At 52.5% G+C, this 262,842-nt stretch overlaps 3 protein-coding genes, 1 long non-coding RNA gene and 1 pseudogene across 14 annotated transcripts; 2 read left to right on the forward strand and 3 right to left on the reverse strand.

The window, feature by feature from the left end:
* The first annotated feature begins 20,060 nt into the window (after positions 1 to 20,060).
* On the forward strand, positions 20,061 to 134,162 carry Ccdc88c (coiled-coil domain containing 88C). 5 transcript variants are annotated; one of them, XM_046440644.1, is made up of 30 exons: positions 20,061 to 20,216; positions 20,911 to 21,011; positions 29,006 to 29,114; positions 67,723 to 67,792; positions 78,747 to 78,805; positions 79,562 to 79,645; positions 81,664 to 81,804; positions 82,234 to 82,418; positions 83,077 to 83,158; positions 83,316 to 83,474; positions 91,948 to 92,094; positions 92,553 to 92,697; positions 96,370 to 96,554; positions 97,764 to 97,901; positions 98,561 to 99,580; positions 101,403 to 101,530; positions 103,001 to 103,142; positions 103,879 to 104,064; positions 105,050 to 105,211; positions 106,124 to 106,401; positions 108,927 to 109,070; positions 110,167 to 110,353; positions 113,215 to 113,360; positions 115,653 to 115,742; positions 116,995 to 117,239; positions 122,431 to 122,619; positions 124,340 to 124,408; positions 127,267 to 127,335; positions 128,362 to 128,651; positions 131,916 to 134,162. In XM_046440644.1, exons 1-30 carry the CDS (start codon positions 20,157 to 20,159, stop codon positions 132,903 to 132,905), a joined length of 6,000 nt encoding a protein of 1,999 aa, XP_046296600.1. In that variant the 5' UTR covers positions 20,061 to 20,156; the 3' UTR covers positions 132,906 to 134,162. The 5 variants fall into 5 exon arrangements, with proteins under 5 accessions (XP_046296600.1, XP_058433667.1, XP_058433668.1 ...); XM_058577684.1 differs by lacking the exons at positions 20,061 to 20,216; positions 20,911 to 21,011 and adding an exon at positions 28,172 to 28,284; XM_058577685.1 differs by lacking the exons at positions 20,061 to 20,216; positions 20,911 to 21,011; positions 67,723 to 67,792 and adding an exon at positions 28,172 to 28,284.
* Positions 32,383 to 33,079, reverse strand: LOC124090209 (large ribosomal subunit protein uL1-like; annotated as a pseudogene).
* An 8,489-nt stretch (positions 134,163 to 142,651) lies between the features above and the next one.
* Positions 142,652 to 163,905, forward strand: Gpr68 (G protein-coupled receptor 68). 7 transcript variants are annotated; one of them, XM_046440653.2, is made up of 3 exons: positions 151,725 to 152,106; positions 160,096 to 161,227; positions 163,433 to 163,905. In XM_046440653.2, exons 2-3 carry the CDS (start codon positions 160,195 to 160,197, stop codon positions 163,465 to 163,467), a joined length of 1,068 nt encoding a protein of 355 aa, XP_046296609.1. In that variant the 5' UTR covers positions 151,725 to 152,106; positions 160,096 to 160,194; the 3' UTR covers positions 163,468 to 163,905. The 7 variants fall into 7 exon arrangements, with proteins under 7 accessions (XP_058433751.1, XP_046296604.1, XP_046296605.1 ...); XM_058577768.1 differs by lacking the exon at positions 151,725 to 152,106 and adding an exon at positions 142,652 to 142,718 and having other exon boundaries at positions 160,096 to 163,905; XM_046440648.2 differs by lacking the exon at positions 151,725 to 152,106 and adding an exon at positions 143,542 to 143,754 and having other exon boundaries at positions 160,096 to 163,905.
* Positions 163,906 to 167,245: 3,340 nt separating this feature from the next.
* On the reverse strand, positions 167,246 to 215,563 carry Dglucy (D-glutamate cyclase). The gene is given in 12 exon segments (XM_058577849.1): positions 167,246 to 168,828; positions 170,970 to 171,052; positions 182,531 to 182,828; positions 186,768 to 186,856; positions 191,451 to 191,465; positions 191,468 to 191,653; positions 194,047 to 194,169; positions 195,253 to 195,403; positions 198,428 to 198,626; positions 201,532 to 201,685; positions 204,846 to 204,978; positions 215,540 to 215,563. Coding segments are annotated over 12 exon segments (1,686 nt in total). The 3' UTR covers positions 167,246 to 168,597.
* A 33,914-nt stretch (positions 215,564 to 249,477) lies between these two features.
* Positions 249,478 to 252,727, reverse strand: LOC131424018 (uncharacterized). The gene is made up of 2 exons (XR_009226389.1): positions 252,387 to 252,727; positions 249,478 to 250,604 (listed from the first exon to the last, which is right to left on the reverse strand). It is a non-coding gene; the product is annotated as an uncharacterized LOC131424018 (long non-coding RNA).
* Positions 252,728 to 262,842: the final 10,115 nt, after the last annotated feature.

The raw sequence follows: 262,842 nt of genomic DNA on the forward strand, positions 1-262,842 counted from the left end.
AAAAGCAATACTATTTTGTGACTAAATATTTTATATTAAAATTTACATCAGCAACTGTCTTGAGATTTCAGGGAAATAGAGTGGAATTTAAAACTTAAAACAGTTTTGTTAAACCTAGAGACATGAAATTAGTATTCCAAAGAGATTCTGAAATTTCATATCTTGGGGAAATGACGGTACATTAAATCAAAATTGAGGATGGATGATTTAAAAATAACATATTTGACTTTTGAATAATAAAAAGAAAAGAAGAGTAAGATAAATTGTATTAGTTGTATGTTTCTTTTTTCTTTTTCCTTTATTTATTTATTTATTTATTTATTTATTTATTTATTTATTTTAATAACTACTCCCTTTGGAATACCAGCTTAAGTTGTTGTAAGTGGTGGTTCCTAAATAAATATCTGAGGACCATCAGATAGAGAGAGTACCTTGCTAAAGCAGTATTGGGCAGGGGCTAGGCACATGGCTTAGTATGGAGTACTTGCCCAGCATTCATGAGGCCTTGGATTGCATCCCCAGCATCCTCTGAGGAAGCTCTGTTCTGAACAAGGAGATGGTGAGAGCCTAGCAGACTGCTTCAAACTGCAGGGCATGTTACATGTGATAGCAAATTTTCAAGGAAATTGAAATAAAAATCTCAATTCTACCTGCCCTTCTTTATTTAAAATGAAGAGCATAGAAGATATCATTTGCTTTAACTTGGTATCTATCTTAACAAAACACTGTCTGCTTCTAGTTTAACTTCTCTTTTGCTTATTCCTCGGTAAATAACAAACATTGAAAGCATAATTAACTGTAAGAGAAGTTTATTTCTCTTAACGTATAAAGCTACTTTCAAGTCACAAAGTTGGCTCTTTTTTTTTTGTATTATGTTTTAGTTGTAGTTGGACACAATACCTTTTAATTTTATGTTGTACTGAGGATTGAACCCAGCGCCCCACACATGCTAAGCAAGCACTGAGCCACAATCCCATCCCTACAAAGTTTGGCTCTTAACAACTGAAGGTCACCGACTTGTGAAGAAACAATTAAGTGAATTATGTTTTCCACTGTTACCTAGAAAGTTCCATATTGAGTAGCTGATTAATTTAAACTGACTCTTAAAACACTTGCTTTAGTATTCTGAGGATTCTTGAAGAGTGAAGTGTCACTTGCCTTCATAAATTGTGGTCTAGTGATCAAGAAATAGATGCTAACTCTTGGCCTCCACAGTTAAGAGATGCCTTTTCACTGGTGGACTGTTATATTTCCCTTGTCATTAGCAATTACAGCTATTTAAACAAAAATGACACAAATGTTGCTATAATAATTAGAGAAATGAGGTCTGAAATAGCTTGTCATCTCATGAAAGAGTACCCTTAGCAAGAAATTGCTAGGAACACTAACTTGGCATTGACATGGTTCCATCTGACTCATAAGTCCTACCCCGTTTGGGGGAGGTAGGGGCAGGTCATGCTCTACCTCCAAGCTGCACCTCCAGTCCAAGTGTTCATATTCTTTGTCAGGCACGGTGGTGCTCACCTTTAATCTGCCAAGGCAGGAATCACAATTTCCAGCCCAATCTCAGCAATTTCGTGAGACCCTGTCTCAAAATAAATGATAAGAACAGAACGGGGGCGAAGGGAGGTGTGCAGCTCATGGCTAGAGTGCTTAACCTAGCATATGCTAGGCTTGGGTTCAATCTGTAGCACCACAAGAAAAAGTCCACATTTAATCGTAAATAGCATTTTGGTGATGGACATGAACATAGTTATGTTTTTTCCATACTCAGTTATACCCAGATCATGCATGTAATTTTTCTTTAGAATTCTAAATTTGCAATTCAGTCTTAGTAAATTAAAGAGGCAAGAAACAAGAAAGAACATTCTTGCCACTATTTTTATCTTAACTGATTTAAGCTGTAGTCTTTGTAGAGGTTGCAAGATCAGAACAGCAACAAATTTAAGCTGGAAGGATTAAGTAGAAAACTTAAGGTCATCAACAGATTTATAGGATTTCCTCCCCACCCGCACAGTGCTGGGGGTAGAACCCAGGGCCTCACACAAGCATTCTACCACTAAGCCACATCCCCAACCCATAGAAGCTTTAGAATTTTTTTTTTTTTTTTAATGGTGCTAAGAATTGAACCCAGTGCCTCACACATGCTAGGCAAGCGCTCTGCCATTAAGCCACAGCCCCGGCCCCCTACCCCATAGAGGTTTTAAAAGCATTGGCAAAAATCCCTTCTCAGAAGAAGTTAGGATCTCAGAATTTTAACATACAGGTTATGTTAACTTTTTTTTCTTAATATTTATTTTTTAGTTGTAGTTCCCTCGCACGTGTCAGGTGAGCACTCTACCGCTGAGCTATACAACCTTAGCTCCTGGGTTATGTTAACTTTTATTGTTGTAATAGTATGTATTTCAAGCAAGAGGATTATAGAATTTTTCATGGGATGAATTATTGTCACCCACAGAGACACGATAAGAGGGGTAGTCATCACTGTGTTTTAATTCTGATAATCACTTTGGTTTTTCTCATTGGCCTTAATACCTCCTCTAGGGTCTTTGATCTGGTTAAATATGAAAGAAAACTGTAGGAAGCCTCTTCAGATACTAAATGTCTTAATGACTAGATCAGATGTCTCCTTTCTTAAAATAGCTCTGCTAGAAACAGCTTTCCATGACCTTTTCCATCTCCCAGATAAATTCTAACATGGACTTAAAGGAAATAGTGGTTACTTAGGCGGGATGCTAGATGGGTTTATGTTCACTTATTAATTTCCTTCTACATCCAAAACCCCACACCACCATTTCAAAGAAACTGCTGTAGTGTAGGTCACAGCCTACCTGCAAATCCAGTGTCCCCTGTTTCACATTACTGTCACTTAGGCAGCATGGATCCCAACCACTGTCTTGGGACCTTCTTCTGGGTTCTGTAATAGTATTGTGCTTTAACATTCTGCTCTGCCTTCTGATAACTCTTCTTACTCCTTAAATGGTGGGACTCCTTAGGCACTCCTTCCCAGGCTATAACCATGTCACATTTCTTCTGTGTCCCTGACAATCATGCTGTGATCTAAAGGACTCTTTGTTTTTGTTTTTGCTTTTTTTCCCCCCTCTTTCAGGAGCATCCTACTACTGGGCTAGTTCCCTGCCCCTTTTTATTTATTTATTTATTTTTTTAAATTCTGAAACGGTCTCACTAAATTGCCCTGGCTGGCCTTGAATTTGTCCTTCTGCCTCGGCCTCCTTTATACCTGAGACTATAGTTGTGCACCACTACACCCAGCAAGTTTGATTCATTCTTGACCATAAAAATCCCCTCTGTCGTGGATATAAAGGGAGGACTCAAGATCTCTGTCCTTTGTGATTTTGGTAATTTTATGTAACTAAGATACCCTCTGGTTGGTTTTACTAACTCATGTCTTGAATAATTTCAACAATACCTGAAGTCACATTTCTTTAAGCTTTCCCTGGTCTGTTCATCCCTGGTCCCAGCACTTCTAACTCTTTGACTGTCCTAGGTATGAGCTACAGATTTCACAGATCCACTCATCTATTAGTGTGATGTTTATTAAATCTTGGGCTCTTAAACTTTTACATGTTGGTAGATTTGCAGCAATAGGAATCCCTGAAGGGCAGGTCCAGTTTTACACAGACCTTGTACAGCTATGAGCAACACCACTCCATAGATGTGATTAGGTCCATAGAGCAGCAGGTGGTTGGCTTCATGGATTCCCTGTGTAGGTGCAGTGGGCACTTTGTCATAGTAATGATAACAGGGAAAAGTTTATTTCTGAAAAAAGATCACATTTTAGAGAAAGCCAAAAAAAGGAAGAAAAAAAAAGAAGTGTGGTCACTGAAAAAATGAACAAAACGGACAGACCTTGACAGATCAGCAACGCCTTTATTTTTTGGTACTGGGGATTAAATTTAGTGGTGGGATTAAACTTAGTGGTACTAACTCAGGGTACTCTGAGTACCCTGTGGCACTGAGCCACATCCCCAGCCCTATTTTGTATTTTATAAGGGTCTCACCAAGTTGCTTAGCACCTCACAGTTGCTGAGGCTGGCTTTGAACTTGCAATTCTCCTGTCTCAGCCTCCCAAGCCGCTGGGATTACAGGCCTGGGCCACCACACCTAGCATCAGCAACACCTTTTATCAAGCAGTGGAATTGAGCAGTCAGGCCTCTGAGGGACACATCTTCAGGGGAAAACAGTGGCAGGCCACCATGAGGGTCTGGGTTTTATAGAGCCTTAGCAGAGCCAGGTCATGGTAGTTTTGGTGGTGGGCTCATTTATGGTCTCAAACTCTTGACAGAAGTGATGCCCCTGCCCCAGCCTGTTAGAAATACTCAGGTGTAGCAAGAAATCAAACAAGTGCTCAGAAGTGGGTCTACAAGGCAAACTTCACTCCTGCTAGAAGGGCATGCTCTTGAACCTGGCTAGCAAGCACACTCGGGCAGGCAGTCGGCCTGCTTTTGTCCAACAGCAGCTGCTCCAGGTCGCAGTCTACGTGCTTAGCTAATTTCAAAATAGGGGTGGCAAAGAGAAGGGCTACAGTTAAAATAGCTACAATTGACTCTTACTTCCCAATTAAGGCTAAATACTCAAAATGGACCCATGAGCTTTACATTTCTCCCAGCCTCCCAGGCAGGTAGCTGGGACTGCAGATGTGTGTCACTGTGCCCATCTTCTACAGATTGATACTACTTGAAGTCCTAAAGAACTACTTTAGAGGAAGGTTGATGAGATAACAAAACTAGGGCTGGGGATGTGGCTCAAGCGGTAGCGCGCTCGCCTGGCATGCGTGCGGCCTGGGTTCGATCCTCAGCACCACATACAAACAAAGATGTTGTGTCCACCGAAAACTAAAAAATAAATATTAAAAATTTTTTTAAAAAAAGAGATAACTAAACTAATCCCATGAGATGTGGTCTCACTGAGGGATCCCAAAGCCAGGAGCCCAGGGAACTTGGCCTTTGGAATTCTTGGGGTGGCTTTCAAAGAGGGTAGAGAATGTAAGGAATTGTTATTAGTGAAAACTTCTCACCCCTGTTCAAGTCCTTTAAGGGCCCACTCTAGAAGACGGGAATGGGGCCGAGCAGGAAAATAACAATAAGCTAAAGCCTGAATGAGTGCTCAGGAGATCACAGTGTGCTCCATGCTGTACTCTGATTGATCGCTTGAGTCTAAGAACAAATTTCCTAATAAGAATGTTGCAAAGTTACAGACAGAGCACAATCACGGAGCCAGAGAGGGCTGGGTTTGAATTCTGACTCTACTGCCAAGAACTTAGGTGTTGGGGATATGCTCAGTAGTAGAGGTCCCGAGTTCAATCCCCAGCACAAGAAAAAGGAAAAAGAAGACTTAAGAACAAGTTCCTTAGCCAGGCACAATGGCGGTGCACATCTGTAATCCCAGCAGCTGGGGAAGCTGAGATAAGAGGATTGGGAGTTCCAAGCCAGCCTCAGCCACTACGAGGCACTAAGCAGCTCAGTGAGACCCTGTCTCTAAATAAAATACAAAATAGGGGCTCAGTGGTCGAGTGCCCCTGAGTTCAATCTTTGGTACCCCCCACCCAAGAAAAGAGAAAAGAATAAGTTCCTTGAGTCTTGGTTTCCTCATCCCTAATGGGACTGATACCTACAAAACAATTGTGAGGGCTTTAGTACAGACAGAATATAAAACCTGCTCCCCACAAGTCGCAGGTACCCGAGTAGAGGATATATTTAAATTAGTATACAGGTTCAATCTCCAGCACTGCAAAGGAAAATGTATATATTTATTCTTTTTTGCAGTGTTGGGGATCAAACCCAGGGCCTCATGTATGTGTACTTTTTTCTATTTTTTTTGCAGTGCTAGAAACCAAAACCAGGGCCTCATGAATGCTAAGCAAGAATTCTACCACTGAGCCACACCCCAACCATGTCTAAACATTTTTGTGGTGCTGAGGATTTGAACCCAGGGCCTTGTGTATGCTAAAGATGTGCTTGAGCGTTGATTCTCTATCCCTAGCCCTAAATTAATATATGAACACAGTTCAAACCTGGAAGGAGATGGCCATGGTAACTGACTTTCTGTTTAAGATCTGAAATTGGGAGTCCTTCATAGTTCATGCAGGGGACTCAGCGAATTGGCTAAAATACATCCAGAAATGACAGAGTGGAAAACATGGCAAGTCCTGCCCCCAAAAGCAATGATAAAACTGGGCACAACTGCCAAAACCAACCATTTCGGAATTCTAGAATAATCAAGAAGGCATTATAAGAAATTGAGAAGGGTTTATTCAACAATCTCAGGTTGGGACACTGGGAGTCTGGGAGCTCGACCTGGTGCTACTGCCGTCCCCTCTGGCCACCACCCTCTTCACTACCCTCAACCAGATAGGTTGTTCTACCAAGAACAAAATAATGAAAGAAAAGGCCTCCAGATCATACACCTGGCGTGGCAGCACTTATAATCCCAGCAACTCAGGAGGGAGGATATGCGTTCAAGGCCAGCCTCGGCAACACAGCAAAAAAAATAAATAAATAAGGAAGAAGTACAGCTCTTTGCAGATGACACGATCTTGCATACAAGCAGTCCTAACAAATACCTACAGAACTAGTCACCTTGCTGAGCAAAGTTGCAGGTGCAAAATCAACATATGAAATTTGATTATATTTCTATATATTTGCAATAAATGACCCAAAAATGAAATTAAGAGAACAAGTCCTTTTATAATAGGTTTTTCAGGTGTTTTTGTTATTTTGGAACAGGGGTGGGGGTGAGTTTGAACTCAGGGGTGCTTTTCCACTGTCCTACATCCCCAGTCCTTTTAATTTTAAAAGAGAGTCTCATTAAATTGCTGAGGCTGACCTCAAATTTGTGGTCCTCCGCCTCAGCCTCCTGAGTTGCTGGGATGACAGATGTGTCCCACTGTACCCAGTTCCATTTCCAATAGCATGAAGAAGAATACAATACAGTACTTAGGAAGCTCTTTCTGCCATCTTGGATCCTGTGGAGGAGGCCTACTAGGGACAGAGCTTCTAAAAGTCAGGCTTGTCTGGGACACTGTGGCTATGTGTGCTGTCTGTGGAGTTCATAGTTCTTAAAACTGAAGGTGTTTGGGCTGGGGATAGGGCTCAGTTGGTAGAGTTGCTTGCCTCTCATGCACAAGGGTTAGGGTTCCATCCCTAGCACCACAAAAAAATTGAAGGTGTTTATGCCTAAAATTAAATTGAAATTTGTTTGGGCAAAAAAAAAAATGTGTTTATGTGTACAAAGCAAAGAATAACAGAGTGACTCCTGGTGAAAAACCAAACAGAACCAGAGTAATCTGGGCAGAGGTGACTCGTGCCCGTGGAAACAATGGCATGTTGTGCCAATTTCTGAAACAGCCTTCCTGCTAAGGCCACTGGACACAGACTGTGCAATGCTGTACTCTTTGAGGATTTAAACTAAAGCAAAGTAAATAAAAATAGGGGAAAATACTTAGGAACAGATTTAACAAAAGAAGGACAATGTTTATATCCTGAAAACTATATAATTTCTTTCATTTTTGAAAGAAATTGAAAAAAATTTAAATAAGTGGACTATATCCAATGCTTACGGATTGAAGATTTGGTGTTTTTAAAGTGGAAATGCTCCCCCATTAACCACAGGCTCGATGAAAATCCCAGTCAGAATCCCAGCTGGCTTCTATGGAGGTGTTGAAAAGCTGCTTCTAAAATTTATAACGGGTTGAAGATGTGGCTCTGTGGTTGAGTTTGATCCCCAGCAGCAAAAAACAAACAGGCAAACCAACAAAAAGCACTAAATAAAACAAGAAACATGGACTGGGAGTAGAGTTCAGGGTCGAGTACGTGCTTGGCATGTGCAAGACCCTGGGTTCAATCCCCAGAACCAAACACCAGAGTAGGAGGATTCGTATTTTCAAATTTCAAAAGTTAGGCCTGGGGGCTAGGGTTGTGGCTCAGCGGTAGAGCGTTCGCCTAGCATGTGCGAGGCCCTGGGTTCAATCTTCAGCACCACACATAAATAAAGGTATTCTGTGCAACTACAACTAAAAAATAAATAATAAATATTAAAAAAAAAAAAGTTAGGGCTGGAGATGTAGCTCAGGGGTGGATCCCTTGCCCACTGTGCCCGAGGCCCTGGGTTCCAACCCCAGCACATGAAAACAGAAACAAAAACTTAGTAGGAAGCAATGTGGACAGTGAATCCCGGCATGTACAGATCAGCTGGAAGAGAACTGAATTTTCAAAAATAAAATCTTGAGTCCATAGTCAGCCGATTTTCAACAAAGATACTGTTATGTGCTGAATTGTAATAGCTCTCAAAATTCAGACATTGAGGCCCTAACCCCCGCCCTTCAGAATGTGACTGCATTTGGAGATAGGGTCTTTCAAGACGTAACTAAATGAATTCCTTCTTTTTCTTGGTACTGGGGATTCAGCCCAGGGACATTTTACTAGTGAACTACATCCCCAGCCCTGTTTTTTGAGACAGGGTCCCCCTAAGTTGCTTAGGGCTTTGCTAAATTGCTGAAGCTGGCTTCAAACTTGTGATCTTCCTGCCTCAGCCTCCCAAGTCATTGGGGGGTTATAGGTGAGTGCCACCAATTAAAATGAATCCTACAGTGGCATTCTAATCCAGCATGATGTGTTCTTATAAGAAGAGGAAATGAATACACAGGCACAGAAGGAAGATCATGTGAAGATTCAGGGAGAAAACACTATCTAAAGCCTGGAGAGGGGCTGGGGCGGGGCTCAGTGGCAGAGCACTTGCCTAGCATGTGTGAGGCCCTGGGTTCCATCCCCAGCACCACTTAAAAAATTAAATAAACAAAATAAAGGTATTGTGTCCATATACAACTAAAATATTTTTAAAATAAATAAATAAATAAATAAATAAATCCTGGAGAGACGTCTCAGAAGAAACCAAGCCCAAGGACACCTTGATCTTGAACTATGAGCCTTCAGAATTGTGAAAATTAAATTTTTTTTTCCTCCTGTTGAAGCTACCCAATGGTGAAATTTAGTTATTGTAGGTCTAGCAAACTCACACAGATTTTAGGACAAAGTCTGTTTCTAGAAGAACAAAATCTTAATTTTGAGGGATTTCTCGAATTGATTCTCTAATGCAATTAGGTTTAAAGGCACGAATGACTTTTAATGATTTACTTTAAGTGATTTATTTAAATTATTTTAATGATTTCCCAGTAGCAGAGACAGCATGGACAATCCGTGGCGCAATGCAAAGTGAAGATACCCAAACATCACCATTGGCTTCTCTGAATCAGATACTTCTAAGAGGCAAGGTTCTGTGGGATCATGTCTGATGTTTGGACATTTTCACCAAACCAGAAATATGAGATTGACTGGCTGCACCTAGTTTCACTGAACAAAGTGGGGAAAGAAGGTTGAGCTCAGGCATTTCAATTTCCAGACAAGTGCTACGTCAATGAACAGAAAGTTGCTAGTTTTGTCCTGAGAGACCCCAATCTCCTGTAGCTGCAAAGCTGAGATCACTAACACCCAAATCTAGAGCGTCATCCTGTGGGTGACTGAATTAAAATGCAAGTGGAGTGCTCAACCCTCCAGCACATCAACCCAAGAAGGGTACTGCTGTTGGAACCATGTCTACCTACCCCAAATGCGCATGTTGGTGGCAACCCTCAATGTGACTACTGTATTTGGAGATAGAACTTTTGGGAGGTAATTAAGGTTAAACGAGGTCATAATCCAGTAAGTCTGGTGTTCTTACAAGAAGAGGAAGAGCCCCTGGCACTCTTGCATGTCCTTGTATATGCAAAAGGGAGGCTATGGGAGGACAGGGCAGAAGGTAGCCATCTGCAAGCAAGGAAGAGAGCCCCCACCAGAAACCAAATTTGATGCTAAGTTGATCTTAAACTTCTAAACCCCAGAACTGTGAGAAATAAATTTCTACTGTTGGGCACCCCATCTGTGGCATTCTGTGTCCGAGGAGGTGAACCCTGCTTTGGGTAGTTCCATGCCAGACACTTTGATTCTCTTCAGGACCCGGGTACATCATCTACCTTTGCTCTAACCCCATAACTAGACTCAAGTCCCAGCAGACCCCTAAAGGTGAGGTACAAAGGGTGGCCCATTAGAAGGTGGGCTGCACTCCAAAAGAACATCACCATCCCCTATGCACAAGGGATGCCCTCTGAGACCACCAGGGATGCCTGGACCATGGACAGTGCTGTGTTCTGTTAGTTAATGCTTTTCCATCTTAACTAAGCACTGGGCACACAGTGGTGTAACTGTTGCAGTTGGAGATGTGACACCAAAACCAGCGTGAATTGTTCTTCTTCAATGTCACGGACAGAAACAACCTCAGCCTACTTACGATTTTCTTACTGAGAACTTTTACCTTTCCTTTTAAAGCAAGCACTTTATGGCTTCTCTTTGGCACATCTGAGTTGCCAGCATACCAACTCTTGCAGTTTGAAGTCATTATTAAGTTTAGAAAAGGGTCACTAGGAGGGCTGGGGTTGTGGCTCAGTGGTAGAGTGCTTGCCTAGCACATGTGAGGCCCTGGGTTCAATTCTCAGCACCACATAAAAATAAGTAAATAAAATAAAGGTACTGTGTCCAACTACAACTAAAAAATAAATATTAAAAAAAGGTCACTAGGACACAAGCATCACAGTACCACAACACTAGATCTGATAACTGAGGTGCCTACTAAGTGCCTTCTGGGTGGGTAGTGTATACAGTGTGGATACACTAGACAAGGGACAACTCATGTCCTGATGGGAGCAGATGGTGCAGGAATTTACTGTACTACTCAGAACATTAGGAAATTTGAACTTTTGAAATTTTTATTTCTGAAATCTTCCATATTTTCAGAGCAAGGGTGACTGAAACCACAGAAGTGAAATAATAGGGGTACTCTGTGTGTGTGTGTGTGTGTGTGTGTGTTTTCTGTTCCTTTGGACAACCTTAATATGGTTGCCAAGGTCATTCCACAAATAATAACCTTGGGGCTGGAGTTGTAGCTCAGCGGTAGAGTGCTTGCCTTGTACGTGTGAGGCACTGTGTTTGATTCCAAGCACCACATATAAATAAGCAAATAAAATAAACATCCACCAACAACTAAAAAATACACACACACACACACAAAGAAATAAAAATCTTTTCCACAAATGGAGCTAAAATAATAGTCAATGTAAAAGAATGAAGTTGTGACTTTGCCTCACATAAAGTAACTCAAGATGGATGAAAGACCTTAGTGAAGCACAAAACCATGAAATTATTACAAGAAAGAATAGAGGCAATTGTTTATGACCTTGGAGTTGGCAATGGGTTCCTAGACCTGACGCATAATCAAAAACATGAGGGCAGGGATGTAACTCCATGGTAGAGCGCCTGCCTAGTGTGCGCAAGGCCCTGGGTTTGATCCCCAGCACCACAAAGGAAGGAAATTAAATCCAAACTAAATCAAGCAGAAAGAATAAGATAGAGAGTAGAAATCAATGACATTAAGGAAAGAAAAATAATAGCAATATTTTTCTTTGGAAAAAAATCAATAAAGTCAATGAACATCTGGCTACACTAACCTCAGGGAAAAAGGAGAGGAAAACACAATTAAGTAGAGCAAACGTGAAAGAGGAAAGGAACACTGGCAGCCACCACGGACCTTACAGGTACAATATGGGCACAGTGGGAACAGGTCTATGACAGTGCAGTTGACAATTAAGATCAAATGGAGCCAGGCACGGTGGCTCACGCCTGTAATCCCAGTGGCTTGTGAGGCTGAGGCAGGAGGATCCCAAGTTCAAAGTCAGCCTCAGCAATGGCGAGGCGCTAAGCAATTCAGTGAGACTTTGTCTCTAAATAAAGTACAAAATAGGGCTGGGGTGTGGCTCAGTGGTGGGGTGCCCCTGAGTTCAATCCAAAAAAAAAAAAAAAAAGATCAAATGGAGACAATCTTTAAAGGGTGCCAACTACCAAAGCTTCATCAGTAAGAAATAGGTAACCTGATTACTTCGTATCTGTTTGTATCAGAGAAACTGAACTTGTAAACAGGACCTGGAGGCCTGCAGCTGCAATAACAGCTACTCAGAAGGCTGAGACAGGAAGATTTTGAGTTCAAGACCAGCCTGGGAAATTTAGTCAGACCCTTTTCCAAAATAAAATATAAAAAGAACTGGGGCCACAGCCCAGTGCTGCAATAAATAAATAAATAAATAATTTGAAAAATTAATCATGCTTTGGTATGAATCCTTTTTCTCAGAGTTTAATTGTAGTAAAAAACCATCCAAGGCCAGGGTTTTGGCTCAGTGGTAAAGTGCTTGCCTAGCATGCATGAGGCACTAGGTTCAATCCACAGCACCACATAAAAATAAACAAATAAAATAAAAGTATTGTGTCCATCTACGACTAAATAAAATAAAATAAAATAATAAATCCAGCACTGGGCGTGGTGGCACACATCTGTAAACTCAGCTCTGGAGGCTGAGGCAAGAGGATGGCAAGTTTGAGGTCAGCTTCAGCAATTTAGCAAGGCCCTAAGCAATTTAGCTAATCCGTGTCTCAAAATAAAAAATAAAAACAGTAGGAGATGTGGCTCAGGGGTTAAGTGCCCAAAGGTTCAACCCCTGGTACAAATAAAATAAAATCAGCAACTAAAACTTTAGTTCCAGACATCTTTACTGGCAAATCAAACAAATCAAATTCTACCAAATATTTAAGGAAAAATAATGACAACTGTATCGAAGTCTTCTAGGATACCAAGAGGAAGAACTATACAATGCCCTGGGTTCGAGCCCAGCACCAGGGGGAGAAAAATAGGGATCAGTTCCCTATTTATTTTATGAAGTCATTGTTACTTGACCCTCCCCAAAAGACATTACAAAAAGAGAAAACTATAGACCAACACCCCTCATGAATATACATGTGAAAATTCTCAGTGAATCTCAACAAATTACTAGCAAATTGAATTTAATAATACATAAACATAATAAATCCTGATGGCAACCAAGGTTTATCCCAGGAATGCAAGGCTGGCTCAACATCCGAAAGTCAATTAATGTCATTCACCACATTGATAAATGTGAATATAATAATATGTAAATTTTTGTACAAACACAAACACCAAAAGCAAACTGGGGAGACAAATGATTCACTGGGTAGAAAATATGGCAACATACAGCATGAATGGGCAAACTCCCTAATCTCTATGAAGAACCTTTAAAAAGGTTCAGGTTGTCCAAAAATCCTACAGAAAAATGGACAAAAGGCTTTGGAACACTCAGTTCACCAACAGAGGTACTGAAAGCTGGCTTATGACCACGGGTTGGAATTGGCTCAACGTTAGAGACAGCAAATTAAAACTGCAGGCGGCTCCACTTCTCACTGGTGGGGTCCCAAAGTCGTGGAAGCCCGAGGGTGCCCTCTGCTGGTGAAGTGGCACTGCCCTCTATTGCTCATGCTTCACTCAGGTCTTCAGGCTTGAGCATAAAAGGTGTTTTCAGAACCCCAGAGTTAGGAACCCTGTTCAGAGCCTGCACCAGGCCCTAAAATGCTTGGTCCTGTTCTGTACTGGCTGTGAGCAGAGCTGAGGTAGCTGAGGGCAGGGACTTGGAGTCAATTCCCTGTGGAGTTTTTAAGATCCTTTAAACTTGCAAACCTTTGTGGAACATGTGCCCTGCTGTGGTGTTCCTCAAGAGTCTCTCCTACTGCTGTCACATGTGGAATCATGGCACAGGGGTGGAGTCCTGAAAGGAGCCACCCTCTTTGGTTCTTCTTGCTTCTTCCTGCCATTTACTGCCTCACGCTGTGCCACCTGGGTGGCCCTGCCACTGCAGACCTTATTTCTCTTGCATTCCCTGTGGGTGTCTGATGCCAGGCACCATGACATGTTCATGTTCTGATGTGTCCTCTAGGCCTGTGCCCTCACAGCACGTTTTACCAAATCACGGCTCATGCTGGAGGCTGGCTGGTAAAGAAAGGGCGAAGGGGAGCCATGCTTTCCAGAGCGTTCTTAAAGTGCCCAGGAATCATCTAGAGATCCTGTTAACATGCAGATTCTGATTCATATAGGGCTTGGGGAGCTCCCTCTTGCCAGTGGTCCACAGGCCAAGCAGAGGCTATTAGAGAAATACCAGTGGTGGCATGGTAGAGCACACCTGTAATCCCAGCCGCTTGGGAGGCTGAGGCAGGAGGATCACAGAGTTCAAAGCCAGCCTCAGCAACTTACTGAAGCCCTAAGCAACTCAGTGAGACCCTATCTCTAAATAAAATGTAAAAAAAGGGTTGGGGATGTGGCTCAGCGGCTAAGGCCTCTGGGTTCAATCTCTAGCACAGAAGAGATAGAGATAGAGAGAGATGGGTGGGCTCCCCAGGGTTGGTGACAACTCATTCTTCCTCCCCCATCCCCACCCTCTGTCAGAGCACTGCCTAGCCTTTCTCACCACCCACAGCTCTAGGTGGGCTCTACTCATCTCTCCCAGGGATCACTGCTGAAGTCTCACGATTTATCTCCACACCTTTCCCCCCTTTAATCCATTTCTCAAGGTTGTACAGAGAAGATTCTCCTGAAATGCAAACCCGCTTAAGTCTTCACCCAGTCTCAGGACTTTCGTTGACTCCCCTTTTCCTTAGGATAAAGCTGAACTCTTGCCTGAGCCCAGCAGGCTCCTGCAAGAGGGTCCAGGCTGCCCCACCAGGATCACCTCCCTCGGCTCCTCATCACGTGGGGTTCCCTCCACACATCTCTGCCCATGGGTGCCCTCTGTCGGGAGTACTGTGCTCAGCTCTCTGCAAGGCGTATTCTTACTCATCCTTATATGCCCTGGGCACATATCACGTCCTCAGCAAAGTCGCTTGGGAGTCCCTGAAAGAAGCAGAGTCAAACACACCCTCCTTTATCCTATTTCTGACCTTATACAAGCCTCCCAAGATGCTTCATAGCTGGACATGGTGGCATGTACCCAAAGTCCCAGCTACTCCGGAGGCTGAGGTGCAAGGTTACTTGGGCCCAGAAATTTGAGGCCAACTTGGAAAATGTTGGGAAAAGTATAAACGGCAGCCATACCCCAGAGAAAAAAACCCCAACATGGGGCCTAAGGACTTCTTCTTCCTACCTTCTTCTTTTCTGCAGTGGCGCGAAAAGTTCCCGCCCGTGTGAACTCTCCCGCCGGCGCCAATTTCAAATCTCGCTGGTGGCGGGGAACCTTAGCCCCAATGAGAACTAATTCCTGGGCTCCGACGCTGATATCTGAAAGAACTTGCCAATAAACGGGTTGCCTGCCATTTATCTAAGCCCTACCATCTCCCCCTTAGTTCTATATAAGCACACTGCTTTTTGCAATAAAATTGGAATTCTCCCGGCGAAGTGTCTTTGCGTGGGGAATTCTTTCAGGAAACATAGTAAGACCCTGTCTCAAAAAATCCCAGCAACGTAATAATGATCATTTAGAAGCACGACGTCTGTGTTGTACCTCCCAGGGCTCTCACAGTCAGGGCCACCTAGCCTTCACTATGTTCCAGAGAACACAGTTCTGAGCCAACACATGGCTTCACAGCATGGCCCCTGTCTCAGAATGTGTAGTCAGCAAGAGAGAGCCTGGACCCGCTTGGAATTCTCGGCTCAACCTAGTCCCAAATTGGCTGAGAAAATTTAGATAGATCACATGAATCAACCTGTCTTCTCTGTTGAAATGCTGTGATAAACAAGGATCTCATTTACATGAGGATGCTTTGAAAAAATATCAAGTGCTTCAGTAATTTTAATGATTTAGTAATTTTAGCAATCATTTAGGTTATGCCAGGCACTTTACCTAGAGGGTTCCTAGTCCTCACCACAGCCCTGGGAGATTGACAGTAATAGCCAAATTGTGCAGACAGGAAACCAGGGCTGCAATTGCAGCCAAGAAATTTATTTTGAGTTACATTGCCAACAGGGCAGAGCCAGGACTGAGACCCAAAGATCTGCTGGCCCCAAACAGATACGTTTTCTATTCAGATTTTGTGTAAGCCTTTCTCATGCAAAATTATATTATATTGTCTCATCTAATAATGCAGCTTTATAATAAATCATTGCATTTTTTTTTCACTACCGGGGATTGTATCCAGGGCTTTATACATATAAGATGAGCTCTCCACCACTGAGTGGTACCCCCAGCCCCCCATTTTAATCATTTTTATTAATATGTAGGTAGCTATTTAAAATGCTGAAGATTTAACTTTGTTTTTATTTCTTACTCTTTTTTGAGAGTTTGTGTCAACTTTTCGTTGGGGGTGACCAATGAAATGACCAATACCTGAAAGAACAACTTATAGGAGGGTAAGTTTATTTCAGGCTCAAAGTTTCAGAGATTCAGTCCATGGTCGACTGATTCCATTATTCCGGATCTGAGATGAGGGAGAATATCATTGTGGAAGAGGAGGGCAGAGGGAAGCTGCTCAGCCCATGGCAGCCAAGAAGGGGGGTGGGGGGGGAGAGAGAGAGAGAGAGAGACCCCAAACACATGAACCATGAACTTTGCAGGGGACACCTCATACCCAAACCATAACAAGATTTGTGTTGTGTCTGTGTGCGCATATGCAGTGCCAGGGCTAGAAGCCAGGGCCTCTTGTACAGTTTCATGTCTTGTTCAATGTGCTTATCACAATGTTTGGCACTTACCCAGTAATAAAGCATCCATTTGTAGTATAGACTAACTCTAAAATAGGAATAATGATGGTACCTATCACCTAGGGTTGTTGTGATTATTAAATGAGTAAAATATTTCGAATGCTGACTAAAAGAATAAGTACTCAGTAAGTATTCACTGTAAATTACTGTTAGTCTTTAGGTTGAACCATTTGAAATGGTAATTTTTATAGGCCAAAGTTTGACAAAACCAGCAATTTCATATGGCTCAACCTGTATCTTTCAGAGGAAGTGACAGGCAGAAGAAAATGGTTAGAAGTATGTTTACTTGAGCATAATGTTTTTCAATATTGCATATTTCCATATTTCCATATTTTAATGTATTATTTCCTATTCTTTAAAGGAATTGACTGGAACATAGATATTCTTTTATGCATTTACATCTCCAAAGTCTTCAAATCTTTAATTTTGTTCCTGAATTTCACATTAATAACTTTTTTCAATATTTTAAGAATATTCTAAAATGTCAAACCTGTAACAGAATATAAAACCATCATAGAGTATAATATTTGTTATAGGTTTGTTTCATTATTTTACACTGATTTATGCAGAAATGTTTTTCTTTTCTTTTCTTTCTTTTTTTTTTTTTTTTTTGTGGTGCCGGGGATTGAACCCAGGGCCTGTACTTGCAAGGCAAGTGCTCTACTATGCAGCTATATCCCCAGGAATGTATTCTTAAAAAGTCTAATTTAAATCTCAAAGTGAAATGACGAAGTTAAATGAATCCAACTGAGAACTGGCCATTTAAAGAATAAGGACATTTGTGACTAACCTAAAATATCTACTCAACTGCAACAACTACAAGTATTACTTCTTCTTCTTCTTCTTTATTTTTTTTATTTTTTGGCATGGGGTGGGGGGTTGAACCCAGGGGCGCTTTATCACTGATCCACATCCTCACCCCTTTTTATTTTTTATTTTGAGACAGGGTCTTGTTAAATTGCTGAGGCTGGTCTCAAATATGTGATCCTTCTGCCTCAGGCTCCTGAGCTGCTGGGATAACAGGCATGTGCCTCGGTGCCCAGCATTTACACCCCTTTTTATGCATCACCTTGAACTTCAAATTTACCCTATGAAGCAAAGGAATAATATTCTTATTCTGATTTCACAGATTAAAAAGCTTATAAGAAATAACGGGCCCAGGTCACCCTGTCCTTTGAAGTCTTTCAACATGTAACCTGGGCACATCCAGTTCACCTTCTAGCCACCTCACAGAGAACAAGGGAGTGGATTAAATCCTTTTGATCTGGGTGAAGCAGCCCCGCCAGGGAATGGTGCTGGACACATCTATGGTCATGAACCAACACAGCTAACTGACCCGGAAGAGAAATTCCTGAGGTGCCTGTGGCCCAGAGACTGCCAATGTCCCCAGGGAAAAATTCCCACACCATGATGGGAAATGTCTTCAACTTGTTGAGGGCCACAGCTGAGTCAGGATGACCATGGCATGGGAGTGGTTGAGAGGTGGCACCATCGAGCCATTGAGATGATGATGGTTATGTTAAGCTGTGTATTCAACTGCATATTTGACCTTTACTGTCCGGCAATAGGGCGGCTCTTGCTGCCTCGGGGCAGCTACTTTGGAGTTCCCCTGGAGTTCTCGAGGACCCCGGCGGAGGTTGAGAGTGTTCTAGGGGAGTGTGCGTGGAGTGCTGGTGGAGTTCGGGCAATAGGGCAATAAAGCTTCCTGTTTGAAGATACAAGTGCTTTGTGGCGGCTGGTGATTTGTGCCCAGCCAGACTGTGGCAGGAACTGTCACAAACCATTTGTCCAATGCATTTCTTAGTGCAAAAGAGTATGCTTATTAGATAAATAACCTAAAAAAATGGTTGAGGTTAGGATGAAAAAACACTGGCCAATTGGCACCGCTTACTGCTAAGAAGATGGATGTTGGATGCACGTCACACGTGTTTTCTAACCGAATTTCTTTATGGACAATCAAGGAACTCTTCTAATGAATTTCTGATGCACGCCGTCACCCCCTGCCCCAACCACCTAGTCCTCAAACTTTGGTGCCTCCGCAGTCTCGGTGTGTTCTGGTACCGGGCCTTCCACACCTTAGACACTGGGAACTTGGCCACCATCTCACACACTCACAGCCAGAACTGGGCCGTAATGCCACAGGTCACCAGCAGATGTCGCAGCCTCAACACTTGACGGGGCCAACTTTCAAAAATGACTAATAAGCCAATCGGCAGCGATTGAGTGCCTTCTGTATACTTGCTGAGCATTATGATAGGCGCTTCAAGTCAACCTCTTGCCAGTTGACTCCGGCGAGAAACGGTTTACAGTCAGGATTCAATTCGTATATTGTGCTTGAACAAGGACCGGGTAGTGGTGTGAAAATTATTACAGGTTGTGATCAAGTGGCAAAGACTAGCCTGGAACTAAGGCCCTGGAGCCTTGATCTTCGCTCCGCTTGTCTCGCACCGCTTTTGTCTCAGCATGGGGATCCCGCCCTGGGGCTTTCCTTCCATCCAACTAGGGAGCCTTGCCCCCTTTTCTGTACCCTGTCAACTGCTACGCACCTAGGGCTGGTATCTGGCTGCCCTCCACTGAGTGGCAAGGTGGTGGTGGTTTGGAGGGTGAAGGGTGGGTAGAGTCACTGCCGGGGTGTGGCCAGGTTTGTGTGACCACATCCCCGGGTTCCTACAGGAACTTCCAGAAGGCAGGTGGCCCGGAAGGTGGCACAGGTGGGGCTCAAGAGGCAGTCCTTTTACAGTCTAAACTCCACATAAAGTTTCCTCCTTGGGCCTCTGGGCCTGAGCCCCGCCCCACCTGCCCCTGGGCCAACCCCAGCACCCCGTGGTCGCCGGCACTTTTCTGGCGCCTGGTACAGCCGTGAGGGGCGCGGATTCGGCTCCCCAGCCACGAGCCTGGGCGGGGCCTCTAGGCAGCATCTGGGGGTTGCACCTGCCGGGACCCTGCGCCGCGTGCGTGCCGCGGCCCGCGGCGGCTTCGCAGGGCAGGCGTCCAGCTCCCAGCGCGCACCGGTGCCCACGCGCCCCAAGCCAGCACGTGGCGTCCGGGGCCAGCCGCAGGCGCACGCGCGCAGGGAGGCGCCACGTGCTGTGGCCCCACGCGCGGGACGGCTGCGCTCGGCGGGGACCACGTGCGGGGAGCCGGGCCCGGGGCTCCCAAATCCGCGCGCGTGCGGGCCGCCGGCGCCCAGCGCAGCCTCCCCGCGCCGGGCTCGGGAGCAGGCACCGCGAGGCGGCGCGCCGGCCGCCCAGGGCTGCCGAGGGGCGGGGCCGCCCGCATTGTTCCTCCCCGAGCGGCGGGCCCTCCCCTTCCCCCAGCCCCGGGCGGGGCGCGGGGCCGCCGGAGCCGCGGAACGTGGGCTCGCGCGCCCCGCCTTTGTCTCCCGGGCGCGAGCCGCCGCAGCCCCGCGCCCGCCGCTCGCTGCCGCAGCCCCGCGCCCGCCGCTCGCTGCCGGAGCCGCTTTGTGCCGCGGCGCGGGGGACGCGGACGCGGGGCGCGGAGCCGGGGGGCGCAGCCTCAGCATGGACGTGACCGTCTCGGAGCTCATGGAGCTCTTCCTACAGAGCCCGCTGGTGACCTGGGTGAGTGCGCCGCCTCCCCGCCCCTTTGTTGGTACCCTGGCTCCTCTCCTGCCGGGCCGGGGTGCCCACCCGGACGCAAGGGACATAGCAGGTGGCCGCCGGCCGGGGTGGGGTTGGGCGTCCTGCAGTTCGGGGGCGCTGGGCTGCGCGCTCGCGGCTGGGCCAGGGGCGGAGCGGGTACACCTGTTCCTGCTGGGCGCTGGGCTGGCGGCCCCGGGGCAGACGGGGTCCTAGTGGTCCTTCCCGAAACGGACCCTGCTTGCTCTCCGCAAAATACCCTGGTGGGTTTCTGAACCCCTAGACCAGCCGGTGGGTGGCGGTGACGGGTGGGGAATGGGGGACGCCAAGTGGGAACGTGAACAGGCTGGGGTGGGCGCACTGCTTTCCAGTGGATCTGAGACGTGAGAAATTTATTGAAAAGTCCCCCCTTATCCTCCGCGCTCTCGGACGCTGGAGAAAAGTGCCCAGGAAGTTTTCCTCCTCCTGCCTCGCGCCGTTGCCCGGAGTGGCGAGGGGACAGAGGCCCTGGGAGAAGAGTAGGTAGGCTCGGTGCCTGCTGAAGTGTGCAGGGGCGTGGGTGATCCCCTTCTGTCCACACCAACCCAGCCGCCTTTGCCCGAGGAGCGTTCGGTGTTTTGTGCCCTTGAGTGACTTCCTGCCTTTCTCTTTTCTCTGCTCTTCCACCTCACGGCAGGTGAAAACTTTTGGCTCGTTTGGAAGCAGCAACCAGGACAACTTGAGTCTGTATATGGATTTAGTGGACGGCATCCTTTTGAACCAAATCATGTTGCAAATGTAAGTTGCCTTCTTCAGAGAAGAGGGGAAGGATGATGCTGCAGAAGTTTAAGATTGTAAATGTGGAATGCAAGGTGGCTAGGGAGGGGCTGCCTGTTGGAGGGACACCCATATCACAGTGTTACAGGGTGCTTTTATAGCTTTCTTGGTTGTGTAAAGACTTCCATCCAGGACTGTGCTCTGGCTGCTTGTTGGATGAAGGAAATTTGGAGTGGACTATCATTCAGGAGGTGTAGATAGTGCGATTGACTTCAAACTCAAGGACTTAACTGTGGCTTGAGCAATGAAATGAAAAAGCCCCTTTTCTTTTGGGGGGCACTGAACTGTAACGGAGAGTGTCTTGTTACAGGAAGTGTCAGGGGTGGGCTGAGAGCATCCTAGTGTGACTATTAAGTTTCACTTTAGGTTAGGACTCTGCCTGAATTCCCTTGGGTTTCCTTTTTCAGTTGATTCCAGAGCAAGTGCAGTTGATTAAGTCCCTTTGCATGAAATGGATTTAGAGTTAGGAGCTGCACAGGGAGTTGGATCCAGGGAACTGTTTGTTTGGAAGCATGCGACTTAAGCAAGGTCTTGGTAGAAGTTGACTTGCTAGTGTATATGTCTGACCACATCCTTTCCTGTTGCTGAGTTCTTCAGAGCCTGTCTGCATTTGATTGACAGCCTGTCACAATGTAGGTGTTGGCTCCTACAGCTGCATTCTGTTTTTAACTCAGAAGCTGCAAGGAACATATTGGAACTGAGAGTCAGTGTGATTCACAGTCACTTGAAGCAGAATGAAACACCCTGATGTTCTCTGTGGGTCAGCTCCTTACTCTTACCTCCTTACCTATGAACGAGTGCGTTGTCATACTTGAGCATAAATCCAGTAGCTACTGGGAATCAGCTTCATTTGTGGCCAGCGAAGGAGAATGGACAGTTTGCTTTGGCATATCCAGAAAGATATAAATAAAAGATAGGTAATAGATTCTACCTAAAAAGGTCTGTTCAAAACATTTTCCTGTTACATTGTTTCTTTTGTTTTCTTGTCATTTGGTGTCATGCTGTGGGAGAAACCCTGCCATCTTAAAATATTTTTAAGGTGCTTCTAATCTCACTGGTCTTCAGTATTTGATTAGCTTCTAAAAAGACACATCTGTTGTCAGTGTTGGCTGAGCTTCTCAGAGAACCTTGATGAAATGAGTTTTCCTGGGACAGCAGTCCTCCCCACATTCTGCTGGACTCCCCAGATTGCTGGGTTTCATTGGTGTCATGACCAAACTTCAACCTGTCCCTACCCAAGTGAGCCTGAGACTGTTTAATTTAAAAAAACCAGCAGTGTCGCCTCCTTTTCATTCAGCTTTCCACCCTGGCAGCCCGGGAGAACAAAAGCCCCCGGACTGTTTCTCTTTTCTTCCCTGACCTTTGGAATTCCTGAAGCGTTTACCACTTGCTTGTAAATCAGGAAAGCCTGTTGGGCCATTCCTTTGAGAAATGCCAGCTCATCACTTGTTCGCATTTGGCCTGCGGCTAAATGGGGCTGAAGGGCTGCTCCCCTCCCCTGGCAGTTTTCAATGATATTTTTTCCTCTGCGATAAGCCAAGGTGATCATTCTGGAAGTGGGAACCTGGTGTGCTTGTAGCTCTCCTGGGTCCCTCCAGCTGGATCAGGCGTGAGGAAGGGGATGAGAGGCTTTCCAGAAGGAGGACAGCGGAGAGAGTGGGTGGGCACAGGACCCCAGCAGCACAAGGTGTCCTACTGGGGGAACAGGGGTCAGAGTCTGTCTGGAAGTGTTTGCCAATTGGGACCTTTGGGGTGGGGGGTGTTTGAAGTGATCTTTAGAATACATTTTACTTTCCTAAATGCCTCAAACTGCGACTTAAAACAGCCGTAGGGCCTGGTGGCGCTCACCTGTAATCCCAGCTCTGGAGGCTGAAGCAGGAGAATTGTAAGTTTGAGGCCAGCCCCAGCAACTTAACAAGGCTCTATCTCGGTATAAAAAATAAGGCTGGGGATGTGGCTCAATGGTTAAGTGTCTCTGGGTTCGATCTGGTTACCAAGGGGGGAAAAAAAAAACACCATTTCACTCTGTAAAAGTTACTGTGGTTTATTAAGAAATAGGGGCTGGGGCTCAGGCTCGGGCTCAGTGGTAGAGCATCTGCCTAGCATGGGCAAGGCCCTGGGTTCAATCCCCAGGACCATAGAAGTTAAATAAGTAGAACTCATGCCCCACTATTGGACAGCCTAGGTGACCAGCCTGGGTTTGAACCCTAGGTCTCTTTCCTGCTAGCAGTGTGACATGGGACATGCCACTTGGTGCCTCCATTTCCCATCTGTAACTTGGGAAGTACAGTTCTTCCATGGAGCGCTGGTTGTTGGCTCTTGTGAGACGCTGTGCCAGCTCTGGGCCCAGGGCTCCTGCTCCGTTACAGTCCAGAAAAGATCAGAGGCTCCCCATTAGAGTTTGTGTTTCAGTCTGCCTTTCCCCCACATTCTCAGTCCCTAAAGGGCCGGAGGATTCTCGGCCTCAGCTCTCTCCCGATGAGGTCTGAAGTGAAGTTGGACCTGGGCAGAAAGCCTGGCCCCACATCCGATTCTGTACTTCAGCAGGGCCTCAGTTTTCCCTCTGCCAACTGGAGGAATGTCAGGCTAAGGCACAGGTAAGCCTTATCTCCTGTGCTGGGAGCCCAAGACCGTGAGCTGGTCCGCTCTGATAAATGCTCCCCAAGTTGGTGGGCCCCAGGAAATGGCAGAGCAGTTTTGCTGGCTGGGTTGCACAGGGGGTGGCAGATAAGAGGCTGTTACCTAACACTCCGGAGCCATCTGGAGGCTGGTTAGAGGTGGGGTCACGTGACCGCACCTGGCCATTGTCTCTGGCAACCCTAGAAGGCTGTGGTAGTAGTCTCTTGGCCCTGTCCTCCTGGTGACATCAGTGTCACCTAGAAGCAGGAAAGCCCTATGGGCTCAGCTTTCAGGGGAGGCCCAGGTACAGGAAAGTTCCTGAATGAGAGTGTGACATTCAGTGGCCTGGCAGGGGATGCCCTGGAGAGCCTGTGACTAGGTCCTAAGTAAGCACCTTCTGTGGGCAAGGATGGATTCACTTTGGATATGGTTTGGATTCTTTTGTAGGAAATTGCTTTAGAGCCTTGACCTTAGCGTCCGGCAGATGAATTCTTATCGTTATCCTGCCATTACTGGTTTTGTTAGGTTGGACAAATTACTCTAACCTTCTGAGTCTCAGTTTCCTGATCAGTGATAAAGGGGTGGTAGATCATAGGTTAGGGAGGAGTAAATAAGATGATGCATTCATAAATGTCCGACGGCAGATGTCAGTCACTGTGGTCCTCAGGAGGCCGGGAGCTTGGTTTGTGTGCATGTGCTCATGTATGCCCCTGTGCAGCTGTGCCATGAGGGGAGGTGCCAATGGTTTGGATGTCTAGTGCAGTGGGAAACTGGGGGCTCAGGCCGGGAGCTTGTGCCCCCACGTGGATGGCAGTAAATTCAATTCTTTGTTCAGGTTCCTTTCTGACTCTTGGTGCTAGCTGCAAAATTCAGGGTAATACATTAATTATTCGGAGGTTGGACGCATCCTTAGGCCAATGAGGAGTTTCTTCAGCTTCTAAAAAGCATTTAAAGGCTAATTTCCACCCCCAGTGCCTCCCAGAGGGGTTCATATTCCCATTTTGCAGATGCAGAAGCTGAGGATAAAAGGGCAAATACCTGTTGAGTGAATGAGTTTGTGGTGTGCAAAAATGGTGGAGCAAAAAGGTTTTTTCTTGGGAATGAATGTAAGCAATCCTCCCACCCCTTTTATTTTCCATGGTGCTGGGGATGGAGCCCAGGGCCTCCTCAAGTGCTCTACCACTGAGCTACATCCCGGCCCAGTAATTTCCTTTTTTGGTTGTAGCACATAAATAACAATCTTCAAGAGGGCTTTGAGTCCTTAAAAATTACATAAAAAGTTTATGTCCACTGTAGGAGAATAGGAGCATACAGAGGAACAGAGTAAAAATCATCTATAATTTTGTGATGTAGCAGTAGCAGTGTTAATATTCTGGTTCCTCCCAGATGTTGTGTAAAGTGTGTATTGATTTTTATATGCATATGGGCACATGCTACATCATCTTTTTTTTTTAAACCTGTGATATACTGCAGACATCTCTCTATTGGAAATCCATAGTTTCGTCTTCTTTTTTTTTTAAACAATTTTTTTAAAAAATTGGTTCTACTTAGTTATACATGACAGCAGATGCATTTCAATTCGTTGTACACAGATAGAGCACAACATTTCAATTCTCTGGTTATACACAATGTAGAGTCACACCATTTGTGCAGTCATACTTGTACCTAGGGTAATGATGTCCCCTCATTCCACCATCTTTCCTGCCCCATGACCCTTCCCCTCCCCACCCTCCCCTTTGCCCAATCCAAACTTTAACAGTTCGATTTTTTATACCTTTGTTTTGTTTATATGTGGTGTTGAGTATTGAACCCAGGGCCTCACACATACTAGGCAAGCACTCTACCACTGAGCCACAACCCCAGCCCCCACAATTTTTATTTATTTATTTAATTTGTTACACATGACGGCAGAATGTATTTCAATTCATAATACACATATAGAGCACAAATTTTCATGTCTCTGGTTGTTCACAAAGTAGAGTCACATCATTTGTGTCTTCATTTATGTACTTAGGGTAATGATGTCCATGTCATTCCACTGTCTCCTCCATCCCCCTCCCTCCCCTTTGCCCTATCTAAAGTTCCTCCATTCCTCCCCTGCTCCTCAACCCCATCCCCAGTATGGATCAGCATCCACATATCAGAGAAAATATTCGGCCTTTGTTTTTTGGGATTGGCTTACTTCACTTTGCAGAATATTCTCCAGCTCCATCCATTTACCTATAAATGCCATGATTTTATTCTCTTTTAATGCTGAGTAATCTTCCATTGTGTGTATATACCACAATTTCTTTATCCATTCATCTATTGAAGGGCATCTGGATTGGTTCCACAATTTAGCTATTGTGACTTGTGCTGCTGTAAACATTGATGTGGCTGCGTCACTATACTATGCTGTTTTTAAGTATTTTGGGTATAAATTGAGGAGTGGGATAGTTGGGTCAAATGGTGGTTCCATTCCAAGTTTTCCAAGGAATCTCCATACTGCTTTCCATATTGGTTGCACCAATCTGCAGTCCCACCAGCAGTGTGAGTGTGCCTTTTTCCCCACATCCACGCCAACACTTACTGTTTTTTGGTACTCAATCACTGAGCCCCATCCCCAGCCCTGTTTTGTATTTTATTTAGAGACAGGGTCTCACTGAGTTGCTTAGTGCCTTGCTGTTGCTGAGGCTGGCTTTGAACTCCCTGAGCCGCTGGGATTACAGGCCTGCACCACTGCACCTGACTCCCCACAGTTTTTTGACTCAGCTTAAATTTGGGAAGTCTCTTGAATGTTTCCAGAACTTAAACACTGGCTTTCCCTAAGGAGGGGACAAGGTTGCTGTAATCCTAAATTCTAACCCTCTTTTAGAGTTGACTTCCTTTTTTCTAGTTAGAAATTTTTATGCAGTTGAGGGCCTGGGGGCCCCACACCTTGAACTTGGAACTCCCCAACATTGGGCCAGCTGCCCCACGGATGTGTCTCTTTCCTGTCCTCTGAGGTCCTATTGCAGCACTAGGGTTTTTATGTCCTGGGGCCGTGGTGTAAAAGATCTCTGCTTAGTTAGTGGCAGCTTTTGGGGGCGTGGTGTGGTAGCTATGACCTGATTTTCCTGGCATAGAAGCCCAGTCCAGACTGGCCACCAGCCGTGGCTTCATGGAATGATGTCCTTCAGGGCTGGAAGGATCCTGTGGCCATTTTGCAGATGAGCACACTGAGGCCCAGAGAATTGTGGCCGGCCTTGGAGCCTGGACTGCAATCTGTCCGTGCCTCTGGCTCCCACTTTGTGCAGCCCAGAGAGGTGGGAGTTGTGGGGGTGCTGGGTGGGTGGAACCCGGCTTCCTTCACCAGGGTGGAGCCTTTGGTCTTCATTTGTTTCCTAATAACCTCTCTTCACCCGAAAGCTTTAGTTAAATGAGGGAGTACTAATGATCACAGTAATTAGTCTAATTAGTCATACAGCAAATGTCAAGGTTTCCTTGGAATGTTGTCTCAATTAGTTCTTTCTTCCCAGAATTGGGGAGAACGAAAGCAGGGACGGTCTGAGGCAGCCATGATGTGATGTGAGGGACACCTGGGTCCCTGGCCCTGGATGCTCACAGTGCCTTTGCCCGCATGGAGGATTTGTGCAGTGAATGCCGAGCTTTGGGCCCTGGCACTCTGGGGTGGCCCTGTCTGCCTTACACGGATCTGGTACTGCAGTAGCGGTACGGCAGTAAAAGCCCTGCTTGCTCTCTGAGCGCTGCTCTGTTAAGCAGCGTGTTGTCGCTATGGAATCGCTTCTCATCTCTTAAGGTAGCTACAGTCAAGGGAGGAGAATTGCACCTGGAAGAAAAATTATTTTGAAATGCTAGAACACTCTGTAGCTGAAATGCCTTTGTGGTTAAATTCTGAATGCCACCTCTTTTCCTAAATTAATTTCAATGGAACTATAAACCTTTATTTTCTCTGTAATGAATGGCTCTAGGAGAAACGTGGAACATGTAAATGACTTGGCCAGACTCCATCACTGTGCAGGACAATGACAATTAGAAAGAGGTCTTCTGGTTGCCCCAGTGTGGTCGTTTTAGCAGATATAGGATGACTGAATAAGTCCATGGCTGGTTACGGCACGTGAAGGGTTTGCACGCTCTGGACACTGCCGAGACGCACCATGTATGTGTCAAATATTTACTTAAAGGTTGAACTTTATACAGCTTGTGTTACAAAAAAGCATTGTACTTCCAATGACATTTGACATGGTTTTGATGTGTAGGGTTTTTCCCTTCTATTCCTCAATTTTCCATTAATTGCTGGCTTTAAAGGAGCCAGTTGGCTTGAGACTCTCTTCCTCGACTCCCCACACCAGCCCCCGGGAGGCCCTGCGCTTTTATCATTGCGTGTGGGTGACAGATGAAACCCCACAGGCGGGCTTCGAGTTAGATGTCAGTCCTTGGAGGTGACTTGGGACAGGGACTGGAGGGGAAGCCTTTGTCAGGAAAAGCAGGGCAGCTGAGGAAGGTGGGCGCTGAATCTGGCCCCTAGACCGAGCCATTGGCCGACACAGAGGCCCTGCATGTAGATGGGAGAGATTCCAGATCACGGGGTGTAGCCTTCCAGCTCCGTCCTGGCCAGACCTCCCCGCTGCCTGAGGTTGGAAAACAAACGACTCTTGGGGGGGTCCCCACAGGGGTGACCTGCCTCCTAGCGTTTCTCATGGGTGCATTGTACATTGTGCAGTGCCATAGACTGGGTATATCAGCTTCTAGACATAATCATGTTTCTTATATTTTTTTATATTTCACTTACTTTGCTTAGTTTTTATTTTATTTATTTTTGGCACTGGAGATTGAACCCCAGGGCACTTTACCACTGAGCTGCATGCCCAGCCCTCTTTATATTTTATTTTGAGGGGCAGGGTCTTGCTGAGTTGCTGAGGGTCTCCCTAAGTTGGTGAGGCTGGCCTTGAACTTAGGATCTTCCTGCTGCGGCCTCTCATGTTGACGGGATTCCAGGCCACTGGGTGTGCCACTGGGCCCAGCGTAGGTTATTGATCTTTTATACAGTGTGACAGTGGGTCTGCATTGACGTGTGACTGTCCTTATGGTGCCAATAACAGTAGGGATGGAAGCAGCCTGATGAGGGCCGCGGCGGCCCAATGCCTGGGTGGGCAGTGGGAAGGGGAGGCTCTCCCAGAGTCCTGGCTTGGCCCTGGCAGTTAGGATTTGACTTGAACTGCACTGTCACAACCTCATAGTCAACAGGGCCTAATGAGGCTCAGGGGACTAGAGGTCTGAAGGGTGGTCGAGACTGGGGAAGGAAGTGTGACCCGGGCCAGGAGGTGCGATTTCCACTGTCCTGTTTCTTCCCACAGAGACCCCCGGCCAACCAATCAGCGCATCAACAGGCACGTCAACAACGACGTGAACCTTCGCATCCAGAACCTGACCATCCTGGTGAGAAGCATCAAGACCTACTACCAGGTAGGGCGGGCCTCCTCCTGGAGCTCCCCCTGTGGGCGTTGTGGAGGGCGAGCTGCTGCCCGGCTTGACTCGGCGCAGTGGGTGGGTTCGCGCCCCTTACTGTGAAGGCCCAGGGAACCTCGGTCTTCAGCTTGGGAACTTGCTGGGAGGGGATTTTTGTCCGTGCGCCTGGCTCTGTGACTCTTAGAGGAGCCATAGAAGGGTGGACGGGGAGAAGGGACCACGTTTGGGCTGTGCAGGGGCCAGGAAGGGGGCCGGTGTATCTCCAGGTGGCCAGCTGGGGCGCCAGGCTTCGGAGGAGAAGGCGTTTCCCGAGGCCCCAGGGTCTGATCAGCGTGCTTGAGGGGTGAGGCAGGCTGACGGAGGGTCTGCCCCAGCCTTCGGAGGGCCAGCCGAGAACCTGTGACCAAGTACGTGATCTCTGCATGACTGGCAGCGATGGGAAGTGGACTGCAGCCGTGGACCTTGGGAGGCTGGTCCTCGAGCCTTTTCTTAGCGATGAAACTCTCTTCCCTGTGTGATTTTTCTTGAGGCCCCAGGTGAAGGGGTATTCACTCTGGTTGTCTTGGGGGTTGGGGGACCAAGTGCTTTCTGCTCAGTCACAGTGGCCTCTTCTCCTCCTAGGACCCCAGGGGAATGGTATGAGAACCTCAGCTCAAGAACAAGCCTCTGACAGATTCATGCCAGGTTTCAGCATGTCCAGGGCCAGCCCTGCTCTGAGACCTGTTCCTAGCACTCAGCTCCTTGAGCATCACCTTGGGAGCTTCAAACCAGTGTGTCCTTTAGTTACAGAGGACTGAGGAGGAGACTGGCGCTCAGGGGGGAGGCCCCAGAGTTCATTCTGGGAACCAAAGTGGGTTTGTTTCCTTTTCCGTGGGAGCCATCTTCTGGCTAGACATGCGGTAGGCAGGGGCATCGCAGCTAAGGCCTCCCTGTGCCCGCTGGGCAAAGGCGGTTGTGTTGCCTGTAACTTGGCATCTGGGGCAAGAGCTCTGGGGGCTGCACTGGCGTCCAGCAGGTGCTCGGGGCGTGGCCCTGTGTGCAGGTGCTGTGTGTGGGGAGCAGTCCCTCCTGGTGCTGTGCCAGGTGCCTGAGAGCAGATGGTGCTGAGGTTCAGGAGAGGAGACCCCAGTCCAGCCTGGGGGTGGAGGGAGGTCGGGAGTGCTTCTTGGAGGAGGGGACACCTGAGATAGACTTTGTGGGCGACTGAGTTTCTGGGTTCAGAGGGTCATGGGAAGGAGAGAGCAGGGCAGGGTGTGTGGGTAGGAGCCAGGAGGTGCAGGAGCATCCTGTTCTGATGCTGTCAGCATTTTCTGGCTACTTGGATGAAGGCGGTTTATCAAATTTCAGATGAGCTGGCCTCGGTGGCCCATGCCTATAATCCCAGCAACTTGGGAGGCAGGAGGATTGAGAATTCAAACCCAGCCTCAGCAACTCAGCAAGACCCTGCCTCTCAAAAATGTGAGAAAGGGCTGGGGATTTTGCTTGGTGGTTAAGCGCCCCTGGGTTCAATCCCTGGTACCAAAAAAAAAAAAAACATTTTTTTTTTTTCAGATGACTCAAAGCTGGGCAGGATGTGGACATGAGAGAGACGTGAAGTCAGGGTACAGAAGGGGCTGCAGGGCTGGCCAGAGCCAGCGGCACACTCTAGTAGGTGCTCTCTGGCCCAGGTGTGCCTGGTAGGGGGAAGCGACTCCTCCAGCAGCTGTGCAGTGCTCAGGCAGAGGTGGGGTTTCCGCAGCCCTTCAAGAACCGTGTGGAGTGCCCAGCTCTTGTGCAGCCCTCAGGCCATACCGGTGCTGTGCAGGCCTCATGCTGTTGGTGGCCAGCTGCTCTGAGGTCCAGGTCTGGGCTGGACCCAGGGCAGATAGTGTCTGTTTGAGAGGCAGTTTGCTGCTCTTGGTGCTGTGTAGAGCCACAGAAGACGTGAAATGATCACATGAAGGAAGCAAAGGCCAGTCCAGACTTGGGCCCAGAAGGACTGGGAAGTGAGAGAGAGGACCCTGCACCCCAGTTCTCCTCCCTCTGCCCTGGTGGCTATTTGAGGGTAGGGCTGGTGTGTGTGTTGGCAAAGGGGAGCCCAAATGGTCACTGCCTCCCAGCCTGCTCGCTTGGAGAAACCCAACCCAGCAAGACGCGCGTGTTCAGGGCCCTGTGTGTTCAGAGTGGACAGTGTTCTGCTGTGTATCTTTTCTTTCCGATTTATGGCAAAATAAAGTTCAGTTCTCATGGTGGAAGTTGCACGTCCTCTTTATGAATAGCTTAGAAAATAAGTAGCCAGAAATCCAAACCACCCCCGAGCCCACCCCTGTTCCTGGGAGACAATCACTGTGACCGTTTTTTAGTGCTTCCTCTCAGTTCTCGAGTGAATGGTTTTTGTTTTATGTCATTGTGGCCCTGCCATATATACAGTTGCATATCCTGCCATTCCCCTGTCCCCCTGACCTGGCTGACTGCGCAGGGGAATACCACAGACACTTCCCAGAGAACCGCTTAGCCTCCCCAGTGGAAGGTGGAATGCCTGGGATGGGTGGGGTGGGGGAGAGGTTGCCCCAGTGGGTAGGACTCACCTTTGGGAGCTTTTTGGCAGACACATTCTGCCACCTGCCCTGGGTCTTGTCCTGCAGGAGACTGTTCTACTCCCTGCTCTTACTTCCTTTTCTGCAGCCCAGTAGAGGAGGGGCCATTGGAAAGATTGGGTCTCTCCTGAAGAACATGGGCTTCTTTTGCAAGAAAGCTGAACTTGACCTCTGACAGTCTGCTGAAACAAAGGGCTCTTGCCGTTTTTCTGGGGTGTAGGGCAGTGTGGCTGGGACCCTGAGGACCACCAATAGGCCCAGTCTCACTCCTCCTCCTGACCTGCTGCCCTGGGCTCTGCTGGGGTCAGGGCTCTGGAATTTGCATTTTTGAATGCTCCCTAGCTGCTAGACAGGTCAGCTGCTCAGTGGGCTAGAGCGGTGGTTCCAGCTAGCCGGGGGCCTTGTTAGAAGTGCAGGTCTTTAGGCCTCACACCTGCCGTGGAGGTCAGGAGTCTGTTTTTATCAAGCCCCAGGTGATAAGCACCCCCACACCTGGTCAGAGCATTTCTAATGAGTCTCAGTCACTTCTAGCCCAACCTCCTGTGGCAGAGGGAGCTCAGTTCTCCAGGGGACTCTTCTCCGTCACCTACACATCTCCTGGTTCCTGGATGGGAAGGCCCGGTCCCACCAGCCATCTGAGGAGGGAAGGGAGAGGAAGGGGACCAGAGGGAGCTTTCTTTTTTTTTTTTTTTAAGGGATGGTAGCACTAGGATTTATTAAGATGTGCCTTAATACAGGCGCTGGGGCTTGCCCATGGTGCTCTTGATGGACAAAGCCCAGACACTCTGCCAATTCTTCTTGAGCAATGACACCAGGAAGCTGACAGCCAGGTGGATGTTGTACACAAGCTCATCATCTGTCATCTTCACATGGCCAACAGCAACAGCCAGACATAGCACCTTCTTCATCTGAAACTTGATTGTGGATTTCACCTCATCAACTTTGGCCACCATGTTTTCATTGTGTGTCAGCAGGGAAGGGAATTTACCAGCCTTATTTAGGCCTGGACCCAGGATTCGTGGAATCTGCTTTATCAAAGACTCTGAGGCCAAAAAGGCATCATACTTCTTGGCCAGCTTCTTGGCCAACTTCTTATTCTTGTTGAGCTTCTTCAGTGCCTCCATGTCCATGTGGGGGATATCCACAGCCTTGGCCTCGTCACAGTGCTGCTGGTCCCCCAGGACGCACACAGAGAACTTAGGGCGGGAGTGGACTTAAGCCTGCCGGTGCCCGAGAAGCACTGTCCTCCTGGGGATCATAGTTCTTCAAGCTGATCTGCAGCTCCACCATTTCCAGAAACTTGCGATGGTTCCCGGGCAGGACTTCCCGCACCTCCTCGTACAGGGTGTCGCCAGAGACTTTGCTGCTCATGGTTGCTCGCGCCGCAGTAACAGAAAGAGCGAGAGGGAGCTTTCTGAAGCTGGCCAGGCGGGTGTGTGTGGGGGGGGGGAGGTAGCAGCTCCAGGACAAGCATCAGGCAGGACTGGGGATGAGAGTCCTTGAGCCAGGGCAGGCTGGCTGGACACCTGGCTGCCCCGCCCGGCTTGCTCTCTCCATGCTCAGCTGTGCGTTTTCATCTGACCTTTTTCTAAGTTTAGGTTGTTCCCCTCAGAACCTCGAATAATTACCTTAACGTGGCTTCACTTGAGAGCAGAGCCAGTCAGGAACCCACCCCTCGCCCGGTGTCCCCCCACCATGCCCGGTTCTGGGCACCACCCTCTGACTCCTCCTCCTGTCGTTGCGTCCAGTTCACGTGTTATGCTGTTGCTGTCTGTGCCTGTGTTTGCACACGTTTACGCGCGCACATGGATCGTGCTTTGCTTTGGGTGATTTTGTTTTCCTGTAGAGCTGGGAGGGAACCCAGGGCCGAATCCAGGGCCACACCCCGAGCCACACTCCAGCCCTGCTTTATGTGACTTTAGACAAACTTCCATAAATGGTAGTGGGCTGCCTTGATGCCCCCCACCAGCCGTGGTTTTGACGTTGGCTGGCCTTCCTTGCCAGTCCAGTCGGTACGCACGGGCGACTGCCACAGATGAGGCTTGTCTTGGGAAATGTGTGCGCTCAGTTTGAAGACCTTTGTCAAGAGGAAGAATGGAAGGAAGTGTGCCTTGACATTGTTGGTGGGAACGCTGTTGCGGGAGGGTTTTAGGCGTGTGCTCCCTGGCTGCTGTGAGCCGGGGACTGGCAGGGGGACCTAGTCCAGGAGCCCTGCTGCCGCCCGGGCAGAACCAGCTTCAGGAATAATGCAGAGTGATGAGTTGGCAGAGGGGAAGTGGCCTTCTCCTCTCTGGTGGCAAAGGTTACTGAGGAGGACCTCGCCTTGATTTTGTGGCTTGTGTCACCGTTCTGAGGAAATTAAAGATGGTGTTTCTGATGGTGTTTCTGATGATACAAATGTTTTCTTACTGAAGCTTAGGACATGTGAAGGAAATTAAATCCGCTCTCTGGCTGCGAGGGGTACCCTGGTTAGCTTTCATCCTCCCGCCTTTTCCTCCTGGGGGGCACGTGTTCCCGAGGGTGGTCTCAGCACTCAGCGTCTCCAGCCCCCTTTTACCTCCCTGCTGTTAAGTGTCCTTCTATAACATGAATTTCAGTGTCTGTGTGGTATTTTTCATGTGGCTGTTCCATTCTCATCTGTACGAGTTGATTCTGTTTCCAAGTTACAGACAGTGCCACCGCGAACATGGCCGGGCACACCAGGGCACACAGTGTCCCCGCCAGTGCTTTTGTTTCCGGGGTGAACCCCTGGCTGGGAGCTCCCGGGTCAGAGGGCGTGCGGGCTTGGAGGCCCTCTGCCCCTCCTTGCCCCTGCGCCTTTCTGTTTGCCTTTTCTCTTTCTGGGCGGGTTGCCGCTGGCCCCTGCAGGGTTGAGGGGCGTTTGTTAAGATGAGTGTTCTCTGTTGTTCTTGTCCTGCCCCAGCCCCAGGACCTGAGGTATTTCTTGATTTGTTTCTTTTTGTGAATCTGGGGCAGCCTGCACGCTAGGCAAGTGCTCTGCCCTTGAGCTACACCCCAGTTGGATTTTTGCCAACTTGGGTGAACCTCCTTTGAGGGAGGGAGCCCTGGACACTGTTCTGGGATCTCTGTAGCAGGGCTGCTGGAGGGTGGAGACACAGGTGGTCAGGACCTGGCTGTGCTGGGCGGTCCAGCCCCAGGCCTGGGTTCTGTCCCTGTGGGCAGTGGCCCCTTGTCTGCCCATGGACACAACAGACAGGCTCTTCTGTGGCTTCCGTGTAGTCTGTTTAAAGTTTTTAGAGAGCCATGGGGAAGTGACCTGGGAGGCCAGGTCTGCAGGCCCCATTCCCTCACTGGTGTGTGCAGAGTGATAAAATGCAGGGTGCGGAAGCTCTGGGGGGTGTGACTGGCTGCACCTCCTGGTTCTTTTCTTCCTGTCTCTCCTGGTTCCGAAGGCTGCCCTCCAGGTCTGGGGTGCTCCGTCCTGTGAGGTTGGAGACAGGCCAGGCAAACTGACAGCTGTGACTCGTGTGTGGCATCCCATCTCGGAAAGGGCCAAGGATCCTGGAGAGCTTTCTCTTGAGGGTGATGCTGACCTGCACCTTGAGGGGGCCAGACTGGAGGGGGTGTCCCTTGGAGTGGAGTGGCATCGGAAAGCTTTAGGGATGTGAAGCAGCCTGGAGGTTGGGGGTCTGTGGGGGGCTGGAGGATGAGACCACCAGAGGCAAGGCGCTGACTGCCAGCTAGTGCATCTCGACTGCTGGATCCCAGAGTCCTTGAGAATTTTGTTAACTCATTCATTCATTCATTCGGTTCTGGGGGCCGAACCTAGGACCTCTGACATGCTGCCAAGTACTCCCCCATTGAGCTACACCCCCAGCCCAGAAGAAGTTTTAAAAGGCAATGATGTGGAGAAGGGGCCGGCCTTGGGAGGGCCTGGGGATTTGGGGCCTCATGGGACCTGGGTAGAGGCAGGAGCCGAAGAGACAAGTCCCTTTTCCACCCTTGACAAAAGGTGTCCTCTTCCTGCTCTGCCTTGTCAGACCCTAGTCTTGGTTTTTTTTTTGGGGGGGGGGATACTAGGGATGAAACTCAGGGGCACTTTTACCATTGCACTATATCCCCAACCTTTTAAAATTAATTAATTCTTTTATTTTTGAGACAGGGTCTTGCTTAATTGCTGAGGTTGGTCTTGAAGTTGCCATCCTCCTGCCTCAGCCTCCCAAGTCAAGTCACTGGCATGTGCCACAGGCCTGGCATCCCCGGCATCCTAGCACCTATTTTATGAGCTCAGTGGTCCAGCTGATGGCCAGGGGTGGAGCAAACAGGGGCCAAGGACCCGTGGTGGTTTGCATCATTCCCAGACCTCCTGGGAGGCAGGATTTGTTTCTGCAAGATGTGACACTGCCAGTTGCAGCCTTGCCTGCCCTCACTTCTTCCTACATCCTTAGGAGGAAGCTGCTGGCCCCATTTTACAGCTTAGGAAACAGACTCGCAGTGTAAGATGGCCCAGAAAGCTGCACGTCAGCTGGGTCGTTGGCTGCTTGGAGAAACTTCTTTCTACAACGCCAAGTCTCTAGAATGGGTGCAGGGAGATGGTTTACCCTGGGTGGGACCCACTGTCCTGGGAGAGTTGGGGACCCTCACCACAGTGGGGAGGGCTGGATCTTAAGCCAGAAGCCACATGTGTGGGGCTGGGTGTGGGTGGGCCCTCTGCTCAGGTTCCCCCTCTGCTGAAGTTCTCAACAGCCTGTAGCCCCAGAGGAAGGGCCTGGGTTGCTACAGGCACCGCTGACACCAGCACTTCCGGGGTTGGAGTTGGGAGGAGGGAGCAGGAGGGAGCTGCAGCCTCGGCCTTCACCCCCAGCAGCAGGAAGCTGAGAATCAGGGCTAATTGCAGCAGGTGGGGAGGGGTGAAAGGTGGGTCTGATGCAATTAGCAGAGTTGGCACTCTGCCAGAGCCACAGAGGCTTAAAGGCGAGGATCTGGAGAGAGTGTGTGTGAATGTGTGTATGAGGGCGCGGGCATGCCTGTGTGTGCACACGTGCGAGATCAGACATCTGCCTGGCTCCTCTTCTGCCCTGTGAGCTGCCCTTGCCCTCACGCGTGGGAAAGAGCCCTTGGCAAGGGTATCCTGCCTTTTGCTTCCAGGTGTTGGGGTCCAGTGGGCCCCTGTGGCAGCTGCTCACTCCAGGGCTCTGCACAGACCTAGCTCTTGGCCAAGGATGCAGCCTCCAGCGTGGCCCAAAGCCCTGCCTGTCCCCTTACGTTACAGCTCTGGGCTTCTCCCCAGGCTTCTCTGCTTCCTCTGAAGAGCACTTCCTTCCAGAACCGCTTCTGGTACATGTTCTTTCCCCCATGAAGTGCTGGCTTCCCACTGTATGCTCAGGCTTTCTCTGAATTCGCAACCGTTCTTGGACCCCATCATGGGAGGTGCCCAGGGGGAGCCCAGAGCCGATGGGGATGTGGAACAGTGGTCACCCCTACCATAGGGCGTGAGGTCTGAGCGTGCGCTGCCCGCAGAATTATGGCTAAACCCATGAGCATCTGCCCTCCAAAGCCAAGAGTGGATCGAGCTGCTGATGTGTGGTGCTCCTTGTCCAGCTCACGGTGAGGACGGTGGCCAAGTGTTCAGGGGCGTGAGGGTGAAGACACTGGGCTGAGTGACAGAAATAACTTACTCGAGAGTGGATGATGGGGCCCTAAAAACCAGAGGAAGTGGTCAGAAGTGTCAGTTCGTTTTGTGACAAAAAGGAGGGAAATGGGATTTCTCAAGGTTTTTAAAACGAAAAAGAAAGATTCTCTCCTGTGCCTTGAGTCCGGGTGTTCGGTGCCAAGAGCGTCACGTTTGATGTTCTAACTGGCTCGTCGGCGGGCGTCTCAGGAGGACTTGCCCAGGCAAGCTGGGCAGCTCGTGAAGCCGGCTGCGTGGCGCGTGTCCAGGGCCAATAACAGTTTTTGTTATTCAACTGTTCTTTTTGGAAAGGTGGAGATTTTTTGCCCCTTTGCCATGGCATTCAGGGGTTGGTCCTTCCCAAGATTATTTCAGATTTATTTTTCTAGGAGTGAAGACGGGAAGTTGTCTTAATTCGGTGGGTTTAACCAGGATGTGGAGAGGTTGAGCTGGCCATACCCTGAACCCCAGTCTGAGTTTGTTGGGGAGTCTTGGGGGGCCTAGAGGTTTCAGATAGGTGAAGAGAGAGGCTTCCAGGTGTACACTGCAGAGGGTCTTTTTTTTGGGGGGGGGGTACCAGGGATTGAACTCAGGGGCACTCAACCAGTGAGCCACGTCCCTAGCCGTGTTTTGTAGTTAGAGGCAGGGTCTCACTGAGTTGCTTAGCACTTTGCTTTTTGCTAAGGCTGGATTTGAACTCGTGATCCTCCTGCCTTAGGTTCCTGAGCCGCTGGGATTAGAGGTGTGCATGTGGCTGCTGGGGGTCTTTCAGTGTGCCCTTGGGTTTCATTCAGCAGGTTAAGGGGTGAGGCTGGTGGTGTAAGTGTTGGGTGCTTTCTGAAGGCAGCTGGGGTGCCTGCAGCTCCTGTGTTCCCTGAGCTGCGTGGCCTAGGCTGCAGGGTGGAGGCAGGTTTGCTTCTCAGGGGAGGGTTAGGGTTAGCCACCACCTGGAGACATGCATGGGCTGGCCCTGTGGGGTGGCCTCTCTGGCTACTGGAAGGACAGGCAGATGAAGTCAGAGGATGAAGGAAGATGGGAGGTGGGCGGGCAGCAGTGAGGGAGAGCTCTGCTGGGCACCACTGTGGGTCATTTCACTCACTCATGCCTTCAGAGACGCGTGTGTCACCGTTGCTGGCAGCGTGACTTAGGTACATCGTTGGCTTCGCCCGTATGTGAGTAATAATTACCTGTGGCTTGTGAGGCTCAAGTGAAGTCACAAGAGTTTCTGGAGGCAGTGAACCACAACAGCCATGACTCATCCTAGGCGACCCAGTCCTGGGCTCTGGTTGGCCTGTACCCTGCAGGTGGAGGACAGGAGGTGGGAGGCAGGAGATGCACATCCCAATAAATAGGCCAGGTGAGAAGAGCCGCTGTAAGCCACACTGTCTGCAGAGACCGAGGTTGAGCCTTGGGTTCCTCTGAGCTCATCCTGGAGTTCATGGCCTTGGCCAGTCCCTTGTCTCAGAGTCCAGCACCCCCAGGGAGGATGCTCAAGGTTAAATAAGGCTGCGTGTCCTAGTGTGCTACAGGGAGCTGCCTGTGAGGCTGCTGTGGTACCTGCAGCTCTGGCAGGGGGTGGTGATCAGGCGGGCTTCCGATGGCGATGGCGGGTGATCAAAGGGTCCTTCCAGGGATAACGCACTGCACTGGGATTCACTCGGATTAGCCGACTGGGTGCGCATGTGCCGTGTCTTGCCTGCGTGGTCTGCTCTCTTAAGCTTGCTGCGTGCTGAGCAGCTTACGCATTTTATCTTGTGGAAGAAAGCGTGCAGTTTTGTCTCCCACCAGCAACAAAACTTCCAAAAAAACAGGCACCGCATCTATTTTTATTTGTGTCTCCCTCCAGTGGCATGGAGACGTGCCTGCCTTCAGTGTGTGTTAAAGGCTTGATAATTAGCAATGTAAGCTGCCGTCCAGTAGAGTAAATAATTCAGAGTTACGTCGCTCCATTCAGGGAACTCGGAGCTGCCGTGGTCTGCGCAGAGATCCTGGCTCTGGGCTGCAGTGACCCTGCACAGGGCCCTGACTGGAATATTGGAAGACGGGCCTGTCTTCTTCACACGGTCCCTGGCCCAGGGTGGATGCAGGCTCTGTAGGGGTGACAAACCAGGCAGAGGTGCAGGGGGGGCCCTGGAGCCTTTGAATCCCACCCCTGGGGCCTGCTGCTTTCACACCGACCTGCCGGCTTTTCATGTGCTGTTTGCTTTGTTGATGGGAATGCCATCTGTCAGGTACAGGCAGAGGAGGCTCAGTTCCTGGGGGGAGGGAATTAAATTGATTGTTTTCAACTTTGTCTAGCCAGCTTGGCTCCCCTGAGCTTTCTAAGGTCTAGGCTTAATGACCTTAGAATTAAAAAAAAACAAAAAGTGCCTCCTTCCCACCTCGTAATAGGACAGGCGCATCTGTTCCTGCAGCTGGTCAGGTGAGTGGGTGCCCTGTGCGTGAGGACCGTGGCCGAGCCATCTTGGGCACTCTGGAGCAACTTGGGTGCTTCTGGTGCTCAGTTTTGTTTTTTTTTCTGGGTGAGAGTCTGTGGCATTCGAGTTTTATAGGTGAGTTTACAGGATTGAATTTTTCTGGTGCAAGTGCCCCACATTGCCGATGTGGTGTCCCAAGCTTGAGATCCCTGAGGGTGGAAGAGAACTGATGACAGACAGGCCATCCTCACCTTCCCAGGGGGTCACAGGGAAGCCTGAGCCACCTGGATGGCCCCCTGCTTTCTTGTTAAGCCTCCTCTCTTCCTTGGGGAAGTGAAATTCTCGCCCAGGCCACCTCTACCTCTTCTGCCCTCTGGGCCTGCACCCCAGGGGGCCTCAAGAAGTGCCTTCCCACCCAGGAGGTGGCCAGCACTGGGCCAGCCAGCCCCTGCCTGCACAGCCCTGCAGGCTCCTCATTTCCTCTGCAGCAGCGAGTAGGAATCCCGCAGGACACTGGTGGGCAGGCACCCGCTCCCAGCTGTTGGCTCCTTTGTCCTGTGGGGTAGTAGCTGGACTCAGTTCCCTTGATTTTGACAGATCAGGGAGAGAGGTGCTCAGCAGGACTTGGCCGTGAGTGTGGGTGGAGCTGGGTTTTTGGCTGGACTCTGCCCACGCTCCTGCCTGTGCCGGCCTCCTGCCTGGCCCCTTCCTTGGCCCACTCTGGAGCCCACACAGGCACTCTGCACCCAAGCTGTGGCTTCTGTAATCACCTCTGTCCCTCCTCCCCGCCCACTTGCTTTCTCTGTCCCACGGGCAGGAACTCTGGTGCAAGCTGAAGGACCTCCCCCTCCTTGTTGGCGTTTTAGGGTTCCTGAAAGTGGCCCAGCTGGCCCAGAAGTCCCCAGCCAGGGCCATGTGCAGAGGCTGAGACGGTGGACTCTCTAGTGGTCCTGCCTTGTACAGGGTCTTTATCAACCCCAAGGCTTGAAAGGGGGGTGATTTCTAAAGGCACAGCCGTGGTGACAGGCCTTTTGATCGTTTTTTTTAAGTTGTTGATGGACCTTTATTATTACTTTCTTGTGTATTTGTATGTGGTGCTGAGGAGGAACCTGGGGCCTCAGACGTGCTATGCTACAACCCAGTCCCCTTTTGATCTTGTCAGAACTCAGACGGCATTCTTGGTCAGAAAGTACCTGGAAATGTGACCAGTGGAGCCCCTCCCCCCTCTCTCTCTGTTCCTTCCCTGCACTACCTGTCCCCAGAGGTGAAAGGTAGGACCTGGGAGCTTCATGCCCACCACCGACCCTCGCCTCTGGATTTACAGGGTTGGAATTAGATAGGTACCTGGTAGAAAGGGGTGGTGGGTGCACAGACCTGTCAGTGCCAGGTCTGTTTGAATTCTCCCAGGTGCATCAGGAAGGGCAAGCTCAAGCCCCCAGACATGGCCAGGTGGCCGGAAAAGGGTCAACTTTTGGGAGCAGCTTTCTTGGTGGCCCTGGTAGGTGGCTGCCACCCTGAGGGGTCCCAGAAGGTGAGAAGCAGCCAGAAGTCAGGAGGCCAAGTCACGATTTGGTGTTGAAATCCAAGTATATGTTCAGATTTGGTTGGAAGAGTTTAGAGCATGCAAAGGGCGTCCGGTCTTTAAACCCCAGAGCACAGCCAAAATTTAGAAATAAGAAAAAAGAATTTAGTATGCTTAGAAAAATTTAACTTTTGTACTTTAGGAAGCTGCCTGATTTTAGAAATCATTTCATTTTAAGAAGCAAAGAATCCAGAGAGTTATTGTTTGAAGGGTGCAGAGTTTCAGTTATATGACACGAAAAGATTTCTGGAGACAGGGTGGGGATGGCTGCCCCCATTAGTGTGCTGGTGCAGAATGCCACTGCGCTGGCGCTTAGCAGAGGTTCAGGAGGGGAGTTTTGTGTAGTGTCTTGACGACCGTAAGCTTCAGTGGGCTGCTGCTGGAGGTCTTTTTGTACCTTCCTCATTTGATCTCACCTTCAGAAGATGGCGTTTTTTTTCCCCATCTCAAAGCTGAGTGGGAAGCTCAGAGAACTGTGGTCCCCAGAACCTGGTCACAAAGCCCAGGATCTAAAACAGTGAGTGGCTGAGCCTGAGGATTGACCTTGCCTGTTCCTTTTGGGGGCCCTGTTCCCTCTCTCTGCTTCTCATTGTGCAAGGGACCAGGCAGAGGAAGTAGGGTGTTTCCCCTGCCTGGTTCTCTGGACTTTGGAAATTGGGCTTTTCCTTTGCAGTGCTGGGGATTGAACCCAGGGGTGCTTTACCCAGCCCCATTTTATTTGTATTTTGAGACAGGGTCTCGATAAGATGCTTAGGGCCTCCCTAAGTTGCTGAGGCTGGCTTTGAAGTGCGATCCCTTTGCCTCAGCCTCCCAAGTTTGCTGGGGTCACAAGAGTGCATCCATCACCATGCTCAGCCAAGACTTGTGACAGAGTGCACAGTACCTGGCATGTGACTTTGGTGCCACCATCAGGAGGATGTGAGCTTCATGTGGGCTTTGCCTTCTGGGGTCCAGCAGCGCTGATGTGAAACAGCTGGGTAGGAAGCCCAGGGACTACCCTAGCCTTCTCAGGGTCTTAGTCTGTCCTGTGATGCTACCACGGAGTACCACAGACTGGGTTACTTATTAGCAGTAGAAGTGTTTGGCTCATGGTTCTGGAGGCTAGCAAGTCCAAGATCAGGGCACATCTGGTGAGCGCCTTCTTTTGGCATAACCTGGCAGAAGGCATCACTGGTGAGGGCAGAGGGGAAGGGGCCTGAATGCCTCCATTTGTCAGGCACCCACCTCCAGATGGTTGGGCCACTCCCGTGATGATGCATTCATCCAGACAGGATGGCGGAGCCCCCGTGGCCTCCTCTGCTCCTGCAGCCCCACCTCTCAACATGGTCACCTCGGCATTGTGCTTCCAGCACGTGAGCTCTGGGGGGCCCGGTCAAGCCTGCACACTCTGCGTTCCAGCCGGAGGCGTCTGCAGGGAGGCTCTAATGAGTGCGGAGGCCCGAGCGGGAGCTTATGTTTTCTCCATTTATCAGGGAGCATGTGGCACGCTGTAGGTGTCACACCAAGGGAGACGGTCCCCGCCCTCTCAGGTTGATAACGAGATGGAGATGCCAGAAGCATACATTAACAGGATACAAGGTTTTTGTGGAGCATCTGGCTGTATGCCAGAGGCTGTGTTCAAATATTTTTTGAAGTGAAACGGGCATCTAATAGGAACGTCTATGGTGCTGCCCACGCAGGACGGGAAGTCCTGCCCAGCCTGGCCCCGCTTAGGGGGCTGGGTACTCGTGCTGGTGGAGCAGAGTCAGCCAGCATTTCTTTCCTTTTCCTTTTTTATTTTTTAAAAGAAAAGCCTTTTCATGTGGAGGCGGCATGGGGATTTTTCCACATTGTAAGCCCCAGAAGCCAGCGTGTTCCTGTTGATGACGGATGGGCCTGGGATGCAGGGGCTTTTATAGAAGTTCATGCTTAAATCAAACCAGGATTAACCTGTCGAAAGCAGAAGCTTCCCTTTCTGCTTGAAGCCTCTTGGGTCTGGGTCAATGACCTCTGCCTTGAACTTGGAATCATATCCAGAGGAGTCCTTGGTGACTTCCCCTGGGGAGCCCTTGCGGGCTAGGAGGAGAGCAGAGGTGGTGACCCTTCGTTTCCCTTTTAGAGACTGGACTGGGTGAGAAGACGGAGGGGCCAGGCTTTCCTTCTCACCTCCCCTTCCTGGCTTGTAGAGGCCTCAGTTCACATGGCTGTGAGGTGCTGAGGCCCTAGGGACCCCGTCAGGGGTGGAGGTGGAGGACAGGCGTGCACCCTGTGCACCTCGGCTATGCTTGGGCTGAGTGCTGGTCTGACAGCCAGACCGTGTGTCCTGTCTTGCTTGGGCTGAGCAGAGCCAGGAACCTGCTTGATTTTTCTGCCTTCTGTGTTTATCACCTCAGAGTTCAGCGTGTGACTAAACCGTGCATGAAAAGAGAGGACAGATGTCCACTGACCGTCCTGCCACTTCAGCACATTCAAGTGTTTCATAGTTCATTGTCCTTCTGAGCCAGTGGCCCTTGCCTTGGAAGGGAATCTGTGGCTTTCGTGGGACAGCTGAGGGCTATTAATACCCGGGGAAGTCCTTTTGCCTGGTCCCACGGGGAGGAGGAGGAGCCGACAGCCGTCTCCCGGGTGTGCTTCTGAGTCACGGCCTGCTTTAGAACAGATCGCCGTACATTGCGTGTTCAGGCACTGAGGCCCTTTTTAAGTCATTTTCCGTATTCCACATGGGACTCTCTGCTTGCCATGTGCATTTCTTGTTTACACATTAGTTTGGGGGTTTGCTGGCTGCAGCCAAGTTAAGCCCTGAGCAGCAGAAATGGTCATCCCTGATCTTCCAGTTGCTGAAGCTCATGTTGCCTAGGATCAGTGGGGTGCCAGCCGGGATCAAGAGCCTCTGTGGCAGACACCTTAGTCTGGTACCTGGCTGGCCTCAGGGTGCTTGAGGCCCAGAGGTCAGGGTCAGCTGTAAGTTCTTTGGAGAGCTGGGCTAGCGCAGCCCAGAACTTCAAGGCCTGTCCCCTCACTTTACACAGGTGGTGGTGGGGTTGGCTGCAGCCACCCAGTAGTTAATGGCAGTGCTGTGGTTGGGGTGCAGCCCAGTGGGACAGTGCCTGCGTGGCATCGATGCCAGCACCGTGGAGCAAATAAGACAAAACGAAAAATGTGCATCGCGGAGCTGGACCCAGCTCCCATATGACAGAGATGGCGGAAGTCTGGTCCTGTGTTGGTTAGGGATCGCTTGACACCTGATTCTCTTCCTCTCGCGACACCCCTGGGGTTGGTGCATGTCCCAGTGTGTTTTCAAGACTCCAGTGTTAGTCCTGGGGCACTTAGGAGGTGAGTCCTGATGGTATGTGGCTCTGCTGTTTTGATGGCTCAAGTGTTAAAAGCTCCAAGGACTCGAGTTGCCCAGCGACCCCCAAAGCGAGGACTGCTCGGCTGGTCCTGGCGGTGCAGGGTGTCAGTGTTGTTCCTGAGCGTCTCTGTAAGTGACCGTGAATGCAGCCAGGGCTGAGAACCCTGGTCCTGTCCAGCCTACCCCTCACACAGCACCCGGAGAGCAGAACCAGGGGCCCGAGTGGCCTTCCTCTACCCATCATTGCTTCCAAGGCAGCTGGTGACAGTGTCAGACCTGAGGTCACGACTCCTGTCCCTCAGGTGGCTTCCTTCCCTGCTTGCCTCATCTTCTGAGGCCACGGAGCCCTACGGACAGACACTGGGGTGGCCACTGCATGCTACCTGCCAGGTCCTATGCCAGCGGGCAGGGAGTTCAGGCTTTTCAGTTTGCACCAGGCCGGAGATTGGGGGAGATGGAGCACGCAGGGGCTGCAGCTGTCAGCATCTTCCTGGGCGCAGCTTTGAGGGCACAGGGTTCCTAGTGGAGGCTGCGTGGCCCAGGCTGGTCTTCGGAAGAAGACGCTGTGGGTGTGGTCATCGCCTGAGCAGTTGGCCAGACTTGTGAGGCCTGGGCCCCTGCTTCCTCTGCCTGCTCAGCTCGGCACTGCATCCAGGGGAGTGTGGAGGTCTGGGAGCTGGGGTGCTCAGGCCTGGCCTTGGTCACCTTGGCAACCAGCTCCTGGCTTGTACGGGGCCCCGTGTGATGTGGTCCTTGAGCTTCTCTCAGGTGAGTTCTCCTCTGAGGTTGATCGCCATGTGGCATAAACACCTTCTGTTCAAAGCTTCAAGCACCCAGACAAAGGGTGGGTGCCGGGCTCTGTGATGAGGCCTCTGCAGAGCCCCATGTGCCGCCCGTCACTCCTCTCCTCCGGCTCCTCAGAAGGTCCTCCCTGCCTCAAGCACTGCCCCGTGTCTGGCCACCCTGCAGCAGCTCTGAGAGGTCCTGGGCGTGGGAACTGGGCCGAGGGGTCCAGAAACAACTTGCCCAAGGGAGCTCCGCCTCCAGCTCCAGCAGTCCCACCGCACCGTCCTCGAGGAGAGCCTGGCGTGGCCGGCTTTGTGTGAACGCGGTTCAGACCCGTGACTCATCTTTCTCCAGCTGTGGTCCTTGCATTAGAGGCTTTGCCTTGCATGTGTCCTGTGGGCTGGTTACTCCACATCTTTGGGTCACAGTCCCCATTTTTAAAATGGTAATCACAACAAACTGGGCTCGGGATAAATAAGTGGTGTATTTAAAATTCTTACCAGGTGCCCGGCCCTCGGGGGGTGCCAGCAGTCTCCCGGGCAGCACTGGATCCAGAGGGTGGCCAGCCTGGCCCGTTATCATGGCCTCTGGCCTCCGCCTCCGACAGAGCTGCTGTAGTTGGCTCAGGCCCCTGAGATGGGTCCAGACTGGCTCACACCCGTGACAGCAGAGTCCTGGGGTCGTCGGGGACTGGGCGAGTCCCCCTCCCATTTGACCAGTCACCTCCCGATCTTGTGGGCCTCATGGAGGACCTGCCATGGCGGCTGCAGGGCTGGAGCACATACGGATGGAGCCCTAGGTGACAGTGTCAGTCAGCCACCAGAGCAGGGTCACAAATCAAGGCGACGGAGCAGCCGTGAGCCCCTGAGGGTGCATGGCATGAGTGCCTGCTGCGTGCGTGCAGGTTGGCAGCCCCCTTCAGCCTCTGGGTTCTGCGGGGCCTGCTGCCTCTTTTTTTTGGGGGGGCAATGAGTACTGGGGTGGACCGGGGCCTCTCACGTGCTAGGCGAGTGCTCTACCACGGAGCTGCACCCCCCGCACTTTTTGAGACAGGGACTTGCTAAGTTGCCCAGACTGGCCTCAGACTTGTGATCCTCCTACCTCAGCCTCCTGCGTAGCTCTGCATTTGCTTATTTTCTTCTCTCTCTCTCTCTCTCTCTCTCAGAGCATTTTAGTTAAACATAGTTGCTGGGTTCATTTTGACGAAGTCATGCACATGTGGAATTTGATTTCGACCCTGGCTCCCTGCCCCCCTTTCCCCCTCTTTCCTTTTCTTGACAGATCTTCTTGCTTATTTATTTATTTATTTTTGATTGGTACTTTTTACATGTACATAAAAATGTCATTCTCTGTGCAGTATTTATATATGCATGTCATGTGATTTTGTTAAATTCATTTTATATTTCCATCCCCCTTCTCCCTCTTGAGCATTTACTTTTTTAATTGTAGGCTCATCATAGGGGAGAGAGGGTGTGCACAGTCATCAGACCGTCTATAAAAAGTATGAGGCGGATGGCTCATGAATTAGTATCCCCATTTTATAGATGAGCAGGTGGGGCCCTGGGATATTCATTGCTTCTGGCTACACGCTAATGGGTGTCAGACTTGAAATCAAGCTCAGGCCTTTGTGGTCCCTGTTCAGTGTTTCCTCTGCACTGTGTGGCCTCTAAATCAAAAACTGCACATGGACACTTCTAGAATGTGAAGATGTGCCCCACTCAGAGCAAACAGAGCCCTCTTGGGACTACTCAGGAGGGGCCCCAGCTTCTGGCTTCACAGCTTGGTCCTGCCATGTCCACCTATGACCTCATCTCTAGGCTAGGTCTTGGAGACCTGGGGGCTGGCAATTCCCACACACTGGCACTGTGCTAGTTCCTGCCCGTTGGCTCCCCTTTCTATCTGAGGCTGCTGGAGGTTCCCACCTTTGTGAAACTCTGAAGGTGGCATAGACCGTGGGCCGACACTGTGGGGTGGGGTGGAGCACAGCCGCAGGGCGTACTGTGGGATGGGAGGACTGCGGACGTGGGATCCGGAAAGGCATGGGGGGTGCCTCTGGGTGGATTACTTTTTCCACCTGGGCTTTTGATGCTCTGGGGCCCTGCAGGCCTGCGAATCTGAACCTCACATCAAAACTAGCCCAGGGAGCCAGGCTCCTGGGAGACCTCCCCGGCCTTGGGAGGGGAGGGCTGGTGGTCTGAGGGCTCACGCTGCCTCTGTGGGGAGCAGCTGCCGTGAAAGAAAGCAAGAAAGGGAGGAGCTTGTCCTCTGGAGCGGATGGGAATTGTGCTCTGATGCTGGGTGACTGGAGACTTGAGAGCCACCCCGGCCTGTGCTGGGATTTGAGGAGCAGGGCTTAGGACACCATAAGATGCAGCTGCATGTCCGTCCCTGGGCTTCTTGGGTGACCAGGGGTGCGCCAGGGGTTCTGGGCCCGCCCTGCGGCCTGGGTGTGACCAGACAGGGAAGTGAGACTCCAGACCCAGAGTCTAGCATGTGGCTTGTTAGCACCACCCTGCCCAGTGCAGTTCCCCAGGGAGTAGCTGCCAGGGCAGGAGGCCTTGGCAGGGGTAGGCGGGCCACCCCTTACTCCCTGTGCCCGTGCAAAGCCACAGCACGGTCGAGTCTCAGTCTCAGCTCTTGGGGTATCTGGTTGGCCCTTGAGCCTTGGGTTTTGGTAGATGGCTCTCCCACTTTAGTCTTGCTGGATGCACTAGTCCTCTTGGAACCCAGGTGTGGTGCCCTCAGTGCCTTCCCAGGATGCACCTCTGTGCCGTTGTGCCCAGGTGGTGCGCTCACACTGTCTGCAGGGTGTGGTGTGCCTTCATGCCCAGGTGTGGTGCTCCGCAGGCTCTCCCCTCCCGCGGCTGCAGGTCTGGACCCCGCATCAACCGTTCCTAGAGAAGTTTGCACATAGATAAACTCGTTTCTGTCTCACTGTGGGAAAAATGGCCCTCATGTCTTTCAGCTGTTGCAATGTCCTCTCCATGGGAGGGCCGGCTCTAGGTCCCCATCTCTGTCCCCAGCAGAGCTGACAATAAAATGGTTTATAATCTGCAGGAGCACTGCGTCTTTTCCCAGCTTCATTTCCCCAAGAACAGAGCCGTTCCCAGGGGTGTCTGATTTCCCGCTGGCCATTCAGCAAGCCCCACGCCATTCTTAAGAGGGGAGGAACTGGTTCTGCAAGGTAAACCGATAGCTGATAGCTGCGTGGAGTCCTCAGTCGGTACAGAACGGGCAGCTTAATAAGTTACCTTCCAGGAGGCGGGATGCCTGGTGCCCCCGCCCACCCCCAGCGCCCAAGCAGAGTGAGGGAGGAGCCTCCCCTCCCCTGGCCTTGCAGCGGAGGCTTGATCAAAGTGGGGCAGTTGGGCAGGAACAAAGCCAGCCTGCCTGGCAGTTTTCAGCCCCCTGAATTCTGGCAGGACCCCCTCCTGTTCCTGGAGTGTGGCCAGCCTTGGAGACAGCTGCTCCCTGTGCTCGGGCTGGGCAGAGCCACAGGGGAGCAGCTTCACCCGCGAGGGGCAGCTTCCCTGGCTCCATCTGCAGATGGGGAGGTGGCCCTGGGCTGGAAGGTGCTGAGAAGTGGGTGCTGGACCCCAGGCCTTGGAGCCCGGAGTCCTTCAGGAGCAATCTTATCTGGCTCCCAGAGGAGGCTGCCAGACAGGGCAGAGCAGCTCTGGCCTTGAGGGCAGCTGCTGGAGGGCAGAGTCCTGATTTCAGGGCTGAGGTCCTGAAAGGGTAGGATAGTGACCGACAAGCTCTAGGGCTGTGGTGGCCTTGGTGACTGGGACAGAGGTTGCAGCCCAGGGCTTGACAGGTGTCTGGGGCCTTGCTGCTGGTAGTTAGAGAGGCACTCTGAGATCATGCTGTGTGCCTGAGAGGAGGTAAGGAACGGGGTTTAAAACTGGCACACAAGGGCTGGGGCGTGGCTCGGTGGCAGAGCACTTGCCTGGCACTCGCAAGGCCTGTGGTCCCATTCCCAGCACTACGTAGAACACATACCGCTTGACCTGGCCCCACATGCCTGTCATCTCAGTGGCTCAGGAGGCTGAGGCAGGAGGATCACAATTTGAAAGCCAGCCTCAGCAACTTAGTGAGGTCCTAAGAAACTTAGCAAGACCCTGTCTCAAAATAAAAAGGGCTGGGGATGTGGCTCAGTGGTTAAGTGTTCCTGGGTTCAATAGCTGGTACTAAAAGTAAATAAATAAGAAGACAATAAATCAACTTAAGAGAAAACATACTAAACACACAAAAAACTGATGCGTGGACTATGTATGGAGAGTGTGATTCCTGCCCCCGCCCCCAAATACTGGGGATTGAACCATCAAGCTATACCCCAGCCCTAGCCCTTTTTATTTTTTTATTTTGAGGTGGGGGAGTCTCACAGGCCCTGCCAGGTCTTGAATTTGCCCTCCTCCTGCTTCAGCCTCCCGAGTGGCTGGGATTTCAGGTGTGCACCACCACACCTGGCCTGGGGGCCGTGATGGAGTTTGTGCCTACTGTCTAGGAAGGCTGTGATCTCCTTGAGCTTGCTAAAGGAGGCCAGATGGTCCCGGGGTCACGAGCAGCTCTCCACGTGTCAGGTGTGAGTTTACCCCGACCCTCTCACTGGGTGCTCTGTCCTTGCCCACCATGGACCTGGCCCGGCCCTGGCCCCAAGGAGGGACTCAGAGGCACACCAACATCCTCCTCACTCTTGAGGCGCCTGGAAGACAGAGAAACAGGCTGGGCTGGAGCGGGGACAGCCCTGGGGGGCCTTCATTTGAAGAACCCAGCAGAGTCTGCTGCTCCCTGACAAAGGTGGCCAGCTAGAGCCCCGGTCATCTGGGCAGGCTCTTGGGTCGTTCCCACCTTTTTTTGGTCGTCGTCATTCTGGGGGTTGAACTCGGGGGTGCTTAACCACTGAGCCACATCCCCAGTCCCTTTTTTAAAAAAAAATCTTTATTTAATTTATTTATTTTTGTATGTGGTGCTGAGGAATGAACCCAGTGCCTCATGCATACCAGGCAAGTGCTCGACCACTGAGCTATAGCCCCAGCCCCCCAGTCCCTTTTTTATGTTTTATTTTGAGACAGGGTCTCACTAAGTCCTTAGGGCCTCCCTGAGTTGCTGAGTTTGGTCTCATACTTGCAGTCCTCCTGCCTCAGCCTCCCGGGTTGCTGGGGTTACAGGCGTGTGCCCTCGTGCCCAGCTGTGCTCCTACTTTCTGCATGCTCTTCTGCTGCATGCTGTGCTGTGGGGTGCACCATATTTACAGGGTCCTTAGAGCCCACTATCCAGGGAGTGGCAGGTAGGTTTAATCCTGGGTGTGACTGGGTTCTGAGGCTTTGAGCTTGTTCCGTGGGGAAGAGGGCTTGATCCCTTAGTGAGGGATCAAGGAGGCGGGATGCCCTGGTGCCCCCGCCCACCCCCAGCGCCCAAGCAGAGTGAGGGAGGAGACAGGGGAAGGGGCATTAGAGTTCTGTGCACAGCATGTTACCTCCCGTTTTACAGATGAAAAACTGAGGTCTGGAGAAATCGCGCCTCATCTCTGTTTAATGGTAGGTCTGGAACTAGAACCTGAGGCTGCTGAATCTCAACCCAGTGATCTTTCTGCTGCCCTGGCATTGAGAAACCCATTCTAGCAAGAAAGCAGACCAAGTGCCCAACAGGGCAAAATTTCAGACTGACCCTGGAGAAACAGGCTGCTGAGAAACTGCACCACAGGGGGAGTGAGGGAGGAGGCCAGAGGGGCTCAGACTGCAGAGAGCAGGTCTTGCAGGAGAGTCCTGTTCAGGTAGAGGACAGCTCTGACGTCCTCTCCAGGTATTCCTGCAGCCAGTCTGGCCACCTGGGGAGAAGGTGTAAAAAGCCACAGGCTCACCTCCCTGAGGTGCAAGGCTTTGAAGCATTTTCCTTCACTAGTGCAAGAACGTCCAACCTCGTGGGCCCTGTCCACTCCTCCCACTTCTGGGCTGGCCTCCAGACACACGCAGAGACCTTCATTTTATGAAGCATGCGAGGGGGGGGGGGGACTGAAAGCATGTAATTTCGGTCACATAAGAAAATGCCAATGTTCTCGGGAGATTGATTCTGGTGGAGGAGTGCATGGCACCGTGTTCCAGTTTGCTTTGAAATTCTTTATTTTACAGCAAAGGGAAAAATCCTGAACTCAAAAGATCCTTCCAGTTTGCTGGCTGCTTGGTCAGACCTGCTGTGGCTCTGCTCTGGTTGTTGGTGACATGGAGTTTGTGCCCCTCAGTTTTTTTTTGTTGTTGTTTTGTTTTGTTTTTGTACCAGAGATTGAACCTCAGGGTGCTCAACTACTGAGCCACGTTCCCAGCCCTTTGTATTTTTTATTTTGAGATGGGGTCTCTCTAGGTTACTTAGGACCTCACTAAGTTGCTGAAGCTGGCCTCAAAGTTACGATCTTCCTACTTCAGCCTCCTGAGTTGCTGGGATTAGGGGCGTGCACCACTGCACCTGACTTTGTGCCTGCCTTTGGAACATGTGAGATGGGTCTGGTGGGCCATAGTCCCCCTTCACATCAGGCCAGGGGTCAAGGGGCTGTACCTTTAACTCTGCCCACTCAGGTGCTTCTTTGGAGCTACAGGGTGGGTGCAGGTGGGACTTGGCCCAGGCCTGAGAGGCAGCTCTCCAGGTTGAGCTGAGAGTGTGGATCCCAGGACTCACTGCTTCCCACCCCGGCTCATAGTTCTGCTCTCGGGCAAGGGAGTCCGTTTGGTGCTTGCACAAGTTGCTTAACTTTTTCCACTAGCAATATTCCTGCACCCTCCCGTGGGATTGGTGGCCACATGGTCAGCCCTCCAGCCTCAGTCCTCCTGGCTTGGTGGTTGGTGGGTGTGATCACAGAAGGGAGAAGACAGATCTGTGTCTGGAGACCCTGGAGCAGGCACATCACAGCCTTCAGGAGACACACTTTCACCTCCGGAATACTGTGGATCCCTCCTGGGCTCCGAGGCTGGCCTCCACACACGCAGGCCTTCATTCTAGGAAGCACATAGGGCAGACAGCTCTGAAGCTCGTAATTGGAGTTGTCAAAGAAAACTCCAGTGTTCTTTGGAGGTGGAATGACACAGCACTATAGCGTGCTTTAATGTTGTTATAGCCCAGGGCAGCTCTTGCTCATTGTTGAATTGGAGAGGTGGACACTGGGGCTAATCGTGTGGTTTTCTCTCCCTGGATTTGCATTGGCTGTTTTTCACAGGGAGAGTGTGAAGCGTGTGGAGTTCTCTGAAACCTCTTAGGCACGCGTGTAAATTTTCCAGCCACTTCCCCCCGGGGCGAGCGCCACGGCTGGGTCTGCCGTCCTGGGTCTTGCCCGCCTCCCTTGGGCAAAGACCGCTGGGCTCTAGGTAACTGGAGTTTCCTGAAAAGTCACTGCCCATCTCCCCACCCGAGATGGCTGGAATCCCATCGTTAAAAGCTCACAGAGGTTATTTTTACCCTTGTGGAAATAGTAATGTGTTTTGTTTTTATTGGATAAACATTTACTGAGCATCTCTGTATGAAGACCAAACAAACACGAGAAAAGGAGTGCAGTGAGTGTGGCCCTGACTGTCCCAGCATCCCTCACTGGGGGCTGGGTGCCAGGACCCCAGGGAAGGGTCCCCGTAGGCTCCCCTGATACAGCATAGGGATGCTTTCTCACAGGGAAGTCCCACCAGCAGTCACACGTCCTGTGGGTGAAGCTGCCCCAGCCCTCAGCCACAGCTGAAGCATTCTGATCCTGTTCTCAGGGGAGACCCCTCTCCCAGTGACTAGGCTTTGGAGGGCTGGAAGGCCAGGTTTTCCACTTGGCCTCCGCAGATCCACTGGGTGGGGACTGAGTGGGGTGCTCTGTGGGAGGCCCACTGGTGAGGCTGGCAAAGGCCTGCTTCAGGAGGCCGTGCTGTCAGCTGCTGGGGAGCTGCTGGGGCCATCAGAACAGGTGCTCCTCTGGAGTCTGATCCCCGGGAGCCTCTTTTCTGTGTGCTTGGGCAGCCTCCTGCCCGTGAGGCTTGCTTTGAGGAGGCGGTGACTGAGGCACCAGCGGTGGGGTGGGAAACACTGGCCATGTGAGACTGGTCTGGTCTCGCACACCCGGGCCCAATCCCCAGCTGCCCTGGGGTCACTGCTGGTCCTACGGGCTGGTCTGTGGGCACTTGCTTTCCGCCCCTTGACCCTGAACTCAACCCATGGAGGTGTCCACCTTGACGTAACCCTCTGACTGATTGTGACCTCCTCCGGGCAGAGTTGCTGCCTCTGGCACGAGCTGCTGGGACTCTGGGAGGCGTGGGTGGCAGGAGCGCTGGGTCGTGACGGGCTCCTGCACACATGGTGAGGCGGTCATGGTGGGCCTGTTTGCCACCTCAGAAGGGGACATTAACACGGGGGTGGGAAGGACCAAATCCCTGGGGTCTCCAGTGTGTGCAGGTGATCCCAGCTGTTTCTGGTGGGAGTGCCAGTCGGTGTGGTCACTGTGGAAAAGTAGTTCAAGACCTGAAGTTCAGCCTCCCCTACCCTGCACCCGGCATGGTGCACTCCTGGTGTGTGCCCAAGAGAGACTTGCTGGGCGTTGGGAGACACGCACAAGTGTCCACTGTCCTCCTGTGCACAATAACAAAAGCCTGGACAGGGCCCGATGCCCGTCGGCGGGGGACAGATGAACACGCTGAGACGTGATCGCACAATGGGACATTATCCAGCTGTCCGAACAGATTAACTGCAGCCGCACGCAGTGCATGCAGGGTGGGCTCGAGGTGGAGCAGGGGGCCGGACGGTACGGGAAGCCCCAGGTGGACAGCGGCTGAGTGAGGGCGCACGCCGCACGGGAGTAGGGACTGCGCCCTTGCAGTTGGGGTCAGCATGTCTTGGGTGGGAGGAGGCGTGGGGTGGTTTTACATTCCAAAAAGTGGCTGAAAGAAGGTGGGCCCTGTGTGCACCAGACGAGTGTCACGAGCCCAGTACCGATGTGCCCAGTAGTTACCCGTTCTGTACGAGTCAAGCCCAGCAGGCCAGTGCCCACGTTAGTCTGGCTGCTGGGGTGGGGCGGGGTCTGTTTCCACAGCTGCTCTCCCCTGCTCTGCACCGTCACCGCCTGTGCCCCTGCTCCAGTCTCCCTGCTCCACCTGCCTGCTAGTGTTGTGACCTGTGGCCATGCGAGGTCTAAGTGTGGTGTGCTTCACCCGGGAAGCCTCCCTAGAGGAGGTGGTACCTCCCTCTCCCCCTCCTCCTCCCCCCCTCCTCCTTCCCCCTCCTCCTCCCCCCCTCTCCTCCTCACACTGCTGTACAGGGGTCAAGGCTCCAGCCTCCACAGAAGGCCACCCAGTACCCGGGTCTGGGGGACTCTCTCAGCAGCTTTGGTTTGACTTCTCATAAACTCAGATCTGGTGGAAGTTGCTGGTGTTCAGCTCTTTGTTGCTCACAGCTGGACACGATGCTCGGTGGAGGTGCTCGGTGGAGGTGCTTGGAGACCCCCGCAGTGGTTCTTAGTGCTGCTGGGTCTGTGAGGACCTTACCGAGAACCCTGGGGACTTCAAAAAGTCAACAGAGGCTGGGCCTGTTGGTGCACACCTGTAACCCCAGGGACTTGGAAGGCTGAGGCAAGAGAATTGCAAGTTCCAGGCCAGGCTCAGCGATTTAGGAAGACACAATCTCAAAATAAAAAAGGGCAGGGATGTCGCTCAGTGGCCAAGTGCCCCTGGGTTCAGTCCTCAGAACCAAAAAACAAAGTCATCAACTCCGAGTTGTGGTTTCCAGACTCTTTGGGACCTTCTGTGTTTAGCAGGAGACCTGGACTCCCAGGTTGTTCCACTCACCCTTGGTTACCCCGCATGTCACTCATCCTCTGACTCCATTTGCCCCCCTGTTCAGTCACTCAGCAGCTGTGCCTGCTGCCTCTAGAGTTGGGCAGCCTGTGTTGTCACCATTTGTGTGCCCTGGCGCTCGATCATATGGACTGTCACCTTCAGAGCTGTCTGCAGAGGGGTACCCATGTCCTGGGGCCACCCCGGGTCTGGCATTGCTGCCCAGGAGTGGCCTGCAGGCTCCTGCTCTCCCCACCCTGTTAACCTGCCCGTGCCAGCCCACTGGCCATTGTCCCCTCCCCAGAGAAGGCCACAGTTAGAGGCGGGTGAGCTGTGGCTCGGGCAGCCCCTTCCTCATGGCTTCAGTCCCTCTTCATTCTCCCTCCTCTCAGAGACCAGTGCACGCCAGGTGAGGGGTGGCCCTGGCCAGGTGGGTGTGGAGCTGATGCCCAGGGCAGTCCTGTACGAGGCCTGGGGTCCGGCCTCGCCTCTGGGGCCTGGGTGACTGGGCAGCTGTGGTCACTTTGGAATGCTAACCCCAGGGGATTGGCAGCAGGCGCTTCTGCAGTGTGGCTGTTGGACAGAAAGTCCTTTCCCACCTTGGCAGGCCTTGGGGCGTCTGGGTGGCCAGCTGGGGACCGAGCCAGCGCTGCGGCTCACCCTGCTGTGGCCAGCTGTGACTCCCCCTCTGCCTCTCGAGCCGAGGTGGGTTCGGGAAGACAGCTGTGGCCTCCGCACTCCATCTCTGTGGTGCAGAGCGGCTCCCCGAAGCCCCCCAGGGCTGCCTTCCTGGCTCTGCGCTGTTGGTGAGGTTGGTGACTCCATCGGAGTCCCGGGAAGTGGGGTCCCGTCTGCCCCCTTCACCATCAGTCACATCCCGGCCCCCGCCCCCACCCCAAGCACGGGGCGAGTAGACCAGGGCTCCGTGAGCGTCATGGAGTGAGCGCAGATGCCGTGGCTGGGAGAGAGAGGCGGTGCCCAGAGGACAGGGACTGAGGTCGAATGCCAGCCAGGAGCCCACCCCACGCCCGAGTGCACCTGCCCTGGGAGAAGAACTTGGGCTCTGGGAGCTAGGACACGGTCTCTGCGGGAGAGAAGCCTGGCGCGTTCCTCCTCCACACCAACCCCGGGACTTGTGGCCCCTTGTTAGCTCATTTCACAAATGGTGATTGACCCCCCTACGTGCCTGGCTCTGGGAAACTGCGGGGCGCAAACGGTTGGAATTGCTGCTCCCGGGCTGGCAGGGAGACTGGAGGGTGAGGCTTTTTTTGGAAGCTCAGTCCACAGCCCTGCACCAGTGGAGAGACTTACCGGTCCCTTGCCCATGGACCCTGCGTGTCTGATAGCACACATAGGTTATGATGCCTGTCACGTTTGATTACGTGTGAGTACCACTGCACCTTAATTCCTGGCGTGATGGACATCCCTGATCAGCCTTGGCACTCGCTGCCTCTGCGCTCAGATCAGGCCTCCGAGTCGTCCTCAGCCCAGCACACCAGGGAGCCACGACTTTGCCTGGAACCAGAATTAACCCCACTTTGTGACCCCTGCTCGTGTGCGAGCTCCCTGTGCCTCCCAAGGCTTCGGAAAGGCACGTCTGACCTTCGGCAGGCACTTTTGGACTTCTGGAAAGAGCCTCAGAGGTGGCCTGGGCCACCACCAGCATGGTGCTCACAGGTCACTGCATGCTCTGGCCACTGGCCCTTCTGCCAGCTCTTCCTCTGCCCGTAATCCTCCGATTCCATATCCCGCTGGCTCATGCCCTGGCTGCACTTGTGTCTTGCTTGGCTCTGGTCCCTCCCAGGCCCGGGGCCCATATCTGCAGTAGCCTTGTTTCCCATCACTCTCAGATGTCCTGCCTGGCTTTATTTCCGTCTCAGCACGAGGTGTCTCCTCGCACACCCACAACAGGTCTTTACTTACCTTTTATCTCCCTCATTTACTGTAGTATCCTGAGCGATCAGAAGTAACTGGATCAGCAGATCTTGCGTTAGCAGGTTGACCCAGCTCTGGCTGTGCCTGCCACGCTCAGGACTAGATGCTCCAATACAGCCGAGTGTGGTGGTGCACGCCTGCAATCCCAGCAGCTCAGGAGGCTGAGGTAGGAGGATCGCCAAGTTCCAGACCAGCCCTCAGCAACCTTGTGAGGCCCTAAGTGACTTAGCGAGACCCCATCTCAAAATAAAAAAAAAAAGGGCTGGGAATGTAGCTGAGTGGTTAAGTGCCCCTGTGTTTAATCCTTAGTACTAGGAAAAAGCAAAACAAAAGCCTCTAATGTGCACAAAGCACGTGGCCCAGCTTCTGGTTTATTAGGCCCTCCGACTTTCACTGTTCTAAGTAGTGTCCCCTGTGCTGTAGATGGGCAGGTGTGTTTGCTGTGGGGTCCTGAGGCCTCTGTCGTCACCAGACCTTCCTGCCTGTAACCACTTCCATTCAGCTGGTGGTTGGTGGGCATCTGCGTGGGCCAGCAGCTGACCCTGAAGTTCCCGACAACCCGCAGTCCTGGGTGTGCTGTGCTGGCACCCGGGCAGGGTGAGGAAGGGGCTTGAAGGCTCAGCAACCGGGAGGCAGCTGGTGTACCCGGGAAGTGGAGGCTTGGGTAGGGCCAGACATTGGCAGGGACCCCTGTAGGGCAGAGAGAATTGCATCAGATGGGGGTGGCCAGAGGACAGGCTGGACCACAGCTGGCCCCTCTGCTCACCCCCAGCCTGCAGCAGCCCTGATGTTGATAACATCTGTTGAGATTTTCACTTCCTGCTGAAATATTACTCGTGAAACTTGTCATTTCTTAACCTTCCTCTTCCCCGGTGTCCTGAGCTGCCCTCCTTCAGTTTCCTGCTAGGGAATAGATTCCTGGTGAGGGAGCAGTTCCCTGCTCTCTAGAGGCAGCCTGGTCTCCCGCAAGCTCCGGTTGCTGCGCGAAGCTGCTGGTTGGCAAGGTGTGCCTGCTTGGTGGCCCCTTGGAGGGGCGAGCAGGGCTGGCCCGGGTCAGTCTGCTTGCTGGCCTGCTGTGGAGAACCAGCAGCCCCCTCTGTTCCCACAGAGCCTCTCCTGCTCCCCCACTTTCTCCACTCACCCACCTGGGGCTACACCTGTGCTGCCGCAGCACAGTCTCCCGCTGAGCCCAGAGCGGCCCCCATGGCCCCACAGTTCCCAATGCAGGTCTCCACCAGCCGCGAAGGCAGGAGCCACCCTGGGCAGTTGTGTGTTTCCTGTTTCTCTCGAGGCTGGAGGCAAAGGAGGCCGTGGAGAGAGCTCTGTTCCTGGCCCTCGGGAGTGGAGCTCCTCATGCACACGTGCCTGTGGCCTGTGCTGGGCCTCACTTCTGGGGCAGTGGCCCTGCCTCTGCCCCCAGCAGAGCTGCTCTGGGCTGACGCAGGTATGGTGTTGCCCCCAACAGGTCGAGGTCAGCGCTCAGCCAAACTACAAGTCCAGGACAGGCGTTGGGTTTTGCCGGCACCTGCTGGGCCCTGATTAGGCCCAGGCACGGTGCTTGCTGCCTGTGGAGTAGGTGTGGTGTCTGGCAGGGGCAGAAGCTGAGGCCCAGCAGCACCTGGTTGGTGGTGGAGCTGGCACGGTGGATCGCAGGGCTGCCTCTGTTTGGATAAGCACAGACGGGCACTCCCAGTGCAGAGGCTCTGTGCATATCTGGTTCTCATTGTCACATTGGACTGCAGTGGGGAGTGTCAAACCAGCCCTGTGCTGGGAGATACAATGTGGGGGTGACTTTTGCTTCTTGCAGAATTTCCAGCCCCCACTCCCAGTCCAGTTCAGATACTTGCACATCTACCTTCAGGGCACCTTCTCCATGTTCTTTCCCACCTCAGCTTGAGGGGGCCCTCCTTTTTGGAGTCTGTATTAGCCCATTTTCTTTTATTGTAACATGATACCTGACGTGGGTACTTTATAAAGAAAAGAGGTTTGTTTAGCTCACAGTTTTGGAGACTGAGAGTCCAAGATCAGGTGACCTCTTCAGACTTCTTGGTGGATGGTGTCACAGTGACAGGAGTACATCCTCCTAAACAAGATGGCATGAGGAATTCAGAGGCCAGGCTCACTATATCAACCCACTCTCTTTTCTGAGGTGATGTCCCCCAGTGTCCTAGTCACCTCTTACCCCCCCCCGCCCCCGTCATGCAGGTTCTATCACGCTTCCAGCCATGACCCTGGAGGGACACATCCATACTCCAGCTGTCCCTTGTGCTTCAGGGCCCCAGCTTAGACACCTCCCATCCGCTCCTGCAGGACCGTCCCCGAGCGGGGAGGCTCTGCGTCAGGGCCAGTGCAGGCGCACACTCGGGCTGTCCTCCCAGCTGCCTACAGCCTTCGTCATTATCTTCTGCATTCACAGTCCCCAAACAAGCACACCCAAGGCACCGGCAAGAACCCAGGGGCCACGGTGGCCTGGATGAAGTCATGGCCGCAGCCTGCTGGGGGGCTCTGCTGACTCAGGGGCGGTGCCCTTTGTCCAGTGGTGCTCACAGGGAGGCCTGTTCGGGCTGGGGCCTGGGGTGGTGGACTGGTGGCCTTTCCTGTCCCCACAGGCCACGGCAGGCTGGTGGCTGCCAGGCGCTCTCTGCCACTTCTGCTCTGCCGTGCGCCCTGGGAGTAAGGACCTGATGGCAGCAGCTCGGGCAGTGGGTGGGGTGGCAGCGTGTGGGGGGGCTCCAGCCCTGCCCAGGCGGTGCCCAGGGACATGGGGGGAGGCACTGCCCTGCCCTGCCCTGCAGAATCGTCCCCTCTGGAGCTTGCTGCTGCTGCGCCCAGGGAAGCCCCCGCCTCCTGGCTGGGTGGCTCGCCGTCCCACCCACCCTGCAAGCTGCAGCGCCCCTGGCCATGCCCCCTCTGCCCACCCCTGCCTCCCACCAGCAAACCCTGGGCTTTTCCAAGAAGCTCAGAGGAAGGCGCCCACCAGCCAGAGCGCTCGCTGGGCCACGGGCTGCCCCTCTGCCCAGCACTCGTGCTGGCCTCCTAGCTGGGAGGGGAGCTTGGGTGGGTGCAGACCCTTGAAGCACAGACCCTCCCCCTTCCCGTGGCCAGGCCTCCGGGTCCTCCTTCCCCTCCCCCAAGGCCACTCCTGGCAAAGCCCTGGTGTGGATGCTGCTGAGTGGTCGGGCTCTGGGTGTGGTACAGGGAGCCCTGGGGCAGAGTCCAAGGACACCTGGCTTCAGACCGCGTTCTGCTCCAGGCCTGGCCTCCTGGCCCTGCAGGTATCCACAGGCATCCTCCCCAGGCCCTGATGTTGGCCGGGCTCTGCGCGCAGCGTCCACGCCTGGATGGCCTCCGTTGCTTGGAACTCACTGTGGTTGCCAGTGACTCCACTGCAGGTCGGTCAGCTGTTGGTGACCAGGTGGGCATTGCTTGTCGGTGGCTCTGGAAGCTCTGTTCTCAGGCAGAAGTTACTTCCCGAGGACAGAGCTCTGGGCTGCACCAGTCCCTCCACCATCTTTGGTCTTGGGGCTCAGAACCCAGATTGCTGGCATCAGAGCAGCCCCGGGCATCACACAGCCCTAAAGGGAAGGGAACAGGTGCTCCTGGGGTACCTGAAGTGTCCCCAAGCTCGTCCCTGTTGGGATTCCCTGGGTTCTTCCTGGACGCGGAGCCTGCCTGCGTGTCAGAGCCGGCAGCCGTTGGGTTCATGATACGGAAGACATGCTTTGTCGTCCTCTTGCCTGGCGCACCTCCCCTTCCCAGCCCTTCCCTCCACCCTCTGAAGGAGCCCAAGGCCCCTGGAGACTGTGGAGTCCTAATCCTGTTAACAGACAAGGGATGGCTCAGAGAGGGACGGACTTGCCCCTGGTCACACAGCAAGTTAAAGGCGGAGGCAGGAGTCAGTGGCTTCACCCTCATCAATGGTGGTGGGCTTCCAGGGGCCCCTGCCCCCAGCCCCCACAGTCCTCTTCCTCCTCCATCAGTCCAGAGGACATACTTATCTTACTTTCTGTGAACAGCGAATGGGCTTGTGTTTTTTTCTGTGCACAGCTGCGAGGACAGGCATGGGCCGAGTTCCGGGGAGGGTTGCTGGTGGGGTTGTCACCTCAGGCAGGCCTTAAAATCGCTGGGTACTATAGCAGCGTGGCCTAATGAGGGGAGCCAGTGCTTTGCAGATGGAGCTGGTTTCAGGCCCTGGGGACCCCGGGTTAATTGAAAGGAGGTAGGACAGATGGATTGAGTCTGTCGGTGGCTTCACGGGGAGCTGTCAATACAGAAGCCCGCTTTTTACGCTCTCCTCTACTTGCTGGCTTTGCCAGGGTGGCCCACCCCAGCCAGAGGGGCTCGGTGGAGCCCGAGTAAGCTCGCCCTGGGGACCCGGCTCTGAGCAGAGTGGGAGAAATCATTGCTTAAATCCTCACTTACTTTCCTCCCAGCAGCTAAGTTGGAAAATGGTGCTCCTGGCCGTGAGGTTTCCAAAAAAGCGGCTGTGGCCCTTGGTTTGAGTCCCCTTTCCCTCCGAAGGGGTGGCTGGGCTGAGGTGGGCCGTCGAGTGACATGGGTCAGTACTGAAGATGCGTGGCAGGTGTCACCCACACAGGGTGCCCGGGTTTGGGCCATGGGGAGACGGCATGCAGACCCCGTTCCCCTCAGTCTGCATCCTGCTGTGAGACCTGGGGACCCACGTGTGCTTTGGGTCCTTCGGGTGGGTAGTGTTGGTGATACTTGCCCCTGGCCACCATGTGGGAATGTTGGGGGAGGAAAGGAGACAGGACCTCTCTCTGGTGGCTGTTAGTGGTTGGGGGGCAGTGTGAGGTTGGTTGGCCCCAGTGCCATTTGCAGGTGGTTTTGGCTGAAGCCCATTTAGGGCACCCTCTCGGCCAAATCAAGGTGACAGGTTTTGTGAGGTGGGTCACAGTGTGCGCAGAGCGTGTGTGGAACTGTCTTGGCTTAGGGCTGTCTGTGGGCCCCCATGGGTCTCACCTGCCTGCACCTAGCTGGCCCTGTGCGGCTTCCGGGGTAGGTGTCCTGCTGGGCCCTGAGCACTGCCCCTTTCCTGGAGCCCCTGGACACATTTGCATACAGGTGGGGCCTTCCTGGGGGGAGTCCTTCTGTCGTCTGGGCTTAGAAATTCACCTTGTTCCACTGAGTTTGCTCAAATGATTGCATTTGGTCCTTTGGGTGCTGGGGGGAGCCGGGGGTGCTGGGACGCAGTGCTCTACCTCTGAGCTGCCTCTCCAGCCTCATGTTTGGGGCTTTGCAATCAGAAAGCATGGTGTATTTGGACCAGCCTTAAAATTCCCTTTCAAATATTTCTTTTAATTTGTATTCAATATTCCACTTACACAGGTGTTGGGAAATTATAAACAGATTCTAAACTAACTCCTTTCCCCTCCCACTTTGAAGGGTTTTTAACTTGTGCTCGCAGCTCCAAGCTGTGCATCTTGAGGAATATGGTGTCAGACTTTGCCAGGTTTCGGGGCAGAGGAACCAAGTGAGCAGAGAACCACCGGCTCCGCTGCAGGGCAAAGCAGCTGCTTTTCAGGACTCGATCCTCTGTCACTGTGGCGGAGAGGAGACACCTCCCACACAGGCGGCTTTTAAAACCGTACTCAGTACAAAACTTGAGGAATATTTTCCAATCTATTTTTCCAACTGTCACTATTAGCAGCTTTTTGCTGGCTGAGTGGGGGTCTGACTGACAGGCCAAATGTGGGTGCTCCATGCAGATGAAGCCGTGGCAGCCTGGCGGGAGGGTCCCATGTGATTATGAGCACTGGGTGCTGCATGGAGGAGGTGACATTTCAGCCACAGGTCGAGGACAAGTGGGGTCTGACTGGGGGACCAGGTGGCGGGACGGGTGAGGAAGAGCACCCTGGTGGGTGGCACACACGCAGGCTTGACCTGCTCTTACGCTCGGCAGACAGGACACTTGCTGGTGCTGTCCTTCGCCTCAGGAAGTCTGTGGCTGCTGTCCCTGTGCTGTGGCTCACCCCCGCCCTGCCCCTGCCCTACCCAGTGCCCTCGGCTCTCAGGAGGCGCCAAGTGTGTGTTCTTTGAGTACTGGCACCCACACGGAGGCCCGGGGGCACGCTGGCCCTCACACAGACTGGCTTCACCCCTCTTCTGCTTTTCAGTCTCCACCCAGAGGGCGTGGGCAGGTCAGCAGCGGCCTTCCTTGGGTCTGGTTTGTTTTTTGTCCTGGAGATTGAACCCAGGGGTGCTTAGCCACACCCCAGCCCTTTTCATTTTTATTTTGAGACTGGGTCTTGCTAAGTTGCTGAGGCTGGCCTTGAACTTGGGCACCTCCTGCCTCAGCCTGGGATTACAGGCTTGTGCCACCCCGCTTAGCCTCCTTAGGGCTTTTTGTTGTTGGTGGTTGGCTGTTTTGGTACAGGGAATTGAACTCGGGGTGTGTGGGGGGGGGCCCTCGACCACTGAGCCGCGTCCCCAGCCCTATTTTGTATCTTATTTAGAGACAGGGTCTCCCTGAGGTGCTTAGCGCCTCGCTTTTGCTGAGGCTGGCTTTGAATTTGCGATTCTCTTGCCTCAGCCTCCCCAGCCGCTGGATTACAGTGCCCACCGTGCCCACTGTGCCGGCCTCCTTAGGCTTTTATTTCCGCAGGTGGAAGCTCATTCCACTGCTTGGACCATCCCCGTCTCCGTGGCAACCTTCACGTCACTGCTCCTCCTGGAGCCTCTGCCGGGGGTGTGTCTTGACTTTCCTGGGGTTCCCCTCTCTGTGGCCTCTGCATTGACAGCTCCCACTCCCTCCCCCACCCTCAGAGGCTCCTTCCAAGGACCTCCACATTTGTCCTCGGGCAGCATTGATCCTGCCCTCCTGACACATGATCGAGCAGCGACGTCGTGCATTTTCATGGAGTCATTGTTCTTGATCCAGCTGTCCCCAGGTTTTCAGTGGAAACCAAAGCTGACCTCCCCTTGCCCGCACGTGGCTCTGTCAGGGCCGTGTGTTTGTCCCGGCTGTGGGAAGGATGGCCCTCTGTCTGAGTGGGTTGGGGACAGTCGGCCTGGCTGGGGATAGGGCTTTCCTCAAGCCCCTACTAGCTCAGGTAGTGAGGTGGACCTCCTGGGACCCCAAGTCTGTGTCTCTAAGGGGCAGGGGCCGCTGTCTCTGGGCCACTCCTGGCCAGCATCTGTCCCTCCCCTTGTGTTTCCTGGTGGGGCTGCTGTTTGCTTTATTGTGGGGATTTTAAAATGGCGGTGCGTTTCGTCTGTCACGGTGGGTGCTTGTGAGTTGTCCTAGAGGGAGGGGCGATAACCGTCTGGTCTTCTACTGGGTCTCTTCCTAGCTCAGAGCGCCTGGTAATAGCTGCCACAGTTCTAGCTGCAGTTCTCTGAGGGCAGCTGTGCCACCAGGTTAGGTTATTTTAATTTAAGGTGATGTGACCCTATTGCACAGTCTTCAGGAGGTGCCAGGGAAGCTTGGGGGGGGACCTGATTGCTCTGGTAAAGAACACCCTGTCATTTTGGTCTGTGTCCCTTGGGGTTTCTGCTCCACCGAACACGCAGTCAGCAGCGTTCCTACACCGTGTGCGCTCTGCTTGCTCTGTGCTTCTGCTCTCAGACTCTGTTCTGCAGTGACCCTGAGAGCCACCGCTGCAGGCCTTGAGGTCACACAGCACTGCCTCACCTCCCCCACTGAAGGTCGGGGTCAGGGAGCCGATTCTGAGGGGGAGGGCAGCTTCCTGGGCTCCTCGACCCTGAGTGCAGACACAGATGCTGCCCCTGGGTCCCGCCACCAGCTGGGGTGACAGAAGCTTCCCGGGAGGGTCCTGGCCTCTCCTTGGCCGTGGCTGATTGAGAAGATCAGTGTTTGGGGTTTGTGGCTGAGTGGTGTCTTCTATTAGGAAGTACTTTCCAGCCCTGTGTGGCCTGGGCCTTGAGCTGCCCCTGCAGGATCCAGACAGACAGACAGACACACACACACTCTTTCTTATTTGGTCTCTGGGAGGGGTATTTGCAGCAGTTAACTGCCAGTAGGTCAGCCCAGGATGCAGCTGGTCCCCACTTATTTATGAAAAGGAAACTCTGGAGTTTCCCCAGCATCTTGTGTGGGGATCTGAAGGCCCACCCACTTGAGGGGGACCAGGGAAGGGGCACGAGATCCACCCTTGATTGTGATCTTTGCACCCCACCCCAACTGCTTGCTCTGTAGGGGGGATCTCTGGGAGGCCTGAGCTGCACGGTGGCCTGTCCCTGGTCTGTCTGTGGTGTTTCAAGGTGGCACGAGCAGGGCCAGTTGGCACATCTTGAGGGGCTGTCCAGAGCATACCACTGGGCCACTCTCCAGCATCGCAGGGCTTGCCCCTCGCACCCGGCTGGGGTGGGACCAGGTGCCCCAGCAGACCCATGTCGCCTGCGCCTCCACAGTGGCCCTCTGTTCCCAGTGCCAGCAGGGAGGGTCCCCTCGTCAGCACCCTGCTCACGTCCCTGCTAGACTGAGGCCTGGTCTGTCACCCGGAGGCCCTTCCACTGTAGGTTTTCTAGGGAAAACAAAGGTGTGAGGGGACTCGTGGGCCACCAGTCCCCATCACTGGTGCTGGGTGGTCTCTAGCTACCTGTGGCTGTGTCAGGGCCTCAAGATGTGGCTGGTGTGTCTGAGGAAGTGGCTGTATCATGTTAGTTAATTTCAAGTTAAAGCAGATTCTCAATTCAGTTAGAGGAAAATGATGACGGGTTTGGACCAGTTCAGCTCAGGAATAGCAGTCTTTTTTCCACTGTAAGTTTCATGAAATTTGCATGCAATTCAGTGTTTCTAGTGGAGATTTAGCATTCAAATTGAGGTGTGCTGTAAGTGTAAAACACACCCGAATTATAAAAGTTAAAAAAAAAAAAGCCCACACTGAATTTCAAGTACAGCATGAAAAAAACATGGGCTATTTCAACAGTGCATTTTATATTATGTGTTGAGATGATTATATTTTAGATAATGGGCTTAATTCGAGTATATTCTTAGAATAATTCTGCCTGTTTACTTTTTAAAAGGTGGCTACTAGAAAATTTGAAATTAATGTCTCAAGTTACACACCTGGCCTGAGTCTGCTTTTCTGGAATCTGATGGATCGTCTTTTAGGGAAACTAGTTCAGGGTTTGGAGGCATTTTTGGCCATAGGGTCAGGTCTTGGGAGGCCCATGTTTTTTTAATTTGTAATTTTATTTTATTTTTAAGAGTGAAAGGAGTAGGATTTATCAAGTGTGAAGAATAGAATCAGAGGTCTCGCAGGGACAGGGGGGACCTCTGACAGGGGTTGCCCCTCCCCAGGGTGTTTTGAAAGACACAAAATTTTAAAAATAGTTTTTTTTTCCCCTTTTTCAATTTATTTATTTTTGCGGTACTAGGGATCAAAAAACCTTTCCTTAATTGCAAAATGTGTTTCTTATGGGGAAAATTAGAAAGTATGGATTAAATGAAATTAAATGGAAGGTGAATACAGAGGTTTCCTACCAATGCTTTCTGTCAGTATTTTGCTTAGATTATCGTTAGCATAAAAGTACCACTTTCTTAAGATCTTTAAGATTAGTTCAGAAACAAAACAAAAGCAGACATGGGTCTGCTGGGGCACCTGGTCCCACCCCAGCCGGGTGCGAGGGGCAGGCCCTGCGATGCTGGAGAGTGGCCCACGTAGTCTCATTTATCAACTTGTGTACCGGGATGGAGGATCGAGGGATCCCAAGACTTGGATGGTGGCGGCAGGACAGCAGCCAGGAATTGGAAAGGGAGGGCAGATGGTGGGCGAAGGTGACCTTGGTTCTCTCCCAAGGTGGCCCGAGCCCTGGAAATAGCCCTTTATCTTGTGTAAAAAACTGGGTTCTTTCCTCTGATTTGTGAAAAGTTGGACGTACAGGCAGGGAAGGAGCCCGCCTGGCCTGAGAAATGCCGTGGGAGGTGCGGGCGGGGCTGGTCTAGAGTGGAGCTCGTGAAAGACCCCCGGGAGACGGCATGGCGGAGGGACTGTCCTGGCCTTTCTTCCCAGGCCCTTGGTGTGAGGACCAGGAGCAGCTTCTGTCCCCCCTGCCACCTCTATTCAGAGTAGCCCTGATGGCTTCCTGTCCCAGGATGTAGCCTCTGTCAGCGGGAGACGTCTGCTCCCCTAGGACTTGGGCCATAAACAGCGCAATGCCTGGATCCTTAATCCTGAGGTTGAGGAGCCTGGGGACTTCATGATTCCTGATCTCTCTGGGGAGCATCTCTAATTCCTGTTCTCTATTCTGTTTTAATCGCATAAGATACAATAAAAATAATTAGGGATATCTTTAAAAACAAGCCCAGCCCTAGCGTGTCTTCCCTCTTTCCCACAGTCTCTCTACATGCAGACGTCATTTTTTACTTGATAATGATCACGGCAGAAGTATGATCACACTTTGATCTTTTTACGTACGTTTTTGTCTTAACTAGCCCTTCCTGCTGTGCGGTGTCTTCGCAGTCACCCTTGGTGGCTGCGCACTCACCCGGCGACTCCATCAAATGTGATTTACGTGATCGCTCTTTATTTTTGCTTCTGTTCTTAACGGTGCCTTTCTCCCTTTGTCTCTGTAGGAAGTTCTCCAGCAGCTGATCATAATGAATTTGCCCAATGTTTTGATGATTGGCAAAGACCCGCTGTCTGGTGAGTGAAAGTGCCCCTCACCCCCTGGAGTGCCCGGGCAGTGCCATTGGCTTTGGACAGCTGTTAGCCACTGAGCCCTGGCTGCGGGCTTGGAGCCAGCACAGTGGAATCACATGACCGTTTTGGTGAGATTTTAAAGAGTGGGTTTACTGCCCCGAGGCCTGAAGCCAAGAGCGTATTTCTTCCTTCAGAGTGAATCCTTCCTGGCTCCTTGGCTGTGCGTGCTGAGGCTCAGGAGGCCACTGCTGTATGCCACCTGAGAGGATGGGTCTGGATCTTGGGGTCTGAGTCATGAGCAGGGTCCCGGGGTCTCTTGGCCTTGAGCAGAATCAGATTCCCCGTGCTGAGTGCAGGACGTGGCCGATGGATAAGGATCAAGGATCCAGGTGTTACTCTGGACCGTGGCACCAGATCTGGGAGAGGCTGCACCTTGGGGTGCTGGGGGCAGCACCTTAGGCGAGCATCTTTCTCAGTGTGGATGTCTGTCCTGCGCTGGGTCCTGTGGGGCTCTGCTCTTGCTGCTCCAAGGCAGCGCTCCCCAGGGCGCGTGGTCATTCGTCTGTCTTGTGTCCCCTTCTGGACTTGGAGCACCCAGTGGGCAAAGGTTCTAAGTCCTCCTGCCTCTGATGCTCGATGTCAGTTTGAAAGACCAGGTGAGGTGTCCTCCTGCCATCTTCCAGAACGTGAGAGCTTACTTCACACCTGTCAGGTAGCTCCTGGGTGACTTGAGGAGGTGACAGATCCCCTCCCTTCACATTGTTTGCTGTCCTCTGGCTCACAGGCCCCCGGGGTGCCTTACTCCTGGGTGGTGTTCTAGTGGAGACCTTGTGGGTGTTTGGAACCCCGGCTGGGGCCTCCTGGGTGAGTGAGGTACAGGAAGGCAGGAAAGCCCCCATCTGTAGAATAGCAGGAGGCCAGGGATCCCAGATGGTAGAGGACAGAGCCCCCATTGCTGGTCTCTCCTTCCCCAGCCTCACTGGAGTCTGACTGTCCTTTCTCCCGTCTGTGACAGAAATTAAGTTGCCTTGTACACCAAGTGCCCAGCCAAGACCATGAATCAGAGGTGCAGCTGTCCCTGGGAGCCACGTCCCTGAGGGTGCAGCCACAGCCACCTCCTTGTGCATGGGGGTGGGGCACTCGCTGGGCCCCAGCCAGCCATGTGTCACCTTTACTGTGTGAGCCAAAGGAAGAGGTGTCCTTAGCTGCCTCCTGGCCTCACATTGTCTATCACAGTGGCCCGGGAGTCTGCCCAGGCTACCTGGGGCTCCTGGCAGGGCCAGGAGTTACAACAGGGGGCTTGGGTTCTCCTCGCCCCTCCTCGGCCCTGGCTCTGCTTTCTGCCTTTATTTTACCCCTCCTTATCCCCCAGGAAATAAAGGTGGAAGACGTCAAATCAGCACCCCAGCCACATCCCCGGGCTCTAGGGACAGTGGGGACCCTGGTGAATTCAGGGAAGGGGGTCTGCTTTGCCAGGAAGGCCTGCGCTGCCTTCCGGGTTCATTTGTGGGCTTGGTGGCGCCTGGCGAGGCTGGTGGCGGTTGGAGCTCAGGTCTGCTCCGGAGGCCGTGGAGGAGCAGGAGAGAAGGACGCTGGCTTCTGAGCCAACGTGAGCTGCACGTGGGAACCGCATGTGTCACCTGGATGAGGCTGAGCCACCCGCTGATGGATGGGGGATTTATTTAGGGACGGAAGCTCTAAGGGCTTCTGACCCGACCTTGGTCGATGAGCCCATAAGTAGAGAGCTCATGGGCAGCTGGTGCGGTGCCAGGAGCTGAGCTCCTCGATGGACCTGGTCCGTGGCCATCTCAAGTGTTGGCTGCTCTGGGGCCCGTGGCAACACGCACCTGTTAGACCTATAAAAATGCAGAGGTAGGTCGGGCTTGCAATTCCAGCAGCTCAGGAGGCTGAGGCAGGAGCATCGTGGGTTCAAAGCCAGCCTCAGCAAGGGTGAAGCTAAGCAACTCAGTGAGCCCCCGTCTCTAAATAAAATACGAGATAGGACTGGGGATGTGGCTCAGTGGTCGAGTGCCCTGAGTTCAATCCCCAGCACCCGCTCCCGCAAAAAAATGGCAGAGGGGGTTGGTCCAGCTTGGTGTGAAATGCATCCTCCTTGCCCCAGCTTGTCACTTGTGTAGCTTTCTGGTCTTCCTGCTGATCACCGCCCTCCCTCTCTCTTCCCGCCTCCACCAGGCACCCCCCACACCAGAGGTGGAGAGACTGAGTACAGCGAGCTTGGGTCCCCGCCTCAGGAGTGGCCCTGAATGATATCTCCAGAAGAGTGGATGCTGATTTTTTTTTTTTATTTCACAGGTTTATTGAGATATAATTTGCTGACCATAAAATTCATCCATTTTAAATGTGCAGTTTAGTGATATTATTTCCTAAGAGTACAGAGTTGTGCAACCCTCAACCCAGGCGAGTTTCAGGACTTTACAAGAAAGCTGATTTTAACCAACGTCCGTGAGTCAGATGTCCCTGGGACCTAGCAGGGTGTATGATCAATTCACGTGGCTCTAAGAGGTTGGGCCCAGCTGGGAGGGAGGTGAGGCGGGAGCCCTGGGAAGTTAAGGAGTGAAGCAGCACCCCCGCCCCCACCCCAGGTCAGGCGTGGGCAGGACTGACAGGCAGACAGTGGCCCCAGCAGGCGGCCTTGGAGGGCAGAGGTGGCCTCGCCATGCACAGTGCATGGATGGGTGGGTTTGACAAGCGTCCCAGTGGCTCTGAGAGCAGAGGAGGGTGGCAGGGACATCTACCAGCAGAAGATGCAAACAGATGCCAGAGGCAGAGGTCTATTTATAGAACAGTGTTTTCAGTTTCACATTTTAAAAATAGAGGTGTGAAGTATTTTGTGTTTTTTTGGTTTCTTTTCTTTCTTCTTTGTGTGGGTGCCTGGAGCAAGGGGGTGCTGCTCCTCCCTTGGGTCTCCGCCAGCCCTGGCTTGTGCTATTGGGAAGAGGCTGAGGCTGCGCTACCCTGAGGCCACACTGCCCTGAGGCTGCACTGCTGGCCGTGCACTGTCTTCTGTTTGGGGAAATCGTATCACAATAGAATCAGGTCCCAGATTTCAGCAGAGGGTCTCATCACCCGACACCCCTCCACTGTGAGGCCAAGCACTCGTCCCTCTTCCTCTGACCTCAAACAGGAGGTGTCACAGCTCATGGGGGGTTTCTGTAACGCCGGCTTTGCTCCCACACCTGTCAGAGGGGAACCTCTTTCTCAGTGACTCCACCGGGCAGTGTGGGCAACGCGAGGACGTCATCGCAGGACCTCAGCTTGCTTTTGGATCCCTCAGCCTCTCCCTCCTCTGCAGTTTTCTGTGCCTTGTCTCTGTCCTCTTGGATTGTGTTTGGTTTGCAGCTGTCTCCCCATGCGTCCTGGTCCCTGGGGATCCGCCTGTCAGGTGTCTTATGACTGTGGACCCTGCTTCTTGGAGCGTGGCCTGGAGTCTGGCAGAACCCCTTGGGGACCACCCTTAGCTTTGATATGATGACACTTTGCAGACAAGTCTTCTCTGGGGGCCGGGTGGTGTACCCGCTTCCCGGGACTCTCATTGGCCACATCTTCCGAGTATCTTGTCCAGGGCCTTGCCTTCAGCCACATGCCTTGGCACTGCCCTTAGGACATGCCTGGAGGCTGAGCCCTGCCCTGCCCCTCTGCTGCTCATCCTTCTGGCTACCACCCCGCCACCCCTGGCTGCTCACGAGGGTAGCCTCTGCCGCGCCTGTGGTCTGCTCTGGCATGGCCACCCAGCACCAGGGCCCTGCTCCCTCTGCCCGCTACACTTGTCCTGAGGCGCCACAGGAATAGCTCCGGGAGGCCCTCTGCCTCTGCGCCCACACTGCCCCCCCCCCCACCCCGTGCTCACAGCCTGCCGCACCTGCCCACAGTGTCGTGAGTGCCGTGTTGGGCATTGCCCCTGGGGGTGGGGCCTCTCCTGAGAGTCTCTGGGACTCTGGGCTTCGTGCTGCCCTTGCCAATGGGTCCCGAGTGCCTGGGCTGTGGAGAGAGCGCTGAGCCCCGCCCGGTGCGGGGTCTGCAGCTCCCCGCCCGCTCCCCCGCAGGCTGGCGCCCCTGCAGCTCTTTGCCCCACGCTCACGGAGAAAGTCCATGTGTCAGTGGTCAGAGGGAGACGCAGTGCCCGCCTAGCTGTGCGTCCCTCTAGGCCACAGCTGGCCCACAGAGGGCTGTCCCACCTCGCCAGCTGCACGTCCACTGAACGTGTTTCCGTGGCTCATGGTGAGCGTGGTCGGTGGGAAGTCAGGAAGGTCAAGAAGTGCCTCATCTGTGCAGCCAGGCAGGGGTCGGAACCCCTCGGCTCCGCCTCTCCGCACCTTTCCCAGCAGCCAGGTCTGTCCCTGTGCCACACACGCCAAGGGGCTAGGTTTGTCTGTTGGGAAGCCGGGTGCCAGCAGGTCGGTGTCTGTGGTGGACCCCAGAAGAGCCGCGCTGGAGGAGAGCGTCTTCCCTCCAAGGTCCGCGTCCAGCCGGGTGCAGCGGTGGTCCAGGTTCGTCAGCTGCTCCTCTCACCTCATGTCTCGAGCCCAAGGGAAGGAGAACCGGAAACCAGCCCAGAGAGGGGAGGAGCTTGTCCAGGGCACGCAGCACAGAGGCCCCGTAGGTCAGCGCAAGCTTGTCACCCTAAGTTTACTCCAGATCACAGCGTTAGAGGGTCCAGTCCCGATCGGTTGCTCCTGAAGCTTTAGGCCTCCGAGTGCGTGGTGGAGCACAACTTCTCACCTGGGGTGGGGAAGGGACCCCGTCTCGCAGTCCCTTTGTGCCCCGCCCCAAGACCTCCACTAGGCCTCTCTCAACAGCACCCCTCTGGGGACTAAGCCTTGAACACGGGCTTTTGGGGACATGCCAGCAGTGAGGAGAGGTGGCTGAGGTGGCAGGGAAGATGTGCCAGCATCTCGTGGGGACAGCAGGCCCAGGGTAGGGAGGAGGGCTGCCCAAGCGTGGGCTTTGAAGCGAGCCGAGCTCCCAAGGCCCCAGGAGTTTCCCACTTGGCCATGCCAGTCTGCACCCGCTCTCTGTCCTTGAAGTGCCTCCCGGATCCCATGGAAACGCCCCTCCCAGCTGCAGTGGAGGGTGCTGGCGGCCCTCACACAGCCGCTGGCCTCCCGGGCAACCGAGGGCAGGGCTCAGGCTCTGGCCGCCCCGGGGACACCCTCTTGCTGCTCACATTGCCCTTTTGAAAACCAGAGGGTCTCCTGGATCCCCTGCCCCCTCCTGGGCATTGCCTCCCAGGGCCCAGGTGGCCCTAGGTCTCAGGCCCGGGTCTGCCCTGGGGCTGGATGAGCAGCTCTCCTCTTCCCCAGCCTGCTGGTTATGTTTTACTTTGGGTCTCCAGGCCTCTACTCTCTAATCTTGCTTATTTATTTTTCAGGTATTTTTGTATTTGCAAAAAACTTAGTTCCTTTGAGGAGGGAAGAAATAAGTTTTTTTTGTTGTTGTTTTATCAAAAGTAATCTTGCAGGCATTTTGATCCTTCTAATATTTCCTGTTTGGTCCTTCGGAGAGCAGGTTCACAAAAGCCCCTGGACTCGACTTGGGACCGTCAGCTCCAGTCCTGCTTCGGGCTTCCATGCTTCGCCCGGGGTCAGGAGTGAGGTTCTGGGTCCACCTGCTGTGCCAGGCTGGCCGGGCCCTGGAGCCGGAGGCCAGCGCTGTGCTTCCATGGCGAGTGCGGGGCCGGCTCTCGTGAGCAGAGGCAAGCACACAGCACGCTGCAGGCCAGCCCTCTGACCAGCCCTGGGTCTGCCTGGATACCAGACTTTGTTTAGTAAACTTCCCAGCCGTGGCCTGCGCCCAGAGGAGCTCTCCCTGGCTGCAGTGACCGCACCATGGCTTCCAGCAGGCCGGCCGTCTGCAGCCATGGCCGTTTGAGGAGGAGGAGGAGGGAAGAGACGGTGTTTGCCAAAGGTCTTTGTGTTCACCCACAGGGTTTGGGCTTGGAGGTTTTTGCCTGGTGCTGGGAGGGACCCTTGCTCTGAGGTCTCCTGCCGCCCTACACCTCACCTCCTCCCAGGGCGAACTCTCGGCCTCACACTTGGTCTGCGGCTGATGCTTCTGTTCCCTCCTCTTCAGTTCAGTGCCAGGAGGCGCGTCTGCTCTCCACTACTGCAGCCCTGCAGGCCGGCGGGCAGGGGAGTCGGTTTCGTAGTGATGTAGCTTAGATTCTCTACCTAAGCGGGGGGCAGCTGTTTTCTGTCATGGTGGAGGTACTGAGGGAACTGTAGGGGTGGGACAGACTTGACATGGGTGACAGACACTGGGATGGGGTCACCCGGTCAGGGTGCACAGGGGAGACCCCAGCACCGTGTCACACGGACTGGTGGCTCCACACCTGTTAAAGTCCACGGTAGATGCACGTTTGTTGAATGACTGAAGGGACAAGTGGGGGCTCCTGGTTACATTGCTGCCTGGCTAAAGCCACCTGCGCAACATTCTGGGCATGAGAACGATGGCTGAGGGTTTCTCAGGTTTCTCCTGCCCCAGATGGGCACAGAGGATGGAGGGTCCCTGTGCCCCGTGTGAGAAACTTTGTCCCTGGCAGTTGCCGCGGGAGGTGACCCTGTTGAGATAGTAAGCCGCCCTGTGGGGTTGTGCCCAGGAGGACCTGCAGAGCTGCACCTTGGTGAGTCCTGGACACGCTGCACTTTGGGAGGAAATGGAGTCATATTCAGACTGCTGCTCTCAAATCACCGGGACAGCCCCAGAGCCGTGCTGAGGAAATAGAAAACCAGGGGAACCGGAGTTGGGGTCCACCTGAGGGTGCAGTCTGGGGAGAGCGGGATGCACGCTTATAAGAAGCACGTCTGCATCTGAATCTGCCTCCCAACAAGAGGAGACTGAGCCTCTTCTTTTTTGACCTCCCAGGTGCTCGAGGTCAGGCAGCAAAAATGTTGGTGAAATACCTGCACATTTTGGGTGGGGATATGGCAGGGAAGTGGGGTTGGTGGCAGAGCTGAGCTAAGTCTTAGTTCTGTGCCTCAGTCTTGGAGTCCGACTCTTCTTGTGGCTGAGATGGAGATGATAACACTCTCCTTTCGGGGTGGCTCTGGGAGTAACATCTGCAGGAGCAGGGCCCACAGGAGGGCAGCTTGCCTTAGCGGGGCCGAGGCGCTGTGGTTGTGGAGGGCCGCGGTAGCAATCTCGGACGCCACTTCACGGCAGTTCTCTGACCCCTCAGCAAGGCAGAGCTTGCCTTCCTTCACCTAAATCCCTGGCTTCATCCCTCAGGCATCATTTATAGATGACAGCATTTATTTTCTGTTTCCAGAAACCAGGAAGTGTGTCCCGAACAATTAAATGGCTCCATCTAGGAGAACCAAAGAGGAGAGCCAGAAGGGACCCTAGAGATCATACACTGTCACGGAGGGAAGGTTTTGTGTCGTGTGATTGGCAGCTGAGGCGAGTTCCATGCTGAGTGGTGGGGCTGACCACCCACGGCTGCCACGGCTCAGCATCAGGAGGTCCAGCTGCTCAGTTCCTACCTGATTGAATCCAGGCTCCCATTTCAGAGGACAGTGGACTACATTTCTGTCCCCACGTCCACCGTACTCTGTGTGTGGTGTCTCCCTTCTGGTGGCTTTGCACACAGCTTAGGTCAGCTTTTCTGCGTTCTGAGCCTGGAGAAGGGCTGGGCTTCATTTCTCTGTCTGGCTCCCAGGGGCAGGTAGTAGGTAAGTAAGGTCTTTCTTAGACTCAGCCATTGACTCAGGCTGTCTGGGATCCCCCTGGGGTTCCCCCACACTCGACAGAGTGTATTCCTGGGCTGATGGGGGTGTCTGATGTTTCTGGGCGCCCTCCTGCCCGCAGGGGTTGCTTGTGACTCACCAGCACGGAAATCCACGGGGCTTCATGCCCCTCCTTCTTGCCCTGAAAACCTCTCCAGCAAGCCGACCCCAAGACGTGATCACCCGAGAACCACGGAGCTCGCTCACCGCTGGGCCTTTGCCCAGCCCTTCCCTGTGCCTCACCTCTCCTCCACATCCATCTGTCCTCCTCCTCCCGGGGCCCGGCTTAGTTGTTTCCTCCAGGAAGCCTTGTCTGACCCCACCACACACTGGAAACCCTTCTCCTGGGCTCTGTGACACCCCTCAGCGTTTTGAAGCTGCTGGTTTGCTCATCTGTCCCCACATCCGACTGTGCTCGGGACTGTTGATGGCTGAGTGGTCAGAGCCAGTACTTAGCAGGTGCTTGACAGGGAGCTGTTGGTTCTTGGTCTGTTCGACTGGGTTTTGTCGGCAGGGACCCGGGAGAGTCTTCTGGTGTGTTTTGAAAGTATTCAAAACCCACAGTTGGGTTAATTTTTGAAGTAGCCGGTCTGACTACTGGAACCCTGAGAGCACTCAGATAGGAGCTGCGCGTGAGCAAGGAGGGGAAGTCCAGTCCCCTTCCCCACTCCTCCCTCGAGGGGTGTTCCTCTTGCTCAGTCTGGAGGGAGTCAGGGAGGCCCTGCCTCACCCAGCAAGGCCCAGTGGATTTCTTGGTGCCCATTTATTACCAACAGGTCAAATTTTTTTTGCATGAAGATTTTTTTCTAAACTTGGTTCTCTGCCTTTGAAATCTTTCCTCCCGTTTGAAAGTTTAGCAGACAGGAATCTGTACTTTGTGGCTAGTGTTCTGGGTCAGATTTCCTTTTCTTGAGGCTTGGTGGCTGGATGAAGGGTGGCTTGGGGCGTGGCTGCAGTGCTGAGCCCACCTCTCCTCTCTGAGCAGCCTCAGTGTAGTCTCCAGGCTCCCCTGGTGTGGGCGCAGGTTCCGGCCTCGCCCTGGCTGTCTGAATGCCGGCTGGTATTCCTGCTGCTGGCAGTGGGTCTAGCCAGCACCGTTCCCTCATCCATTCTTTCATCCGTTCATTTCTAATGGCCAGAGGGCAGCGGCAGTCTGTGGGGTGCAGGCTGCATGTTGGTGGTTCCTACACTGAGTGTCAATCTCCTCTGGGTGCTTAGGTACCGCCACCTCCCACCTTTACTGTTTCTCTGTGATAAAAACATGGGGAAATGGAGAACCCTCTCCTGGAGCCCTTCTGAGTGTGTGACATGCTGCTGTCCCTGCAGCTCCCCGTGTGAGCGGATGCCAGCACACACACCTCCTATGGCCTCCCACCTGCTGACCAGGCTCCCCTTGCCTCCGTTTGCTGTTCACCCGCTTTGGCCCTGGGTGGGGATCTCTGGAGCTGACTTATTCTGAGGGTGGCACCGTTGGGTCCTTGGGGCATTTGCTGTGAATAGAGAAGGTAGATTTCTGCACCGACTCTGACTTGTGCCTGGGCAGCTCCGCCGCCCTGATGGTGCTTTCCCCTGCGCCTCCACACTGTGGTCATGGCCCAGGGAGCGGCCTGCAGGAGGCTGAGCCATGAGGGCTGCGAAGGATCTGTGCTTTGTCCACCCAGGGCGCCAGGGGACACCTGCCAGTGACCTATGGCCCGATGGGCAGCCTGAGCTGTGCCATACGCTGGGTGGGCGAGGCCCCTTTTTTGTTACCAAAGCTGAGAGGAAGCAGCCAGCCAGTCCCCGTGTTGACCAAGAAGGGAGCCACTGTGACGAACGTGGTCTGTGGAGCAGAGCCTCTTGGGCCAAGTACAACACTGCATGGAGAGAGAGAGAGAGACAGACAGACAGACAGACAGACACACCCCGCGGCCTTGGGTGGCTGTGAACTCCCGGCTCGCTCCCAGTTCTGAGATGAGCCAGACACCAGTGTTGGAGGAGAAGCCATTTATAGCTGGGTCTCCGTGGAGGGGGTCTAGGTGGGGGTCGCAGGAGACTCCACTCCTTGTAGCCACCGGGAGAGAACCCACAGCATTAGCCCTGGGACAGGGCCTTGGCTTCCTCCCCAGCAGTCTCTGGTGGGTGCTGTGGGCCATCCTGGCACAGTGCGAGTGGGTGTTGTGGGTCTTTTGAGAAAACGCTATTTTTGGCAGGTCCCTCTTACCCACATGCAACAGGATATGATGAAAGACAGAAAATCCCCAGTTTGATTTTTTTAACCTGAAAGGGAACCCTGCTCGTCACCAGGCCAGCTGCCTCCTTGTTAGGGATGTGGCAGCAGAGGCTCAGAGTCGGGACGCAGACTGTCCGGGTCATAGCACTCCTGAGGGACCGAGGTGTCGTAGAGCCAGGTGTTCCCCCTGCCTGGGGATGGAGCAGACGAGGATACGGTTGGCTTCTGAGCACAAAGTGACCCACTTTGAAATAGTGATGTACTTGTGGCCTGTGGACTGGAAAGTCGAGGCAGAGTGTTAAGAGTTGGTCAAGGCTGGGAAAGTGGGAGGACACTCGGTGCGTGAAGAGTCGGCCACTCAGACGTTCTTGGTAGTGTCAAGGAACAGGACCTGGAAGGAGCTGGCTGGGACGTCTGTGGCCTTTGTGCGGTCGGCAGCCTCCTGTTAACAAGGGCGTGTGCTGTCGGGTGTGCTTTAGCCCACTCCACCAGACTGCGGCACTCGGGAAGAGGGCGGGGGACCCAGGTGGAGTTAGGTGTGGTTCACGGGGACAGCACGCCCAGGCTCAGCTGTCCTCCCTGCCTTTTAACGAAGGGTGAGCTGTGCACCCTGGCCTCCTTCCTGTGGGGACTGTCCTCTCCTGCCGTGCTTTGTCAGCTCACACACTGCAAGTTGATGCCAATGCTGACGTTCAGTAGTTACCGCGCGGGGAGGTCTGTGGTGTGTGAGTAGGAAGGGGCCTCAAGTGTCACACACAGAATTCTCACCTGGTAAAGTCTAAATTCATATGTAGAAAAGAGTCGGGGCTGGGCTGGGGTCAGTGGCAGAGCACTCGCCTGGCATGTGAGAGGCACCGGGTTCGATGATCGGCACCACAGATAAATAAGTGAATAAAATAAAGATCTATAAATTTCTAAAAAAGAGACGGAGAGTGTGGCAGTCCCCGGGTCCCACTGGGAGGTTCGTGGGGCTGATCTGATTGACTATCGTTCTTCTGCGCAGGGAAGAGCATGGAGGAGATGAAGAAGGCGCTGCTGCTGCTGCTGGGCTGCGCCGTCCAGGTAGGGCGTGGCCGGCACGGGCAGGGGCCTCAGCCATCGGGGTTTGGATTTGTGGGGACCAGGTGTGCCCTTCGGTCAGGTGGGGTGACACCGCCTTCAGTCCAGTGTGACAGAGGCCTCTGGGTTCCCGGCAGAGAATGGCCACGTCTTAGGTGGCAGCTGTTTCTAGTACCAGGTACCTTGGGGAGGAGGCCTGGTGAGGACCCCTGCAGCCAAGGTGCCACTAGAAACTTGTCCCCAGTAAAGGAACATCTGGAGCAGGGAGCTGTGGACTGCCCAGCTGTGGGCCAGATTCGACCTGCCGCCTGCTTTCATAAAAAGTTTATTGGAACACAGCCGTGGCCTGTCCAGGGCTGTTACCTCTGGCTGCCTTTGTATAGCAGTGGCTGAGCTCAGCAGCCTCACTCAGCACAGACCAAGTGTCAAGTCTAAAACTGTGACTGTGCGGGCTCTTCACAGAGAGGGTGTGCCTCTGGCCCGAGCCTGAATCTCTAGGTGCCGAGGTCTTGTTTGAAGCATGGATTTCTGAGTCCCACCCAGTGTTTTCCATCAGGGAGGGGCTTTTGAAAACAAGCTCTTGAGCCATTTTCAGAGAAACCTCAGCCCAGGGTGGGCAAGAGGACAAGGTGGCCTTCTGTAGGAGACAGCCAGGCTGGGGTGGGCAGTTCACTTGAAACTGACTGTGGCTGTAGATGCGGCCCTGGGTGTGCCCTCGCTCGAAAACATGCTTCTGTTAATGTCCACCACCCTTCACAGTGTGAGAGGAAGGAGGAGTTCATTGAGAGAATCAAGCAGTTGGACATCGAGACCCAGGCGGGCATTGTGGCCCACATCCAGGAGGTAGGCGGCCACTCCCCGGGCAGACGGGAGGCAGCGTCACTTCTCTGCATGGTGGCAGTGTTTAAAGGCTACCTCACCCATGGATGTTTTCTGCTAATTTTAGGTTTCAGACGCCATAGTCAAATTGATTCTATTTGGAAAGGTAGCCATCAGCAAGCCCAAATAAAATAGGAGTAAAAATAAAAATTAAAAAAAGCCACCTCCATCAAGTCTTTCTGCCTTCTTCTTGCCTTATATGGACTCAGACTATTTTTAAAAGCTGTCAAGTGGTTTAGGCTCAGAATTTGATTTACAGGCCCTGAAAATGTATTCTGGCAAATGTCACCCTGCTCTGAACGGTTGATCTTTATAGAGATTCTCCGCTGCTGTCAATGACACGCAGAGAAATAGACGGCTGCCACGTGGTGGTGGGGTTGGGGTCCCCCCCAGCACCGCTGGTTACAGCCCCTCACTCTCTGCCCTCCTGTCAGTGTTTCTTGGTGAGGCAGGTGCCCACACTTAGGTGTCTCGATGGGGCTCAGCACTCAGGCTAAAGGGACAGTGGAGACGCAGGAGCTGGGGTGAGATGGCAGAGGCGGCTGAGCCACAGCTCCTGGGGTGGACAGAGGCAGCGGGGCCAGGGTGTTGCTGGGTAGTGGGTTCTGAATTAAGAGTTTGAAGCAGGAGACAGATGTGGCTCATGGTGGACCGGGGTCCAGCGCCACCAGAGGAAAGTCAGTACTTCAGTGAACACTGGCAGCCCTTGCTGGCCACCTGTCAGCCTGTGAACTGTTCTCCCTCTCGTTTCCCTTGTGTGCTTTGAAACTGTACCTGCCCAGGAACGAGCTCCCCTAGGCTCGTCAGGTCTTTACCACTCGATGCCTTCTGTGCCTGGACCACAGGACACGAACACACACATCCAGGAGAGGCTGTGTGATGACCAGTTAATGGCTGGCCCTGGCCACTGGCTTCAGAATTTATTGGTACTTAAAAAAAAATTCAGGTGCCCAGGACCCATGAGGGATCTGCTTGTTAGAATTGGGAGAGATGAGCCTTTAATTGAAAGCTCTGCTGGTGACGCTGTGTTGCTGGCATCAAGTCCTGGAGCCGAGCCCCAGAGCCCCTGAGCCCGAGGGTTTTCCCAGCCCTGGGAATGGAGCAGCTCAGCACCTGGCCTCTGAATCCCAGCCCCATCCGTGTGATGGGGTGAGATCTCTAATTCAGAGATCAGCTCTGTCCGGGCTTGTCCTTCATGAGCTGGGGAGAGAGGAAAGCGGGTGTTGTCCCTGGAGGAACTGAAGGGCCCTAGAGAGGGCTTTGTTTTTGCTCTGTGTGTGTGTGTGTGTGTGTGTGTTTTAAAGCTGTTCTCTGGCATTTTTACTGCTCTGAATAACTTCAGAACCTTCCTGGAGCGATTCACTGAGTGGATGCCCTTTTGTTTCCCTTTTCTGAGGTCTGAGAACTGTAATGATGTTCTTCCAAAAGCCAGAGGATGGGTCCGACCAGATCCCGCTCCCTGCTCACGGAGAGGCATGGAGCCCGCTGGCCTTCTGTGGCTGTGGGCTGAGATACAGCCCTCCTCTAGATTTTGAATAGAGTAACCCACGGTGGCCTGGGCCCCCCATGCTGGCGGGGGAGACTTGACATTGGCCCTGTTTGCACTAGATTTTACTTTGAGAAAGAACTAAAGTCCCCTTCCTCATCCTTCCCCCGGAGGCCTGCCTGCATTGTACATAGATATTCGCCTCAGTGCAAATATCCTGTTATCCCAGGACCTTCCAGGGGGACAGTTGTCAGGGGTTCTCTCTGGTATTTGAAAAGGTGAAAGCAGAGCAGTGTGCATGGCGGACTCCTCTGACGACTTGGCCCAGCCTTGCTGAAGGGGCCCTGCTCTCCACGCCACAGGGACTGATAACGCGGGAGTGAAGCAGCCTCCTCTCTCCTGTGCCGTCCACTGTGTGGCCGTTGGCAGGCAGGAGCTCAGGAACCCCAGGGCTACCCGCGCTGGCCTCTGCAGTGTTGGACATGTGTGCCCGCAGGTGACCCACAACCAGGAGAACGTGTTCGACCTGCAGTGGCTGGAGCTGCCCGATGTGGCCCCTGAGGAGCTGGAGGCGCTGTCCAGGAGCATGGTGTTCCACCTGCGCAGGCTCATCGACGAGCGCGACGAGAGCACCGAGGTGCGTCCGCCTGGGGACAGCTCGGCCGGCGATGGGCTCGGGGCTGGCCTTCCTCCTCCATCTAGGGCTGGACACCTCCCTGTCCTGCTGGCCGGATCTGCTGGGGGTGGGACATGGGTGATGCCCACTTGTTCCTGGTGATGCCCCTGCAGTGAATGATGAAAGGGACAGAGTGGGCAGAAGCTGACCAGGAGGCCCAGCTTGGGGTCCCTCTCCACTCAGACCCTCCTTCCCTCCTCTGTCCCACTAAATACTTAAGCTCTGTTTGAAGACCTGCACTGTCCTCTCAGCGCCCGCCTCTTGGTTTTGCACTCCCAGCTGAAGGCTTCTCTTCTCCGGGTGGTTTTCCACCCACTCTGAGCCTGGGCAGTGTGCCGGGCCCCGGGTGCGCTGCCACTCGTCCCTTCTGTCCGCCCTCTCCCCTTGCAGCTGATCGTGGACCTGACGCAGGAGCGGGACTACCTCCAGGCGCAGCACCCGCCCAGCCCCGCCAAGTCCTCCAGTGCCGACTCCACGCCCAGCCCCACCAGCAGCCTCTCCAGTGAGGACAAACAGCACCTGGCTGTGGAGCTGGCCGACACCAAGGCCCGGCTGCGTCGTGTCAGACAGGAGCTGTGAGTCGGAGAGCTCTGTGTGACCCTGGGGCTGGTGGGGGCCACTCTGCGTTTGCTCTCTGACTCTGGGACCCAGCATCTGCCCTCTGTGAGCCCCACAGGGAGGGGGACTTCGTCCTGGTTTGGTGGCTCCTGTCCACCCAAGGGTTGCTGATTGTCAGAAGTAGACTGCTGTCCCCAGGCCTAGTTGGGATCAGGATGATCATGTAGTTGTGTTTCCTTGGAGGGAGTGACAATGGGGAGCCTCGCATGGTGGCCCCAAACTGCATCTGGAAAGCCTGTTCTCCCCGTTTCCTGCACTGATGAATGTCATTCACCCGTCGTCTAGGGAGCTACCTGCCCATCCTTGTCCCCACGCAGCCCACTCGTGGGCTCCTACAGCTGTGGCTGGGGTCTCCTTTCCTGTCCTGCATGCTCACGGGGAACCCTGTGGGATGGATGTAATTTGAGGGCAAGCGTTAACAAACTTTGCAAGAGAAGATCCGTTTTACCCAGGGACGTTTTTGCAGACCCCATAGGCAGACAGATCCCCTTCCCACACCCAGAAGCCCTGGTCACCTCGTTTTCTTGCCGTGGTCTTGGGAAGTGGTAGCCTGTTCCCAGGGCCTGCCATGGAAGACCCTTCCCCACACTCCTCCTCCCTCTCCTGCCCCTTCAGCGAGGAGAAGACAGAGCAGCTTGTGGACACCAGGCATGAGGTGGATCAGCTGCTGCTGGAGCTACAGAAGGTCAAGCAGGAGGTGAGCGGAAGGCCTGGCCGTGTGTCCTGGGTGGACGGGGCTGGGGTACCCTGCCATGGGACCTGGAGGGTCCTGGACATGCCACGTTTTAGGGACTTGGCCCTTCCCTGTCCGGGGGTGACCCTGAGCTGGCTCCCTGCCTATGCCCTCCTTGCAGAATGTCCAGCTGGCAGCCGACGCCCGGTCTGCCCGTGCCTACCGGGACGAGCTGGACTCGCTGAGGGAGAAGGCGAACCGCGTGGAGAGGCTGGAGATGGAGCTGGTCCGCTGCAAGGAGAAGCTGCACGACGTGGACTTCTACAAGGCCCGCATGGAGGTGGGCAGGTGGCCGGCTTCCAGGCGCTCCGCTGGACGGGCCCGCGGAAGCGCCTTCAGACTGGCCGTCCTGGGAGGACTGGGGGGTGGGAGCCAGAGACCGCCATGGTGGACACTGCCCTGCACCTCAGCCTGTCTTCCTAAGGACCTCCTTGTGCCTCTGCTGACTGTCATGGGTGTAGGAAGGGACATAGTTGACAAGGACACTGGTCCCTTTAGGGGTTTCCCTTCTCCTGGTTCAGGCCACAACAGTGACCTTCTGTTTGTGTGTTCCCCACTGCCGAGACTTGGCTGTCTCTGGGTGATTTTCTGGGACTTGGTTTCCTCACCTATGAACAGGAGTAGTGGTGCCACTGAGGTCCGAAGAAGTGGAGGGTCCCTGAGCCGTAACTCTGGTGCACCCTCAGTGGGGGAGGGCTTCTTAACCTGACTTGATGTGAGTTTACGTTTTTGATTTTGTCTGTGGCATTGGCAGGCTAGCCGGGTCTCCTGGGCCAGAGATCCTCCCCTCTCGGCCTCCCAAGTTCTGGGGCTATAGGTGTTTGCCATGTGCCTGGCTCAAGGCCTCGTTTTAAATCCTGTGGAGGTTGTGGGTGGATACAGGTGAAGAGGTTAAGGCTGAACTGGGACCCAGACCCAGGAGGGTCCCTGATGCTTCGACCTCTCACCTTGAGGCCCCATGTTGGCAGTGGCTTCGGGGACCTTTTCTGAGACACGGGAGTTTTGCCTTCCGCTCGTCCCAGGGCCTCAAAGGTGGTGCTGGTTACCTGTGTGAGCTTGTGCCACTGAGGAAACATGAGCCCGGAGAGGCCAGGGTGTGGGCACATTGTTGAGGGACTTGTTGGCCGGGGGCTTTCTGCGGTGGCTGGGCACAGGCCTGGGAGTGTCCGTCCCCTGCTGTGCTGAAGGCTTGGTTGGTGCTGCAGCTGACCCTGGGCCCTGGGCTGATGGAGGTGGGCTGGAAAAGGCTGAGTGTAGTTTGTTCCACAGTGTGTCCCCTGAGGAATGAGGGTGACAGGGTGACTCTCAGTGGCCCTGCTGACAGGTCCTCCTGGATGCTGTATAAAGGCAAACTAGGCCTGAGCAAGGGGTGAAGGACAGGCCACGGCCTGGCTTTGTCTGGAAACACTGGCTCTGCTGATTCTGAGGCATGAATCCTGGCACAGATGGTCCTAGGGCCTAGGCATGTGCCTGGGAGGGTCGGAGCGTCATGCCCCGGCTTCTAAACCCTGCCTCGGCGGCTCCTGTATGTCAGGGACTGTGTGCAGCCCCCAAACACAGGGTCAGGAGTGCAGTGTGACACCCGGGGATCATGACCACACTCTGTCCCTTGGATGTGGTGGGTCCCAGGGGCCGGTCTCCACATTCATTCCTGGCCTTGGCCAAGCCTCCTGCTCCCCTCGGCCTGCCCTGCCTGCTCTGCCTGCCCCAGGCACAGAGGGTCTGGAGGTGAGCTGTGCCCTTTCAGCTGGAGCCTCTAGGCTTCTGGGGGGATTTACGTGGGGACCCATTTTCTCAAATTCCCTGCTTCGGTGTAGTAATAGTAGTTTTTTCATATCGATTAGTAATTCTCATAATGAAAATTTCCTGTGAGTTCAGCAGTGCTTTTAAGTTTTATATCCATTTTATCATTCACCAGAGAAGATAGCGTCCATGAGATCTTTGCTCCCAGGGAGGGGGCGATGTGCATGGGTTTACGGACACCCAGACATTCCCAGCTGAAAAGCTGGGCCTGGCTGACGGAGTCCAGGGCCCTGGAGAGAGTTCTCTTCCCGGGTGCCCATGGCCTCCTGACTCCGGTGGCAGTGAGGACAGACAGCAGCATTGGTGGCTCCTCCTTGAGTACTTTAGGCAGGTTTGCGGACTGTCTTCAACCTTTGCTCAGGTGGCTTAGAACAAACACTCCGTGGTCCCTCCCAGGCTTGAAACCTCCGTGTGGGGGGGACTTGGCCTCCTCCCTGCAGGGACATTGACCGGGTAGAGTGGAGACAGTTCTGGAGAAGACGGGCTCCCTGCCTCCGCGAGGAAGCCTGCAGCTAGGACAGTGTCTGAGTGCCAGGCAGAGGAGGCCACCTCCTGCCCCTGGGGGCTCCGAAGGCTTTCCTGGGGAGGCGATGGTGGAAGGGGTCCTGAACTGGGGCAATCAACTGGGGACAGCCATGAGGGAGAAACGGAGCAGTGTGCAGGGAGAAGGCAGCCGTGAGGTCAGTCACCCAGTGCTGGGGTGCTGGGGTGCTGGGGACGTGGTGGGAGACGAGGCTGAGCGGGTTGTAGCTACGCAGATTATGTGGTGTGCCATCCTTACCAAGTGTCTTGGCACGAGGGCGGGGAGCACGGAGCTGCCTCAGGAGCTGCCTCCGACCGTGTGCACCCGCGCCCATGCTCGTGGGAGGGTTCCATTGGGCTTCACTTTGCAGAGCTGGTGGCTGCTGTCCTGCTGTGGAGCCCTGGCTTCTCAGACACCTGCAGAGGCCTAGCACAGGAGCACAGGCTCCCTGGAGCCCTGAGCACTCAGGTGTGTGCTGGACTGGAACTCAGAGACCCCGAGACAAGTTGCTTTGCCACGAGATCTAGGTGCTGTCTGGGCCCATGGAGATGGAGATGACTGTCTCTGCCCAGCAGCAATGGCCTGGGCCAGCCCGTCCCTCTAGTGCTCAGAAGGCTGTGAGTCAGGGGGCCAGCGCTGTGTAAATGCAGTGACTTTAGTGGGTCTGTTTGTGTTTCAAATGTATCCAACTTAATTTAAAAATCCAGATCTTCTTCAGAGTACAATGGTGCACGTTCTAATTCACCCTGAGACTCCTTAAGAACAATGTCTAAGTGAGTAAAACAGCACTGTGTAGAAATGTGTCTGAACTGAGGCTGACGTGCAGGTGTTATAACTGTAGATTAGAGGCCCAGGTACAAGGTGTGCTCACCCAGAAAATAAGAGAAAGTGGGTGGAGCCAGGGACGGAGGATGAGACCAAGCACATACAGCAGAAGGCTAGTTGTACAGTCTAGGTGGTGTGTGCAGAGGTGTGCGTGATACAGTTATTTAGACCCTTTAGTAGATTTTGTTTTTTATGATAAAACATTGGTGGCTGGAGTATGATCCAAGTTAAAAGGACAGAAGGGACATTTATCTTTTTTTAAAAAAAAAATATTTAGTTCGTCAATGGACCTTTTATTTTATTTATTTATATGTGGTGCTGAGGATCGAGTCCAGTGCCTCACACATGCTAGGCAGGCGTGCTACCACTGAGCACCACCCCAGCCCCCCTTTTTTCTTTTATATTCTTTTAGTTGTCAGTGGACATCTACCATTTTAAATAAGCTGTTAACTCACCTCAGTTTAAATGGGAAAGTTAAAAACATCCATCAGTTTAAATCTTCTCTAAGATTTGGCTCTAGAGTTCTCCAGATGTGTGTCAAGATCAGCCTTTTCAAAATGCATGTCTAGTAAGACCTTGTTTCAGAATAAAAAAAGGACTGGGGTTGTGGCTCAGTAGGAGAGTGCTTGCCTAGCGTGCATGAGGTCCTGGGTTCAATCTCCAGTAGTGTGTGTGCGTGCGCATGCATACACACACACACACACAGTTTTTCAGTCTGGGGAGAAGTGAGAGGTCTTGTCTCCTCGGGAGTAAAGCCTGGGAAGGCCCAGGAGCCTGATTGTGCGTCTCGTGTGGCTTTCCACATGTGTGACACTTCTGGGTTCATTAGGGTGACAGGTGGCCCATATGTATCCTGACCCTGAGAAACTCAGCACTGCAGATCCCCAGAGGGACAACACATTTGTGCTGCAGGGAGGGGACACAGGTCTCAGCCCTGGGCAAGGTTGGTTAGAGCAACGTGGAACACAGAGCTGCATGGCTTGTTTTTAGATCCTGGCAACCTTTTTCTTGTGGCTGTAGGTGTAGTTTACATAAGGGTTGAAACTGCTACAGAGAGGAGCAGTGGAGGGCTCCCTGCAGACGGAGGAAGTGTGGGACGTGTACTGGGGGCCCTCGGCCTCCCTTTATAAACGGTAGTCTGCTCAGGGCCTCTGGCAGGGGGTTGCCTCATAGGGCCACATGGGAAGAGGGCAGCGGAGAGAGACTTTGCCTGGAAGGTTCTCTTTCCCATATTTTGTGATTGGCTGAAAATTTCCACTGAAAGCAAAGGACAGGCTGAGGTGCTGCAGTGTGTCCAGGCAGAGTGGACGTGGTCTTGCCCAGCTCCTGTGTGGATGGACAGTTTTCCAGGAAGTGCTCGTTTCAAAATAAACAGCCTAAGAGGCAGGGACCCACACCTGGGCACAGTCCTGGCTGAAAACAGCAACTTGCTGGGTGTCAGGCAGGTCTTGCCCTATCTATAAAAGGAGCAAGTGTGGTCTGGGCCAGTGGGGCGCTCCTGCCCTGGCATCCGGGCATAGGGGCAGGTTGGCTTTTCCCAGCCCACCCTCTCTTCAGGGAGCCCCCAAGAGAAGGTAAGGCCCCTGGATAGGTGCTGGCAGTGAGGAGGCAGCTGGAGGAGTGGGCCAAAGCCATACCCCTAAGGCATCAGTGGCCCTGCTTAGGATGGGGATGGGCTGGCAAGATCTGCTGTGGGTGTGGTCCGCTCTGCCCATCTGGGCCTGGGAGATGGGGCCAGCCCTGCCCACTTCCTCCAGGCCTGCCCTGTTGCAGGCAACCCGCTCACCCTCACCATGAGGTTCCCACAGCCCTCATGGACATCTCTGTCCCCTTCAGAGGGAGAAGTTGCCTAGGAAATCTTGGCTGATTTGAGTCCCCTGCCTCCAGTCTGTAGGCTGCCCCCCGCCCCCCTGCACTTCAGGACCCACGGGAGTTGGGGCTCAGCATGCCCGGTTCCTACCTTTACCTGCCACCCTCCCATCTTCTGTCCGGCATGCAGCCACTGTCCAGCACGGGGCAGCTCCCTTGTTGCCCCTTCCCACCCTGGCCCAGGCCCTGGCATTCCCCATCCTCTGAGCCCATGTTCCCACCTCCCAGCAAATCCAGACTGGCCAGGTGCATCCCTCAGTCCTGCTGCCAGAGCGGCTGTAACAGCGGCTCATCAGGCGTCTCTTAGGGAAGAGGCAGCCCTGAGACCGTCCCCACGCCCCTCGCCCAGCACTCGCCTGCAGCTCTGGCCAGACAGGCCCTGCGGGAGCGGGGGCTTTGCACAGAGCCTCCTAGGCCTGCCCACCCTCTCTGCTCACTCATCCAGCCCCATAGGGCTTGGGCGTCACAGAGGGGGCTGATCAGGTGGGTGGGCGAGCTCTGCAGGCCGTGACCACCACCTCCTTCACTTTTCCTTGGGAGAGCCCCTTCTTAGCCTGGGTGGTGCTTGTCACTTGGTGTTGTCCTGATATATTTTCTTGTCTGACTCCCAGCCAGACTGTGAACTCGGAGAAGATGGGGTCTGTGCCTTACTGACAGTGATTCCTCTGGGCCCAGCATGTTGTCTATTCAGGGGTCACTAAACTACAGTCCATAGGTCAAGTCCATTCTACCATCTGATTTTACAAATAATTTTTTTTTCTTTGTACCAAGGATTACAGCTGTGTGCCACAGTGCCTGGCACAAATAAAGTTTTGTTGGAACAGCCACACCTGTTTGTTGTGTCTGGCTGCTCTCAGGTGCCCCTGCAGGGCGGAGTAGTTGTGATAGACTTACTTCTTGCAGTGCTGGAAGTATCTACTCTCTGGTCCTTTGAAGACCCAACATCTGGCCCCAGCAAGTGCACAGTAAGGCTTCCAGATGAGCAGTAGTGACCTTGCTGGTGGAGCCAGGAGCCATGGGAAGCCCTGCTACAGTGTTGCACTTGGGCCCTGCAAGGTGTAGCAGCCAAGATTGGTTCCTCTCCTTTTTTAGATGAGAAAAAAGAAGCTTAATTAATAACTTGTTCAGCATCGCAGTTGCTAAGCAGGTGGACCGGGGATCGGAATGTGACTGGCTGCCTTCAGGGCTTGACCGCCTGCCAGGGAGTGAGCACGAGCCTGCGCCTTCACGAGAAGGGGGAGACAGAGGACAAGGAAAGGGGGTGTAGAGAGCCGTGTGCCAGAGGCACCCTCGAGGGGACACTGGGCTGCCGCTGTATTCCAGCAAGGGCCAGCCTCACACTGTTCATGTGGGACCGAGGCCTGTCGCAGCAGGGAATGTCACAGTCCAGGGAACTCGCTAAGTTCTGCGATGGCAAGGAGACGCTCTGCCCCAGCTTGGGACCCCCCTGGAAAACTCCTTTTTCTCCTGGGTGCTGGGGTGGAACCCAGGGCTTCGTGCACACCAGGCAGGTCTGTCCCACTGAGCTGCACCCCAGCCCTCGGAAGCCCTGGTGGCTGCTCCGTGGGCAATGCTGGGTTGAACAGTGACCCACAGGGTTGTGGAGTGACTGACATGGCAGCTGGGGAGAGGTGCCCCACAGAGTCCTGTGCCTGAGTGCTGCTCCAAGTCACCATGGCAGATTAGAAGCCACTTGGGTATAGGCCCTCTGGCCTGTGATTTCATAAATGTAGTCCCTCAGCTGCTGGCTGGGCAGGGTCAGGCCTCTAAGTAGCCTCCTGGTTTAGTTGTGGTCAGAACCATAGCGGGGTGTGCTGGCCTTGGGGTCGTCTAGAGTTGGCCTTCTTGCTCCTGCACAGCAGCCCCTGGGGAGCCCCTGGCTTGGGGAGCTTGGTGCAGTGTCTTCCAGATCTGCTCTTCTGAGGCGGGGTGGGCCTCTCCATTGCCAGGGACAGGAGGAAGTCGAGGCATGTGGGGGGGATTTGTTCTCTTGGATACATGTCCACAAGGTCACCTTTGTCCATCCCTGGCTGTTAGAAGTATCTGGGTCCTTCAAAGTCCCCCTCACCACCGGATCCTTCAAAGTTCCCCTCACTGGTGGCTTGGCCGACAGGTGTTTTGCACACTTACAAGAGGCTCCGCAGAGTAGAGTTTCAGTCTTGCTCCAAGAGTTCCCAGTCTGCGGAGGAGGACAGGCCAGCCACAGTGGTTGAGAGAAAGTCCTGGAAATGAGTGCCAGGCACTCCTGGCTCAGCAGGCCGGCCGGAGTGCATTCCCAAGTGCACTCCAAGGGGCAGCTCCAGCCGCATCCTGAAAGCTGCCTGCGGCTGGCTGTCGTGGCGGGGCAGGCTGTTCTGTGGCCACTGGGGGCCTGAGAGCTGGTGCCGGGGCGTGCTGGCAGGAGACGGTGCTGAACACTGGTGAGAGCCCGGTGGGCAGCAGCCCCCTGGAACCCCTCATGTGCTCTGGCTCGTGTCCTTATTACGTCCGGGCCCCTCTCACCTCCTGAGCCCCTTGAGGTGAAGTCCTTGGACGTGGGGGAACCCCAGGGTCTGCAGCCCTCTGGGCCAAGGGCAAACCTCAGCTTAGGTCAGTGACTTTGGGCTTGTTCCTTGATTAGCTAACCAGAGTTGTCTTTTGTATATAGGGAGGGACTGTCCCTCCCTCCCTCCCAGGGCTGCTGTGAGGAGTGTGGGGCAGGACAGTGGCCTCCGGGGGGCGGGCAGGGACGGGTCACTCAGGTGAGTCCAGAGTCTTAACCAACAAGCTCTCCCCAGCTGCCAGGCTTTGATCAGAACCGTGTCGCTGGCCGAGAAGCGGGTGGCTCCCCTCACCAGGAGTCTTGGATTCTGGCCCACAAAGGAAAAGGAGCGTGTGTTGGAGGAGCAGCAGCTAGTCCCCTGTTGTAACGCGTGGGCGGGACGAGCCTGGGGAGGCCATGCCCAGCGGGGAGACCCGACGAGTCCCTGTGGGGGGCCCCCACAGAAATGCAGCGACCCCCCCCCTTCCGTTATTGAGTGTTGCTGGGAAGGGCCCAGGGGACAGAGGAGCCAAGGAGGCCGTGAGAGGGCCCGGCAGAGACGATGGCCAGTTCGGCTTTCCCGTGGCGGTGGCAGTGGAGACCCTGGGCTGTGCGTGTCCGCAGGGCTCATACTTGCTGGGTTTACTGTGCTGCCGCTGAACTCTCTTTAAGACCCCCTGGCTCCAGGAAACCGCCAGCCACTTCTGTTTTGCCAGGGGTACGTGTGCAAAATACTCAAATAGCAACTGCGTGTTGAATGGAAGCTCCTCTGAGAGGCCATTCTTCAGGATCCTGATCCCAGGAAGAATGTTGAATTGAGAGGAACCCAGACCCGGGACCCCTCTCCCCGGAGACTCTGAGCGCCAGCCTCCTGAGAGGTCCCAGGTCTGTCAGCAGAGTTAGGTTGTCACTGTCAAGGCCCTTGGGGCCACGCCCAGGACCTTGAGGAAGTGTTACCTTTCCAAATTTAAATATTTTCTTTCTTAATGCCTTGATTTTTTTTTTTCTTTTTAAAGTAGATAAGGTCCGTTTGTCCTCGCCTCATGGGAAAGGCGAGGGTGATGCACAGAGGAGCCCAGGCTCCCTGTTGCAGGCTGGTCTCTGAGTTGGATGATGGGGTCCAGCTGGGGCCCAGGGAGCTCTGGTTGGGAGTCCTGTGGCCACAGCCCGTGCCTGTCTCTGAGGGTGCGCCTGTGTGCTTTTGGTCACCAGGAGCTGCGGGAAGACAACATCATTCTAATTGAAACCAAGGCCATGCTGGAGGAGCAGCTGACCGCTGCCCGGGCCCGTAGCGATAAAGTCCACGAACTGGAGAAAGAGAACTTGCAGCTGAAGTCCAAACTTCACGACCTGGAACTGGTATTGCGAGCTGTGTGGTTGCTATGCGTAGACTGGTGGGGGCGAGCGCTGTGCCCTTTGCTGATGTTTTCGCCACTGGGTTCCTTGCTACCACTGCCCCAGGAACTCAGGACCATGGAAGATAGCTTACTATGCTCAGTGGGCTTGAGTGGACACTTAACAGCTCTCAAGGCCTCCGACCTGCTCCAGAGCCACCGACCTGTCCCTAACAGCCCTGTGTAGTACTTCCTCTGTTCAGAGAGCATTCATTTAGAAACCTTCAGGCTCTCTTCATAACCTGGGTAGCAGGTCGAGATACTGGTTGGTGGCTGTCATTAGCACAGTGGAGCATTTGTAGGCAGCTCAGTCTGTTGTGGAGAGCAGGTGCATGCCATCCCCCACCCCTCACGTCCAGAGGATGGTGGCAGACAGCGTGCCCCGGCAAGCCTGTCCTCATTCCTTCCCTCTTCCTGCCCTAGGACCGGGACACAGATAAGAAGCGGATTGAGGAGCTGCTAGAAGAGAACATGGTCCTCGAGATTGCGCAGAAGCAGAGCATGAATGAGTCGGCCCACTTGGGCTGGGAGCTGGAGCAGCTATCCAAGAACGCAGAACTGTCGGATGGTAGGTAGCGCTGTGGCCTGGGAGCCAGCCCTTGGCTCTCAGTCAGTCGAGGCAGCCCATCCATTCACCCCAAGTAAATATGATTTCCTTCAAGTGCCATTTGGAACTGTTTCATTACAGTTCTCCCCGGGGAAAACATGAGGGGTCTGGCCGTCTTGATGTCAGGATGTGAAAGACAAATTAAGTGTTGCCAGGTTTCTCGGTTTCCCATATGGACACTCAGGAGCTTCCAGATTACAGCACGCTGATACCCTGAGGACATCTTAGGCCTGTCTGCGGATGGCTGAAAGCCCTGGATGGCAGAAGTGTCCCGGTGGTTGCTAATCCCCACTATAAATGTACCCTGGGCATTATTTCCTCTGTTGATTTGCATAATTGGGCAAGATGGATGCAGTCTGTTCTCTGTCTCCCGGGTGGGGATGCTAAGTGGCTGCTGCTCCTGAGACCCGGGTTCTCTGCTGGTCTGCCTGGCCTCTTCCTCTCTCCTGGCTTGAAATGCTGCCCTCTGCTGGCCCCCTGGAGACGATGGCCGTGGTGGTGTGGGAAGGGTGGGGGCCTCAGTCAGCACTAGAACAGGAAGCTTCAGCACCCAGCAAACAATAAGTCAGTTCCTGTGTTCAAAAATAGCACACGTTCACCATTCCTGTGCACCTGACATTATAAGTTAATATTTACTTAGCCCTTCACGGTAGGGCTTTTGGCTTCTTTGGGTGGTATTTAAAAATTCTGATAAACATTCCTAAGAATACTGTCAAGGGTATTGAAAGCAGCTGAATATTTCTTCGCTTCTTTGAGAGCCCCTGTCAGTTCCAAACTTGAAATCAGCTGGTTAAACTGTTACCATGAGCATTGAGCTCTGGGAGATGCCCTGCCTCTGAAGTCCAAATGCACCTGGAGGAATTTCTGCCCCCTGATGGAGCCGAGAGGTGGTGCAAGCTGCCTAGGATGATCTCTGGGTTTATCCCCCCCCTTCTTCTTTTTAGAGTATTATTATAGTTATACATATAGTCGTTGGGTTCATTTTGACAAAATCATACATTCATGGTATTTGATTCATTTCTCTTAACACTCTGAAACTAGGGTGGCTGGTGGGGTGGAGGGCCTTTACCAATAAATAGATTAGTCAGGAATTTGTGAATCCTTTAAGATTAATGACCATGACTTATTCTCAGTGACAATGGTGGCCTGAATTACTGCATAATGTAAGCAAAACCTGAAGATACCTTTTATTGTTATTTTTGAAGCATTTATTTTTTTAAAAGACACCAGGTCTTGTTGGTTACGTACATTAGTAGATTCCTCTAATCCCAGCAGCTTGAGAGGCTGAGACAGGAGGATCACAAGTTCAAGGCCAGACTCAGCAACTTATTGAGATCTCAGCAACTTAGCAAGACCCTGTCTCAAAAAATTAAGAAGGGCTGGGATGTAGCTCAGTGGTAAAGTGCCCCTGGGTTCATTCCCTAGTACAGAGAGAGGGATGAGGGGACCAGATCTTACTACGTTGCCTAGGCTGGCCCTGAGATCCTGCTGGGGCTCAAGTAATCCTCCCACCAGTGGGACTGTAGGCATGTGTCACTGTGCCTGGCTTCAAATATTTAAGCTTTTTTTTTTTTTCCTTTTCCTGCTACCCAGGGTTGAACTCGGGGCACTCAGCCAGTGAGCCACATCCCCAGCCCTATTTTGTATTTTATTTAGAGACAGGGTCTCACTGAGTTGCTTAGTACTTCACTTTTGCTGAGGCTGGCTTTTAACTCACCATCCTCCCGCCTCAACCTCCCAAGCTGCTGGGATTACAGGCCTGCACCACCCCTGAACATACTTTTGGGTATATGGAATAGTGGCTTCCGAGTGAGAAGGACCTGGCTTAACGTCCTGGCTCCTCCATTTGTTAGCTGATGATCTGGGGCCGTGGGACAATGAACCTGCCCACAGGGCCCTGCACTTATAAATGAGATGAGAAGGGGAGGCTCCACCCCTGGCCTGGCCGGGGCACTCAGTAGGGGGCAGCTGTCTTAGTACCCAACTGCCCTGGTTTCTAGGCGTGCTGAAGAGCTGGGGGCTTGGTGGAGAGCCATTGCTTGTCTTAGTGATGCACTGCTTGTTGTTTGTAGAACCCTAAACACTATCCTCTGTGCTTTGAGTTTTGGTTTGGAAAGATGAGAACCACGTGGCAGCAACATGTGAATGGTCCCAGTGCCACGCCACTGTTCACTTAAGGAGGCCTAAATTGGAGCCAGGTGCTGTGGAACATACCTGTGATTCCAGTGGCTTGGGAGGCAGAGGCAGGAGGATCACGAGTTCAAAGCCAGTCTCAGAAACTCAGCGAGGCCCCAAGCAACTCAGTGAGACCCTGTCTCTAAATAAAATATTAAAAAGGGCTGGGGATGTGGCTCAGTGGTTAAGTGCCCCTGAGTTCAATCCCTGGTACATTAAAAAAAAAATTTTTAAATAAATAAAAAGGCTAAAATGATAAAGTGATGTATTTCATCACATTCCCCCCCCCCACACACACACACAATGCTACGGAGGTACCATTGGAATGACAAGTTTGGAATTAGTGGAGTTTTAACTTAGGTATTTTAGATTAGGTTAGTTTCATTTGTAGCCCTCCAGGCACCGTGCCTGTGGGGGGGGGCACCAGGAGTGGGGTGTGCCCCACCACCTCCCCCACCTCCCCCACTGCAGCCTGTTGCTGGTTCAGGTCTGAAGGACGGTCTGGCCTGTAGGATCTGTCCTTTAGCCTTGGAGAGGATGGAAGTACACGGAGGGAAACAGACACCTGTCAGTCCTTACGGTTGCCCAGAGGACCCGAACACGCACATCATTTTGTAGACTGGGGTTCGGCTGTGAAAGCCCCCCGATCTGCTGCCCACATCCTCTGGGGTGATGGGTGGGGAGCAGGGGCTTGGGTGGAGATGGCCGTGTGAGCCAGAGCTTGCTGGGGCTCTAGGCGATGAGGGGCAGACAGGCGTGGGGCAGCCTCGCCCCCTTCCTCGGGGGCCCTCATGCCCACTGTTTTCCTCCCGTAAAGCCTCTGACTTACCTGAAGTCCTGCACTGCTCACAGCAGGAGTGGGCTGAGGACCCCCATTCCTGACTCTTGGAACTGGGCCCCCTCCTACAGCTTGCATCTGAGATGCTCAGAGGGGGAGTCGACAGATAATCTCAGAATTTTTAAAGCAATTTGCATAAATCATTTCACTTTTCTTCAATACGATGAGCATGAAATCACAAAGAGAGATCTCTGAGATAAGGCTCTCGCTGGGCTGGTTGGTGCTGGGCATCTGTAAGGCACAGCTTTCCACTATCCTGGACAGACTGACCCGCTCACCTGGTGCCCTCCCTGCTGAGGTGCCCGCACACCTCTGCCCTCAGTTAGGCTGATTTCTCTAAGTTGGAGTCCTGTTCTGTTTTCTGTGGTCCTGGGGGTGCAACCCAGGGCATTTGCGTCCTGGGCGGGCGCTCTGCCCCTGGCTGCACCCTGAGCCCAAGTTTTACAGCCTTGAGCTTGTGCATTGGCCCCTCTGCCGCCAGCTGCTTTCTCCCAGGGCCCCTGTAGCTCCCAGGCAGACTCGGCTGCGTCAGTAGAGGGACACCTAGTTGCCTCGTGCGTGGGGTGGAGGAGCGGGATGTGGGTGCTTGGCGCAGGGCTCTGACCAACCTTGTGCCTCAGCCTCCAGGAAGTCATTGGTGTCCGAGCTGAACGAGTGTGCCTCCAGCCGCATCCTGAAACTGGAGAAGGAGACCCAGAGCCTGCAGAGCACCATCCAGGGGCTGCGGGACGCGTCCCTGGTGCTGGAGGAGAGCAGCCTCAAGTGCGGGGAGCTGGAGAAGGAGAACCACCAACTCAGCAAGAAGGTGAGCTCGCCGGGGCAGCGGATGGAGACCGGCCTTGTCGTCGGAGAACATCTAACTTGCACTGTGGGAGGCCTAGATGAGCCATGGGCGCCCAGAGCCAGGTTCTAGCCAAGAGTGCTCTTCTTGCTGGTGGTCCCCCCTCAGGGCCAGCATCTCTGAGGTCTGGCTATGTCCTGGCCTGTGCCGAAGTCTTGCAGTGTCGTTTGTCTAGGTTGCAGGGGCACTGGGAGGAACAGGGGCTGCAGACAGTGAGCCAGGTCCGGGGGTCCTGCCCGTGCTGGTTCTTCACCTCTCGGGACTTGGCACACCCCCATCCTGCCGTGAAAGGGACCCTCCTGGGACCCCTGGCTGCAGGTTCCCCTCCTGTTCTTCAAGGTACCTGCGTTGCATAGCATTTTAGCTGCGAGTGCCTCGCCCTGCCCTTGTGGGAGAGAGAAGCCATCCCCATATCGTGCCAAGTCTTGGCGCGGAGGTGCCTGGGAAAGGTGGCTAGACGTGTGGCTTCTTAGATTCAGGTGGGCCTGCCGCAGGAAACGGCTCTGTGAGTGGCCATGCAGGTTGGCCAGGGGGAAAAGAACTGACGCACAGGAAGGTGGCCTCCTGCCCTGTGGTCCTATTAGCCCTGTGACGGTGAAGGTCACCACCCTTCAGGTCCCAAGATAGCACTCACCTCTCCTGTCTGCTTGTGGCCCCTCCTTTGTACAAACCGGAAGGGGTGGTGGGTGCTTCACCCAGCATGATCCCTTCCACCCACCTCTTGGTTCCTGGCCTCCTGCCCTGGGTCAGTTCCCTGGCCTGACGCAGCCCTGTCTGCTTGGCTCCTGGCAGCTACATCTTGGCGGGGTCCCTGGGGGGGCTACCGACTGGCCTAGGGCATGACATCTGTGAAAACATAGATAGATAGATAGATAGATAGGGTTTTTTTTGTTTGTTTTTCTGAGAAGCTTGTTTAAGTACTCAGGGCCATGAGGTTTTTGTTGTGTTTTAAAACAACTCAGCAGGGTGCCGGGGTGCACGCCTGTAATCCCAGTGGCTCAGGAGGTTGAGGCAGGAGGATCGCAACTTAGTGAGGCCCTAAGTAACTTGGTGAGACCCACTAAAATTAAAAAGGGCTGGGGATGTGGCTCATGGATAGAGCACCCCTGGCTTCACTTCCCATGGGGGTGGGGGGAGGCAGACTGAGTAAAAGTGGGTCTTTTGGCCCTGCAGATTGAGAAGTTACAAACCCAGCTGGAGAGAGAGAAGCAGAGCAACCAAGACTTGGAGACCCTCAGCGAGGAGCTGATCCGCGAGAAGGAGCAGCTGCAGAGCGACATGGAGGCCCTGAAGGCTGACAAGGCCCGGCAGGTAGGCACCGCGCTGTCCCTCTCTCCTGGTGTCCTGACTGCAGGGGGGCACCGAGGACTGCGGCGTGTACAGTGCTCCCAGCTCCAAGAGCTGTTGGTAACGCGGCTCAGCAGGGCGTCTCATCTGGCAGTGGGGGGTGGGGTGGGCTCGGCCTCCCAGGGGACGGTCTGCAGAGAAGCTGGGGAGGAGGGCCTGGTGCTCCCAGCGTGTCCTGGGAGGAGGCCGGGCAGCTCCCCAAGAGAGAGGATGGCCCAGCTCCAGTGTCCGTGTCATGGCGGAGGACCTTGGCATACACTGGAAGTCCAGGGTATGCCGTCCAGGGCGACTGCAGTGGTTCCCTGATGCCATCAGCACTGAGTCTCTGTGGCAGCAGGATGTCCCCAGGGTCCTTGCAGTAGGAAGGGGGAGGGCAGAGAGGCAAAGGAAGCCTCCCCAGGGCTCTGTGTGGACAGCGCCGTGGCCACTTGGCTCCGGGGCTGCGGGGGAGGCTGGGCTGTCGGGTGTTTCCGTTTCAGCATCTCATGGAGGTCAGAAGTGGAGGGAAGGTGGCCTTCACCAGTGGGATGGCCCAAGGCTTTGGCTTCCCGGGCCCCGGGCCGAGCCTCCTTCCTGGGGCAGTGCACGCAGCAGCCTGGCTCACGCCGTTGTTTCTCCCGTAGATCAAGGATCTGGAGCAGGAGAAGGAGCGCCTCCACCGAACGGTATGGTCACTGCGGGAGAGGTCGCAGGCCAGCAGCGAGGCCCGTGGGAAGGAGGTCGAGAAGGAGAGCGGAGCCCTGCAGCAGGCCGTGGCGGAGGCCAGCAGCCAGCTCGGCCAGCTGGAGGTGGAGAAGCAGCAGCTGCACAGGGACCTGGAGCGGGCCCAGGAGAAAGGGCAGCGGGCGGCGGCCCTGGGGCAGGAGCTGCGCCGGCTGGAGGCGGAGCGCGAGGAGCTGGCTAGGAAGGCGGCCTCCCTGAAGACGGCCTCCGAGAAGGCGGAGGCCCTGGAGCTGGAGAACAGGACGCTGAGGAAGTCCCTGGACACCCTGCAGAACGTGTCCGTGCGGCTCGAGGGCCTGGAGCGGGACAACCAGCAGCTGGACGCGGAGAACCTGGAGCTGCGCAAGGTGGTGGAGAGCATGCGCTTCAGCAGCGCCAAGATGGCGCAGGTGGAGGAGGAGAAGCAGCAGCTGGAGCGGGAGAGGGAGGAGCTGCGCAGGAACGTGCAGCGGCTGAAGGCCGTGGGCAGGAGGTCGGAGGCCGAGAACCTGCGGCTGCAGCAGAGCCTGGAGAGCAGCGGCCACGAGGCGCAGGCCCTGCAGCGGGAGCTGGCGGCCCTGCAGCGGGAGCTGGCGGCCCTGCAGCGGGAGCTGGAGGCCCTGCGGCTCTCCAACAGGCAGCTGCAGAGATCCGAGGGGGACAGGAAGGCCCTGGAGCAGGAGGTGGCCCAGCTGGAGAAGGACAAGAAGCTGCTGGAGAAGGAGGCCAAGCGCCTCTGGCAGCAGGTGGAGCTCAAGGACGCCGTCCTGGACGACAGCACCGCCAAGCTGTCGGCGGCCGAGAAGGAGAGCCGCGCGCGGGACAGGGAGCTGGCCCGCTGCAGGGACGCCGCCAGCAAGCTGAAGGAGCTGGAGAAGGACAACAGGGACCTCACCAAGCAGGTCACCATGCACACAAGGACGCTGACCACCCTGAGAGAGGTGAGCAGGCGCCGGGGCTCCAGGAGGGAGGGGAGCCGGGTCCTCCTCGAGGCTCTTCTCTGATTCCGGACGGATCGCCCCTCAGGGTCCGAGGAGCCCGGGGAAGATCACGGGCCACGATCTCACTACACAGGGGCGACCCCCCTGGGTGTGGCCCGTCTGCTCCCCTGTGTGTTCTGCCGAGGCTCCTGGCGTACCGTGGGCCACGTCCCGACAGCCGCTCACAGGGGGCAGACATCCTGAGTGGAAAGGCACTTAACAGACCTAACCGCCAGGCACCTGGCTCGCGGCACAGCACGCGGCAGTGTCTCTGGTGTCCCCTCCCGACTGGATGACGGGGAGCTGCAGCGGGTTGTCCCCAGCCCCTGTCAAGAGAGGACCCGAGCGCGCAGTGCTAGCTGGGAAGAGACCACGATCCCTAATCTGATGGTGAAGGTCAAAGTCTCGAGAGGTCACGTCGGGGACCCTCTGTGCTCACTCCCCAGGTTGCGCACACAGTTGAGCTGCGTTTTCATCGTTATCGGTTACACTACGTCTGTCCTCTTAAACGCTCCTCACAGGCAGGCTTTCTCAACAGGGGAGGCCATTTAGTCCCATAGGTTTACTGTGATCATTTCGGGGGCACTTAGGTTATTCCCAGTGATCCCCACAGCTGTGGTTTCTTGGTGCTGGGATCGAGCCCCGCGTGCTTGCTGAACCGCACCCTGACCCCAGCCCTGAGGGACTCACGGCCTTCCTGAGCGTGCCGGACTGTTTGCAACGTGGGCATACGTGTGTCTGGATGTATGTGAGATTCTTCAGAAATACGTGTCCTGCCGCTCCCTGGTGTCGTTCAGCTGGGCCACCTGAGCGTCTGTTCGTTCCGCTCATTGCCGTGAATGGCTGCTCTGGTGTCACCTTCAGCTTCTGAGGGGCCCAACACCCAGGTTTTATCTGCCTCACCTTGGGGTCAGTGTGCATGTTCCCAAGTGTCTTCAGCTCAATGGCTCAGGCACCTGGCTTCTGTCAGCTTGGCTACACAGCCACGGGCGGCTGCAGGGTGCAGTGTGCCCAGGAAGAGAAGGACGTGGGGTTCAGTGGACAGAGCAGTGTCCACATTCAAAACGGAGGACTGTCAGGCTAGTCAGAATGCCCCGGGAGAGCTGTAGGCTGTGCGCACCACCCACGGTCCCCATCTCCAACAGCACGGGGCAGGCCATGCCCCAGCCACCAGCCACCGTGTACCCACGGCTTATCACAGCAGAGGTGTGACCCTTGTCACTCCCACCCACAGCCACTGCCCAGAATCGGTCACCTGGCTTTAGCTAGTCTGGCGGGGCGGCAGGGCTGTTCAGGGCAGCAGGTGCTTGGGATTTGGTGGGAGGGATAAATTGCATTCAGGTCGCTGTGGCACCCGGCAGAACATGGCGGCTGCCCCCAGGGAGCTGCAGAGAGGGGGTGAAGGGGGCAGTGGGAACCACCTGGGCAGCACCCTCGTCCTGGAACGTTGACCAGAGCCGGGGCTTACAGTAAAACCCGCCCTTCTTGATGCCTTTTCCTCTCTGTTTCAAAATGTCTGCATTTTAATCATGTGATACTCTTGTGAAGACGTCCGTCCTCGGTGCGGCCACCTGGTCTGGTTGTTTCAGTGCCCAAGAGCTGGAGAGGTGTGCTTGTCCCCTCTCTTGGACAGCTCCCCTGGGTTGACCGTCTGTCCCCAGCCCGCCCCTCCAGCTGGCTTAGCACCTGAGCCGCGGGGACGTGGGAGGAAGGACCCGGCCTCCCCACCCCCGCTGTGTTCCTGCTGGGCCCACGTCCACCCTCGTGTCTCCTGCCCTCGCAGGACCTGGTGCTGGAGAAGCTGAAGAGCCAGCAGCTGACCAGTGAGCTGGACACACTGAGCCAGGAGCTGGAGAAGGTCGGCCTCAGCAAGGAGCTGCTGCTGCAGGACGATGACGGCCACGGTGACACGTGAGGACGCTGTCCCCGCACAGTCCACTTCGCTGTGGAGGCCCGGGCTCCCTGCCCTTGGCCCGAGGCCTTCGTTTATCGTTCATGATTGTCACCGCATGACTGAGCCCATGTCCTTACCGTCCAGGTCTTTCTTGTCCCTGGAGGTTTTCGGGGGAAGCGGATTGCTGTGCTCACTTGCCGTTTGGGGGGTCAAACCCAGGCCTGCTGCGTGCTGGGCGAGTGTCCTGCCAGCGAGCCACCCCCAGCCCAAGGTGCCTTGTTCCTAGCCTGACGGTCGCAGCTCTCCCGGTGGCCGTGCTTTTTTTTTTTTTTTTTGGTTTTTGTTTTTGTTTTTGTTTTCTTTTTTATTGGTTGTTCAAAACATTACAAAGCTCTTGACATATCATATTTCATACATTAGATTCAAGTGGGTTATGAACTCCCATTTTTACCCCGTATACAGATTGCAGAATCACATCGGTTACACATCCACATTTTTACATGACGCCATATTAGTAACTGTTGTATTCTGCTGCCTTTCCTATCCTCTACCATCCCCCCTCCCCTCCCCTCCCATCTTCTCTCTCTACCCCATCTACTGTAATTCATTTCTCTCCTTATTTTTTTCCCCATTCCCCTCACAACCTCTTATATGTAATTTTGTATAACCATGAGGGTCTCCTTCCATTTCCATGCAATTTCCCTTTTCTCTCCCTTTCCCTTCCACCTCATGTCTCTGTTTAATGTTAATCTTTTCCTCCTGCTCTTCCTCCCTGCTCTGTTCTTAGTTGCTCTCATTATATCAAAGAAGACATCTGGCATTTGTTTTTTAGGGATTGGCTAGCTTCACTTAGCATAATCTGCTCTACTGCCATCCATTTCCCTGCAAATTCCATGATTTTGTCATTTTTTAGTGCTGTGTAATACTCCATGGTGTATAAGGCCGTGCTTTCTTAAGTGATGGCAGTTTTCAAGGAAATCCAGCACCTTGGGCTTTTCCTGGACTTGTAGCCTACAAGACCCACGAGCTGCTGGTGGGTGCCAGTGTGGTGGGAGGGCTGCACGTTCCCCACGGAGCCTCGGGAAAATTGCTTGACCTTTCTATTTTTCAATACCTTTATTTTTGTTTGTTTATTATTTATTTTTCAACATGGTGCTGAGGATAGAACTCGCCTCACGTGTGCGAGGCAAGCGCTCTGCAGCTGAGCCCCAGCCCCGGCCCCTGGCTTGACCTTTTGGAGACTCAGTTTCTCTGTAAAATATTCATGCTGACACCTCCCCAAGACACTGACCAGTCCGTGAGGTGTGGCTGTGCTACATGTGAGGGCTCACAGATGTCTGCCTGGGGTAGATGTCTGTAGGGCTCTGGGTGGTGGGTTTGGCTCCCAGGCGCTCCTGGGCCACCTGAGCAGGAACAGCTCGCATGGGAGTGAGGAGAATGGCGTGGGGGTGAAGAGGCAGTCATTGTACTGTGTCTGTATCTTTCAGAAAATACAAGATTTTGGAGGGCAGAAGCGAATCAGCATTGAAGACAGCCCTGGCTGTGAAGGAAGAGAAGATCGCGTTCTTGGAAGCCCAAGTGGAAGAGAGAGCGGGCCTGAACCTCCAGCTGCAGGGCGAGCTGCAGAGGGTGAGGGCCGCCGCCTGGGGGCTCTGCCTTGGCTCCCCGGCCCCTCGCTTGGATAGCAAAGGGCCTCCCGGATGCCCGTGTCCTGGGGCAGGTGCGGGTGAACTGTCAGACTCACACGGTGGGGGTGGGGGTCAACCAGAGGCGTGAGCAGCCCCCTGTTCGTCTGGGACATGGGACGTGCCATGAGACCCCATGTGACACTGAGCCCTGGGCATGGAGCAGAGGCCTGTAGAGTCTCCCGGGCACCCTGAGGTGGGATGGGCTTGTGAGGGCATGACTTGCCTGCCCCACGCGCGCGCACACACACGTGTGCTCTCCTCTCACGTTGCACACACCTTCCACACGCGTGGGCAGAGGAACTCTCTGCATACGCACGTGCTCCACACGTGCACACGTCCCCTTGTTGTGACACAGGGCACGTTTCTTGGCCGCGGGGTTGAACCTGGAGCACAGCACTTCTAGTGCTGGGGGTTTGCACCATGTGAGACCCCTGGTCCCCGTCCCGCAGCCTGTGGTAATGGTGGTCACAGGCTGAGGTGGGGACTGAGGCCAGCACGGGCTCCAGGCCCCTGCCATCCTGTCCTTTCTGGACAGGAGGGGGAGACACGCGGGACCCACAGAAGCAGAAGGAGGGCAAGTCAGTTCTGTCCTGTGTTGGGGGCGAGCGGGCACCTCTGAGACTTTGGGGTGAGGCTGCTTCCTGCCTCCATCTGCTTTCCTGCCACCACTCCCCCAGGTTAAGGAGGAGTGTGAGCAGCTCAGGCAGGCCCAGGAGCACGGCCCGCAGGCACAGAACTCGCTCAGGCACCCTGTGGGCAAGGCAGTTGCCAGTCACCAGGAGGAGGCCTGGGGACCCAGCCAGCAGGAGGCCACGATGGAGATGCTCCGCGTGAAGGACCGAGCCATTGAGCTGGAGAGGAATGTGAGTGAGGTGCTCTGGCCACAGCTACACAGAGAGGGATGTCCTCTTAACAGTGACACTGATGACGTCAGTCTGTTAGGTTCCCTGGGTCCAGCTGGGTGTTTCTCATGGTGTCTGCAGGTCTGATGGGCAGCCACTCACTGTGGGTTTCTAGCCGTAAGGACCCACGCAGTCTCTCATTGCCACCTGCCCCTGTCACGGGACTGCCTGTAGCCTGCTCACCAGCGTGGTGATGTCCCACAGGGTCGGGTCCCAGCGCTGCGTGCCAAGACCCCCACCGTGTCTGTCAATGAAGTTTTACTGGAACACAGCCACCCCTTTGGCACAGGTTGTCTGAGCTGTCTCCACTGTGATGGCAGCGTTCAGGGGGTGAGATGGCGATGGTGAGGTCGACAGGCTCTGGGCGTGCGCCGCTGGCCCTCTGCAGAACAAGTTGGCCGATGCGTGTCTGTCCCTCTGTTTTTTTTTTATTCCCACCAGTGACCTTGTGAAGGGACATTTTCATTATTTGACAGATGTGAAAGCCAAGACTGAAGATGACAGACTCTTCCCAAGTCCTGACCTAACAAGGGGAAGCAGGAGCCTGCGGCCCCCGCGGCCCAGCCTGAGCCCCCTCGTGGCAGCTGGTGTGGTCTGCCTTAGTCTCCATCGCGCCCCTGCAGCCGAGCGCTGCCACTCCCCGTCCTATGAGGGACTGGGGGTAATGGGACGCTAGCAGCTCACGGGAAAGCACTTCCAGGGTGTTCTGTGGAATACAGGGGAAAGCATGACAGAGAAAAAGGCCACGGTGGCTTTAACCCCAGGTGCCCTGGCCTCCGCTCAGCTTAGGCCCCACGCAGTGACCCGTGGAGTGTGGTCTGTTTTTAAAAAATCCCGTTGCTTGTCCTTTTCCAAGACAGACTCTTAAGGGGTCCTTGCAACCTGGGTCCCCATAGCTGGTTGGCGTTCACCCCACCAGGGTTTGATTGGCGTCTTATGTCCCCAGAACGCAGCTCTGCAGGCAGAGAAGCAGTTGCTCAGGGAACAGCTGCAGCACTTGGAGACGCAGAACGTGGCCTTCAGCAACCAGATCCTGACGCTGCAGAAGCAGAGCGCCTTCCTGCAGGAGCGCACCACCACGCTGCAGACGCAGACTGCCACGCTGCAGGTACTGCGACCCGGGCACCGGGACCCCGAGAAGGAGCAGTGGCGCGCGGGAGGTGGTTTCAGGGCACATGTAGCAGGGAACTTTGGTGATGGGAGCCACTCACAGCCGTTAAGTGCCTGGGCCGACGTCTGCATGGGTGGAAAAGACATTTTCTGCTTCTACTGCGATTCCCATCTGTGTTTCCCAAAGTCTGTTCCTTGAGGTTTTACTAGGAATGACTTAGGAAAGAGATTTTGAGATGGAGTAAGTTTGGTTAAACGGTGGATCGGGTTTCTGGGCAGTAGAACCTGGCAGAGCCTTTGATAAGCTTGTGAAGGAAAACGAACAATCGTTAATGTTGTTTCTGAGAAAAGTTTAGAAACAGGTTCCTTATGAGACAAGGGCAGGAAACTTTGGCAGAGAGGTTGGGAAACAAGAAAATAGGGTATTGGTTTGTTGTTTTGTCCTATAAACCTCCTTTGTCTGGCTTTAGTATCAGGGTGGTTCTGGCCCCTGTCCAGTTTCCTAATGACTTTGGACCACGTCGGATGGAATGTTCTATGAGTACCCGTGCTGCTAGGCTGGGTGGAGTGTTGTCCAGGTGTTCTGGATTCTTACAGCTATTCTGTATACTTGTTTTAGAAAATTGACTCCTAAAAATCATGAGGGTCGGCCACGCACAGTGGTGCCTGTAATCCAGGAATCAGGAGCCTGAGGCAGGAGGATGGCCAGTTAGTGCAACCGTCTGAACTTACGGAAGGGCTGGCGATGCCGCTCCGTGGGTAGCGCCCTGGGCTCCAGCCCAGCACCAGGGGAGAAGAGTAGTGAGGTCCCTGTCCCAGGCAGGCCCTTGGGTTCCTGCGTAGCTGCCTCCTGGGCCTGGCCCTGGCCCTGGCCCGCTCACCGCCCGCGGCCCCTGGTGCTCTTGTGCAGGTGGAGAACTCCACGCTGAGCTCTCAGAGCGCCTCACTCACCGCGCAGTACACGCTGCTCCAGAGCCAGCAGGCGGCCAAGGAGACGGAGCACGAGGCCCTGCAGAGGCAGCAGGAGCAGCTGGCGGCTGCCTACGAGGCCCTGCTGCAGGACCACGAGCACCTGGGCTCTCTGCACGAGCGCCAGTCCTCCGAGTACGAGGCCCTCATCCGCCAGCACAGCTGCCTGAAGACGCTGCACCGGAACCTGGAGCTGCAGCACAAGGAGCTGGGCGAGAGGTGGGCTGGGGGCAGAGGGGGGCTCCGGGGGCCTGGGGGGCAGAGGGGAGAGGCCTGCAGGGCCAGGTGGGGACCCTGCGCGGTAGCCAGGAGGCTTGGAGGCAGGGGAGGAGCCTGTAGAGGGGGGACGCACTGGTGTCCTGAGTGTCTGGCTGCCCCAGACGATTGGACCTTCCTGAGGCCAGTGCTCTGCCTTTGTCCCGTCCTGTGTTTCCTCTTCCCACCCCGCCCCGCCCCACCTCCCCGTCCCCTGTGTGGGTTGCAGGGATGGATCCCAGGGCCTCGCATGTGCGAAGCAAGCAGGCTGTACCCAGAGCTACACCCATTTCCTCTTGGCCAGCTGTTGCCCATTGTTGGGGCGCCCGCGCTTTCCTAAAGGGAAGGAAGTAAAATGTCACCTTCAGCAATTTGAAGTTTGTGCAGCTGGGGACCCAGTGGCAGGGGGAGCCCTCAAGGGAATAGTGGTGCCAGTGCCGGCGCCAGGCAGCCCAGCTTGGGTGTGTGAGGCCGTTTCTCCTGTGGGTTATGTCCTGGGCTCCCTCTTCTCTCCCGCTGGCGATCAGGAGGGAATGCCCCACAGCAGCCAGCAAAGAGGGATGTGCCCTGGCTCCTCGGGCCTTCTCCTGCATACCAAGGCCTGGCTCGCTTGCTTTTAAAAAACTAAACCTGTGAACCTCTGGGTGTGTGATTAGTGCCAGGAATGCCCCAGCCACTTCTCCTGTGGTCACCCACACGCCGCCCCCCATTTCCTCTGCCTCCTACCCTGTGCCCCACGTGTCATCTTAATGTCTCTTGGGGGGTGGGAGAATGTGTGCATGTGGAAACGTGCAGATCTTCACTCTGCACTCTTGGCAGCTGGGGTCCTGGGTTCTGTGCCCAGTGAGTCAGCCACCAAGGGGCCAGGCCCCTGGGCGGGTGTGGAGGATCAGAGAGGGGGATGCCTCGGAGGCTGGGGATGTGCTCAGTGCCCCTCAGTCAGATGCAGAGGGAGGCTCACCCAGAGGGGCCCCAGGAGGAAGCCCCTCACGGGGCTGGTGTGGGGCTGCCACAGTGTTGCCTTTGAGTCCAGCCGGCAGCACGGCTGGGCAGGCAGACACTGGTCCTCCAGGAGCCGGCAGCTGACGTGCAGAGTTTCCATCACAGGACCCAGAAAAACTGGGGTGCTGACAAAGCTGTGGGCGGGAGGGTGGCAAGGACGAGGTCTGATTTACTCACTGTGTCCTTTCTTCTTCGTCTGGAGCTCTCCTGCCCCCGTGTGTGTCCCATCTCTGTCCTTCAGGGCTACTGAAGTGTCTGCCCTTGTCAGATTCCCCCTCCCCCTCCCTCCCCCATGCCCCCTCCCCCCCTCCTCCCCTCCCTCTCCCCCTCCCTCCTCTCCCCTCCCCCTCCCTCCCCCCTTCCTGTTGAAAGATGCATCTGCTGCCTCTCTGCACCTTCATCTCGCACCTGCCACGTATGTGGTGTCTCTCTGGACGTGGACAGGATGTGGGCCCGAGGGTCCTGCAAGGGTCTCACTCCTGGCCTCCTGTTAGGACAGTGGCTTCTGTTTGCACCATGGGCAGCTCTCTGAGGTGGAGCGCGCTGGCCCTGCAGGTCGAGGCCACTCGTCTGCCTGCGGCTTGCTCAGCGCGGCGGCTGGTAGCTGCTCCATGTTTTGTGGGTTGGACAGGTGGCCGGAGCTGCCTCGGGGCTGTCCCTGGCAGTGACGCAGGTTTTTGAGTGGGTGTCTGCCACACAGGGATGGTGGCTCTGCAGTCTTGTTGGACAAGTCCTCGGTTGTTCCGAGGACTCCTGAAGACTGCCCGGAGCTGGCGAGTCACCGATGGCTTCATAGGCATGCCTTCGCCGAGTCACGGGAGCAGGCCCCGGGAGCCCTCCTGGTCAGCCGTGCCCCTTGTTTGTCCAGCTTGATTTCTCCTGGCATCGCTGGCCTGGGTGGGCAAGGGCCGTCTCAGCTCTGTCCTTGGCCACACTGGGGTCTCCCAAACGTGTGTCCGGAGCAGGCTGAGGCTGGCCGGGGACTCCATCCTTGTGATCTGCCATCCCCCGGAAATGACTGTGCAGCCCACGGGGATTGAGGGTGAAGGAATTGGAGCCCTAGGGGAGGGTCGAGGGCCAGGGCTGGAGGGGCCACAGCTGGTCGGCAGACCTTGCTCCTCCAGGAGGCCTGATGGGGCACAAGCAGACACAGGTGGGCAGGGCGAGGGGCTGGGCGTGGTGGAGTTGTTGTGTTGTTTGTTTTGTGGTTTCCTCTGGGTCTGTCCTGCTTTCTAAGCCACCTCTCAACTGATTCGTAATTCCCTAAAAGAAGAGGGCATGGAGTTCCGGGTGTCATCTCGTGCTGGCCTGAAGGAGGGGTGTTTTGGCAGGAAGCAGGACTGTGGGACAGGCAGAGCTGGGCCCTGCCCCGCCCCCTGCCCCTGCACAGAGGCCTCTGGAGGAGTCCTGTTTTCTGGAGGTCGAGTCGGCCGGGTGAGCTGCCAGCCGGAAGGCCGGGGCCAGACTCCCGCGGTTTCCCTCCACAGGCACGGGGACTTGGTGAAGCAGAAGGCAGAGATGGACGCGCTGCAGAGCGCCTTGACCTCGGAGCGTGAGGCGCTGCAGCAGGAGCGGCGGACACACACCATCACCAAGGGCGACAACCAGAAGCTGCAGGGAGAGCTGGACAGGTGGGCGCCATTGTGAAGCCACGCTCTGCCCCGGCTCCTCAGCAGCCAGGCCTCTGCTCACCAGGGCTGCGTGGACTCCAGAGGCCACTGTGGCCCCACGGGGTGGCGCTCTGCCTGCCTGTAGCCCCTCCTGCTACAGACAGAAGTCCTTTCCCAGATGGCTTCACACGCCCCCAGGGACAGTGCTGAAGGGTGGTCTGGTGTCCCCGAGCACAAAAAGGCCACAAGGAGCCGCACAGAACATCCGGTAGACAGGCTCCTGGGAGGGAGTAGCAGGGCTGCTGGTGAGCCTGTGCCCTGGGGTGTCCCCCAACAGAAGCCCACAGGCACCCTGGCCACCAGCAGACCAGAGTGAGCCTGAGGCTCTTGGGTCCACCTGGGTCTGGCCCTGACCAGGTCTGTATTCTGTCGGAGGAGCTGCACGTCTGGGTGCTGACGAGAAAGAGCTGTACAGGCCAGACAAGCCCCACCCCCGCCATCTGCACTTCCCCATCTCAGTCTTCTGGAAAGCCTGAGTTGGCCAACGTAGATCAGGATCTTAGTAATTTTAGTGGATTTGGATAACAAATATTTATACTTATTCACAAATAATATACATTATCTGTATAATTCATGTCTTGTCAACTCATCATTTATTATGTATCTTAGGAGTTGAAATCAGAGGCTTGGAATTGGGTAAGGGGTTTTGGGCACAGGTGTGAACTTTTAGAGCTAAGTGTTATGGTTCGTTGTTTAATTTTTATTTTATTTTTTAAACAGCAGAATCCTTTTTCCCAAGTGTGGCGAGTTAAGGTTGTCATGTAGAAGGGATAGTAGCAGGGGTGCTCGGTTGAGGCCGACGTCTGAGGCTGCCTGCTGAGTCCTCCTGGCCCAGTGTGGCAGCGCTAGGGTGCCCTCGTTGAACAGCTTGAAAACCAGCAATTTTGTTCAGGGCTGTCATTTTACTGTGAAAAGAACCTGTGCACCAGAGAGGCTGTGGCTTTGCCTGAGGTTGCACAGCCTGCCGCTCTCAGATCTGGGACAGAAACCCGGGCTCGGCTGATCTGTCTTTGGAACACTCTTCAACCCCTTCGCCCCGTGGCTTTCCACTCTGCAGGGTCACTTTCCTGCACCAGCAGCTAAAGGGGGAGTATGAGGCGCTGCATGCCCACACCAAAGAGCTGAAGACGGCGCTCAACAGCTCGCAGCTGGAGCTGAGCCGCTGGCAGGCGCGCTTCGACGAGCTCAAGGAGCAGCACCAGCGCATGGACCTCTCGCTGACCAAGCTGGACAACCACTGTGAGGTGAGGCCCTCCCCGTGGGAACACGGCAGGAGAGCCCCGCGCCCGGCCTTTGCCCCCCGAGGTCAGGCGAGGGGGCCCTGTCGCTCTGCCCACGTCTGCGCGGCTCCCCACACCCTTCACCTCAGAGGTCCCCCTGTCACACACAGCGGCCCACGGTCACCCCACTGTGGGGCTCAGCTGACCGGCCCTGCGTCCAGGGGAGGCGAGGGCTCACTCTGGGGTGCCTGGCTTGCTGAGAGCACAGCTGCTGTCCCCTCTCTGCAGGTGGGATCTTAAATAGGCCCCAGGACAGGGAGGCAGGCAGGCGGGCCCTGCCCCCTCTGGGGCATCCCTGGGACAGTGGCCTCAGGTCGGGGTTTCCTCCTGCCTTTCATTTGCTGAGAAGCAACCAGAGGCTTTTCTCCTGGCCCCGAGGTTGCCCCAGGAGACGTCCAGTCGGGGACACTGAGGCCTGCAGTCCCCCAGCCAGACTGTGAGCTGCCCCCGAGGACGAGGCCCCAGGCCTGGTGCCCTGTGGGGTCCCTGGGTGAGGAGTGGGGCCAGTGGCCATGGGTCCCGCCCACCTCGAGGCCCCTTGAGGACAGCGTGCCCACAGGGACTTCACTGTCATGGGTGCACGAGGGTCAGGAGGAGCGTCCGGGTCCGGAGCTACAGCGGAGGCCGAGCACAGTGGGTCACGCTTGCGCTATGGTTGAAGATGGGCGGGGCTCTGGGAGAACGTGGATGACCTCTCCAGGTCATGAGAAGGCCCAGATGAGGGCCACAGCAGGGAGCGAGGGGAGTACCCTGAGCCCAGGTGGCCACGTCAGCCTGCTGGGCCGTCCTCACAGGACCCCAGGGCGGCCGGCGACATGCTCACTTCTCACCATCTGGAGCCTGGGAGTGCCCGGTCGGGAGCTGACATGTGGCTCCTGGCCTCTCCCTGACTCGTGGGCTGTGCGTGTGCATCTGTGGTATGTCTGTGTCCACGTCCTCCTCACAAGGCCACCAGTGCTGTGGTCAGGGCCACCCTCACGCCAGCCTTTTAACTTTATCCCCCCTTTGAGAGGCCTGTCTCCAGGCAGTTATGTTCTAGTGACAAGGACAAGCGTGTGCGTTTGGGGGACATGAATCATTTCTCTGGAAGCTAAACAGAGTGCAGTGGGGCCTGGCAGCCGTGGCCCAGAGCCCTGGCTCCCCCTCCTCTCTCTGGGACAGCGTGTGTCGTGAGTTGGGTTGGTTCCTGGGACGTGCCAGGGTCTGACGAGGTGGAAGAAGAGCAGCTGTCGTCGTTGTTGGCCGAGGTCCCTGGGCTCGGGCTGCAGGGAAGGCCCGTGACACTGGGCTCCTTGAGGCTTGTGGTCACGCCCAGGTCTTTCCAGGGGGCTGAGGCAGTGTCCAGGGATGGACTTTTGTCCTCAGCTGGTTGCATGTTGGCAGTGCACTCACTGCCAAACCCCCTGCTGGTCTCATCTGTGGAATCTCTGAGACTCTATGACAGTTATTTTATGTGTTGCCCAAACGGCATCTCGGCAGCAGTCACACAGACGTTTTCAGTGAAGTTGCTGGTTGTAGTCTCACCTTCTTTTCCTTCCGGTTCTGCCTGTCACACACTCATCGGTCACATGTAATAAGAATCCAGATAAGCTGGCCTCAGGGCACTCCCCTGTAATCCTAAGGCAAGAGAAGTTCAAGGTCATCTTGGCCAACAGCTTAGACCCTGTCTCAAAATAAGAACATTTTAAAGGGTTGAGCATGTAGCTCAGTGGTAGTGTCCCTGGGTTCAATCCCCAGCACTGCCAAGAAAAAAAATCCAAGATAGGAGGAATTTTCGTTTTGTGGTTAATAGTGAAGTCACAGTTACAGTTGCCGACGGAGGAAGAGCAGGGAACCGGGCTTCCCACCCAGGGTTTCCTGGCATTTTGCCCTCTGCCTGTGTGGGGCGTCTTATTTAACCCTCACGGTGACCTTAGGAGCCGGGTCCCCACCCTCGTCCCTCATAGGTGGTGGGTTGGAACCGGTCTCTCCCCCAGCGCCTGTGGCTGTCCTGCTGTTCCACGTGGCATTCCAGCCCAGGAGCTGGTGAGCTTTGGCCCACGGCGGATCCCGCTCCCCATCTGTTTCTGTCCTGCCACAAACCAGGGGTCTTTGGCGTCTGTGTTGGTGGGGAAATGTCAAATGAATGTACTATGTTGTGGCAAGTGAAAACTGTATGAATTTCTAAATGTCATGTCTGTCGGTGGCCTTGTTGGAATGTGGCCACACTGTGCGCTGATGGGTTGCCGATGGGGCTTCCACACTGCCCAGGAGGAGTCGAGTCAGGCGCTGGATGGCTGGGAAGAATGTGTGTGGCCCCTCTCTAGAGCGAAGCTGTCCCGCTAGAAATAGGACACAAGCTACTTATGCAATTTAGGTTTCTAGTAGCCACATTTAAAATGTGTCTTGAATTTTTTCATGAAAAAAAATTTTTTTTTAATGGGTCTTGCTGTGCTGCCCAGGCTGGCCTTGAAGGTCAGTCAGTCTTTCTGCCTCAGTCTCTGGAGCAGCTGGGACTACAGGCGTGTGCCACCATGCCCAGCTGGATTTAATTTTAATAATATGTTTTATTTAAACAGTACATCCAAAACATCATTTCAACATACAATCAAAAAAGTGATCAAGTGAGGTATTTCTTTTTTCCTAGATTCAGCCTTCGACATCTGCTGCACCCTGCACGCGGACCAGCTGCGTGGGTGGGTGCCTGGCAGCCATGTTGCTGGTCCTCGGGTTCTTCCCGAGCTCCTGACAGCCTTGTGCCCTTGGCCTGTCCCTTCTTTGGAAGCCACCTTCCCAGCAGCGGGCTCTGGGCCCCGGTGTGCGAGCGGCTGTCTCTTGTGTTGCAGCTGCTTTCCCGGCTCAAGGGGAACTTGGAGGAGGAGAATCACCACCTCCTGAGCCAGATCCAGCTGTTGAGCCAGCAGAACCAGAAGCTGCTAGAGCAGAACATGGAGAGCCAGGAGCAGTACCACGAGGAGCAGAAGCAGTACATGTAAGGGGCCCGGCAGGGGCACGTGTCGGCGAGAGGTCCTGTCTCTGGAGGTCCTGGTGTCCCCTGGCCTACGGGGTCTCCAGGGCAGGGTTCGGGCCAGCTCACCAACCTGTGGGATGCTCTAGGTTTCCGGAAGTGGGGGTTGGCTTTGGTTTGCTCTTCAGACTCACTGCCCACTGCTGGAAGTTCCCGCCTCTGCTTTTAGAATTGAGTTCACTTCTCGAAGTCCCCCAGCACAAGGAGAGGTGTCTCAGGGAGAGAACGCGGATGGAAACTGAGCCTCTCTCCTGGCTGTGCGTCTCTCCCTGAGACTCTGGGCAGTGGGTCTGCTGCGCCCTGCTTGTCCTCCCCCTGCTGGCCATCGGGAGGGGCCAGCCTTGGTGCAGGCTCTGGGGGCTGGCCACCAGTAGCAGGGATAGGTGTGAACAGCAGGGTCCCCTGTCAGCCGTTCAGCGGGGAGCCACGGGAGGCACAGACAGAAGGGGTCGGGGTTGCTGCTGCCTGAGATGACAGGGGCAGGCCAACGGGGAGGGGCGTGGCACCAGGGCTGCTCAGCGTGGGAGGCCTCTGTGTCCAGCTGAAGGCCTTCGTTCACTCGGAAGCCCAGGAAGTTGCTAGAAGTCAAGAGGAGGAACGTCAGTGCTGGAAGCCTGGCTCCCAAGTCAAGTGGCCCAGCGTGCCTCTCAGGAGTCCAAGGCAGTGTCGCTGCTGCGTGCTGTGATGGCCAGCCTGCGCCTCCACATGTGTGCCACCCAGGCAGGTCCTGCTGTGCCAGAGCCAGCGTGGTGAGGGCAGGAAGAGACGTGCCTGGGGAGGACGTGGTCACTGCCCCAGGTGCTGTCCCAGCACTCCCTGGTGTAACAGCACTCTTCCTGTCCTCCCCACTCCTCTGTCTGCCACCTACTGAAAGACGGTTCGTCTGTAAACCCACACTGTAATTTGGGGGCAGAAATGACAGTGACGTGAAGTCGATCCTCTATAATCCACGTGTCGGAGTTGCCAGCAGAGGTTGGGTGGGTGCTAATAGAAGGCCTGGAAGCCTGGTCCCTGGGGGATTCTTGGGTGATGTTTTCTCAATAGAGAGCGTCTGCGTTAGGCTCCTGGGTTGGCCCACTTCCTGCCGGGAGCCTGCTCCAGGCCTGGTACGGGTGTGTGACCCTGGGGCCAGACACAGCCCAGCCAGGTAGCCAGCTGTGAGGACAGTGACAGCCCAGGGGTTGCGCCGAGAGCTGGGACACAGCACAGCCGATGGCCAGGCCCCATGGTCCCTTTTCCCCTAGTGTGACCTCACAGCGATTCCTTGGGAAATCCCAAGGCTCAGGTGGGACCCAGCAGCCTCGAACGAACAAGCCTGAGTGGTCACCTCCCATTTCAGGCCTCTTTTCAAATAAGGAAACCAGGAGTCTGAACTGTCCACGCAGGAGGCTTCTAGGCTATAAGAAGCATCCTGGGCTCCCCGGTGAGCAGAGGTGCTGTCAACAGCTGGGATTCAGGTGTCGTCTCTGGCCCTGTTTTGATTTTGAAAATGTGAATTGGTTTCTCATGTGGAAATCGGGTGATTCTGCTTCATCTCCTGGCTTGGGTCACCCCGTCAGACCTGGGTTTGTGTCCCGTGGCAGTGATCTGCAGGAGCCGGCTACCTGGGGGCCCCAGGCCTGCCGCGGGCCCCTCATTCCCTCTGCCTTTGCAGCTCTGTCCAGCTCTGTCTTCCTTGCCTGGCCCCCGAAAGCTCCCGAGTGTGCTCCCAGAGGGGTCGGCCGGCACCCCTGAGTGGTCCGGGGCAGAGGTCTGGTTCTGCTGACCATTTTTCTTTTTTTTTTTTCATCCATTCTTTTTAGTTGTCAAAGAACCTTTATTTTATTTATTTATATGCGGTGCTGAGGATTGAACCCAGTGCCCTACACATGCCAGGCAAGCGCTCTACCACAGAGCCAAACCCAGCCCTGCCCGACTTTCTGACCTAGTGCCCAGGTCTTGTAGATATGCCCCACCCTCAGGAGTGCCCATCATCCCACCTGAGCTGGCCTGCCTGCGAGTCCTTCTGAGCAGGACTGTTCAGATGGCTGGAGGTTTTTCCCCTCGAGCTCGCTCACAGCTGGACCCTGGGGTGGCCACAGGGTGGCCAGGCTCCCTGAGCCTGTGGCAGGTGCTTCTGTCCCGTAATCTGCACTCAGCAGTGGTGTTGAGACCTTCGTGTCTGAACCTCAGACACGTGGCCTCTGCCTGGTGTGGGCTGAGAGTACGTTCACTCGTTCTGTGAATCGAGAGCTTTTCTTTCCTTTCTGTCCACAGAGACAAATTAAATGCCTTACGGAGACATAAGGAAAAACTGGAAGAAAAAATCATGGATCAGTACAAGTTCTATGACCCTGCTCCAAAGAAGTGAGTTGATGTGAGATTTGGCAGCACAGCGGACGTTTCCACGAGTCGAGGGAACCGGGAGCTCCCAAGAGAGCCCCATTTGAAGGCCCCCTCACCCCCCGGCAGGCCTCCTGCATGCAGACCCCCCGTGTCAGAGGAGTTAGGACGTCTTTCGTCCCCACCCTGGGTACTCCCGCTTGTCCTGTGGGGATGGCCAGCACCAGCTGGTCCTCAGGAGGCACGAGCTTGATTTAGCCATAGCCCTTCTAGGAGTCAGGGTCTGTGGGCTCAACGTTTAACCTGCCCGGACAGCACCTGTGTTGGGAAAGACGCAGGCAGGGCCCTGGCTGCGCCCCACAGTGTGCAAACGTGGTGACAAACCCTCTGGATGCTCAGAACCTCCGTGAGCAGCAGCTCGCGGTGGGGCCTGGCCCAGCCCAGGAGCCTGCCACCTCTGTCTAGCAGTCCTTCCACTGTCCCTGGCCTGAGCTCAGGAGCGCTTCCTTTGGATTATCCGGGCCCAGCCCCACCTTCAAGTTGAAGTCACCACGAATCCCTCAAGGGTCTCTGTTGACACCATAGAGTTTCAGAACCTGTCTCAGTCATTTGTTAGGCAGACATGGAACTGAGGCGGGAGAGGCGGAGGAGTCACTGTGGCGGTGGGAACGGAGGGTGGTTCTCAGTGTTCCCCCGCGGGCCTTGGCCTTCTCGCCAGCTGCAGCGTCCCCCTTACCCTGTAAATGTGCTGGTTTTAGTTCAGACGCCCTCTGCCCTAGGTCCTGGTCCTGCTTGCTCTGTGCAGGGGGTGGTCAGGGATGCAGTTTATTTCCTTTACTAACTTGAGCAGAAAATATTCCTGAAAGTGGCTTTTTGACAGCTGGCTTAGCACAGTCCTGCCTCCTCCATGTTGCACAGTGAGGCAGGAGCCAGGGGCTTCACGTGACGTCTTTCTTCCTGGGAGACTAGCAGGGATTTCTCCTGACGTCACCCAGCCTACATCTGATGAGAACCGGGCTCTAAGTCCCAAAAGTGATCATGATATTCTTTATTGTTTTTGTTTTTTGGCTGTGATGGAACTCGGGGCCTCACATATGCCAGGCAAGCCTTCTACTGCTGAGCCCCAGCCATCCCCAGTGCCATCATCGTGAACCCCAAATTAACAGCCGAATTACTTAGGCTGATGATGGAAATCCCAGCTCACGTTAGGGAACCTGGTGACCAGCCAGGGGTGTGGAGAATTGCTTGTGCTTTCTAAAGATCTTCTTCTCATCAGGAAGAACCACTGGATTGGAGCCAAAGCCTTAGTCAAACTCATCAAACCAAAGAAAGAAGGTTCCAGAGAACGGTTGAAGTCAACCACAGACAGTCCTCCCTTGCAGCTGGAGTCCTCAGGGTCAGACCCTGCCTCGCCACCCCCTTCTCAGCCTCTCGGGTCTCGGCCAGAGAACCCCAACACCCCCCCAATGCGCCTGAACTGTGCAGAAGAGCATGACACCCACAACGGGACTGTGGTCAAAGGTAGGGTGGCCCCACCGGCTGCAGTCGGGGTGCGGGGCATGTCCTCGAGATTCATCCCAACCCCCCAGGGTGAGCGGGAGGGGGTGGGTGTGCACGGGTGCCTCCTGCATAGGCCTGTCACGAACTGAGCAGGAGGTAGAAACCCAGGGCTCCCTGTGGCTGTAGTGTCCAGTAGCACTTCAGAAAGAGAAGTGTCTTCGTCACGCAGGCCGTGGTAGGTGTTTGAATCCAGAGTTGATCCTCAAGCAAGTGCCACAGAGCCAGAGTGGGCAGGTGGGAGGGCCCTCGCACAGGTCAGGGCATCTAACAACCACCTTCCGTAGGACTTCCCAGGTATGTGTAGCGCATTCCCCACGTGCCCAGGAGCTTCAGCAAGCCCTCAAAGGAGGGTCTGTTCTGCCGCCTGACCTTCCCCCATCCTTCCAGGGAGCCAGTGTGAGTCTTCCCTCAGGGTTGCCACAGGTTCTGAAATAAAAGCAGGACTCCTGGTTGTATGTGCTGTGTCTTATCAATGCCCAGGCCACTTGAGCTGCAGGGTTACTTTAGTCTGCTTGGGGCGATGACTGGCCATCAATAGTCCAGTGCTTTCCCACTCAGGAGTTTTATTGTATTGTGGTGTGTGTGTGTGTGTGTGTGTGTGTGTGTGTAGTGTTCGGGATTGAACCCAGGGCCTTGTGCATGCAAGGCAAGCACTCTACCAACTGAGCTATTTCCCCAGCCTAGTTTTATTATATTCTTGTGCAATTAAAAAACAAAAAAGGAAAATGTGAGCAAGATAAATGGGTTCTGGCAATGACAGTGTTATCACAGTCACTGCCTGAAGACATTGTTGAAGTTGTATCCTGACTTCATAGGAAAGAATATGTCTATACTCTTAGATGCAGAAGTCACCTGATACTTCGAAAATTTCGAATTTACTTTTAAGTATTTGTTGGATTATTTATGGCAGGCCTCCCTGAGGAATTTTTTCTTTTGCACTTGGGATTGAATATAGGTCTACCCTGAACCATGTTCCTCATCCCTTTTTATTTTGAGACAATGTCTCACTAAGTAGCCCAGGCTGGCCCTAAACTTGTGATCCTCCTGCCTCAGCCTCCTGAGATTCTGGGATCATGGGTCTATGCCTCTGTGCCTGGCTCACCCTGAGTCATTTGAATCATCACAAAGGCTACAGGGCTTTCTTAAGGTCATATTGGGAACCCACTGCTCTTAGGGGCTGACAGTAGAGCACTGAGGACCAGCGTGAAGTGCCCTGGGAGTGACTTGGGCACAAGCTCTTCAGAAGTCACCTTCCCTACTACAGGAACCAATTGTGTCACTTTCAAATACAGAAAGTAAATGTGCACATGTGAGGACTGATTTGTTCCCATTGTTGGTTTTTGTTGTTGTTTTAGTATCAGGGATTGAACCCCAGGGGTATTTTATTTTGAGATAGGGTCTCAATAAGTTGCTTAGGACCTTGCTAAGTTGCTTCAACTTGGCCTTAAACTTGCGATTCTCCTACCTCAGCCTCCATAGCTGCTGGGACTATAGGCATGCACCACTGTGCCCAGCCATCCATTCTTTTTCTTTTTTTTTTTTTCTGATATTTTTTGCTGTAGATGGACACAATACATTTGTTTTATCTATCTATTTATTTATTTATTTTTGTGTGGTGCTGAGAATTGAATCCAGTGCCTCACACATGCTAGGCAAGTGCTCTACCACTGAGCCCCAGCCCCAGTCCCGGTCCCGGTCCCAGCCATCCGTTCTTTACAGGGAGCAGAGTAGAAAAAAGGCTCATCCAGCTTGTGAGTGATGCTGAACTCCGCATTTCTGCTACCTAGCGAGGGTCTGTTGTTTCAGATTTTCATATTGGCTGTTAAATTTTGGAGCAGTTGTCATCCCAACTTGCATTATTCTGTAAGTTGAACTAACTATAATCAGTCTAATCAAGTCAGAAAAACTTCCAGAGTAAAAACTGCTCAGCCCAGACAGTTAAACCAACCTGTGCACGAGCTGTCAGTGACGGTCACCAGCAGGAGTCGTGTGACTTGAGTCTCTCTCGGGACTCTGCATGCTTGTCTTTAAGCCTGACTACTCATGGGGTAGGCACCATCACTTCCCCTCTCCAGAGCTGAGAAAGGGAGGCTCGCCCAGGTTCCTCTTGCTGGTGTTGCAGCAGAGATCCACACCGGCCTGTCAGCACCTGAGTTCATGCTACCTTCTTTGCTTTGGTCCCTGAAGATGCTAAGTAAAGAAACTGGGGAGCTCCTCTTGGAGCCCAGCCCTGAGCTGGGCAGCAGGGATACATATACCAAAGGGCCGCCAATGTAGAATCAGTTGGTCCCTTCTCCTGTGGTGTGGGCTGTGGCCACCAGGTGGTGCTGTGGGGAAAGAAAGCGTGGAGGTCCTGCTGTCCGCTTCAGTCCTAGATCAGCAATGGGTCAGGTTGGTTCATGTTAGCTTAAGATGTGTTCAAGTCAGAGCAGTTGTCTGCTCTGTGAAGACTGTAATCTAAAGGCCACGGAGTAGAGGATGTAGAGGAGACGTGAAAAGAAAAGATTCTCCTTGGCATGAAAGGGCTTGGGTATGCAAAAGAGGTTTTTATTATTTCTAAACTCCTTCTGCCCCCAGAGGTGATTTTAGAGGGCAGATGCTATCGAGAGTACCGCAGGTAGACAGTGTCATGACAGTGGGTGAGAAGCTTGTCATTATAGGTTTCCAAGCTCTTTGGGAACAGGAGCTGTAGGTGAGCTGAGCTGTCAGGGACCCTGTCATTAAACCATATGAGTAAGAGGAGTGGCCGCTCCTACATTAACACGCATTCTCATTTAATAATTAAACACACTGGAATTGAAGCATCAGTCTAAATCGCCGGCCCCTCCGGCAGTGTGTAGTTCGCCTCACACGTCGAGTGAGTCTGTGGTTGGATTGGGAAGCCCCTGAATTAACTAAACCGAGTCAGAGCATAAGCAGTTCCCTGCGTGAGCCCCATCCTGGTCTGAGCATTAGCATTGGTTCCCCTTCTCTAGGTCGGACAGGATTCTGATATCTTGGGTACATTTTGCTAACTTAGATTCATTTGTAATTATTGTTCATTTCATTTGTTCTTTTTTTTCCCCTTCCTCCTCTGGGTTATCCGGGTGATGACATTTAGCTACTCAGCGCAAAAAGAGTCCCTTTTTGAGAAGCAAAAGCAAAGACAAAGACAAGTCTCCAGCGGCCCATCCGGCTCTCTCTAAACGCCTGCGGTTTTGGTCCTCCTCCGACATCCCATCCTCTCCTAACGAGCCTCTCTCTTTCTCAGACATTGGAGATTTCTAATCCCTCCCTTTACCATGTGTCTGCATCCTGTATCCTCCTTCATTTCTGAAACTCAAACAACAAAAAGCCATACCTAAGGGCCACATGGCCTCTAAGTGGACCCTACTCCTGACCCCAGTTCCAAAGTAGCCAGCACGGATTCTGATTTCAGAATAGAAGACAAGTTGCCATTCTCCCCGGACCGTTTCTTCAGAGCAGCACAGTTTTAGGGGACCCTCCGGACATGCGTGTTCGTGTCCTGGGGCCGGATGTCCATGCTGAGTAAGTTGGGTGGCCCTGTACGTCCATGCTCTCGCACCTGCAGGCCCGTGTCGCGCCTGTGTGTTAAGCTGAGGTGGCCGCTTGTCCCTGTGCTTCCTGAAACACGCACAGCCACAAGTCTCCTAAGGCTTTTTTTTAAGCTGCTAAATTTACAGCCGCTGCCCTTTTGTCCCTTTCTGTGTCAGAACGCGAGTTGTTGGCGTTGCCAACAGGCCCTTGTGGGCTGTGTTCTGTGCTTTGGAGGATCGATGGTCTGTTCAGGCAGTTTGAACCCTCGGATTGATTCTGCCCCGCCAGACGCCAGCCCAGAGTGAAGTCCGTGGCCCCCGTGCTGCGATTCTCCGACATCTCCGAGGCTGAAATTAAAGCAGAAGTGGACAGAAAGAGTGTTGGCCATGAATCCCACAGGGCAGGGGAGACGCTGGCCGCCAGGCCGGGACTGCCGCGCTCCCCTGCTCAGCCACCTTGGCGCCGTCTTCATGATGTTCGCCATGGCCAGATCCCCACCGTGTGCTTGCCTACGTGTTTCCCCCCTAAGTTGATTCAGTTTCCAAAGTTAAATTTATCCTGAAAGGTCATTGTCAGTACTATCTGTAAAGGAGAGCAGGTGTCACCATGAAAACAAGGTGACCCTAATGTTCACCCAAGTGTGAAAACGCTCAGGTTGGTTCCACTGGCTGCACCTCCTGGAGCTCGCTCTGGGGACCCGAGCTGCCTGTCCTCCTCGCGTGCCCTGGAACCGTGCTGTCTCTGTGTGCCGCTCACGCTGTCTGTCCATCTCCACCTCCGCTCTGGACTCTCATTTCACCTCTCCCACAGGATGACCTCTCCTGCTTCATCCCACCAGACTTGAATCTTGCTTCTCATCAAGGTTATCTTTCAAAACCCAAATTGTCCCCGATTTCAGATCAGACCTGGGCACTCAGAACTGCAGTGAGCCCAGACCGCGTGCCCGGGAGGCCGCCTCTCTACATGACTCGTGGCCTGGGGCTCAGGGAGGGGGTGGCATGCCAAGCTGCACTGGCATTAGTGTTCCCCTCTACCTGGACCGCCCACCCTCCCTCCCACTTCGTTTTTGTTTTGTTTTTAAACATTCTAATGCATGATTATATTTAATTTTGACAAGAGCATATGTTCATGGTAGAAAAATTAATAGTGCTGAAAATCGAGACACGAGGTGAGCGTCTCCTCGTGTCTGCCTCACCACGGGGAGCTCAGGGCTGCTCTTTTCAGGAGGCAGACGACTGAGGTTGGCAGTAGACTTCTTTGTGAAATTCTAAGGGTCCCTGTGCTTTGGCTGCAGGCCGGAGTGGTCCTCAGCAGAGGGCTGCTGGGACCACTGGGAGCTGGGGCTGGAGACGTGCTCTGAGCTACCACTCTGGACTCCGCCAGCATTTGCTCTTGAGTGTGCCCTGTTTCTCCCAGCCTTCTGGCCTGGCCGACCTAGAGCCAGCGCTGGCCTTGTGGAGTCCCCAGCAGGCCCAGAGTAGCTGGGAGGGGTGGTGCCCAGCTTGTGTCTCTGTGGTCCTCGTGCCCCACTGCACCTGCTTCGGGCCTCAGTGTGCTTTCCCAGCCTTAGCACGGGCTTTGTGGTCTCATTTCTCAATGTCCTCTTCTGCTCAAGGCCCTGGGGATCTAAAACCAAAGCGAGGGTCCCCACACGGAGGCAGCCTTGACCACACAGAAGCCTCCACCGACCCGGCCATGAAGTCCTGGCCATCCGAGCTGGGCTCCCGGACCTGCTCAGCCTCAGCCATCACGGCAGCCCCTCCCAGCTCCACTCCCACCCCCTGGCACCCAGGCCGCACCAAAGGTAAGTGTGGGCCCTCCCGAGGGTGACATGGGGCCCAGGGCCTTCACACCCTGGCCTAGAGACAGGAGGGGCTCCAAGAGGTGTGAGCAGAGGAGACGGTGTCAGAGGCTCTGTCCTACTCACAGCCCAGGGACTGGACAAACAACCATCAGGAGGCCCAGGGGTCGAAAGCTTCCAGTGTTCAGGCCCTGGGCACCACGTGGCTCTGGGAGAGAGATGAAGTAGAGCTGAGCAGGGTTTGGACAGAAATCAGGCAGCTACTGCCCCTCCAGGGTGATAAGTCTGGAGGTGTTTTCTCGAGAGGTTGAATGAGAGGTGCTCTGCCCTGCAAGTCTCTTGACGCAGTCGAGGGCAAGTGACCCACACTAAAAGCCGTGCGGCCAGGGAAGGGTTACAGCTGTACTCCCTCCCGGGATGCTGTTGGATGCGTGTGTGTTTACATTCAGTTGTGAGAGTAAAATGCGCAGAGTGATCTCATCAGCTGGAACGATTCCCAGCCAAATGACTCAGTCGAGTCTTGCCAGGTGAAGCTCCAGGATGCCCTGAACACCTGAGGAGAGCCTGTAACTCCAAACAGAACAAAACCAGTGCCAAAGGCAACTGGAGTGCCATGAAGCACAGAGAGGTCAACTTTAAAATGCCTGGCATCGGTAGAGTCATAGATAAGAGATGTTACTACATCATGAAACAAGAACAGGAGGCTGTGAAAAAGAGCAGTCAGGGAGGGAAAAGGCATCAGAAAATTTAAAATATGCAAACAGGAAAGAAAAGATAATGTCTAAGACTGAAAAAGACATCCTTATAAGAGGTGAAAATATCCAAAGAGATAGCTAAAGGAGTTGAATGTGATTGCTTCTGGGGGATTGGAAGTCTGAGAGCAAGAAGATAATTTTTCTTTTCTTTTTTCTTAAGGTATTTATTTTTTAGCTTTAGGTGAACACAATATTTTTATTTTGTTTCTATGTGGTGCTGAGAGTTGAACCCAGTGCCTCACGCATGCTAGGCAAGTGCTCTACCACTTGAGCCACATCCCCAGCCTTAGGAGGGTAGTTTTTCATAATAATAACAGTCACACAGCTCTTTAAGCCTTGGGCATGCACAACCGTGGTTCTGTAAACAAAAAGCAACATAGACAGGGTCCCTACATTGAAGGGACCCTCACACTCTGGATATATGATGCCAGTGGGCATGTAACTGTTTTCAAAATGGACACCCTCTCATTGTTTTGGAGGGGGTCCAGACTGTTCTCAGAAACGAGCAGGCTTGAAGCCTAGAGCATCTCACTGACCTCAGGGACTGGTTGTGGATTGCTGGCTGGTCGGTTCCTGGGTCTGGATCTGGTTAGGTGCTGTGTGTGCAAGGAGCCCTCACCCTCCAGGGAACCCGTCCCTCCCCCCAGATGTGTTACCGTGTTCTTAGGCCAGACCCCCCCCCCCTTTTGTTTGGGGGTCCCAGGCGTTGCCCAGGCAGAAGTTTGATCTAAGTTAATATTGGACAGGAGTCAGGAGTGTCAGTGTCTCCTCTTCCTGGCTGGAGAAATAAGGGGAGGGCTAGAAGAGGCAGGACCCAAGGCACAGTCCACCCTCCCTGCCTCATCCCTGGACATAGCCACGACTCAGGTGCCAGACGGAGGTCAGAGCTGGCCCTCCAGCAGAGGGCCGGGGCTTGCCTGTGGCTGGTTGGGCATTCTGAACCCCAGCTCACCAGCTGTGTTTTTCAGGCTGTAATTCAGATGACAACCTCTGCGACCCACCTCCGGAGCTCCAGTGCACCCAGCCCAGGCAGCATGGTGAGTGACCGCGTGGCCAGAGCCCGTCAGTGTGGGTTCTGAGGTTTCTGTCAGTCGGACTTTTCCTTCACACTAAGTCGGGTGGCATCAGCGTGTAGAGAGGTGACTGTGGAGTGGGATGGGGCTCACTCTCCAGGGAACCAGCCTCCCCCTGCAGCTGTGGTCAGCTCCTGTTACCATATCTTCCGGGCTCCCGTCCTCTGCCCTGCCTGGGGCCTGAGCTGTGTTTACACTTGTCCAGCCATGGGGACGGCACCGCCTCCCTGACGTGCCAGCTCTCAGGGTGATGACGCTCCCTGCAGGTGTGGCAGAAGGTTCTGGTGGTGGCGCCCAGAGTGTCCATTTGGGAAGGCCTCTCTGTCCTTGCTTGGGCTTTCCGTGCCCGGGGTGCTCTGAGTTGTAGTAAGTCCTAGAAGACGTTGGCAGCACATGTCCTGTGGTTGAGGATGGTGCACGTTTCTCAGGAGGGAAAGCAGCAGGTGATCCCAGTCTTCTCCGATTGACAAGCTGCTTGGCTCGTTTCTGAGTTTTTTCTCCCGTCCCCAGTGCTGGGGATGGAAGCCAGGGCTCCCTCGGGCATGCTAAGCAAGTGCCACAGACCAAGTCCTCAAGCCTTTTATTTAACATGGACTCTTTATTTAGGGATTTTCTTCTTCTTTCTTCTCTTTGTTTGTTGGTGCATTATAATCTACATGACAGATTCATTGTGCTGAAGTTATACATGCAGGCGATGTGATCAGTCTCCTTCCCCGGGACCCTTCCTCCCCCTCCCCTATCCCATCACCTGGCTCTACTCTGGTCTCCTTCTGTTACTGTTAGTGTGTTATAGTTACTAAGCGGGATTCATGGTGTGTTCACATGTGGACATAGAATAACCTGGTAGCCTTCTTTCCTCAGTCCCTCCCTCTTGATCCCCTTCCTCTAGTCTACTGGTCTCCCTTCTGTTTTCCAGAGATCCCTTCTTTTATTTTTATCTTTTCTCTCTCTGCCTTTCAGATATGAGAGAAAACATTTGACCCTTGACCTTCTGAGTCAGGCTTATTTTACTTAACACGATGATTGCCAGGTCCATCTCTTCACCAGCGAATGGCAATTTCATTTTTCACTGTGGCTCAGTAGAACGCCACCGTGTATACACGCGTATTTTCTTTTTTTTTTTTTTTAATTTATTTTTATGCAGTGCTGAGAATCGAACCCAATGCCTTGCACATGCTAGGCAGGTGTTCTACCACTGAGCCACCACCCCAGCCCCACGCCATATTTCTTTATCCAGCTGTCTGTTGACGGGCACCAGGCTGGTTCCATAACTTGGCTATTGTGAATCGCCTGCAGAAGCATTGGTACGCAGGCAACACTGTAGTTGGGTCAGACGGTAGCTCCATTTCTAGTCCTGGAGGAAGCTCCACACGGCTCTCCAGAGCACCCATCCCACTGAGAGCACGAGAGGGTGATTCCCCTCCCGCCAGGAGTGATTCCCCATGATTGCCATTCTAACTGCAGTCCTCAGTTTTTGAAAAGCAACTTTGCAAGAGTGGGGAAATAATCCTTAAAAAAAAAAAACACTCAGTAAGTTAGTTCACGGGCATTCAGCTTGCCTCTTGCACCCAGGGCACACGGCACCCCACCCCACCCTAACACCTATGCTGCGGCTGCAGCGCACACCAGGGAGGCCTCGTGTCTTCTGTGAGCAGACAGGCTCTGTGAGGAGACCTGGTCCCTGGAGCCCTCTGCCTTCATACCATGCGGGGACCGTACAGTAGGACATCTCCCCAAGTACCCAGACTTGTGACTGGTGGCTGAGCACCAGCTCCTGTCTTCAGGACAGGAGGGATTTGCGGCAGCACTTGAGTAAACCACGGTGCGTGCCCAGCCGATTGGTTTCTGTTTCTCGTAGCAAAACGTCCCACCTTTTTAAAGACATGTGTATTTATTTATTTCAGATTTTCCCTCCCCAGAAGGGATTGACTTTGCTATTTGCTATTCCTGAACCATCTTTCTGGCCCGTGCCCAGATGCCATGTGCTCTCGGGTCCCTCCCAGATGCCTGCAGGGCTCATCAGTACTTGGGAACTGGGAGCCCTGTAGACCCAGGAAACCAGAGCAGACTCTCTGTGGGGACCACAAGCACGGGGCCTCCTGCCCAGGTCAGCTTAGCATCTGCTGTGTGCTGAGGGGTTGCAGAGATGACAGAAACACTGTCCCTGTCCCCCCAGGGGTTGAGTCCAGTGGAAGAGATGTCTTCTCACGCGATATTCTGATACAGGGCAGGCTGCCGGGAGAGCCTGGCAGGAGAAGTCAGCAGGCCCTCGGGGGTGGCTCACCCTCCGCAGGGGATGGAGCCAGCCTTCCTGCGGGTCTGCAGCAGGGCAGCGCCACAGCCACCAGGGGGCCGGCTGCCTCCACGCTTGTCACGTCAGTCTCAATTTCCCCTCTGGGACATGTAAATTGGGGGCAGGGACACCAAGGAATAGCCCCCACCCAGGAGGACAGATGGCTCCTTTTCATCCTGCGGTCCCAGCACCCTCACCCCATTTGTCACCTGCAGGGACACACTGTCACACATGTGACCCGGCAGCCCTGCGCACCCTTGGTTGTTCTGTTTCTAGACTGGGGCTCTGAATTTCCTCCGTCATTATTGCCATTCCAAACTGCAGCCCTAGACGGGGTAAAGGCGGGTTGTCAGAGCTGTCTCTCTCCGTGGCTGTGCGGCGCCTCGCGCTCTGTTGGTGAAGCTAAGCTTCTGCAGGAGCAGATGGAGCGCCCAGAGGTCTTCCTGAGGGCCTGGGCTGAGCTTTGGTTGCTGGCCTTGGGTCCCCCTGGCCCTCGGCCCTTTATGCTGAGCACTGCTCTTTCCCTCAGCGTCACGACCAGGCAGCTTGGAGAGCAGCAGGAACACATCCAGCAACAGCTCACCTCCGAGCCTCAAAGGTAAGGCCCTGCCTGCCGAGCGCCTGTGGGCGTCGGTGTAGATGGGTGTCTCCGGCTTGTGACATTCTTATGGTATGCAGCTAGCGGGGCTTTCAGGCACATCCTTATGTGTTCATGACCACAAAATGCAGTTTCTAGCACAGGCTAGAGAGTTTGAGTAGGTTTGGATTCAGGTCCTTCTCGCTCTGACCTGCTCCATGGACATGGGCAAGTCCCCTCAGTGAGATGGGGATGGGTGCGCCCTCTTTCCTTCAAGACATTTTTCTTCTTAGCTTCTACATGATCAGCCCTAGAAGAGCCCCTGGGCGGGGCGGTTAATGAACTTTTAACATGTGAGTGCATGACAGCCAGCGAGTATTATGGGTATTAGTAATTTAGAGTTTGATGGCTGCTTCTGCCAGGAGATTACGTGGCCCTCTACAAGGACAACATGCAAATTTGTGAAGTGTTCGATATTTTTGCACTGGGTTGATTGTAGTGTACAGTTGACACTCAGAAAGGAGACTGTCAGTAATCCCAGGAGATGGAATTAAAAAATATCCACATACATACATATATATATGTATATAAATTTTTTAAAATTTAAACTTCAGTGGAAATTTTACTTTTATCTCATGTTAATTTGTCTTTAAAGCTAAAGTAAAGCCCTAGAGGATTCTAAAAGGTCCTTTATAGCAGGGTGGGGGTGAGCCTTAGGCAGGGTTCTTTTTTTTTTTTTTTTTTCTTTCTTCTTGGTACTGGGTATTAAACCCAGCAGTACTCAACTCCTGAGCCACAGGGCTCTTTTTTATATTTTTTACATTTTATTTTGAGACAGGGTCTTGCTGAGTTGCTTAGGGCCTTACTAAGTTGCTGAGGCTGGCTTTGAACTCTGGATCCTCCTGCCTCAGCCTCCTGAGCCATTGGGATTACAGGTGTGCTGCCACCATACCTGGCTTGGGCAGGGTTTCCTCATGGGTTTTAAGTGAGCCAGAGGAAGCACGGTGCCAGCTGGGACTGACATGTGCCCCTCTGTTCCCTGCCCAGGTTCCTCCGACCAGCTCCATGGCCGGTCTGAGAGCTTCAGCAGTGAAGACCTGATCCCCAGCAGGGACCCGGCCACGCTGCCCCGGGAGGCTGGTGCTCCAGGACGCAGTGCCCTTGGCCGCCATGAGAACCCCCCGCCCCGGAACGGGCCTCTCCTCCAGGAGGGTGCCCAGAAGAGGGGCACAGCCCCCCCACACACGGGAATGCGGCCCCGCTCGGCCTCCCCGAGCAGCGAGATGGTCACCTTGGAGGAATTCTTGGAGGAGAGCAGCCGCAGCTCCCCGAGCCACGTGAGTGCCAGGCAGGGCTGTAGGCGGCCGGGGCTGCCCCTCACTCCGCTCGCTCAGGACGGGGGGCATGGGGGGTGTAAGGCCTTATGCAGGACTGGCCTGGCTGTGGCAGGAGCCGGCGGGTCACTGGGAGCTGCCCACGGTACCCAGACAGCAGGTGCTGCTTTCCCCCAGGCTTGGAGTGGGCTCACGGCCTGGGGCCAGCACCCCATTGCTGGTCAGGACGTCCTGCCAGGGGTCATGGCATGGCTCCCAGCACCTGCTTACCTGCGTCCCCAGCAGCAGGTGGCAGAGGGTAAATACTTTAGGCTTTCTGGATCACGTAGTTCAGTTGCAGCCACTCAGCTCTGTGGCCAGTGTCGGTGACTAGGCCTGCCATCAGACAGAACTTGCCTTAAGGACACTGCATTTGGAATTTCATGTGATTTTCTCGTTATAAAATGACTTTTCTTCCTTTTTTTTTTTAAGAGCAGTACTGGGTGCTCTACCACTGAGCTTCATCCCCAGCCCTTTATAATTTTTTTATTTTTTGAGACAGGGCCTCACCAAATTGCTGGAGTTGACTATGAACTTGCAGTCCTAGCTAACTTTCTCCTTAATATTTTTGTTCATTTAGAAACATAAAAACTATTCTCGGCTCCAGGCTGTGTGAAAATGAGTGGCAAGCTGACTTGGGCATGTGGCTCCAGGTGCTGACCCCCGTACTGGTGCTCCTCCTCCTGAACTCCACTTGCAGACAGACCCTTCTCTGTCACCTTTCCAGCGTCCCTGCATGTAGCTTTTGCGTGTTGGATGTGCTCTGTCTGAACACAGTGACGGATCAGCCCTAGAAGAGCACCTGGGTCACTGAGTGAAAGAGTACCCTGTCTTGTCATTGAGACCTGTTGAAGACTTAGTATTTCAGTCTTTCCACCTAATTGGGCTGGGTCTAGCTCTCTGATCTAGGTGAACGTGGCCCAGTAGCACAGGGAACATAAACGTTTGCCTGGCGGGTGTTTATTGAGCACCTGCTGTGTGCGGGGCAGCATGCATGGTGCCTGCCCTTGAAGCAAAGCCAGCCAGCTCCCGGCAGCTGGCAGCGTCCACCTGCTCAGTGCCTCTCCTTGCAGGAGGCAGAGACTGGAGGCAAAAGACACGATCCCTGTTCTCCCTTTGCTCCTGTTTCTGTCTACCCAGGGCTCAGTCTGCAAGGAGCCAGAGACCAAGCTAAGACAGCATCCCTGCCTTTGGGTGATCCTCAGGCAGGAGTGTGCCTCGGAACTGCACGGTGGGCCTGCCAGACACAGGCCAGCCCCTGGGTTTCTGTCAGTCTGAGGTAGCACCGAAGCTGTGTGTCCTTAGTAAATTGCTGATGATGCTCTGCTGCTGTCCGGGTCCCACCGCGTGAGCACGCCAGCCTGGCGGGTTGAATAAGAGCGGGCCAGAGAGCCCCGATCCTCTGTCCCATCCTGCCATGCCATGCTTCCTTCCCTTTGCAGATCTTGAGTCGGGGGGTTCCGAGCTCCCTCCTGATCAGCTCAGACCAGTCTCCGTGCTCTGTGGTAGCACCTGTCCCTTTTCAGCTTAAAGGAGACAGCACAGTCTCCCTGCAGCAGCGTCTGTTAGAGTCTGATGCTTGGCCCTCCACAAGCAGGGCCCTGTGCAGACAGCGGCCTCCCCACCTGGAGAAGTCATGGAAAGGGACTCCACCCTGCCTCTGCTCCCCAAGTGTCACTGATGGTGAGAGCAGGTGCTTCAGGATGAGGCTCCCTGGGGGGCCGCCGAGCGTGGTCTCCTGAAGGTGGTGTCGCACTCACAAGCGTGACAACACAGACACGTGCTGCGTGTTGTGGAAGCCGTGAAGGCTGGTATTGTGGAAGAGACTAGAAAAGTAAATGCTGGCAGGCACCAGAGGGCGGCCAGATAGCAGGTGACAAGAGCCAAAGAGATGAGAGGAGTCGGTCCTCATGCTCCCCAGCACCCAAGGGTGACTGCACAGTGTGTTTGTGAAGACCTAGGAGAGGAGTTTGAGGGCTCCAAACACAATAGCGTATGAGGAGGTGGAAACGTGCACCTCCCTGGTTTGAGTCACACGTTGGATATGTGTCCTGAATTATCACACTGTCCCTGAGAACGCGCAGTTATCATGAGTCGATCTCTAAGGAGAGCAGCGGCTCGCAGAGAGGAGTGGCAGGTGTGGGGAGAGGCCCTGGAGCCGGCAGCCTGGGGCCTCCACCCCGGCCAGCTGTGCTCTGGCTGCATAGTGCTGACCTCCCCCGCCACTGCCTGGCCAGCCACAGGTGGCCCAGTACACACTGCGCGGCCCTGCCAGGCTGCAGAGAATGCAGTGAGCATTTTGGCAGATACACACGCAGCTCCCAGAACAGCGCTGGCCACCATGGGTGATACATGGCACCTTAGGATATTAATAAGCAGGTCTCACTGGACACTCACCCAGGACCTGTGACATAACACGACGGAGCACATCGCTGTCCGGCTGTGTGGCAGGTGTTTTCATGGGGCGGGGGTTGTTGGCGGGTGCAGCTGCTGACCTGCCTCCAGATTGGCACAGCAGGCCGGTGCTGACCCTCACGTCCCCTTCCTCCTCTTCCTGCGTCCACCAGCCTCCGGGCAAACCTTACTTGGCTGCTTGTGCCAGGCTGAGAGGAGTGGGCAGAAGGCTGCAGTGACCCAGAGTCACAGGCCTCTTCCTCCAGTGGCTCTGCCTGCTAAACGGTGGGTGGCAAAGGAGGCCAAGCCCGAGTGGCAGCTGCTCTGCCCGGGCAGCGGGTTAATGGGCAGCCTCAGGCTGGGCTGTCCTGTGTACCTTCCTGCCTGGGCAGCCTGGCTATCCCCTCTGGCCTCCTCCTGCCCCCTCTGTCTCCCTTTCTCAGCCTGGGGAATGTCCTTGTGACATCTCTGGGCCTGCTGGAGTGACAGGGAATTCCGTCACACTCCCCCCCCCGCCCAGCACCTACTCTGCAGGGCAGAGAAAGGAGACAGATGGGAGCAGCAGGCGGTGGTGGGGCTGGCTGTGCGCGAGGTCCTCGTCCCCTCTGGATCAGCATTCTTAGCTGCAAGGCTGGGGGCTGCCTGGAGCCTCTGGGGTTCTTTGCCCAGGGATGCCCCACGGCCTGACCGTCCTGACCCTTTCTGGGAGCGGGTCCTGAGGAAGCCCAGCCTGAGTGGGAGACCTCGTTCCTGCTGAGTGGACTCCAGGGCACATCCTGGCTCTGAGGACCCAGCGGCCCCCATCCCACCTCTCCACGCCTTTCTCCTCTGCAGGACGCTCCTCCCGGTTGCCCAGATGACCTCCTGCTAAGAGACTACTTCCGAACAGCCAATAATTTTGAGGCCATCAGAAGCCTGCCGGGACCACCTGCCAGGAAGGAAGGGGCCAAGATGCCCGTCAGCCATGTGGCCCCAATCAAGATGGCCATTGGCACCCCCGAGGGGAAGCAGCCGAAGCCTGGACATTACATGAAGCCAAACTTCAGGCCAGCTGAGGCGGAAGCCCCGGCCAGTACACCCCCCAGACAGGCCCAGCCTCCCCAGAGCCTGTCCCTGGGCAGACCCCGGCAGGCCGCTGCATCCTGCACCTCCCACACATCTGCCAGCCGGAGTGCGTCCCTGAGCCGCGCCTTCAGCTTGGCCTCAGCTGACCTTCTGCGGGCCAGCGGGCCAGAGGCCTGCAAGCCAGAGTCCCCTCAGAAGGCGGGGGGTCTTGAGGCCTCGGGGGGCAGAGAGACAGGCAGCCACAGCCTGCACAGCCCCGCACCCCCCAGCTCCCACAGCCTGGCGCGGGAGCGGACCCCACTGCAGGTCTCAGGCCCCCGTAGCCGGCCACTGGACATGAGGCGCTTCTCACTGGCTCCTCCAAAGGAGGAGAGGCTGGTCCCCCTGCAGCAGTCCGCCACAGCGCCAGCCATTGCCATGGGAGGTGGCAGTGGCAGTAGCTCCCAGCTGCAGCACTTCTCACCTGTTGCCACCCCAACTGCCAGGACCAAACCCAAAATGTCCCCCCATTCAGGGGAGGTGGCCACCATCGCCCCTGTCCGGGCAGGGCTCAGCGGCTCAGAGGGAGATGGGGTTCCAGGGCAGGGCTATAATGAGGGGCTCCCAGCCAAGAGCCCTGGGAGGTCCCCTGACTCAGCTCCTCACGGCAGCCGGGGCCCCGAGGACCTCAGTCGAGGGGGCAGCTCCAGGAGTGCACCGGCATCCCCGGAGCCGGGCGGGGACCCACAGACGGTGTGGTATGAGTACGGCTGCGTGTGACTGGTCTGGTGGGCCAACAGCTCCCGAACCTCAGACTGCTGAGGCGCCTTCTGATCCCGAGGCCGTTCTCCTGGCTGCCTGCGGTGCTGGGAGAGGGTGGAGGAGGAAGGGGTCCCCACGCCATTGTCCCGTTTGTTTCCTGAACACTGTGCCAAGCCCCAAGGGGATGACCGCCAGGTATGTAACGCGTCTTCTATACCTGGAGCTTCCTGCCGGCTGCTGGTGGCTTTTGAACAGATCCACTTAGCATGGGGGCCACTTAGAAAGCAGTGACAAATCCGACCTGGCCCAGAGCAGACACTAAACCGACCTGGCCCAGAGCAGACACTATTCAAGTGGACCCTGGTAGAACACTCGTGTGCAAACCATTGACTTCCGTTAAAAAATGTGCATGTGCGCATGCACACACACAGCAGGCTCACAGGCTAATCCCTGGTGGGTCTGGAAACGACTCCCCAAGGCCATTGGATCCTGGGAACAGCCCAGACTGGTCAAGTACAAGGACCTGGAGGGCTTCGGGCGGAACCCAGAGGCAGCTAAAGCTGGGAGGGAGCACTGCCGTCCTGCCCCTGGGGTCCAGCATTTCCTTTGCCCCAGGGCCATGCCCTCAGGTCTGGTTGTGCGGGGCCTGGGCATTTGTTCCCTCCTCCAGTTGGTTCTGGGGTTCCCAGGCCACCCAGGGACCAGCCTTCCTAGCTCAATTTCTACAAACACTGGATCTGCTGGGCCTGGGCCATGGGTGCAGAGATGCCCCGGCCCTGTCCCAGGAGCGAGCGTAGGGGCGGGGGAGGCCTGTGCACAGAGGTGCCTGCTTGGCTTGTGGTATGGCTGCAGCACCCGGCTTCCCCCATCTCAGGTGGGATGTTGATTTCTGGATAATTTTTGGGGGGGGGTTAAAAACCAAATTTCTTTTAATATATATGTACACGCTCGTGAAATATATATACTTTGGGGGGATCTATTTATGTTCCTTTGGGAGTCATTCCTTCAGGAATCGTACCTGCTGCTTCGTGTATTTGGTCAGATTCCTGACGCATTTAGTTTTCCTATTGTAAAGGTGCTTTTCCTGGGATGGGCTAAACCTATTGACTTTTTAAAAAAAGATTTTCCCCCGTTTTGATTCAATGTGCTGAGAAAGAAATGGGGAGACTTTTGAATGTTAACAGGATCCACTGTGGGAATGTTTCCGGTGGCGTGTTAAAGAGCCATCATTCTGGAACACAGGACAGGGTTGTAATAAAGCAGAACAGAACAGAAGCGAGTCCTGGTCTCTTCTGCACGGCTCTCATCCTCTCAGCTGCTTGCCGCCCTCATCTGCTACCTCTTTCCTGCTGCCACTGTCCACTGCTTGAGCAGGGCCCTGGGTCCTCCCTCGGCTTCTCTTCCACGCACCCCACAGGACACCAGCAGGTGTTGGCCTCCAGCCCCGGCCTCTCCTGAACTTGAGGCCTGAAGTCACTACCTGCCTGACTACTGGCTTCCTCAGCTAACACCCACCCCCATGGTCCCTCATTCTTTGACACAACCTGTCCCATCCTGGACCCAGGGATTTGTCTGGAACCTGCCAACTGCTTTTGTCCCAGGTCACAACCTCCAACCCTGGGACTGACCTTAACCTGTCAGCCTAGCCTTCTCTGGTGGCAGTTCGGGGAGGCCAGCAAGGAAAGGTCCGGACCCCAACCGTCCTACATCAAGCAGGAAGTGAGCCCCGTGGGCTCTGTGCGCCAGCTGCCATCTTCCAGTCTTGTGTGCTCGGGGAGAGGGCTCCTGCTAAGGTCACCTGTGTCACCAGTCCCAAGGCGCTCCTCAGTCGTGGTTGTTCGCCTCGGGTGGCCTTTCTGGAGCGGTTCCCTCCCTCGGCAGGCACACCCAGGCCTCTGCAGACCCGGTCCTCAGAGCGGCTCACCTCAGGCACACCCTGCCTGCTCGTCACTCCCTGTCCCCGACAAGCTCCTGCACACACGCGGTTCTAATTACCAGCTACTTCCAGAAGGCTCCAGATCCACGTGTCCAACTTGAATGTCCCAAACGCACCTCAGATGTCCAACACCCAACTCACACCCAGCCCACCTCTCGCCTGCCCCAGTAAACACCCAGAGGATGCTGACCCCTGCTCACTCTTCCCGTGTCCTATCCTGTGACCATCGACCATGGGCAGTCCCAAGGGCAGCACCCTGGGGTCCAGTGGCAGGGGGGAGTCCCAGGTCAGGGATTTTCTTTCTTTTTTTTTGGTGAGTGTGTGTGGGGTGCTGGGGATTGAACCCAGGGCCTTGCTCATGCAAGGGAAGCACTCTACCAACTGAGCTCCATCCCCAGCGCCCCAGATCTTGGATTTTGCCTTTGTATATTTGTAGACAACCTCCAGATGCTTCTGACATGACTGGGGCTCCAACATGAATGAATGCTCGTTGGTGTTTTCTGTGTTAACCAGATGAGGGGGACACCTCAGAGGCCTGTGTCAGACTTCATGGGCTGATGATATGCGTGACCTTGTGGAATCAGTTTATGAATGTGGGATGAATTTCCTCAGTTTTTCATGCTGTTCCCACTGTGATGGCCTCACATGTAGAATGCGTCAACCTAAGATTAAAACAGAATTCACCAAAGTGTCCACCCAACACACTTTTTAATTTAACATTTTTTTCCAGAGTAAGTCTAGAGATGCAAAAGCATTAACTGCGCCCCAGATGTAACATTGGCCCGTTTCTGTGGTGTAAATATTCTCACCGTGGCTGATGTCAAGCTGCCATTACAAAGTCACTAAACATGGGCTGGGAAGGGGTGCGCGGCACACCCCACTGTATAGCCTCACCACCACCCAAATACAGGTATGAATAACCTCGAAGGCGGAGGAGCTGGCAAAATAATTAGGAGGTAGTGAATTTTTTATTACTTTTGCTTCTGATATTTAGTTGTGGGTTAATCGAAGTCCGCTTTTCGTAATGGCTGTTTAACAACCGGCTTGCAGAATTGCTGGAATTCACCAGTCTGCCCTCACACGCCAGAATAGGCCAGCTCTGGCCCACCGTGAGGGGCACCACCTCCAAGAGGTGGCCAAAGACGGAGGGACAGGAAAGCCGGAGGAGCAAGCAGAGAAGCCGGGCTGGGCACCGAGGGTTGGCGGCTGTTCCCTGGTTTCCTTCCCATTTCTCCAGACCTAGAGGACACCAGAGAGGGATGGAACGAAGGGACCAGATTTGAAGTGCCTAGTGACGTGGGCCCTGCAGTGGGCACAAGGCAGAACAGTGGGCCTCCTCCAAGCTCAGCCGCCTTCTAGCTCGGCCCTGGAAGAGCCCTGAGAGGCATGGTCTTCTACCCGGGGCACACAGAACGGTCACTTGGGCCCATCTGGATCCTGGAAACTGCCCTCTACCCTCCCACCTTGCCCTTCCCCAGGGAGCAGTGTGGCTGGCGGGGAGGGGGAGCCGTCACCTCTCACTCTGTAGTGGTTAATGGTCTCCACAGCCAGAAGCCGGCCAGAGCCGGGTGGGTGTGCCCTGGCAGGACCTGCTGGGTGCCTGGGGAGGCAGGGGACACGTAGGGCTGGTGGCCTGTGGGTCTAGCCCAGAGATTAAATCCAGGTGTCTCTGCTCAGTCTGGGAGCTGGCAGAGCGGCGCCTGGTCCTGATCTCTCCACCCCCAGAGACCACAAAAGCACAGGGAAAGGGCTTCCCAGTCTTGGAATGTTCTGGGCCTGTCCAAGCTTCCGACACGAGGACCATGACTCTCATGAACCCTTCTGGAAGCCACACAGTCCCCAGGCCATTGTGGGGTGGGGACTGCCCTGCCTGCTTTTGTGTCCACGGGACCTGCTTTCCTATGAGTCTGCGCGGCCTCCGCCAGAGGAGCCTGGGCCTCCTACAGGGCAGGCCTGACCAAAGCCAGCCGCTCGGGTCACTGGAGCCAGCATCCAGGCGGCAGCCCGTACTGACTGGGCGAGAGAGCCCCCCGGGCAGTTCCCAGAGGGCCACCCCAGCAGGGAGGGACGCAGGAGGCTGGCGCAAGGGGACACGTGACCTTGGGCAGGACACCTGAGCTCGGGCATCACTGGCTCCTCGGCCTCTCCTGCAGCTAAAATCCAACTCCAGTCTCAGGAATAAAGAAAGGCCTCTGGGAGGGAGTGGAGGAGAGGGGCCCAGAGGCAGGCCCTGTCACTCTAGGATCCAGTTGATGGGACCGGCCACCCAGAGGTGTGTCAGGAGGTCTTGGATTGGGGGACTGTAGTCAGAGGGACCTTGGCTCAGGCTTCCTCGGTGGGGGACAGATCTCAGAAGTCCCACACTGTCCAGGCCCTGGGCACATGTCCTGACCCTCCTAGCTGCGGTTAAAGTGCAGGGTCCTGCCCTGGGGGAGCAGCCAGTAGCACCTGGGACAGCTGGGGAAGTGCCACCCCGCCCTGGCCCAGGGATTGGGGAGGAAGGTGGCAGGAGCATTTGCTGGGTGCCGAGAGCTGGTGCCTCTCTCGCAGTATCACATTTAACTCTCCATTTCTCCTCCGTCAATTTCCTCTTTTTTGTTGTTCATTCATTCAAATGTGTCCTCTGCTGGGTTTTGTCCTGGGGGTGGGTCTCGGGGTAGGTTGCTGGGAGCTGGTCCCTGCCAGCTCATACCCTGCAGGGGAAACAGGCTGCTGTAGTTCCTGCCCCCAAATGATCAGAATCAAACACAGGGACCCCAGGAATACACCCTGAACCCAAGAGAAATCCCCACGCCCTCCACTCACCCCCCAACAATGCAAGGGCCCCTTCTGTATGCACAGCCCAGTGTACACTAGTCACTGCAGGGACTCCCAGGGCACCTTCTAGTCTCCTTGCAGGTTTCAGTTTAGAAGTGCCTCTTCCGAGCAGGCTGCCCTGACTGCCCCTCCAGATTCCTGCCTTTGTACCCTGGCCTCCCGTGGCAAGGCCCTCCCGCCTATGAGCCTCTAGTTATGGTAGTTATCAGAACGTTGTCACCGCTGTCTTAATCCTAGATTTTCCTTCTAAATCTCTCAAAAACCTCCATCACTCAAGTTCCATTTCTATTATGTACATAATGTTTTCCTTTGAATATTTTACTTTGGAAACTGGATTATTGCAGAACATCTATTCTGGGAATAGAAACTTGCAATTCAGGACTGGCCCTCACTATTTTTAGATTCCCTGTTCTCCTCAAGGGCCTCCAGGGCAGAGTATATCACTCCCCAGGCCCCTTGGCACATCTCACATAGACCCCAGGGTCCCCACCTGAGGACACAGAGGAGCTGGGGCCTCATATTCTAAAACCCACTCCAGTCTGCTCCAGTCTGCAGGGAATCTCGCCCCTCAGCCACTCTCCCTCTGATCCCCCACTAGGACCAGCAGGTGTTGGGCTGAGATGCCGCGGTGGTGGGGGTGGGTGGCCGCTAAAGGAGGGGTCAGTCCCCACTGCTGAGGACTTGAGTCTCTTCATTTTCAACTGGACCTCAGGCCACATCCAGGACAAGGGGAGAAAAAAATATATTTATTTTTAAAAAGAAATTGTATTCCACTTGAAACTGAGTACCCCTCCACAAAAGGAAGGTAATTAGACAAAAACAAAGAAAGCCAAGCCGTGCTCTTGAACCTCACCACCTGCTGCCTGTGGAACACGCCCAGGTCCTAGCACGCACCCCCCACAGGGCAGCCAAGCTATTCTCCCAAAAGACCGGAGCAGGGCTCCTGTGGTTCTCTATGAAGGCTCCTGGCCCTAAAGTCTCGAAAAGTTCCTCTTTGCCAAATACCCCTCCAGTCCATCCCTGTCCCCTCCAGCCTCCACACACCAAAGTCAGGAGCCCCAGTGGAGGCTCATCTTACATAGCAGATTGAAGAAAATCAATCACCATTTCCTTGCTGGGGCAGGCGTAGTTCTACGAGTTTTAGACTTAGGAACTCAACTAGTGCAACAGCCCTGTGAGGTACCGTTGTTACCCCCATTTTACACATAAGAAAACAGAGGCACAGAAGGGTCATGTAACATGCCCAAGGTCACACAGCCAATAAGTAAGTGGAGGAGCCAGGATTTCATCCATTCTCCATAAGCAGAGAATCAAGGCAGAGGCTGGCCAGAGTGTCTGACTGGCCCAGCCTCCTTCAGCCAGCAAAGCCTCCTGTGTGCCTTCCCTGCCTAACCTGCCCTCTCAGCACCTGCTAGGTGGAGCTCCTGGTTTCCAAGTAACCAAATTTTATGAGAGTACCTTTACATTTGACTCTTACACTGATCTTCATATTAAACCCATTTTACAGAAGAAACTGAGACCCGGGGAAGCTACACAACTTTCACAGCCAGAAAGCAACAGACTGGGGCTCTGAGCCCAGGAGTTCAGATGCTAAACTCCCCTGCCTTTCCCTTTCCCAAGCCAACAGCCTGAGAAGACCCAGCCTGAAGGCTTCCTCGAGTCCTGAGTCCAGCCAGGACGTGACACTGGCTCCCCGGCCCTCCAGATGTGCCTGCTCATGCTTCCCCTGGGCTTGAGCCGTCTCCCCCACAGGCCATGAGTTTTCCTGCCTTTGGGTGTCCCCATTAGTCACAGTCTGTCTGAGAGCCCTCAGATTATCTGAGTGAGAACAGAAACAACTTGTGGTGTTGGCCAGGTCGCCCGATTAATCAGCTCAGGCCGGAGCCTGCCAGAGTGTGGTCAATGCCAGAAATGATTATTCTCAGAACCACAGCCTCCTGCTGCCTGCAGCTGTCCCGGGAGGACCTGACTCAGCAAGGGAGATTCCCAGAAGGGGAGCTGCCCACCTGTGTGAGCACTGGGGTGCTCTGTCCTAGGAAGCTCACAGTGACAAGGGGCAAGGGCAGGGGCAACCAGCAAGAGGGGGCTTGGGCTGAGCAGGGACACATGAGCTGGCACTGGAGTCGGGGAGGAAGTAGGGACTCATTCTGTTGTTTGGAGGATAGAGAAGAGGTTTCCTCTGAGGCTGGCCAGCTGTGCTCACTGGAAGAAAGGACTGGAAAAACAGTGGTTTTTTTTAAGGTAGCTAAATCTGTGCACATCCCCAGGTCCTCACTGGTTCCTGCATTGCCATGAGTTTGCAGCACAGGGGCATCTAGTGCATCTGCTTCTCTCGTGCGTCATTCTTGGCAGGAAGCAGGGACTTGACACACGAACGGGGCCAATGTGGATGGCCAGCTCCCGGGACTAGCTGTGTGGGGAGCTATGGTTAGTCCTGGGCCTGCAGGAGGAAGGGAGAGAGGAGTCGCGGAGAGACACTCGGAAGGAGCTGACGTCTCCAGCAAAGGGCGGCAGCTAACCCAAAGCCACCCTGGCCGAGGGACTCACTCCTCCTGGGTCCCTGTTCTCCTCCCATCTCCCGCTGACCCACGTCAGCACAAGCCAGAGAGCAGGGAGCCGAGGGGATGTCAGGCAAATAAAAAGTAGACAGCACAGTCCTGGCCTGGGGCAGGAGCCTCCTTCAACCTTCCTGTGGCTGCCAATTCTGCAGGTTGTCACCAAATTGGACACCTGGGACATGCAGCGAAGGAGTTGTCCTCAGGTTCTGCCTTTAGGTAAAATGCCAAGACAAAAAGCCCACAGGAGACTGGGAATGAAGTGGAGGCCAACGTCACTGACACCAGGAGTGGAGAATTTCTGACCATGTCTCTGGAACCCAGCCCAGAGCCAGGGAGGATTTCTGTGGGCGAGAAAGATGGTTATTAGCGCAGCATTTCAAATCAGCATTCCAAGCGCATGGGCCATAATTTACCTTTCTCCAGGCCCAGGAATGTTCTGGAACGCATGCTTCCTTTTCACTTAGTGAGCTGTTTCTTGTTTATAAGGACGGCGAATGCCAGGTTCCATTTACAAAACAACAAATTCTGCTGTTCCTGCCAGGACGGGTGGACGTCTTGACACCAAGTACCAGAGCGAAGCCCAGCCAAAAGAAAGAGCAGGCAGGGCCGTGTATTTCTTCGCCTTTCCAAATCTAGCATTTTCTTAGGGACAGAGTGGTCAGAAGTGCCAAGCTTGATTTCCAGCAGCCAGTTCCATATCTTTGAGGAACTGGAAATAAGAGTCATGCTGTTCTGTCTCTGAAAAGTGAAGCATGAATCAAAAGGGACCTTATTTTAAGCGTACTTAGGCAGCAAAAGGGGCTGGTTGCGTTTGGACATGTATAAACAGAGATCTTGGAGCAGAGAAAGAGAGGCAGGGAAACAGGCCACCGCGTCCGCCATGCTGTGCCATCTCTCATGGCCGCTATTCTGTAGATGATGGGGCAGGAGTCATGCAGCGTGGTCTTCTAAGGGTTTACCTTGTCATAATGTTTCCACAGTCATGTGCAGGGCCCCTGAGAGTCAGAATCCTGAATCAGGCAGCTGACAAGAGGGGACAGGACCTGCAGGGACAGGACCAGGCAGAAGCTGAAAACTGCAAGAAGCAGCTTCAGGATCCGAATCTCCAGCCAAAAGAAGGAGCAGGCAGGGCCATGTATTTCTTCGCCTATCCAAATCTAGCATTTTCTTAGGGACAGAGTGGTCAGAAGTGCCAGAAGTGTCATCTAGTGTCAGAAGCAGACGCACTGGATGCCCCTGTGCTTCAAACTCACGTCAATGCAGGAACCAGTGAGGACCTGGGAATGTGCACAGATTTAGCTACCTTAAAAAAGGTAGAAGTGCCAAGCTTGATTTCCCTTGGGAACAGAGTGGCCTTAGGGGATTCACAGAATCTGTGTCCTGATCTGTGAAATGGAGAATAAAACTGCTTCTTGCTGGGATGGAAGGAGGTCCTGCATAATGCTAAGGCTGTATTAGGGGTTCAAGACCTAAAAGGGTATTTGGAGAACGTAATTCCAAAAATAACATCAGTGATAACAGCTAACCCCTACTGACCCCTGGTGTGTGCTGGGCATTGAGCTAAGGGCTTTACCTAGTTTAACTCATGTAATCACCCGAGCCCCCTTTTCAAATAGTGTTCTTATTTCACAAAGAAATGGGCACACAGAGGCAAAGAGACCTGCTCAAGGTCTTCCTGCCAGTCAGTAGTGGAGCTGGGATTCAATTTCAGACACTGATCTTCCAAGCCAAGCTCTTAACTACATTCAGCGTGGCAATTTTTTTTAAAGCAGACAGATATTTTCAGGCATGAATAGTTAATCCAAAAAAACCCCACTTGCGAAGATTTTGTAAGAAGGAGATTTCAAAATGGGGACCAGAAGAGAAGGCCGATCCAACCTCTGAAGGTGCCTGTTGAGAGACCGCTGGCTGGTGCCCAGCAGGAAAAGCAGAACCTCCTTGCTCTCCATCTGGGCTACTCTTCCTCCCCTCCCCCTCCTGCTCCCGCTGCCTCCTCCAGCTAGGGGACCTCCTGCCCTCTAATGCATGGCTACCAGATCTACTGGGAGACTACCTAGAGGCCAGGTCAACACCCTGAGCCACAGGGGGGCCAGCAGAAGGTAAGACTCTGCCTGGTCCAGCTCCCTGGGCCCCTCCAGCCTGCACTTGCATTCACTGTCCATCTCACCCAGCCATCTGTCCTCAGACCAACCCACAAGCTCCTGCAGACTCTGCAGTGACCAATTCCAGACATTCATTTCACAAACAGGAATGGGGTGCCCTGCTGGGGCACTGGGCCCAGAGCAAGGGCCTTACAGACAGAGAGCCGTGTGCCAACAATCCCAGCACAGAACCCTGGGAAGGGCGCCATTGGGAGTCCAGTGCGGCTCAGCTCACATGGCCTGTGACAACCAACAAGGCTCCTCGGTCAGGTGACTTCTGAGTCTTCAAACTGGGGCAGGATTTCAGGCAATGGCAAAGGAAGTCTTTTGAGGGAGGAGAGCCACAGGAGCCAAGACATGAGTTGGGAACGAGCAGCAGGTACTGAGGAAACAGGGAAGCATGGGATAGGATGCAGGTGGAAATGAGGGCTCTGGATCCAGCTGCCTGGTTTGAATCCCAAACCCTCCATTTCATACCTGTGTGACTGTGGGCAAGTTATTTGACCCCTCTGTCTCAGTTCTCCACGTGTAAAATGGGAGTAATAGTAGCATCTCATTTTAGTGCTTACAACAGTGCTGGGCACTCAGTAGATGCTCAATAAATGCTAGCTATAACTTTTGTTACTACTATTACTTGTGAAGCAGAGGGCACTCAGGCCTCCTTGAATTCTCAATCAAGTCAATTAGGAGTTCTTCTGTGTGATCCCTGGACCCCCTCAGGTTCTGGAGAGGACCAGGGCAGGAGTCCAAGAGGCAGTGAACTTAAATGCAGAGCCCCAGGTCCTGGTGGCCCCAGACTGAGCTCCAGCAGGGGGAGAAAGACCCAGAGAACAACCCTGAACTGCATTTATTGAGTGGCTACTGATGTGCCTGCGCTGCAACACCCAAGTGAACGCTGAAAGGCCACTCTTCTCCCAGCTTCTTCGTGGGTTCTCTGTGGGTTTCCCACAAGAGGCCGATGACAGCCTCGAGCCCTGGGAGCGCATATGGCTGGAGAAGGGCCCTCCTGTTTGGTTTGGTTTGTTGTTGTTTGTTTTTTACACCAGGCCCACTCTGAGGCCCACGCAGGGCTCCGGAGCTGTGGCCAGGTCAGGATGGAAGTGGTGCTGGTGGGGACGCTGGACCTTCAGGGCAGGCGTGCGCGAGCCTCAGCCACCTTGGCCGCCTTGGCAGACGCCTAGCCTGTGGCCTGCGGTCTGTCGGTGTGACAGGCAGGGCGTGGACTGGCAGGTCTGGGTGTGCCCGCGGGTGGTGGGAGCGGGAGGAATAGGGGCACAACGTGGCCCGGGTTTCCTGAGGAGGAAGGGACCCTCCGGCGTCTCCGGCCACTCCTGCCGCCGCGTGCGCGCTGGCAGTCAGGGGGCGCGGGCGCCGCGCAGGGTAAGCAGCCGGCGTTCCAGACTGTCGCCGCGCAGGTACGTGTCTCCGGGAGCCAAGCTGGTCCCCGGCGCGCCAGGCCCGGAAAACTGTTTGGGGGCCGCGGCCTGGCCCCGGGCTGTGGCGGCCAGCTGGGCGCCTTCTCCGGCAAGGTCCCGAAGCGCGGCCGCCGCGTGCGCGCGCGGGGCGCGGGGCAGGTGCGGAGCCGCGGGGGCGCGCGTGCGTGTGTGCGCCCCGGGGCGGAGACGCGGCCGCGACCACCCGGGGTCTGTTGCCCAAAAGCGCCGGCGCGGCGGGTCCCTCTCCTGGTGGGGGGTGTCTCCACCTGTGGTCGCCGCCGGGGTTAGCAGCCACCCCCACGGCTGGCTCCGTGGCCACCTGGTAATTACTTCCCCCCAGGAAAAGTGTCCGACCGCTAACCCTTCATTTCCCAGAGCTCCGCGCCACCGTGAGCCAAAAATTCCTTTCGGGCTCTTCCTTTCCTCCCCGCAAATCTGCGCGGCCCCTTCCCGCGAAGGGCACTGCGTTCAGAACAGGCGGCCGCCGCCGAGGGAGGGGAAGAAAGCTCCCCGTGAGTGACTAGTCGGCAGAAGGAGGGACCTTGGTCGCTGGTTGGCGGGGGACCCCAACTCTGGCGATCAAATGGCCCAACTGAGAACACAGCGGCGCCGGTAGTCCCCCAGTGGCCCAACCCTGACTAGTGGCCAGATGCACCAGCCAGGGCGCAGGCTCTTGGGGATTTAGCAGTGGGCAGAGGAAGAGCACTGACTAGGAAAGGACCCGGGCTGTGTGGCTTTGGGCCGGTGGCTGGCAGTGGCTGTGAAAGGGAGGTAAGAAATACTAAGAGGGCGGGGGGTGGGGCTTGAAAGGATACAAATTTGAGATGCGAGAGTTAGGCTTCGCTTCTCCCCATCCCCACCTCCCCTCCCAAAGCCCAGGTCAGCTTCCAAGAGGGAGGAAGGGAGGGAATTCCGGAGCTTGACAGTAGAAGCCGTGCGTTGTGCGAACTGGACTGTTTGCAGTTCAGAGCCCAGTTCCAGAAGCAGATGGCCTGCATTCAGATCCCACCTAAGTGCATGCTGAGCAGGTGCTCTACCACCCAGCTACATCCCCAGCCCAAACTGCCTCTTTTGAAGCTTCGGTGTCTCCTGAGAAATGGGTAGAGCTTACTTCCTAGGATGGTCATGAGATCATGCAGGTGGAGTTCTTACCTTGAACACCTCGCCATGCCCCTAAATGTCAGCTCTGAGAATTCTTGTTTTAACTGTGGTATTGCACCCTGCTGGGTAAACCTCACTGTGGGGAGAGAAGACTAACAGGAAGCAGAGTGGAAAGTAACTAGCCTTCTGTGTTGGCGCCATGAGGAAGATGGCGGTGGTGGAGGAAGGACATGAGCCTTAGATTCAGAATTCCTTTTTCAGCCTTGCCAGCTGGCTGGCCTCTAATGACATACTTTACCTTTCTGAGGCTTTATAGCTCATGCAGGAGGTGGAGATAATAATATTTCACAGAATTGCATAAAAATTCAAATCCAATAACCCCACGAATGACTCTAGCACATGATAAGTCCTAAAGTGATTTGGGGTAAAAGTGATATTTATGTTCCAGCTACTCATCGCTAAAATGAAAACCACTTTAGAAGACATTTACTTGAAAGAATGCCCATTTATTTGGCTCACAGGCCTGTGATTTGGGCAGGGCTTGGTGGGGATGGCTGATCTCTGCTCCTTTGCAGCATCAGCTGAGATGGCCTACCTGGGTCTGGAGGACCGTCTTCCATGATCACACTATACCTGTATGGCAGGCAGGTCGATCCTGGCTGTCAGTTGGGAGTGTAGCCGAAGCCATCAGCCAGGATCTTGTTTCTTTTGGGTTTTCTCACGGTGTGGTACTTGGGTTTCAAGAGCTGTGGTCTCTGAGGCCTGGGCTTGAGCTGGGACAGAGCTGCTTCCACCTTATTCTGCTGGTCAAGTTGTCACAGAGCATAGACTCCCATCTCTCAATGAAAGGAATTGCAAATAGTTTGCCATCATCCTGAGTCTACCCCAACTTGAAAGTATTCCCTGTTATTGTTATCCCCCGCTCTGGGTGCCATGAATGTCTTCATCCTTTGCAAAGATGAAGGGCTTCTTCAGGAGGGGACCAGCTGAGATCCAGATGTCCATGACAAGGGCCTGATCACCCAATCAGCGTCTCTGGTCCCCATTCAAGACTGAGGAAGCAGGTGTCCTATATGGTGGCCTCCCTAGCATCTGTTTCTCAGGAACCTCTCAGACTTCAGTCCCTGCCTCTGCCAACATGGTGCCTTTCAAACAAGGAGAAACCCGAGACAGAGTAATTTGGATTCAGGGAAATAGATTTTAGCAGGTGGCCCGGGGTTGAGTGTCAGGTGAATCTTCGCAGTTCTCAGCTCCCTGGACGAGGCTGTTTATTTTCGAGAGGGCTGCTGCCTGGGTGTTTGCGGTAACTGTTGTCATACATTATTAGTTTATTAATTGGGGGGTGGAGCAGTCTGGGTAGGGAGACAGGAGATGGTGGGGGCGGCAGGCCGGGGTTGCCATGGCAACCCCAAGGCCTGTGGTCTGTGCTGCACAGACCACAGACTCTCTCTCGGCTGGAAGTCTCTCTGGGGGCAGCAGGCCACCGTGGTGAGGCACTTCCACGCAGGGCCGACCACCCACACCCTTCCTCTTCCTGTTGTCTCATCCATCTCCTGTCTGTCTCCCCCAGTTCATTGGCTTCTAACTGGCCTTCCAGACAGGCTGCAGGAAGAAACGAAATTTAGACTCACGCATTCATCAAACGCTGGACATGGTCAGTGTCCATTTTCCCTGCAGAGGACAAAACGGACCCAGCAACTTCTTCCCCAGAACACTTACTCTCTGGGGGTGATGGGCACTCACCATCGTACAAGGTCCCCTGAATCCCAGTCACCTTTATTGAAATACGTTGAACTCAGACCTCGACCTGGCCCTGTTCGCACACGACCCTAGTTTGTCTTCAGTGGTAACATTCGCCTGGCTGCGGTGAGGTAGCCTGTGGGAGGCCCTGTGCCTGGCATAGGGTGGTATGTCAAGTCACAAAAGTACCCGTGCTGCATCCCCTTGCTCACCTGTCCCCTTGGAACTGCCTGCCGTCCTCCTCCTGTGTGAGGAGAGCTGGCCCAGTTCTCCCAGCCACAGTGAGAAAACACCCAACACTGTTAGAATTCTGTCTCAAGTCAGCCAGGGGAGGGTGAAAAGAACCCAGAGAAGGATGGGGTCCAGGCAGGGGCCATGGAGGGAAGAGAGGTTCTCCCTCTGGGTGTCGGGGAGCACTGTGTGGAGGAGGTGGGGTTGGGCCCGGGTAGGAATGCAGCCTCCCGGACTCATCCCTAAGAGATTCTCTTTCAGCGAGAGCAGGCAGGGCCTGGAAACCTGCATTTAACAGCCCCCAGCTACGGCATCCTGATACAGGGGTCCTGAGGTTCAACTGGAAAACAGTGTTTTTGAAGAATTTGGGGGGGTGGGATTTGGCCTTGAAGATTGGGAAGAACATGGAGGTGGTGAGAGGAGAAAAGGAACCGAGACTGGGAAGCAGATGAGCTCCAAGTAGGACCACAGCCCAGGGTGTCAAGGACTGGGGGGCGCCTCCTTCCCTCCACTGTCGGCCTTCTGCTGTCCGCCCTCCCCTCTCAGGGCGCAGCTCAAAGCCCACCCCCCAGGCGGCTCCATCACAGCTGCCCCCGCTACACATCGCTGGTCAGTCCCTGCGGCTTTGGATTCTTTGCCCTGGACTTTGTCCTGGTTGGGGGGAGTGGAGGGCAACGTCCAGATCTCTCTCTCCTTCCTTCCCAGCCCCCCTTTCTTTCAGTTAGTAAATATTTATTAAATCCCAACCATTTGTGCAGCACAGTTTTAATCATTCTCTTTCTCAAGAGAGAAATTGGGCCTCAGCTCATGGTCCATGGACCCTGTTAGCAGTGCAGATCTCAGGCCCCCACCCAGACCTACTGAACCGGAAACTGCACTTCAACGAGATTCCTGGAGACTGGTGTCCACACTGACAGAGAAGCGCCGCTGCATGGGGTTTTAACATGGCGTGTTGGGAGGCAGCATAAAGCCTTCAACCCAAGGTGTCCAGGTCCTACTCCCAGAACCTGTGACCAGGTTGCCTTATACTGCAAAGTGGCACCAAAGTAGCAGGTGGAAGTAAAGTTGCTAATCAGATGACCTAAGGAGCTGGCCCTATGTTCCTGGGTGGAACCCAGATTATCACAGGGTCCTTAAGAGTAAAAGCAGTGGCAAGAGGGTCAGAGGAGGAGACGTGCCGAGTGGGGCAGCAGACACGGTGCAGTGTGAGAGGACTCAGCCCACTGCCCCGGCTCTGCAGAAGCAGGATGTCCCGGCCAAGCAACATGGAAGCCTCCCCAGGGCTCCTGAGAAGGAACACAGCCTGGTTGGTGCTTTGATTTTAGCCCAGTAAGACCCACGTCAGACTTTTGACTTCCAGAACGGTAATTTAAGACATTTGTGTTCTTTAGGCCACTGAGTTTGCAGGGATTTGCTATCGTATTGATGAAACACAAATGCAGTCTAGAGCCCTGTCCTTGGAGTCAAACACCCCTGGGTTCAAATCTCAGCTGTTCTTACCAGTTATATGACCTTGGGCAACTTGCTTGTAGCCTCTAGTTGCCTCATTTATAAAACAGGGACAGTCCTGCCACATAGGGTTGACAAGAAGATTAAACCGGAGCGTATTCAGAGGGTGCTCACCACAGTGCCTGGCCACAGCACATGCTCAGGAAGTGGTAGTGGCCCCTGGCACGCTGAGTTGCTCTAGGCCCTCTAACACCAGGAGGGCCTTGGGTAGGTTCTCTGATCCTCCTCCTCTTGGTCCTTGGGACTTCCAGCAGAGCCATCCTTAGTTCAGACCTGTCCCCTTTCAAACCTGCAACAGTGCGGCACCACCAGATGTCCAGGTGACCTTTGCAGCAGCTCCTGGGTGTGAGCATGTGCCACAGTGTTAGGCTGCTGCTGGGGACACAAGTCAGCAAAGGCCCCTACAGCTGAACTGCAGCTGGCTGGTTAAAGGCCCGGCTTATATTCCTCCACACCCCTAGAGCGCCTCTGAGGCCTCCACCCCAACTAACCCCAAGTCAGTAAGTGATCTGAGCAACTCACAGCTGATGGGGATGGCCTGGCACTCGGTAACTGCGGTCTACCAAGGGGCCTGCCCATCCTGTGCCCTATCCAGGGGAGCCAGATGGTGGGGCAGGAACTTCAGGCCCGAGGGATGCCATCACCACCACCAGCACCAGCACCAGGACATCCCCACTAACTCTCTTTGAGGACCTACTAAGTGTAGGCCCCACGGGGACCTCATATCCCTTGACTCTCACAGAAGCCCACTGACATGTGACTCTCAAGGTCCCAGAGCCAGGAAGTCACAGCCTTGGCATTTTACCTCGAGGTCTGGGCCAGATCCCCTGCTCTTCACCTCTATCCCATGTGACCATGGAGTTGCTATCACATGCTGGAGGCCTTGCATGGTGCCACCAGCTTGGAGCAGACCCCCAGGTCCTCTCTCAGCTGGCTCCCAGGCTGCCCAGAAGGGGAGCCAATAGGGGTCTGAAGGCCTTGTGGCCTCAGATCCTGCTGTGGCCCTGAAAGCAGCCCCCGCACAGCTGAGAAAAGCCCACAGCCCTTCAGAGCCAGGCCCAGGAGCATCACAGGGACGTCCAGGGCTCAGGCCAACCTCGGGGGCTGCCACCCCAGTGGGAATCCATGGTGTCTCGTGACTGTCATCACTGGGGTGGGGGAGGGAGAATATGAAGGAGAAGGTAAAACAAGTGGCACGCTGAGTTGCTCTAGGCCCTTCTCTAACACCAGTTCAGGCCCTTCTGTCTTCCTGAGATGGCAGGAGCTACAGGGGTAGGTAGGTGGGGCCCAGACTCAGGCTTCTCACCCTTCACTGAATCCCACCTCTGCTCAGGGGCCACATCTTAGATTCTGCCACTTTGGGCTGAAGGGCAGAAGCTTGGAAGTTGGGCACATGGTTTCTCTTGAAACTGCAGTTTCATGATAGGCCCACTATTTTTAAAATTCTAAAAATTTTTTTAGTTGTTGATGGACCTTTATTATATTTATTTATATGCAATGCTCAGAGTTGAACCCTGTGCCTCACACGTGCTAGGCAGGGCTGAGCCACAACTCCAGTCCCCACTATTTGTCTTAGTTGTAGGATTTTTGGAGAAGTTTGGGGCGGGGTGGAGGTAGGGGCCTCCATGACCCCTGTGACCACTGCATCATATCACTAGTACTACTAGTCCTACCTTCCTGTTTTAGGTTAAAAACAAAAACCTAGCACCCAAGAATATGGCGTGGGCATTGTGGGCATTTGCTGATGCAAATAAAGCTGAAGTCGGCCGCACCCCTCCAGCTGCATCCTGGAGGCCCAGTGGGGAGGGAAGGTGGGGGTCCTTGGCCTGGAGACGGGGAGGTCTCCTGCTTCAGGGGAGGCTCCGTGCTTCTGCTGGGAGGGGTCCTGGGCAGCCTGGGGTACTTGCTGGTCCCTGGGGGTGTTGAGGGGAAGAGGGGCTCAGTGCCGTACTGTTCCTACAGGTGTAGATGGTGATGGTGTAGATGACCTGCGTCTGTGTGTCCTGTTAGGCTGGGCCACCCTGTGAAAAGAGTCAGAGATGTCCTCTTTGGTGGGCGTGACCTGGGGTAGCCAGGCAGTCACCATCAGTCTGGCCTCCTATCCCCCAGTCTTCTCATGTGACATCAGGGAAAGACAACCACACCCCATAACTCAGGAATCGCGTCTGTGTCCAAGTGCAGACTACTCACAAGCCTTGTTGTCACTTGAGGCAATCGATATAAGGGACAGTTGAAAAAGGCCTGCTGTGTGGCAGCATTTTACTGGGAGGGACCCCTACGGATGCAGTCCCCTGACTTTAGAGAAGACAGGTCAGCAGATCACCTGACGCAGCAGGGAGAACTCATGTCCCTGGGGCCCCATGCACATGGGTTTCCTGGCTCCCGAGGACCCTTCCCAAGAGCCTACCTTGGAGGGGGGGAGTCGAGGCGAAAGGGCAAGGTGCCAGAAGCCAGCATCTTCCACCATGGCTCTGCCGTCTTCGCCTGCCAGGTCCTGGCCCAGCGCCTGTGCCCCTCTGTGAATCGAAGGCTGGGTAACCTGCAGGGGCCTTAGCACCAGCCTGTGCTGCCAGAGCGGAGCCAGGAGTAGTGAGTGCCCCCGAGGGGTGGAGCCCTGGCGCCGAGCCTGCTTCCCTCCATGGTTTGGAAAACTGAGCTTCCCTTATTTCTGCACGAAGCCTTCACCCCATTGCCCTATTGGCCTGCAGACACATCTCGGCCTCCCCCACAGCAGCGGCTCCCCACCCTGGTGGCACTAGAGCCATCCAGGGAGCTTTGTACAACATTGGTGCCTGCACACTTCAATTAGCCCGGGGTGGGGCCAAGGCCAGCTGGTTCTTATAGGCTCTGGGGTATTTTCTAAGGCATGTGGTCAGAGCTGAGACCCACTGACCCAGATGTTGGTAGCTGCGGGCAGGGGGTGGTAACAGCTTAAGGGCCCCAGTGAAAACAGCTTCCTCCCTCCTTTCTCGTTGCCCCTTTGTCCTTGCTGGTGTCCACAATGCAGCGGTGATGGTGATGTGTGCTAGGTCCCCGGGTGTGGGTCTGAATGGCTCCTGTGAGGACTCCATGTCCCTTCTCTCCTGGTATCCGGCGGGTGCCCAGAAGTGGTTAGAATTAGTGCACCCCAGTCCTCCTGTGCCCACCCACTCCCCAGAGGCGCCTGCCCCACTTGGGTCTTAGCATTCCAGCTGCGCGGCTCACGGAAAGTGCAGGAGGATGGAGATGCGTGGAGAGATCCGCTCTGCCGCCCTCATCCTTCTGCCGGCTGCGGTTCCCCGGCAACCGCCCAGCCTGACTCCAGATTGGAGTTCACATGATCCTGCTCAGCTCCGGAATGGGCAGCCTCCAGCCGGGGGGTTTTCTAGACAGAGCTGGGAGGTTGGGTCTGCGCGTAATCGCGGGAGAAAGAGCCTGTCCCGGCGAAGGGGTCACCCCGGCTCTGCGGAGCCGTGGCAGGAGCCCAGCAGGGCGGGCAGAATCCAAACAGCCTCGTCCCAACTCCCCACCCGCTAGAGGACGCCCTCCCTTCGGATTCCAGGAGTAGCCGAGGCTGGACTTTGCTGCCTGCCCCTCTCCTGACTGCAGAGACCACACTGCCTTCCCCGGGGAGCCAGAGCCTCCAACAGAGGCTGGGCAGTTGCAGGACCGGCCCATTGGTGGATCAGGAAGTCAATCTCGTAGCTCATGACCTGCATTTTAAAAATTGAAACAGAACAGAAAATATCAGAATGCATGGGCAGTAGTGGGGTAAGTGTTGCTTGGGGAAGTTCACTTCTCTGGGTGTATGTGTGTGTGTCCATGTCCCAGTGTGCTGGGTCAAGTGCACAGCATGTTTCCTGCTATAGTTTGTGGTCCAAAAAGCTTAAAGGCAGCCCCTCCAGTGCATGGGCGCCTGGGTTCTGGGTTCAGATTCCCTCTGACTTGCTGTGTGAGCTTGGGGCGCTTCTGTGTCTAGCCTCTGTGGGTCTCCGATTCTGGAAAATGGGTTCATATGACTCATGGGGACTTTGTGAGCCCTAAGAAGACTGAAATTTCAGGCCATTCCAAGGACTTCAGAAATGAGACCCTATTGTCTTGTGGGAGTGAGGCTCTGCCAGGTAAAGATGGGACTGAGGAAAAAGGCAACTGACTCCTGCACCTCCCTTAGAGGGACATAGTTTCTGATTTTGAGCCCTTTTAGGAAAGGAAATGGCCAGCCCCAGGGAGTGGAAGCTGGGCCAGCAGGAAACTCCCCAGCTCTGAGGGCTGGGGACCCCCTCGAGCCATCCCGAACGTGAGTAGCTGTCTGTGGGTCTGAGTGTACCATGGGAACGGGGTGGGGAGGTAGGTGCTGCTCAAACCGAGCACCTAGGCTTCTCCACCCCTGACTTGGACCCTGCAAGAGACCCCAGCCCCTGTCAAGGAGGCATTTCCTCCTTCTGGGGGCTTAGTTTCTCTTGGTCTTTGAAGTCCTCCGAGACCTCCATGCTGATTAGCGTTTGTCTAAGGATGTGCCTCCAGGCGTGAGTCACTTGCTGCAGTTTTTCTCAGTTTCTTAGCTGGATGGCAAACTGTCCTTTTTGATTCTTTTCCACCACCCCCTCCCTGGTGGGAGACCAGGGATGAGGCTAGGTTTTTCTTTCCTCCGAGGTTGGGTGGAGCGTCCTCCAGGTTCAGGGGGTTAGCCCAGGACCTCACCTGCTGGTTCTTGTGGTGACTTCCTGGGGCCTGGAGTTTGAGCCTTGGGGTGGAGGGTGGTTGCTGCGGTCATCCTGTTAAGCGGTCAGAGAGCAAGGTTTAAAGGAGAGTGTGGGCCAGTCCAAGTTCAAGACCCAGCCTGCTGCCACGTCCCAGCTGTGGAATCTTAAGCAGGTTGGTTCATCTCTCTGAGCCTCGGTTTTTCCATCTGTGAAGTGGGGGCTGATGAGCGTGGCATGGTTGAACGTATAGAAACACACCTGGCAAGCGCAGGGCTCTGGACAGGCGTGGCCTGGCTTCCCACCCCTTTGTTTTCCGCTTGGAGAACTCTCTGCGTCCAGTGTGGATCAGAGTTCTTCAGAAGACCAGGAAGGGAAGGGACACTCCCCGCAAGGCATAGTTTCCATCTGGGGTGCCTGTCCTTGGGGAGAGCTGGATGTGAGAAGACTGAGTGAAAAAGCAGGACCCTCTGTCCAGCTCAGGGAGCCCAAGCAGAGAGCCACGGAGATTCTGCCTTCTCACTTTCCTGTTTAATTAAGGCCATCTCTGATCCGGCCCCCAAATCTCTACCACTCACCCATCCCCCACCCATCAACCTGTCCACTCACCCATCCCCCACCCATCAACCTGTTCACTCATCCATCCCCCACCCATCTACTTACCCACTCATCCATCCCCCACCCATCAACCTGTTCACTACCCATCTACCTACCCACTCACCCATTCCCCACCATCTACCTACCCACTCATCCATCCCCCACCTGTCCACCTACCTATTCACCCATTCCCCACCCACCAACCTGTCCACTCACCCATCCCCACCCATCTACCTACCCACTCACCCATCTTCTGCCCATCTTCTTACCCATTCACCCATCCCCTTCTCATCCACCTGCCCATCTATCCATCTGTCCGCTCATTAACTTGTCCATCCAGCCATCTACTCCGGCTCATCACCCTATCCATCAGTCTATCCATCCATGCATCCACCTAGCACCCACCCACTCACTGACCCTTCCACCCATTTATCTATCCACCCATCCACTCATCCATCTGTGCACTACTCCTCACCATCAGTGCACCCACCCACCCGCCCTTCTAACAAAATCATTTTTGAGAGCCTGAAGGACCAGGTACTGAGGAGCTCTCAGATTTGTCCCCACTGTTCCCCACTCTAATTAGCTGTCAGTTGCTCCAACTTCTCCTTGTCTCCTCCCTGGCCGTGCCTGCCCCATCCCTAGATCCTGGCATGCCAAGCTACTCTCAGTTCCCCAAAGGTACTCATTCTCTCCCTCTCACACTTGATGTGTTGCTCACGTTTTCCACAGACAGAAACTCCCCTCTGCTTGGGCAGCCCTTCCTCCTTTTCTTGGTCATAGCTTAACTGCTGTTGCTCAGAGCAGGCTTTCCTGACTGGGTAAGGCCAATGGACTCCCATCAAATCCATGCTCTTCTTATGAGCATGTTTCTTTTTTCTTCTCTCCTGCCTCCTAAGGCTAAAAGCAACTTGGCTCTAGTATGGAGTGGAGTGCCTTCTGTATAATAGATGGTCAACGAGTATTTGTTATATGAATGAATATGTGGATAGATGAGTGGATGGATGGATAGGCAGGTGCATGGGCAGATGGGTGCACGGGTGCATGGGTGCATGGATGGGTGGATGGACAGACGGATGGGTGGATGGTTGAGTGGGTTAATGGAGGATTGTAGAGCCCCCAAAGCAGTGTATGACTTGGGTTAGATTTGTATCTTAGAGGACAGCTTTGAGGTGGTGAAATGGAGACAGGAAGCCCAATAGGAGGCTGTTGCTGTGACTCTGGGAGGAGTCTTGAGCAAGCCCCTCTAGGGTGCTGGTAAAGAGGAGATGAGTGTGGCCGACACTTAGGAGACAGAAATGGCAGAATCTGGTAATGAACTTAATGCTGCAGCTGAGGACGAAGGAGGAAGCTGAAGGCCAGTTATCCTACCTGAACGATGGGGCAGGTGGGGACATCCCTTCCAAGGGCAGGTACGTGGAGAAAGCGATGGACCCAGCGTGGGCTCATTTTCCAGGCCCACCCTTCTCTCCACATATCTGTTTTGTGAGGGCAGGAGCTGCCTGTGCAGCCTTCAGCCTGGGTGGAGGCCTGGGCTCGTCCGGGCACGATGGGGTTGGGATTACAGAGGAGATGCCATCCCACAGAGAGTGTGTGGCAGGGGAGATGCCCGCAGCACCCACTGGACACCAGGTGTGTGGCAGTAATTGGTGTGTGTGGCATGTGGCATTCCTGTCTTCCGAGCTTGGAGGTGCCCTGAGGCTGGGAGCCCCTTCTTGTTTGTCCCTCCTGTCTGGCCTGCTGTCGTGAACACTGTACCTGCTCCACAAATTCTCGTCCCAGTATGAAAGTACTGGACTACCTGGCCAGCTGCTCTCTCTCTCTGGACCTCAGTTTCCACAGAGCTGTTGTGAAGATGGGACAAGAGGACAGAAGTGAAATGCTCTGTAAACAGTAAGACTTTGCAAATAAGAGTATAGGCACTTGGACAGTTTCAGTCACTGTTCCTTGAGAGCCTAAATCAGGCCCAGGGCCCTGTCCCAGTCCTGCTCACAGGTTCTGCTGGGCTCTGGCACCTCGGCTTCCCTGCATTGGGAACACACACAGGACATGTGAATCTTCTAGACTCTTCTAGTGCCTTGCTACTCAAAGTGTGGTCCATGGCTCAGCAGCCCAGCTGCATCTGCCTCACCCAGGAGGTTGTTTGAAATCTAAAACCTCAGATCCACAGAGTCCAGAAACTGGAGGATGAGGCTCTACAATCTGTCTCAACAAACTTCTGGGGGATCAAGAGGGGAATCCAAGTTCAAGAACTGCTGGTCTTTTTGCTCCAAAATGAACGCAGGCAGTGCTTTAACCTCACTGTAGTGAATGCTTCTTCTTGGCTCTGAAGACTTGAATATTTCTGACTTTGGTTACCAGATTTAACTAACTGCTGCCTAGAAAAGAGGAAGCTGAGAACCATCACCCTGCCCCGCCCAGCCCACACGTCCACACACTCACCACCAGCAAACAGCAGACTTCAGGCCTGGTGACTACCCGGGAATTTCCAAGATCTGACAGGACATGTTTTCAGGGTGGCTTCGTTTTCCCTATTTTATCGCAGTTGGGGAACCTGTGTTTATGATTGGGTTGTACCTGCCTGCACTCCCTTCCTCTCGGCACCAGAATATAGAAGTGAAAGACAAACACAGAAAACTCCAAGTGCATGATGGGCAGGGGTGTAAAAAGGTACAGCCACTATGGAACACAGTAGGTTGGCCCCTCAAATAACTGAACGCAGCACCCCTCAAAGATCCAGCAATTCCAACCCTGGGCATATGCCCTAAAGAAGTCAAGGTGGGGAACTTGGAGAGATCTGTGCATGTCCAAGTTCAGAGCAGCAGCGTTCGGAATAGCCAAAGGCAGAGGAAACAATCGGAATGTCCCCTGATGAATGGACACATGAGTAACAGGTGGTGTGTGCATATGTGAGCATTTTATTCAGCCCTAAAAAGGCAGGAAATCCTGGCACACGCTACAACGTGGTGAATCTTGAAGACATCATACTGAATGAGAAAAAGCCAGGCACAGAGGACAAACCCTGAGTCCTCTTGCTCCAGGGACCTAGGTAGTCAGGTCAGAGTCGGAGAATGGAAGGTGGCTACCGGCCTGGGGAGTTAGTATTTAATGGGTACAGAGTTTTGCTTTGTAAGGTGAAGAGCGCTGGGAGGAGGGAGGGAGGGCGACGAGGGTGGTAGACAGTGCAAACTCTCTGAATCCCACAGAACTGTTCTCTTCAACTGGTCAGGATGGCAAGTTTTATGTTGAGTGTGTTTTGCCACAATTAAACCCACAGGAAGCACCCTCTCCGTCACCATCACAGGGGTTCCAGGCTGTGTCCTGGAAAGGAGAAGGAAGGTGAATCCAACCGGGGGTCCAGGTAGGGGCTCAGGTGGGGCATGGAGTCCTGGGTTCTGGCGTTGACGTGACACTCCCTTCCTCAGGCTAGCTGGGGCAGGTCACTTCCTCTTTTGAACCTCAGGTTCCTCACCTGGAAAGTGGGAACTGGCCTTCATTGACTGGTTCTAGAAGAAGCTACACAATTCAAGCGATGGGGAGACAGCAGCAAGCAGGTGGGTGAGGCCTCTAGTGGAAGAGAAGGAGTAGTGACCGGCAGATAAATAAACAAGATGGTCAGAGGCGCTGCGCAGAGCAGCCACAGGGTGATGGGCGGTCAGAAGCCCAGGTCTGGCAGAAAAGGTGCTGGCACTGTGGCGGGAGTTGAGTGGGGAGAACCTCAGGAAGAGGCTCAGCACGTGCAGTGACCACGGCAGGTGGCTGAGGCACAGAAAGGTGGCCAGCCATGGCTGCAGCGTGTGGGCGGTAGGTCAGGTGGTGGGAACTGGAGCCAGGTGGTGTGGGCCTTGGAGACCTGGTGAGGGTTGGGTTTTCCTCCAGGTGTGACAGGAGCTGTCTCACAGGGATCTGGCCTGTGTTTTAGAAGGCTCGCTGTGGCTGCCATGAGTGGGGAGCTGCGTGGGCAAGGTGGGCGCAGAGCTGGAGGGGAAGGGAAGCACTGAGGGAGGGGGTGAGCTTCAGGGAATGAGCTCATGGTGGGGGCAATGTGGGTGGAGGGCTGGGGAGGAAGAGGAGGGGGGCTTGGCCCTGGAGGGAGAGGCAGGGATTGGGTGCAGGTAACAGAAGGTGTAGCTTTGGACCAGACCCATCTCTTGCTCATTTTATGAACACTTATGAAAGCTACTGTCCCTTTATCCAGGAACAAGGAATATACACTAGTGTCCCCTTATCCAAGGGGTACGCTCCCTGGTGGATGCCTAAAGTCACAGATAGTACCGAGCCATGGATTCGCTACGTATTTCCCGTACATACATAAGTACCTTAAAGTTTAATTTATAGATTAGGCACAGGAAGAGAAGAACAATAACTACTAACAAAATAGAAATGTAATAGCTCTACTGAAATCAAAGTTATGCAGGTCTCTCTCACTATCTAGCCGTGCTGGGCTCACCCATCTTCTTAACCACAGCCAACTGTGGGTAAGAGAAACCAGGGATATGGAAACCACGCATAAGGGGGCTACTGTGCTTGGATAGTTACTAGGTGGAGTGTGATTTCAGAGAAACTCCTCCCTCCTCCACAGACTCCCAAGTCCTATGGGTCTCCAGCCCCTTCCTTCCCAGCAGCGCCCCCTGCAGGAGCTGGCAGGAAGGAGGCTGTGGAGGGAGGCAGCAGGCGGGGGCGGGGCAAGTGGAGGAGAGCTTGGCTCTGGAGAGAGCTACCTGGGAGATGGAGTCCAGTGGCCTGAGGCTTGATCATGACTCTGAGGGCTTTCCCCCAGGGCCCGTGGGTCTCAGCCTCACTGTGAAGTGCAGGAGGGCAGGATTGATATCTGAGGGCTGCTTAGTTCTGACCCCACCTGTTGAGAATCTCCAGCCCTGTAGGTGGAAACGTCTCATTGGGGGTCCACATCAATTATCGGCTGACGGTGGAGCGAAAAAATCTTTACCCCTCTGCAAAGGCACACAGTACATAAGGAGAAACACAGGGGATCTGCTATTGAGGTTTCAGGGGAGGGTGGTTAGACGATAAAATGTCAAAGGCCCTTTCAAGGAGTGATAGGGAACAAAGGTTGAAAAATGCTGATTGAGACCCCATGAGATTTTTTTCAGCTGAGAGCGTAGTATTCAATCAATAGAGTCATTCTGACCTTTATCACTTTGATATGTTAATTGTAGGCTTACAACAAAACATTTTATTCTATCTTGTTCCATTTTTTTTGTGTGTGTGTGAGTGTGTGTACCCAACATCCTCTTTGTGAAATTCTCCACGATGTCAGTTTTCCACTCGTTCTAGAGGGGTCACCACCTTTGACTCCTGTCCTAGCCCCGTCGTGCTCTACATTTCCCTCCCATCACTTGGTATGGTCCTGACACCGACCCCTGAGGGCAGGTGTCCATAGCTCTATGTTCCAGGTGAGGAAACTGAGGCTCAGAGAAGGTAAATGTGGCGCAACCTGGCAGTGGCTGGCCTGGCCTGGCACTCTTTGCTGAGAAGCACCCAGGAATCCGGCAGTGACCTTGGGGAAGCTCTGCTTCTGTTTCTTACCAGAGAAAACTAGTATGTAGACAAGGCTGAGCCTTTTCTGATGCTGTCTGGAGAGGGCCTGGGGTCTGTGACCTCAATTTTTTTTTTTTTTTTTTAGAGAGAGGATGGTACCAGTAATTGAACTCAGGGACACTCAACTACTGAGCCACATCCTCATTCCTATTTTGTATTTGATTTAGAGACAGGGTCTCACTGAGTTGCTTAGTGCCTTGCTAAGTTGCTGAGGCTGGCTTTGAACTCATGATCCTCCTGTCTTAGCTTCCCGAGCCACTGGGATTACAGGTGTGTGCCACCACACCCAGGTGTGACCTCAGTCTTAATGGACCTAATTAATACACTCCCAGAGTGACGTTTATTGCTGTAGACAAGGACCCTCACTTTTGCATATAAGTTGTGATTGATCTTTGGAGAGCTGGGGTCAGGATGGGCTCCTGCTCCAAGGATCTCCTGATCTCACTTGATGCACTGAGGGACCAGGAAAATAAGAAAGGGACAGAGAATAAGGAAAGACAGAAAAGGGGACAGGGAGCCATATGCCATGTAACCCATTCAGATATTCTAGTTGCATTGAAGTTGATTGGCTGGTTACCTCCTCCTCTTCTTCATCTTTTGCTATCAGGGATTGAACCCAGGGGTACTTAACCACTGAACCACATCCCTAGCCCTTTTTACTTTTTGTTTTGAGATAGGGTCTCATTAAGTTACTTAGGGCCTTGCTAAGTTGCTGAGGCTGGCCTCAAACTTGCAATCCTCCTGCCTCAGCCTCCCAGGTTGCTAGGCATGTGCCGCCACACCTGGCAGCTGGTTCCTCTTCTAAATGAAATCAGTACAGCATGTATAACAGTGCCTGACACACAGTAGGCACTCTATAAATAGCTACTATTATTCTAAGCCTTTTCCGACCTTTGACTTGCAGGACCTCACCAGCCACCAGTGATGCCCAGCCCTTGATGTAACTTGAGCCACCTTCTCTAAACAAGATGGCAGTGGGGAAACTGGCGTAGTCCCTGAGCCCATGAGGGGTGAGACCCCTTCTGGTCCAAAGATGAGAAACATCACTGTGGATAACTCCTCGCTGAGCTGCACCATTGACCACACCATCCACCAGACGCTGGCCCCGGTGGTCTACATCACGGTGCTGGTGGTGGGCTTCCCGGCCAACTGCCTGTCCCTCTACTTCGGCTACCTGCAGATCAAGGCCCGGAACGAGCTGGGCGTGTACCTGTGCAACCTGACGGTGGCAGACCTCTTCTACATCTGCTCGCTCCCCTTCTGGCTGCAGTACGTGCTGCAGCATGACCACTGGTCGCACGGGGACCTGTCCTGCCAGGTGTGCGGCATCCTCCTGTACGAGAACATCTACATCAGCGTGGGCTTCCTCTGCTGCATCTCCATCGACCGCTACCTGGCCGTGGCCCACCCTTTCCGCTTCCACCAGTTTCGCACGCTGAAGGCGGCCGTGGGCGTCAGCGTGGTCATCTGGGCCAAGGAGCTGCTGACCAGCGTCTACTTCCTCATGCACAAGGAGGTGATCGAGGACGAGGACCGGCACCGCGTCTGCTTTGAGCACTACCCGATCGCGGCCTGGCAGCGCAGCATCAACTACTACCGCTTCCTGGTGGGCTTCCTCTTCCCCATCTGCCTGCTCTTGGCCTCCTACCAGGGCATCCTGCGGGCCGTGCGCCGGAGCCACGGCACCCAGAAGAGCCGCAAGGACCAGATCCAGCGGCTGGTGCTCAGCACCGTGGTCATCTTCCTGGCCTGCTTCCTGCCCTACCACGTGCTGCTGCTGGTGCGCAGCCTCTGGGAGGCCGGCTGCGAGTTCGCCAAGAGCATCTTCAACGCCTACCACTTCTCCCTGCTCCTCACCAGCTTCAACTGCGTGGCGGACCCCGTGCTGTACTGCTTCGTCAGCGAGACCACCCACAGGGACCTGGCCCGCCTCCGCGGAGCCTGCCTGGCCTTCCTCACCTGCTCCAGGGCCAGCCGGGCCAGGGAGGCCTACCCGCTGGGCGCCCCGGAGGCCTCTGGGAAAAGCGGGGCCCAGGGTGAGGAGCCCGAGTTGTTAACCAAGCTCCACTCGGCCTTTCAGAGCCCCAACTTGCCCAGAGTGGGAGGGTCCCCGATGGGCGGGCTGGCCTAGCCGGGTCACCCACGTAGGGGCTACATGAGCCCGGAGCCTTTAGCCCTTGGGACTGTGGTCCTGAGCTTGCTCGCAGGCTGCCTCCACTTCCACATGCAGGTGCCTCTTTCTGCTGGGGGGAATGGTGGGCCTGGGCCGCAGCCCTGAAGCCTGCTCTAGCTGGCCGAGCCCAGGGGCCCTGTTGAGTGTGGGAATAAGCCCCCTCTGCCCCTGGCTGGAGCTGCTGGAGGGAGCAAGACAGTGAACGGTCACTTCCAGGTTTGCCAAGAGCAGTTGGCATGGGGTGTGGAGTGTGAGGGCCTAGGAGGGGACAGTAGGGACCTGGGTCTTCCAGGGCCACTGTTTTCACAGACGATACCTGTCCAAATGTACCGCTGTTACCTGATGACAGGACACACAAAGCTGTATTGTCACCATTAACACTTAAGGCCCACTGCACAATGGGGTGGGCAGGGAAGTCTGGAAGGGGAGACGTAAGGTGAGGCACCGGAGGCCGCGAGGTGGACATAGGGACAGTAGTGGAGTCACAGGCAGGGGAGAAACCCCAGCTCCAGCCACCCCGCGCCTTTATAGGGACGGTCAAGCAGATTGCTCAGGCCTGCAGGACACACTCCAGGGCTCCCCAGAGAGATGCCCGGGGCCTCCAAATAGTCAGAACCGAAGCTCGGGTGTGGGAGCTGGGCCTGAACCAGAGCGTCCTCAACAAGTTCCTGACACACATTTCTCCTAATTAGCTTTCTGTGTCCATCTGCCCAGAAGTGCCAGGTCAGGAGTCCAGGGTGCAGAGAGAAGAGTTAAAATGCCAGGGTCTTCATGACAGTTATATGCCAAGACACACAGCTGAGGTTGGGTTCATGGGACTGCTAATGGTGTCCCCTTCCCTGCCACACATACTGTAGAGAGTCCAGCAGTCTCAGATAGGTGGGCAGCATTCTCTCAGAGTTCTACAACAGCCACACACACACACCTCTCAGCCACAGGCCTGGGGCAAATCTCTACTCTGGTCTTAATGGCTCCTTCGACCAGGAAGAGAGGTGGCCTGGAGCTCACCATACCTGTTCTCCATCCCTGATCCTCTCCCAGGTGTCCCATCTCATCTACCTGGAGAGGATAGTGGGCCCTCAGGACTACATAGCACAGGGCACTGATAGTCCTTTTCTGTCCTGGAGGGCTGGGTATAGGGCTCATCTCTCCTGCAGCTTTACACTGGCCATTTTGGAAACTTTTGCAGCAAAGTTTCTGCTCCCTGAGTGCCCCACCCCCCATCATTAAAGGTCTTTGGAGAACATCTGGGAGGAGTCCCATGTCCAGCCTCACCCCAGGGACACGGCTTCTACAATGTGCCAAGCACAGCCCTGCCCAGGTGAACAAACCAAGGGCCAGAAGAGCCACTTGCTGCCCCAGGAGACCTGCACCCTTACAGAGATGCCAGCCCTTTACACTGCGGGTTGGGGGTCCAGGACCAGCTCTCCCTTCCCAGGGCATAGGCTTTGAATCCCTTGAAACCAAGAGGCTCAGTAGGCTGAATCCTGGACTAGAACCACGGGCAGGAAGTAGGTAGAAGTTTTCTGGAATCAGAAGAATCAGTAGATTATTTCTGGAATCTACTACAGGGTGGGGGAGGACAGCGAAAATGCCATCCTCAATCTTCCTCCCTCTTCTCCCCAGTCTCCAAGAGGTTGATCCTCTACCCTGTGTTTCCTAACCCTCTGTGTTAGTCAGCTTTTTTGTCTGTGACTAGAATAACCAACAAGAGTAACTTAGAGGAGGAAAAGCTTATCTGGGGTTTCCAGTTAATGAGGTCTCAGTCCATAGACGGCCAACTCCATGGCTCTGGGCCTAAGGCAAAGAGCACACCATGCGGGAAGGACCCAGCAGCAGAAAGCTGCTCCCCTCTTGGTGGAGTCGGGAAGCAGAGACAGAGAGCAAGGAGGAAGGAGTCTCAGGGACGATGCACCCTTCCAGGACACGTCCCCAGTGACCCACCTCCTCCAGCCGAGCCCTACGCCCCAGTTAGCAGTCAGTCAGTCCATTCAAACTAGGATGGACTGACTAGAGTCTAGCCCTCATAATCTAATCAGTTTCCCTGTGAATATTCCTGCATTTACAGGTGCCTTTGGGGGACACCTTGTATTCAAACCATAACACCTTCTACCAGAGGTACCCAGAGGCAGATAGCCCGTGATGGATGTGCCCCAGGGAAAGGTGGTGACTGTGGTCCCAGAGCTGCACTTGGCTTTGACTGGGCAGCCCCTGCTCCAGCTCCTTCTCGAGGACCTCCAATGACCCCGGAGGTCCTCTTCCCCTTCCTGAAGGAGGAAGGGACCAGGTTTAATGGTGACAGAAATACCTGCACAGCCAGGAAGAGCCCAGCCCAGGATCTTTCTGGGGCAATGGCATCAGTTGATCTCTCCTGGGCCCTTTGTCCACTGGCATGGACTGGGATGGACTGAGGGCTGTTCCATTTACCATCAAGAGTTGTATTTTTGTATCATCCTCCCTTTTATGCCAATTACATGTGCGTTGGATGGTGTGATGGATTTATGTAGCATTCAGTCTGTAAATAAAGCCAAGTAACCAGGAGTGGGCAGCAGTCCTTATGGGGGAGGGGGTCTTCCAACCCCAGAGGAATCTAGAGGGTTCTTGAAGCACCCAAGCAGAAGAAGTTCCAGGACTGACCTTCTCAGAGAAAGGCTAGAGCAATTGGAGGATTTGCTCTTGACCACACAACAGGTGGTGAAGGTACTTCCTTAACGACCGATGTTGTTGGGGAGGCCCACAGTTGACCGGCCTCTTCAGGCTGGAGTATCCTCTAGGCAGTGGTGGACTCCATGTTTATCACTAAGGATTAACTGCAATCCTTGGAAACATATATTTTGATTTTGGCCACTTACTTCTCTGGATCAGGCTCCTGGAGTCCTGGAGTATTCCGGAAGAGTGGATCCTTCTTCCAAACAGACTTAAGTAAGAACCTTATTGGGGATTAAGATTCTTTTCTCTCCAAAGAAGGGGTGGTAGAAAAAGTCCATCTGGTTTGGACTGAAGGTGGCAGAAGCCATTAAAATTCCTTTCTTATTCACTCGTATTGCTTAGTAAGACGGGCTCATCTTCCTGTTTATACAACCCGTCTGTGAGTTGGCCAGAGAAGAGTGGGAGAAATCTTCACACAATACACTGCGGCTTCCCTCCAGCTGGTACAACCAAAAGAGAGCCAGAATCTGACCCTCTTGGCTCCTCGCTTTTCTGAAAAACCTACTTCTGGCAGCTGGTGATTCTGCAGCTCCATTCCTGGCATTCATCTGGCAACACAGTGGCCTTTGATGGCATTCATCTTGGGGTCACGTGGTGCCCAGCGTTCTGGAGAAATGGTGGGATTTCAATGCCATTTGCTTCAACAGGCATCAGAATATTGCTGGATTAGACATTAGATGCCAGTGCTGTGAGGTAACAGGTCAGGACATTCCGGCTCCTTCATTGTTAAGCATCCCCTCCACATCCCTCCAAAATGATGGTTCAGTCTCTCCACGGACACCACCAATGACAACTCACTAGTATCCAAGACAAGTAACTCCAGGGTTTGGCAGAAATATTAGATCCTAATGAGCCAGAGTATCCACTGGCCTTGACTGTGGCTGCTGAAGCCATGTGGTCTTTTGGATACTGGGATTTGAAGACAATTCTCATATCCTACTCTCAGTGTCAAACCTTCCAAGCTGGTATTAGGCAGGGCTGGGGTATATTGCATCCACAAACCACCCGCCCCATTGCCATGCCTCAAAACAATGGGGCACGATCATGGGGTATAGCTTAGTGCTAGAGGTGTGCTGAGCAAGCCCAAGGCCCAGGTTCAAAACAAAGTTTATCTCTTGTTCACGCAAAGTCCCACAAGAGGCAAGTCTTTCCCCAAGTGATCACAGTGATTTAGAATCCTTCCGTGAAGTGGTTCCATCTTCTTGGGGTTTTCTATTCCCATCCACACAGGAGAAAAGACACCAAGGAAATCGCTCACAGAGGTTCATATCCAAGTCTAGAAGATGCCACACCAGCAAGAGCTAAGACTCTGGACAGAGACCCCACCCCAACTACTTCCCCCAGGTACACTGTATAGAGAGAACTGGAAGTTACCCCAGACCCATTCCCTATCTACCTGTGTTTTACAGGAGTGTCAAATCCAGTTACTCACGTTCCACTGGCCAGATCCCAGTCGCATGGCCCCAGGTTAACTGAACTTCAAGGGAGCCCGGGACAGGTAGTTCTCCTGTGCATTGGAGGAAGAGAAGGCAGAATTGGTGAGAATCTGGCCAGTCTTGGACAGACAACTCTCTTCAAGTCACTGCCACTTAACAGGCTTTGAGCTCTTACTTTTCTGTTCCTTCATTTGAACAAAATCCACTTCTTCAAATATGACCCCCAGATCTGAAGAGAGACCAGGTGAGTCTGACCTGCCCAGAGGAGGAAAGGACCAGGTTCCGTTTCTTTACTTTTGACAGCATTCCACATGGCCGATGTCTGTTGAGTTCATGCAAATTACGGGTAAGCCACATCTTCACCACCCTGCCTAGAGAGCAGCGAACGTTATTGTGGGGCCAGCGGAAACCACCTGTATGAGCAGGAGTAGCAAATGCAATGAGCTGGACCAAGGCTGGCAGTGAGAAGGACCCATGCAAGGAGGCAAGAAGGGACCCCAGAGGAATGCCTTTCCCAGCTGAGCACTGGGCATCACTTGGTCAGACAACATCAAGAGGACCAAAGACCCCCAAGCCCTTACAGGGTTCACTTGCCTGCAAGTCCCACTTCCTGCAGGGGCTGTATGGGATGCACTATCTCAAGGTCCCCAGGTCCCCAGCTTGCCTTTGAACATCCAGAGAATCCTGTGTACCAATCACCAGGATTCCCTCCTCACGACACTCCTGGAAATGCCCAGTGATGCTCAGATGTCCCAAAGTCAAATCTGGGTGGCACCATCTCTAACCCTACAGGACCATTCCCTGTAGGTCGCCTCTTGTCCCCGTCACCTGTTTCTCCAGGCTGCGGCCATGCTTGTCTTGCCATTAGAGACATAGATACCAGCCTTCCCTCAAGTAGAGACAAGACTAGGACACGTTTGAGTAAAAGCAAGCGAAACTTTACTAAAGATCTGAGCAGGAATCATTGTGGAATGGGAAAGTCTTAAAACTGCATCTTGGAAAGCAGAGCTCCAGAGGTCCTTGGGCTGACCCTGCTAAGGGGTCTCCTCCTGACCCTCCTTGCATCTCAGCCCCTGCTGCAGAGCCTGGGCTTGCCTCTCCCTGCAGGGGACATTGGGATGCCCCACCCAGAGTCTAAGACTCCTTGGTCTTCTCTTCACTCAGCCAGGTCTCAGCCTCTTTCCCAAATTTCTGCCCACAGTGAGGATAAACTAATCCATAGTTAAGCCTCAGCCTGCTCCATATTGGAATAGAATTCCATTACTGCCGCAGTCTGGCTGGGCACAATCAGGAGCCACTTGTCAAAAGAAACTAACTTTATTTTTAGAACCACACACGCCAAACAAAACAGCCTCTCAGGAAAAACCCTCAGAGCCTCAACTGCCACCACCGGCTTTCCACAAGCCTCTCTCTCCCACACAAGCTTCTCCCCACCTCCCACAATCCTGCTCTTGAGGCCGATTGGCTGGGTCACGTGGGCGGAGCCAAAAAAGTCCCCCAATGAGCAGCTCCGTGGTCTGAAAGGGCAGGGAAACAGCCCAATGAGCATCACCGCAGAGGAGCCAATCAGCTAGATGTTGCTGGGGCTGAGGAGCCAATCAGCTAGATGTTGCTGGGGCCACTGTGAGCCAATCATCAGCCAGCAGCTGGAAGTTTGCGGGCAGCTGGAAGTTTGCTGGGGCCCCTTTGGCTGTGGCTCTCAACACATTACTACTGCAAAACCCAAGGCCCATGCGTGTCTTCCCCCGAAATGTGATTCAGAAGAACATGGGCATCTTTTCCTCTTATAGCCATCAAGATTTCAAAAATGTCAGGGTACCATCTTCATCAGAGCCTCCCACCCCACCCCTCATGACATGGAACTCTATGTCCCAAATCAAGGACAAAAATTATAACTGGAGGAAAGGTGGCCAGGGAATTTGGTGTGGGTTCACAGAGAGCTGTGAGGTCACAGGTGGGGACTGAGTGCCTATTCTGGGTGCATCGCCTGATGCCACACCAGCAAGAGCCAAGACCCTGTAGGTAGAACCCCTGCAGAATGACAAAGGAGGTCTGGACAGAGACCCCACCCCAACTAATTCCGCCCAGATACACTGTATAGAGAGAGCTGGAAGTTACCCCCTACCCATTCCCTATCTACCTGTGTTTTACAGGAGTGTCAAGTCTGTAAAAAAAAAGGAGGGCTAGTTCCTTCTTCACGATGAATGCACATTAAACCAGCATGTTGAATAAAATGAAATTAAACAGGCCCAACAAACACTGGGAGGCCTCTCTGGTGGCCAGATGCCCCTCCCTGCAATCTGAATGAGTCAGTGTCACTCAGCAGGGTCCCACACAAGAAGCTGTCCTGGTCCAAGATGTGAGAGTATAATGGGATATGGTTGGTGACTCAGTTTCTGACTTTGTTGGAAAATGTGCAGCTGGAGTTGAGAGAGGGGTAGGGTGGGCTGATCAGAGCTGTCCAGGAGGACTCTGACAGGCCTGCGCCCTGGGCCCTGAGCACCCTTGGGCTCCAGGGGTGAACTGCCCTATGGTGCAGGGAGGCCAAGGGGCCCCGCTCAGGGTGGGGATGAGGAGATGGGGAGGAGGTGGCAGTGTCAGGGCTGAAGAGGACAACACAACCTGGGAGGTGATGGCTGGAGGAATCTCTTGCCTGAGTAAACAAAATGCTATTTGAAAAAGAGCATTTTAAAATTATAAATATTTGGGTGGGTGGTGAGTAATCCTTCCCTAAAGCCCCAAAGCAGTCAGTCATTCACTGGGGTCCTCCTAAATGACAGGCAAGAAGCTTCTCTGGGTGGACTTGGCATGGGAGCTTGGAGCAGCCGGTGTGGAGGAGGGTTGAGAGAATGTGCCAGGGTCCCAGGAACCAAAGCAGAGACTGGGAGCCCAGAGAAATGTCCCTCCTGGTACTATCCCCTCCTGGGAAGCAGACTTGCAGCTTCCTGGGCCCGTGGTGAGCTTGTGGCTCACCCAGGACCAGTGTTGACTTGCAAGGCTGCCGTGGGAAGAAGCTGGGGGTCTCGGGGAACTCTGGATGCAGGCTGGGCCACTGGGGAGGAACTTGGCATGCATGTGACATTAAGGATCACACATGTGCTTTGGTGGTGTCCACCAGCTTCTGATCATCTCCGTGGACACTGTGGAAGGGGAGCCCGTCCACCTCCATGCCTAAGACACCCAAGCCTCCACTCCAGACTCTGGGCGGCACCAGGATGTCCAACATTTTTGCTTCCTGGAAAAAGAAAAAAAATGAGGCAGAAGTAGAAGTAGTGGAGGGGGAGGGGAGAGGGGAGGGAGAAGAAAGAAATATATAGATCTCCAAGAGGAGGAAGGGCCTTTGACTTCAGGTGCCTTTTTCTAAGATACGATTTTCGATTTTCGTTAAAAACACCAATGCCAGGCTGGGTTTGTGGCTCATGGTAGAGCCTCGGCTAGCATGTGCAAGGCCCTGGGTTCGATCCTCAGCACCACATAAAAATAAAATAAAGATATTGTGTCCATCTACACCTAAAAAATAAAATATTAAAAAAATACCAACGCCACTGGAAATCTCACCGTGAAACAGTGTGTCCTACATCATGCCTCATTGGTCCCCAAGCCCACTCCCCGAAGCCACCGCTTGGCTACTTGCAGGTAACCAAATCCGACGCTCTTACAGGCCTGCATCATCCACCCCAGCCCCCCACCGGGGCTGGGGATTGAACCCAGGGATGCTCTACCTCTAGGCTACACCCCCAGCCCTTTCTATTTTTCATTTTGAGACAGGGTCTCACTAGGTTGCCCAGGCTGGCCTTGAACTCGGTCCTCCGCCTCAGGCTCCGAGTCGCTGGGATTACAGGCATGTGTGCACCTTCTTAACAAACACAAAGAGGCTCTCCTTCTACAGGTGCAGGGTGGACTACCTTCTGCCAGCCCAGCCAGTGGCCTGATTGTGCTAACAGGCCCCACTCCTCCTGAGACCCACTGTTGGTCTCGCGGGCGGCATGTGCCAATCCTGCTGCCGCTGCCTTCTAGGCATTTCCCAGGTGCATGTGGGAGATCTGGAGAGAGCAGAGAGAGAGCCGAGAAAATGCAGCCCAGGGCCCCACAGGCAGTGGCTCTGGAATCAGAGGGATCTGATGTGGGTCTTTCCCGACAGGAGGTCCAAGGCTCTTTGTGCCTCGGGGTTCTCATCTGTGAAATGGGGCTGTTGCTGCTGATGGCGGTAGTGACCCCTGCTGCAGAGGCTGCCTAAGGGTTTAACAAGTTAGTGGAAGGAAAGCTCCTAGCACGGCCGTGGCACAGAGTAGGTGCTCACAAAATGAGGATGATTACTAACGGGAGGCCAGGGCCACGGGCCTTCAACACAGAGCTTTCTTCTTTGACTCACTGGCTGGTTAAGGTTTGAGCCCCCTCTTTCTTTTCCCCTCTAAAAATAAGGTCCCAAAGAACCACTTGTCTAAGCCACTAACACTCCTGTCCGCCGCCGAACAGAAAATGGGTCTCAGGACATGTCCTTCCTGCTGTATCCCCCTCAAACACGGGAGGCGAGAGGAGGAGCCCCAGGAGCCGAGCCCAGGGAGCGGGCAGAGGTGAGCAGGGCGCTCCCCTTTCTGTGCAGGCAATTGCTCATTCGTCCCCCATCCATCTGCTTGAGTGAGCCCCTGGGTGCCGGGCCCTGACCCCAAGAGGTGAGGAGGTGAATGTAACCGGCAGTCACAGTACATGGGGGTCACAGCACAGAGCAGGGACACCCAGCCAGTTTTTTGGGGGTGGCTTAGGGGAGATTCTATGGAGGAGTATTATAAATGGAGTGCTTGGGTTCCCCAGATTCATGTTGATTCCCCAGTACTCCATGTGTTGGTATTGAAATTGGGCCTTCGGGAGGTAATGAGGTTGAGATGAGGTCACGAGGGTGGGACCCCGTGATGGGATTAGTAGCCTCCTAAGAAGAGGGACCAGAGCTCTCTCTCCACTACGTGAGGACACAGGGAGGAGGCAGCCAGGAAGAGAGCCCCCACCCAGGACTGAATCTGTGGCACCTTGAAGTCAGACTTCTCAGCCTCTAGAGCTGAGAGACCTAAAGGTCTGGTGTTCAAGCCCCTTAACGTATGGTATTTTGCTTTAGCTGCCTGAGCTGACAAGACACGGGACAAGCAGGGTCACAGGTCATGGCAGAGTAGGAGGAGGGCCCTTGAGGACACTCTCACACAATAGGAGGTGCTGGCAAATGTCACTGAGGAACTGTCTCTCACGTCTGCCCTGAGAGCCTGCATTTCCCTTCTGCCTGGGGCCAAGGCCGAGTCTCCCTGTGGGAGGGAGGCCGCAGGCCTTTCCACATCTGCACCTTCTCACGCAAGCTCTTTGTTTGGGCTTTCCCCATTCTCCCCATTGGTCATATCCTCTCTTTGTGGAGAATACATCAGGGACCCTGGGGCCACTTCCTCCCAGCCCACTGATGGACCTCTCCACTCTCACCCGCTGGGACCCAGGGAGGGCCTTGGGGTTCTCCAGGTGCGTGTGGTCAGCCAACAGGTTAGGAACCGGCTGGTGCTCAGCTTCTGAGAGCCACAAGGACTAGCCAGGCCAACAATGTCTCCCTGCAAGTTTCCAGGGATTGCCCAGACCCCACACCATCTTCTAGGAGGCCAGTGGAGGCATGGTGGTAGGAGCAGGAGGCAGAGCCTCTGAGGCTGCTGCACGCCCAGACTGAGGACAGTGGGGCAGCAGAGAGGGGACAGAGGACCAAAGTGAGGCCGGTGCACAGGGCTTGGGGCCTCACTTGACATGGATGGGTAAACAGGCCGAGTGTGTGGCACCGCTGCTCAGTCACACTAGAGCGTGGCAGACGGATGCTGCGGGGTGGGAAGCCCAGGTGCACACCCAGAGTCTGAGGTAGGAGGCTCGCCTGAGCCCAGGAGTTGGCAGCCTGGGTAACACAGCAAGACCCTTCTCAATAAAAGAAACCAAAGTTATAAGGACGGTGCTTTGAAAGTACTGGAAAAGAACAGGAGCCCAGGATGAGGTCAGACACCATGTTCCTGTCTCTACATCATCCCTCCATCCATCATTCATCCATCAATCCGTCTATCAGTCCATCCAACCACCCATCTGTCCGTCCTTTCTCCTCCCACCCTCCCATGCACTTGTTCGAGATCTCTCATTTCCCAAGGATCTTCCCTGTCAGGCTCTAAAGTAGAACAAATGCCATCCTTTGTTTCTCCGAGAGCCATGTTCCCTCATTGTGCCACGGAATGACGTGTGACTGAAGGGTCCTCCTCTGTTCCCAGTCCAGGGCTGATAGAGGTCTGCAAATGTAGGGGATGTGTCACATGTGCCCACTCACCAGGGATGCTCGGTGACACACCTGGAGCAAAGAGGGAACGGAGGGGTGGGCCCTCAGTGCCCACAGTGCAGCTAGTGTTAGAAGAGGCCTGGTGCTGGGCTCCCCTCCCCTGGCCAGGTTGAGGAGGGAAGTCCAAGAAGCCTTCCCTGGTGCTTACCCCAAGAGCCCCACTCTGCTGCCCAGGAAGTGGCCCCTCCTTGTGCTCTCTTGCAAAAGGCTGGCACAAGAGTGGCCAGGATGTGAGGCAGGTCTGAAGGTCAAAGTGCTCCTTAGCCCTTGCCTTTGGCATAGAACAGGCTGGGCGTGGAGCAGGCTGGGCGTGGAGAGGCCGGGGAGAACCAGCTGGCCATGCTGGCTGGGGAGGCAGCTCACGTGCCTCTGGGGCCACACAGAGGAAAGAGACACACCCATAAGCTGCCACATGGCTCCTGGAGGCCCAGCTCTGCTGACCCACGCTCTGGACCAACTTGGCCTCTTGGCCCTCGCTCTCCACTGGCTGTGGCTGCTCAAACTCTCCTCGGCACAGGCCACCTACTGCCACCACCAAGCCTGGCTGAGGGTCCCCTGACACCTTCCCTGGCCTGACTGAGGTATAGAAAGGACCTTCTCATGATAATGAGGACCACAGCTGGCATTTATCAAACACTGACTACATGCCAGACGCTGCTCAGTGGTCACACACCGGACTCCATAATGACCCAACGTCAGCTCTCTCGCCATCTCCACCTTCCCCTAGAAGGGCGAGCACACTGAGGACAGGGGACCTGTGCGAGTGTGTGAGACTGAGCCCGGAGCCCAGGAGCCACCACGACACTCACCTAGGGCAGCTTCACATTTCCAAAATGCTCTTAAGTCCCAAGAAATAGAGAAGATGGCCACCAACTGCAGGAGACAGCTAGGCCTCCACACCCTGCCTCCCCGGACCATGTGGATTCAACCAACTGCAGATCAAAAACATGTGCTTTTCACATTGCATCTGGACGGAGCAAGGACCGACGTCCTCCTGGTTGTTACTCCTTGAGCCGTACAGCGCGCCGGCTACTTACACAGCACTTAGCCCTCAGCAGGGATCATGAGTAATCGAGAGGTGATCTAAAGTACACGGGAGGGCTCTCAGAGGTGACGGGAAAACATCACACCATTTTATACATTCATACATTTTATACAAGGGGTTGACACCTGCAGATTTTGGTATCCAACGGGGGCCCTGGAACCAATTCTCTTGTGGACAACTGTGCAGAGAAGAAATTGGTCCAGGTGTGGGGCTGTGGCTCAGCGGTAGAGCACTCGCCTAGCACGTGTGAGGCCCTGGGTTTGATCCTCAGCACCACATAAAAATAGATAAATAAAACAAAGGTTTTGTGTCCACTACAACTAGAAAAATAAAAAGTAAAATTAAAAAAAAAACACACACACAAGAAAGTGGTCTGGCTGGCCTGGCTGGCTCCCTCTGAGGCCCTCAGTGGGCTGAGGGGGGTGCCCATCCAGGGTCCTCTCCAGGTCTCACCTCAGAAGCCTTCAGTCCTTCCCCACCCAGAGCTCTGTCACTCAGCCACTCCACAGCACCCTGGCCCCCAAGATGAGGGGTGCCTGGCTCTCTAGTCCCCAGGCTCTGGGTCCTCGTGTCCCTGGCCTCAGTCCCTCCTGTGAGGTGTCATCAGTTGGCTCTGCCTCTGGCAGCGTGGGAACGTTCTCCAGTGTCTCATCTGCCTCAAGGAAAACCCAAGGACACCGCCTGCCCTCACTCGGAGGGCCCCTAGGCCGAGGGCCAGAGCAGGTGAGGTGTGCCCTGAAAGTGGCTGCCCCCTGCCCGGGTCCTCAGCATAGCGCCCACTCCTGCCACAGTCACCAGACCCCTGAGAACACCTGTCCCCGAGGAAGGAGATCCTACTTATAAGCAACTCAGAGCAGAGGCAAGGGACATTTCTCTGCCCCAACCCATCAAGCTTTGCCACCAGCTCAGGCCACTGCTTTGCCTGGTGGGTACCTCAGGATGGCCAGGGAGCCCTACTGAGTGACCTGCAGAGCACTCGTCACTGCCCCTGCCCAGTTGCATGACCCTGCTCCTTAGCTTTTATGGGTCCTGCTGCCCAAAGGCCCTTCCCACCCTTCCTTCCCTCATATCCTCCTCAGCCACGACCCAGAGCAGGGCCACCTCCTCCAGGCTGCCTTCCCGGAACCCTCTGAAGGCACTAAGTGCTCTCAGAGCCCCCACCACTGTGCACACTGCCATCCTGGCTCCCGTGCGTCACTCCTCTGTGGTCCCTGAGTCCCCTCCCCAGGGGCCACGTCTGACTCCTTATTCTTTCCCAGAACAAGCCTGGGCCAGGCCCCAGGAGGGGCTCACCAAACGCACTTCTGCTTTTAGCAAAACATGCCCTTTATTTCCTTTGAAAAAGTGGTGCATTGTTAATGTATTTATGAAGGTCTGGGCAGAAATGCAAACGGAGACTTTTCCATCCCTGGAGGGCGATTGTGGACTGTGCGACTTTGTCGGGTGGGGTTATGCCTTTGTGTTTGTGGAATCAGGAATCACGTGGCAGGCAGCCCCTGAGTGGTTGTGTGCATGTGTGCGGTTTTGTTGTTTTGGTTTTGTTTTTTGCTTTTTTTTTCCAGTTCCAATTCAGGAAGTGTAAAGAAAGCCCAGAAGGTTCTCTGGGCCCCTGTGGAAGACCATCCTCCCTCCAAGTGTGAGTCCATCTGTCTGAGCCCCACATCCACCCCTCCCCTGGCATTCCCAGGAACTGGAAAATGTCTGAGTCACATCAAAAAAGCCCAGAGTCTGAAGTCAGAGAGACCTGGCCTCTAATCTAGTCTGAAGTCAGAGAGACCTGGCCTCTAATCTCAGCTCTGCCTCTTCGCTGGGTGTCCTGGGAAGCCACTCCACCCCTTGGAGCCCTGGGTGCCTCCTCTGGAAAACAGGCACCACAACACCAAGTCCAAGGAGACGTCTGGATTAAACAGGCAGGAGAAAGAGGCAGAACCAGTGGGGAGACACAGGCAGAGGAAACAGGGAACAGAGAGGGCGCATGGCCGAGAAAAGAGGCAACAGCCATCTCTGGGATGAGGGGCCAGTCAGAAGTGAGGGGCGCATGGCCTCAGGCCCTGGCTGGCTGGAGACCTGTCACAGTCGCCCTTCCCATCTCAGCTGCTGTTCCCCAGGCTGGACGCTCCAGGAGCACCTTCCCCTCTGCAGACCATCCTCTCCCACGGCCTGGGAAACAGCCCCCCTACTCCGGGGGCCCCACGTGTGGTGGAAGGAGCAGCATCAACCTCACCTGGGGACTGGGGCCTGCAAGTTCTCTGTCCGTCTCCGACTCCTGAATGCGGAACCCTGAGGGCAGGCCCGGCCTCGGCAGCTCTGTTCCTAGAGGCTGGGCACCGCAACTCCATGGAAGCCCTGCCCCACCCACTGAATCAGCCAGGCTTGCCCAGCGCCTGCCTGGGTTTCCCGCTGCTGATTGTTGGGAAAGCAGATAGAGACCTGCTGGTGACTTCCAGGATTTTTTGGACATTTCCTAATCTCTTCCTTTTAAGGGACAAGCCTGGGGAAGTGAAGCCACAAGCACAGTACAGGTGCGGCAGTTCAGGGGCAGTGCGGCCTGGCCCGGCCCAGGGAACACAGCCCCACACTCCTGACGGGGGCCTGCGTCACAGGACTCTCTCTGGCAGGCGAGGCCACAGGCCAAGGCCAGGAGCTCTTCCTTGTCGGACGGGCATCTGTTCTTGAGACCTCTGCCTCTTGGCCTGCTTGGTCTCTCAGGGGGCTGAGCCATTGTCTGTCCTCCCCCCAGGAAGTCTGTGGGTATGCGAGGCCCCCGAGTCTTCTGCTTTCAGGTCAAACGCCCAGTGCCCTCCACTTTTTCTCATGGTTCTGGCCCTCCCACCTGTCAGGAGCTCACAGGTGAAGTCCCATCTGACCCAGGCTTTGGCCCCAATTTCCCATGGTCCAAATCCCCCTGCACATTCCCCACGTGGCTGCCCGATAGAGACAGACTCGTGGTCTTCATCCTGTAAGTCAGACCCATCAGAGTCTCTCCAGGCGGGCGGGACTCCTCTCTGCCAGGCAGGAGGATGGAATTGGATTCTGGAATCAAGGTCAGGCGGCAGGACCCGCCCAGGAGGGCCATGGAACTGAGGTCCAGCCCCGGGCCTGGCACAGCACTGCCAGCACCTCCTTCAGGGCTGGCCGCCTCTCGTGTTCTCCCACCTGCAGAGGAGAGTCCACGCAAGTCAGTTCTGCGTGTGGCTGTACCTGCCTCTGCCCTGGACTGCAGGGCTCATCCACAACTGCACGCGGGCGACTCTGCTCCAATCCTCCTGCTCAAAGTCCGCAGCTGCTCCCTATTTCCTGTCAGGTGGAACCCTCGGGTGCCGCAGTCTGGCTGGGCACAATCAGGAGCCACTTGTCAAAAGAAACTAACTTTATTTTTAGAACCACACACGCCAAACAAAACAGCCTCTCAGGAAAAACCCTCAGAGCCCCAACTGCCACCACCCGTTTCCACAAGCCTCTCTCTCCCACACAAGCTTCTCTCCACCTCCCACAATCCTCCTGCTCTTGAGGCCGATTGGCTGGGTCACGTGGGCGGAGCCAAAAAAGTCCCCCAATGAGCAGCTCCGTGGTCTGAAAGGACAGGGAAACAGCCCAATGAGCATCACCAGAGGAGCCAATCAGCTAGATGTTGCTGGGGCCGCTGTGAGCCAATCATCAGCCGGCAGCTGGAAGTTTGCTGGGGCCCCTTCGGCTGTGGCTCTCAACACTTGGGGAGGACGCCTGGTTCTCTTGGACCTGGCTAACATGGTATCCCTCTTGCAGGACTTCTCAGTGGTCCCAGCGTACTTGGAGAATTGGACAAAACTCTGGATCCTTGAGCAGAAAAATGCATGTACAGGAACAATTTTCAAAACCAGGCTGGTGTCTCAGGACCACCTCCTTGTGCATCTGGGACGAGATGCCCTCCTCTGACACCCGTCACATCCCACGGCCCAGAGCCCTCTGCCCAAACCAGCACGAGGCTCATCCTGGCCTCCCAGCCTCTGCCTTCCATTCCTCTCTCCTAAGCCTCCACATCCAGGTGATTCCTTCTAGCCGCGCCCCCAGGATTCTTTCCCCACCTTACCTGCCCCCACGCCTTAGCGCTCATCTCACCCCGTGGCTGCTGGGGGTGTCACCTTAGAGACAGGGCTCATACCTAGTGAATCAGAACGCGGCAGGTCAGAAGGGCAGCCAGGGGAGTTCTGCTGAGCCCTCCAGGTGAGTCTGATTCAAGCTAAAATCCGAGAACCACTGCTCCAGACCATTTGGGTTACAGACTGTTAATGATCAGCCAAGAAAAAGGCTCGGGTATGAAGCCTAGGAGCCCATTCCAGATCTTTCTAGGTTAAGCAACTCTCCAGTGGCTGGTCTCCCACAGCTACAGGAAGCCTGCCCTGCTTTCTCGGAGGCTGTAGGGGACAGCCCTGTCACCCATCACGGGCTTGAAGAGCACCCAAAGCATCCTTCTACCGCCGGCTGGCTGGACTGGCGATATGAAGTGGGTTCAAAGGAGCTGGCTGTGTCAATACCTAAGAGAACGGTGAAGAAACCACGCAGCACACGAGCCTAAGTTTCTAAGGCAGGACCCAAAGGTCAGCTCCGGCGCTGGAAGGAGCAAGAGAGCGAGCACCCGGATATCTTTATTTTTATAGGGGGACACACAAAAGGAGGTTCGATGGAATGTTCTATCCAAATTAGGCGGGGGGATCAGGCTTCAGGGGGTTGCCCATCCCCCTCAGGTGACACCCAGGTAGGGCTTGAAGCAGGCCCCGTTGCCGAGCGAGGGAAAGGGCACTTGCCCTGCACAGCTGTCGCGGATGTGCCAGACCAAGACCCCCACCGCTCAAGGGTGGGGAGCAAGCTCAGCCAGGGGTGACGGGGGGCTCCCCACATCCCTCCATCAGCCAGCACTGAAATTCCCCAGTGTGGGGACCATCCTGCTGGGTGTGTCCGAAACCAGCTTGAGTTCTCCATTCTGTTGAAGAAGGACACAAGAGGGGCCTGCTAAGCTCTAGGTGCTGGAACATCCAAAAAGAAAGAGCACGTCTGGGTGCCAGTGACTCGGGGGGCAGAGGCAGGAGGATTGCAAGTTCCAAGCCAACCTGGGCAACTTAGTGAGACCCTGTCTCAAAATAAGAGATGAAAAGGTCTGGGGCTGTATCTTAGCCGACCCAGAGAGAGACGTGGGGCACACGCAGACGGAGGGCACCTGGCAACAAGAGGCCGCAAAGGATTATGGGAGCACTGAGGGGGCTGCCCATTCCGACTCATTCAGCAATGACTCACAGAAAGTGACCATTTAGCGTGGGCCTCACAGGCTGGGCAGAATTTGGACTGAGGGTATTTCAGGTCACAGACTCGTGGTTGGTACCCCAGTGAGTGCAACGCTTGTGGCGGGAACACAAGGCAGACTGGCGGGCAAGGACCACGTGGTAGTAGTGCCACCATGTCCCCTGATTCTAGGATGTGTGTTTGTGACCTTCATATCTCTGAAATTGACAAGTGCCTTACAATCACCTCACAGTCGTCCCTGTTGTGTTTTCTTCCATTAGTGCAAATTAGGCAGTTCTTGTCCCCAGGGGAGAGAGTGCCTTGCACTGATTGGATATTTACAACCCGTGGTACTGTGGTGAAGGCCTTACATGGATCAGCTCCTGGAGTCCTCACAACACACCTGTGAGGTCAAAGTATTATTATTATTTCCAGTTGAATACCTGGGAAACAGGCACCGACGGTCACACAGCTATTAAGTTGTAGACTTGGGATGTGACTCAGGCTGCTACTCTAGAATCTGTATTCTTTTCCCTTTTTAAAAAAAATCATTTAAGCCAGGTGCAGTGGCGCACACCTGCAATCACAGTGCTGCGGGATGGGGAAGTATGAGGATTGAGAGTTCAAAGCCGGCTTCAGCAAAAGTGAGGCTCTAAGCAACTCAGTGAGACCCTGTCTCTAAATACAATACACAATGGGGCTGGGGATGTGGCTCAGTGGCCGAGGGCCCCTGAGTTCAATCCCTGGTACCCTCCACAAAATATCATTAAAAAAATTTTAATTGTGTTAAGAAACACCTAACATTAAAAAAAAAAAAGCCATTCCCCCTCTTGTTCACACCACAAAAGCAGCAGAGGAGACTCCAGTGATCTCCAAAGATGTGGGTAAGTGGCGGATGCTAGCTGGGTGTACCCATATTCAGGTCGGCTCTGACACTTCCCACCTGGAAACAGCACCAGACCCCACAGACCCATGAGCCCGCCCCTCCGCTTCAGATGCCTTTCCAGGCCCCAGGCTGTCTGACTGACAGCTGTAGATCTAGGTTCCCACACCCCTCATGGGCTCCATGGTGTGTCGATGGGTTTGCAGCACCCAGGGACACACATTGCCTTCCTTGTAAAGGATGTTACCGATGAAGAGATGCACAGGGCAAGGGGCGCAGGGGGGCGGTGTGGGGTCTCCCTGCCTCCCAGGTGCACCACCTGCCAGGACCCCGACCCCGGCCATGGTCAGCCCCTGTCAAGTCCCTTTACCCTTGATTTTCTCAAGTATGAACGCAATGCCTAGGGGCAGGGCTTGGGGCATTTATCCTGATCGGTGCTTTCTGAGCTTCTAGGTCTGAACGGTTTGGCATCATTGCTTCAAATATTGCTTTTGTTTCTTTCTTTCTTCTCCCTCTGGCCTCCCAATTTGCATAACTTACACCTTTTGTAGCTGAACCCTAGTTCCTATATATCCTGTTGCGTTTACCTTTTTCAGTCTTTGGTTTCCAATTCTGGAAGTTTATATTGCCATGTTTTCAAGCTCAGAGAGTCTTTCCTCATCCGTGTCCAGTCTACTGATGAGCCCGTCAAAGGCATTCCTCATTTCTGTCACAGTGTTTCCATTTCTGTCATTCTAAAACTCTTTCTTAGAATTTCCATCTGCCTACATTTTCCATCTGTTTTTTTTTTCCTCCACATTTGTAATTGGTGCACTATAGTTGTACATAATGGGGGGATTTTTGGTTACATACATGTGTATTCACAAAACATAATCATATCATTTAGCAGCATCTTTCCCCAGTGCTTCCCGTCGCCTTTTCTATCCGTCTGTTTTTGCATGTTACCTACTTTTTCCATTAAATCCTTTAGCCTATTAACCACATTTACAAAAAACAACAACACAACCAAACAAAACTCCTCATCTGCTAGTTCCAACGTGCTCAACTTTGGTTCTGATGCTTGTTCAAACTCTTTAAACTGTGTCTTTATGTGCCTTGTAATTGTTTGTTGAAAGGTGTACATCCTGTACTTGGTAAAAAGAACTGTAGTGGGCTGGGTGGGGGGCATACACCTGTTATCCCAGTGAGTTGAGACACTGAGTCAGGAGGATCGCTAGTTTCAAGCCAGCCTTAGCAACTTAGTGAGGCCCTAAGAACTTAGCAAGACCCTGTCCCCAAAATAAAAAAAAATAAAAGGACTCAGGATGTGGCTCAGTGGTTAAGCGCCCCTGGGTTCAATCCTCAGTACCAAATAAATAAATCAATAAATAAAAAAGAACTGCAGTAAATGGGCCTTTGGTAATGTGGACGTAAGATGTGGTAGGAGTGAAAGTGTTCTGTAGCCTTGTGATTCTATCTTAGTCTTTCAGTGAGTGTATTAGCCATTTTCTTTACTATGATGAGATACCCAAGGCAGACTACTTTATAAAGAAAAAAGTTTTTGGCTGTTGGTTGTAGAGGCTGGAAGTCCCAACAGGATGGTTCAGGCTCTAGTGAGTACCCTTGCCCCCATCACTTCATGACAAGAGTGTGTGTGTGTCTCCCTAAAAAGCCACCAGGATTCAATCATAGGGGCTCGTCCCTAATGGCCCAGTCTAACACTTCTTGAAGGCCCACCTCTAAACATTATAGTTGGAGTAAGTTTCCACCCTCTAAATGCTATTTATTTATTTATTTTTTAAGAAGTGTTTTGTTTTGTTTTTAGAGAGAATTTTTTTTTAACATTTTTATTTTTCGGCGGACACAACATCTTTGTTTGTATGTGGTGCTGAGGATCGAACCCGGGCCGCACGCATGCCAGGCGAGTGCGCTACCGCTTGAGCCACATCCCCAGCCCCATTTCTTAATTAGTATGTTAACTTGCATAACAAGTTTTATGGTGGTCAAGATAGGAAGACCTGCTAAAAAGAATTAGCGGACACCTCCATCCTTGAAGAAACCAGAGTTTTGGAAATCCAGCAAGCCCTGCAGCCTGTACCCTTTGAGGGGTGTTCTGACACAGGACACTGATCCCGTGTCCAGGTGTTTCTGGAGGCCAGCTGTGGACTAGGTCAGCTAAGCCGGGCCTCGTGACATGTGCCACAGTCCCAGTGCCAGGTCCTCGGGGCTGAGGCAGGAGGAGTGCAGGAGATTGGGACCAGCCTGGGCCACGTGGTGACAGCTGTCTTGATAACCTTTCATGCTTGGTGTGCGTCCGGGGCCTCAGAGCCAGACCAGATTCCTCCTCCCGCTGCAGAGTGGGCTAACGCTGCGCTGAGCCCACTTCTAAAAGGGCTTGGGCTGTGGGCTGGAATTCTTTGGGGGATGGTGGAGACACGAGCCCGACTCCCAGATGCGGCCAGAAGAACTAGACCATTGTGAATGACCACGTGTCTTCCAGTCACATCCTGAAAAAGTTTCTCAGAACAAGGTTCTAGACCATGACCGCCTGTTGCCTGGTGGAGAATCACGGCACCATGGGTTTCCTGAGGGGTAGACCAAGCCAGGAAGCGCCAGGGACCTGGGGGTGTCCTCGTCCAGGTTGGGGTGCCTTCCATGGGAAGGGAAGGGATGCCAGCCGCTCCTCCAGAGCCGGGTTGCTGATTGCCCCTTGGAAATGGGAGACATTTTTCTTCTCCACCCTCCCCCCCCCCCCCAGAACTGCCCAGAGTGACAGGAAACTTGAGGCCAGCCAGGCCAGCCCCACGGCAGGGCCACACCCGGCCTCTTCTGGGAAAGGCGGGAGGTTTGCAGAAACTCTCTAAGAGCCCACAAGGCTTTCATTGTCTGTCAAAACCTCAAAAGTCAAAGGGGACTAATGAGGCGGGGACACTCTCAAGTGCTTGGATGGAGAGAACCCAGACACAGAGTGACAGACGAGGGCCTAAAGCGCCTGCCTGCCCCTGCCCCATCGGGACCCCCGCGGGGAGAGGAGCTGGTCTCCTGGGGGTTACAATAAAACTTTCAGAAATTCATAAATGCAGCATGATTCCAAACCAGTTCAGGGACCCAGAGTCTGGCCCCTGTTCCTAATTCTACCAGCCAAAGTAATTGATGAGGCACCTCGATGCGTCCCCTGCGGGGATCTTAAGAGGTCTGAATTATACAGTGGCTGCAGATCCTCTTGGAAAAAAATCAAGTTCTGTGCAAACACTAATTACCAGAGTTCCATTGTCAGGGGTGGTCAGACTCTCTTCATCGATCTGATACACTAAAAATCGATGTTTCATGAATGACACACGATACATTCCATCCTATAGGACCCAACTAATATGCCAGCGTCTTTGGTTACTATTACTATTATTTTATTATTGTCTTCCTTACTGTAGAGTCAGGCAAATGGAATAAGCCCTGTTAAGTGTGGCTCCCCTTCCTTGAGGAGGAATGTCCTGAACAGTGGGATCGTTAGTGTCTACACAGGCCGTGATAAACAGAGCGTCTTTGGAGTGGAGAGCCATTGCACCCGCGTAACCCTTTCCAGACTGTCTTCCCGGCCGACCAGAGGAGGTTTGGTGGAGTCCTCAGTGCCACCCACTCACCAGCTGGAGAGACTCCAGGAATCCTCTGTGCTGCGAGGAAAAGGTGGTCAGTGGCATCGACCACATGCTTGATCTTCATCCTCCCCGCCTGCCATCGGCAGCCCTCCCCGCGCTCTGTGGCCACCAGGTGGTCAAATCTGCCAGGGAGCAAGGGCAGAGGGCTTCCGGGGAGTGCGGCAGCCTGGCCAGGTCCTGTCTTTGGACTCTGTTATCCTGCTCTGTGCGGGGCCTCTCCTGGGACCAGACCATCACGTGATCTTAAGATGCCCGTGGGGTCCTTAGCGCTCTCCTTACTAGACCCGGAGGCTGCGAGAGCAGGAGGTCATGGTGGCTGGGATGTCTGGGGGCCACTGACAGAGCCGCCTGACCCAGAGGTGGCCCACCGTGTCCCCCTTCCAGGTTCTTGTTCACTTTACAGAAATAAAACAGAATTTGAAACAGAAAACGAAAGAATCAAACACTAGATGAACTTCCAGAGAGAGAGGGGGGGGGGGAAGGAGGGGCCTGGATGGCGTGGCCGGCAGAGCCACACTGGGTCCCCTGCCGGGTCCATGTGTCACGGGCCTTCCCAGCCTCCAGCATGTGGGAGAGCCACCCGACACAGCACCGAGAGGGTTAGACAAGGAGGGGCACAGGAGGGTCTTGGCACAGAGCCCCACACCTACAGGCATAAGTGCCAGCTGTTGCTGCTGTTGGTTGTATTTTTAGCAGGAATATGTTTTTTTTTTCTTTTTCGGTGCCAGGGATTGAACCCAGGGGCACTCAACCACTGAGCCCCAGCCCCAGCCCTTTTTTGTATCTGATTTAGACACAGGGTCTCGATGAGTCGATGGGGCCTCGTTAAGTTGCTGAGGCTGGCTTTGAACTTGTGATTCTCCTGCTTAGCCTCCTGAGTCACTGGGATGACAGGAGTACACCGCAAGAATATGGTTTTGATGATCCCATCATACAGTTGAAGCACATAGATGGTGTTTTTACATCTAAGTCCCCTCACGATGCAGTTCTTCAAAACCTCAACTCTGCCATGGAAAACAGTATGGATGTTCCTCAAAAAATTAAAGATAGAATTACCATCATATCCAGCAATCCCACTTCTGGGTATGTACCCAAGACAACTGAAAGCAGGGACTTGAAGAGGTTCACACCCACCCATGTTATGTTCCTAGCAGCATAACTCACAATAGGCACAGGGAGAGGCTGCCCATGGGCCACTGATATATGAACAGCTAACCGCACATGGGAATATTATTCAGCCTTGAAGAGGAAGGGAATTCAGAGACATGCCGCAACCTGGGAGACTCTTGGACACTTTGCTAAGTGAAACAAGCAACTCACAAAAAGGCAAGACCCCCTTCTATGAGGCCTCTTGAGGAGTCAAAATCATAGAGACAGAAGGTAGAATGGTGGTGGCCAGGGGCTGGGAGGAGGGGGATGGCAGTTGGTGTAGAACCTGTTCAGAGCTTCAGCTTGAGGAGAGGAACAGAGCTCTGGCGATGGATGAGGTGGTGACTGCACAACCTGTGGATGCATTGAACACTGGGAACTGTACACTGAAGAATGGGGGAAGCAGCGCTCACCTGTCATCCCAGTGGCTTGGGAGGCTGAGGCAGGAGGATCCCGAGTTCAAAGCCAGCCTCAGCAACAATGAGGCACTAAGCAACTCACTGAGACCCTGTCTCTAAACAAAGTACAAAAGAGAGCTGGGGGTGTGGCTCAGTGGTTGAGGGCCCTGGAGTTCAATCCCAGTACCTTAAAAAAAAAAAAGAATGAGGGAAATGGGAAACAGGCTGGCGCTCAGTGGTGAGCATTGTATGTGCAGCTTGCATGAGGCTCTGGGGGTGATATGGCAACACAGTTTTTGTTATGTGTATTTTACCACAACATAAAAACCTTTTCCTGTAAAAGTTTTTTTTTTTTTTTGGTACTGGGATTGAACCCAGCACCCAAAAGGGGCATTTAATCACTGAGCCACATCCCTACCCTTTTAAAAATATTTTATCTAGAGACAGAGTCTCTCTAAGTTGCTTAAGGCTTCTCTAAATTGCTGAGGTTGGCTTTGAACTTGCGATCCTCCTGCCCCAGCCTCCAGAGCCACTGGGATGACAAGTGCGCACCATTGCGCACTGTAAATGTTTAAAAAAAAAAAAATCTCCATGCCTGTCCATGTCCTTTGATTGTGCTGGAATGTCAAACATCCCCTGTGCCTTGAGAGGGTGGGCCACCAAGGCGGCCTCAGAATGTACTCCACAGCCCCCACTGGGAAGCAGAGGACGGGGGAGGGAGGAGCTTGACTCAATATTAACAGGCCAGCTTTACAATGCCACCATCATTCCACTATCCAAAGGAGCCAGGGTCCCCCAGCTGAAAGGATTTTCTATCTAATGAGTCCTGACCTGTGGTTTGAAACTGCTAATAATTTTTTAAAAATCCTCCTATTCCCCTCCTTTGTCAGAAGACAAGCCGCTTCTCCCTGCTGCCACACAGCGGCTGGTTCCAGAGGTTCTGCGGAGCCCTGGCACAGCCCCAGCTCCCCGCCTCTTGTGACAGAGGGGCCCTGCAGACCACCTTCCGGGGCTGTGCAGAGGCTTTGCGGGGAGTGAGGAGCACGTGGGTGTTTCCCATCGGGCACTTGATCTGGGACCGGACACACATACCTGGGTGACTTGGGTCCCCGTCTCTGCACAGGACCTGCGAGCGTCTTCTCACCTTGGTAATTAACATTGGGATCGGTGTCTTCAGAGCACCTTGAAGAAAACGGCAAAGGATGGACACATCAGGCCTGGTGTTAGGTTTTGGAAGTTCAAGTTCACTCCCCAAGGGCTCCTTTGGAGGGTCGTCAAGACCACTCTGGAACAATGTCCTCCTGCAGGACGCTGTTCAGTCAGTCCAGGCCAGGACACAGGGTGCTAAGGAAGCTCTAGGTTGGCACGGAGGAGCGTGGAGTCAGGCCAGCGTGGACAAGCACATACGTTGCATGTAAGACGCCCAGAACCCCACACGGACCAAGCCTGTGCCAGCCAGGGAGAGCGCTGGGCACACAGTTACGTGCCCACGGTGACAGTGTGTGGCCCTCCACTGGGCACTGGACGTCACACTCTCACTTTTCTTTCACAGTTCTGTGGAATAAATACCATTGTTATTCCCATTTTATAGAAGAGGAAAACCAAGGCTCAGAGCTACTGAACAGCTTGGGCAACGCCAAGTATTGGGGTCAGTGTCAGGACTCCAGTTCTCACCCCAAGTTCCCACCTCCCCCCCCACCAACTGCATACCTTCAGGGAAATTCAAGAAAGCCCCAGAGACCGAGCCTTGGGTTAGCTACTTATTTGAGAGTGATTTCCAAGATGAATTTGGGTCTTGAAAAAAAGAAAAAAAAAACCCACTTGCTCTAATTATAAAAATAATACCGACTGTGGTAGAACATGAGCAAAATACACACAAACCCAGCTTTCGCCCGCCTATCTCACAGCCATCTGGGGTAGAATCTGGTTTATTCGTGGGCCCAGGATGAAGGCTTCTTCATGTCGAGCTGGATGGGGACAGAGCCGGGGGCAGGGGTCTCCCGCATGATACTGCAGGCCTCCTGGGTCTGCAGGGCTCCTGGACGGGCACCAGGAGGTATTTTGGAGGCGATTCGGCCATCTCCATAATCCCCATCACCGGCTCCTACACTGTCACGTAAGGGTAAGGCCACTTCTCGCTCCCTACTCTCTACATTAAGGCCACACGCTTGTGTCACAAATGCAGCCTCAGGGCAGGGGCTCCTTCAGGCTCTCCATCCCTCAGCTGCCCCGGGCCCTCTGTGAGCGGCTGCGCCTGAGGGCCCACAGGGCAGGCTGAGGTGAGGACCAGGGTCACTGCGAGAGGCCCTGCTGCGGGCCTGGCTGCCGCCCCGTCTGAGGGGCAGGCACGAGGTGGTCATCGGGGAAGGCTGGTCAGGACGGTCCACCTGTGAAGTGATGGGCCATAACTGGGGGACTGGGGACAGGGGACAGGGGACAGGAAGTCACACAGGCTGAGAGCCCCAGCCCCTCCCTGGGCTGCAGGTGGGAATCTCGTCCACTTCCTACCAGCCACCCAAGCCCTGGGTGTCCCCCTCTGCCAAGTCACGCCCACCTACCAGGACGGCCGTGATGGCTCCCTGAGGTGGCGCCCGCCGACTGCCTGGCACAAAGGGGGCACTAAGCAGAGGCGGCTCTTTCTCACGTCCTCAGAAGGGGATCAAGGGTGTAGGTACCCGTCAGGGGGCCCAGGGGACCAACAGGGCAGAGAACATGGGCATCCCAGAGGGGGTGGCACCTGAGGAAGGACACGTGGGGACCTCTGAAAGGAAGGGGGAAGGTGCGGCCCCTCTGGGCTGCAGGGAAGGTCTCCAGGACAGGGCGGCCTCCCGCCTTTCCTCCTCTGGGATGTGTCCTGGGCCTCAGTCACCAAAGGACTGAAATCACTGTCATCAAAAGGCCAGATTGATTCTTTTCTTCATTCAAATGTAATGAAAGTTCTGCAGAATCCAGTAGAACCATCCCCAGCTCTAAGTCGCAGCCACAGAGCAGCTGCCCAGCCCAGCTCCCGGGGGAGCCGCTGCTAAAAAAAAAAAAAAAAAAAAAAAGTGCCCTTCAGCGCAGGGTCCCACGGAAACGGAGCTGGCCGCGAGCAGCACCAGACCTGGGCCATCCCCTGCCCCCGAGACCCTCTCTGCCCTTGGCCACACATGGGCTCCTTCTGCTCTCCCTCCCTCCGGCTCCTCTTCCCTGGAGGGGTCCCTGGGGGTAACCGGGTCCTTTGCTCCATCTTTACTTATTCCCTGGACTTCCCCAGTGTCTTCACTGCGGCTCCCAGGGTGTCAACGGCTCTCTAAGGCATCCTGGTGGCGCAGGCAGCTCTAGGCGCTCACCTGCACGTCCACCTCCCAAGGTGCCTGCTTTAAGCCTGCACTCCATAAGAAAACTTAACTGTGGAAAAAGGCACAAGATATAAAATCCATCATCTGAACCGTTTTTAATTTGGTGGTACTAAGTGCGTTCACCTTGTGTGACTGTCACCACCACCCATCTCAAGGACTCTCATCTTCCTAAATTGAAACTCTGACCCATTCAACACCAAGCCTTCATGTTCCCTCCACCAAGCCCCTGGCAACACAAATTCCACTTTCCATCACTGTGAACTGGACAACTCTAGGTCCCTCCTTTATAAGTGGAATCATACAGTATCTGTCCTCTCACGACTGGCTTATTTTACTTAGCAAAGTGTCCTCAAGGTTCATACATGTTGTGACTTGTGTCAGAATCTCCTCCCTTTTCAAGGCTGAGTAATATTCCGCTGTGCGTCTACACCACATTTTGCATGTCCATCCATTCATCTGCAGAGAATTGGGTTGTTTCCATTTTTTGACAACTATGTTATGTGTTTCTTACCACAACTGTGATTAGTGCTGGATGGAGGGGAATCCTATTTTTAATGTTTTAAGCAGCTGCCATACTGCTCTACAGAGCACCTGCACCATGTTGCTGTCCCAGGACCCGGATTCTTTTCTTTTTTTTTCTTTTATGAATCTGGGGATTGAACCCAGGGACACTCTACCACTGAACCACACCCATAATTTGGAGACAGGGTCTAGCTCCGTTGCCCAGCCTGGCCTTGAACTTATGATCCAGAGGCTGGATCTGTGCAGGTGCTAGCAAGTCACTTCTGTGTGTCCTTAGCCACACCTCTTGACCTCTCTGAGCCTCAGTTTTCCAAGTGGGAACTAAAACAGTTTTGTCTATATCTTAGATTTGTACATTCCACAGAGACAGCTACCCACTTCTAGTCTGCAGCATACCTAGTAAAGAAATCACGAGTGTGTAGGCAAATTTAGTGATAAGGATGTTCACTATGGTATTATTTATGGGGTTAAGTACTGGGATATTAATCAAAGGCAGAACATTTCTATAAATAGATAACATTCCATAGAAATATAATGGAATTCTAGGCAAACATTAAGAAGGACGTTGTGGAAGACTGTGATATAGAAAACGTTCACTATATATTCAAAAGTGCAAAGAGCAAGTTATAAAGTAGTGTACTAGAATTCTAGTCCATATGCATGCCTGCAGAGGTTTGAGAGTGAAGAAAAAAATTACTGTCGATATTGGCTAATTGCAATGTGGTTCTGATAAATTTTAGTGCTTTTTTTAACTTTCATATATTTTTTGATGCTTCTATAATGAGCATGAAGTACTGTTGATAAGAGGGGAGAAGAATACAGCTTTTTAAAGGAAACAATCAGGAAGTACTGTATTCCATAGGGCATGGTGAGCACTAAGGGGGGGGGTGTTTGGTCAACCAAAATCCCTGCATCCATTTATGATGATTTTATTATCAGTGCAAAAATCATTACTGTCCCCCTATATCCCTGGTATTCCTTCAGATTCTCCAGGGACCTCGTGTGCAAGATCCTTTTAAAAAAACACCATGTGACTCTCATGCCTGCTGAATAATTCTGAGTGCCCTGGACGCTGTCATAAATCTCCTGTCTGCCTATTTAATATAGTGGCAATCAAAATCATCTATTGTTCTTGAGGATTTAAGATGGTCCTTAGAAGATGAAATCAATATGTCCAGACAGCCATTAATCTGCCTCCGAGCCTCCTTTTCCCAACACGCACAGTCTGCCAGGGCACTGCCGGGCGGCGCTGGGCTTGACCTCTCGCATCACCCTTATTAAGCAAAGGATTCATCCCCTCTGTGGTCAGTACCCTTCCCAGTTCCTTTTAATTTTTTTTTAAATTTTAAGTGAATGGCTGAGTTAATAATTCCTCTTCCTCATGAGCCTGTGCTAAGTGGGAGAGCCAACAGCGTGGGCAAGAATGTGTGTGTGGAAGAAAATACGTGCAAAGTTTAGAAAATATCCACCCAGGGGCTGGGGATGTAGCTCAGAGGCACAGCACTGGCCCAGCATGTGGGCTAGACCCTGGGTTCCAGCCCCAGCAACACACACACACACACACACACACAATCCATCCGCGATCCACCAAGAGACCATGCACACCTGCCCGCTGCATGGGAGGGTCCTGGCTCTGCCTGTGGTGGGCTGAACTTACATGTGTTGCACGCAAAGGAAGCCACATCCCCTACAGGAGGAATAAAGGAATGAGCAGACCAGAGATTAGGCGGGCAGCTGGGCCCGGTGGTTAGTGGGAAGCTTCATGACTGCATGATCTCTGCTCCCAGCCCCAGGGGACAAAAGCCGCCATTTCTAAGGCTGGTCTGCTCTGTCAGATTCCGGGCTACAGTGCGGCCAGCAGGGGACAGGGTCCCAGGCTGTCTGCTCCACGGCCCTGCCAGGAGCTGTCGTCTTACACTGTCACCGGAAACAGCTTTGTCTGGGTCCTGAGAGTCTGGCCCAAGAATTCACTGCCCCAGACTGGCCTCACCCCTCTGTGCTCCGTGGGGGCCGCCCACCACGGATCTGATCCAGGAATCCCTTGGGAAACGAAGGTGCAGATGAAGGAGTGGACTGTGAGCCAGGGGGTGACGGAACCTCCCTTTACCTGCCCAGGTGATGCCGTGACGTACCAGGTGGACTCAGACTCCAATTTAGCCAACATGGATAAATCATGGGCACTGGAGTCGGTGGACATGGGTTCAAACTCCCCTGGACCAACTGGGAGGTTATGTGGACTTAGACGAGTTTCCTAAACTCGTGTGCCTCGGTTTCCTCGTGTGTTAAGTGAAGTTAACGATAGCTGTCTCGCAGGCACTGGCAGAATTTAATAAGATGGGACAAGTAGTGCTTTCAGCATGATGCTCGGCACAGAGTGACGCTCAGGAATCTTCCCCAAGCCCAGGAGGGAAGCACGATTGCTGGAAGTCCTGTCCACTGACTCAGGTAGGTGGCTCTTGAGAACACAGACCCCGGGAACCCAGTCTGCCCTTCCCAGACAGCGGGCGAAACAGCGCCCTCTGCTGGCCGCCTGGGGTTCTGCTCCTGGAGGTAGGTGGAGGGGAAGTTCACAGCCCCCAAAGGCCCTCAGCCAACCTCTTCCTCCTTGGAATCAGCAGCCGCCTGGAGGATCCTAGAGCCTGTCCCGCGCCCATGACTCACAGACCGCAGGGGAGCCGTCCCTGCCGGCCCTTCCCTGAGGCACAATGTACACTCTGCAGGTTGGCTGGAAGCTGGTGAGGCTGTAGCCCACCCAGACCTCAAGGGGGAGCCGTCCAGCCCCCACCTCCACCTTCTGCCCAGTGTAAAAGTCCAATCTGTGTCCAACCCAGGGCAATGGCACTAACGGGGGGGAAATTGGACACCTTAATGAATACGTGGGGAGCCTCTTTTAAATGGGGGCAGTTGCCCCTAGAAGCCACTCTCCCTTTCTTTCTCTTCTGCCTGGCCCATTAGGTTCTGGGTAGCAAGGTGCCCAGCGGGCACTCTCTCCCCTCAGGCTCCCTTCCTGTGTTCAGTGCTGACATTTAGAACAGCAGCGAAAAGTCATAAAGAAAAAAGATCACCCACCGCCCACTGCCTAGAGAGATGGCCAACGTTAGCGTCTGGGTGCATTGACCTCCAGCCTCCTTGGGATTCACATGCAGGATGAGCATTTAAAAAACTCATGCTGTGGACCCAGTTTGCAGAGTTTTTTTTTGTGTGTGTGTGTGCGCGGGGGCGGGGGGGGGCAGGGGGATAGAACCCAGGCCTCATGCCTCTTGATGGTGAAGCGTTCCACCCTCGAGCTGCAGCCCGCCCAGGTCCTGCCCTTCTCCCTGAGCACTGCAGCAGGGAATGAGTCTCTCCAGGTCACTGGGTGTGACTGCTCTGTCTTACCTGGGTCTATGGAGATGTCGCCTCCAGTTCTCTGATCTTCTGAACAGCGGAAGCTGATGCAATGCTACAGTGCAGAGGGTCTGGGGAAACGTGGTGGACCTCTGGGGTCGCCTCAGGGCTGAGACAGCTGGTCCGAGTCTTTGTATCCTTCAGGGCGGTCATTACCGTGCGTCCTGGAGTGCTGGTGAAAGCCACTGGAGCCTCTGCAACACACGACAGGAAGGACTGGGCCCGGCCACTCTCGTCTTTGCCCACTGTGGATGGCAAGATGGCACCCACGCCCCAACTTGGCCTGTGCGGCACCAAGACCAGAGCTTAGGACCGAAGGCCCATTTAGACAGCTGCCTCCGAGTTCTAGGAAAGCAGAGGTAGTCGAGTGTGACAAAAGAAAGGAGGTACAGTCACAGCTGGGGCCAGCGCTGAAGCCATGGAGACCACCAAGTGTTTACAGAGCATCTCGGCATCTCCGTCTGCTTTCCAGGGAATGTTAGATTGGCTGCGAACACTGGGAACGTGGTTTCTATTTTTCTCGTAGCACTTATATTTTGCTTCAGCTTATGCTAATTTTGTTCTTTAAGAAAACTCTCCCCTACTAGATCGCAGCCGTGCGAGGTGCTGCAGCATAGTTACCAAGGAGCAGCTTCAGTGTGGCAGACACACTCGAGTTTGAGATGTGACTCTCTCCTCTCTACACTTATTTCCTCGATTATAGAACGATGATAATACCTCCGGGGGTCGTTGTCAGTACTAAATTGGAAAATGCACATAAAAGTGCTTAGCCAAGTGGCTGCCACAGTCAGCCCTCAGTAAATGCTGGTTGGCGTTACTGCACCAGACACGGTATCTCAGCTTCTCTCCTTGCGCCTGGCTCCTGGCTGCTTGGTCCTTACTTGGTCCTTTCTGCCTTCAGTGGTTACTATTGTCCTTGGGCAGGCTGCTTTCACCCAGCTGGGCTCCTCGGGAGGAGGAACCATTGCTTGTTCATCTCAGAATTCCTTGCACATAATAGGTGTTCAAAAAACATAGAGGTGAATTGAGTAAATAACAATGTCTCGGATTCACGTAACAGTAGAATTTCTTAGATGTGAAGAAAGTCAGAGCCAGCCCATGTTTCAAAAGGAAAACCTACTGCTAGGTACACACCTTCCAGATGTGACGCATACAGGGAAGGACCACCGGTCTGCAGGGTGCTGTCGCTGTTTCTCTGTATTTTAGATAGCACCGAACATGGCCACTCCAGAGCCATCACCCATCAGAACAGTCAATTGCTAATCAGAGTTTAAAGGTCGAAGCTGAAGAATGATTCAAGTTTGTCCTGACTGATGATGTTATTTGTTCTCATTTGCAATCAGATACACAATTATCACCGGAGCCAAAGGGCTGGAGTGTATGGGGCGGCCCGTGGCGGTGAGTTCTGCAGGGTATCCTGGTGTCTGATGGCAGGGGACCAGAGACTGCTGTGCTCAGGCACGAGTACTGCCCGTGTGAGGTTGTGTACACAGCTCCCTCAAACCCCACCCCCAAATGATCACATGCTCTCTGAAGGCTCCATCTGGTCTCATGCAGCTTTATATTCCCAAGATCTGGGTCAGGCCTGGAACCTAGTAGGTGTTCAATGAACGCATGTTAAATAAATGAATAAATAGCATCCTGGGGAATCTTGGCGTATCTTTTCACCTTATTACAGAGAATCTTTTCTTGTTACAAGTACTGATAGCCAAACTCTCGTGAACGCTTCCAAAATAAGCTAAAGTAACACTAAGTTCTATTTCTTCTAGAGCAAGTGTGGCTGACCAGGCCAGAATTTTCCTGGCTCTAAGACAATGGGTTGCAACAATTATTATTTTTATTGTTTCTGTAATGTTCCATTTTTACTGTGAACTGCTGAGGGTGCCCTCAAGTGTCTCTTCATTGTAATATCACTTGTGCTCTTTGAAAAAATGTACTGACGGTGTTTTCAATTACCTGGTTAAATACAATTGGCCTCTGTATTTCAATTGTGAATTGAAAATAGTCTAAAGGGAAAAAAACTGTGTCTGCACTGACCATGTACGGACATTTTTTCTTGTCATTATTCCCTAAACAATACAGTGTTCAACTATTTAAGTATTTACATTATATTAGGTCATAGAGGCATTTAGAGATGACAAAGTATACGGGTGTGTGTGTGCAGGTGATATGAAAATATTGTCACTTATAAGGAACTTGAGAACCCATGGATTCTAGTATCCTGTATGGGGGGGTTTCCTGGAGTCAGTTCCCATGGATACGGAAGGATGTCTGGACAATGTGAAATGGTTTGGTTCGTTGTGTTTCTTGGTTTTGCATCTTGTGTTCAGGGCCCTACCAACCTCCAAGATGTGAAGCTAAAGATTAGTCCTCCTGTCTGGATGAGCTGTGAGTCTTTAGAGATGAAATGTATTTGAGCTCTGAGCTGCTCTGGCGAGGAGACCCACCCTGGGGTTAAGGACGCAGAGAGTCTTGTTTCGGGCTTTGGTCTGGAAATCGTTGCCCTCTAAGCCTCTGCTTTCAAGAACTCGGGCCACTGGCTCTTCCCTAGGTCAGAAGTAGGTGCCCCCTTGTGCCCCCAACGTACTGCAGCTGCTGACAGCTTCGAGGCTGGTCAGTGGAGAAGGCCAGAACACTGGGATGTCCCCTGGCCACCACTCCACGGGCTCCCCATAGTCAGGCCTAGAGAGTGCTTTGATTCCCAACAGTTCTCCAGGTAGAGAGAGAAAAAAATTGGTCACTCCCCTGGCAGGTACCCTCCACATTGAGTAGCGTATGGTTCTTTCTCCAAAAGGAACCCTAGTCTCAGGTTTATCTCAAATGGTATTTGAGGAGGAGGAGAAGGGGACTAGGAGACTTTCCAACTCAGGATACCCCATAACTTGTGGCCCATCTTGGCTGATAGGGTTCCAGAAACCGGAAACTCAAACTCCATGATGTGATTTCCGGAAGACATTGAGCCCAATGCTCTACTTTCATTGCAGTTGGTAACAAAGCCAGCGTTTGCCAGTTTTTCTCGACACAGACTGAGTCGCGTTGCACAGAACCTCTGTTGCTTACCACCAATAGCACCTCCAACCTGAGTGGCCATCATGGTGGACAAGGACAGGGAAGATGGACGCTAGGCCTGCTCAGCAGACCCCCTCCTGGTGGGTGGTCCTAGCTGTCTTTACCTGAGGAAGGCAGCAAATGCTGATTGTGTTTTCACAGAAGCCAAGGTTTGCATGATTTTAAAAAATCTTTTTGGTACACAGCTGGGCAATCTCTGTACGTTGGTCTCACCCAGGGCCAACACCAGACTCTTATCAGGCCTTCTGCCAGCTCCAAGAGGCCCGGGCAGCTTCCCAACTACAGTCCTTCACCCCTGGATCCTTTTACTCACTTTCAGATTGAGCTCATACTCTGGGAAGCAGTGGGTTTCAGCCCCAGGGAAAATAGGGAACAGAGCCTTCTCCGCCCACATATGCCACTGACCAGATTAGAGGTGGCTTTGAGCTCAGATCTTGGGACAAAGAGTCCTGCTGCCACCCTCTGCTTCCCCCAGTTTCATTTGAAGTTCACAGGGGCTTCACCATAATCAAAGATCCCAGTGAGTGAGGCTGGCGAGCCCGCCAAGGGCAGCAGCTTTAAACCCGGGGGGCCTCTGTACACCCAGCCCTGGGGCCGCTCCAGGACCCTCTGGGCCTCCTCCAGGCCCTGCAATCCCCACCCCTCCCCCCAGGCCCTGGGAACCAGGCAAGTTCCTGAGTCCTCCAAGGCACTGTGAGAATCATGAACAAGTCTGGGCACTGACCTGGGTCACCAGTGTGAAAGGGTTGTCCTTGGTCACCTCCCATGGAGCAAGGGGCCTGCAGCAGCCTTTCCAGCTTGTCTTTGGGAACAGTCCTCATTGTGGCCACCAGAGGGCAGCAGAAACCAGCAACCGGGGCACCAGGCACTGTTGTCTGTCAAATCAAGTAAAAAATGTTAGAAAACCGTCTTAGCCCAGATCCAAGCCCTGAGCACCCAGAGTTCAAGGCAGCTGAATGAAGGGGGAGGTCCCAGGAGCTGTTATAAAAATCCGCCCTCTACTTGGAGGTGACATAGAGATGGGCATGTTTGCTGATAACCACTGGTTTAAAACAGCAAATCCTAACTTTTTATGTGCCATGGATTCCTTTGGGGGCCTGCTGCAGCTACGGACGCCCTGTGGTTAAAAGTCATGCTGTTAACCACTTAAAAAAAAATTCATAGGATTCCAGTGGCAACCAGCTTTATTGCAACATGAAGTTACTAGTTCTTGAAAAAATGTGAGGCCACAGTACGTGTGCTTTCCCGTCAACAGCTTCAGGAACCAAATGGCGATCTACAACCACTGTGAGTCTGAAGAATGATCCGTGTGGGATACTTTTGACATTCCAGGAAGGGTTGTGATGAAGATATCTGGGATTTCTTTTGGCCATCAGGTCTGCTGGTAAGGCGACCGCGTGTTGCTGACTTTCATAACTAAAGGAAACCCTGTGCTTCAATTTGAGGTTATAAAAATAAAAAAGGTATTTTTTTCCCATCCAATTTCATGGACCCTCTGAATTTTCTCCGTGGGTCCCAAGGGACCCGTGGACCACAGACAAGGAACTTCTGAGAGAATCACAGGTGGAGAGACGCAAGGGAGCAGAATATCCCACGAGGAGCTGCTGTTGTTCCAACCCCAGATTCCACATTGGAAAGAGTCGTCCAGAGCTCCCGGGGCCCTGCCTCACCCCTGTCTCAATAGAAGTCGCCCAGGGTGACCGGTGCCTTTCACTGCCGGGGTGTGTGTATTCTCCCTCCTCAATGGTTTCTGGTCCCTGCAGTGGGGCTTATGGAAGATTTAGGATGCGGCCAGAACTGTCATCCCCTGGGAAAGCCTTGGCCGTCACCTCAAGGGCTTGCTGTTCCCACTCTGGCAGCCACAGGATGAACTTGGGTGTGCCTGCCAGCCCCGTGTCTGCGGAACGGCCCTGGGAGAGGGACAGGTTCCATTCCAGGGCCACTGGCAGAGCCAGGAGCACTCCCCAAGGCCAAGGGGCCTCTGTCTGGAGGTGGCTTTTCCTCCTGGCTGACAGCAGGATCCAAGATGGCTGCCTGACCACCTGTCCCAGGACCCAGGAGCAGAGGGGTCACTGTCAGGCCTCCGGGGACAGTGAGTATGGTACAAGTGCAACCACGGCCACGTGAAGCACATGATGTGGACACACTTGCACCTCCACGAGGCGTCCCTCAATGATCACACCTGCCTCGTTGACATAATATAGATGGGAGACAGGGGTTCCAGGTTCCAGTTGGCTTTGGGACTTGAGCAAGTGTCTGTTTGTCTATCTGTCTCTCTCTGCCTCAGTTTCCTCATCTCAAATGAGAGGCTGTGTGTGATGAGCCATAGGCCCTCCCAGCCCTCACCTACTCCAATGCTAGTAAGTTCCAGGGCTGGACCCTGCTCTGGGGCCCAGCCAGCAGCCACAGCACCATCCCCGCCCTTCCCTAGTTCAAGAAAACCTGTCGGGCACATGGCTCCCTGTGAATGGCAGCACAGACTGTGGACACCCTTGTTTCTGACCAGAGGCAGCTCAGGCCTCTCTGGCAGGAGCCCAAACCAGACATTTTAATAAACGTTGCAGGCTCAGGGTGAAATCTCCGATCTGAGTCCTGCATGAATAAGGAAACCTGCAACGTCACCATCTGCACTGACCTAGCAGCGAGAATGCTCAGACATTCCTGTCCAGGAAGAGGTCTGTGGAATGCCAGGCTAATCCTCTCCCACAGACAGGATAGGTGATGGCTGGAAGGAAAGCCCAGAGGCACAGGGAAGGGTTACAACATCTATCAGAGGCTCAGCCCAGGGGGAGCCAACTGCAGTGCAGTCACCTCCAGCCAAGAACAAGACCAGGTTTTCCTGGTGCAGACATAACATAGCAGCTAGCCGCTGGCAGAGGCCCTGCCACAAATCCCCGGGCATTAGCATAGCCAGCCACATTTTCCTTGAAGAGATGTGCACCTGAACCAGGGAGGTGTTTGAAAAACCTCACCGAGGGGCCCTAAATTAAAAGACCCAGACACATTCCAGACAGGTTTGGTGGACACGGTCGCAATGCCCTGCCAAGAAGGGCCACATTGGATGTCACGGCAGTACTGGAGGTGGGTGGGCGAGAGGTTGGCTCAGAGGTGAACGACTTTTCCTGGGTTGCAAAAGTGGCTGAGTTGGGGACAGAACTTAGATTTTCTGCCTTCTGTGCCAATGTTCTCCCCACCACAGGAAAATGCAAGCGGACCCACATTTTCAGGCTGAAGTAGCACCCCTTTTCTCCACAGAAAAGACTTAACTGGGCCTCTCCAGGAATCTTCTCCATGGCTGATTTTAGAACTGTCAGGAAAAGAGTCTCTGCAAAAGAGTCCATTGTAGATAAACTTCCTATTTTCCTGTCACCCTGTTTTACTTGGCCACTGGCTGAGAAGATACCAGCACTCCAGGTGCTGGACACCCCCTTACTAGTTGTTCACAAATGTATCCAGTATAGGACTTTGAAGAAATGTGCAAACAAGGCCTCTGGCCTGGAGCTGGGCTTCACAGAGATGTCCACATTCCTAAGATAAGAGAAGATACCAATTGGGCTCCATGGTAACAGCTGGCAAGGGGAGGAAAGAAAGGGGAGAAGAAGCTCCCCGCTTCTCAGGTGTTGCCCTTGAAGGGTTCACTTGCCCAAACCAGTGAAAGAAAAAGCTGCTTTTATGTGAACTTCTGCAGACTGTGAACTTCTGAGCCCCTCCCTTACATGCTGGGTATAAAACTCTGAAACTCCCTGAACTCGGGATTCGGGGGATTGATTGATTACAGCAAACGCTGTGCCCTCTGGACCTGGCTGCAGCCAAATAAAACTGTTTCCTGCTGTCTTCTGTGCCTTGCCTCGCCTGTCCCTACAACAAGGCCTCTCTCTGCTGGTGGGTTGTGTGCCTACCTGGTATGCTCCTGCGTGGCTGAGACCTTTTGGGTCTCTTCCGGGGAGCCCCACCTTCTCCAAGGCCCTTTCCAGGGAGAAGCTGCAGTCTAAGACGAAGATCACCATGTCCTTCAGCTGCTCCAAGTACTCCCCCAGCGAGATCAGGGAGCCCGCGCAGTCACCACATTCATATTTCTGGAACTGGGGACAGACTGTCCTGGGGACACAGGGCAAAGCTCATAGGCCCCAGACCCTCCATATGGTCCTGGGCAATGGATTTTTTAAAAGGACTGGGGTGAGCAAGGGTCGTCCAGGGTTGAATTTTCGGGCCCACTTTCTTGGTGGCAAGGTCAAGAAAGCGGTTTTCAGCAGAGGCCTTGGTTGGCACCCTGGAAACATGACCAGATTGGAGGTGACTAAATTGGCATGCATATCAAGTAGCCCCCACCACCCATTATATTTCCTATAACCCCACCCAAGACCAGCCAAGCCAGCAAGAAAAAACAGTGGTGCTCTCTCTGCCATGGAGGTGGGGCCAGCAGACCACACGGGACAGAGGACAATATCTCCAGGAAGCTTTCAGAACTGGCGGAGCCTGAGTCCTTTCTCTCTTCTTACAGAAACTCCTCTGTAGGATCAGGAGCCTTCTATAGTCCCGAGCCTGTTCTTCACTCACTCCCAAATCATCACGCTGTTGCTCCTTGCTAGACAACGCTGGGTGACAAAGCTGTAGCAATAGACAGGACACCATCCCAGTCCCTAAGTAGCTCCTGATCCTACACTGGTCGGTGAGAATGCATTGGAAACAGGTGCTTGCGATGCAGAGCAGGAAGTGGTGACAGGTCAGGCAGAGGAGTGACTCAGGGAAGGGAGAAACCCACTCTTTCTTATCATAATAATTTGGAACTGGATTGTCCCCCCAAATCCATGCATTGAAGACTTGGTTGCCAGCCTGTGTGCTATTGGGACATAGAGGAACCTTTAGGATGTGTGGCCCCGTAGAAGGAAGTTAGGTCATTGGAGGTGTGACCTTTAAAAGGATGTTTGACCCCTGCCCCTTCCCCTGCCCCCTGCTTCCAGGCACCGTGAGGTGAGCAGCTCTGCCCCAACATGCACCCTCTGCCACCGTGTTCTGCCTCACTATAGGCTCAAAAGCAACAGCACCAGTCATGGTCTGAAACCACAAGTCCAAATAAGCCTCTCCTCCTTGTAAGTTGTTTATGTCAGGCATTTTGTTACAGTAAAGGAAAGCCAACCATGTAACCATGAAGGAGTTGGTGCTGGGTGTTTAGGCATAAATAGGAATTTTCCAGTCACACAGGAGGAAGGCACATCGAGGCAGAGGGAACAGGATGTGGAAAGTGTGGGGGCATCCAGCACTATGGCCCACTGGGGGCTGTGCTCCAGGAGTCTCTGAGTTGGTGGTACAGCAGGAATCAGGGGAGCAACCTCAAGGAGCAACCTCAGCCCTGGGGTCTCCATCCCTGGAGTTCACAAAATGATAATGACAGGAAGTCCCTGGGGTGCTGTCTGTCTGGAGAGAGGGTTGGGGATGACTAGAGTATCTGGGTCAGAGCAGTTCAGCTGGGGCTGGATCACCGTGGGTCCTGAGATTGGCTACGGTGCGGGCCACAGGAAGGCACTGAAGAAAGTGTTTAGAAGTGGGGCTGTGGGGGTATGATTGGACCATGAGAGCTTCTAAACAGGAAAGTCATGTGATCATATTTAGATTTAGAAAAGGCGAGAGTAGAAGATGGGAAGGGGAGGAGAAGGTGAGACTAGGGCAAGGAAGGCAGTTATGAAGTCTTTTGGTCAGAGCTGCTCACCTCATGGTGGCAAGGAAGCAGAAAGAGTTCTTGCTTTTATAACAAATCCCTTCTTTCAAAACCCATTCCAGTATGGGTTCATCCACTGATGGATTAATCCACTGATGAAGTCAGAGCTCTCATGATCCAATCATACCCCAACAGCCCCACTTCTAAACACTGCTGTACCGAGGACCAAGCCTTCAATACATGAGATTTGGGGAACCTTTAGTTTCAAACCATAACACACCCCTAGGATAAAGTTTAATTTATCAATTAGGCACAGTAAGAGATTAACAATAATAACTAATAATAAAATAGAACAATTATAACAATTAGCTGTGTCGTGGTTTGAATTCGAAATGCTCCCCCAAAAGCTCATGAGTTAGCACTGCAGTGCTGTTCAGTGGTGAAAAGAGTGGATTGTGGGAGCTCAGACCTCATCAGAGGATCAATTTGTTCGATGGATTAATAATTTGAATGGACTCCTGGGTGGTACCTATAGGCAGGTGGGGCACGGTTAGGGGAAGAAGTCACTGGAGCGTGGGCTCAGGGACTCTGTCTCTGGCCGCTTCCTCTCTCTCTCTCTCTCTCTCTCTCTCCCTCTCTCTCTCTCTCTGCCTCTCTCTGCTTTCTGGCTGCCATGAGCTGACCAGCTTTCCTCTGTCCTTCCGCCATGATGTTTCGGCCTTGGAGCCAGCCACCCATGGACTGTCTCTGAAACTAAGAGCCCAAACAAATCTTTCCTTAAGTTGTTCTTAACAGGTATTTTGGTCGTCACTATGAAAAGCTAACTCACACTGTTAATAACAGTCGCTTAAAACTTTGAATTATTTATTTCTGGAATTCTCCACCTCGTATTTTAGACCTCAGTTGACTGTGGACAACAGAAGCCGTGGACACTGAGACCCTGGACGAGGGAGGACTGCTGTAGTTGAAAAGTCTGCGCGGAATCACACAACGCGGGTGATGTCGGCCGCTGGAGGTTAGTGAGCGAGGTGTGATCCTTTTCTTGTTAACCCTGCCCAGGCAGCTTTCTGGAGTGAGTGATGAAGTGACAGATGGCAGTGCCCAAGGGATCTCTCCTGACCTGGACTTTCTTAGAAATCCCAAAATTTTACCCTGATGTAGAGGCAAGGGATGGGATCAAGGGACAGGGGATAAGTGGGAACAGTAGGGAGGGCAGCTCCGTCTGGGCAACAGTCATGAGCGAGGCCCTGTGCCAGGCACTGTGGGGTCCTCAGGGCTGGACAGAGGGCTCTGGACGACACATGTGGCCACTCCCAAGCTTTGACTCCCAGGAACCCTGGCTTTTACCTGATGCCTGGGACAGCACCCAGGGTGGGCCACATCCACTACTCTGGCTCACTTTGGCCCAGCAGGGGCAGAGGACCACTGTTGGCCTGGCAGAACCTCTCGAAGGCTGGCACCAGGGACCTGTGCAGGACCACCAAGCTGGCTGGCCGGAACCCTGGGTTGGATGGGAGGAGGGACAAGGGCCCACTGAGTCGCTGCCTGGCAGACGCTTTTAAATTTCACTTTTTTCCCCAGTGCTGGGGGTTGAACCCAGGGCCTTGGGCATGCTGGGCAGTGCTCTTTACTTTACTTCTGATTACAACATTATAGACATCGGGAAAGGTGCCCGAAGGTGTCCAGCTTGGTGAATTTTTACAAAATGAATATAGCGTGTAACCAGCATCCAGATCAAGAGACAGACATTATCGGCACCCCTGAAAGACCTGCTCCTGCCCTCCAGCCACCGCCCCCTGCCAGGGTGACCACTCCCCTGACTCCTCACACCACACACTCCTTTGGCCTTTCTTGGACTTCATGCAGTGAAACCACACACTAGGTGCGTTCTGAGTCTAACTTCTTTCACTCCACAATACACTTGGGACGATCTTGAATATCATTGTGTTAAAGCTGTCCGTCCCCCTTACTGATGAGCATATGTATGTAATTCGGGCCTGTTGCTAATGGACATTTGAGGAGTTTCCAGGTTGGGGGTGCTAGACACTGTGCCCCCCGTGAACACTTTAGCACATGCATTTGGGAGTTCGTGTGTGCGCGGCTATTTGGCAGGTACCTGGGTTTGTGGGATAGATATAGTCAGCTTCCCACGGTGGCCCTGGCCATCTGCTGCCAAAGGCATGCTGGTCCCCAGTCCTTGGCATTGCCTGCCTTCCTGCCTTCCATGTTTGCCATTCTGGCGGCTGCGGAGTGGCGCCACCCTGTGGTTGTCACACGCATTGCCCTGGTGTGGCTTGGTGCCTTTTCACCTGTGGCATCGGCCATTGGTTGATCTTTTGGGGAAGGAATCTGTTGGGTCTTGTGTGGGACAACCAGCTGCCGAAAGGCCAAGGAAGCTGCCGTGCTCTTCAGGACTACGAAAATGACCTGGAGCAACGCGGGAGGGGTGACAGTCAGCTCAGAGTCTCCCTACTCTACCCGCTGCTTCTTCCCTCCCGAGCCTATTGTGAGGATAAATTGGATTTTTAATACAACAAATCAGGGAGGCTTCAGATGCACAAAGCTTCTTTGTTCCCTTTTAATTAAATGTACTTTGGGGGGTACTATGTTTAGGTTTTGTGTTTTTCCCCCTGCTGGAGATGAATAGAAAAGTCCCCAGTTGTCCCCCTTAGTGACAAGTGGAACAGAGGCCTCACTGTTTGGTGAGGGCTCTTTCCTGCCTGTGTGATCCCTGCAACCCGGGTCTCCCAGGCTCCACCTGACTTTGTCTTTGAGGAGAGAAATGAAGTGATTTCTCTGAGTCTTTTACCTAAAAATCAATATTTTAAAACTTAATAAGAGTGACGGAGAGGAACTCATCTTTACATCCTCGTCTGATTTAAAGCCCCAGGGAGAAGTCCAGGCTGGAGTTTTCCAGCCATTGGGTACGGTGAGCTTCTCTGGCCCCTCAGGATTTCCCAACAGGTGACGTGGACGGAGTGCCCTACTTACCTTAGCTCAGGCAGATCTCCCTCCCGAAGGTAACATGGGGGATTCTATTGCTACCTTCATTTTGGAAGAGGAGGCTTGGAGAGGTCACATAGTTCCCCCACATCTCCTCGACCAGTAGGGGCAAAGCTGGGGTCCACACCACAATGTCTGATCTGGGGGTCTAAGGCCCAGCTCTTCCACCCTAGGGCACCCCGAGGCCCCTGCAAGCTGGTTTAAGGTAGGGTTTGCTGATTGCATAAATGACTATGGCTCTCTGTAAATGATGCTTCCCAGCTCTTTTGCAGTGGACCCTGGCCTTGGCCATGAGATTTGCTTTAGGGAACAGGATGTGAGTCAGTGATTGTGAGGGGTTGATGTTTGCGAGGACATTAGGGCTCACCCTCACGGAGTACTGTCTCTTGGAGTCCTCGGCTACTACAGAGAGAAGTTTGGCCACTCTTGTTGGAGAGGCTTCATAGCCAGAAGCTGGCTGTTCCAGCCATCCCAGTGGACACCAGACATGTAAGGGGGAAGCCATTTGGCTGGTCCATCTCCAGCAGATACAGTATGGACAGAGGGATCCCTCCACCAACCCAGCCTTGGTTGTAGAGTTGTGGGAATTACGGTTTTAAGTCACGACGCTTTGGGGTGCTTTGTCAGGCAATAATACATAACCGTTAGCCCACAAATAGAAACAAAGGCCAAACGTGTTGATAAACAAAACGAAGACTGCCTGTTCTAGCGAGTTCTTTAAGTAGTGTTACTGTTTTCTCTTTGGTATTTGCACCATTACCAGGAAAATCTGCTTTTATTGTGAAATTTTTCTGGGACTTAGGTCAGTGACAAATTTGGTATGTGTTCTCTCTTGCAGGGTCCTTCAGGACCGTGGGTGTCCCCCTGGGAGAGGGTAGGGAGATGGGTGCTACCCAGAGAATAAGGCCAGTCAAAGGTGGGGAGACTTGGTCTGTATCAAATCTGATTGGACTGCAGTGTAACCTGGGGTACTCTTCCCAGAAGGGACAGCCCCTTGGTCATCGGAGCCCATGGGCAGTTCTCCTTCTGGGGCTCAGCTGAGGAAGCAGCAGTGGGTGACCTGAGACCCCTCCCAAGGCTTCCTCACCTCTGAGAAGCTAGGAAGTGACCAGGGCTAATCCCCCTCTGCTCTTACATCCTGCTCCTAGGCAGAAGCTCTAAGTCTGGGGGAGGTCTAGAACCTACCCAGTTGATATTTGCAGAAAATTTTTAAAATATCTTTGAATTTTATTATTATTTTAATTTCACAAGTTTTATGAGGAATAGTGTGAAATTTTGATACATGTATACAGTGCATAACGATCATGATATTCTAAAAGCCAAAATCAGGTCTTTTGCATCGCATCCCATAGCTTGGATCTGTAACAAGTGCCAGGTGTCACCTCTATGAAGATGTTTTACGTGTCCTCCTCATTTACCCTTATTTACTCCTTTTCAGTTCATTCTCTTCATGTCATGTATCCTTGGAAGTTAATTAATTAATCTATTGGTCTATTTTCTATATTTCTTGCTAGAAATTGACCCGGACCTGTGGGTGACGGCAAAATGACAGAAAGGGTCATCAGCTTCTGCTGGTCCTTCCGTGCTCTGATTCAGCCTATTTATATAATGACAACCCCAATATCCAGAAATTGTCAAAAGCACCTGGTGCCACTTACCCGCAGCCATGTTGGATGTGTTTCTGATGTTTGCTTTCCTCTGTAGGATCAAGCTCCTTATGGCAGAGGGAAGGTCGGGCCTCCGGAGGAGGATGAAGGACGCCAAACCTCCTGTGACTGGGCCACGGGGACTCTGGGTGGAGGCAAGAGGGGAACAGGTTAGCAAGCACAGCCTCCACCCCAGGAGGTGCCCCGGCAGCATCAGCTCCCTCCTCCTGGGTATCTGGGGTGATGTTCTTCCCCTGCTCAGGTCTGTTTTGGGGTGACTCTGGCTGACCTGGGATGTCCTCCCTCCCTCTCTGAAGGCCTTTCCCTTCCTCAGAAGCACTCAGAATCCCTGTCTCAGTGGCCTCCTAGTCTACTTGACCCTGAACTCCTTTCTCTCCCCTGGGCCTGGAAGGCAGGAACCCACCTTAGACCTCTTCCCGAGGCCCCCGAGTACCATCCTAAGCACACAGCACACACCAAAGACTTTCAAGGAGTGAGAGAGTGAGTGGATGTCACCCGCAACCACAGATGAACTAACAGGCTGACTGCCGCTCTGCTCCTGACGCCTGTGACTTAGAGTCAGGTTCCTAAAGGCAGGAATTTTGTGTTTTCTTCCCTGTGCTCCCCTACCCTATTTTAGGAACAGTGATTTAATCGAATTTTTTGTTGAGTGAATAAATAATGTAGAGTGGAAAATAGAATGCATTTTTTAAATCAGCTAAAAGTTTTTAAAAAATCATTTTTTAAGTATACAGAGGGTCTCAGAGCTCTGAGAAATTATGCTCAGAAAGGAATCTTCTAGGTTGACTTCTTATACTCTATAGAGAGTAGGCCCAAAGTGTTAGCAAAATCTAGGCCACAAGATCACACTGGGTTGTCCTCTAAGACGTGGCCCGTGTCCTGTTCATTCAAATAGACCCCATGTCTTGCACGGAGACACAAATGCAGGAGTCAGCCAGTGTTTGTGAATGACTGGCTGATTGCAGAACAGGCGAGAATGTGATTTAAGGGTGGTTTTCATAGTTAGGGTTCTGAATAAGTCGGATTGTCCACAACTCTTTCTATCTAAGAAGAAGTACCCACTGGGATTCCAAACCACTAATTTATGTTGTCAATTCTAATCTCATAGATAGAAAGACATGTATGCCCCGGGTCCGTTTTAATGAAGACTTTGAGGTTACATAAAATCTGGAACAAACAGAACAACAAAAAGATTGCCCCGGCAGAGGAAGAGATGTATTCAAAACTGACATGAGTGCTTTTATAGCTGCAGGAACAAAGGCGACACAGAGAGGGAACAGTTAGTCCCGCCTGGGGGGAGTGGGGGGGGGCTCAGAAGGGTCAGGCGAGGTTGGATTCCACACCCCAGGGGAAGATGCCAGCACTAAGGTCAAGCCCATGCTTGCCTGCTGGACCAGGGCGGCCTGCCTGAGCCTTGCAGGCCTGGCTGAGCAGCCCCTCACCATCTGAGGTTCTAGATGCTGTGGTTCCCAGGGTCACGGCAGAGAATTTAGCACCTCAGCCTGATGCTCAGAGAGAGAACCAAACTATGAGGGGACAGTGTCGGAGCCTCTGGTAATTGTGCTCACCTAGGACCTGAGGAGGACATAGAGTTTACCCAAATCCACTAAAATGAGGCTCCCACACTAGTCCCTTGTCCTGTTAAGACTCTAGAAGGCAGCAGATGGAGGCAGGGGGTTGTTTGGCCGATAAATCATACCCTGAAGACAAACGTTTAGGGTTGTGGTCTTTCCTTTATTTATTCATTGTTTTAATAAATCGTAAGTGAATAATCGCAAGTGAATTCCAGGTTCATTTCTGGACCTGAACTTGTAGCTATTAACCTGTCCTGTAAGACGCATGCCCACAGGGGTAACAGGCCAAGAATCCCTGCCTTACAGTCACCCCTCAAGGCAGGGGTCAAGCTTGAGGTGACTGTAAGACTTGGCTCCTGCCCAAGTCTTCACCACACCAAGCAGAGAGTGCCCAGGTAATAAAAAACACAACTGCCACCATGTATGGGTCCCCATGATGTGTTGGACCCAGGTTGGGCCTTTCCACATACCACCTGCTGGTTCCTCCCCACAGTCCCCCAGAAAGTCACTATTAATACCAACATAGAAAAAGAAACTGAGATTCAGGGGAGCTGAAGAAGTTTCCCAGAGCCCCATGACTGGTACGTAGAGCCCAGGTCCAAACGCAGGTCTAAGTCATGCTCACTTGCTTGGTGTGCACCTGTCTGTGTCTGTGTATCTACAGATCTGTGTGTTCTTCCCCAGCCAGCCGTCCCGCTTTCCCAAGCTCCTCCTCATGAACAAGCTACTCTCCTGCCTTACTAAGTCACATCCAGAAACCTGACTAGTGTCCAGGCACAGTTCATCCATACGTCTGTCTGTCTGTCCATCCATCCATCCATCCAACGAGCCTCAGGGCAGGCTCCGAGCAGACTGTCTGGCTCTAAACCTGGGTCTACACTCAGGCACAGATCTTTAGCCACTCTAGGCTTATCCCTCATCTGTAGAGTAGGACCAGCAATAGAGGTGCCTCGTTGAGTTGTGACCAGGGCGAACAGGTTGGGACCCCTTCTGGCCTGGCCCTCAGCTAATAAGGCAGTCCAGTCACAGCCCACACTCACAGGGGTTTACCAGCCCTGGAGACAGACATTAAACACACAATGACCCTCGTGTCTGTCTCCCAGACAAAGACAGAAAAGTCAGGAGTGAACTTTAACTCCACACGCTGCATGCTCTGGGCCCCGTGGACAGGGGTGGAGGAGGAGAAGGGGCTGAGTCTAAAAGGATGAGTAGGGGGTCTGAGGAGCAAAGGGAAAGGCCCGCTCAGAGCAGGGGACAGCAGGAGGCGTGGGACCTCCCAGCATGTGCTGCAGGTAGGAGGCGGCAGGAGGAGGGCCGGGTGGGCAAGCAGAGGCCAGCTGAGCAGGGGTCCTGAGAGATGAGCATCTGCAGCCTCCCTCCCACCCAGCAGACTGCCAGGGGACAGCCGGCTTTAGCTCTGGGTGTGTCCTGCAAGACTAGACAGTGCTGGGCAGGCTTGGGGGAGCAGCGGAGGTCGTTTCTGTGAAGCAGAGACAAGGATTCTCTCTCTCTCTCTCTTTCTCTCTCTCTCTCTCTCTCTCTCTCTCTCTCTCTCTCTCACACACACACACACACACACACACACACAGATTGTCCTTGTTTCCTTTCGGTTCCGCTGGGGCAGGACTTTTTAGAGATCTGTCTTAGTCATTGCTGTTCCCTCAGTGAATCTTCAGCAGTCCCTGGCACTTGGAAAGCACCCCCTCCAGGTCCCCTGTTGGGGAAATGGACAAATGCACAGAGCTTCCTGAGACGAGGCCGCCTCAGAGGCAGGAGAGAACCACAGGCTCAGAGGCTGGGGCAGCAGGCGTCTCTCAGAGGAGTTAGAGGTTCTACAGGGGTGAAGATGGACACAGCCCCAAGGCCCCCAGTAGGCTTTGTAACCCAGGTTCTTTTTCCTCTGCTACCATGATGGAGCCACCGCAGGCCTGTCAGCTGACAAGCACAAGGGACACCTTATACTTATACCTTATATATGGGATTGCATTTGAGACCTTGAGGGGCACCAAAAAAAAAAAAAAATTGGAGACACAGTCCATTTTCTCCAAGCTCAGAATCTGGCCAAGAAGAGCACATTCTTCACAGGGAGAACAACTCATGGTGTCCCACAACTCCAGTTCTGGTTTCCATGGCTGTCCCCTGGATCACTTCCCCAGAGTCCTACAACTTGATAAGGGAGGAACAGAAGGAGTAGGTGTAGAGTACTTGTCTCTACTCATTAATTTTTGTGGTGGGAGTTGCTCAGTGTTTGCCAAGAGAGTTGCTGGTGGTAGGCTAAATACAACGGCAAATTTGCAAAATAAATGTTGCTGTAAGGAAGGAAGCATTTAGCTATGCAAACATTTCATTAAAAAATGTCATTACAATCTCAGAGACAAAAGATCGGGGGAACGTCGGCAGTCATAATTAGTGTTTGTTTATTGACTAGGTCAGATACAAGTGGACTCGGTATGCAAAGGGTTGTGAACAGATGGCTACTTTCAATCAAGACAAGTGGAGGCTCCTTCTCCTTCCCGTTTGTAAACAACGCAGTCCTAGCACTATTAGAAGGCACAGAGGGAGGCAGGGATCCATGGTGGGGGACAGGGGAGAGGAAGCTGTGGTGGCACAAAGCAGGGTGCCAGAGCCCAAGTGGCATGAGTAGGCCTTACCCAGGAGAGATGATCCTGCCCCTGGTGGCCCATCCCATTGAGGGTGGGGAAGGTGTCCACATGTATGGGTGACGGTCTACTGGAATAAAAAATCAATAAATTAAAATATCCCAGATGTAAATTGCGAGTAAGATATATTCACTTTGAATGTTTAATTTCACACTAGAAAAAAAAATTGGGATAAAAGAAACATATCTCAACACTGTAAAAACTATATAAAACAAACCCAAGGCCAACATCATTTTAAATGGAAAAAAAATGAAAGTATTCCCTCTAAGAACAGGACCGAGACAGGGATGTTCACTTCCATCACTTCTATTCAACATAGTTCTTGAAACTCTAGCCAGAGAAATTAGGCGAAAGAAAGAAATGAAAGGGATATAAATAGGTAAAAAGAGCTAAGACTATCTCTGTTTGCTGATGACATGATTCTATATTTAGAAGACACAAAAAACTCCACCAGAAGACTTCTGGAACTCATAAATGATTCAGCAAAGTAGCAGAATACAAAATTAACCCCCATAAATCAGTTGCCTATGCTCCAATGATGAATCAGCTGAAAGATAGATTAAGAAAACCATCCCATTCATAATAGCCTCAAAAAAAAATACGTGGAATCACTTTAACAAAAGCAGTGAAGGATTGTACAGTGAAAATTACAGAACAGTAAAGAAAGAAATTGAGGAAGACCTTAGAAGATGGAAAGACCTCGCATGCCCTTGGATAGGCAGAACTAACATTGTCAAAATGGCCATACTACCCAAAGCTCTAAACAGATTCAGTACAATTCCCATCAAAAGTCCAATGACGTTTATCATCGAAACAGAAAAAGCAGTCATGAAATTCATTTGGAAAAATAAGAGGCCCAGAATAGCCAAAGCAATCCTTAGTGAGAAAAGCGAAGCAGGAGGCATCACAATACCACACCTTAAACTATACTACAGAGCTATAGTAACAAAAACAGCATGTACTGGCACCCAAACAGACATGAAGACCAATGGAACAGAACAGAAGACACAGAGACAAACCACATAAATACACTTACCTTATAGTAGACAAAGGCATCAAAAACATACATTGGATTGGGATTAGGGCTGTGGCTCAGCAGTAGAGTACTCACCTAGCATGAGCTGGTGTTGGGTTTGGTCCTCAGCACCACATAAAAAATAAATGAATAAATAAAATAAAGATATCATGTCCAACTACAACTAAAAATTATTTTCAAAAAAGTTCCTCATTCTAAAAAAAATGCATTGGAGAAAAGATAGCCTCTTCAACAAATGGTGCTGGGAAAACTGGAAATCCATATGTAGTAGAATGAAAATTAACCCCTATCTCTCACCTTGCACAGAACTCAACTCAAAGTGGATCAAAAACTTAGGAATTAGGCAAGAAACCCTGTATACTCTAGAAGAAAATGTAGGGCCAACACTTCAACATATCAGCTTAGGAACCAACTTCCTTAACAAGACTCCAAAGCACTAGAAATAAAATAAAATATCAATAAATGGGGTGGTATCAAACTAAAAATCTTCTTCAATCAAGTGCATGAATGGAGAGAGTCTACAGAATGAGAGAATATCTTTGACATCTGCACCTCAGTCAGATGGTAGGAGGGTTAATTTTCAGGATATACAAAGAACTCAAAAAACTTAACACCAAAATAATAATAATAACAACAACAACAATAATAATAACAACAAACAATCACCCAATCAATAAGTGGGTAAAGGAACCGAACAGGCACTTCACAGAAGAAGAAATACAAATGTTAACAAATATATGGAAAAATGTTCAATATCTCTAGCAATTAGAGAAATGCAAATTAAAACTACACTGAGATTTCATGTCACTCCAGTCAGAATGACAATTATTGAGAATACAAGTAACAATAAATGTGAGGATGTCGGGGAAAGGTTCACCCATACATTATTGGTGAGACTGCAAATTGGGGAAAACACTTTGGAAGCTAGGATGGTGATTCCTCAAATACCTAGGAGTGGAACCACCATTTGACCCAGTTCTCCCACTCCTCGGCATATACCCAAAGGATTTAAAATCGGCATCTACAGTGACACATCCACGTTAATGTTTATAGCAGCTCAATTCACAATAGCTAAGCTATGGAGCTGGCCTAGGTGCCCTTCAACAGATGAATAGGTAAAGAAAATGTGGTATATATACACAATGGAGATTACTCAGCCATTAAGAAGAGTGAGATTATGGCATATGCCAGGAACTGGATGGATCTGGAGATTATCATGCTAAATCAAATAAGCCAATCCCCCCAAACCAAAGATCAAATGTTTTCATTGATATGTGGAAGCTAATCCACAGGCGGGGAGGGGAAGACTAGCAATTCAGAAGATTAACAACGTGAATGGAGGGAAGGGAGAGGGATGGGAAAAGAAAGTCAGTGGAATGAATCTGACCTAATTTTCCTATGTGTACATATATGAAAACACCACAGTGAATCCTACCATCACGTGTATCCACAAGAATGGGTTCCTAATTAGAACAAGATACATTTCATGCTTGTATATTTATATCAAAACAGATTCTACTGTCATATATAACTAAAAGGAACAACAACAACAACAACAAAAAATGTTTAGTTTCAAGTCATAGGTGTGAAAGTGCCAGCGGACTCAGCGCATGACTTGACCGGCAGAGCAAAAGTGCTTGATCCCGGTGTTTCTGGGCCAGCTCCACAAGACGGAGCCTGTCCTGGGGAAGGGGCGTTGTGTGTGCGCTCCACAGGGCCAAACCTTCACTTTATGACTCTGAAAGTCTGGCAGTTATTCTTGTCTGCCCAGCACGCCTGTGAGTGTGCATTCTTAGAGTTCTAGAATATTTGAGAGCCTCATTCTTCAAAGTGAGTCTGCGTTTAGTTCCACAGCCAAGTAAAGCAACCCAACCAGGTGGCAAAACTCCAGGCTATGACTGCTGTGGGCAGGGGAGGCCGACCGGGCTGTTCCATCCCTGGCTTGGCCTGTGAAACGAGAGCACATGTGTTTGCTTATTTAATAGAGTTTCTGTCGGGCCAAATTCCTGTAACCACGAAATACGACCTGGGAATCCGCACAGTATTTGAGGGTAGATGTTGCCAGCAATAGATGCTGAGTCACGTGGCTCCCTGGGTGAGTCCTAGGATAAACCCTGGAGGTTGCTGTAGTGACATCTAGCCAGTTTCACTCTTCCCAGTGACCCACATGCCTACTTCAAGGTCATCATGTGCACCACATCCTGATTGTGGAGGTTGGAAGCTCCAGGCGTCCCCAGTCTATAGAAGAAAGCTTGACCTGAAGATATCGCCTGCGTCCATAGAGGACATGCCGAGCTGACAGCAAGGTGAATGCTCTCATGATTAGGGTTGTGTGTGTATGTGTTTCATTCATTGAGAGTAAAACTAATTTAGCCCAGCTTGGTGGTACATGCCAGCAGGTCTGGAGGCTGAGGCAGGAGGATAGCGAGTTCAAAGTCAGCCTCAGCAACTTAGCAAGGCCCTAAGCAACTCAGTGAGACCTGTCTCTAAATAAAATACAAAACAGGGCTGGGGATGTGGCTCAGTGGTTGGGTGCCCTTGAGTTCAATCCCTGGTGTCAAACAAACAAAACAACAAACAAACAAACAAAACTAATTTCAATGGGCCAGTGCTTACATCTATTGGTCTCAGAACCATACATTAGTCCAGAATTGCATTTGCCCTGCCCTGGAAGCGATCCCACCTGAGAGCACACCTGTATGGAAACACACATATAAAACAGAACTGTTACAGAAGCAGTACCATGGGACAGACGGGATAATTATAAGTCCTTGACCCTCATCCTCTCATGCTTAGTCTAACGTAAGACAATTGGATGGAAAGGGTGTGTGTACGTATGGATTGCATTTCAGAAGACAAAATAAATCCAAATAAAAATAAGCAAGCCCTGATGAGGTTCGTTTATACAGCCATCACCAGCCCTGCAGAGGTGTCACGTAAGCACCACGGGCCCTGTGGAGCACGCACACACAATGCACTTGTACTTTCCAAAGGTCTTTCAATCCAGGAAACCTGATCCACAAGAAAGGGAGGCTGGGCCTCACCTGTTCTGCCTGAGGCTTCACAGACTGTAAACTGCGCCATCAGGCGGGAGTTTGCCACAGCCCCTCGCCTGGTTCCCTGTCTTAGACCTTCTGAGATTTCATTTAATAGGTATCATCCTTGAGCACCAAGTGTTCAGGACTCAGTCCCTGCCCCACAAATTCTTTATTGCCCATGGCACTCAAAGCGACAGTGCCACATCCAGGCACAATAGGGACTGCATGCTTCCAACTGTGGGCGCAGGAGGACTGGCAGGGTTAGTCTGAGGGTCCTCACTGGCTGAGAGGATGGCTATGCTGGGAAAAAGCAAAATTTCTTAAGCAAGTTCCCCGGGAGGACTCAGAGAGGAGGTCTGAGGAGCCAAGGAAGGAAGGCGCATGCTCGGGCACCTGGGACCATCCCAGAGAGATGGGGAGAAGCCGCCAGGGCCTTCTAGGGCCTTCTTCCCTGTGTGCAGCTGGCAGGAGGAGGAGCAGAGTCCCTGGGCTCTCCCTGAGCGTTGCCATGGGAACAGCGGGCTGGGAGGTGTGCTGCATCTATTTCTATGGCTCCTATCACCATGGCACCTACTTGCTCTGAAAAACACAGCTAAAAACAGAACGCGAAGAAGAGGGGGACAGCACTCCCTGCAGTCACCTTCAGCAGTGGTTCTCATACCTTGTGATTGCTCACGCCGGCCTTTTCCGTTCGGAGGGTCCATGTTTTTGCTGTCTGTGACCTTAAAAAACAAGGGGTTCACTATTCACATCAGCGCCACTGTGATGGTGAGGTGGCTTAGGTTCCAGAAAGTTCCCACTGGATTTGCTGCAGGGAGACGTTTCTCAAATGAGCTCACACAGGAAGTGGCTTGTTCAGGGCCCCACGTCAGGCGATTTGGGGACAGGGAAGAAGTAGGGAGTGAAGGAGAGGGACCGTGGTGTCCACGGGCACAGATGACTCAAGAAAAGGCCTGTGCTGATTCACCAAGGAGGGTCGGGAGTTTTCCTGGGAACACACTGGAAACTCACTCCCCAGAGAGATCCACAGGCCAAATCCCTTCCCTGAAAGTCTTCCTGAAATTATCAACTATGCTTCCTAATAAAGCACTCAGCTCGTCTCCACAGTCAGACAGAACTTGACTTCAATCCTGACTTGGCCACTTGCTCGCCACGTGAGATCTGTGGGGCCCTCGAAAGCCAAAGGGTGCGCCCCTCCCAGGGACACACTGCTTCCTGTGACCTCGGCCTTCCTGGTCCTCCCTTGGTTTTCTCATCTATAAAACAGAGATAATAATAGCAGCTGTCTCTGGTGGTGGCTCTGCGGTGGCATCAGGAGGGAAGACACACGAAGCCCCTGGGATGTGGCAAATGCTCAGTAACTGCTGGAGACGCGGCTGTGAGGAGGACAGCAGTGACAGCTGGGCCCACAGGGTGCTCAGGGGCTGCCGGTCATGTTCCCCCAGGCCTGACTTCCTGTCCTCCGTCTTGGGGTGGCAGCGACACGGGGCCTAGTGTACAAGTAGCCCCCTGCCTTCGGACTCTCACACTCATTGGTGTCCCTGGGCATAAGGCTTTGAAGTGGGTGATTCCGTGGGGAGGGTCATCAGCCTAAGCACTTGAGTGACCCAGAGGACAAAGGACATGTCCTGGGGGAAAATCCCAACATGGTGACCTGCCTGCGGCTTTGGAGTCAACAGCTCTGGCTGAGGGCTCTGTCCTCCCTCTGCCTACTTGTCATGTGGCTCTGAACAAGTCACTTGACTTCTTTTTCCTTCCCCGTGAAGCGGGGCGAATGGCTGGTCGGAGCTGGAAGGGAACCTGGGAGAGAGGTTCTCTCGCGCAGCCGCACACGGGGCTCTCAGGACTGCAGGCTCATCTAGTCCCCACCACCGCAGCAGAAGGCAGAGCGAAGGCTCCACGTGATGAAGATTAGCCTCACTAACAGGAGGAGACAGGCCCATCTCCTGAACGGGCATTAAACTCCCAGGGTCACACCAAGCCAGGCCCAGAGCCAGGACGGCCTCTTCAGTGCCCCCAGGGCCCTCTCACAGGCTCCATTTCTCACTCTCATGCCACACAGTCGGTGGGCTGCTCTCATCCATAGCTCACACCTTCGCTGTTGAGGTCATCACGGCTGTCTCCCCGCCTAGCCCTGCTCCCATCAGAACTCCCACCTCCACAGGGAGATCCCTGTGCTCCCAAGGGACCGAACTCCACTCAAAGAACAGCCCTGCACAGGTGTTATGACTTAATCTAAGCCAGGTAGCTAATTCTGTCGCTCTGCACACGGGGATTGACAGATGTGACCTGAGGTGTTCCAATCCGAATGACTCTCAGGACTCTTCCCAGTCGTGGGGGATGAGAGACGAGCCTGGGGCTGGTCCAGCTATCTTACCGTGATGAGCAAAGCCAGCGCCATAAACCGGCACACAGAGGAGCCTCAGCTGAAAGAACTCAGCTGGGGCTGTGGTGGCATTCTGAACGTCTGGACAGGACCACAGCCCAAACTTGCCCTACCTTTGATTTTCTTAGTTCTATGAATCAACAGATTCTATTTCTGTTTAAATGGATTTAAGTTGGCTTTTCTGTAAAGTCAGGTTGGCAGTGGCTGGAACGCTGCTTCCTCTCTGCAGGTTGAGAGTCTTCACCACCTTCAAGCTCAATCCCAAGGTCAGTTTGTATCGGGGTGCACTCATGCTTTGAGTCGGATCCTTGCTTAACTTAAATCCTATATGTTTCCTCCTTTTTCTTCCTCTCCTTCTCTCGCTGCAGGACAGCCAAGCCGGGGAAGCAGGAGTAACATTTTCCCCTCCTAGGCAGAGCTATTGTGTCCTTGGGCGCCCTGAGCATGAGAATGAAGAAATCCAGACCTGGGAGCTGGTGCCAATGGGTTTGAGGACTGAACTATCTCAAGGACACCATCTGGACATGAACGATGTCTCCTGATCGGTGCCCTCAGAACCTCGACCCTGAATTTCTCTTTAAAAAACTCTTTGCTCCTCCTTGCAGTCAGGAGAGTAGCCTTGCGACCTTCCTCTACTTCTCATTTTCGAGCAAACCAAAACTTCATTTTCTTTTTTTTCTCAAAAATCTTGTCCTCATTATTTGGATGGGAGCCAGGGACAAGGACCAGCCTTTCGGTATTAAGTTCTTGAAGGGACTTCTGTTCCTTCACTTAATTCTTTCTTCTTGTACTTCAGAATCCCTATGTGCCATTTATGGAGTGAACCTCTTCCTAACAATAAAACCCACTGAGATTGGTAGTGTCTCCGTTTGTCCAGTGAGAACACTGAGACCCCAAAATGTGGGAAATCATTTCCTCTAGGTCAGAACTGAAAAACAGACCCTTTTGACATATAAGGGATTAATAAGCTTTGATTTCTCTTAAAGGATTAAGTTATTGCATTTCTTCAGAACGAGGCTGGTTTTTCTTCCTATTTTGCCATCTATGCTAGTTACTTTTGTTGTTATTTTCAGTGCTGGGGATTAAACCTGGGGCCTTGCGCATGTGAGGCAAGTACTATACCGCTGAGCCACATCCTCAGCCCCCATGGTAGTTACTTGATAAGCATTTGTTCCTAAATGATAGATGGAACTTCCTGCATCCAGAAACATCCTGTCCCAGGAGCCTGAAGCTGCTCAAAGTTCTGCTGAGTACTTTAAGAAGCACCAGGCACCAGGCTAAGCACTTGAAATATGTAATCTCTTTTTCAAAAATGGTTCATTGTACTTACAAAGGCCAGTGGCTTTTTTGCCAGAGCCTACAAATGGAACCTGTTGGGATTGGGAGTGGGGGAGCTATACAGAGGAACAAACGCAGAGGGCAGCATGTGTCTGGGTGGGAAGGGCAAGGCCTTGGGTTAACTCTTGATTCTCTTATTACCTGGGAGTTTGGGAAAGTTCCTTTGTGTGTGTGTATGGTTTTTTTTTTTTTTTAATCTCAATTTTGTCAAATAAAGATACAGTCCCAATACCTCCGAGTTGTTGGGAGAGTACATCATGTTACTCAAACAACCCAGAACAAAACCTGGCGCCATCTTGCTCTTTGTCCACTATATTTCTCCTTTGCTGAGCAAGATCATGACTGGTCCTCACAGGAGCAGTATGCGTCCCCCCTGCTCTGTGGATGATGGCCAACCCTTCCCAGGAACCAAAGCAAGATACAGAGGTTCAAGAAAACATTGGCCACCAGATGGGAAGAAGTTTCCATCCCATTCCTTGCCAAACATAGATCTGCTGCTGGGAAGCCAGAGCATGCCAAGAAACGACTGTAGCCCAGACCACTTTGTTTCATTGCAAATTCATTGTGTTTAGATTATGACTAAACCATTTCTCTTTTGTCTCTGCCCAGCAACCATGAGCACTTGTAGATCTGACAGCCTGCCTGAGCATCAAGTCTTACTGATTTTACAAAGGGAAAGGGATTTTTCCAAGGGTTCAGTATGCGTTTTCAATTGAGGTATGAAATTGTTCCTCAGAACAGCTAAATTTGCCCTAGATTTGGGGTATTGTCATATCATCAGTATGTATTTGCTCAGGGATCTGTCAGAAAAGGAAAACGACAGATTTGACTGAACGGTACTTCTCTGAGACTGAGGTGGGGGCAGAGAGGCCTGAAGGGCAGGAAGACATAAGATATCTTTGCATTTTATCGCCCTCTTCTAATCACCCCTGCTAATCACCTCTGCAAGAAGGGGGTAAGCCCAGCTTTTGGTTCCATCCCAGAGTGAGGTTTCTGTTGTTAACTGGTTTCATCCTTCTTCAGGAAGCTGAGAGGTGGTGTTCTCAAAGTGTGGCTCTCCAGGACACCTTAATCAGAATCCCAGAGTGTTTAAAATGTTTAAAATCCTCATTTCTGCCTTCATCCCATTCCTGCTGAAGTAGCCTGCAAATTATTGGGAATCTTAACCGCATATGGTGGTGCATGCCTGTAATCCCAGCTACTCAGAAGGCTTAGGCAGGAGGATCACAAGTTCAAGGCCAGCCTGGGCAACTTAGACTCTGTCTCAAAATTAAATTAAATGGTCTGGGGATGTAGCTTAGTGGTAGAGCATTTGTCTAACCTGTGCCAGGCCCTGGGTCCAATCCCCAGTACCACAAAAAAACTAAAACCAAACCAAAACAAACAAACCCTACAAGCTTAGATAAGTATGGATTGAACTCCGGACTCCAGCTCTGCTACTTTTGCTTGTAGACTTGGGACAGGTTATTTAATCTCTCAATTTTATCAACTGTGCAAAGAGAATGCTGAGCAGTCAAGGGATATGGAGCATGTGTGCTTGTTATAAGGAAGAAATGAAATCAATGTTCAGCAACGTTTGGCACATAGTCAACGCTCAATGTGCGGGGGAAGGAGAAAACTTTCCCTCCATGCTCTAATGGCTCAATAAAACTGACAACAGACAGATTAACAGGAGCAAAGATACACAAATTTATTATGTGCACATGTATAGGAGTCTCAACAATAAGAGATTCAAAGAGTGGCCAGATGATGGAATATTATAAATGTTCTGAACTACAAAAGGGAAAAGGGGGGGCTGGGGTGTGGCTCACCTAGCATGTGTGAGGCACTGGGTTCAATCCTCTGCAACACATAAATAAAATAAAATAAAGGTATTGTGTCCATCTACAAATAATTAAAAAAAAACTAAATAAATAAAATACAAAACAGGGCTGGGGATGTGGCTCAGTGGCGGGGGGCGAGATGAAAGGTAGAAGTTCATGATGAACAAATGGTGTCCTGATAGGAAGAGATAGTTTCTCTCAAGTGATAAGCAGCCCTCACATTAGGCTCTGGCCCATGACAAAGTCTGGGCATCCACCTTCAGCCTTCTCCTGGGTGCATTAATCTTCCCTTGATTCCTGGGTTCCTTTTGGAGGATCTTCCTTTGAGCAGATAAGGGAACTTAGGGAAAGTCTCTCCCTGCATAATGCAGCGGGGGAGGGGGTTGTGGAGCAGAGGGGCAAGAGACAGTGACGGGGAACAGACAGAAGTGAGCAGTGGGAGCCTGGGGTTGAGGGGATGATTCTATAAACCAGGCCTACTGGGCTGACGCCTACCAGCTTTCTTTTAAAAATACATTTACCTGGGTCCCTGCCTGGCCTAAGTCAATAGATAAGTTACATTCCTCAGCAAACAGAACATTATCTGCCTGCCGGAGAAATGCAGTCACTAAAGTCTCCTCCCTGCTGATAAGAAGAATGCAAGCTACCCTGAGGAGTGGACTTTGTGACCTTTACACAGACCAGACTCCAGGGGTCAGGGAGACAGGATAATTAGAAGAAGCAAAGCCCCCTACCCACAAAATCTGTAAGAACAAGTTCCAATTAGACCTGATTAGCACGGGATAAAGTGACCTAGAGTTGCTTGGATCTTTAGCATGTCATTATAATAGTATAGTCTCCTTTCCATGGGAGAAGACCACAGGCAGCAGAGACTTGAAATTCTGATGAAATCCTGCTGTCAGTCAAAGTCAAGAGGTGGACCCGAGAGGGACTCTGTGGCAGCTTCTCTGGGACCCCCAATAAAACAGGAGGGCAGGAGGGGCATGCCACTGTTCTTCTCTCTGAGAGGATCTACTCTTTCCTTTGAGAGTGTCCTCTTTCACTCTTTTCCTAGACCTTCTAACTAACTCATGGCTGCTATTCTATGTGACATGTCCGAAATCTTTCCAGCATGATTGCAAGAACGAGTACCCCAGGACCACCCGGTTGCCTTGGCTCCACAGTGGGCTCTTGTTCTGAAACAACAGGGGCACAGGAGAAGGTCAGAGACAGCTTGGCTCTTCTTTAGTTCAAAACACTTAGTATGCCAGGGTGACTACTTTCGGGCTATCACCTTCTGAGCCCCAATAAATATATGATCACTCTTCTTTTTATATAACACCTACGCTCAAAAAAATCTTAGGACCCTACAAGATATACTTGATAAACATGGCCATCGCGGCCAGCGCCAAGATTCTTCTGTATTACCCACTGCTACAGATTTTGACAAATTTACAGACCCAGCAACCAGAACTGAGGTTTCATGAGCCATACGAATTCCACCAGGGTTCACATGTGATCCTCAACAGTAGGCCAGCCAGAGAGGGCAGCAGGAGAATAGCCACAGCTATTCTCATCCCGAGGCCCAGGTGTTGTAGGCAATTGCTGCAGTGTGTCCAGGTTGTCACTCATTTCAAAAGACTCCAAACTTGAGGGAGAGGTATGGCAGCATGGGTTACTAGTGGGTGGTGGCTGTTTGTCAGCCTCTTGGTTTGTATGGATTATTCACTGTGAGAAACATGCTCATCTACCAGCCTCAAAGAATGGGCTCAGAGACACCACGGACAGGAAAAAAAAAAAAAAAGCAAGACTTTAATAACAGCCTTTCAAGATCGGGTGCCTGGTAGTCAGGGGTCCCCAGAACGGTTACAATCAGCATTTTATCCCCTACTGCACCAGGTCCCTCCTCTGGTTCCTTATTGGCTGAGTACTATGGGGTGCTCAGTCTTCCTGAATATCACCTAGGTTTAGCTGTGTCCTATTGGGTTATTTAAAGAATCTCCTTTAGTTGTCCCCACCTCTCTTTGCTCTCTTGTGGTGGGGAAGCCTTCATGGGGTGAATGCATTCTTTACCTAAGTTACTATTTCTGAGCAGAGAGGTTTCCATCTCTGTCGCTCAGGTAGACGCCCCCCCACACACCTCCTTTGTCAAGGTGCTGGTCAGGGGCATGGCCTTTGGATCTGCCACATCTGCAGGCTACAGCGCTATGGTGTGAGTTAGCTGCCTGTAACTTTCCATTCTGCTCCATTTCCCCTCTGGCTACCTTTCTTACATCCTGATTTTACATTTGAGGCTAAATACTGTATTCTGAAAATAGATGGCTGGATTTTCTATTTCTCACACTTACTTTAGCATAATATAAGCATCTCAAGGAGTCAGGGATAAGAACAGGGGCAGATAAATTCTCAGCCTTTAATTCACTATCTGTTGCTAAAAGTCTTCCTACTCCCCCACTCTAACAAAGTATGCAATGTGCCTTTTCTTAACCTCCTATTCTTAAAACAACAACAACAATGATAAAAACAATCCCAGTATAAGATGATGCCAATAAACATTATATGTTCTTGGGCCTTAAATTACAATTTATTGCCTGCTGAAAATCTTTCACTCTCAAACAGTAATTCATAAACTTGACCTGCTAAGTCTTTCAACTCCTCCACTCTTAGAATATATAAAATGTGCCTTTTCTTACCCTCCTATTCTGAATCAAATCAGGTGTAGGATGAAGTCAGAGATACTAGAAGAGCCTCTTCCACAAGAAAGAAACTTCTTAAAGAAATCATCATAAAGACAGCAGACCCACTCCCCAGGCCACTCAATAAAAGGCCGGGCCCTTCTTTTGTTCACAGACAGTTTTGACTTCTCTTTCAATCAGTGCTGTCCCCTGCGTCTGGAGATGAAATCTCTTTTCCCACTTTTCCCCCTGATTAAATCTCTGCCTTGACTCAGAGTTTGCTGAGTTGGATCAAAAGTTCCCATTTCGGGTATCAACTGTATTGTAGGAAACAACAAAAATTCATTGAGATGTAGACACTGAGAGATAATATAAACCAGCAGTTGGCAGAATTTTTTTGTATGGCCTGTATAAAGAATAGATTTTACATTTTTAAAGAGTTGTGAAGAAGAAAAAGTATGAAGAGGAAGAGAAGGAGAGGGAGAAAGAGAGGGTATATAATATGTGTGATGGCTAATTTTTAAAAATCAACTTGACTGGGTCACAAGATGCCCAGATATGTGAGTTAAACATTATTTATGGGTGTGTCTACAATGGTGTTTTGGATGAGATTAGATTTGAATTTGCATCCATAGATTGAATAAAGTGGATTGTTCTCCCCAGTGTGGGTGGGCATCCTCCAATTTGTTGAGGGCCTGCAACTTCTCAGCTCCCCAAAATCCTAATGATAACTCTCAGTATATTTATCTTCCGTTGTTACTATTTCTCAGGAGTGCAGGGACTGATATAAACAGAGACACACGTAGCCCATATGAATCTTGTGCTTTACATAAAAGTTTGCTGAGTCCTCTTCCAGACTACACAGAACTGGCTGTTCACTTAGCACACGGTCTCTACATCAAGTCCATTCCCTGTTGGAGTGTTCATTTGCAAGCCGGGCACGGTGCATGCATCTACGGTGCCAGTTCTCAGGAGGCTGAGGTGGGAGGATTGTTTGATTCCAGCCAGGAGTTTGAAACCAGCCTCAACACTATAGTGAGACCCTGTTCCCCACAAAACACCAAGCACCCAACCAACCAACAAATAAACAAGAAGGTTCATTTGCCTTTTTATTACCAAATGCCACAGGCTTGCTGCGCTCAGTCTGACAGCAGAAGCTGCCTTAGTTCCGGGAAGATTTAGTCAGTCAAAATAAACCTCTGAGACCAAAAGAAAAGGACAGAAAAAGACAGGAAGGTTGACAGGCCAATCAATTTCATGATGATTGCTGCAAAAATCCCAGAACATTCGCAAACTGAATCCAGCTGTGTATATAAAAAATTAATATATCATGAACAAGCTATGATCATCCCAGGAATCAAAGACAGGTTCAACAAGAAAAAGGCAATACAATAATTCATCGTATTACCTGACTAAAGGCAAAAAGGTATATACATATAAATATATATACATATATATGTATATATAAGCATATACATATATAAAATCAACTTGACTGGGTCACAGGATGCCCATATATGTGTGTGTGTGTGTGTGTGTAATATTTAACATCTATTAACAAAACTCTTAATTAATTTGAACTAGAACTGGATAAAGGACATATATTAAGAAAAAAACAAAAAGAACAAAAATCTATACCATACTTATTGGTGAAATGTTGAAAGCCTTCCCTTTAAGAGCAAGGCCTAAAAATTCCTATTATCCCCACATTATACCAGCCTGAACAGTTCACCAAGAAAAAGAAAAATGTTATGATTCTATGAAAACCCCAACACAACACCATCAACAAATAATTAATTAAAATTAGCAGTAGAGTTCAGGAAGTTTTCTTTGAGACAGAATGGCACTTCCTTAATAACAATATTTAAAAGTCCATTGAGCCGGCCGGGCGCAGTGCTGCATGTCTGTAATCCCAGCAACTTGGAAGGCTGAAGCAGGAGGATCACGAGTTCAAAGCCAGCCTCAGCAACTTAGCAAGGTCCTGAGCAACTCAGCAAGACCCTGTCTCTAATAAAATATGTTTTAAAAAGGCTGGGGATGTGGCTCAGTGGTTAAGCACCCCTGGGTTCAATGCCTGGTACCAAAAAAAAGAAAAAAAAAAGAAAGAAAAGAAAAAGTCAATTGAATTTCTATTCACCAGTTCCAGAAAATATAATTCTAAAATATATAGTCTATAAAAGCCTGAGCAAATATTAAATATCCAGAAGAAAATCTAACAAAACACATGAAATCCCTTCATGGAAAACTTTATTGGAAGATGTTAAAGAACTAATAAATGTAGAGACAGTAGGTTCATAACAGAAGGAGTCAACGTCATACGGATCTCAGTTCTCTCCAAATTGATACAGATATTCCAAAAAAATCCTAATAAGGGTTTATTATTATTAGTGTTATTTTAGTTGTAGATGGACACAATGTCTTATTTATTGTTATGTGGTGCCGAGGATTGAACCCAGTGCCTCCCATGTGCTAGGCCAGTGCTCTGTCACTGAGCCCCAACGCCAGCCCCAATCAGGGTTTTTAAAAAATGAAACTCAACAAGCTGATTCCAGAATTGATAGGGAAGAATAAAGGGCCAATGACGCCACATCCCTTTTAATGAAAAACGACAGACAAAAAGGGTGTGTATTGGAAGGCGGGGCATATCCCCTGCCAGATTCAAGACACAGAGCCATAGAGATCATGAAGGGGTGAAGCTAAACTCTCAACACCAGAAACAACGAAAAAATGGGCAAAGAACTTGAACAGACCTTTCTCCAAAGTAGACCTGCAAAGGACCAGTAAGCACGCAAAAGGGTGATGGAGGTTACAAGCCATCACAGAAACGCAGGTCGAAGCCACAGTGAACCATTATCAAACCCCAAACAAATCAGAAAATGAGCGTCAGCCAGGATGTGGAGAAGTTGAAACTTTCATACGTTGCTGCTGCGAACGTAAAATGGTACAGTCCCAGCTGAGACAGAATGGCACTTCCTTAAAGAACTAAACAACCAGATGACTCAGCAATGCTACTTCTGGGCAGGTGCCCAAAGGAATGGAAAGCAGAGATTTGAACAGATCTGTGTACACAAGCGGTGGAAGCCGCGTTTTTCACAATAGCCAAGAGGTGGAAACAGCCCAACTGTCCCCTGATTGATGAATAAACACATTTTGTATACACATACAATGGAATGTTCAGATGTAAAAAGTAATGGAATTCAGTCAGGTGTGGGAACCTGAGGCAGGAGAATCACAAGTTTGAGTCCAACGTGGACAACTAAGCAAGACCCTATCTCAAAATAAAATAAAAAGCCTGGGGATTAGCCCAGTAAATCACGCCTGGCTTCCATCCCCAGTACTGAAAAAAAAACAGTAATAAAATGATGATCCATGCTCAATGTGGATGTACCCCAAAGACACGAGGAGAAACACTGTAAGTCAAAGAAGCCAGACACAGAAAGACACATACTGTATGATTGCATTTGTATGAAGTACCTGGAATAGTGAAGTTCATAAAGATGGAGAATGGTGGTTACCAGGTGCTGGGGATGGGTAGAAAGCTTCATTTTGGGATAATAAAAATGTTCCAGCGGTGAGTGGTAGTAAGGGTTGCAAAACAATAAGCATGTATTCAATGCCACTGAACTTCACACCACCAAATGGCTAACGTGGTAAATTTTATGTTATTTATATTTTACCACAATCTTATCAGCAGAGCAGTATAGATCCATGGCGTGGCCCATACTCTGGTGCCATCTTTAAATTGTTTGTCAAGAACCCACCATAAGGGGCTGGGGTTGTGGCTAGAGGTAGAGTGCTCGCCTAGTGCATGTGAGGCCCTGGGTTTGATCCTCAGCACCATATAAAAGTGAATAAATAAAACAAAGGTATTGTGTCCATGTACAACTAAAAAAAAAAATTTAAAACAAAACAAACAAACAAAAAACCACCATAAGTATAGCAGTCAAGGTAAAGCTTTTAGGAACTTTGAAAGCAACTTGACAGAGTAAGTTTATGTCTGTTCTACTATTATGGAATCTAACAAAATACTAGGGCCTTTGGGTATCTTTTTTTTTCATTTTATTTTCCAAGTAATTTTTGTTGCTTTTACAAAAATTTTGGTCTACAATGGATTTTGGGAAAAATCACAGAAAATTTGAGAGCTCAGGAAAAAAGTCTCCAAACTAGCATATTAAAACTTGATATCTGATAGAGAATACATTGCAGGTGAGTGAAAAAGTAAAAATTGGAAGCCAATTACAACAGTCACAAAAATCAAATATAGGTTGATTAGATACTTAAACATGAAAGATTAAATATTTAGATATGAAGGACAAAATTAGAAATTTTGTTGTTTTTGTTATTTGTGGACTTTTATTTATTTATTTGTGGTGCTGAAGATCGAACTCAGTGCCTCACACATGCTAGGCAAGTGCTCTCCCACTGAGCCACAACCCCAGCTCCAAAATTAGAAACTTTTAGAAGATAATAGAAAAGAATACCTTCATAATATCATATTGGGAAGTTCCTTAGATAAGATAAATTTAACATCAAAATTCAGAACTTCTGCTCAAAACTCACCAAACGTAAAATGCAAAGGCAATCCCACATTCCAAATAGACTCCTGAACATGTAAAACTGTTAGAATTATCATCTACAATATATAAAGACTTCCTATGAATCAATAATATCAGCAGTCTATTAGAAAATTGGGGAACGGATGTAAAAAGGCATTTCATAATAGAGAAAATAGAGTGCATAAACACCAAAAATTCTCTGTTTTGATAGTAATTACATAAGTGAAAATTAAAACCATGATAAAACATAGGCCATACCTATGAGTTTGACAAAAACTAAAGTTGGTAAGGATGAGAACAACCCAAATATATCATTGACTGCCAGTGTAAGAGTAGATAGTTATACTCACTCCAGGGTGTGTGGGTGGGTAGGAATTAGCATTATTTCATACAGAAAAATTATCTTTAAGCTAGAAATTCCATTCACAGGTTATACTCTAAAGAATAGTTTGTATACATGAGAAATAATCATATAACCAAACACAACACAATAGGGAAAAATGAACTTGTGTAAACTTGTATAAACACAAATGAATCTCAAAACATGATGCTAAATGAAAGAAGAATGTGTGTGTGGTACCAGGGATCGAACTCAGGGGCCCTTCACCACTGAGCTATATCCCCAGCCCTTTTTGTTTTTTATTTTGAGACAGGGTCTTGCTAACTTGTTGATGCTGGCCTCAAACCTGGTAATCCTCCTTGCTTCACCCTCCCAAGTCACTGGGTGTATGCAACTACACCCAACTATTACATAATCCTTAAATACTGCATTTAAAAATAAGCTTGTGAGTTCTGCAAAACCAAAGGATGTGCTACCTGAAGATAGAGATAGAGATAGAGATAGAGATGATGTAAAAACTGTTAGACGCAAGAAAAGACCACTGACTCCAATTAAAATCAAATTAAAGCAAACTTATTATTTCGACCGGCCAGGCTCCCTCTCCCCACAAATAACCACGGGAACAAGACAGCCCCGCAGCTTTCTTGCAGCCCAGCTTTATAGCCCAGAAAGTTACACAAAGCGGGGTTACAGATAACAAAAAAGACTAGTTTACATTTTTGCTGGCCCCGACATCAGAATTTATGAAGGTCATCAGAGCCTCAGAGAGGGTCGTTATCTGGCCAGGGAAGGTCAGGATTTATGAGGCATCACTAAAGTTTCAGAGAGGGCTGCTATCTGGTTGGGGAGAGCCAGGCATTCCAAGCTAGTTCAGAATTTGCAGTAATTTATAGGAAAGCCGAAATTATCTTTTCATGGCTTTGTGGCGAGATGGCTCCCAATTTTAAGAGAAAATCAGGCTGGGTCTATCAAAAACCATAAAGAAAACATGGAATCATGAACATGGATTTCTGTATAGTTTCCCTTCGGTAGCAGGAGAAGGGAACATGATTGGAGAGAAGCACACAGAAGTTTCCATGAAGCCAACTCTGATCTGTTTCCTAATCTGGGTGGTAGGGGTGCAGACATCTGTTTTCCCATGCTTTCAGCTGAGCATATGGCTTATCATATAGGATATATTTCACAGTGTTAAAAAAAATTAAAAACAAAAGATAAAAAGTCCCACGGTGAAGGAGGGAGGAAGAGGGTAGGGTGCTTTGGAAACAGCTCTGTGAAAATCAGCCTGGAATTGAAGCCAGTATAGAGGAAAGCAGAAGGAAGGGCTGGAGAGCCACAGGGGGCATAAAGAGGGGACAAAGAGAGACAAAGTCCACCTCCTTTCATCTGAGTGTCTGGATCCAGCCTTTCCTGATTCCCAGTTATATGTGTGTGCCAGTACAATCCCTTTTCTGGATCTTTACTAAAACTAGCTGCAGTCAAAAATACCTAAGTGAGTTAGGATTTTGTATCAGGAGCAGAATTTTGTAAATGATCATCCCTAATATATGGACTTAATCGCCTGCATTGAGGCTGGCAAAGGGCAGTGTGGAGGCACCCTCTCTGACTAGGAAGGAAACAATACCTCTGTCAGGGTAGCAAAGTGGCTGAACCCTTTCCTGTCAAATCTGGTGAGTCAGTAATGCTGGAAGTGGAGAGAGAGAGAGAGAGAGAGAGAGAGAGAGAGAGCAAGAGTAAGAGAGAAAACAGGGTACTAGGGCATGGGGCTACTTCTTCAGCCTTCAGTACACTCTATAAGAAAAAGATGGCCTCCGTCCTGGCTGACATTTCTGAGTGTAGGGAAAAGGTAAAACACAGTCACGGGCTCCCCTTTCTGTCTGTGGCCAGCGATTCAGTGGAGCTGAGAGCCACAGAATTATACTTCAGGATTGCAAAAGTCCCTTTCCCTGCCCCAGGCTAGTGGTGCAGGCAGCATCTGGGAGAAACCCGGAGACCTCTTTCCGTCCCCACCCGCAGCAGCTCCTGCACAAACAGCTGTCCACTGGGGAACAGCCTGAGGTCAAGTGGCCAGATCAGCCCCATCTCACCCTCCGGCCCAATGTGTCCAGGGCAGAGTCCAAATGGCGGCTGGTAAAGGCAGCCCTCGGGGAGGGCAGGGCGCAGAGAGCATTGTCAGGAGACCTGGCAAGGACAGGGTCCAGATCCCAGACTTGACTGGGGTGCCAGCCCTGGTTGGCAGCTCACGCAGTTATTAGAAAAGAGATTGAGATTGCTCACGGCCGAGGCCGGCCCCTGACCTCTCCACTTGGGTCTGCACATAGAGGCCTGCTAGCAGATACAGCTTCCAGAAGGGACATTCTCTCTGATGTCCCCCATGGAGGTCAAGGGACAAGGGAGGGTATCCCAGAAGATCCTGACTGATGGAAGAACTCAGATCCTTCAGGAAACACTAAATGGCTCCTTGCCAAGCCTCTTCACAGAAGGCTGGTCAAGGGACTGCAATCTGCTTTCACCCCTTGTTTCCATTGTTAAAGGCAAGTGTCCCTCCAACCCCCTCCCCAGGGCTGGGGGCTGAACCCAGGGGTGCTCTACCACTGAGCTACATTCCCAGCTGTTTCTATTTTTTTTTAATTCTGAGGTTCTCACCAAGATGCCCAGGCTGGCCTCAACCATGCAATCCTCCTGCCCCAGCCTCCCAGAGTCTTAGGAAGACAGGTGTGAGCCCCTGCCCCTGGCATGCAAATGTCTTTTACTGCAAGGGTCCTATTTTTTCTTCTTCTCTACTGTTCAATGCTGGGGGTGTTCACGTTTATCATCTCGGTATTGATTGAGAACCAAAATGTGCAAATACATTTCTGGGGTTTTTTTTGGGGGGTGGGGTGGGGTAGTTGGTTAGGACAACCCTAAGAAACTATTACATGCCCAGAAAATTTTAAGACTGTCCCTTCCATACTGATGGGACTGTCGTCACTATCTCAGACTTAGGTGGTCAATCAAAATAGCTCACTCCATGAGCACGTGTCTTTGGTTTTTGTTTGTTTTTGCCGTTCTAGGGCCAGAACGGGGTGGTAGTGGGGCCTGGCGCCTGCTAGGCAAGTGCTCCACCACTGGGCTCCGCTGCCAGCCCCCAGCAGGACGTGTGGCTGGAGGATGGTCACATGGTAATGCACTCGTATTTTGATTTTTTATGACTGTTGGGAAAGATGGATTTCTTGTCTCTGAAATTGCCAGATGCACAGACGATGTATGCCGGGCTGCCAGGAGTCGTTTCCATCACCCCACGAAGACAGCAGGCCCGAGAGAGAGGCCAATAGCAAGCACGGGCTAATGAGAGAAAGACAGGACCTGAGGAGGTCAACCACCTAAGTCCACTTTCCAGCCAGTAATTCCCCTTTTCTGCTTAAATCAGCTCGAGACAGAATCTCGGCCATTCCAGAGAGCAGATTCAAGAGCAAGTCAACTTCAAGCATGGCAGGCAAAAGTCTCTGTAAGGTGAAGGCTTCTGTAAAGTGGTCTTGCTTCCGCTCGGTCACACGGTGAGAACAGTTCCTGCCAACCCCTCTGCAGCTCAGCTCTTTGCTTGGCCCATGCCGGGTGACCCGTGTCCTCATGCTTGAGGAAAGCTGCACTGTTCAACAGCAAGCAGCTGCCACCACCAAGGACCCCCTGTGCACCTGCATTTTCAAGTCCCACTGAACTGGCACCCCCACAGGCCAAAAGAACAACGAGGAACTCAGATAAGAGGTGGCAACAGGGGGAGTTGGCAGTATTCCCTGGAGTCAGCTATTAAGTGACAGCTTTCCACAAGTCGGATCCTTAAAGCCATGTGATGCCCTGTGAAAAAGTTGGAAATTGCCAGGTGTGGTGCTCATGCCTGTGATCCCAGCTACTGGGCCGTCTGAGGCCTGAGGATTGTTAAGTTCAAGGACAGCAGGCAATTTAGTGAGGTCCTCTCTCAAAATAAAAATTGAAAAGGGCTGGGGATGTGGCTCAGTAGTAGAGCATCCCTGAGTCTAATACCCATTACTACACACACACTCACACACACACACACACACTCACACACACATACACACACACTCTCTCACACACACATACACACACACTCACACACACATACACACACACTCTCTCACACACACACATACACACACACTCACACACACATACACACACACTCACACTCACACACATACACATACACACACTCGCACACACATACACACACACACTCACTCACACACACATACACACACTCACACACACATACACACACACTCTCTCACACACACACACATACACACACACACTCACTCACACACACATACACACACACACACATACACACACACTCTCTCACACACACACACATACACACACACTCACACACACATACACACACACTCACACTCACACACATACACATACACACACTCGCACACACATACACACACACACTCACACACACTCACACACACATACACACACACTCTCTCACACACACTCACACACACATACACACACACACTCTCTCACACACACTCACACACACACTCTCACACACACACTCACACACACATACACACACACTCACACTCACACACATACACATACACACACTCGCACACACATACACACACACACTCACTCACACACACATACACACACTCACACACACATACACACACACTCTCACACACACACATACACACACTCACACACACATACACACACACTCACACTCACACACATACACATACACACACTCACACACACATACACACACACTCTCTCACACACACACTCACACACACATACACACACACACTCTCTCACACACACTCACACACACACTCTCACACACACACTCACACACACACTCACACACACACTCACACACACACACTCACACACACACACAGTGCCTGAAGAAGGGTTACAATGGACCTTAATGTGGTACATCCAGGTCTGTGAGTGAGAATTAAAGTTTCTGAGGAAACTTTAATTGGTTCTTTCACCACTCACAGAGCGGCTTCTGCACTTATGCATGGAGGTGCTCATGAGGAAAGAGGCAAGTCAGAGTGAGGGACAGTCCCAGGTAGTCATGGCACCTGGGAGGGGGTGCATGAGCCGAGTTTGAAAGACAAGGGGAAATTAGCAAGGACGGTGGCAGAGGAAGACAGGAACCGGCGGCATCCCGTGTGGTGGGCACACCTGGAGTAAAGTTGGGGCTGGGAAGGCAGGCGAGATTGATGGGGAAGCATCGTGTGGTGGAACTGCAGTAGCACAAGTTTCACTGGAGAGCTCTGGGAACACAGAAGAGTAGGAGAGACGGCATCAGAGGACGAGCCTGAGGCCCTCAGGTGGAGGAAGAGGTCCGTGGGGACCCTGAGCATAGCTGCCTAAGAAGCAAGCGAGACTCCCCCAATGACAGGGGAATGAGAAGAAGGGAGATGCGGGGAACTGGAAGAGGTGTGGCACCTGACTGAAGGCAAAGTGTGCAGGAAGAAGGAGGAGTCACTGTGCTTATGAGAGCAACGCGCCAGCTGTGACGTTCATGACAGCAAAGGATACAAGAAGGGCAAGCCTTGGAAGAGATGGATGAGTCTGTGTTTCTCACGCCAAGGAGGAGGAAGCCACCAATACCCACAAGCAGAGGTCCCTAAGAGGCCGGACACTCAGCACTGGACCCCAGGGAGGGGGCACTCACGGAGGAGGGACAGCTGGAAGCCCTCAGCTGTCATCAGGACACCAAGAGGAAGGGCAGAGGGTAAGAGGCAGTGGGTGGGACACGGGGACAGTTTAGGAGGGAGTGGAATAGGAGGTGTCTGTGAGGGAGATGGAGGAAATGATCAACCAGGCAGGTTGATCTGCCGAGTCCGGCCGAGGTGAGAGAGCCTCGGGCGGGACAAGGCCCAGGAAGACAAGGCCAGGTCAAGGAGAAAAAGCATTGTTATGGTTTGGATCTGGAATGTCCCCCCAAAACTCATGTATTGAAAGCATGGTCCCCAGTGCAGCAATGTTCAGAGGAAGGTCTTTCAGGCCGTGATTGGATCACAAGGGCTCTGGCTTCACCAGTGGATTAATCGACAAGTAGCCGGATGGACGGGAGATGGTCCTAGCTGGGGGAAGTGGGTCACGGGGTGTGCCCAGCAAGGGGTTAGCTTCTCTCCAGCCCCTTCCTCTGTTTTTCTCTCCTCTTCCCAGCTGCTGTGAGCTGAGCAGCTCCCCTCCCGATGCTGTTCCACCATGATGATCTCCCTCACCTCAGGCCCAAAGCAATGGAGGTGGCTGACCAGGAACGGAACCTCTGAAATCACGAGCCCCCCAAAACTTTTCATCTTGTAAGTTGTTCTTGTCAGGAATTTCGGTCACAGCAACATAAATCTGATGAACACAGCATCAAGTGACCTGTAGCCTGACAGTCTTTAATGACTTTAACCTGGGAAGTGTGGTCAGGGGAAGAGAAACCAGAGGACAATAGGTGGCAGAGAGCTACATGGCTGGGGAGTGAGTGTAGACAGTTAGTGTAGATAATTCTTTCAAGATGATTAGCTGTGAAGAAAGAGAGAGAGAGAGAGAGAGAGGGTGGGGGGTGGGGCTGGGGCTCAGCGGTAGAGCACTTGCCTAGCACATGCGAGGCCCTGGGTTCGATCCTCAGCGCCACATAAAAATAGATAAAATAAAGCTACTGTGCCCAACTACAACTAAAAAATAAATTTAAAAAAATAAAGAGAGAAAGTGAAGAGAGAAGTTATAAATATAGGATCAGGAGAGGGCTTCTTTCAGTTTGGAGAGCTTGAGTACACTAAATACTAATGAGAACTGTTGATGGAGAAGAGGATGAAGATATGAGTCAGAGAACGCAATGGGTGGGAGAAGGTTCCACGGAGGGGAGGGCATCTGGAGCCCCAGGAAGGCCAGCCTGGAGCGGGGGCACACCTCTTCCCTGGATGCGAAGGACGGAGTGAGCCAGTGGTTGCCAGGGAGGATCATGGGGGGCCCTGTTTCCTGGTGCTTTGCTGTTGTTCCTTTTTGTCAATGGGCAGAATGGATTCTCTGTCAATGACAGAGACGAAGAGAGATAATGAAACAGAGGTTTTAAAAAGGGTTGAGGAAAGAGGGACCATCAGGAGGAGATGCCAACGCAGCGGCACAGGGAAGTATCTAGGGACATCTGGAGGTGTTTCCAGGCAGCCAGGGACCCAGGGCTGTTCATGGTCCAACTAAGAGGTGGCAGGCAACTTCCTCTGCAGCAGGCAGGCCCCAGGAAGAGCAGGCAGAGGTGGGGTTCAGCTGGGGGGGTTCAAACACAGGTGGGTGGGAATGGTTCCAGGGGGTAGAGGCCAGGCAGAGAATGGACCAGCACAGCCACGTGAAACCCATCCCTTAGTTAACCACACTCCCTGGTTCAGATGTTTGGCAGAGGCCAAGGTCATTTGGTACATGGTCTAAATTTCCTTTTCAATAAAGATAATAACTGGAGGCAGATGGAGGTAGTAATGGATAGAGCTGGGCTTTAGACAGACATGGGTTCAAAGTCAGTGAACCCGTTTTCCTCTCTGAGCTTGACTTTTTTATCTATAAGATTTTTTTAAAGAGAGAGAGAGAGAGAGAGAGAGAGAGAGAGAGAATTTTTTAATATTTATTTTTTAGTTTTCATGGACACCACATCTTTATTTTATTTGTATGTGGTGCTGAGGATCGAACCCAGCGCCCCACGCATGCCAGGTGAGCGCACTACCTCTTGAGCCACATCCCCAGCCTATAAAATATTTTTTAAAAAGATACATGCTTTGTGGGCTTGTAAGTATTAAATGAGATGAGTGATGTGTGGTACTCTTGTTAGGTTGTAGACTTCATTAGGCCCCAGCCTTGTGATTTAGTGCTTTAACCTCTGCCTCTTGCAAGTGCCTGGCACACCTCTCCAGTTTTAGGTGGGCATTTTTAGTGGGCCCAGCTGAAGACGAGTTGCCCAGCCTCCCGTTAGTAAAGTGTGCCCATGTTCTGGCCAATCAGATACGAGCAGAAGGATAATACAACCTCTGAATCACATCGTCTAGAATGGAGCCATTCGGGCCACCTCCTTCCCCCTCTCCCTACTGGCAGGAATAGAAGGTAAAAAGTGAACCAGCTTTGGGGCTGGGGCTGTAGCTCAGTGGCTGAGCGCTTGCCTCACATGCGTGAGGCACTGGGTTCGATCCTCAGCACCACATACAAAAATAAATAAAACAAAGATATTGTGTCCATCTACAACTAAACAAATTTAAAAAAAAGTGAACCAGCTTTGACTAAGCAACTCTTCCTATGATAGAAGGAACCTGGGTTCCTGAATGACCATGTGGAGCAGTTGTTTCCCTGTCCTGGACTGACCATCTTCCTCTTAGCCATTAGATGTAAGAGATATAATATTCTACCCTTTTTGAGGTCCTTAAGTGGTGTTACACCTTAGCCTGTGCCCAACAAGAATGCTTCCCAAAGGTACAGATAATAATGTTAGAACCAATGGTAATATTTATCAAAAGTTGACTATCATGTCAGGCATTGTTGCAAACCCATTATATTATCTCATTTAATCCACACAACAGTCCCTAGATGAGGGTTGTTATCCAAGCTTCACAGAAAAGGAGGCACAGGGAGATTCAGTGCTTTGGCTAAAGACTCATCTCTGTTGGGTCTAACCCAGGTATTCTGGAATGAGATCATATTCCTAGTCACTGTAATTTTCAAAGCATCACTTTTTTATAATTCCATGCAGTCAAAAAGACATGGCTTAATTTCCTTGAGATCTGTGTCGGAATGTTATCCTCAAAATTCCTGGAGGAGAGGCCGAGCCATTTAGCTTCTTTACAAGTCAGTTTCCTAGAGTATAAGGACGAGACAACTGACCTCCTGGAGTTCTGGAAGGATACAATGAATTCATGCTGTTCAAGAAATGCTTTGAAAGCTATAAAGTGGGGCACAAGTGAAAGATGGTCTTAAGGAGAGTTGGGAAGTCTTGAAAAACAAAATCATAAAATGCACTCTTTTTTCTTTTGTTTTGCTTTAAATGCAAATGCCATCTAGCAATTTGGCAGGTCGCCTGGGGAGGCTGTGAAATCTGTCAAGGAGAGGGGTACATTTGGTTTTGTGCGTCTGTCATCCTTCACTGGAAAGGGGAGAGACTAATTGAAATTAATGGAAAGAGTGCACACCTAAGCTTCATCACCTCTTCACAACCAGGTAGAGGCCCCGGTTTGGTTTTCTTCCGTCTAACTCCACCCTGCCCTGCCTGGCTGCGCCCACCTTCCCCTTCTTTCTGCCTCCATTTCTCTCTACACTGCAGCGAGCCTGGCTTTCCTTTGCCTCCTGTCCCCAGCTCCCCTTGCCTTCTTTTAGCTCGTCAGGGCCCAGTTCCCTGGAGAGCACAGAGCACCTTCCTGCCCTGCGCCAATCAGTGCCCTCTCTTCCTGCCAACATCATCTCACCCTGCCGCCCTCCCCGAGCAGGGACAGGTTTGCAGTGTTCTCATGGAGTAAGGTGGACCACCACGAGTTCCTGGTCACCTTAGTACAGGAGGGTGGCAAGGAGGCCCAGGTAATCTACAGTGAAGGCTCCTCAAGTCCCAGGAGTCTGCCTTTGGCCTCGGGGGGCACACAGGTCAGAAGCAACTCGGTTGCAGTTGCCTGTGCCACACTGGCATTGGGGTCCCAAATGGGGACTGAGACAAGCTGAGTCGTGGGCTGGAGAAAGCCCTGGAAAGATTTCCAGAGCTCTGCTTCCAGTCAGCGTGGAGGTGACCCGCAGGCCTCCGCCTCATCTCCAGTTTTCACTCCTCAAAGGCACCGAGAACTTTGAGTCCTGTAAGCATCCAGGAAATTCTCCCTGGCCAGCTGGTCATGTCCGCTGCAGCCCGGAGTCCCTGCCTGCCACTGCCACCCTCCAGTTTGGGCCATAAACTCCATCACCGCATCCCCAGCAGGTGGGGCCCAGAGGTGGCTGCTCCTGTGCCTCAGTTTCCCTTTCTTTGCTTTCACAGGTCTCGGAGTTGTCCAGGGTGGTGACGTGGACTGAAAGGCTCTCACAGGGGGAAGGACAGAGAAAGAGAAGCACTATCACACCGAATGGGCCATCAGGTGCCTCACAGCCATTGGGCACCACTTGTCACCAGCTGAGCCCCAGCTTTAAAAGTAGAGGAACAGACAGGGGCCCCAGTGGAGAACTTGAGGGCGTTTTCTGCCCTGCTAATTGGTCTTGCCCTGCAGCCCCCTGGGGTGGTCTCTTCAAACCCTGGGCTCCTCAGGTGGGTGGGGGAGATGTCGCCTAGGGCCAAGCGGGGGAGGCCTGCTGTGCTCCTTCTCTCCTGACTTACTGCTGGTCCGGGACGTCTGGACTAGGGCTACACACAATTCCTCTCTTTGTTTCCGCAGTCCTGCAAAGTGTGTGCCTCCCTTCAGATGGCATGAAGGTCCCCTTTCTTCAGCGGGCCTGCACCCCCCCGCAGTTGGGTTGCTCTGCAGGGCTGGGTCTAGGAGCAGAGGAGGCCCCGGGCGCTGACTGGCCCAGTTCGGTTTCTGCTGCTGGGTGCTGGCTCCTGTGGCCTCCTCCACAGGCTGCCCACCCCAGTTCTTAAAGCCAAAGAGCTGTTGGCAGCTGGAAGAAACCTCAAGGCCCTTTGGGCCCGCCAAGGTTAATCTGTCCTCCCCAGGGGACAGGGAAGACTTATGCAAGAACTGCAACTGAAAAATCCCTGTGTCTGGGTGACAGCCCTAGCAATTCTCTTGTAATTGGCCTCAAGGCACAAATGGAGCAGTAAGGATTTTCAAGACTCCCCAGGTTATTCTAAGGAACAGCCAAAATTGGGAAGCAGCCGTCTTGCAGCTCAAAGATCAGGGTGTCCTGGAGTCACTTGGGGAGAGGGTTACATTGCAGATCCTAATCTAGAGGTCCTAGAGTCAGGCACAGGTTCTGCATTTCCAGTGAGCTCTGAGGTCATGCAGCGCTGCTCCCCTGGGCCTCCCCGGGCACAGGTGCACAACAGGGCTGACGTTTCCACCACCCACCTGGAGAGGCCTGGGTACATGGCTCCCTAGGTTTCAGTTTCCTTCCCCCTCATGTTGGCCAGCTGTTCTGGGGATTAACTGAGATAATTAAAATGAAGCACTCGAATGGTACCCAGCACACAGAAAGTGCTGGGAAATGTCGGCTCCTGCATGATTTTCTGGGGATGCCTCCCTCAAGGTAAGAGCAGGTTCTGCTTCCTCCTGCTTTGAAGCCACCTGGACTTCCCTCGTGACCCTCTATTGAGGCCAAACACATCTGAGTTCCTCCACCTTCCCAGGCTGCCCTACGGCTCCACTTTGGCTGCTTCTCATGAATCTCTGCACCCCAATCTGCCTGAGCTCACTCAAGTTCTCTTGGTTCCAGTCTTGTCACTCCCTCCTGGGTCACTTCTCCTAGGTTTGGCCAACTTCTTCCTTTCCTCTAGGAGTTGACGCAGGTGTTGGCCTCCAAGCAGCCTTTCTGTCTCCCAAGACCAGGAGAGGAGGCCCCTCTGGGTTCCCTCTCCGAGCTCTCCCCTTTAGTCATTGTCACAGTCAGTTTACTTGTCCGTCTGTCTCTGGTGGCTCCAACAAGTTCAGGGTGGGCGGCTCACCACTGAGTTCTCACCTGACTCATAGCAAGTGTTCAGTGATATTAGAACGAGTGAGTGAGTGGACCAATAGATGGGTTTACCCAGAAGGTCTCTTCTGCTGTAGAATCAGAAGCTCTTTGTCATGTGGCCTCACACACTGGTCCTTTCTCCTAGAAGCTGGACCCCAGGTGTAACTCTGCAAAGACCCACAATGACCACAGTTCCAGCCCCAGCTTGCCCAGAGTGTCTAAGTTGCTCTGTTTGATGTCATGTTTCCAGAGAATGGAATAAAGCTAAATTGGTTCCAGGTCACAAAGGAGCCAGTTCCCATCTGTCATGTTAAACTTTATTAGACAATAGCCAGAGGATGAAACAACTCGCCATCCTCAGCAGATGAAGGGATGAGCAACACGTGGTCTATTCATGGGGTAGAGTACTGTTCAGTCATAAAAAGAATGAGATTCTGATCCATGCTACAACATGGCAGAACCTTGAAGACTGCCATGATCTGAAGGTTTGTGTCTCCCTAAATGTTCACAGGTTGAAAACCTAACCACCAATGCAATGGGGTCAGGAGGTGGGGCCTTTGGAAGGTGACTAGTTCATGAAGGCAGAGCCCCCATGATGGGAGTAGTGACCTTATAACAGAGGCCCCCCCCAAAGCTGCCTGTCCCTTCTCACTGAGCTCAGTGAGAAGTCGGCCTCTGTGAACCAGAAAGCAGGCCCTCACCAGTTATGGAATCTGCTGGCCCCTTGATCTTGGCCCACCCAGTCTCCACAACTGTGAGGAGTAAACCTGTGTCGTTTGTAAGCCACCCAGTTTATGGCATTTTGTTACAGCAGCCTGCACAAACTCAGACAAGACATTGTGCTCAGTGAAATGAGAAAGGTGCAGAAGAAGTATGGCGTGGCTCCTTAGATGAGGTGCCTACAGGAGACAAATTCATTGAGACAAAGAGTAGAACTGTGGTGAACAGACTGGAGGAGGGGAATGGGGGCTGCGCTTAATGGGTGCAGAGGTTCAGTTTGGGATGATGAAAAAATTCTGGAAACAGTGCTGGTGGTTGTAGGACATCCTGAAAGTACTTAATGCCACAAATCGTACACTTAAAAATGGTTACATTTTGTTATGCATTTTGCCACAATTAAAAAAAAATGCCGCTTTATCGGAAACTTAAACTGTTGGCAACACGTCTAACCTGCACCCCTCTGGTTTGTAAGCGGCTAAGAATCAGGGCTGAAACATGCCTTGGCTTTCCTTTTCCTTCTTCTGGAGACTTAAAGCTAAGGTGCAGAGTCCCAGAAGGTGGAAGTAATGTGGTTGATCAGAGGTGCAAGGATTGCCAAATGTTTACAGCTGGTTTCTTCAGTGGGTAATATCTGGGCAAAATTGCTGAGGGAGAGAAATGTTACTCAGATAGTGTCAGAGTGCACTTTGGAAGGGAAGAAATTGCTTCAGTCAAAAGCTTTAAGAAGTGAAACCAAGCCATTGTTTGCAACTGCTTAGCTAGAAGGAGGCTCCCTCAAAAAGAAAATTAAACTGGGGTAACTATTGTATGCTTGGTAATTGTAGCTATTTAAAAGTTAAGAAAAAGGAAGGAGATTGAAGGGACTCAGTGGGTGATAGGAATTCAAGGTGCTTTTCTCAAAGAAGTTCCTCAACCTGAATATAAAGGTTCTAAAATGGCCCCCTCTGCCAACGAGGGGGGTGTGTTGTGAACTGAACGCCTGTTCTCTCCAAGTTCCTGGGTTGAAATTCTAATCCCCAATATGATGGTATTTGAAGATCGAATCCAGGGGAAGTAATTAGGGCAAGAGGAAGCCACAAGGGTGGGGCCCTTGTCTGATGGCATCTGTGCCTTTGTAAGAAAAGACATCAGAAGCTTCCTTTCTCTCTTTCTCTGCCATGTGAGCACACAGCAGAAGGTAGTCCCTCCGCAAGCCAGGAAGTGAGTCCTCACCAGAATCTGACCATTCTGTCATTCTGATCTTAAGACTTCTAGCTGCCAGAACTGTGAGAAAAGACCTTTCTGTTATTTCAACTAGCCAGCCTGTGGGATTTTGTTATAGCAGCCTGAGCTGACGAAGATAGAATGGAAGGCTCTTCCAGCTGTCGAAGAAGGTCAAAGCCTATGTCTCGAATCAGCCCCGTTATGCTGGAGTTCCAGGCCTTTTTCTGCAACACCCCAGAAAAGCCATCAGCCCCAGGCCAGTGCTATTCAGCACCATTTTTCTCTTTGTAATCAGTCCAAGGGAGCATAAGGGCAGGAATGATGCACGTTCTCATCTGCTGTGTGGACGAAGGTAGCTGGGAAGGCCTTGAATTCTGATCTCTGCTCTCCATGCCTGGGAGGGGTCTCCGTCTCTGCAAAGTGCATTTGCCTCTCTGAGTTCCAGTGGGCTCAACCTCTCCAAGGGAAAGGAGGGAGGGAGTTTGCTGAGCATTGCCTTCTGAACTGTATACCAGGGGCAAGAGGCTTGCAGAGTCTAGGGGAATGAAGACGTGAGGACAGCCAGCTTCAGAGCCCCGCAGGTCCAGGGAGGAGCACAGGGACAGACTCAGCCACTCCTGCTCCTCTCCAGGTCTCCAGTCAAGCTATACTTCCTGGAGGTAATCTCCCTGTCTCCCCAGACCACACCTGCGCCTCCTGTTACAAGTTCTCCTGGCTCCCAGATTTTTCCTTCACAACACTAGTGTCTTTGTGGGATTCTTCATTTACAAAATTATCAGTGTGACTCTTTCCCCAGATGTTAAGCTGCACTGGGCAGGAAATATGCCTGTTTTGCTGGCTTCCTTTCCCTCCCACTTACCTACCAAGGTGAATGGCCCAGAGCAGGTGCTCAACAAATACCTGTTGAATGGATGAATCACCGGGAGCCAGATGAGAGGAGAAGCAAGCTCTGAAATTTCACTTCGGATCCTGAGAACTACCTTGCTCCTGTGTTTATTTCACTTTATCCCAAAGTTATGTTAACACTGGTGCCGTTTCCAAACACACTCATAATTATAGTCAGCATTTCTTGAGTGCTCACTATACACCAAGTTCATAGTTTCTCTAATTCAATGATTTGTCTCATTTGATCCTGATAGCTATGCCCTGGAGTAGGCACTACTATCACTCTCATGTCAAAGATGAAACAAATTGAGACTTTGAGAGATAGTTAGGCATCTTGCCCAAAAGCCACAGACGCCAGTTGACAGAGCAGGGATTTGACTTCGGCTGGGTTCTTTATGTGTACGTGCAACATAGGCAGTTGCATTTAATCCTCAACGAACTTCATGAGGAACTGAGGCTCAGAGAGGTTAAGCAACCTGAATGAAATGACACAGAGTCAGGATCTGAACCTGGGTCTTATTCCAAAAGATTGCTGGAAATGTCATTTGGGGCTCATACAACAGCAGACTCTGTAACCACAACTGAGCTTCTGAACAAGGGATGCGGGGTTTACAGAGTGTGCAAGAGTTCATTTCATTTCTCAGCCACAAATAATGCCATTGTCACGGTAGCACTTCCTGTTTTGCACAAATTACTCATATCAAAAACAGAAAGAGGCAAGAGGCTGGCATTCATTGTGTCTGCTCAGTTGTTAAGGAAGGTTGGATTCTGGGACGTGCAGAGGAAAGACCCCGGGGAGGCCTGGAGGCGCAGCACCCCCTCCCACCACTCCCGATCTGACCCCTCAGGCCTGGGCCTGGGCCGTAGCACACATTTGCAGGCTGCTCCCTGCTCTCTGGTCTCTCCCCTCGTTCCCCCACTCCTTCTACGCTGTTTGTCCCCAAGTGGCATTTTGGCGACATCACTTATTTGCTCATGACCCTTCAATGGCCTTTTCACTGATGTCAGAGTCAAATTTAAAGACTCAGCCAGTCCCTGCTGTGGGGACAGTGACCACATCCACAGAGACTCAGCGGAGGCTAGGGCAAAACCAGTGCAGACTTTAGGGTGGGGCACCCAACATCTCAACAACCAAGGTGAGGACTAATTTAAAGCAACATCAAAACTCATGCAGAAAAGAAAAATAATCTATGGTGAGAAAAACACCAACATTTTAAATAAGGACAGGGACTGACCCTGCACTCGAACGCTCACCCGGCTTAAGTCCCCTGGTCCCTGTCGCTCTCTCACTGAGTCAGTCAGCTTCTCCACCCCAGACTCCACCCCAGACTGTTCCGAACACCCCCACCCGACTCAGAAGACCCCGGTCCCCTGCTTCACAAACCCTCTTGCCTTGTCCCCTCTCCTAGCTCCTCGTGTTGTCTTTGGAGCTTCCTGAGAAGGAGAGCCATGTAATAGGGCTGGGGCTGCAGTTCAGTGGTAGGGCACGTGCTAGGTACTGGTTTCTTCATTTCTTTTTCTCTTTTCTTTGCACATTTTATTTTATTGGTGCATTATAGCTGTACACATGATGAGATTTGCTGTTACATATTCATACATGTGCCCCATATAACAATATAACTTGGCCCATATCCCTCCCCAGCACTTCCCCTCTCCTCCCCTCCTCCCGCCCCCTTCTCCCTTTCCTTTACTGATCTCCCTTTGATTTTGGCGAGATCCCCTCCTCCCCACATTTCTTTTCCTTTTTCCTTTCTAGCTTCCACATACGAGAGAAAACGTATGACCCTTGACCTTCTGAGTTTGGCTTATTTTACTTAACATAATGGTCTCATGTTCCATCCATTTTCCTGCAAATGGCATATTTTATTTTTCTTTATAAAATTCCATTGCACATATATATATACATATATAGATAGACAGACACACACACACACACACACACACTTTCTTTATCCATTCATCCGTTGATGGACAACTAGGCTTAACCCCTGGTTTCAATCTCTAGCACCCCCATCCCCCCAAATAATGTTAGAAGCAGTACCAGGTCACCAGAGGTGCACGAGGCGTGTCCCCTCACCTCCTCCGTGCACCAGCCCTGGCCTTCCTGTGTAAAGTTTCTCCCTGGTTTATCTTCCCGAGACCCCTGTTGTCCTGCTGCAGTTCCTCATGGCACTAATCACCATCCATGTGGCGCCCCAGCTGGCCGTGAAGCAGCAGGAGAGCAGGGCTTCATGTCTGGGCTCGTGCCGGAGTCACACGTCACATGGAGTCCCTTCAAGCCAACTCGTGGGCGCAATTTCAATCTATAAAGCAGATAAATTAAGCTTTTATAGTTAGTGAAATAATTTCATATGTCCAAACATATACGGCTACTTTGAAAGACAGACAGAGGACACAATTTGGTTTGGTTGGTCATGAAAATGTGAAAGCTGAGGCTGGGGGCCCCGTGGACATCAGGTGCGCGTCCTCCCAGCAGTCTCCTCTCACGTTGAGTTTGCATTTTCTTCAATTGCACAGGCCCCAGAGAATTTTGATTCACCCCAAGTCAAATCACACCTCTGTGGCAAATTATAACTCTGAAAACCCCAAAACTTGCAATGAGTGAATTATACACTGTAGAAATTATATCTCAACAAAGCTGTTAAAACAAAACAGAAGAGCCCTGAAACTCTTATCTGGGTGGATCAGGATTTCTTTTTACTAAATAGCTCTGGAAGGAGATCCTTCATTATGACCTGGACAAACATCTAAAGCTGAAAACACTGCAGCTTCCTGGATCCCCACGGGAGTGTTCTTTTCATTATACTTTAAAAGCATTGTGCTATACGTGAAGGTAAGAGTTCAAATCTCAGTTAGAAGACCCTCCTGGAAGTGTTTTGTCATGGAACACGGTTTAAAATCTACTGGCCTTTAAATAATCTGGCACCTACTACAAGTTGCCTAGCCTTTCCACCTGTCCCTCTACCTTTTATTCTTTTCAGGTAAGCTCTGCCCAGCAGGAACCCTGCCTTGAACCTCACAGGTCCCCAGACTTACTGCCAGGCCTGGCACACAGTTCAGGCCCGGGCAGTGTGTTCTAGTCTTTTAAGTGAAATTGAACTAAACACCTGTTTTTATTTGGATCTAGTGAGTCCTCAGTATCTGTATTTGAGGTTTTTTTCTTTTCCTTTCCTTTTTTTGGAGGAGTACTGGGGATTGAACTCAGGGGCACTTGACCACTGAGCCACATCCTTAGCCCTACTTTGTATTTTATTTAGAGACAGCGTCTCGTGGAGTTGCTGAGTGCCTCACTTTTGCTGAGGCTGGCTTTGAACTCGCAATCCTCCTGCCTCAGCCTCCCGAGCTGCTGGGATTGTAAGTGTGAGCCACAGTGCCCAGCTATTCTTGAGTTTTGAAGGAGAGAAAGACACTTTTTTCTCTATCCGCAAAGACTGGTTGTCAGGTTAGACTTCGGTAACACAAAGCAGATCAGCGAGAGAGGAACAGGCAGATTTATCCACGTGTGCTGAGCACATCAGCAGGAGAAACCTCAGGAAAAAGGCAGTGGCTTAAAACTCTTATACGGAATCCTCAACAACAACAATACATTTTAGGAAAGTGACAAGACAAAGGAAAGCGGTCACAGGCGTCCAAAGCTGGGAAGGAGGCCAGGGGAGACCCTGATGGAGGGAAGTCCGGTGCCTGAGCTGATAAGAGCTGTCTTATCTTTGGTTGGGAAGGGGAGACTGGAAAGACCTTTTGTCTCTGTAAATCTCTTTCCTGCTTTTAGGCAGAGAGCTTCCGTACATCTTCATCATTAGCACAACTACCCTTCACGTTTTGGGGATGGTATCCTTCAGTTTCTGGTGAAAAGTAAAAAGAGGTGTAATTGTTATAGAGTCATAAATAAAAATAACAGTCAACAGAACCAAGGCCCATGCCGTGAGACTCCCTTGGATTTCCCCGCCAGTTATCACAGATCTGTGCAATAAGTGCTATTATACCCCCAATTTACCGAAGAAACCGAGGCTGCTAAGTAACAGAGGAGAAATTCTTGCTATGCACGCACGGCCAGAAAGCTGAGAGCTGGGACTCACACCAGACAGACTGGCTCCTGAGCCAGCTTGGAACTGATACGAAGCCACAGGAGGGACCAGTTTGGAAGAGAAGGGAAAGAGAAATGCAAGAAGACAGCACAGGATTGAGTCAGAAAGGGGAGGAATGTGCCCAAGAATGGCCCAAGTAGCAGAGGAAAATTGACAGTGGGGGAGGGAGGGAGGGGGGAGCCAAGAGAGAAAGGCTGGCTGTGGTGAGCTTGGGGACCAGCCTCTCTAATTTGACATGCTGGGAGCTCCCGGTGACCTGATCAAGAGCAGTCCACCCGAGGGCTTCCCAGCCGTGACACTACATTGACTTTTGTGACCAGGTCATTCTCTGTGGTGATATGCTCAGCGGAGTCCCTGGCTCTGCCCACTAGATGCCAGCAGCACCATTCCCCTTGCCAAGACTTTGCAAATGTCCCAGGGGGACGAAAGGGCCCCCGGGGCCAGCTACTGCTGTGCAGAGGGAAGGAGTGAAACTGGATGGAGTAGGTAGAGGGGGGACTGGGGAGTGAGGCAGAGAAAAACACCCATGCGGATGTGCCTAGAAATGAGGGTGAGCTGCAGGTGGGCGGGGGCTGAGGGAGACGGTGTTGAGTGGCCTGATGATGACAGGGCAGAGAAGGGCTGTAAGGTAAGGGCAGCGACACAGGAGAGAGTAGAAGTTTGCCATGTAGGAGAAAGAGACATAAATGGGGGGCGCAGGGAAAGAGTAGGTGGGACTCTGGGATAGATAAGGAGTGGGATCACAACCAAAAGTTGAGCAGTCAGCCTTTGGGAAGCGGGGACTCTTACTCCAGCGGGAGAGAACACAGAGGTCTCCTGCAGAGCAGGGGTGGGAAGGTGTGCATGGTTGGTTTTGGCAAGAAGAGGGAGTCCCCATCTGTTGGCTTCTGTTTTTGCAGCCAGGCATGTGGCATGGTCATCAGCAGAGCTGGGATGGAGACGGGGGAGAGGAGGAGGGAGGAAAGGCTGGAACACTTGTACTGGAACACAGCAAAGCAAGCCAAAAGGAGCAGGGGTAGGCTCGCAAGGCAGGGCTGCTGGCCCATTTGCAGCCCGAGGCTGGGAATTTGAAACCAGGCCAGCCTGTGTGCCGCGAGGATTTTCTCCAGCAACTTCATCTGCTCTGGGAATGGCATGGAGCCCGTGGACAGAAGGGACTAGCAGCAGCTCCCCCAGGCAGCCTGCAGGAGCGGGTCCCTGAGGCTTTCCTTCTGCCAGAGGGGAACATGGGGGTGTCTGTACAGCTTCTAGATCAAGGAGCAAGGGCCATAGCCCCTGCTCATCCCCAGGATGGCACCTTCAAATTTCCTAGATCCCCCAATCCCACACAGAAGGGCTTCCAGGGGAGGCCCCTGCTCCCCGGCAAGCCACGCCTACCTTCCACTCCCAATGCCATTGCTATACTATGAACCTAGAATGTCCCTCAAGTGGGAGGTGGTGGGAACTTTAAAAAGTGGGGCCTAGAGGGAGATCTTAGGTCACTGGGGACATGCCCTTAAAGGGGATTCTGGGACCATGTCTTTCTCTCTCCTTCCCTCCCTCTCTTTCTCTTTCCCATTCCCACCATGAGAATGCTTCTGTCTCCCTGTGTGCTGTCTCACCACAGTACTTAAAGCAACAGGGTCAACCAACCATGGACTGACCTCTAAGACTGTGAGCCAAAATGAACCTTCTCACTTTGTAAGTTGATTATCTCAGGCATTTGATACAGTATGGAAAGCTGGCTACCTGGCTACCTTCCTTTTGGCTCTTGTGCCCGGCCTCAGAGAGAGGGCGCCAGGGTGAGCAATGCTTCCAGGTGGGAAATAACATGCAGAAGTCGAAATGCTCTGATGTGCTCTTCCTCACATGAGGCAAGTCCACTATGGCACATAAAACAAAAGGAAGCTCCACAAGAGTAATGAAATTTGCTTCTAGTGTGTTCTTCTGGAATCCATCCATCCTCTCCCTGAGGACTCTAAAAGCATCAGAGAGGCCCAGAAATCTGGAGGATGGTTCATTTTAATAGAGCCAGAAAGTCAAATCCAAAAAGTCTCTCCGATGGTTGATTTTTGTCCTGACTCAAGAATGCCTTGACAAGCCAATGCTGTGATTTGGGTGGCATTTGGGACATCCCCTAGCAAAGGAGTGGAGGGTCCTCAGCATCACATGGACAGCTGTATCCCTTTGAGGGCATCAGTATGGCTGCCGACCCGCTCTGGTCAAGAGGCAGCCCGGCATCCTACAGGAGGCTCTCAGACGAGTGAAACAAGCCAGACCCAGAAGATGAATACCGCCTGACTCCCCCTGCATAGGGTGTCTAAAACAGCGGAATTCCTAGAATCCAAGAGCGCAGTGGTGGTTTCCAGGGGCTGGGGTGGGAGAAATGGGCAGTTTACTCATTGATGGGCACCAGTTTCAGTTCAGTGAGATGAAAACACCCTCGAGACCCTCTGCACACACTGTACCTGTCGTCAACAGTGCTGTTCTATAGACTTAGAAATTCATGAGAGAGCCGGGTGTGGTGACGCATGCCTGTGATCCCAGCAGCTTGGGAGGCTGAGACAGGAGGATCGTGAGTTCAAAGCCAGCCTCAGCAACTTAGAGAGGTGCTCAGCAACTCAGTGAGACCCTGTCTCTAAATAAAATATAAAATTGGGTTGGGAATGTGGCTCAGTGGTTGAGTGCCCCTGAGTTCAGTTTCTGGAATTAAAAAAAAAATTTTGTGAAGAGAGTAGATCTTATGTTAAGTATTCTTACTAGAGTAAAAGAAAGAAAAAAGAAAAAGAAAATGGGAGGAAGGGAGGAAGGAGGGAAGAACCCATCTTAGGAGAGTTTGTTAAAACCCAAATTGCTGGGCCCCTCCAAGAGATTACCAGGCCTAGGGTTAGGCCCAAGAACCTGCACTCCCCCCACCCCCATTCTGGGGAAGCTGGTGCTGGTCTGCAGGCCACAGGGTCCAACCACTGGCCTAATGGAAGAAGCCCACATGTCCACATCTGGCCCCGTTGAGCTACGCTAACTTGGGTGAGATCCTTCTCTGCTCACAAATGCGTTGGTGACCATCAAACTGCACACCTGGAGAAACTGTTTTGAAAATCCTGTCAAGTCCAAAGCCTCGAGCAGGCACTCAGTAAATGAAAGCAGCTGCTATTCTTGTCACCGTCCTGCTACCCTCCACCAGTCACAGCAGTCTGCACCAGGCCTTCAAGACAGGCATAGCCTTGGCCTCAGGAGCCAGGAGGAGGTTACCGAATTGGTTCTCTCTCCACCCTCTCTTCCTCCTCTTCTGAACACCCGGGCCCCAAAATAGCCCTCCACACCCACCAAGGCACTGCCAACGATGACATTTCCAAGCGGAGGAGATAACTGATCACTTTCGAATTTTGTATTATTTTAAGTACATTATCTTTAAATCTGGGTCAGGATGAGAAAATGAACTTGGGCTCATAGAACGTTAGAGCTGAGAGGAAACTTCAAATGCATCTAATTTCTTGTTAAAGGTGAGAAAACAAAGAACCAGACAAGGGCCACAAAAGTGGCACAGTATACTAAGTGGCAGGTGCAGAGCTGGAGGCCAGGTGTGCTACCTGCAGGCCAGGTGTGTGACCTGCAGGCCAGGTGTGCTGCCTGCCAGCCTTGGGCTCAGTCTTTCACACCATGATGCTCAGCCCAACTCAACAATGCTTTGTTTTCATAAATAAAACTGCACATTCCCTGGATGCGTGAGGAGACCTTGAGCTTCTGAATGCAAGTGACTCTCACTCCAAGGTAATGGTGGGGGACAGATCATGATCAGAATCTCTGAGGAAAAAGGGAGGTTTTGTTTGCTGTTTTTATGGTGCAGGGGATGGAACCCAGGGCCTTGCACAGGCTGGGCACATGTTCTACCACAGAACTACGCCCTCAGCCCTGGACAGACATTTTAATGCTTATCAGAGAAGGGCATTTGTTGAAAAGGTTTGGAAATACTGGCCTCACAACATGTTGCCTCCCTCCTTCATTTGTTTTTCTCTTTGGTAGGTCAGCAGCTAGGCCAGTGTCTGCCTTAATGCTTCTCAAGTGACTTCTGTTGCAGGCAGAACCGTTCTTCTTCTGTCTTCTTTCACTTCCCTCTCACACTGTCCCCCAAATGCGGAGAGCGTATCTGTTACTTTGATTTAACTGCAGTGAAGTTCAAGACTGATTGGCATCACATTTTCTCTTACTCCACTGTTCTCTGCTGTCCAGTTAGCCAGCATTGATAGAGCCCGTTACTGCAATCACTCATCAACTGCTGCTATGCTCTCAGTGTCTCGGGCAAGTGTGGTCTGAAGGTACTGAGTGCATGCTGGCCACTGGGTCATGTGGGTGACTCAGCAGTCAACAAGATGGACACTGTCCCTACCCTGGTAGGGCGTCCAGGCTGCTTTCTAAGAAATGGCCTATCTCCGTCCAGAGGCCAGGCATACAGTGGTGGTCAGGATGAGACAGGTGAGCATGAGGCCTGGCTTGCACAAACTTGCAGAAGCCGATAGTTACATTTTTGGGAAGTTTGTGAGCCAGCGGTTGAATACAGCCACTATTAGAAATTCAGTCACATAAACTTAGAGTTCAGTAAATTGGATTTCACAACCAAGGGAAGGCACACTCCAAACCCATTCCTTCCTAATTATCTTCCATGTTTGTCGCGACCCCTTGCCCGCAAGGAAGACGCAACTCAGGAATCTTCTTTCAGCAGTTTATTCAGGCCCTTGATATTTCTTCTTCTCACTCTCGGATGCCCCTCCCAGCCTTAATAAAGCATCTCAAGCCCCAATGCGAAGCTGCCACGTGGAGCTTTCTCATAGGGTGGTGAAAAACCATGCGCCAACTCTCCCAAATAAGGAGTTGTTTGTCACAGACCACAGCGGAGCCAGCGCCATCTTGTAATGGGGACCATAGTCTGCAGAAACGGCAGAAGCGGCTCACCACAGTTCCCCCTTTTCTGTTTTCTCAAAACAATACAGGCGAGAGTAGAGGTCCTATCCCACTGTGCAGAAGTGGCTGCATAGTATGACTCAGTCCTAAGGAGGCGCCTTCCCCAGATCTGAAGCCATATCAGCCGACGCCTTTTTTCGTGGGGCGGGGCGTGAACGCGTCTAACCCGCATGCAATAGGACATGCTCTCCTTGAGGTCCACGTCAAGGATCACTCAAGTGCAGTGCCTTGCCTCGCATCCTGTATCGTGACGGTGGTGGACGAAGGGGGATAGCTGAGGCTGAACTGTGGCTGTTTATAATGACAAACAAGTTGACAGCACCCTGAAAGAAAGGCACGAACTTCAAGGCGATAGAAAAGCACTAGTGTGGAAACCCATCTGCGTGCAATGGCAGTAAGACCGGCAGAGTGCAAGGGCTTTCCAACACTAAGAGAATAACAAGGAAAGTCATGTCGATCCCAGTGCAATGTTATAATAACTTTGGGTGTAACGACCATGACAAAGGTTTACTGCTTAAGATGCGCAAGCCAGACTTGAGGCGAGTTGCCATTTTCTAAAGCTGCAAGAGCTTGTATGATCATAGCCTTTTCTTGTGCATGGCGAGTTTTAAGGCGACAGAGAAGCCACAAACAAAGTACAACACTGAAGCAACACATTGCACCAAAAATGCCCACTCCCACCCATTCCTTAAAAAAGGAAAAAGCAGAAGATATCCAATCAGTGAATTAACCCAAAGTCACGGGATCGACACAGGTACTGTTCAAGACAGCTATCTGGGTTAGTTGAGGCTGGATCATGTTTTCTGCTTCCATGGACCAGGTTCCGGATAGATACTCTCCGATGATGCGGGAGGCATTTCTGGAATCATTAAATCTGACAGAGGTTATACATAAATGTGCACGTTGATCAACACAACCCAAATGTACTAGGTCAGACAATTCCTCAACTTGAGCTTGAAGCAGATCTATCCTTTGATTAGCAGCTAGAATCCCAGATAAAATGTGTTGATTAATTCTACTTTGAGATTCAAGTATGGTGGATGTTTGTTGAATAACCTGATTAATAGTGGCAGCAGTTTGTACCTGGCTGGCCATGGCTACTCCAGCTATAACTGCTGCAGCAGCAGATACCGCCACAGCTGTCACTATGGCTGCCGTAATTCCAAAATCTCTACGGGCTCTAATCAGTTCAACAATAGGAAATGACTCTGGATCTGCAGTAACCGGGATCGGGACAAAGGTTGGAAATTTCATAACCATTGCCATAGGCCAGGATCCATTCCAACACTCAGACAAGTAACAGGTAGTATTAGAACAATTAAGCATCCCCTGTAATGTAACATTAGCCAAAAGAAACAGGAACGGAGATTGGAGACGGACTGCTGCGGAGGGTAATGTAGCATTAAACAATTGTGAATTGTGTGAAGTAATTTTAAGTCTCCTATCTCGCTCCGAGTCTTGGGTACTGCCAGAAACATTAAACAGCCAACTTTGGACTCCTAATATTTCCCTGGGGAAACACAAGCGCGGACTAGACTAGCCCAATCTGAGGGAGTCATGCAAAATCTAGTAAGTCCCTCCACCTGAGTGAGAGTGAAAGCGGCATCTATGCCATAAGTGCGGACAGATTCTGCCAAGGTTTTAATTATCTTAAAGTCTAAAGGCTCATGATATCTTCCCCTGTTATTGTCCTGAAATACAGGGTATGCAAGTCCCATATCTGTATTAACTGTCCTCCAAACTTGTGCATGAAAAGATCTCCCGGAACCTTGGCTCCCCCCCACATACGGAGGTGGGGCAATCGGCACCATATCTTCTTCTAGATATTCTACCTCCTCCTCCTCAGAGTTTTGTTGACCGATGTTAACTCCCTTCCCCTTCTTACAGTAGGCCTGCGTGCCCTGTGTCTCCTTTTTCTTCTTTTTCATTTTTATCTTATGTAGTTGTTGTAACAATATATCAAGGTCCTCAGAACTCTCTGAGTCGCTTGTGTTCTCAGGCATTTTTAATTCGGTCAAGTCTGGGTAGAGCCTTCTCCTATTTTTATCTTCAGGCTCTTTTGCCTTCTCACTACTGTTACTTTTAATACTCTCTGCCACTTCACTACATGATCCTTCAGATTTTTCCTCATGCAGTTGCTCAAGAATAGCTTGACCCTCACTCACAGCTTCCTGGCATTTACCATCTGTAAGGCAACCACGGACCATTTTCCAAAGGGGTATCACCCCACCCTCTAATATGCCCTGCTCAGAAGCAAAGTCAAGATCTTTGCCTAATTTATCCCAACTAGGCACAGTAAGGCTGCCCGAAAATGCAAACCACGGTGCAGCGATATCTATCTTCTGTAAAAATCTCTGTAAAGTACTATGTTTCACTTCCAGTCCCTTGGAACGTAACAGGCCATCTAGGGCCAGGAGAAGTGGACTTGAAGATGCGGCACCCATGACACAACAACAAAGGAAGCACAAAAAACAGAAAGCGAAAGTAGAAGCGAAAGTACACAGTGCAGCTGCAATAAAATGTAAGGCTCTCTCTTTCATTACAGAGGAGCTGCCCCGCTTTGGTCGCGGATCCCACTTACTAGGGACTAACCCCGCTTTGATCGCGGATCCCACTTATTGGGACTAACCCCGCTTTGGTCGCGGATCCCACTTACCTGGGACTAACCGGTGCACCACCCCTGACTGTTGAAAGTTCTGGTTCCCGGGTCTCGGCACCACTTGTCGCGACCCCTTGCCCGCAAGGAAGACGCAACTCAGGAATCTTCTTTCAGCAGTTTATTCAGGCCCTTGATATTTCTTCTTCTCTCTCTCGGATGCCCCTCCCAGCCTTAATAAAGCATCCCAAGCCCCAATGCAAAGCTGCCGCGTGGAGCTTTCTCACAGGGTGGTGAAAAATCATGTGCCAACTCTCCCAGATAAGGAGTTGTTTGTCACAGACCACAGCGGAGCCAGCGCCATCTTGTAATGGGGACCATAGTCTGCAGAAACGGCAGAAGCGGCTCACCACACATGTTGTGCTAATACCTAGGCTCTTGAAGTCATTTACATCTAGGTGGCAGGAATGTTACCTAGAGCAGAGCCCCATTGGCATCTCCCGACTCTGTGGTCAAGGTCAAGGTTAGTAACTTGACACTGGCCCTGGTGGAAATACTAGGACCAAGGCTACAAACCTGGGCTCCTTTTCTCCCTTTTTCCTCCTGAGAGCTGAATGTTAAACACTTTGTAGCAAACACTAGATACAAGTGACACCCTACCAAGCATCAAGAACCAGATGAATAATTAAAGACATTTGCAGGAAGTGTCTTTGAACTGGTCCTTGAATGCTGAGAATAGAGATGGGGTGAAGGTAAAGGTGGGGTCAGGCTGTCTATAAGCCTCTCTGGGGCTCAGAGTGTAGCTCAGTAGCACAGCACTGAGGATGCACTAAGGCCCGAAGCTTGATCTCCAGCCCTGCAAAAACAAGAAAATTATAAGCCTGTCCTCTGGGCACTGTCAATGTTGAGTTGTTTTTGAAGGGGAAGATGAGGCTTTTAAAAAAATAATAGCTTTATTGAGCTATAATTCCCAAAAATATACAGTTGATCTATTTAAGGTTTTTAAATATAATATACAATGTTTAAATTAAATATACAATGTTTTTAAAGTCTATTCACAGAGTTGTGCAACTATCCCCACAGTCAATTTTAGAACATTTTCATCAACCCCCCCAGAGAACTATTCTACCCATGAGCACTTGCTCCTTGTTTACCCTCCGAGCCCCTTACCCCTGGCCTTAGGCAACCACTAAACTACTTTCTGCCTCCATGGATTTAAGGCTATTTTGTAAAGCTGACACAGAAGTTAGAAATTGAATGCGTTCATCTTGGAGAGAGTTCCTCGGGCAGCATGCCTGGGCCAGCCCTGCATTTACCCAACATTCTTTAGTGAGATCAGTCTGACCATGACTGGCCCATAGCCTCCCAGTGGGCCAACTGGTTCCCCTGGGAAGGATCAAGGAGAAGTCCCTGCAGGTAAACTGAGTTGTCTCTGGACCTAGCCCCAGGCTGCAGGTACAAGCTGCAATCTTGGTGGGTGAAGAATTCAGAGAAGTGAGCCAGGGGGCTGCTCAGGTGGACAGGGACCTGAGCGTGTTCACCAACTCTGTCCCAGAAGGAGTCACCTGAAGAAAGAGTCTCACACTGCAGTTTTCAACAAAAGCAGCAGGTGACCACTTCTGCTCTGTAAGTTGAGGCCACAACCAAGACCCCCTTATCTCAAGAATTCCTGCCACCTGCTTACAACAGCCTCTGAAATTCCTGCCATTCCTGTTCCTTACACCATCATCCCCAGATGCTACAGGTGACATTCTTAGGATGGGACTTGGGTCGGGGTGAAGGGACCCAATACCTGCCTCTGGTCAGTAAGTTGTTTTCTTGCAAAGAAGCGAAATCTCTTGTGCGTTGTGACGTTGCAGATCAGAGGTTCGGACGGAGGCTATGAGCAGTTGTAACATTTCTACATTTTAAAGGTAGAGGGTGGGTTTTGGGGAAAGGTGAGCCTGGATGACAAGCTGGGGAGGAAGGAATGGACCAGGGGAAAGGACCACTGAAGAGATGCTGAGAGGCCTCAGTATTTGAGGAAAAATGTGGGGAGTTTGCGTCAACCTAGTTCCCTCAACCGATCTTTTTTCTCCCTCCTGTTCCCATTGTCTTCTTCCCCTCCATCTTTTTCTCTCCCATCCCACACTATAAATAATTGGGAGTCTTTGTTCTTTGCCTTGGGAATAGCTTCCCCAGCTGTTGCCACATTTCTGAACTGAATAAAGGATCTCTTGAAATCCACAAAAGAAATTGATTGAATTGTGTGTATTTTTTTTTTAAAGTAGATTGATTCTCATTAGAGGGGAAAACAATCTCCCTTACAAAAGAAAGAACATGGAGTGCATCTGATAGCCATTTGCTCTCATGTGTGCAGAGGTGAGACGTCAAATGCAGGTCACAGGTTGCAGGTACAGCGGCAGCCTCCAGCCATCCTGAGGCCCACCCCTCCTCCTCTCCCTCCCTCCTTGGGCCTCAGGAAACCGTATCCCAGCCACATCTCTTGGAAGCTCTCTGGGCATGGGTGGACTAGTTTCTAAGCAATAATTACTTGCTTTCTTGGCATTATGGAAAGCAGTCCTTGAAGACAGGACTGACAAGGAATGGATCTGCTCTGCTGCTGCTGAGAAGAAAAGCAGTGCATATGGTCTGTTTTCAGGGCCAAATGTTCTGGGGGGATTTCTCAGGGAGGCTGACTCAACCGGGGATAAGATGGCTCTGCTTCTTGTGGTTTCTCATGGTTAGGAGAGGCCTAGAGACCTGCTGGTGCCTTCAACCTCCCATGCCAGGCTCCACGTGAGCAGGGTTTGTTCATTGGACCCTTTGACAAAGTTACATATCCTTTACACTCATGCCCGCATGGCCAGAGGGCGGCCCTAGCTCAGGCAGTAAAGACTTGACTTCTCGTTCCAGGCCTGAAGAAATTCCAAAGCCCCCCCCTCTGAACCACAGGCTCCCAGAGGGCTTCTGTCGGCTCGGCCACCCCTGCCTGCCTCTGAGGTCCTGTTTTCACCTAGGCTGTTGGTTTTGTTTTAAATTGTGGCAAAATACACATAACGTGAAATTTACTTTTACAGTGTAAAATTCAGTGGCATGAAGTGTGTCACAATGTTTTGCGACCATCAGCGCTATCTAGTTTCAGAAATTTTCGTCACCCTACGTGGAAACCCCGTACCTACTAGGTAGTCACTCCCTTCTCCTCCTCCCCCAGTCTCTGGTGACCGCGGATCTCCTATCTTTCTCTATGGATTTGTTTATGCTGCACATTTCATACATATGGAATCAGACGGTATGTGGCCTTTTGTGATGGGCATTTTCTACTTAACGTCATGTTTGGAGTTCATCCATGTGATAGCACGTCTCAGTCTTTACTCATTTTCATGGCTGAATAATATTCTGCTGTGTGACTCTACCGCATTTTGATAATCCGTTGCTACTATTGTGCTCTCTGTCTACCCAAATGTGAATGCTGGGTACCAGTCCAAGCATTTGGGGGAATGGAGATATGAATAAGCAGAAGGTAGTTTCTGTCTTGTCACTCAGTAACTGGGGGGGCTGTTCACAGGCCAGTGCAGTAGTAAAGAATATGTCAGCATGAGATCAGCTATTAGTCCTATGGAGAAGAATGAAGTCATCAGCAAAGGCTTCAAGGAAGAGTCTGGAAGGATAGACTACACTTGAAAGGGAAGAGGGCTCCAGGTAAGTAGAAATAGGAATGAGCAAGGAGTACAGGAATGCAAAGACTGGTCTGTCCCAATACCACAGTCTGATATGGAAGATGTGGTCAATATCTGGGGACAGGAGGTCAGAAGACACAGTTGTAACTGCAAGGGGGACTGATGGGCTACCAAAGGCAAGTGGGGTACCAGAGCAGAAGAGAATAAAGGCCAAGTCCCAGAAAATGCAGCCTGGTTGAGGCAGAGAGCCTGGGTCGAGGACTGGGTGCAGGAGATGGGGTCCTTCATTCCAGGTTGGGGTCATTCCAGTGACTCCCCTGGAAGAAGCAAGGGTCTGTAGTCAGAGTGGCCTCCATGTCAGGACCTACGTGCCTTTGGCCTCTATACTAACCATATTGTGCCCCAGACATGCAAACTGGAATTGCCCAGGCGGGCTGTGAACCTTGCCCAGCTGCCAGAACTTTTTATATTATTTCCAGGTACAGGAAAGGGTGTAGACACTTTGGGAGTGGACAGATGGACCAGGAAATGCCAGGGTGGCTTTATAGATGTCTTCCCACCTCCAATACTCCTTACAGCAATAGCCCTTTGCATGTCAAAGTTCACCCTGGCCAGACTCCTCCACCGTTCACTGAGGGAAAAGGGTGGAAGACCAAGAGGCTAGGATGTTTGGAGAGGCCAGAGTCATTGATGGATTTACACCTGAGGATGAGCCTCTGGGATGCACCCTGAAAATTCCCTGACAGCTCACTCTAAGTTACCCTGGAGGATGGAGCCGGCCCCACCCTGTGTCCATTTCAGGGATTCTGAGGTCAGTATTCAGTGGACAGCCTGGCCTCTCCTCCTGAGCTTCCTCCTCAGTGTTTCCTTCTGCCCATCCAACCTGAGAGCTGACCTGAATGACTCTCAGGCAGTACCAAAGGGAGCTGAATCCTGCCACACAAAGCCACCAGTGGATGCTCTTTCTTGACAGGAATGAGATCCTGCCAGCGGCTCTTCATTTGCTAACTATGACAGGACTTCCCCAGAGCAGGGGACAAGGGCCTTCTCTGCCCTTAACGACCAAACACTGCCCAACTTACAGTGACTTCTTGCCAACCTCAGGTCAGATAAGGAGTCACACTTACTGTCAAAGTAAATGGGGAAGGAAAATTTCCCAAAACATCAGCAGGAGAATGTGGCTCAGGAGACAGTAGAACCTGAATAAGTAAGCAGAGTGTATGGGGACAGTGTCATCATTCAACAGGCACTATCTCTCCTTCCTCTTTGGGTTGAGGAAACTGAGGTCTAGAGGGAGAGGATGTCCTCCTTACTGAGATCTGCAGCTAGGAGCGGAACCAGCCTACTTCCTAATGTCCTGGATCCACCCCCTCCACCCCCCACCATGTGTTAGCATTTCAACATTATAAAGAAGACACCTGAGATGATTAATTTATATGAGAACAGGTTTATTTAGCTCACAGTTCAAGGCTATGATCAGGCAGATCTGTTGCTCTGGGCCTCTGATGGGTGTGCAAGGTAGCCATGGGGAGGAAGGCATGGTCAGGAGGAAGGGCCATAATCCCCTTCAAGGGCTCACCCCAATGACCTAAGGAGCTCCCCGTAGGCCCTACCTCCTATAGGTTTTACCACTGACCAACAGTGCTACCCCGGGAGATCAAGGTTTCCTCACATGGACCCTCGAGGGACATTCCCCTTACACACTAGAGCATTATGATACAAAAGATGTCCAATCCATCCCTGAGAGCCCCAAAGTCAACAGTTCCAGCATTGTTCAAAAGCCTGAGTCTAGATTTTCCTGCAAGACTCAAGGAAAACTCAACTGTAAGCCCCTTTGAAAATTAAAAGGAAAGTTGCCCATTTTCAAGATACAGGGTTGGGACAGGCTCAGGGTAAACATTCCTATTCCCAGATAAAGGAACAGGAAAATAGTCAGGACCAAAACCTAGCAGGGCCAATGTTAAATCCCACAGCTCCATGTTCAACATCTGGGGCATGTTGTGGCAGAGCGTGGGCCTGCGCAGCCCCCACCCCCGTGGTTTTGCCGTTTGCAGCTCACATGGCCACTCTCTCAGGCTGGATCTGCTCACTGCCTGCAACTTTCCTTGGCAGATGTTGCATATTGCTGCCACCTCTACCTTCCAGGGGGTTTTCAATTAAGCTTCATCTTTAATTCTACAGCTTCCCACATTGGGAACTACCTTCAGGGACTTGGACCCTGTCACAAACTGCCTGACCTTCCAGACTTTCCCTTTAAGTCTTGGTGGAAGACACCATGACCCCATAACTCTTGCATTCTGCATGCCTGAAAAACCACCATCACGTGGATGGCACAAGGTCTGCCTCCACTGAGAGCTGCACCTGAGCACACTTGAACCATGGCTTTAGTGGGCTTGGAACAGGTCACTGACTCAACATGCAAGCAAATCCCAGGGCAGTGCTGGGCATGCTGGGCACCCTAGGGCTCTTTTGTGGAGCTATTCTGCCCTGAAGTCTTTGAAACCCATTCATATCTCTACATCTCTGAGTCAGTGATGGGTGGGGTGGCCCTGCAGATTTCTGAGAAGACCTGCAGGCATCTTATCCATTGTCCCAATGCAAAGCACTTGGCTTCTTTTTATAGGTGCTAATCTCTTTAGCAACTGCACCCACTTTGGCCACACCTTTACATAGAACTCCGTTCTCACCAAAGTACACAGTGAGGAGACAGAAAGTGAGGAGGGCTAGGAGGGCACATGTTTCTGCAGATGCCAGCTAACTAACTACACAATCAGGTATTCCCTGCATCTTCAAGGCCCACTTGTTGCCCCTTGACACTGGACAGACTGTCTTCATCCCTGTATTGGTGGGTGGATAGAGGTCCTGCTTTCCAAATCTTTTTGCTCTCCTTTTTGTCCTTAATTCTCACTGTCAATTTGGTTAAAAGCAGCCGACAATACCCAAGCCATAGTAAATGCTGAGTTGCTTTCATTCTCTCACCAAACTAGTGTTATCACCTTTAAGCTTGGCCTCTCACAAACCATCAGGGCATGGACAAACACAGCTAATCACCACTCCCCCAATCTGGGCCTAATAAGGATGGCTTCTAATCCACTTCCCAGGAGAAACCCCATCAGCATAGTCTTTGTTGTCTACATTTCTGTCAGCATTCAGGTATGCTGAGCCTTTACCAGAACAGTCTTTAAGTTTCATTTATAGCATTTTAAGTTTCTGTAGTATGTGCCTTCAATTTTTTCCAAACTCCTCTTGTAAGCCCATTCCAAAGTTTCCTTCACATCACCAAGAATAGCTATAGTCACCAGGCACAGCGGTGTAAACCAGTTACTTGGGAGGATGAAGCAGAAGGATCCCAAGTTCAAGACCAGCCTTGGCAACTTATCAAGATCCTGTCTGGGAAAAAAAAAATTAAAGGACTAGGGGTATAGTTCAGTAGTAAAATACTGCCTAGCATTTGCAATGGCCTGGGTTTAACCACACGTGCGCACGCGCGCACGCGCACACACACACACACACACCATAGCTATAGTCAACAACTTACTCTTAGTACCATATTTTTGTTAGTTTTCCATTTCTAAAACAAAATAACCAAGGTAATTAACTTAAATGAGAAAAAGTTTCTTTAACTCATAATTCTAGAGGTTCCAGTCTAAAATTGGATAGATCCATTGCTTTGGGCTTCTGTGTGTGTGTGTTTGCGGGGGAGGGTGTTGGATGGCAATGGTGGGGAATGTGTAGTAGAGAAATCAGCTCACTTTATGGCCAGGAAGCAAGAGCAAGAGGAGGGGACCAGAGTCCCATAGTCCCCTTTAAGGGCACGGTCTCAATTACCTCAGGACTTCCCAGTAGGCCACACCTGCTCAAAGTCCTACCACCTCTCAATAGTGGGACTAAATCTTAACACATGGACCTTTGGGGAACATTCCAGATCCAAACTACTGTGCCCATAAGAACATGATACAATTTTGGAGCCAGTTTGGAACAAGACACTTTCTTCACTCTGGAGGCGTTAGTGAGAACATGATCAGGCAGTGAGGAAGTGCTAGGAGGGCACATGCTTCTGCAACTGACAGCTAACATAACCACACAATCAGGTATTCCCTGCATCTTCAAGGCCCACTTGTTGCCCCTTGACACCGGACAGACTGTCTTCATCCTTGTATTGGTGGGTGGATAGAGGTCCTGCTTTATTCAGGACTATCCCAGGTTATATTTATTGTCCCCAAGTAATTATTAATAGTGATCCTTTTGTTCTTAAATGTCCTGGCTTGGATAATAAATCACTTGGTCACCCCCGTTTTAAGGGACTAAATTAAGGCACAAACAGTAGCTTAAACCAAGAGAGAATTTTGTGGCCAGAAACCCTGGAAAGTCAGACACGATGGGAACCAAGGACTCACCCCATCAGCTCCTCACTGACCCTCCCATTTCCTTCCACTCTGTGGATTTGGTTGTGGCCTTTTCTCTTTGCCTGGGCACCCTTTCCTTCATGACAGAGCTGCCACCAGGCCCTGAGTTATACATTTGATATTTCCATCATCAGAAGGTCACTGAGTTTCTTAGCTGCAGGTTCCAGAAAGGCCCCAGGAAGGAACTTCCTGCCCCATCTGGACAGAAGGGAAAGGTGGTATTTCTAAGAGAAACATGGAAAGAATGGAGAAGGGGCAGTTTAAAGAAGGGGTGAGGGCTGTGGAAGGGACAGTTCCTTCAAAGTCCACGATAATCAGCATCTAGTGTTTATTGATCAAGTCCTCTGGCATTTATCTAATTGTTATTTATGTACCAGAGTAGAGTCCTATTCCCCCTCCCTCCCCACAAGGACAGCTTTGAGAGACAAAGGTGGCTTTGGAACAGGAGCAGGCGGGCCTTGCTTGGGAAGACAAGGTCCCTCAGGAAAGATGCTTCTTGCTAGAATGTCCCTGCCCCCGAAGGATGACTCTGTGTGCAGAGGTGCCCATGAGGGTGCAGGGACCTGACTCTTTCCCGGGGCCTGAAAGGGCTGTCAAACCCCTATAAGAAGAACAAGGCCCAGGAGCGTATGAGCCTCACCAGATGTCACCCTCACCTGAAACCACAAAGAAGGAGCGCCACAAGACTGGTTACAGCATCAGACCGTTCAGTGAACTCATCACAAGGTCCACAGGTGACAGACTTCTGACTCACTGTCCCCAGGCTTTAGTTCAGCTTGATCTCCCTTCTTAAAGTGGCCTACTTAGAAATTACCTGCCATCAGGACCCTGGCCTAGAATAAGTCCCATGTTCTCACAGCTCTGTGCCCTGGATGAATTCTTTGGCTGGATGGTCATCTGAGCTGATCTTATCTGACTCTTTTGCATTTATATCTGTTTTCAGCCTTTGCTTTCAGTTCAGCCTCCTGAAACCCTATGGCCGACTTAAGCCTTCTCAGCCTTTCTGTAATGGAGAGTATATATATATATATATACATATGTATGTATACGTGTGGATATATACATATATATAATTCTGTGAAGTATGATATATGAATATATTATTGGGTGAAGTATGGTCTATGACTTGAGTGTTATAGATATTTGTAATTAGGATTGAAATACAAGAATCTGTGATCCCAGGGTTATGGCTACCAAACAATCCATGAGCATTTGATGCTTTACAAATGATGAAAGTGAGTTAGGCACGGTGACGCACGCCTGTAATCCCAGCGGCTTGGAAGGCTGAGACAGGAGGATCGTGAGTTCAAAGCCAGCCTCGGCAATGGTGAGGCACTAACCAACTCATTGAGACACTGTCCCTAAATAAAATACAAAATAGGGCTGGGGTTGTGGCTCAGTGATGAAGAGCTCCTGAATTCCATCCCTGGTGCCAAAAAAATAAAAATAAAAAAAAACAAATGATGAAAATGAATTTATTGTTATTCAACAAATTCTGATATTGTGGGAAGACACAAAGGCGTCCGTTCTGTTAATGACATAGCACATTCATGACAGCAAAGGACACAAGCCTCTAGGTCATCTACCAGTCTTTTTGATTTTGTCTGTCAGGGACAGAGTCACTAACACTGTCCCAGAGGACTGAACAGAATCCCTGGAGTTGTGGGACTTATCAAGGAGGACTGAGGTGTCCCCAGAAGGGAAGGGGATAAGTGAATGGAACCCTGTTCAAACTGTCTTATTAGATCCCACCCCTATCCCCAAGGTAAAGCTGAGCCCCACACTCAAAATGCCTAGAATTTTACGTTCCATGTAACTTTTACTGTAATTTCTTGAGATCAGATCCCTGTGTTCTATGTCATTGTAACCCCAGGGCTGGCAACAGTGCTTGGCATAAAAACTGAATTCTCAGCAATTACTTGCAATCCCAGCAGGGCCTGTGCTCCCAGCTTCCGGCTCGCCTTCTCCCCTGGAACATCTTCCTCTGGCCCTTCGCCTGCCTAATTCCTCCTTATCCTTGGGGACTCTGCTCAGCTGTCACAGTTCCAAGGTGCCTTGTCTTGACCACCCCCCCCCCAGCTGGGTTAGAAGCTCCTTCCGTGGCTCTCTGGTGACTGGTTCGGGAGCTGCCTCCCCTGCAGACGAGGGCTTCTGGCACACAGCAGGTTTTCAATAAAGATTTTTGAATGGACAAGATGATTTCATAAGCAATGTCTGATCCAAGGCACAGATGAATAACACATTGGACAAGTCTCTTGAACTTCTTTGAGGCTGGACTTTTCCAGTTTGTAGAGAGGAGATCGGATGACAAGAACGGTGTACATCTATGTTTTAGCAAACTGCTAGATCTCTCTGGGCCTCTGCCTTTCAAAGGTGGGTCTCCTGAACTGCAGATACCTGTAGGTGCGGCCCTGATTTGGACCCTGAAATCATTCCCTTTTGTCGGGGGTG

This window comes from Marmota monax, unplaced genomic scaffold (assembly GCF_021218885.2).
Source record: "Marmota monax isolate L192 unplaced genomic scaffold, Marmota_monax_Labrador192_F-V1.1 WCK01_AAM20220418_F8-fsc00017, whole genome shotgun sequence".
NCBI lineage: Eukaryota > Metazoa > Chordata > Mammalia > Rodentia > Sciuridae > Marmota > Marmota monax.

Excerpts from the sequence above, each read along its gene's own strand:
- Ccdc88c (XM_046440644.1), top strand. The coding sequence starts at position 20,157 with ATGGACGTGACCGTCTCGGAGCTCATGGAGCTCTTCCTACAGAGCCCG. Across the intron at positions 78,806-79,561 it reads TGCTGGGCTGCGCCGTCCAG|TGTGAGAGGAAGGAGGAGTT; the intron begins GTAGGGCGTGGC and ends CACCCTTCACAG. Across the intron at positions 79,646-81,663 it reads TTGTGGCCCACATCCAGGAG|GTGACCCACAACCAGGAGAA; the intron begins GTAGGCGGCCAC and ends GTGTGCCCGCAG.
- Gpr68 (XM_058577768.1), top strand. The coding sequence starts at position 160,195 with ATGAGGGGTGAGACCCCTTCTGGTCCAAAGATGAGAAACATCACTGTG.